This window comes from Orcinus orca, chromosome 3 (assembly GCF_937001465.1).
Source record: "Orcinus orca chromosome 3, mOrcOrc1.1, whole genome shotgun sequence".
NCBI lineage: Eukaryota > Metazoa > Chordata > Mammalia > Artiodactyla > Delphinidae > Orcinus > Orcinus orca.
The window spans coordinates 54,895,201-55,123,990 of NC_064561.1; the positions used below are offsets into that span (position 1 = coordinate 54,895,201).

General features: G+C 47.1%; 3 protein-coding genes and 2 long non-coding RNA genes across 5 annotated transcripts; 1 reads left to right on the forward strand and 4 right to left on the reverse strand.

Annotated features, from left to right (window-relative positions):
• Positions 1-31,348: 31,348 nt before the first annotated feature.
• On the reverse strand, positions 31,349-50,484 carry LOC117197053 (eukaryotic translation initiation factor 2 subunit 3-like). The gene is given in 6 exon segments (XM_049707821.1): positions 31,349-32,124; positions 32,127-32,532; positions 32,534-35,586; positions 36,538-36,612; positions 49,138-49,253; positions 50,135-50,484. Coding segments are annotated over 3 exon segments (1,461 nt in total). The 5' UTR covers positions 33,179-35,586; positions 36,538-36,612; positions 49,138-49,253; positions 50,135-50,484; the 3' UTR covers positions 31,349-31,714.
• A 14,244-nt stretch (positions 50,485-64,728) lies between these two features.
• LOC117197059 (uncharacterized) lies at positions 64,729-129,965 on the reverse strand. Its single transcript, XR_004477535.2, has 4 exons — positions 129,781-129,965; positions 128,213-128,408; positions 115,384-115,450; positions 64,729-65,284 (listed from the first exon to the last, which is right to left on the reverse strand). It is a non-coding gene; the product is annotated as an uncharacterized LOC117197059 (long non-coding RNA).
• Positions 129,966-132,688: 2,723 nt separating this feature from the next.
• LOC125963943 (uncharacterized) lies at positions 132,689-212,046 on the reverse strand. Its single transcript, XR_007476408.1, has 4 exons — positions 207,161-212,046; positions 184,578-184,713; positions 184,183-184,434; positions 132,689-132,980 (listed from the first exon to the last, which is right to left on the reverse strand). It is a non-coding gene; the product is annotated as an uncharacterized LOC125963943 (long non-coding RNA).
• On the forward strand, positions 197,472-200,917 carry HAND1 (heart and neural crest derivatives expressed 1). Its single transcript, XM_004280998.2, has 2 exons — positions 197,472-198,296; positions 199,905-200,917. The coding sequence occupies exons 1-2, from the start codon at positions 197,745-197,747 to the stop codon at positions 200,007-200,009; spliced, it is 657 nt and encodes a 218-aa protein (XP_004281046.1). The 5' UTR covers positions 197,472-197,744; the 3' UTR covers positions 200,010-200,917.
• A 6,699-nt stretch (positions 212,047-218,745) lies between the features above and the next one.
• SAP30L (SAP30 like) lies at positions 218,746-228,181 on the reverse strand. Its single transcript, XM_004280999.4, has 4 exons — positions 227,321-228,181; positions 222,818-222,940; positions 220,530-220,628; positions 218,746-218,993 (listed from the first exon to the last, which is right to left on the reverse strand). Exons 1-4 carry the CDS (start codon positions 227,516-227,518, stop codon positions 218,865-218,867), a joined length of 549 nt encoding a protein of 182 aa, XP_004281047.1. The 5' UTR covers positions 227,519-228,181; the 3' UTR covers positions 218,746-218,864.
• Between the last annotated feature and the right edge of the window lie 609 nt (positions 228,182-228,790).

A 228,790-nucleotide genomic window follows, 5' to 3' on the forward strand; every position in this document is an offset into this window, starting at 1 on the left:
CAGCTAGAGAGTGTTTTCCAAAACCTGAAGACTTTTGGGCCTTATGGCACATGCCAAGAAATTTACTTCAGTTCACAAGAGCCTAGATCTCCTCTTGTCAAATAGATACAAAAAGCAATAGTTCACATGTAAGGGGGCTAAGGAGTAGGGGAGGGTACTGACTGTTCCCATGATACACGGTTAACCCTCAGGGCAACCCTTTTCTGTAAGTGTGATTATCCCCATTTTACAGATGAGGAAGTAGGCTCAGGGGCCGCCCAAGCCACCCCACGAGGCTGGTAAAAGAGGAGGACAGATTTGCAAAGAAGGTCTGATAGAAAATCAACTTTTAATACGTTCACCACTGAGTTCGAGACAGGCACCATCCCACGACTCTTTCCACGCCATTCCACCTACACAGCCTATTCCCCCAGCCCCACTCCCCTCCCTGGTATTCCTGCACTGTCTCAAGTGGTCTCCTGATGTGCTTCCCCACCAACTAAATTCTCCTCCCTGCCATGCAGCCTACCACACTGCCTGAGCCAATTCTCTGGCTCTTTGATTGACGGGCCCTGCCTCTGCTTAAAATCTCCGCGTGCACATCCCTGCCTGTCCTACTGCCTTTAGCCACACAGGCCTACGCTCCAGCAACAGTGGACCACTCACTCTTTGTTTTATTCTTTCTTTCGACAAATATTTATTAAGCATCTATAATGTGCCAGCTACTGTCCAGGCCCTGGACATGGAGAGGAGGGCAAGACAAACATTCCCTGCCTTTAGGAAGCTCCCATCTAATCCCCTGTGGGTCCCATGCTTTCCTGCCTCAAGTCATGTTATTTCTCTCACTCTGACATAGCTGTGAGGTCCTGAGCGTGAATCCCAGCTTGACCACCTCATGACCTCGGGAAAATATCCATCCTCTCTCTAAGCCTCAGTTTCCCCATCTGTCAATTGGAGATGATAATACTACTTTCCTCACAGAGCTTCAGTGAGCCTTAAATGAGAGAATGTGTGTAATTTAAAAGCACAATGCCTGACACATAGTATATGCTAAGTAAATATTACCTTTCATTGCTTTAATTATTGCCAATGATGGCTTTCCATTTCCACTTGTCCAGAATTCTACTGGTCCTTCAAGGCTCAGCACAAAATGCCAACTTCTTCACAAAAATCTTATTTAATCTCCATAGTTCGAATAGATTTCTCCCCTCTCTTAACTCCTAGTGACAATTTCCCTAAAGCATTTACTACTTTCTGTCTTCAATTATGATTACTTATAAATATGCCTCATCCTCCATCTAGATTATAATATATTTCTTGAGGGCAAGGATCATACCCCATTCTTCTTAGTGTTGCTTATAGTAACCATCAGTGCTGCCTTTACACAGCTAGCCCCCAGTATGTTTTCTGGACAAAGGAATGATTGAATGAACGATGCAGGATCACTCCTGATCGCATCAATGTGTTGGTAACCAAAGCAACACTGTCAAGGGCCAAGTGCTAAATTTTATATATTTATCTATATATAAACACTTAATATATATGTACTTAATGTATAATGCATATAATAAATATATTTATTATATATAATAAATATAAATTACAGATATACTTTCAAATGATAAGATATAGGGCTTCCCTGGTGGCGCAGTGGTTGAGAGTCCGCCTGCCGATGCAGGGGACACGAGTTCGTGCCCCGGTCCGGAAGGATCCCACATGCCGCGCAGCGGCTGGGCCTGTGAGCCATGGCCGCTGAGCCTGCGCGTCCGGAGCCTGTTGCTCCGCAACGGGAGAGGCCGCAGTAGTGAGAGGCCCACGTACCGCAAAAAAAATAAATAAATTTTTTAAAAATGATAAGATATAATACAAAATGGGCTAACTTTTGCAAGTAGAAAAAAAAATTTAAGTCTAGCAAAGCAAAACCCACATATAAGCTCACAACCCAGAGGCAATCATAGGCAAGTTGGTGTATTCTAGTCTGTTTTCTGTTTGTATTTTACATAATTGAGATCATACTGCCCATTCAACAGCTTTATTTTTTGCTTTTTTCCCCCTTAACATTGTATTATGAGTATTGTCTCCACATCGTGGCAAATCCCCTCCACATAGTCAGTGAGGTGTCATCTATTGAGCACCTATGGTATGCCTTACCTCACAGCAGCCCACCTTCTATTTGTACCACACTGCATTTCCCAAAGGGCTTTCACAGAGAGAGGACAGATGTGAATGTCCCCAGTTGGCAGCTGAAGAACTGAGCCCCACAGAAGTTCAGTGACTTGCTCCAGGATTCTGGGGCAGCAGAATCAAGATCAGAGCCCAGGTCTCTCCCCTCCCATTCCAGACCCCTGCATCACACCACAGGAAACAGAGATAGCACACATTGAAAACGCAAAACTCTCATAGCCAAATGAAGGTAACCATGTTTAAACATTCCAGGGTCAAGAAACATCCAAGTTCATGGGGGCAGGTGGGAATCAGCAGTCAAAATGAAGGCAGAAGGCAATTTTCTTGGCAACATGATCATAACTGAGCTCCAGGACAGAAGGGCCCTGAGCTAGGGACTGGAGTAGAAACAAGAAAGGGCAAGACAGGATGGGAGGGGAGTTTGGGGGAGAATGGCTACATGTATATGGATGGCTGAGTTGCTTTGCTGTGCACCTGAAACCAGCACAACATTGTTAATCAGCTTTACCCCAATATAAAATAAAAAGTTAAAAAAAACAAAAGAAAAAAGAAAGGGCAAGACATGTTTTCTGCCCTGGGGAACAAAACTCCCCATACCAGCACACTGTTCTCTTCACAGACCACTTGCCTGTCCTTTACATATGGCACAGAAAAAAGGGCAAAGGGTTTGGGGTCAAAGAATTGGGCTGAAGCTCAGGTTTGTCCACTTCCAAGCTGTGTGATATCAGGCAAGTTACTTCACTTCTCTGAGCTTCAGTGTCTCCATCTATAAAACGGTGAAAAGGGAAATACTTGCTTGATAAAATTCAGAGAACGTTAAATGAACCAGTATTTGTGTAAGGGTGTTATAGTCCCAGCTCTGCCACCCACCGCCTCTGTAACCTTGGGCAAGTTCTTTCACCTCTCTTTGCCTCAGTTTTGTCATCTGTAAAATGGAGATGATAACAGCACCTACCTCTTAGGGTTATTGTGGGGACTAAGTAAGTTAATACTTGTAAAATGCTTAGAACAGTGCCTGACAAATAGTAAGTGCTGAATAAATGTCTGTCATTATTAAAAAGGCTAGTGGTCACTGGCATAGAGTCAAGGCAACCATTCTTCAAATTTCATGAAGAAAGCAGAGCCAGTGTTACGCTAATTATAGATAAGGAAACTGGGGCTCAGAAAGATTAGGTATTTATCTGACTCACACTGCTAGTTGGTGGCTGCTCCAGGACTTCTAAAGATTCTAAATGCAATGCCTTCTCCTCCAGATAACATTCTAGCTGTTGCAAGCTGCCAGCCCGCTGGCCAATGTCAGCCCACAGCATGTTTTGTTTGGCCCACACAGTATTTTTTTTTTTTTAATTGAGTTTAACTGTGATTAGATGGGCCCAGCACACACTAGTGAGCCTCAGGTCCCAGCCTCCTCTGGTGTTTGTTACTCCCAGCCAACTACCCTCATTTAGATCTCTGCACAGGCTGATGCCATGCCAGTCACTAAATACATGGTACAGACAAGTTCAGGAGACTAAAGGGGAGGCAGAGAGGAGCACAGGCCAGAGGGACGGGGAAAAGGCAGTTAGGGAAGACTTCTTGGAGGTGGCTGTACTTGAGTTAGGACTTAAAATTGGAGAGTGGGGATTGTTTAGATTAAAAGGGAGGGTAGGAGGTAAGGCAGATTGATTTGGCATTCGGCGACCTTCAGGGATGTTTATGAGTTTCCCCGCCAAGACTTCCTCAGGCCTTTTCCTTGGTTGAGAAGAGGAAAGAAATGAGTTGCCCTTTATCGCAGATGAGGTCATGTGACTCAAGGAGGTCACATTGTCAAGGTTTGATGATTGGATTACTGATCTGTGTCATCATCCTTGAAGGCTCACTGCACTGCTCAAGGCACCAGGAAGGAGGTGTGGTCACAGGAGCCAAAGTACGAACTACGGCCTAACTATGGCCATCTAGAACTAAACTTCTTTCCATCCGAGCAGTCTTGATGGTAGTTTCTAACATTTCACACCTCTGTGGCAAAGAAGATGAGTGCTGGTCACAGAAACGAAATAGGGAAAGGCTGTGGCAAACTAATGAAGCTGCCTGACTGCCTGACTCAGTGACAGTCACTGATCAGAGAGGTTTGCCAATTCCCACAGGGTCCCACAGCACTTGAGTCTCTGGATCTGCGACACATGGTAGGAATAGGGAACTTCAAGTAATGTTGAGTGGCCTAATTACCTAATGTGGGTAAAGTGCGTAGAGATCACCAAAGACAAGGTTTAGCCGGGCTCGTTTTGCACTGATAGCATTGCCTGCCGTGTTTTCTGCAAGCCTCCAGGGTGACAGGGCTCCCAAGGAGCCCCTCCACCGGGAAAAGCAGGAAATGTTATCGCACATCTGCCACTCCCGTGCATAAAACCCTCCAATGGCTTCAGAGTGCAACAGAAATAAAGTCCAGACCTCTCCTCTCGGCCCACAAGACCCTGTGTGCTCCAGACTCCATCCACCTCAAATTTCCCCTCTGTGCTCCTCTCCCCTGCCCTTGCCCTGTGCCAGCTCCTCAAACGCCGGGAACTCATCCCCGCCTGGGGGCACCGCCTGGAACACATCCTCCCAACACACGCACACAAACAGCATGCACTTCTCATCCTTCAAGCCTCAGCTTAAATGGCCCCTTCCCAGAGAGACCTCCCTTGATCGACTTGGCTGAAGTACTTCATGTGCTTCATAGCACAGATCACAATCTCTGCTTTTTCCCATTTCCTCCACTAACATGTAAACTGTGAGCCTGGAGCTCATGGCTATTCTGTTCACCCTTAGTATTCCCAGTCACAAGCACAGTGCTTGGCACAGCAGACCCTTAATATTTTGCTGAAGGAATGCTGTGTGGTCTCTGACAAGTTGCTTCCCCTCTCTGGGCCTCAGTATCCCCACATGTGAAATGCAGTGGCTGGATAAGGGGCTGCTGAGGGCCCTTGGCGCTCTGACTGTGGTTCTGTGACTAACGTCTGGGCCTTGGGCCCAGGAGTGAGCCTGGCGTGCTGCATCTCCATAGCACTGGACGCTCGTGCTGATTTAATCAGGTGGCAGACACCCTGTAATCTAGTGCTCTGCTGTCCCTCCTCCCTAGTCCCTGGGCTGGAGACCATGCTGTCAGATTTCCAGGATGATCCATGCACAGCCACCTGTTCTCCCAACTCACTGATCCCAGAGTCTACGAGGAGGAGATGGTTGGCAGGCAGGATGGGCTGGGAGAGGATGTTCAAGCCAGAAGCTTGAGAGCCAGGAGGACTTGTCAATGTCATGAACTGAAAGATTGGGATCTGTGAGAGATTTCGTCAAACCCTACACTCTCTGGTTAGAAGGGACCTTCCAGGACAACTGACCAGCCCTCTGCCTAAACCCTACCTGCCCTAAACAGTGCTCAGTAATGATCACCATCACCTTGATTCCACTCGAAGTGCCCAGAATAAAGGCCTCGCGCCCTCTCAGAGCTGCTCATCTTGTCAATCAACAGCTTTGTCAAATCAAAGCTCTTTACTCAGCAGCACGGTGCAACAGGAGGCAGTGCAGCATGGGGGCGAAGGGCCAGGGCTCTGAGCCAGGTGGCCTGGGCAGAATCTCAGCTCCACAACCTCCTTGCTTTGTGAGCGTGAGCAAGCCAGGAGCCCTCTTGGTGCCTCCATTTCCTCTTCTGTAAAACAGACAGAACACTCGTTGGGCTGTTGGGAGAACTGCAAGCGTTAATACCTAGTGGGAAGGCCATAAACGTTTGTTACTGTGAATTGCCACCTATGAATGCCCTTCTTGCTTTTGTTATTGTTTTTAGTTCTCCTTGGACTCTGTTCTCAGGGTTGGTTGATTTGTTTGCAAAAGAGTGGGGCACAGCCCAAAAACACAGGGCTGGGAAATCAGAGGGGTGTGCTCGTTGGTGACTCTAAGAACATTCACTTCATCCTTCCTGGCCTCAGGATCCTCACCTGAAAAAAGGGGAGGGATAATCCCTGTCCTGCTTTCTGTCATAGAGCCGATGTACAGAACAAATAAGAAACAGACAAGAAGGCTTTGAAAAGTGAAAAATGCTATCTATAATGGGAGGGATTCATCTTATGTTGTCAGAGAAGCCCTTTCCTCTTTCAGCAAGGCACATTAGATTCCAAACAGCAAAAGAGCTAAACTCAACGTATTTGGCAAACAGGGTGTTTTGGGTACTGGTGAAGTTGAAGCTCATCCTTTCAGAATCTTCTTTTATTAATGTACCAGAGCAAACAAATTTGAGAAGGGTTTACTTACAAGCATTTGATACATTCCTACAAGATGTAGGGCTTGGTGTGGCTGATTTCTGCCATCTTTGTTTATTGTTATAGTTATTGTTTCTTCAGTTTCTCTTCTTCAGCAGTTTGATTGGCAGGATCCAGGTGGTGCACGTTCACTTTTGCAAATATCAGCAGGACACAGTAGCTCTGCATAATGTCAGGAATCTTGTGTGACCTTTGTTCAATACCTGTTATGCCATGTGGACCCAGAGACAGCCTCTTCACTGAACAGATCAGAAACCAAGGCCTAGAGAGGCGAGGGCACAGGCCCAAAGTCACACAGCTGGTTAATGTGAGGCTTGACTTGGTAACCAGGTCTCTTGACTCCAAACTCCATTCTCTTTCCAACAGCTCTGTGGACTCTTGCAATTTCTCTAAATTAGCTGACTGTGTATCAAAATCTTGTCATTCATAGGGGTTTATGTTTGTCAAAACTCATTGCACTGTAAACTTAAAATCTGTACACTAAAAAAAAAAAAGCAAAAATGAGAAAATCTGTACAGTATATTGTTGTAAATTTAACACAATTTTTTTTTTTTTTTGGCCGCGCTGCGTGGCAGGCGGAATCTTAGTTCCCCAACCAGGGATCAAACCCGTGTCCCCTTCAGTGGAATCGCAGAGTCTTAACAACTGGACCACCAGGGAGGTCCCAAACACAATTTTTAAAAATGATAAAATGGTATGGCGGAGTCCTATATCATGAGGGGATCAATGTCTAAGGTCAGCATTTATGGCAAAAAAAAAAAATGTATAATATAAAGGGCTCAAGAAAAGCCTTTAGAAAGGTAGCACATAGGAGCCAGCATGGTCTCTCAGACATGGTTTCTTTGGGCATTTTAACAGCCGACTGTTTCTTCAGAGGGTCCAGATTAGATGCTGACTGGCATATAGGGGTCAGGTTGTGAGAAAAAGAATGTGTCTCTACAATAGGGTGATATTCAGTGTGGTGAGATGCATACGTGGGAACCAAGTCTGCAAAGGGAATGACAGCTTGTAGTATCTCACCTTAGACACACACACACACACACAGGCGCTCGCATGCATGCACATGCAAACCTCCCCCCACCCACCCCAGCAGGTTCCTGGATCAGGTTAACCAAGGGCCTGAAGCCAGAGACAAAGATCTGAGGGTTCCTGGGACCCAGCGTGTGAGTGAAGTAGGGGAATTTCAGGGCCTCTGCCAGGGAGGGCTGAGGGGAAGGGGTTGGAACCAGGCTGGAAAGTTGGAACAATGGAAAACACCTCATTCAAGAGGAGAGGGCAGGGATGGGAACCAGAGAAGGAGGAGGAGATTAAAGGCTTGGAGGAGATCAAAGAGAGAGACACTGGGAAGTTCAGTTTTTGAGAAGGAGAAAGCAAGTATCAAGGGCTGACCTGCTGCAACATCACAAAACTAGGAACTGTCCTTCGATAAGTAAATACCCTAAAATTTGGAGTGATGGGAGGCTCATCCAAAAGCAGAATATGTTTGATGAGATTAAATTTTATAAGCTTCCGAAAGGTTGTTAGTCATTTATACATAAAAAGGAAGATTCCACATTTCTCAGTATCAAAAGGGTTTGCTCTTTTGAGGATTTTAAGCATTCCCCGTAGGATTGTGTTAGAACAATATATATGGGGCTTCCCTGGTGGCGCAGTGGTTGAGAGCCCACCTGCCGATGCAGGGGACACGGGTTCGGGCCCCGGTCCGGGAAGATCCCACATGCCGCAGAGCGGCTGGGCCCGTGAGCCATGGCCGCTGAGCCTGCGCGTCTGGAGCCTGTGCTCCGCAACGGGAGAGGCCACAGCAGTGAGAGGCCCGCGTACCACAAAAAAAAAAAAAACAGTATATATGTTCACCTCATACCCATTATGATGGCTACTATCAAAAAAGAAAAAGAGGATGGTCACCTTATCTTTGATAAAGGAGGCAGGAATGTACAGTGGAGAAAGGACAGCCTCTTCAATAAGTGGTGCTGGGAAAACTGGACAGGTACATGTAAAAGTATCAGATTAGATCATTCCCTAACACCATACACAAAAATAAGCTCAAAATGGATTAAAGACCTAAATGTAAGGCCAGAAACTATCAAACTCTTAGAGGAAAACATAGGCAGAACACTCTATGACATAAATCACAGCAAGATCCTTTTTGACCCACCTCCTAGGGAAATGGAAATAAAAACAAAAATAAACAAATGGGACCTAATGAAACTTCAAAGCTTTTGCACAGCAAAGGAAACCATAAATAAGACCAAAAGACAACCCTCAGAATGGGAGAAAATATTTGCAAATGAAGCAACTGACAAAGGATTAAATCTCCAAAATTTACAAGCAGCTCATGCACCTCAATAACAAAAAAACAAACAACCCAATCCAAAAATGGGCAGAAGACCTAAATAGACATTTCTCCGAAGAAGATATACAGACTGCAAACAAACACATGAAAGAATGCTCAACATCATTAATCATTAGAGAAATGCAAATCAAAACTACAATGAGATATCATCTCACACCAGTCAGAATGGCCATCATCAAACAATCTAGAAACAATAAATGCTGGAGAGGGTGTGGAGAAAAGGGAACACTCTTGCACTGCTGGTGGGAATGTGAATTGGTACAGCCACTATGGAGAACAGTATGGAGGTTCCTTAAAAAACTACAAGTAGACACCATATGACCCAGCAATCCCACTACTGGGCATATATCCTGAGAAAACCATAATTCAAAAAGAGTCATGTACCAAAATGTTCACTGCAGCTCTATTTACAATAGCCTGGAGATGGAAACAAAAACCTAATTGTCCATCATTGGATGAATGGATAAAGAAGATGTGGCACATATATACAATGGAATATTACTCAGCCATAAAAAGAAAAGGAAATTGAGCTATTTGTAATGAGGTGGATGGACCTAGAGTCTGTCATACAGAGTGAAGTAAGTCAGAAAGAGAAAGACAAATACCGTATGCTAACACATATATATGGAATTTAAGAAAAGAAAAAAAACAGGTCATGAAGAACCTTGGGGTAAGACAGGAATAAAGACACAGACCTACTAGAGAATGGACTTCAGGACACGGGAAGGGGGAAGGGTAAGCTGTGACAAAGTGAGAGAGAGGCATGGACATATATACACTACCAAACGTAAGGTAGATAGCTAGTGGGAAGCAGCCGCATAGCACAGGGAGATCAGCTCGGTGCTTTGTGACCACCTAGCGGGGTGGGATAGGGAGGGTGGGAGGGAGGGAGACGTAAGAGGGAAGAGATATGGGAACATATGTATATGTATAACTGATTCACTTTGTTATAAAGCAGAAACTAACACACCATTGTAAAGCAATTATACTCCAATAAAGATGTAAAAAAAAAAAAAGTGTGGGAAAAAAAAAGAAAAAGAGGGCTTCCCTGGTGGCGCAGTGTTTGAGAGTCCGCCTGCCGATGCAGGGGACACGGGTTCGTGCCCCGGTCCGGGAGGATCCCACATGCCGCAGAGCGGCTGGGCCCGTGAGCCATGGCCACTGAGCCCGCGTGTCCGGAGCTTGTGCTCCACAATGGGAGGGGCCACAACAGTGAGAGAGGCCCATGTACCACAAAAAAAGAAAAAATGAAAAAGAAAGTAAGTGTTGGAGAGGATGTGGAGAAATAGGAACCCTTGTACACTGCTGATGAGAATGTAAAATGATGCAACCACTATGGAAAACAGTATGTAGCTGCCTCAAAAAATTAAAAATAGAACTACTATATGGGGACTTCCCTCGTGGCACAGTGGTTAAGATTCTGCACTCCCAATGCAGGGGGCCCATGTTCGATACCTAGTCAGGGAACTAGATCCCACATGCACGCCACAACTAAGAGTTCGCATGCCATACTAAGGAGCCTGAGCGCCGCAACTAATGAGCCCACGTGCTGCAACTAAGGAGCCAGCGAGCCTCAACTAAGGAGCCTACGAGCCACAACTAAGGAGCCCGCCTACCGCAACTAAGACCCAGTGCAATCAAATAAATAAATAAATATTAAAAAAAAAAAAAAGAACTGCTATATGATCCAGCAATCCCACTTTTGGGTATATATCCAAAGGAATGGAAAGCAGGGTCTTGTAGAGCTATTTGCATACCCACATTCATAGCAGCATTATTCATAATAGCCAAAAGGTAGAAACAGCAATAAAGTCCATCAGTGGAGGAATGGATAAACAAATGTGGTCCATACATGCAATGGAATACCATCCAGCCTTAAAATGGAAGGAAACTCTGCCACATGCTACAACATGGAATAAGCATAAGGACATTATGCTAAGTGAAATAAGCCAATCACAAAGCAACAGATACTGTATGATTCCACTTATATGGGGCATCTAAAATAGTCAAACTCAGAGAAACAGAAAGTAGAATGGTGGTTGCCAGGGGCTGGGGGAAGGGGGAAAGGAGAATTGTTTAGTGGGTACAGAGTTTCAGATTTGCAAGATGAAAAGCTCTGGAGATCTATTTTACAACAATGTGAATATACTTAACACTATTGAGCTGTACACTTTAAAATGGAAAATGTTATGTTAGGTGGCTTTTATTACAATAAGAAAAAAACCAGACAAACAAAAACCCAGTACATTTGCCTGTAGACCTCCCTTTACTCATTGAAAAACAGCTGGCTATAAAACAGCTTGTTCAGTGTGATACTGTTTGTGTCAAATGTCCTTTTTTGTTTTAATACATGTAGGTCCTCATCATGAGGATATACACCAAAAGATAAACAGTGGTTATTTCTGAGTACTGATTTTGTTCTTTTGGCCAATCTGTATTTTCTAACTTTTTTAAACAGAGCATTCTGTTACTTATTAAAACAACAAAAAAAACTTCACCCCATTCCAGCCCCTGTCTTGATGTCCACAAAGTTTACAGAAGTTGAATTAGCATTTTTTAAAATTAATTAATTATTTTTTTGGCTGCGTTGGGTCTTCGTTGATGCGCGCAGGCTTTCTCTTGTTGCGGCGAGCCAGGGCTACTCTTCGTTGTGGTGGCTTCTCTTGTTGTGGAACATGGGCTCTAGGCACGCAGGCTTCATTAGTTGTGGCACGTGGGCTCAGTAGTTGTGGCTCACGGGCTCTAGAGCGCAGGCTCAGTAGGTGTGGTGCACGGGTTTAGTTGCTCCGCAGTATGTGGGATCTTCCCGGACCAGGGCTCGAACCCGTGTCCCCAGCCTTGGCAGGCGGATTCTCAACCACTGTACCACCAGAGAAGTCCCTGAATTTGTATTTTTGAGTTTTATTTCATATATAATTAGAAATCACTGCTAATAATTATTATTTTTTTTTTTGCGGTACGCGGGCCTCTCACCACCGTGGTCTCTCCCACCGCAGAGCACAGGCTCCGAACGCACAGGCCCAGCGGCCATGGCTCACGGGCGCAGCCGCTCTGCGGCACGTGGGATCCTCCTGGACCGGGGCACGAACCCACGTCCCCCGCATCGGCAGGTGGACTCCCAACAACTGCGCCACCAGGGAAGCCCTATAATTATTTTTAAGATAATAATATTAATAGTAATGTTTTCTATGTAGGGCAAGCTTAATCTGAGCCAGACACTTGTGCTTTTCATGAGTTATGTCACCCAATAACCCTTTGAAGTAGGTACTATTATTAAACCCATTCTGCAGATGAGAAAACAGAGGTTAAGTGGCTGGTGCAAATTCATTTATAAATGTCAGAGATATGTTCAATCTCACAGCAGTCTGATTCCAAAGCCTGTGTTATTGACAGCCTGACTATTCCGCTAGACCCACATGATGTGCTTATCTGTCATCCAGCTTATGAGTGCCTTGTCAGCCACAAACATAATTTATGTGTCACTTAGACTGTTCAAACAATACCTTTCACTCTCCCACAGGTTATGGGATATTTGTTTCAAAGATAACACAAAGATCAACCTCCCTCCAGAAATCCCAAGCCATGTAACATTCCAGGTGAGTCTCGACAGAGCTAATGAGCCAATCCTGGGGACTCAGAGTGGTCTGGGACCCTGGTACTGTACCCAGGACTTTCCCCTTCTTCACCTATATACTAACTCCACTGCCCGCTACACCAATCAGGATACACACTCACTTCCTGGGACCAACTTCAACTGGAGGGGAGGGGAATGTGCGACAGGAAAGGCTGTCAAATGTGGCAACTGGCATAATACGATTTATCTCAAAAGAACATTTACAATTATGTAATTAGCACTTTGTATCCAGATATTTTCATCTCTAAGGATCTCTGGAAGTCTTACAGATAACTTAAATATATATCACATACATTGCTGGAGATGAAGTCTATAGTTTCAGAAGATAATTAAAACTCCTTCCCCTTTGGAATTAAAAGAATTGCCTATGGGAAGAATATTATGCCCACCAAACACGAATAGATCGAAACCCAGGAACTCTGAACACAGGGCTGGCAAGGATCTTGAAGAGGAATATGTCCAGGAAAGACAAATAAATTTCTAATAAACATAATACCAATTTCAAATCCCCTGCTCATGGCAGGAATTATTAATCAACCATAGCACCCTTCCCCACTAAGCCTGGCCTTGTCCTCAGAATCTTTCTTAACACAGCACTCAAGGCAGCCGCCACCACCTCATCAGAGTTGAACCCTATTTGCCACGCAGGAAATTAGTCCACTGTCATCCCTCCAATGTGACAGACAGGGAACTGAAGTTCAGAGAGGTAAATTAACTTGCTCAAAGTTATGTAGCTGGTAATACAAAGCTGAAGTTTCCAAATGTTTGGGTTTTTTTCTTAATCTCTTCCCCTGCTCTTTGCTCTGTTCAAAATATACTTGGATTATATGCTTTGCACCAGATTTCTCTTTCTTGAATGAGCTGTTTAGGATGCCTCTTCCAAAGATTTGCTGAGTGACAATGGGCCTACTGCTTAACCCTTCCAGCGTCAAGTGCTTTCAAATTGAAAATGGAGATGGTAATCTGGGTTCAGATCCCTGCCTTCTTACCGGCAAACTGGGATACTCTTTTGAGAAATGTGAGCTGCTGCTGAAATTTATATGACTATAGGGAAAGGATCAGACATTTTGACAGCACCTTCTCTAGGTAAGGTACTGTGTTCTGCTGCAATGTGGTTTTGCCCTAGAAAGTGTAAAAATGAAGTAAGACACTGGCTGGCTATGTTATTTGGAAGACTACTTGGAAGGAGGTGGCATTTGAGTAAGATTTTGGAGATCAACAGGATTAAGTGTTTCTTTTGATTATAAAAGAGTACATGATATACAACTACTGGGAAAAACAGTATGTCAAGAGGAAAAAAATCACCCCTATTTCCTTTATAAACCATGTCAACATTTTGTTTTATTTTTCTCTTCTAATATCTTCTTTACTCCATGCATAGGTATTTATGTTTTTCCCTCCTTTCCTATGGTTGTTGTTAATCTATGCATACCACTTTATATTTTGATTTTTAAAAAGTTTTAATATACTGTGAGAGTGCTCCATAAGCCAATAATTCTACTCCTAAGAATAACCAACAGAAGTACATACATACATATGTTCACCAAAAGGCACGTGCCAGTAGTACTTTTCGTAATAGGGCCAAACTGGAAACCTGAATATCCACCAATAAAATAGATAAATAAACTGTAGTATATTCACCAAATTGAAAACTACACAGTGATGAGAATAAACTATAGCTACACAAAGCAATGGGGATGGATCTCACAGATATAATTTTGAGCAAAAGAAGCCAGACACAAAACAGAACACACGGTATGATCTATTGACATTAAGTGCAAAACCAGGCAAAACCTACCATGGTAGAAGAAGTCAGAAGAGTGCTTATCCTTGGGGGCATGGCTAGTGACTGGAATGGAGCATGGGGGCAGGCATCTGACTGTAGTTTACAAAGCATAATCAACTGGTGGAAATGTATCAAGCTGTAGGTTTATGACGTGTACTTTTCCACATATATGCTGTAAGCCAATAAAACATTAATTAATTAAGTAGTTGCAGGAAAATACATTCATTAGGCAGACAGGGCCAAGAACATCACTTTGGGCAGAGGGAACTGTACAGACTCAAGAGTGGGAAATGGAAAACATTCCAGATGACTCACGACGTTGGTATTACAGTAGTTTGCATAAACAAACTATCTCAAAACTTAGGGCTTGGGACTTCCCTGGTGGCGCAGTGGTTAAGAATCCACCTGCCAATGCAGGGGACACAGATTCGAGCCCTGGTCCGGGAAGATCCCACATACTGCGGAGCAACTAAGCCCATGTGCCACAACTACTGAAGCCCACGCACCTAGAGCCTGTGCTCTGCAACAAGAGAAACCACCACAACGAGAGGCCCGCGCACTGCAATGAAGAGTAGCCCCCGCTCGCCGCAACTAGAAAAAGCCCACTTGCAGCAATGAAGACCCAACACAGCCAAAAATAGAATAAATAAATAAATAGATGATTTATTTATTTATTTATTAAAAAACAAAAAAACAGGGCTTAAAAACAACGACATTCATTTGCACATAATTCTGAGAGTTGGCAGTTTGGGCTGGGTTCAGCTAGAGAGTGCTGCTAGGATCATCTGGGTCGCTCATGCAGTTATAGTCACGGAGACTGACTGGGGCCGGATAGTCCAAATGGCCTTGCTGTTCACCCTTTTTGCCTGCTCTAGGAAAATGAATCTGGGCCCTTTAAATATCCTTTTCTTGGCATGCTGCTTAATTTTGTCAGTAGAGGGAACTGGAGAGACATTAAAGTAAGAAAGGTTTTTTGCCTCCTGGTTTCAGCGTGCAGGCTCACCAGGCTCCTGCGCTGCATGTGGGTCTCCCATGCCCAGCTCCTCCAGAAGACGGCTTCTCCAGCGTCAGGCTCCTGCAGTTCACAGCAGCCAGAGGCTTCCTGGGGAGTTCTTGTCAAGTGATTTTTGTAGCAAAGCGTCTCTGGGGAGACATTTCTCTATGAATGGCTTTCTTGGTAACTGAGATGGCACATTTCCAGCAACTTTCAGAGGATGATTTCTACCAAGTCCACTGGCGTGACATGGTACCACAGTGACTTCTCTACCATTCAGTGGGCACAGCCATGTCCTCTCCAATGAGATCTGGATCTCAGCCCTGGGGCAAAGGGGGAGGCTCTTCCTCAGGTGCTCTATGTCAGCTCTAGGGATAGTTGCTGCTCCTTATACCTGCTATTCCTATATTCGTTAGAGTTCTCTTTACTTCTTATTAGTGAGTCCCTTGTTTCTCCAAACCTCCTGTTATGATGAATAATTATTTATATTAAACTTTCCCTGTTCAAATACTGTGTAGTTTCTCTGTCCTGGTTGGACCCAGACAGATCCATGCCTCACTCATCTATCTGGTGATTGGTGCTTGCTACTGGCTGTGCCTTGCTCCCCACATGTCTCCAGCAGGATAGGCTCAATTTTTTTTTACATGGCAGCTGGACTCCAAAAGGGTTAATGCTGAAAATGCAAGGCCTCTTGAGGCCAAGGCTCAGACGTCCCATAATATCACTTCAACTGATATCTATTAGTCAAAGTGAGCCATACGGCAAACCCAGATTCAAAGGAGAAAAAATAAACTCTATTTCTTGTGGCAAAGTCATACTACAAATGGGCATGGGTACAGGAATGGCAGGAACTGTTGCTCCCATCACTGCTAACAACTACCACAGACCCACTGCATCAGAAGCAGCAGAATACTTCCTGAAAGCAGATTCCTTGACTCTACTCTAGAGCTGCTAAATCCAAGTATCTGGGGCAGAATATGAGAATCTAAAATGTTAACACTCCTCTCCCTATCCCAGCCTAGGTGATTCATACTCATATTAAAACTTAAGAACCATTCATCTATACTCACACAATATTGATACTCACTTGTCACTTTGAAGATATCTTTCTATTGCCTTCTGGCTTTCATAACTTCTGTTGAGAACCTGTCAATACTATTGCTGCTGCCTTCAAAAATTTCCCCCTTATCTTTGGTTTTTAGAAGTTATAACATAGTAGGCCCTAGTTCAGTTTCTCTATATTTGTTTTGCTTGGGGTTGAAAGTGATTCTTAAATCTGTGGCTTAATGTCTTTCACCGGCTTTGGAAAATCATCGACCATCAAATACTGCTTCTGGTATCACTTCATTTCTCTTCAAGTCCCTCCCCTCCACCTCTACCTCCCCATTCTCCTTCTCCTTTCTTCCTTCATCCTTTTCTTCCTTCTTCTTCTATTCCTTCTCTTCCTCTTCCTCCTCCTCTTTCTTCTTTTCCCTCTCTCCTTCTCTCTGCCTTCCTCCCAATGGGACTTCAATTATTTGTATTCAGACATTTTCACCAAGATCCATATGACTTGTATTACATGTGCTGTAGTTTAAATATTTTCTACTGACCTGTTTTTCAGTTCACTAATTTCATCTTTAGCTGTACTATATACTGTAATCTTACATACATCTTTTGAGTTCTTAATTTCAGTTATTGTATTTCAGGCTTAGAATTTCCATTTGATTCTCCTTGATAGATTCTAGTTCTCTGCTGAAATTCTCCATCTTCTCATATAATGTCTTAAACATATTAATCACGTTTTATTTATTTATTTATTTTAATATTTATTTATTTGGCTGTGCCAGGTCTTAGTTGCGGCACACAGGATCTTCATTGCAGCAATGCAGGATCTTTTGTCGCAGCATGCAGGCTCTTCGTTGTGGCATGTGGGCTTCTCTCTAGTTGTGGTGCGCTGGCTCCAGAGCACGCAGGCTCAGTAGTTGCAGCACGTGGGCTCTCTAGTTGTGGTGCACGGGCTATAGAGCGCGCAGGCTCAGTAGTTGTGGCACAAAGTCTTAGTTGCCCTGCAGCATGTGGGATCTTATTTCCCCAACCACGGAACCCAAGTCCCTTGCATTGGAAGGCAGATTTTTAAACACTGGACCACCAGGGAATTCCCCTTAATCACATGTTTTAAAGTCCATGTCTTATAATGCCAATATCTGGATCTTCTGTGGGCCTATTTTGATTGTCTATTTTTTCCTCTTGGTTTTCAACCATTTGGTCTTGTCTACTGAGATGTCAGGTAAATTGTGATTGAATGCTAAATATTGCATATGAAAAAAATTATAGGAAAATTTGAGGCCCTTGATGGTATTATCTTCCTTCAGAGAGATTTGTACTTTTGCTTCTGTCAGGCATTTACACCTAAGTCATACAAAGGAGATTTAACTGATTAGATGTTAGTCTTCAGTTCTGTTGGGGCTGGTCAATTTCTAATTGACTTCTACTCCTAGGGAGTAGCCCTTTGGGGGTTACATTTGAAAACTTGGAGTGTTTATTAGGGACACTCCTGCTTGGTAGACCTTGAAATCCAATTTTTATACCCCAGCTTCATAACATCTCCAGAGGCTCTGCTCAGATTCTTAGCCATCTCTTGAGAAACAGCATACTGAAGGGCAAAGTGGCAGCTGGATATGGGGCTTACCTCTCTGCATTTCCCTTCCCTCTGGAATCTTTGCCCCTCAGGTCATTCTTGTTTTGGTAGTTCTCCAACGTCTTCAAATACACATACATAGACACATTTATTTTGTTCAGCTATTTTAACAATTTCCAGTGAGAGGGTGTATCTTCAATCAGCTACCATAATTATTAGAAATAAAAGACTCTTGTTCACCTAACATTTATGTTATATTTTTCAGTGGGCTGGAACCATGCCTTATTCTTCTTTGCAGTGCCAAGTCCTCACTTGCTTTAAGTTCTTAAGAGACACTATTTGAATAAATGGATAACAGTTTGTAAGTTGCTTTCAATTTCATAATTCTACACTGTAGGCAGAATTAGAATTACCTTTATATAATCCTAGATATTGGGCCCAGAGAAGACTTGCCCAAAGGTTCCCTGACTAAAGTCCATTAAGAAGTCACTGGCCTACCTGGGGCTTGACTCCAGATCCAGAAGAGCGCTTTTCCCCACTCTGCCATATTGCACTACAATATAATGGTCAAGAGCCTCATGGGCTTGGGTGTCAAGGAGACCTGAGTTTAAATCCCAGTTCTGTCATTTACCAACTGTGTGGTCTTGGAAAAGTTCCACGAACTTTTGGAGCTTTAGACTCTCATCTGGTAAAGTGGCAATGATAATAACAGGAAACACTCAAGATAGCACTGTTGAGAAGATGAAAGTGAGCCAATGTGTATAATAAGGTACTTGGCTGAATCACTGCATCTATAAATAGACGTTATTTTTTAACGGAGGGTCGGCATGGTGAACAAGGTGCCTTATTTCCATGAGTTTCAGAGGTAGTGCGGCACCCAATGATGTCTTACTACCTTTCCCTCCCTCGGGTGTGGGGACTCTACTGCAGGATCATGGTTTTCTTCATGCAAAACACCCACCCCAAGTCCTGCTGATAATCTCACACCCATGAAGGCAAGGGTCGGGGTAGTCTTTACTTCTTTGGGATCTTCAGGACTCTACTGCCTGCTTCCCTCCTGCAAAAGGCCTCCCCTTTCGCAGACTGGGCCTCCCCCTTTCCTGGCAGACTCGGGTGGTTGGAGACTCAGCAGCCCTGATGTCAGGGAACTAGGATTGAAAGGCCCCAAATCTTTCTCTGCCACTAGTCCCCAAACATGTCCATATGGCAGAGCAGTTAAGAGCACAGAATCCAGAGAAAGATAGACTCAGACTCAAATCTAAGCTCCACCTCTCCTTAGTTGTGGGATCTTGGCTAAGTCCCTTTATTTCCCTGACTCAGTTTCCTCATCTGTATAATGGAGCTGATAATAATACCTACTTAAAGAACTCTTTGAAAGATTAAGTGAGGCACAATAAAAAGTACCTCTTATTTTTTTCTCCTGTTATCCCCCCCTACCACACCCAGAATATACAAGTTAGAAGGAAACAGTACAGCTAGAACTAGAACCTGTGTCTTCAGACTTCCCCTCTCCCCACCTTCGCCCACACCACCCCTAAAAGTACTTGTGCCTTGGAGTGAAGACAGTGCTTCCTGACTTTTCCCATCACAGCACATGAAAACATTTGGATACCCGCTGGGCTAACCTAATGAGCCTGTTTGAGGCCTGAGGGTGACTGTCCCAACGGAGTTGGGGGCTCTGGCTACCCTGGGCTCCACCTGGGACCTGAGGGTGCTATATCTCAGCACACTTGTAACCTGTCTCTGGGGACCTTTAGGTTAAGGTGTTGACAACCCGTGGTAAGAGCCAGCATTGCACTGCCTAGAAGTGACACATTAAGCCACTGTTGGTAAATCAGTCCTGGGCCAGTTATTCAGTCTCCTGGTAGGAGTTCAGAGGCCAGAGCTGAGGAGATGGAGACTGGGAAGAAAATCAGACATCAGCTCCAGTCCAGGCTCTGCCTCAAACTCGTGTGGCCCTGGGCAAGTCATTGCCTGTTTCTGGGCTTAACCTTTCTGTTTGAAGCAGAAAGGAGTTAGACTAGAGGAAACATCCACAGGGTCCCTTCTAGCTCTGACATTCTAAGAATCAGGGATTCTATGAATTCCCCATTGCTCAGCTGTATTCTGCTCCTGGTGACCTGGTTTTTGCCTCTGGTTTGGATAAGCATAGCAAATGGTCGACTCTCCCTGACTGGGCAAGGTTCTCCCAACTCTCTGTACCGTTACTGGCTGGTCTCTGAAAATAACCCCTGTCTGGCCCAGACAGAGGACAGAGCCACACCTGTCCCCTGCCCCTATCAGCAGAACTCCTCGGAGTCCTCTGCACGTGCCACTCCCCTGCCCATCACGTCAGCCTCTGGTTTCCCGAATCCTCTAGTCTTCCCCAGCTCCCAGGGCTTGCACTATTGTCTGGGCTCAGGAAGAAGGCAGGGAAGCCTCCAGAAACACTGCAGCAGTTCCCCTGCAAGAGGAGGTGGGGATGCTAGAAAAGGGAGGGTGGGAGAGGCTGCAGGCAGATCCTGAGGAGTCTGGGTTGCCATGCTCTGGAGGCAGGACTTGGCCTTGGTGCAGTGAGGAGACATCACAGGCCTTGAAGCAGAAGGACATGGTCAAAACTTATGGTCAGAATGTGTCTGGGTTCCATGGAAGGCAGACTGGAGCAGAGAGAGAGACTGGGGGCTGTTAGAGAAATACAGGCCAGAGATCATGACACAGCAGCAGGGACAACAAAGAGGAGGAATTGAGGAGGTCAACTAGCAGACGAGGTGACTGGCCGATTGGCTGTTCAGCCACAAATCTGACTGCATCAGTGTGCTCCGTGACTGGGGCTGTACTGTGTGGGAGAGAGGGTTTGTTGGTGTTGGGAAAAAGACCCCAAGGGAGAGTTGGGAGAAGGGTCTCAGGCTTAGAGACAAATGTATTAAAATCCTTTCAATAGCTCTTTGTGTTTCTTAAAACTTTCTCATTTTGTAAATACTGTATGATATCACTTATATGTGGAACCTAAAAAATACAACAAACTAGTGAATATAACAAAAAAGAGGACTTCCGTGGTGGCGCAGTGGTTAAGAATCCGCCTGCCAAGGCAGGGGATGCGGGTTCGAGCCCGGGTCCAGGAAGATCCCACATGCCGCGGAGCAACTAAGCCTGTGCGCCACAATTACTAACCCTGCGCTCTAGAGCCCTCGAGCCACAACTGTGGAAGCCCGCATGCCTAGAGCCCATGCTCCGCAACAAGAGAAGCCACCGCAATGAGAAGCCGGTGCACCGCAATGAAGAGTAGCCCCCGCTCGCCGCAACTAGAGAAAGCCCGCGTGCAGCAATGAAGACCCAACACAGCCAAAAATAAATAAATAAAATCTACGTTTAAAAAAAAGAAAAAAAAAGAAGCAGATTCACAGACATAGAGAACAAACCAGTGGTTACCAGTGGGGAGAGGGGAATGGGCAGGTAAGAGGTACAAACTTACCTCTTGCAAAGAGGTATAAAATAAGCTACAAGGATATATTGTACAACACAGGGAATACAGCCAATATTTTATAATAACTATAAATGGAGTATAATCTTTAAAAATTGTGAATCACTATATTGTACACCTGTGACATATAACAGCAACTATACTTCAGTAAAAAAACAAAAAAAACCCCAAAACCTTTCCATTTCGTCCTCTCAATATCCATATATCATTGTCTCCAAGAAGCTCCAGGTTGTGTCAGATCTAGGGCCCCGAATTAAGGTCTCCTGACTCTTGGTCCCGCACCTGGCCCCAGCCGACTGCTTCCTTGGAACAGTTCACAGGCAGAGGTAGCAGGAAGTTCACCCTGGCCCAGCTGCTTCCCACCACCTCCTTGGACTCCACAGCCCGACCCTGCCACCACACGCCATGTGCCTCCAGCACCCTTCACTGCTCTAGGCCTTGGCTTTACTTTCTGTCACAGGAAGAGGCAGGCAGGGCTAAGTGAAGGTTTTTGACATTCAGACAGGAACAAGTGAACCTTTTTTACAAAGGGGTCTCATATGAACCACAAAAATGAACTCAAATAAAAAAACCTGCTCAGGCAAGGCAGAGGTGGTGGATTCAGAGGCTGTTTGTCTAGTTGGACAGTGGTCCTCCTTTTCTCCATACGTTGGCAGCCTCTGAGACACTCCCCAACCCAAATCCCCAGTGTTCCATGGCCCACAGTTTGCAAACCACTGGACTAGCAGACTCCCGATTGAACATCCTAGAGCAAGGGAGTCTCAGCCTGGGACCACAGACAGAATTCAGGGTGTCTCTGAGTTTGCATGGGAAAACTTTCATCTTTACTTTCACTAACCTCTAACTCAAGTTAAGTACTTTGTTCCATTTGAATGTAGACAATGACCACAGTAATTCTGATGGTTCCTATGACTGTGAAGCCAAGAGAAATCACAGGTATTTTTCTATCACATTACAGTTGTCATAGATCTTTTATGCTCATTATTACTCTAAAATTACAATGGTTATTATATCTGCTGCCCAATATCATTTTAAATGTATTAATGAAGTACATACTATATCATAAACAATTTTAAAACTATCTTGTTAACTATATTTCAGTATGATTGGTTTCCTCTGTAGTCCTATGTATTTTATTTTATGCATTTAAAAACACTCTGAGAAGGGGTCTGTAGGCTTCACCAGATTGCCAGAGGAATCCATGGCATCAATAAGGTTAAGAACCTGTGTCCTAGGACTTCTCTTCCAGAACAGAGGGGGCTGGGGAGCTCGTTCCCAAAAGAGGGCATGTAGGACTCAGGATCCCAGGAGGCGACATGCACTCTCTGAGCCTGAGGAAAATGAGACAGGAAACTGGGGCAGGAGCAAAGGGACTCTAAGAAGTGGAGCAGAAGCCAACAGGTCATCTGGCAGGGCTCAGTCTAGTGGGACAGAACTGAATTCCTTAGCTCCAACCCCAGCCACGCTTCTTGGGGGAGACAGGACTCCTGGGTCCTCAGCTTGCTTCTGTCATTTTCCCTCCTATTCTCAGTTTCCTTCTCTGAATTAATATAGTGGAAGCAATAGTGGCTTGCAGGTCAAGAAAGATCCTGCTTCTGGATCTGACTTTTCCTTGTCTTGCTGAGTATTCCGGGTAAGTCATCTCCCCTTCCCAGCCCAGTTTTCATATCTGTATAATTTCTGGCATAAGTACTGCTACAAACCCTTGTCATGCCCACAGTAGCTATTGCTGACAGATCTCAGTACATGACCATTCCATGCTCATATGTAGCTTCAGAAGCCTTTTCAATGTTCTACTGATTGATAGGAATCAGCAAACGAAGGAAAATATATTTGCTATTATTGGACTAGATGATCTACACATTTCCATCTCTACTATTCCATGGCTCTAAAGATCTGATCTCAGAAATATGAACAAGACACTAGATAGATGGGAAGACCCATAAAGCATGGCTATTTCTGAACCATGTGTGTGTATGTGTGTGTGTGTACGTGCGCGCATGTGTGTGTGTGTTTAACAGAGAAAGAGAGGACATTCTCAGCTGGGATGTAGATTTTCTCTCACGCACCCTATAGTGAAAATGGGGTCAGAAGAAGATACTCAGATTTTGAAATCTCAATCTGGCTTTCTGGAACAGGTAAACAGAGGCACATGGAAGTCAGACTCTTTGATCAAAGTGTTAGGAATGGGCACCACACCAGGAATGGTGCCACCAGGCCCTACCTCTTGCCAAATGTCCTGTCACCAGGGACATCACACATGTAGTGCAGTGGAATGATGGTGACAAAGAGCAAATAACACCAGCCACTCCTGGAGTAATGTACACAGACTCAGACCCTGCACAGCCAGGTCACCAAAACGTGGATGTGCTGGAGACTTAGGGCTTTTCCCCCAAGCAGCACAGAAAGCCACTTAGGATGTTATTTCAGAGGGTTACCTAGCCCAGGTTACAGCTACAGCCCAGATAGATGCCATTACTTATTTGAAGTCATAGCCAGTTCAAGTGCTGGGACCAGAACCCAGATAGCCACAGGCCCGTGGGGCCAGGCTGGTACCATAAACGGGAAAGTGGATTGGATGGAAGAGTAGGGAGTGGTGAGGACTGTGGCAAACTAGAGGTCACACGCCCTGTTTAAAGGCAGCTGCTGGTCATCAGTTCTAGTTGATTGCTGGCTATGAGAATGTGGACCCATAGTGCCACGTCTTCCTTCTGATCTTTAAAGAGAAATCAGAACCTAGATTTTTATGTTAAATAGCTGCATTTTCAAATGTTGGCATCTAAATTTTTTAAATGTTACAACGAAACAAAACACTGTGTAAGCCAAACAAAATGCACCTGGGAACTTTAGTATTTGGCCTGATTTGCAACTACCAGTGGAATGGGTAAAAGACCAGGCTCTGGATGTAGACGTATAAAGAGCTGAATCACAGTTCTGCCACTTGTTAGCTGAGCAATCTTATTCAAGATTTGTAGCCTCGGGACTTCCCTGGTGGTCCAGTGGTTAAGAATTCGCCTTCCAATGCAGGGGATGCAGGTTTGATCCCTGGTAGAAGAACTAAGATCCCACATGCCGCGGGGCAGCTAAGCCTGTGCACCACAACTACTGAGCACGCAGGCCACAACTAGGGAGCCTGCGTGCCACAACTACTGAGCCTGCATACCACATGTAGAGAGAAGCCAGTGCACCGCAATTAAGGCCCGATGCAGCCAAAACAAACAAACAAAAAGATTTGTAGCCTCTCTGAGCCTCAGTGTTCTCATCTGTAAAATGGGAATAATAAAAGGGGCTATTGTGAGGATTAAATGAGGTAATGAGTTTAAAACACCTAGCACAATCATTAGCTCACAAGAGGCACCCCATAAATGTAGCTCCTCCAAAGTGCCTCTAAACTTCATGGTGATTGGAGAAAACCTCAAAGCCCTCACTGCACTGCAGTCCCTCCACCTCATACTTGTTTTTCTGCAAGGTCTGAGTGCTCAGTGCCCATGGAACTCTAACTCAGACACCCAAGGCCCTCAAACATGCACACACACAGCCTGCACGCACCCTGGGGAGGGTTTTGAGATGCCATGGCTAGTTACCAAGGAAAGATGTTTAGAAGGCTTCCCTGGGGTACAGCTGCAACCTTCTTGTGTTGGATAGAAGCGACTCCTGCCCAGAGCAGGCGGCTGGCTAACATGACCTCTGGGGGCCTTCACACTCTTAGAATTTTTCAACTTGAATTTTGTTAGCTTGTGTGCACACACACTCACACTCTCACACACCTTCTGCCCAAAGCCTGGACAAGAGGGGCTCCCTTTCCCTTTCCCGGAAAGCTTCTATTCCAGCTCTCACTCCACCTCATCCTCCTGCAGCCTCGCTGGGAGGGGAGACACTGTCACGACCCCTGAACTTCATTCCCTGTGATTGATGTGCTCAGCAGGGAGCTGCAGGAGAGGGGATAACAGGGTGAGGAGGCTCAAATGACCAAACAGAAGGGGCTAGGACCTTGGCTGGGCCCCCAAAGCAAGGAGCAGCAATAGCCCCATGCACTCGGGGGAATTTACTGGTTCCAAGCACTTGCTTCTCCAGCATCTCCCTGGAGCCTCCTTCTGCCCCAGGAGGTGACAAGGGTGTGAGGGGCCCCAGATGGGGAAACTGACCGCAGTGTCTTGCCCTGAATCAGTTTTCTGGCCCACTTGAATCTCCAAGGGTCAGGAGCCCTCTGGATCTGGGCATCACTAGTGGAACATATATGTGGGTGCTGAGTCCCTATCCTAAGTTAAACCCCAACTTATCAACAACGATGTCAGCCAGGACTTGTGACATTCCCCCCATGCCATTTTAGAGTTTAGAAGAGACTGAAGCATAGAAAAGCACAGTGACTTACACCCAAGGTCACCAGTAAGTCTCCCAGCCTGCATTTGAACCCAACATTGCCTAACTCCGAAGTGCACGTTCTAACCACATATCATACTGCCTCACGTACTAGGACCACATTCCAGGCCTCAGTTTCAGTTCCAGAAGTCATTAGAAAATACCATTACTCAATGAGCTGTTCCGCACTGCGTTTTGTTTATGAGTCTACGTTTCAAAAAATCCCAATAAACGGTACTTTTAAAAAGGAAAAGAAACAACAAGCAGTCACCATTCCCTCATCACTGAAATAATTCTTTATCATGGATGTCACATTTTACAAAACATCCATTACTCTATTGCATCCATTCTAAAATGCATGTTTGTGGTTCCTTTAATCTCTGAATTTTGGATGCATTTTAAAGACTGAAATTTAAGCTTCCATGAAATACACAATATTATTTGGCTCTAAGAATAATCCTGGTAGGTGAACATTGCCAAGATTATAATCCCCATTTTACAGCTGGGAAAACTGAGGTTCAAAGAGGTTAGGAGACTAGCCTGAGGCCACAGAGCTAGTCAATGCAGATTAGCCCTCTTTCCTGATTCCCCGCACAAGGCACAAGCTGTGTCCACCGTACACTCCTGGCTTTCAGGCCCTGCGCTCACAGTAACTTGTTCCCATCACCTCCTCCACCTCCCCACCCCCACCCCCACCCCGGGCTACCCACCAGCAGAGGCCTGAGGGAGACGTCAGTTCCCCAACCCAGGGTTCCCCAGCCTCACTCAGAGCTGGGGAATGAACCCAGTGTGCGGACACCTGGGAATAGTCCAACCCCACACAGGAAGTTTTCAGGCCAAAGGATCCCACTTTCAAGAATGCATCCCATGTGGCAGGCAGCATTGTAGAGATCAAAGCTGGGCTTGGGGTGTGAAGTCAGTATTTCTGCCTGGTACCCTCACACACCATGCAAGCTAGATCTAGGGGCTTCTCACCTAGGGTCCCCGTTCTCTGGAACTACTTGCCATGCCCTATTTCTCCTATTTCAAGAGGTCAAATGAAAATCAAAGATTGCTTCTAGACAAGATCTCACAGACTAAAACACCACATCTCTTTGCTATGGTTAAACTTACATCAGCTCAGTGGTAATGCCAGGGTTTGTTCCTGCTGACCAGAAAACACTGATTGATTGTGATAGGGCCCCAATTAACATACAAGGGGAAAAACCAATTAACGACTTATGTAACAGGTACTGCTTGGCAGACAAAAATCTTCCAAAACAAAGAGTGTGACAGGCGAAAGTAATACAAGGGGCAAGCTGACGTGGAAGTGTGAGCTCCTCATTTTCCCAGATGAGACATGTGAGGTTGGGAGAGCTGGAGTGACTTGCTCAAGGTCACAGAGCAGGGCTGGAACTGGCACCCAAGGTTTCTGCCCCTCAGGAGAGGCGTCTTCCCACCCCACCCTTCTGGGATGAGGTCGGAGAAGGCCAGAGCATCAGGACTCACCAGGGTTGCTGAAGGGGATCAGGATAGGGAAATGGCTTCTCCCTGGCACCTGTGGGCTCCTTCCTGGCCGGCGGCTGCCAAGGCCACGCTGTCTTTCCTCCCCAGGTGTCTGCCGAGGCAGCTAGGCGTGGGAGGCTCCTGGAAAGCCTGCTCTGGGCAAGGCAGGGGAGGCCTCCCTGAAGAAAGCACCCTCCAGGACGTGGAGTGACCAGGCCTGGGGTCACAGCGTGGCCACAGAGGGCTTCGCTACATCTAGCTTGCACAGCTGCCTCCTGGCATCTGCCTGGGAGCTCTCCAGATCGCAGGGCTGGTTTTCCTGCCAACTGCTGGGTGCCTTTAAGAGAAGGACAGCAGTTCATTGGCTGAGCAAGGCTCCCCCTACCTCTTTACCTGAGCAGGTGAGAGCTGCTAGGCTAGGGGCAGACCAGGGAGTAAACAGACTGTGGCAACCAGCTGGCTCGCCCCTCCTCCACAGCCCTGGTCCTGGGCTTCCTTCCCCTCCCCAGCCCCCAACTCCGGGAATTAAATGGGAGTAAAGAAAGGGCAAAACATTCTGCAAAATGCTTAGTATTGTTCAGTTTAGGAAGCTTCATTATTTCACAGTCACCCTAGACCAGAGTTGACAGTAAGCCTTCTCTTTCAGATGGAAAAATCGTGCTGGGAGAGGTAAAGGGCTTGTTGAGTTCGCCTGGCTATTCAAAGGAAGGTTGATGGAGTAGGATGATGTGAGGACCCAAACCTGAATCCCCTGCTTTTGACGTCCCATACAGTGCTCTAGACCACACCACTGCCTTCTCTGTGAAAACTTTGGCAAGTCACTCACTGCCTCAGTTTCCACATCTGTAAAATGGCAAAGTCATGCTTGTGTGTACGTTCACACTCACTGTATTGTATATTGTATTACACTCACACTTAGAGCTAAAAAGGACTTTGGAGATTCTCTAAGCCAACTATTCATTTACCAGGAATTCACTGATTCAATAGGCATCACTATTCAGCAACTATTTTGCACCTGCCTGGCCTGTTTTAGGGCCTAGGGGTACAAGAAAGTGAACAAGAAAGTCAGGATCCTACTCCTATTGAGCTTGCATTCTAGAAAGAGGGGAGCTAGACCTAAACAAGTAAACAGATCAGATAGGTAACAGTCCCCTGAAGAAAGGAAACAGGCGATACGATCAAGTAATGGCTGTTGCTATTGTACATTATGTGGGCAGAGAGACTCTCTCTGAGGAGGTGACATTGAAGGTGAGACTTGAGTAATGACAAGGAACCAATCATTGGAAGAGCTGGATAGAGAGTGTTCCAGACACAGGGAACTACAAGTGCAAAGGCCCTGAGCAGGTGTGTTTGGAGAACAGAAAGAAAACTGCTGTGGCGAGAGTAAAGTCCAATCCCTGCCCCCCTTTTTTAATAGATAAGGAAATGATTCAGAGGGATGACTTGATTGCCCCAAAGCCCCTCCTGCAAATATCTCCTTCCTCTCTTTATCCTCATGTATTAGGGAGGGAAACTGAAGCCTGGAGCTTACCAGCATACGTGGGTTACCAACCCAACAATCATCTCACCAGCCTACATTGCTATAACCTCCTGTTTCTCCATTCTTTAGACACTTAAAAGGGTAAAAACTATGATTTTAAGAGTTGATCACACTGAAGAACAAAATCCTGACCAACAGAATACAGTATTAAAAATTCCAGCAGTGGGCTTCCCTGGTGGCACAGTGGTTGAGAGTCCGCCTGCCGATGCAGGGGACACGGGTTCGTGCCCCGGTCCAGGAGGATCCTACATGCCGCAGAGCGGCTGGACCCGTGAACCATGGCCGCTGAGCCTGCGCTTTCGGAGCCTCTGCTCCGCAACGGGAGAGGCCACAACAGTGAGAGGCCCGCGTACCGCAAAAAAAAAAAAAAAAAAAAATTCCAGCAGTAATGCAAACTGCCACACAGTTATATGGGGTCAGCACAGACCCTTCCTGCTGAGGTCCTCTCCTGTTTCATTTTCAGAATTTTTCACTCTGGTGTTTATAAAGGGCTGCCGGTTTTCAGTCATCGTATTGTTAGCGGCAGCACTGGAATTGTTATTCTGGGACTGTCGGCTAGGTAATGTGGGATGAAGCAAATGAGTTCTGATGCTGCTGGTGTTGAGAACCAGGACTTGGTTCCAGAGAAAGGAGATACATATGAAGGATGAAAGGGGTTCCGTGAAAATCTTATAATTCTGGGTTTAAAGTGGAAGTTTCAGTGTGAATTTTTGATGCAGCTGACCTGAAAACAGACACATATTCCCTAGCGCTGCCTACTGTTTTCAGGTCTAGAAACAATGAGCGACACTTTAGAAAGCAACTTCATTGTCCAGACTGTAGTCTCTAAATACTATTTCACACTAAAAGGAACCAGGCTCCTCAATAAACAAACAAACAAACAAATAAACAGCTGATACCAGCTTTAGGACAGAAGATGCACAATATGTACTTAGACTATCTTTTAATGCCAAAAATCAAGGAAGCTAGTTATGGCAAAGAGACTCAGCGGGCAACCGAAGAGTCTCGGTTGGCCAAAGTCAGGACAATTTGAGCATCAGTAAAGAAAATAACTGCCATCAGTTGAAAAACATCAAATATATATTAATCCACGAGTCTACAATGATATATTAAAAATAAACAAAAACTTCAGTGATCATCTTCAGAAGATATTAAGAAATCAATTCATTATTTTGAAAACCAGTAAATAAAGGGAAACAATTAAGCACTTGTTCTGTCTTTCCTGTAAGAACTGTGCCTCAGGCAACCAAATAGTAAAGGAGAGGAAGCTGCTCTGTACATAAGCATTCCAACAAATAAAATGAAAAAGGAATGAAGGATTGACTTGGGACATCATCACTTGTTATGAATTAGCTGATCTAACTGAAAATATCACAAAAACAGAAACAACTTGACATAATGGGCCTTTTGATGGAATCAATACCACCTTCTATGAAGAAATCATGCCTCCAAAATCAAGCAGGAGTCTGACCAAGACTTTAGACGCAGGGGTTGACAAACTTTCTCTCTAAAGGGCCAGGTAACAAATATTTTAAACTTTACAGGTTATATAGCTCTAATCTCTGTTGCAACTATTCAGCTCTGCTGTTGAATAGTACAAACACCAGGCGTAGACAATAACTAAACAAATGGGCATGGCTGTGTTCCAACAAAACTCTGTTTACAAAAAAGAGTAGGGGCTAGATATGACCCATGGGCTATAGCTTGTTAACCCCTGTTCTTGACCTGACTACCAGCTTACAGGAAATACAGGGACTGCGGAACACATGAAATGACACCCCAAGGATGCATTTAGCAAAAGCTAAACTAGGAAGAAGTCTAACAGGAAAATCAATCTGATTTCTTTAACAAATAAATGTCAAGATACTAAAAAAGAGAGACAGAGATTTAACGTATACATTAAAAGAAACTTAGCAAATATTAACCAAACACAATGTATGGACCTTGGGACTTCCCTGGTGGTACAGTGGTTAAGACTCTGCACTTCCACCACAGGGGGCGCGGGTTCGATCCCTGGTCGGGAAACTAAGATCCCACATGCCACACAGTGTGGCCAAAAAATAAAAAAATAATAATAAAAATGTATGGACCTTGTTTGAATCCCAATTCAAACAAATATAAAAAAAAAGTGTCATTGGACTCAAATATTTGATATTAAGGAATTGTTGACATTTGGTGCTGTTTGATGATGTACTGCGGTTGTGTTTAAAAAGGGGAGGTCTTATCTTTTAGAGATGTTGCTGAAATATTTACAGATGAAATGGTATGACATTTGGAATTCAGTTAAAAATAATGGGTGGTAGAATAGAAAGGGAACAAAATTGGTAAGGAGTTATTAATTGTTGAAGGTGAATAATAGGTACAGTAGAAGTTCATTGTACTATTCTTTCTACTATTGTGTAAATACTTGAAATTTTCCACTATGAAAAGTTAAAATATATTTATGCCACTTCACACTCAGCCAACTGACAAAATTTTTAAAATCTGACAAACTTCGGTTTTGGAAGGATATGGGGAAAGGGTAGCTCTTACACATGGTGGGAATGGAAATTCCTACGACAACTTTTGAGAGGGATTTGTGTACACCCCATGACCCAAAAACTCCACATCTGGATATACACTAAGTGATACTTTAGTCCATTAAGAGACATGCAGGATAGTAAAAAGAGAGAGACATACAGGAACATTTTTTTTTTTTTTAAGAAGAAAAATTTTATTTCAAACAGATTCAGTGGGATGTGTGCTACAGCAAAGGCTGGTTGTAGCAGTTTCCTTTCAAACCTGCACTGATGTATAAATTAGACATTATTTGGGAATGATTAGTTTCTGGTAAAATGTAGATTCAATCCAACATTATGCCAACATTATGCCATTTTTACATTTATTGTAGACCCTATTTTAGAGGTTAACTTTTCATCACTAAAAAATGAGAATAACCTTACAGCTACTCCTAAGGTAATGAGCTGTGAAATTAATTCCTCACTATTGCTTTGAAAATATACCCCTACGTTAAGAGAAATTCCGACTTCATCCAAATCTGTTATTTAATTCTTCAGTCATCACCTACTGTTGGCTTGACTGTCACTCCTCTTCTTATTTGACCCCAACCAATTAAACACCAGTGTTTCTCAACTCTTCGGCTAAAGGCAATTTTTTCTCCTACTTCTGTGCACACAGGATTAGTCAAAACGATTTTGCCCAAATCAGCCGTGACCGCGCTAACTCTTCCTCCTGTCGACAGGGATCCTAAGTTCACCATAAGCACTTCATTCTTAGGCAGCTTTTGCACTTTTGCTGCTTTCTTGTCTCCTTCAGTGCGTGCACCTAGAAGCCGTCTAAGCCGGAAATAGGAAATTTCCAATTCTGTGAAGATCTCAGGTAAAGCTCCAACTGCACCAAGCACCTGCCCCACCATTCTGTCAGCCCGGCGCAAAGTGGGGCCAGTTTCTGTTCCCACTCCAAAAGACCTCCTGGAGCAGCAAACTGAAGATCATTATGCTCTGCGAAATGCGATACAATTTCGGAAAAGATGGGTTTACACATGAGCTTTCCTTCACTATCTTTGGAAACAATACCAGGTCTGACTTCTATCTCCTGGCCCACCTTTAATACTCCTTTTAGAATACTACCACCAGCTACACCCCGCTTAAGGTCATCAACTTCACAGCCAGGTTTGTTGACATCAAAGGATCTAACAACAATAAGTCGGGGTTCTGAAGTAAAGTCTCTTGGGGGTACTGGAATTTTCTTTACTAGGTACTCGCAGACAACTTCAATATCGTATTTTAGCTGAGCAGAAATTGGAGTAATAGGAGCTCCTTCTGCTACTGTACCTTGTACAAATGCAAGGATCTGTTCATACTGTTCTTTTAGCCTGGCTTTCTTTTACCAAATCAATTTTATTTTGTATAATCAAAATATGCTTCCGTTTCATGATTTCTATAGCAGCCAGGTATTTGAAAGTCTGAGGCTGAGGACAAGACTCGTTCCCAGCTATCAACAGGAGAGCTGCTTCCATCACTGCGGCACCGTTCAGCATAATAGCCATCAAAATATCGTGGCCAGGACAGTCAACAAAGGAAACATGTCTGACTAATTTGAAGTTCCCTTTGGTCCCTGGAATATCTGTAGGACACTCATCAGGTGTACTACTTCCACAGGATCTATAACATTCTGGCCAAGGAAAACTTGGGTCGTCAAGTTTATAAATCTTAGCATTAGCATAGCCAAGTTTGATTGTAATGTTTCTTTCTAGTTCATTTTTGAACCTGACAGTGTGAACTCCAGAAACAGCTTTTACAACCGTAGATTGCCCATGAGCTACATGACCAATTGTACCTATATTGATTGTGGCCTGTCTGCTGATAACTTCATGTGAAAGTGACGTCAACTTGGTAACATCCAAAGTGTTGAGATCTTGCCGAGAAAGGTGCGGCTGCCCTAAAGTCACACCAGCCTCGCACCCCGCCATCTTGTCTGGAGAGGAAGGAAGGCGTCTGGGTGGCTGCCTGACCATTCGCAAGCCCCCTTGTGCAGGGCGGGGCAGGGGAGGCGGGAGGGCCAACTAGGGCCCAGGCCTGGGAGAAGAGGATGGCCGGTGCAGCAGAGGCCTCACTGCTTGGACTTTTCTCCCCATGGATTTGTACAGTGCCTGCCGGCAGAATGACCGTGTGGCAGGCTGACCGCGTGGCAGAGTTCCACTTTGCAACGACAGCGGACGGATCCCCCTGGCGGCAGGCCCCACCTCCCTGGGCCAGTAACATTTTTTTTTTAATACGAAAAATGGAAAACAATCAAAATGGATAAATTATGGTATCTTTGGATGGGGGAGGCTATGAAATGCAGAGATTTGGAAATGGCAACTACTTGTGGAGCTAAGAGCTGGGGCCCCATCAGGATAGATTTAGCTCAACAGACGTGGACTTAGACCCACTCTGGGCCATGCCCTCTGCTAGGTGCTGGGGATACATAAGTGATATCCTTCAAGGGGTTCAAAGTCTAGATATCAGAGACGGAGGGGGCCTAACACATCATCTAGCTCAACCTACCCATTTCACAGATGTGGAAAATGAGGCCCAGAAAAGTTAACCGACTTGCCAAGGGCACACCGTTGGTTCATGGAGGAACCAGGAATTGAGCCAGGTCTCTGATGCTCAGAGAATCAGGAGATCTTGGAGCCACGCATTCTTAAGTTGAATCCTGGCTCTGTAACTCACTAGCTGTGACCTTGGCCAAGTTATTTAATGTCTCTCTCCTCAGAAGGATAATAATACCTATTCACGGCTTGATGTGAGGATTAAATGAAATGATATACATAAAGCCCTTGCCTCAGTGACTGAAAAGAAATAAGACCTTGGGGCTTCCCTGGTGGCGCAGTGGTTGAGAGTCCGCCTGCCGATGCAGGGGACGTGGGTTCGTCCCCTGGTCCGGGAAGATCCCACATGTCGCGGAGCGGCTGGGCCCGTGAGCCATGGCCGCTGAGCCTGCGCGTCCAGAGCCTGTGCTCCGCAACGGGAGAGGCCACAACAGTGAGAGGCCCCCGTGTACCGCAAACAAACAAACAAACAAAAATAAGACCTTAATGGATTGGTTATGTACTTGTATTATTATTGATATAAAGTAAGGCCTTAGCGAAGCGACAAAATGCTACATTCTACGTTATTCTCCAAATAGTTAATGTCATACTTCTTAGAGCCAGGATGGTCAAGGCTCTGTACCAAGTTGAAGCCTTGTCCCAGGAGTTAGCTGCTTTCTATTCCAGGCTTCACCCCAAGCAGCCACATGTAAGAGAATCCTCACCACCCTCCCACTCTGCTGACTGTCTGCTCTCTGAGGTCCATGCTGAGACGACAGGGTAGCACAGCTTTGTACTCTCTGTGGATCCTCCTCCACTACCCTGAGCCTCAGCTACCTATAAAATGAGAATAATAGCAGAACTTATCACATGGGGTTGTTGTGAGGATTAAATGAACTAATGCCTAGCATATAGTAAGCCCTCAACACATGAGATACAAGACACCTGTCCCAGGGCATCAGGCTTGGGAGATACAAAAAAGAATCAGCTGCATTCCCCACCCTCTAAGTGCTCCAGTCCAGGGAGGATACAGTCAGAGGCCACTCCCTTCCCATTTCTCCCCACCCTGTCACATTTCAGGCCTGGATTAGGGCCCAGGGGGCCAAGTGATTCTGGCTGCTTGCGGGAGGCTGGCTCTAAAAAGGACTGAGCCAAACCTCCTGTGTCTGAAACCACCCACATGCTCACCTCTGCTGCTGAGAACCCAGCTCTGCAGAATCGCTGACTGTCTCCGGCTATTGGAGCCAAAGCATCTTATGCTCTGAATAATAAAGCCATCCAGAAAGTTCCCCGTGGCGAGCTGGGAACACACTCCAGTTCATACCCTTGGGGCCAGGCAGCCAGAAATATCACCAAAGGCCTGCCATCAAAGCCAAGCTCCTGTCCTCAGCAGGCTGGAGCCACAAGGCCCAGGGAGTTTCAATCCCCAGTCCCTTCCCTTTCCTGATGCCTTCTTCTCCCAATGAGACCATGTGTATTTTTCACCCAAGACCCTATTTTTACAGAGCATCATAAAACATTCTCAATAAGCTCAGTGACCATTTGTCCCAATTTTTCCAACCCTTGAGAGCAAAAGTCACTGAGGGTCAGAGAAAGACATAGTAAGACCAATATGAGGCCAATGGAACTAGTCAAATATATTTGGTTCACCTGTGGAAGCAGGCATGGCATTGTTCTTTCAAGTGGATGTCAAAGCTGTAAACTTGCAGCTTCTCAGAGAGCTGGTCAGATGGTGTATTTGTTGTGCATGGCAAGATCCTTGTGGGCAGGGGCTGAGCCTTGTTCCCCTCTCTGTCCAGCACTCAGCAGCAAACACAGTGCCTAGCACTGAGCAGTCAATCCAAACACACCTGTCAAATGAATAAAGTTGCTTAGTTAGTCCGCCAATGGGTTTAAGATGCTTCTATTGCACATTCTCATATCAGCCTGAACTTTTCCTTCTCCTTGCTTACCCTACTTGTAATTAAATGATTCCATGTGCAATTATTTGTTTAATACATGCCTCCTTGACAAGACTGTCAGCTCCCTGGAGGCAGAGACTGCCCCCAGTTTTGTTCAACATTTGTATCCTCAGTGCTGAGAACGGGATCTGGCATATAGCTGGTACTCAATCAATGTTTGTTGAATAAATAAATGAACAAAGATGGCAAAGACGGCCACAGTCAGTGAGTCGACCCACCCACTAATTTTTTGTTTGTTCCGTTTTGTTTTGATTTTACTGGAGTATAGTTGATTTACAGTGTTGTGTTAGTTTCAGGTGTACAGCAAAGTGATTCAGTTATACATGTACATATAGTCATTCTTTTCTAGATTCTTTTCTCATATAGGCCACCGCTGTGCTGTGGCACTGAGCTTCACTCCCAGGTCAAAGGAAGCTGGCCTAAGGTTTTTTACTTCAAGATGCTGACAGTGCTACGGGAAAGTGTGGGGATACGGGTTTGTTAACACCCAGGCTCAGCTGTTCTTAGAAACAGTCTGCCTCCTAGAAAGTCTATCCATTTACGAAAGAGCACAATGGAGTGGGAAGCAGGCTCATTTGCTGGTTAACCGGGGCCTTCCCTTTGCCTCTAGTTGGTGATTTGGGACATTTGGCCTGGGGATGGATGGACCAGATTTCAGCCTGGAGTTAGTAATGGAATCTACTTTGTAGAGTTGTTATAGGAGAAAATGAGTATATAGGTGTGTAAATATTTACCACAGGACCCGACAGTGGCACTACTGCTCAGTAATGGTATCTAGAGTTGTTGTTGTTACCAATACTCTGCCTTCTAAGGCTGCCCTTGGATGAAGGATGCCATCACCTGGATGAAGATCTTCAGGATGGAAGTCTGGGGCTGGGCTTCTCCAAGGCATCTCCCAGGGACAACCTGGACAGACTGCAGGGAAGGAGTGAATCAGCTATGTGACAGAGACAATACTCCAACTGACTTGGGCAAAAGTTGGCCCACACTTCCCTTAAGTCCAGAGTGTAGAATTGCCTTGTGCACAGCTGGATCCAGGAGCTCAAGTAATATCACCAGGACGTTTCTTCCTTGCCTCTATCTGCTGCTGTCCACCTTGCAGCCTTCTGTGTCTCAGAGAGGCTGCCGGAGGTGGCTTACATCCCGTCCTCTCAGCTACCAGAGAAAAGAGAAAGTTTCCCTTTCCTGAAGTTCAGACCAGACCTCCAGAATCGAGTCTCATTGGCTGTAACTGAGTCACATGACCACTCCCGAACCAATCATTGTGGCCAGGGGATGCGAGCCTCTGATTGGCAGAGCTGAGTCACATGCCGACCTCTAGGCTATGGGCTGGAGTCAGCTGCACAGATGGGGAGGGAATGAACCGGAACAATTTAACAATTACTGTTGCCAGAGAGGGGAGAATGTTGCTGGGTCAGCAAAACAAATATCCCCTGCAGATTACAAACCTCTCTGCAGGTCAAGTGGCAAGGGCAATGTCACAGTGAGACCAAACAAACATCAGTTCCATCAAATAAAGTGGTAGGATCTGGAGGGATTCCCAGAGGACAATGGGGCATTTACTCAGCAATCTGCCAAGAGACCTGTTCTATAGGACCAAGATTAGGGCGAGGCAAATGAGGCACCTGCCTCAGGCACCAAGTTAAGGGAAACGCAAAAAAACTTAGTAACCCAGATAAATAATACTTGAATACAATATTTTATTATTAAAAAAAAAAAATCTGGGCTTCCCTGGTGGCGCAGTGGTTGAGTCCGCCTGACGATGCAGGGGACACGGGTTCGTGCCCCGTCCGGGAAGATCCCACATGCCGCGGAGCGGCTGGGCCCGTGAGCCATGGCCGCTGAGCCTGCGCGTCCGGAGCCTGTGCTCCGCAACGGGAGACGCCACAACAGTGAGAGGCCCGCGTACTGCAGAAAAATAAATAAATAAATCTATTTATTTATTTATTTATGGCTGCATTGGGTCTTCATTGCTGCACACAGGTTTTCTCTAGTTGGGGCGAGCGGGGGCTACTCTTCGTTGCGGTGCGCGGGCTTCTCATCGCGGTGGCTTCTCTTGTTGCGGAGCACGGGCTCTTGGCGCGTGGGCTTCAGTAGTTGTGGTTTGCGGGCTCTAGAGCGCAGGCTCAGTAGCGGTGGCGCACAGGATTAGTTGATCCGCAGCATGTGGGATCTTCTCAGACCAGTGCTCGAACCCATGTCCCCTGCATTGGCAGGCGGATTCTTAACCAGGGAAGTTCAAATATAATATTTTAAAAATAAAATTAATGCCCAAAATCCATGATGAACAAAATACCAAAACTTTAAATGAAAGCAGGATAAGTAATAGTGCTGTAGAAAGCCATATTGAAGCTTGGGGCAAAAGGAAAAATCAGAACTACTGATTTCACTTTTATGTAAAATTTTGGTATTTTGTTCATCATGAATTTTTTGGCATTAATTTTGATTTTTAATATATTGCATTAAAATATTATTTGTCTTGATTTCTGAATTTTGGGGCACCCCCCTAAATTTTGTGCTGGAGGCAGGATGCCTCAATTCCTCTTACCCTAGTCTAGGCCCTGCTGTCTTCTGTGGGATTTGCTGCAGGCAGAGAGGGAAAGCCACCCTGAGATGAAGAGATGTGTCCAAACTGGCATTCCCTGGTGGGAAGGGCCCTGGGCTGGAAGTGAAGCCCTGGTAACAGCCCTGGTTCTGCCATCCGTGTGCTGTCACTCTGCTACCCTGGGAAAATACTTTCCTCTCTAGTCCTCAGTTTTTCCACTTGCATATGAGGGACAGGGCATGATTAATGGCATTCAAGCAATAGAACCCAATATCTTAGTTTAGGAAAAAAAATGGAAATAGAGCTGTTAAAGGGGCATGTGGGGGCTTCCCTGGTGGCGCAGTGGTTGAGAATCTGCCTGCTAATGCAGGGGATACGGGTTCGAGCCCTGGTCTGGGAGGATCCCACATGCCGCGGAGCAACTAGGCCCGTGAGCCACAACTACTGAGCCTGCGCGTCTGGAGCCTGTGGTCTGCAACAGGAGAGGCCGCGATAGTGAGAGGCCCGCGCACCGCTATGAAGAGTGGCCCTCACTTGCCACAACTAGAGAAAGCCCTCGCACAGAAACGAAGACACAATACAGCAAAAATAAATTAATTAATAAACTCCTACCCCCAACATCTTCTAATAAATAAATAAATAAATAAATAACAAAAAGAAAAAGGGGCACGTGCTGAGGTAGACCTATCTGCACCTCTGTACCTCCACCAACTCAACAGCCCCTCCAAGTGCTCCACGGAGTCCTTAGGAGTTCCAGGGGGCACAGCATGAAAACCTTTAAATTCCATGATCTCTAAGATCCCTCAGCAAACCCATTTTTCTGCCTGAGATAATGTACACATTTCAGTTCCTCCTGTCTATGCTTTATTTAGGTCAGTGTTTCTCATATGGCCAGGCTTCCCCTGTATCAAGGACACCGCAGATGCTTTATTTAAAACGCAGTTTCTATGGCCCCACCCTAGTTGAACTGAATCTGAATCTTCCAGGTATGAGGCCCGAAGCAACATTTTGAACAAGCAAACTTCCCTGCCAGTTGACGGATACCCACTGAAGTGTTTGGGTCCTTCCCTATTATTTCCACAGAACCTCATAAAGTATTTTATCCTGGAGCTTTCATTTACAACCATCCTTCTGAATGACCAGGGCAAGGAGAAAAAAAACACAGGAATAGTCAGATGAGTCCAAATAAATGAATCTAGGTTTGCCAAGTAGAAACAGATCACAGTGAGATCTCCACGACCCTTCCCAGACAGAACATCCTGGCATCTCCTTGTTCAGCAATCCCACAGTTTGTATCTGAAAGAAATCATCTGTGCATTTCTCTTTTCTTCTGGAGTAGCACTGGCAACCTCAGGAATTATTTATTGAATTATCAGGTTTCTTAGTATATAATTGAGTTCCTGGGAGCTAAGAGTGAGCATGCCTGTAAGGCTGTCAAGGAAATTCATTTTAGACTTCGGAAATACGGAAGATTTTTGTCATTTGCAATGGAAACAGCCATTCATTCATTCATTCATTCTTTTTTCACTCAACTAGCTTGGCAGATTCACTGGTGCATAAGATATTTCCTCTGCTTTTTTTTTCCAGCTTTATTGAGATACAATTCTCACACAATACAATTCACCCATTTAAATTGTAAATTCAATTGTTTTTGATATATTGAGTGTGCAACCTTCACCACAATCAATCGTAGAATATTTTTATCACCTCAAAAAGAATTCTTGGACCCTTTAGCTATCACCTCCCAATCCTCCAACCCCTTAGCCCTAATCAACCACTACTCTACTTTCTATCTCTATGGATTTGCTTATTCTGGACATTTCATTTAAATGGAATCATATATTATGTGCTCTTTTGAGATGGGTTTCTTTTTAAAAAATATTTATTTATTTATTTTGGCTGCGTCGGGTCTTAGTTGCAGCACGCAGGATCTTTCATTACAGAGTGCGGTCTCTTCGTTGTGGCGCTTGGGCTTCTCTCTAGTTGTGGTTGTGCGGGTTTTCCCTCTCTAGTTGTGGCGTGTGGACTCGAAGGCACGTGGGCTCAGTAGTTGTGGTGCACAGGTTTGGTTGCCCTGCAGCATGTGGGATCTTAGTTCCCTGACCAGGTATCAAAGTCGCATCCCTTGCATTGGAAGGTGGATTCTTTACCACTGGGCCACCAAGGAAGTCCCCGAGATGGGCTTCTTTCGCTTAGTGTAATGTGCTCGAGATTTATGCATGTTGTAGACTGTATCAGTACTTCATTCCTTCTTAGGGCTGAATAATATTCCATTGTGTGGATATACCACATTTTGTTTATCCATTCATCAAGTTGATGTACATTTGGGCTGTTTTCATTCCTTGACTATTCTCAATAATGCTGTTATTAATATTTGTATACAAGTTTTTGTGTAGACATGTTTTCTTTCCTCTGCCTTTGAAGGGCTCCTAGTTCAGCAGAGGTAGGTACTAAAACACGTACCTACATAATTACCTGTGCCAGTAGGATTGTGCCAGAGAGGGACAAGGCAACATAGTGTAATGGTTAGAACCACATGCTTCTGCCGTTACTGAGTGATCTTAGGGGCAAGTTTCTTCACCTCTCTGTGTATCAGTTTCCTCACGTGTAAAATGGGATCAATATTTTTCCGACTGCTGTGAGGGTTACATGAGATAATGCATGTTAGGGACTTAGCACCAAGCCTGGCACATAGTAAGTGCTTGATTAAATTTTGTCATTATCCTTTTCATTCTGGAGATTACCAAGTAAGTTTATTGATGGACAATGCACTGTAGCACGAGTAAAGTCTTCGTTCATTGAACAAATGTTTATTGAGTATTTATTATGAACTTGGCACTGTGAGAAATAAAGTTGATCCAGACTTTGGATCCTACTGCCAGGAGTTCGTAATCTGTAATCTGAATGGCAAGACTCACTGGCATATGTCGCCTCCATATATTGTGATTTGTTCTTTAATAAAGGTCTAAAAACTTGCTGTGGGAGCCCTGGAGAAGGAAAACTTTAAATAAATAAATAAAAAGACCTTTTTATTCTGAAAATGTTGACACATACTGGAAAGTAGGAAGAATTATAAAATGAATACCTACGTATAATCGCATAGATTCAACAACTGTCAACATTTTACCATATTTACTTCATCTTACTATATGTTAAATTTGTGGCTGAACTATTTTAAAGTTTAGCGCAGATACTCTAACACTTCAGCCCTAAACACTTAAGCGTGCATTTCCAAAAAATAAGGATTCTCCTCCATAACCACAATACACTTACCACACCTCACAAAATTAATAATTTCCTTATATCATCTAATACGCACTTCATAGTCAGATGTCCCCCACTGTCTAAAAACTTGGTCTTTATAGCTTTTTTAAAAAGAAAACAAGCCAAGATACAATCAAGAATCACACCTTGGGCTTCCCTGGTGGCACAGTGGTTGAGAGTCCGCCTGCCGATGCAGGGGATACGGGTTCGTGCCCCGGTCCAGGAAGATCCCACATGTCGCGGAGCGGCTGGGCCCGTGAGCCATGGCCGCTGAGCCTGCGAGTCCGGAGCCTGTGCACCACAACGGGAGAGGCCACAACAGTGAGAGGCCCGCGTACCCCAAAAAAAAAAAAAATCACATCTTACATTTACCTGTTAGACTCTAGGATCTCTTTGAATCTAGAACCTCCTCCTCCAGTGCATTTGCTTTTGTTCTGTTTCACGATGTTAACTTTTACGAAGAAATCACACCAGTTGCCTTATAAACTGTCCCACATTCTGGACTTGCCTGATTGCTTCTCTGTGGGTTACATGACATGTTCCTCTACCCCCTGAAATTCTTGTAAACTGAAGCCAGCTCTGAAGACCTGATTAGGTTCAGGCTCAATATTTTTGGCAGGAGCAAAATTAGATGGAGTCGTGTAGTCTACTGCATCCTACCGAGAGGTGTGTAATGCTGGTTGTTCCACCATAAGTGACAGTAAGCATGGCCCCTGGGATACAGTGCTGACAAGCAGAGAGAGGAGGAAGGAAGTGGGAAGGAGGGAAATGTCTTCACAGGCAATGCTTTTGAATAGGGCTTGAAAGAATGTGTAGGAGCCTGCTGGGTGGAGAAGAGGGACAGGGAAGGTCTTTCCAGGTATGGAGACAGTGTTGGGAAAGAGTGCTGAGCTTCAGGAAGTAGGAGGTGGTAGCCAAATGAGGCTGAGAATTGTTACAATAATAAGGACAGGCACTTAAGCCCTATTAGAGTTTACCACGTTCTAGGAACCATGCTAAGTGATTCATTTAATTTCTCACACAGTCCTATGGAATGGGTGCTACCACCCCCATTTTAATGGTGTGGAAATCAAGGTTTAGTGATGTGTGGTAACTTGCCTAAAGATCATAAAGCCAGGAACAGGAAGACTCAGGAGATTTGAATCCAGGTGCCCCTACTTTTAAAACCACAAAGCTCTACATTAAGGTGACAGGGCAAAAGAGTTGGAGAGGCAGGTTGGGGTAGGTGGAAGCAGGCCTTCTCTGCCATTCTGAGGAGCCTGGATGTTATTCCTGGGGCAGTGGGGAGCCAGCGAAGGTTTCCTCGTAGGGGCAGGCATGGCTGTGCCTGAGAATCACCGGCTGCCCGGTGAAGGTGGAGTGGAGCTGCTGGGCTGAGCTAGTAGACCCAAGGTTGGGCGCCCCTTCAGGTGACTTGGGCCCTGGGGAGCAGAGATCTTAGGAAGGAATTCAAGTGCCTCCAACCATGTGCATGTCCTCACTCCCAAGTGCACTGCCCAGGGATGCGGCTGGGCTGGGCTCTCCCCAGGACACCCGAGAGCCTTCCTGCGCACGCAAACGCTGGGGTGCGGGGCAAAAGCAGGGTGGGCGCAGCACCCACGCACCCCTGCACATGGCGAACAGCTCCAGTTTCCACCGAGTCATCCCTAAGGCCCAGCATTTTTTTGGCCACAGCGCGCTGGAATGTGAACTGCAAAGACCAGGTGAAAGGACCAGCTTTAATCCCCGAGACACAGAGAGGGAAAGTAACTGGCCCAAGATCACACAAACAGATAGTGGCTGAGGCAGGACCAGAATGCAAGTCTCCTGTAGATTCTATCCTTTCAGGCTGGAGTTTATTTTGGAATCAAAAGAAGAATCAAGAAGCAGTCACTGAGGAATGGCCACGGGATGCCTAATGCTCCGGGGAATTTTTTATTTATATTTTCCCACTTTAGGAATCCTCTCGGAGGGCTCCGGGCGCCCTCCCCGGCTGGCTGTTGTCTCACAGTCCCCAAAACGGCGCAGCATCCCCGGCACTGCCTGTGCGTCCCTCGGTCCCTTGAGCACAACCCGTCAGCTGTCAGTGACGGCAGTGGTACAAAGCCTGGGCCTTGCTGCTCAACCTTCAAGCTTCAGGCAGGGAGGGTGTGTGCATGGAACACAGTAACTGCTCTGGGGCCAGGATACCTGCATTCAAACCTCTGCCCTGGTACTGACTAGCTGTGAGGCCTCCCCGCTCTATGCTTGTTTCTTCATTATTATTATTTTAATTTGTATTTTCTGGCCATGCTGCCTATGGGATCTTAGTTTCCCACCAGAGACCGAACCAGTGCCCCCTGCGGTGGGAGTGCAGAGTCTTAACCAGTGGACTGCCAGGGAAGGCCCCATGTTTCTTCATTTTTAAATCAATGAAAATAGCAGTGTTTCACACAGTTGGGTGTGAGGATTAAATAACATAGCGTGTTCAAGGGCTTAGTAAGGCTTGCCACAAGATAAAGCCCGGTATTACTGTTCACTTGGGAATCAGTAGGCTTGGGTGCCTGCCACTGACTTATCTGTTTATTGGACAAACCTTTCAGATGCTGCATAAAATCTGCCTCTTCCACGAAGTATACTCGGATTAACTGTGCTCACTTTAAAGCCTCCTTGATTCCCAGAATTTAAAGCACAGCTGGGGACTTCCCTGGTGACGCAGTGGTTAAGACTCTGCTCTCCCAATGCAGGGGGCCCGAGTTTGATGCCTGGTCAGGGAACTAGATCCCACATGCATGCTGCAACTAAGAAGCCCACATGCCTCAACTAAGAGTGTGCATGCCACCACTAGGGAGCTGGTGAGCCACAACTAAGACCTAGCGCAACCAAATAAATAAATAAATATTTTAAAAAGATAAAGGGACTTCCCTGGTGGCACAGTGGTTAAGAATCCACCTGTCAATGCAGGGGACATGGGTTCCATCCCTGGTCTGGGAAGATCCCACATGCCGCGAAGCAACTAAGCCTGTGCCACAACTACTGAGCCTGTGCTCTAGAGCCCATGCACCACAAATGCTGAGCCCACGTGCCACAACTACTGAAGCCCGCGCACCTAGAGCCCATGCTCCGCAACAAGAGAAGCCACAGCAATGAGAAGCCCGCACAACGCAACTAGAGAAAGCCCACTCACAGCAAGGAAGACCCAGTGCAGCCAAAAATTAAAAAAAAAGAAAATAACTTAAAATAAATAAGTTAATTAATTAAAAAATAAAGCACAGCTGGCATTCTCTAAACTAAAGGTAATGGCAGTGGGGAAGCGCAGTCTGTGTATCCCCCCTCCTCTCACAGCACTAAGCCAGACTCAGAAGGCCTGGGGCTTAGTAGTCTTACCCTGGACTAGCTGCTGACTAATCAATTCGGGGTAAATGATTTCATCTTTGTGACTCATTTTCTTCAGTAAAATAAGGGTGATAGTATCTGTTTTGCATGATGAAAAAAAGTCAGATTCCTGACCACACTTTGAGAATGGGAAGAAACAAAGAGGCAAAATGTTTTTTCAAAGCATATTTCATAAACCAGAAAAATGCTCATATATAGTGTTTTTCTTTTCTGAATTTTACCTTATTTAAAAGTTTTATAAGAAGATGCATTAATACTTTCTCATGGTGAAAGAGTCATAGTATTAGTCAAAAAAGGGCAATCAGTTATATGTGAAATGTGACCCCAACTTTGTTTAAAAAAGCATAAATACACTGAAAAAATAAACAAGGAAATCCACCAACATGTTAACAATGGTGGTAGGATTACTGGTGATTATTATTTTCATTTCATTTTTCTACATTTTCCATTTTTTCCTAGTGAGGATATATTATTTTTATAAACAGAAGAAAAGTACAATTATTTTTAAAGCAAAATAATGTATTTGCAAATATTCAAGGCTAAGCAAAAGCAAGTTGGATGTCAACTACGTATGAGTCATTAGAAACCTTTAAGATTAAAATTCTGCCTTTTGGAAGTACCTGTCCCCCAACTATGAGTCAGTCCATGGGTTTTTTTTCCTCATTGAAAGCCTCACGCAGAGCTCCCCACTCCTTCAGTTTCCAGAACTTCACCAGCCTCCTTGCCTGAGGGTCCTCTTGTTGAACTCGGGCCTGGCTGTGCTCTGTGGAGCTGAAGACCCTTGAAATCCCTGCCGTTACGAGCTTACCTCATTAGACGAGAAGGCCTGTTATTCACCAGTTTAAAAAAAAAAAGCCGTGGCATCCATGCCCCTGCTCTGGGTTATTGTGCCTCTTTTTACAGTCCATGTGGATCTTCTTAAAGTCCATCACAGCCTTACTGAACCTAGAAGCTCAAAAACCTTCAATGGCTCCTCGTTTCCTTTAGGGTGGGTACTGGCCAACTTCCTTAGTCTGGCGTTTGACTTGTAAGATGGGAACCACCTGTCCTTACAACTCCCATTAAGCCAATCAAATGGTCTGCTAGCCAGCCGCACAGCCAGGCCAGGAAGGGACAAAAATGAGCGAAGAGAGCTGGGTATAGGAATGCAATGGGGGGGACTTCCCTGGTGGTGTGGCGCAGTGGTTAAGAATCCGCCTGCCTGGGGCATGGGTTTGATCCCTGGCCTGGGAAGATCCCACATGCCGCGGAGCAACTAAGCCCATGCGCCACAACTACTGAGCCTGCGCTCTAGAGCCCATGAGCCACAACTACTGAGCCCGTGTGCCACAGCTACTGAGCCGTGTGCCACAACTACTGAAGCCCACGCGCCTAGAGCCTATGCTCTGCAACAAGAGATGCCACCGCAATGAGAAGCCCACACACCGCAACAAAGAGTAGCTCCCGCTCACCACAACTAGAGAAAGCCCGCACGCAGCAACGAAGACCCAATGAAGCCAAAAATAAATAAAAATTTAAAAAATAATAAATACGTATATATTTTTTAAAAAGCCACGGGGAAAGGCGTGTACTATGGCAAACGGGAGCAAAAGCATATGCCTTCTAAAGGGACTGTCACTTCTTTTTTTTAATTAATTTATTTCATTTATTTTTGGCTGCATTGGGTCTTCGTTGCTGCACGCGGGCTTTCTCTAATTGCAGAGAGCGGGGGCTACTCTTCGTTGCAGTGCAGGGGCTTCTCATTGCGGTGGCTTCTCTTGTTGTGTAACACGAGTTCTAGAGCACAGGCTCAGTAGTTGTGGCACACTGGCTCAGTAGCTGTGGCTCACGGGCTCTAGAGCGCAGGCTCAGTAGTTGTGGCACACAGGCTTAGTTGCTCCACGGCATGTGGGATCTTCCCTGCCCAGGGATCAAACCCGGGTCCCCTGCATTGGCAGGCGAATTCTTAACCACTGCGCCACCAGGGAAGCCCCAGGACTGTCACTTCTTGATGTCAATCAATTGCTGCCTGTTGGGATCTTTCAATTTTTCAAGAGAATTGAGAAATCTGGATCTATATGTGAAATCTTATTTTTAAATATTAGCAGCTAATTCACAATACACATTTGGCCAGTCTGCTGATCACAATTTGTGACCTGTCAAAGGAACACAATGAACTTTTCTCCCTCTGTACCTTTGCTTTTGCTGTTCCCACTGCCAAGAACACCCTCGCACTCATGTGGGTCTCATGAACTCCACCTATTCTGTTAGGCTCAGCAGAAACACCACTTCTTTTGTGAGCATTCCCAGATGACCTCAGCTAGAAGTGACATCTCCCTCCCCGGGGCTGCAACATTTAGTCCCCATCTCGTGCAATGGTTATTTTGATGAGTCCTACCTCTCTTGGTAGATAATGAGCCCCTAAAATACAGCTGACCCTCAAGCAACACAGGATTTAGGGGCACTGACCATCCCTCTAATGGAAAATCCGCATATAACTTGATACCTGCCCTCTTTATCTGCAGTTCTGCATCCTCAGATTCTACCTACTGTGGCTCATATAGTACTACAGTAGTATTTATTGAAAAAAATTCAGGTATAAGTGGACCCACGCAGTTCAAACCTGTGTTGTTCAAGAGTCAACTATATTCAGCAAATAGTTATGGCGCACCTGCTTTGTTACAGGCACCAGGCTAGGCACTGGGGATACAGCCTAGAGCAAGATGGATAGTCTCTGCCTGGATGGAATATAGAGTCTAGTACAGGGGACTGTATTTTTAAATTAACCATTCTCAAGACACCTAATTCCGATGTGTGATGAGTTTTATGGAGTGAAGAGAGTTTCTAAAAGGAACTTAATCCAGGCAGGAAGATTAAGCTGGTCATCACGAGGCTGCTCAGGGAAGCATTAGCACTAAGGCTGCACAGTTTGTATACCGCACAAAGGTAACAGGTGGAGAGGGCAGGCGAGAGCGGAGATCCAGTCCTGCCCAAACTGTGCCTTTTTCTTTTGTCTTTCTTGGCTGTGCCGCACAGCTCACAGGATCTCAGTTCCCCTATCAGGGACTGAACCCAGGCCACGGTAGTGAAAGCCGGGAATCCTAACCACTAGGCCACCAGGGAATTCCCAAAGCTGTGCCTTTTTCTAATGTGCGAAGAAGCATTTTGTAGTCTAACCGGGGCAGTGTTTAGTTCCCCCTCCCCTCCGACCACCTCCTCCCCAAAAAGCTGCTCTAAATAAACACAAACTCTATTAAAAACAGTGATCTCTCTTTATATATATATATATATAAAAATCTCCTCAAGAGATGTCCCCTGTACTCCCTTTCTACCAGAACACACCCTCTAAGTCCTTACTTTAAAGACTTTGGGGATCAAGGAAGGCATCGCTGAGGAAGTGAATAGGAGCTGAGACTGAAGGTAAGAAGGGGCCAGGCAGCTAAAGCATGAGGAGCACCATGTACGAGGCCTCTGAGGACAGAAAGTACCATAGCTGAAGAATGTATTACTAATAGGCAGCCAGTGTGGCTGAAGCGTGGATAGACAGGGAGTGCGGCAAGGGTGGGCTGGGTAGTGACCATACCACCCAGGGCCTGTAAGGCCACATTAAGGGGTTCGATCCTCATCCTGAAATGTCCCATATTTCCCCCTCCCTGACCATGTTGCTTATGGGTGTCACTGCCCATGGGCAATCCCACAGAGAGCATGATAAAGCAAACTACCTTTCCAGAGCTCCTACCATGAGCCACGCACTGCGGTGAGGCCACATGTCCGGTTCACTCTTCCTTCCCTATCCTCCTAAGCAAGTAAGTATTCTTTGATTCCAACTGAGCAGATGAGAAAATGGAGGCACAGAGAGGATGAGCAGCCTGCCCAAGGTTACCTGGCTATTAAAAGGTGGGCTGGGATTCCAGGTCTCTGATTCTGAGCCCTTCCTCTTGGCTGCCTTGTAACAAAGACCCTTGCAAATAAACAGAAGGCACGAGGAGTTCAGAGCCTGGCTACTCAAAGAGAGGTCTGGGAGCTTGTAGCATTGGCATCACCTGGAAGCTTGTCAGAAATGTAGGAGCTTCAGTTCCATCACCATCCTAGTGAATCAATTCTCCTCTTACAAAAATCATGTGCATTCCAGACTGAGAAGCCCTACACTAGAGAATAATCCAAGCAAGCTGGCACACTGTCTTTGCAACCCTTATACAACAGTCTAGTATCTCAAAGGCCAAGTTTCCAGTGACTTGAAAACAACTTCTTATAACCAAATTTGCCAGAATTGCCAACTGTGCCATCCATCCACTTACCCTAGTTCTGTATTCCACTCCAACTCCAAGGGAAAGATCCTGAGAAGCTACCATCACCTCCAGTGTCAGGCTGCTGTACACTCTACTTCTGCTCAATTCCTTAGTACAGATCTGCCCTGATATAGAAAGAAATCTGAAGTTGTACCCTTCTCTGGTTTTTTCTGTTCCAGAAAATCTTCTATTTGGCGTCCACCCTGATCTCCAGATCGTTTCCTGGGACCCACGTTTCACAAGCCAATTCCTTTCCTTAGCCTGCATTCCAAAGGAAGCAAAATGGTTTGGTGGAAGATTGGTAGGTGAGGGAAAGCTGGATTCTCCTTCTGCATTAAGGCCACATGTTGTGTGACTGGGAAACTCCCACCTCCATTTCCTCATTCCCACCTGAGAAATTAGTAGCATGGACTAGATAGATTAGGAATCGCTAAATCAGGGGCTTCACAGGTAACAGAAAGGAAGTTCAACGGCTTAGGTGAAAAAGGAAGTAGTGGGGAATGTGGGGAATTCGAGGACGCAATGCCTCAACTAAAGAAGCAGCTCCACTCAGCAGGACGCTACTGTTGTCATGGGAAATACTGGCCCAGTGTTGACATATATTCTAATTTTTCAAGACTGGGGAATCAGACTTCCCCCCTATGAAATATCCTGTGGTGTTTAAACACTGGCATCTGGCTAAAACTTAAACAAACAACACTGTGTAGGCCAAATAAAGATCAGGTGCAGGCCAAACCTGCCCGTGGGCCGCCAGTTTGCGATGCCTGGCCTGGATGACACCTAATGTTACGCTTAGATTCCATCCTAAGTGCAGCTCTTCAAAATGCTGCTGTAAGGGAGGGGGCATCAGCGCCTTCCGGGGCCCGTCGCTCCTCCCCATCGCGATCCTGGGCCCTGTCCGTGCCTCTTCAGGCCTCTCGGGGAGAGGGCCATGCGCCGGGACTCAACCTTGTTCGTGGTGGCGGTCACGGGTCGCACAGGGTCGCTTTCTTCACAATCTCCCTACCTGCTCGCCAGCTCTCCGGGCAGCGTCCGCGGCGATGACTCAGCCTCGGGCAGCCTGAGCCACGAGGGAGGGGAGGGGAAGGAGGCGGGGGGAGGGGAAGGGGCGGGCGTGGCCGGGCCAACGCAGGAGGGAGGGGAGCGAGGAGGAAGGAGGATAGAGGGGAAAGGGAGGGAGGCGGAGGAAGGGAGGGGGAGGGGAGGCCGAAAGCCCAGACCCCGCGTCCTCCCGCTCGCAGCCAGATGACTTAGGGCTGGGTGGGTGCTGGCGGGCCTGAGAAGAGCGGAGTGGGGGGTGGGGGCGGTGAGGTGGGGGAGGCACCAAAGGGAAGGTCTTGAGCTTCCAGCACTCATCCCCCATCCCGGAGTGTCCTTGTTGGCACGCGGTTCCTAGCCACACCCGCGGACCCACCCCTGCCGCGGTTGGATTAGTGCTGGGAAAGGCACCTTTAGATACGGACCCTTAGTGATCACCTCCCTCCCTGTGGAGGCCTTGGAGCACTGGGTAGTTAGAAAGGGACGGAGATGAGGGAGCCGGGGCCCTGCTAACCCGGGTCTTGCAAGGCAGAGAGAAAATCCACATCGCCTACCCACAAGTGGAAATTTAAAGGGAGAAATGATCTACTGGTACATTCTGTTGGGCTACACAGTAGCTATAATGCAAGGTTGAATTTGGAAGGTGGCCCAAGGAAGTTTCCTTAGCAATTTTTAAAAATATAAATGAATTGATGAATGAACGAAATGTGCTACAGGAGCATTATCTGTGTGCGTAGAGAGGACAGGTTTTCTTTTTGTTGTAATGTCTTTGTGTGTGTGTTTGGGAGGATGTATAGGAGGCTGTATGTGTATCTCTTTTTTTTAATTAATTAATTTATTTATTTATGGCTGCATTGGGTCTTCGTTGCTATGTGCAGGCTTCCTCTAGTTGCAGTGAGCGGGGCTACTCTTTGTTGCAGTGTGCGGGCTTCTCATTGTGGTGGCTTCTCTTGTTGTGGAGCACGGGCTCTAGGGGCACAGGTTTTAGTAGTTGTGGCTCATGGACTCAGTAGTAGTGGCTGGCGGGTTCTAGAGCGCAGGCTCAGTAGTTGTGGCACACGGGCTTAGTTGCCCCAAGGCATGTGGGATCTTCCCGGGCCAGGGCTTGAACTGGTGTCCCCTGCACTGGCAGGCAGATGCTCAACCACTGCACCACCAGGGAAGTCCTGTATGTGTATCTTGTATGTATGCATATGTATGCTTATAGATATAAGCACATTGATAGCTGTATATGAGCATGTGTGCTCAGAACGTGTCTCTGTGTATATGTACGGATACTTTTATATGCCTAAATGTTAAACAAGTGTGTATATATATGAGATCTATGGGCTTTCCTGAGCTTGCATGTACATATGTGTATGGACATGAATTTGTGGGTTTGTGAATGTGACAGCATGTACTTGGGTATGTATTGCTATTGTGTGCCAGTGGTGTGTGTGTGTGTGTGTGTGTGTGTGTGTGTGTATGGGACTCCATGTGCCTTGGTGAGATTGCATTATGGTTGTGTATGTGTGTTCGTGAGTGTATGGGAATACATTTGTGAGTCTGTGGCCAGGGCTGGGGTGTGCCTTGAGGTTGCTTGTGTGTTCAGATGAGAACAGGTGTGTTTTTCCAAGTCTGAGTGGATATGACTGTAATGAGTCTGGGTATCTCTATAGCCAGCCTATTGATTCAGTCTGTGATAAGGGCCAGGTGATTCTTAAGGGTTGGGCTGGTCAAGGTACCTCTTGGAGGAGGAGGTCCTCAGAGGGTGGGGACTGTGGAAGTAGGAAAAGCTCCGGGTGTCCTGGTCCAGTGACCATCCAGAGCAGTGGGAGGCAGGGTGAGCAATGTAGGCTGAAGCAAGACACGGTGACCTTGAATGCCAGAACGGGTCGTCCTCCAGGTCGTCAGGGCCTCCACCCTCTCAAGTCTGCTTCTGTCGTGGCCTCCTCGCTGTCTACCTTGTCAGTGCTCTTCTGCAGAGGCATGCCCTCGGTCATTAACAATAGCAACAGTATATAAATAGACATTTCTCTAAAGAAGACATACAGATGGCCAAAAAGCCCATGAAAAGATGCTCAACGTCACTAATTATCAGAGAAAGGCAACTCAAAACTACAATGAGGTTTTACCTCACCCTGGTCTGAATGGCCATCATCAAAAAGTCTACAAACAATAGGGCTTCCCTGGTGGCGCAATGGTTGAGAATCTGCCTGCCAATGCAGGGGACAAGGGTTCGATCCCTGGTCTAGGATAATCCCACATGCTGCAGAGCAACTAAGTCCTGTGCGCTACAACTACTGAGCCTGTGCTCTAGAGCCTGAGAGCCACAACTACTGAGCCTGTGTGCTGCAACTACTGGAGCCCGTGAGCCTAGAGCCCGTGCTCTGCAACAAGAGAAGCCACCGCCATAAGAAGCCCGCACACCGCAACAGAGTAGCCCCCGCTCACGGCAACTAGAGAAACCCTGTGCGCAGCAACAAAGACCCAACACAGCCAAAAATAAATAACTAAAATAAATAAATTTATAAAATAAAAAGAAGTCTACAAACAATAAATGCTGGAGAGGGTGTGGAGAAAAGGGAACTCTCCTACACTGTTGGTGGGGATGTAAATTGGTACAACCACTATGGAGAACAGTATGGAGGTTCCTTAAAAAACTAAAAATAGGGGCTTCCCTGGTGGTGCAGTGGTTAAGAACCTGCCTGCCAGCAGGGGACACGGGTTCAAGCCCTGGTCTGGGAAGATCCCACATGCTGCGGAGCAACTAAGCCCGTGCACCACAACTACTGAGCCTGCGCTCTAGAGCCCACGTGCCACAGCTACTGAGCCTGCGTGCCACAACTACTGAAGCCCGCATGCCTAGAGCCCGTGCTCCGCAACAAGAGAAGCCACCACAATGAGAAGCCCGCTCACCGCAACAAAGAGTAGCCCCCACTCACTGCAACTGGAGAAAATCCCACACGCAGCTACAAAGACCCAACACAGCCAAAAGTAAATAAATAAATAAATTTATTAAAAAAAACAAAAAAACTAAAAATAGAATTACCATGTGACCCAACAGTCCCACTCCTGGGCATATATCTGTAGAAAAACATAATTCAAAAAGATATATGCACCCCAATGTTCACTGCAGTACTATTTACAATAGCCAAGACATGGAAGCCACGTAAATGTCACTGACAGAGAAATGGGCAAAGAAGACGTGGTACATATATACAATAGAATATTACTCAGCCATAAAAAAGAATGAAATAATGTCAATGGCAGCAACATGGATGGACCTAGAGATTATCATCCTAAGTGAAGTCAGACAGAGAAAGCCAAATATCATATATCACTCATATGTGGAATCTAACTTTTTTTAAATGATACAAATGAACTTATTTACAAAACAGAAACAGACTTACAGATATCGAAATAAACTTATGGTTACCAAAGGGGAAACGTGGGGCAGGGGGCTATATCAGGAGCTTGGGATTAACACACACACACTACTATGTATAAGATAGATAACCAACAAGGACCTACTGTATAGCACAGGGAACTCAATATTCTGTGATAACCTACGTGAGAAAAAATCTGAAAAAGAATGAATATATGAATATATATAACTGAATCACTGTGCTGTACACCTGAAACACAACATTGTAAATCAACTGTACTCCAATAAAAAAAAAAAAAGCAACATTATGGACCACTTACTGTGTGCCTGTCCCCCAAAAGCTGTGAACAGGCATTGGCTCAGCTTAGTATCCCCAATGTTACAGAGGGGGCCACTGAGGAGGTGAAGTGCCTGTTCCTGGTTACACAGCTAGTAAGGGTGCCTCCAACTCCAAGGGCTGCATGCCCTCTCAACTGCTGGACCAGGCAGGGTCTCACAACCTCGGCACTACTGACACTTGGGGCCGGAGAGTTGATAGTTCAGTGCTGTGGGGCTGCCCTGTGCACTGTAGGATGTTCAGCATCATCCTTGGTCTCTGAACACTAGATGCCAGTAGCACCTCCTATTCCAGTTGTGACAACCAAAATGTCTCTAGGTATTTCCAAATGTCCCCTGGGGATAAAATGACACACACACACACACACACACACACACACACACACACCCCTGATTGAGAACCAGTGCGCTAGACTATCCTGCCTCCCTGGATAAATGTTTTCTGAAGGGCTGCACCATCTGTACCCTGTCCGGTGGCTTCAGCAGTCCCTCTCCTTTCACAGTGATCACTTGCACACAGGAAGCACCCGGCCTCTGTCACAGTCAAACAGAATGTTAACTAGCTGGGCTACCTTATCCAACAACTCAACCTCTCTGAGTCCCAGCCACAGAAATCACAGGGCTCAGCACCTCCACGGCTCTTATTATTATCATCTGAGTCACAGGGATTCCCTGGGTCAGAGCCAGGAAGAAGAGGGCCCCAAGCTGTAGACGATGCTGGTTCTGCAAGTTTGCTTCCTGGTTCAGTGAGGAATCAGTGCTACAGAGTTGGGCCAAAGCTGGTCCCAGGTAACACTCTCATATTTATGCTGTTTCAACTTTGCAAATAAAACAGCCTGACTTTTTCCACCAGCAGAACCCAATTTTAATGAGCACCTGCTATGCTGTGGCCAGAGCAGGTGCTCAGGAGGGGCGAGGCAGAGCCATCAGCAGGACGATCACATGTCCAGGCCCAGACTCCAGTTACAGACAAGACACAAGTGATAACACCTGCAGAGGCCTTCTGCTTCCACAGAGTCATGCCTGACTCTGCCACTCAGGAAACTCTCTTTGCCTCTTAGCTATGTGTTCCTTCACTGCACCGTCTCTCCTAGTCTCCAATCCCTGCAGTATTCCTGATATTTACAGGGTCCTATATCCAGTCCTCTTGGGAGGCTGCAGAGCCACGTGGTCAAGGGTAAGGGTTCTGAAGCCTCATCGCCTGCACCTGTGTGGTCTTGAGCAAGGCACTTCATCTGTCTGTGCCTTAGCTTTCCTCATTTTGAAAATGGGGATCTTAAGAAGCCCAATCTGGCAGGATGAAATGAGACAGTAGTACACTAAAAGATGCTAGGCCTGTAGTAAGCCCTTAATAAGAGAGAGACAAATATCGTATGCTAACACATATATATGGAATTTAAGGAAAAAAAAATGTCATGAAGAACCTAGGGGTAAGACAGGAATAAAGACACAGACCTACTGGAGAACAGACTTGAGGATATGGGGAGGGGGAAGGGTAAGCTGTGACAAAGCGAGAGAGAGAGGCATGGACATATATACGCTACCAAACGTAAGGTAGATAGCTAGTGGGAAGCAGCCGCATAGCACAGGGAGATCAGCTCGGTGCTTTGCGATCGCCTGGAGGTGGAATAGGGAGGGTGGGAGGGAGGGAGACGCAAGAGGGAGGAGATATGGGGACATATGTATATATGTAGCTGATTCATTTTGTTGTAAAGCAGAAACTAACACACCATTGTAAAGGAATTATACTCCAATAAAGATGTTAAAAAAGTTTAAAAATAAATAAATAACAGCTACCATTACTGTTGTTATCCTTCATTAACAATGAAATGCACATGAGCAGTTACTAATTGCAAGGCACTGTGCTAAGCCCTGCACAATTCTTTTCTCATTTGATCCCTTCAGCAGCTCTGCAGGAAGGTGCTGTTGTTAGCCTCAGCAGGGAAGAGAAAGTTCAGGTACAATGGTAAGTGACTTACCCAAGGTGACAGAGCTAAAATGAACCAGAACCAAAGTGCTGTTACTGCAAAGCCTCACTGCCCTGAGCTTCTCCGCTGAAAGCAGATTTTACCGCAGGAAGGAAGGGCTCCTCTCCAGCTGAGGGGCCCCCGGGGAATTTGAGAGGCCCAGAGAAGAAGGCAGTGAGGGTCGGAACAGAAGGAGGGGTTTGGCTCAAAATGGGTGAAGTTTCCTTTTTCAGCTTTTGATGAAATCACCTAACATAGTGGGCTGTGGTCTCATGACCTCTAAGAGGAGTTGCCAAGCTTTTACTAGCGCATAAAGTTTATTTTTGTTACAAGCCATGGTGTATATTGTTCCAGTGCTTTTTGTTTGAATTGGATTGTAGGAAGGTACAGAAAGGTGTTAACTTGCTACAAGTCACAGGACAGATGGGAGGCCCATTTTAAAGCTGGTGCCAAAGAAAGATGGTGTGTTTACCAGAAGCTGTGAGAACAAGGCCAGGTGAGTATATAAGAGAGGATGGCCTTTGTGGAAGGGTTAGTTCTTCCGACACATGTGCCAAAGGGGACAGAGTCATCTGGTAACTGTTTTGTTTTCTTTTAAAGATATTCAAGGCATTGTTTTTCATTGTACTATGATGGTGTATTTATTGCTATGTAGCAAATTACCCCAAAGCTGAGTGGCTTAAAACAAATATTATTTTGTAGTTCCTGTGGATCAGGAATGCAGGAATGATTTAGCTATGTAGGCTATGGCTTGGAGTCTCTCATGAAGTTGCAGTCTAGATGTCAGCCAGGTCTGAAGTCATCTGAAGGCTTGACTGGAACTGGGGGATCTGCTTCCAAGATGGCTCATTCACATGGCTGTTGGTGGGAGGCCTCAGTTCTTCACCATGTGGACCTCTCCATAGGGCTGCTTGAGTGTCCTCACACCATGGAGGTAGGCTTTCCCCGGAGCAAGGGACAGCAAGATGGAAGCCACGTTGTCTTTTATACCTAGCTTCAGAAGTCACACAACATTGTTTCCTGAATAACCTGTTGCTTACACAGGTCAGCCCTTCTCAGTGTGCGAGGGCACCACACAAGGACGTGAATACCAGGAGGTGAAGATCATGGGGCCATCTTGGAGGCAGGCTATCATAGTGGTCATCATTGCCCATTTGTTTCCTACCGTATGGAAGACTCTGGATTTCAAATCAAATCCAGTATTCAAACTGGGCTGCGAACACCAAAAAGTTGAGAGCTGCTCATCCAATGGCTTCATTTTATCTGGACCTGCCTGTGGGGTCCCCTTGGGGGTGTGGTTCCAGCAGTGTCCCAGGCTGACTCCATCAGAAACAAAGAGCTATGATCCCATGACACTGAAAGTTTGTTATCTGCTCCAGGTGCCAGCAGGGTGCAGTGGCTAAGGAGTATGAACCTTGTAACCAGGCAGAACTGGATTCAAATCCTGACTCCCCTATTAATGATTTGGGGACTGGGCAGTTGGCTTAACTTCTCTGAGCCTCCGTGTCTTTACGTATAAAATGGATTAAGATCAACTTCACAGGGTCATTGGGTCGATGAAATACTGGATAACAGAGTGATGATAAAAGGAGTCAGGTACTCTGCCAATGTTCACCCATAGGTTTGTTATTAATAGTGGTAACAGTAAAGTACTGACAATAGCTCACATTTATGGAGCTCCTAATACTGTCAGTCTCTGAAGCTTAGAGCAGTTAAGACACACAGCTATGAGAGCTGAGACTCAAACCCAAGTCTGTCTGTCTCCAACCAAACTGTTGGATAACTTGCGTTTTTCACCTGATAGTCTGTAATTATGGACAATACATGGTTTTACCTCCTTCCCCTTTCCCGTCTTTTTGGCTGCTTAGTAGTACATGGACACTGCATAATTAAACGATTTCCCCTATTGTTAGATACTTAGTTTCTAATTCTTTGCTATTAACGATGAGGCTTCATGGAGCATCTTTGCCGCCCAGGCATTTGCCCAGAGTTCACCACGTACCAGGGGCTGTGCCAGGTAACTGACGTATGTACCTTGTTCAATCCTCCACCAGCCCAAGCACATCAGCTAGGAAATGACACTTTCAGGCTATCATTCTGTTGTGTAACAGAGTGCCTTTTATAAGGATTGAGAATCCCTTGCTTTCTCACTGCTGAAGTTCTTTATTCCAATAGGGCCCCCAAGGAGTACCTGTGTTTCCTCTGCAGCACGTTCCTGGGAAATCAGAGGGCTTGGAGTCTGCAAACACATGTTTAACAGAAGGACAGGCTCACAGCAACAGGGGCTCCCCAGACACAGCCCTGTAACAGACAGGATTGGCCAGGTTATGCTGCAGTGGCAAACAACCCCAAGACAGTGGCTTAAGACACCCACTGTGGGGCTGTGACGGGCTCTGTTTTTGTTTTTTTTCAATTTATTTATTTTATTTTTATTTATTTTTGGCTGCATTGGGTCTTTGATGCTGTGCACGGGCTTTCGCTAGTTGCGGCTATCGGGGGTTACTCTTCATTGCAGTGCACGGGCTTCTCACTGCGGTGGCTTCTCTCGTTGCAGAGCACAGGCTCTAGGCGTGCGGGCTCAGTAGTTGTGGCGCACGGGCTTAGTTGCTCCGTGGCATGTGGGATCTTCCCGGACCAGGGCTCGAACCCGTGTCCCCTGCGTTGGCAGGTGGATTCTTAACCACTGCACCACCAGGGAAGCCCAGGGGCTCTGTTTTGTGTTGTCCTTACTCCAGGCCCTAAGCTGATAGAGCAGCCACCAACCTGAATACTGCCACTAGCCATTCCAGGAGGCAAGATAGAATGCAGTCATTTGCACACTGGCTCCTAAAGCTTCCACCTGGAAATGACTGCTTACTTCCTCTCACTTTTTTTTTTGACAAAGCAAGTTACGTAGGCATGCGTAACTCTGCAGAGATGTACATCCTGCTGTGTGCCCTGAGCAGGGAGAACGAGAGTATTTGGTGAACAGCACTGACGACCACCACAGGCCTTTTCTTCTGCTGACCATTTAGAAGGAGTCTGATGATCAGAACCATGCTTTGGAACAACTGAGTCCAGGCCAGAAGCGCCCAAGTGTGTCTTTGCCTTCTGTCTTGGAATAAAGACCCTTACTTCGCAACCCTCTTTACTCACACTGTGAAGTTGAGTTGGCCCTGAATCTCTGGGGCTCCAGGAGGTAAGGAGAACAGAGAAGTGTGGGTCCAGGGAGATGGACCGGGGGTGACTACGGGTGGAGCTCTGTATTCTGAACTGTATCAGCCATGGAGTGACTGTGCGTCTGTGCTCTTCGGCAGTGGAAAGGGCATTTGACTCCTGTGTGACCTTGGAAAGTCATCTGGAAACAACCTAAATGTGCTTCAAAGTAAAATGGTTATACCAGCCAGGTATACAGAGCTTTAGTATTTATATAAATACTAAAGAGAAATGATAAAGAGTGTTTATATTTATACAGATATACCTTGAAAATATGATGTTGAGTGGGGAAAAAAAGCAAGTGGCAGCATGATATGTGCAGTCTGATACCATTTATGTAACTTTGAAACACATACACTGAACACTACTACACATATTGGTCTTTGATGCATGTGTTGCATATGACAGTGCTGGTGGGGTTTGGGGGTTGGGGGAGTGGGGGGGAGGGGCTGAGACAGAGAATGAAGGAGCCAAGTGGGGCTTCAACTCTATTTGTAATTTAAAATAAACACACAGGATAAGCACATATAATAAACTTTTAGTAGCTGTCAATTCTGAGTAGGAAGACTTGGATGCCTGTGATATTATTGTTTGTATTTCTTATGTTTTTAGAATGAAAAAGGGGAAAGCTTGCTTGGCCTCTTAGGTCTCAGTTTCCTCATCTCTCAAATAAGGTCACTGATCTAGAATGGTGGGTGGTTATCACAGACCAGTAAAATTTCAGGGAAAAAAATGGGGGATAGGGATGTCCATTTTAAATTTTGCCCACAATGGGTTTTAAGAAAACTGAATTATCTATTCTGACCATGATTTCATAAAAAGAAGGAACATTTTTAACATGAAATTAGTGGGAAGGACACACTCTCAGACTAGAGAGCTGAATAAAATTTTGTTCTCGTTTTCCAATAACTTATTTAGTAAAAGAAACACATACTCATTACAAAACATTTGGAAAATTTATCATGAACAGAATAAACTACTCACCCCTATTTTCACCACCCAGAGAAAAAATTGCTGTCTATATATATATATATATATAGACATATATATTTATATTTATATATATATTATGTTTATCGTGTGTGGTATTTCTAATTTATATATGACTTTTGCTCCTTTTTTCTTATTGTAAAATTAGTACATTAATTGGGATTTGGAAAAAAAGATAAATAGAAGAAAATAGAGATATTAATAAATTAAGCTTTCCATCCATAATTTATTTTTCTCATTTCACCTTGAATCAAAGAAAACTTCTCAGACTGGCATTTGGGAATAATAAGTAGAGGAATAATAATAACTGATATTTATTGAGCCCTTACTACATACCAAGTCTTGTGCTAAATGCTTTACAGGGCTATCCCACTTAATCCTCACCACAACCCCATGAGCTACATATGTTTACTGCCCCCTTTCGCAGATGTGGAAGCTGAGGTTCAGAAAGGTGAAGTAACTTGCTCAGAGTTACACATCTCCTAGAACCTGATGTCCAGAAAGGTTAAATAACCTATGTCAGTTCCCGAATCACTTCCCGAGCAATTTGCTCTCTGCCCACCCTGGGCCCTGAGAACCAGCGGGTGGCCTGCTCAGAGTTTGAAGTTCAGCCCAAGGTCAGGGGGAAAAGGAGCTCTTGCTCAGGTCCCAGTGGCATATGGTCGGGAGGGTAGTGGCCCTTCTAGGAAAGGCGTTTTTGTGGCTTAGTGATGGGGGTAGAACTTTTTCTTCTCCTCAGCCAAGGCCAAGGCCACAGCTGTCTCATCCTCTCATCCCTCTGAATCAGCCCCCGGGTCCTTGGTCCAGGGTCAGCCCCGCCCAGGAGCCACACAGCAGCACCCTTCATTCATCTGTCACGTGTTTGCTCGTTCACCTCCTTTGGACCGAAGGCCTGCCACGTGCCAGGTGCTGTGGTGAGTGGAGCAGGTCTGGTGAGGGGTAAGAAGAGATCCCTGCCTTCATGGAGCTCACTCCTGGGGAGAGAGTCTGAAGGTGGCGAGAGAAAGGGTCCCTGGTACCTGCTCTTTGCTCACCTACATGCTCCAAACCAGGCGGGTCTGCTAGCAACACGCCCCACTCAGCCCACCAGTGGGCAGATTAGGACAGTGAGTGCCACCCAGCCAACAGGCACAGGTTTGGTGAACCTCACATGATCTTAGCAGGCTTCCTTAGGAAAAAGAGTACAAAATCCAAAATTATAAATACAAAATTAGCACAACACGAATGTTTACTTAGCCCGTGAAAAGAAAGCACAGCAAATAGCAAATTGTAAAAACCTATCAGGAGTTCTCTGTTGGTCCAGTGGTTAGGACTCGGTGCTTTCGCTGCCGATTGGCCCGGGTTCAATCCCTGGTCGGGGAAGTAAGATCCCGCAAACAGCAAAGCACGTCCGAAAAATAAAAAACAACTACCAATTCCATAAACATCACAAAATTCAAAGAAATAAAGTAACACTTTATGAATTAACCGTCTGACACAGCTCTCTTATATTTTGTCCTATGTTTTTGGCCACACGCCCTTTGATCATTTGTGTGGACACTTTCCAGGGCCCCTTCCAGGGGAAGTGGCAGGGCAAGTGAGGGCCCGTGAAGTTTAAGCTTCATTCGCTTCTCTGTAAATCCACCCCTAGATTTAATTCTTTACCTCACCAAATCCTCAGAACAATCCTGTCTTGTAGGCTCTGTTGTTACCCCATTTCATGGATGGGGCAACAGGTTCAGAGACAGAAGGGTTTGTCCGAGGTCACCGGCTCTCCACTGTGACCTTCACACTACCCTGCCCTGCATACAACTCCTGGGTTTGGTAAATAGTCTCAAATACATCCCCTGCCCAAAGTACCCCCAAGCTGGAAGGCAAAGGCAAGACTTGAAACCCAGAAGAAACGAAGCTCTATCACAAGGCCCCCTTGTCCCTTCCCTCTTTCTATCCGGATCTGATCAAACGTCCACCTCCTGCAGGAAAACTCTCAGGGCTTCATGGGCCCACTCTCTGGGCTCTTCCTCTTTGCATGGTTGAATTAATTTATGTCCCCGCTTTGCTCTTCTTTCCCCACGGAGGGGGCGAGTCAAGGTCCCTCTCTGGGATACAGTTTCCCCAGCCGGAAAATGGTTTCTAAGGTCTCTTTCAACTATAGAAACTCAGGAATTTTTTTTTTTTTTTTTTGAGAAAGCCTTGGATCCTTCTGGTCCAGTATCAAGGCTGCAGCCCCATCCTATACAATCTCTCACCAAGCCCTTTGCCCTCTCGACCCAACCCCCAGCTATGGCCCTGGCCAAGCTGCCACCCTTTCTCACCTGGATTATGGCAACAGCCTTAGTCTCCATACAGCTGCTTGAGTGATCTCTTAAGAGTAGAATAGGGCTTCCCTGGTGGCACAGTGGTTGAGAGTCCACCTGCCGATGCAGGGGACACAGGTTCGTGCCCCGGTCTGGGAAGATCCCACATGCCGCGGGGTGGCTGGGCCCGTGAGCCATGGCCGCTGAACCTGTGCTCCACAACGGGAGAGGCCACAGCAATGAGAGGCCTGCGTACCGCAAAAAAAAAAAAAAAAAAAGAATAAAGACAAAAATCCCTGCGATGGCTGCCGGGCTCCTGGGCCCCAGGTCATCTCTCTCTGCTGCCCTCCAGCCCCACTGCCATATGGCAAACCCTTTATCACCTCAGGCCTTCGCACATGCTGTTCCCTCTCTCTAAGACACTGTTCCCCCACACTTCCCCAGGCTAACTCCCATGCATCCTTTCCATCTCAGGTGCAATATCTCTTCTTTGGAGAGGACTTCTCTGACTCCTCAGTTTAAATGAAGTCCCTGGGAATAGAAACCGATGTCACCTACTATATGGTAGGCTGAGAAATGGCCACCAAAGAAATCAGGGCCTAATCCCTGGAACTTATGAATATTACCTTAATCGGAAAAAGGGCAACAGCTGCAGATTGATTAAATTAAGGACCTCAAGATGGGGAGATTATTCTGGATTATCGGGGAGGGCCCTAAATGCAATCCAATATATCCTTATAAGAGAGACGCAAAGGGAGACACACATACAAAGAGAAGGTAATACAAAGATGAAGCAGAGAGAGATTTGAAGATGCTGGCCTTGAAGACTGGAGCGATGTGGCTACAAACCACCAGAAGCTGGGAGAAGCAAGGAATGCATTCTCCTCTAGAACCTCCAGGGGCAGTGCAGCCCTGCTAATATCTTAATTTCAGTCCAGTGATACTGATTTTGGACTTCTGGCCTCCAGAACTGTGAGAGAATAAATGTCAGTTGTTTAAAGCCACCAAGCCTGTGGTCCTCTGTTACAATGACAACAGGAAACTAACAGACCCACTCAGTATCCTGTCTCTCTTTAATTCTTACAGAATTCTTAATTCATTCAGGATGAATGAATTCTTCATTTACCTTCTTTCCAGCCAGCTGTGCTATGTGACCATATTCTGGCCAATGAGATACAAGCAGAGATTGTGTGGATTTCTGAGAAGGCTCCTTAAAAGGGGATAGAGAACCTAGGTGTGCCCTTTTGCTCTTCCATCCTTCCTGCTTTCTGTCTGGAATACGCACGTGAAGGCTGACACTCCAGTAACCATCTTGGGAACATGAGGTACAACCGAGGCCCCCATCCCTGAACTGCTGAACCAACACCAGCAGCCCCTACCTCCAGACTTCTCATTATGAGAAGAAAATAAACTTACATGCTGATGCCACTGTCCTCAAGGTCTGGGTTAATAACAGCTGTTCATAATCCCCCCAAAATATCTTTCCTACTATTCCATCTCATTCCATTTTTTTTTTTTTTTTTTTTTGGTGGTACGCGGGCCTCTCACTGCTGTGGCCTCTCCCGCTGTGGAGCACAGGCTCCGGACACGCAGGCTCAGCGGCCATGGCTCACGGGCCCAGCCGCTCCGCGGCATGTGGGATCTTCCCGGACCGGGGCACGAACCCGTGTCCCCTGCATCGGCAGGCGGACTCTCAACCACTGCGCCACCAGGGAAGCCCCTCATTCCATTTTTTTATGGAAATCATCAGAATGTATAATAATACCTTACTTGAGTGTTTAGTTATTTAGTGTCTGCTTCCTCTGCTAAACTATCATTTCCATGAGGGCAGGGCCTGTGTCTGCTTTCTTCATAGCACAGGACCTGGTGCAGAGTAGGTGCTCAATAAATATTTATTGAATGAATGAATGTATAAATGCATGAATGAACAAAGCCTCTCCTAGTGAGGTCCCAGGCTCATTATAAGACCAAGACCACACTTTTCATTTCTCTTATCTCTAGCCCAGCCTTGGGCCCCAAGTGAATGTTCCTGGAATCCTGATTAAGTAGAATGGAATACAAAGAAGTGAAAATATCTGGGCTCCAGTCAGCCCTGTGGCTTGGTGACAGTGGGTGCTGAATAAAGGTTTGTTGAGTGACTGGGGAACAGCCTGCCCCTCTGGAGAAGGACAAGGATGTTGGGGGATGGCATTTCAGCTGGGATATGAGGTCCTGAGAGTCCAGTGCCTGCCGAATCTCCAACCAGCCATCAGATTTACAGGGTAGCAGAAGCCAACTCTGAGCTCCATCAGGCTGTGCCTATGTTAAATTCCTGGGAGTCGAGGCTCAGAGTGGGGCAGGGACTTGCCTGAGGTCACCTGGGAAGTTGGCAGAGCCTGGATTAGGCCATGCAGCTCCCAATTCAGCTCTTCCTCCTGTTCGTGTTCTCACCTCTGCACCCTGCTGCCTTCTAGGTGAGGAGACCAAGGGAAAAGGAGGCCTGCACGCCTAGGGCTTCCCAAGGGAACATCAGCTGCAAGCGTTCAACCTTCCCACTTCACAGATGCCATCACTGAGGTGCCGTGAGTCTGCGGGTCCTGCACTAGAGTTTGCAGGGGTTGGAAACTGCGACCAGGTGACCCCAGTGCAGAGCCTTCTCCACAGTCACATCCTGTCTCTTGACCTTGCTATAGGGAATCTCACCTCTCCAAGCTGGGGGCGGATTGTGCGTTCCCACTGGGGTTCTCAAGCTCCAGCCTCCAGGCTGGCAGGTTTAGGACTTACTGTTCACACTTGATCCACCAGTTTAAGGTACCTGAGAAACTTGCTTGGTTGACCATGCCTGTCCTTCATGTGGAGAGGGGAGAAGCTGAAAGTGTCTCAAGGTCTAGTCCAGGGTCACAGAGCAACCAACCTTTGTGGAACCATGTCTCTCTTGGCCAGTGTTCAGCCACCTGCAGTTCAGCAATGATCTCCAGCAGGGCAGGCAGAGGAGTGGACACTCGGCCCTGGAGACAGAAAATGATGCGTGTTAGTGAGTCCAAGGTCAAGGGCGCCTCCTTCCACAAACGCAGCCTGTGCCTTGCACCCACATAGCCGTTCTCCAACTTTTTGGTCTCAAGACCCTCTTTAAACTCTTAAAAATTACTGAACCCCAAAGATTTTTGTTTATGGTGGTTATGTCTATCAACGTTTACTGTATCAGAAATAGAAATTGAGACATATAACAAATATTAAATGATGTAAAAATAATGATAAGCACTCTAACATAAATCTATATTATGAAAAATAACCATATTCTAGAAAATAATTAGGGTGAAGAGTAGCACTGTTTTACATTTTTCCAAATCTCTTTAATGTCTGGCTTAATAGAGGGCAGCTGGATTCTCACAACTGCATCTGTGTTCAATCTGCTATGAAATAACATAACACACAGCCTCTGGAAAACTCCACTGTACACTCATGAGAGAAAGAGAGTAAAAAAGGTCTTAGTCTTACAATGAAAACAGTTTTGACCTCATGGATCCTCTGAAAGGGTCTTCAGGGGTCCCTGGACCATACTTTGTGAACCACTGGTCTGCACGCTTAATTTAATCTTCACAACAACTCTATGAGGTGGATCTGGTTGTCATTCCCATTTTATAGAGGCCCAAGGTGAGGCTCAGTGAGGTTGTGAGGCTTGCCCAAAGACACACAGCCAGTGAACAGTACTGTCAGGATTTGAACCCAAGACCATCAATTCTGGGGAACTGTGTCTTTAACAGCAAAACTGTACTCCAGACCCTGGCTGATGGACAGATGTTGTAGGAGGGATGGTATCGCGGAGGAACCAGAGGTTCTGGGATGCCATTAAGTGGGGAGGGAGATGTAGTGTGGTGGTTACGAGCATGGGCTCAGGAATGGTCTGCCCGGACCCATGTCCTGGCTCTGCCCTGTACATGCTGTGTGACTTGTGGCAAAGCATTCAACTTCTCTGAGTATCAGATACTCCTTCTGTAAAATGTGATAATAGATATTTACCTCATAGGGTCATTGGGAAGATTAAATATTAAGTCACATAAACTACTACAGTACTCAATAAATGTTATATATAGCGTATTCAGTTGCTATAAATTTGAGAACAAGGCTGTACACACGGTTTCACTGAAGCTGGAGAGATGAAGGCAGGGGCTAGGGGAGTGAGGAGATGGGTGGCCTGGAGCACGAAGGAGAGCCTCGAGACTAGGAAAGTGGTGCTCTCAAGTGCTGGGCACCCCCTGATGCTGACTCCATGGATTTCAGGTGCCCAAGCCAGCAGTGAAATATGCTGTGACAGGAGGGCCACCCTTGCCTGCCCCAGGGGACAGGGGCCAAATCTCTTGCTCAGTTCACCATCCTGGCCACTGGGGACTGGGATCAGGTCTCCAGTTTCCAGCCCAGAAAAGCCCCCGTACCACCTGCCTCTCCTGACCTCCTGCAGGGAGTGAAGCCACAAGCTCTAGCTCCCTCTTCTGTCCTCCCGACTCTAGAAAATATTCTAGAACCACATTGCTAAAGGATCCTGAGAGCCATCTTGCCCACCTGCCACCTTTCCTTTTTAGTAGAGGAAGAACCTGAGTCCCAGGGACGGAAAGGGACCACCCACATCGTACAGCAAGTTGGGGACAGAAGGCCCAGGCCGCCTGGTGTCTGACTCAAGTTGTACCGTGATGACATATGCCACCTTCCTTGCTCAGCAGGTACTCAAGACCAATGTGCCTCTGAGGGTGGTGGCTCTGGAGCTCCCCTGCCTGGTGCAAGTCTCAACGTTGCCACTTTCTGGCATGTGACCTCATGCAAGATGCTTAACCTCTCTGTGCCTCAGTGTCTCTATCTATAGAATGGGAATAATAATTTCACCTCCTTCAATTGGGTATGGCGTGGATTAAAGTGAGCTGATTCATGCAAAGCACTTAGGACACTGCCTAGCGTTCAGTACCAGCAGTTAACACTGTGACACCATCACCACCACCATCACCACTATCATTGCCATCGTTGAGGTCCCAAACACCATTAGGGGATACGCTGGGGCTGTTCCTTACAGAGTGCCCACCCTGCTTTGTGCAAAGCCCTGGGGAGTGGTGGGTCAAGGCAGAGGTAGGTTCTGGCCTCTGCATAGAAACTGATCCACAGGCTGATTTTAGGCACATTGTCTGCCATGTCTGGGCCTCTGGGTCTCCAGCTGGAACAAAGAGGTCTATTTAAACAAATTTTTTCTAGGTATTGTACCTCCAGCTTCATGACGTTCCCCTGGCAATAATGACCATAGAGACGTGTAAGGCTGCTCCCTGCGGTATCATTTATAAGGTAACAGTAAACACCTGGAAACAATCTTAATGTCCTTCCTCATTGCAGTTTTAAAAATAAGACATTAATAGCCTCAAAGGGAAATAATCCAAATGTCCATCAACAGGAGAAGGGAAACCCAAACTGGCACATCCAAGTGGTGGAACACTCTGCTGCAATGAAAAGCAATGAACTCAGAACACAACAACACAGGTGAATCTCAGTGAGGAAGCCTTGCCCCAAAGACTGCCTGCTGTATAATCCATTCAAATGAAATTCTGGAAAAGGGAAATCTAACTGTAGGGACAGGAACTAGTTTAGTGGTTATCCGGGGCTGGATATGGGGACAAGAGGTTGGTTACAAAGGAGCATGAGGGAATTCTGGGGGTGATAGAAATGTTCTTTTTTTTTTTTTGGCTGTACCACGCGGCATGCGGGGTCTTAGTTCCCTGCACCCCCTGCATTGGAAGTGCGGGCTCTTAACCACTGGATTGCCACGGAAGTCCCTTTTTTTTTCTTTTTTTTAAAGAAATGTTCTAGATCTTGGTGATGGTATAATTTTTGAAACTCATTGGACTGTACTTTTAAAATGGGTGCATTTTACTGTATGTAAATTATACCACAATAAAGTCAGTTAAAAAATAAATGATGGGGCTTCCCTGGTGGCGCAGTGGTTGAGAGTCCTCCTGCCGATGCAGGGGACACGGGTTCGTGCCCCGGTCTGGAAAGATCCCACGTGCTGCAGAGCGGCTGGGCCCGTGAGCCATGGCCGCTGAGTCTGTGCGACCGGAGCCTGTGCTCCGCAACGGGAAAGGCCACAGCAGTGAGAGGCCCGCTTACTGCCAAAAAACATAAATAAATAAATAATGACTCACACAGACAAGGAGACTTTGAATTTGTCAAAAGGAGTGGGCTCCATCTTTGGCACCAATATGGGAAGATGTCCATGTTGTGTTGTCAAATGAAAAATAAACGCAGTTATGTAGCAATGCAGGTGACACTGACGGTTACTGAGAGCTCTCTGGGGGCTGGGCCCAGGCTGCACGCCTCACGCGCACTACTTTGTGTAATATTGACGACATCCATGCAAGGTTTTATAGATGAGAAGAAAACTGAGGTTCACAGAGATGAAGTAACACGTATGAAGCCAAGAAGCCACACGGTTGGAACCTACTGTGACTCCAATCCTATAAATAATTGTCAAGGTTAGTCTGTGTGTACAAAAAAATCTGGAGAGACAACCCCAAACAGGGCCCGGGGATTATGTGTAGGAAACACATTTATAGGCACTTTCGATTTCAATACCACCTACTTCTGTTCTGCTAAATTTGTTGTAACATGCCTAAACCTTTCTAATCAAGAGAAAGCAATATAGATTTTTTTCTTAATTACTAAAAAAAGTCCCCATCCTGTATCTCACCTGGGCGTCCCATCCTCTCTGCTCCCTCCTCCAGACGGGCCACATGCCTGCCCAGAGCCCCAGGCCCCACTGATAAAGCCAGGGCCCACCAAGCGAGCCCATATCAGGCCCGAGCAGCCCCTACAGTCCCACCCATCTGGTGCAGCCAGGGAGGGTGGGCCCAGACCCAGGAATCAGCAGCCTCCAGGGCCCTGGAGATAACAGGAGCTGCGAGGGGTGGGTGATGAGAACCATTGGGGCCTGGGTCTGCAGCAGGGAGGTGGGGTGTGAGCCAGGGATGTTGATGGACATCTCCCCACTGGACAGACAAGGCTGATAAGACCCAGAGAAGGTGTGACCAGCCTGGTCTATGTTTGTGGACCTGACTTGGTCTGCTGTGTAGCCCTAGATACATATCATCCCCTCTCTGAGCCTCAAGTTTCCTTGGGATTCTTTGGTTCCAAGCTGGTCCTCTTTTAGGAAGTAACCTGGGCCCTGAAAACATCCTCGAAAGCCCCCAATGTATGGGCCACATCAGGATGGACACAATGCCCTTGGGCCCCCAGGATCAACTCTGAGTGATAAGTGGAAGCCCAAAGGCCACGTGACCCTGAGCCCATGTGCACGTGCCTGCCTGGTCATGCCCACGTCTGCAGGCCCCAAGGACAAGCCTGGTCACCCCGGGCCAGGCCAAGGCTTGTTTACATTTCCAAAGGTCAGATGCTGCCTTCCAGGGAGGGGCTCAGCTGGTGAGAGTATGCAGCTGTGTGCCCAGGACACAGATAACGTGTGCCCCAGGGAGGGGGGGCAGCCCCAGGAGAGGGTGGAGGAGAATGACACTCAGCTCGCCCTCCCTGGGAGAGCCCCTGTCAGCTCTGCTGCTGGTCCAGGAGCACCCTCATGGCCACTGAGCTCGGTGTTCCTGAGGCTAGGACCGCCCTGTACTGCCCACCACCCCATCTATGCCACGGGGTGCATCCACCTCCCCGAGCCTCAGTTTCCTCATCTGTAAAATGGGGGAATCACTGCTCTTAGCTGACAGGGTGCGGAGAGGAAGGAGGAAGCTGAGGCATGATGCTGTCAGGGGAGGGGCGGGGACTTGGCACAGAAGTCTCATTTGAGCAATAGCCCCATGTTCTGGAAGCCCCCCCCTCTACTGTAAGGAGGCTGAAGAGATTGTCCCTCTGAGAGTCTCGAAATCACAGGATGGGGCCTACAAGTCCTGCCTGTCCCCTTTCTCCCTTGAGGTATTTTCCAGCTGTTCTCAAATCCTACCTCCTCCCCTCCCTGCTGCCCTATGGTGTCAACAAAAGCCTAGGGGCTTCTAGTCTGGTTGTGATGGGACTTGTACATTGAAACCTAAAAAGTGGCATCTTGTCAATGTGCCCTGTGCACACACAGGGGGTGTCCACTCAGCTGGAGCCTCTGCCTGGGAGGGGACTGAAGCCCTTTTCTTCTCTTATCTCTCCCCGCCAGGACACTCTTGGTCACCCAACCTCTGACCACTCACCTGCAAGGAAGGGGGAAGCTGAAGGGAGCTGCGTCTGTTACCAAAATCATTAGCAAAAGTTTCTTATTTTAAACTGGCAGAAGCATGAACACTGATCACCCCAAGGTTGGCATTCACATTCTCTGCAGGCAGGAACGAAACAGGCACAGCCTGCCTGTGGGTAATTAGCGTCTCTACCCACACACAGCCACATACACAACTCACAACCCAGGGTCATACTCCTGGGAATCGGCGGGACACAAATTCTACCACAGAGGCATCTGTTCACAGATGTTTGCAGAAGCTTTTTTTCTTTTTTGGTAGGAGCATAACAATACTGGAAGATTTCAAAGGACTATCCACGGAGGGTTGATTACCTAGACATTTTGTGATCCAGCCACACTATGGAATACAATACAGATGTCAGAAGGCTCGGGACTCCCTTGGAAATGTTTCCAAGATTCATTGTTTTTCACGGGTGAAAAAGGACGTTGAAGAATAATATGTATGAACAGAATTCTGAAAACACACACATAAACAAAACTATTCTCTCCTTCTTGATAAAGGTATACTGGCATGGGAAAGTTCTGGCGGGAGTCACACCAAATGACTAACTTAATTCTTGCCATTTTCTAGCTGTGTGACCTTGGGAAGTGACTTAACTCTGCCTCAGTTTCCTACTTAGTAAGTTAGTAATAACAGACCTCATAGGGCGGTGACGAGCATTAATACAACTAATTATTGTAAATCATTTGGCACATAACAAGCATTCCATACATAGTTAGGGAAATAAGGTAGGAGTCAATTTTCAGCTAAACAAATTTGTTTTCAGGAATCAAATTTTCACATAAGCTTTAAGTGGTGGATGCTCGTCTGCCTGTCTTTGCTGCCACCTGGTGGTCACAAGTGAGAAAGCATCCATTGGAATGCTTGCCTTCTCTCTTCCTCCCTTTCATTCAAGTCATAATTTACCCAGGGTCTACAAAGCGGCAGGAACACACGAGTCCTGTGCCTTGGAGTGTGGCTGGAGTCAATGGTCCCAGGCCTCTATAAGCCTCAGTTTTCTCATCTCAAGAAGGTTGGTAATAACAACTTACCTTATATGTTTGTGCGGATAAAATGCAATAATGCATGTAAGGTATTTAACACTGGCCCTGACACCAAAGAAAGTTCTAGAAATGGTAATTATTGGTATTTACGCCCATTATCTTATTTAGGAAAGCAGTATTTTAAAAAATTAACTTATTTATTTGTGGCTGCGTTGGGTCTTCGTTGCTGCGCGTGGGCTTTCTCTAGTTGCGACGAGCGGGGGCTACTCTTCTTTGTGGTACTTGGGCTTCTCATTGTGGTGGCTTCTCTTGTTGCGGAGCGTGGGCTCTAGGCACACGGGCTTCAGTAGTTGCGGCACGTGAGCTCAGTAGTTGTGGCTCTCGGGCTCTAGACAGCAGGCTCAGTAGCTGTGGCGCACGGGGCTTAGTTGCTCCGCAGCATGTGGGATCTTCCCAGACTAGGGTTCGAACCTGTGTCCCCTGCCTTGGAAGGCGGATTCTTAACCACTGCACCACCAGGGAAGTCCCAGGAAAGCAGTATTATACCCATTTCATGTCTGAGGATCTTGAAGCTTAGAGGAGTCAAAGTAACTTGCCCAAAGCTGTTTAGCTAAGCAAGAAAGGGCTGAGTTAGAATCCAGGTCTGTCCTGGGGCTGCCTCACCACCCTTAAGATACCACCTTACATGCTTATCTGAGAAGAGGTTGTAAGGACCTGTTTTTACCACCAGAGGCACCTGAAGTTTGGACCCCACAGGTCAGGAACATTAAAAAAATACTCAGCTGTATTGGTTATCTATTGCTTCATCAGGAAGCGCCCTAAAACCCATTTGCCCCTACATGCCCCAATTGCCTCACGCTAGTCCGGGGCCTGCAGCCGGGCTGTAGTAATCTCAAGGCTCCACTGGTGAGCTGTCTGCTTCCACGCCCATGCGGCTGCTGGCAGGGTTCATCCTCAGAAACTGCTAGACTGACTTCCTTCCAGCTGCTGGCCAGAGGCCACCCGCAGCTCCTGGCCACACTGTCAGTCTCTCCGAAGTCGCAGTTTGCTTCATCAAAGTGTGCATACAAGGCAAGAAGACATGAGCAGAGTCACCCAGCGAGATGGAAGTCACATCTTGTGCCACCTAATCATGGAAGTGAACTGTTGCTGTATTCTAGTCTTAGAAGTGAGTCACCTGGCCCAGCCTATCCTCCAAGACAGGGGATGATACAAGGGCTTAATACTAGGAAGAGGGGACCCCAGGGAGCCATTCTAGAACCTTCCTGCCACATCAGAGTTGCCAGCTTTTCATTTCGCCAACGAAGAACATTTAGAAAATCAACTACTCCCTCTGGTTACCAATCCATTAAAAAAAAAAAAAAAAAGAACTTTTTACAATTTGCTTGTGGTTAGATAAATGTAGCTCTGTGAAAAATGTGCCACATGGTCCTGAGTTTTCTCACTCTGCGGTGCTCTGGTGCGTGGCTTAGCCCTGGGAACCTCCCTCCTGGAGTGGGACTGCCCGCCAGCTTGGGGGAAGCAGAGAGGAGGAGATGGGGTCTGCCTGAGCATGGCTGGGCTCCCAAAGCGCCCAGCACCCCAAAATACACTGGCTGAATGAATGAACACGGCAATGAGACACCTCATGCAGAAGTGTCCCCAAACTCTCAGAGAAGAAGCAGCGCTCTGTAAGGCTAAGGAACAGGTGGGTCTAAGGCTGCATGGCAAGAAAGGAGGTTAATATCCGCAGGGTGGTTTCTTTGACATTAATCCCTTCCACATCTATTAGCTAAACCCATAGTCTCCACAGTCCCCAGCAGGAGGAAGAAGGTTCCATTTCCCATTTTAGCACTGAGCAAACAGTTCCAGAGAGGTTAAGCAACAAGCGAGGAGGGCCTCAGTATGGCTGTGGGAAAATGGACCCAGAGGAGGCCCAGGGAGGTTCAAAGGGAAAGCGGCAAGGGGTCACCAAGCCGGGAGCGTCTGGCCTGGGGTCATCTGGCCAGGCTCCCAGACCAGGAGTCAATCCTGGGGAGGGGGGGGTGTGATTCTGAAGCTGGTGCTCTTTGTTACTCAGCCGAGGCCACCAGCCATCCCCATCCCTCCCAAGAGGGATGGAGGTGGCATTGCAGCAGACGGCAGTCAGGGTACCTACCTGAGCCAGACGGCCCTGGGGCGGGGGGAGGCAGGGGACCCTAGAGCGAGCAGCCAGGTCAACCTCAGCGCTTCTTCCCTCCCCTCTGCTGGGCCAAACCTGCCTGGTTCATTGCCAGCCCTCCACAGCTCAGCAACCCCACCCCGGGGGTGGTCCCTCTGCAGCAAGGGCTGCTGCTTTCCCAGCTGGCCCTTTTAACAGCGTACATATCCCCTTATTTATGCCTTCTCTTCCTGAGGAACCCCTCGGGGTTTCCCTCTGCAGCCCCCAGCAGGGGACCTGACCAGGGACATCACTGGGTATGGCATGGACGCACTGTCCAGCATTTCCCACATCCAGGAGGACCCACCCTCCATAAACCCACACACAAAATCCCAAGGGCGGCGCTGCCGTCATCACCGCTTACAAGAAAAGGAAACCCAGCCACCGAAAGGTTGGCCGATACGGCCAAATCACGCAGGGATGGTCTGTGGTGTCACAGCTGGAAGGAGAAAAGGCCACGTTTTACCATCCTCGCTCCTGTGCTCACTTGGGTGGCACATGCGCTAAAATGGGAATGATACCAAGAAGAGCAGCACGGCCGGCCCCTGTGCAAAAGTGCGAAGAATTTCGTATTTTTAACCAATGTTACCCCAATTTTAAAAAATGAATAAAAACAAACAAATAAATATGGTTAAGATGGTGACAGATTTTTAAAAGAAAATCCTTCTTCCTGCATGCCAGGCATTGTGTTAACACTTTTATAGGCATTATCTCACTTAATCTCCAGCACATGGTGGCCGATACCATTAACCCCACTTTGTCCTCGAGAAACTAAAGCTTAGCGAGGTCAAGGGACCTGCCCAAGCTTGTCAGGATGGAGCCTGCAGCTGGCCCTCGTCACAGAACACTCAGCTGCCTGTAGAGCTGTGCACAGACGCACGTGGCTACTTCACCTATTAGGAGTCGAGGTCCTGGTTTTCAACACTTGTTTTGTGGTGGTTGTCTTTGCAGCCCTTGCCTTGTGCTGTGGGTAGAGGAAGTGAACTCTAGAATCAGCCTGCCTGGTTTGGGACCCTGACGGTCATTCCAGGTCTGGGACACTGGGCAGGTCACTCAGCCTCCTTCAGGCTCAGTTTCCTCATCTGTAAAATGGGACTAGCACCAGTACAGACCTCGTAGGGCTGTGGTGTGACCTGAGTGAGGTAATGCATGTGTATGCTTAGCGCTGAGCCTGGCTTCCAGCAAAAGCTGAAAATAAGCTGGTGTTGCTGTTAGTTATTCTTACAGCTTATAAAATACTTCTGCATACATTGTTCGACTGGGTTCTCACAACAGCGTTGACAGGGTGGGCAGGGTAGGACTTATTATTCCTATTGTTTCACACGAGGCAGCCAAATACACTTATTCTAGAGTTACATGGAAGTGTAAACAATAGTCAACAAATTAATGAAACTGGAAGACCTAGAAGGGACACTTCTATCAAATAGCAAGACTTAGTATAAAGACTATATATAATTAAGAGAGTACCGTCCCTGGAACGCATATTAAGAGGAGGAAAAGCATAAGGAAAACGTGTCTTCCTATGTCACCATTTAGGTCATGAAAGAAACACAATTTAAAATGAGACAGCCGGGCTTCCCTAGTGGTGCAGTGGCTAAGAATCTGTCTGCCAATGCAGGGGACACGGGTTCGAGCCCTGGTCCAGGAAGATTCCACATGCCGCGGAGCAAGTAAGCCGGTGCGCCACAACTACTGAGTCTGTGCTCTAGAGCCTGCAAGCCACAACTACTGAGCCCACGTGCCACAACTACTGAAGCCCATGCGCCTAGAGCCCGTGCTCCACAACAAGAGAAGCCACTGCAATGAGAAGCCCACGCACAGCAACAAAGACCCAATGCAGCCAAAAATAAATAAATAAAATAAATAAATTTAATAAATAAATAAAAATAAATAAAATGAGGGAGCCTTTTATACGTAACAGGCTGGAAATATCTGGAATGACAATTTTCAGTGTTGGAGGTTAAGTGGGAAAACACACATTCTCTACACTGCTAAGTGTGGGGGGCTTGTGGTGTAGGAATTGAGAAGAAGTCAGACTTTTGGGGGCAGCAGTTTGGTGAGATATATATCAAAATGTCACGTGCCACGCTCTGATCCAGAGGTTGCCCTTCCAGAATTTATCCTTATGTAATGAAAGACGTTTATCACAACATCATTTGTAATAGGAAAATATTGGAAGCTGCTTATATGTCCATTAATAAGGAATTGCTTAAATAAATTACATGTCCATAGACTATTAAAAATGATAATATAGACCTATAGTATTGACATAGAGTATTGAATAAATAATAAAGATTGCCTTAACCCTATCACTCAGAAGTAACTATTGGTAAAATTTTTATTTTCCCAGCTTTTTTTTGTGTATGCACACACATTATTTTAAGAAATGGAATTATACCATATATATTACTTCACAACTAGCATTTTATTTAACCATATAGTGAGTACTGTAATTTTTTCAAGTAACATAAATTAGTACACTAAAAAAGCGACTTTTATTAATTTTTAATTTCACATAGTGCATTCTCATCTAACAATGCAAACACTGTAGGTAAAATTAAAATCTCTTTGCCTCTCTCCCTCCCCAGAAGTCATCGTGTTGGGTGTGCATCCTTTCAGATATTTCCCCAAACTCTTCGGGCCATTTACATTCATACGTATGTGCATGTACACATATGGAGTTACGAGTTTATATTATTCAGTAGCTCGGTTTTATAAGTTAACAGTATGACTTGGAACTCTGCCAGGAACTAGACAAATTTTAGTATTTTATTCGTTGCCTCATATTCTATTTCCTTTAAAAGTAAAGGAGGGGGAAAAAGACACATAAAACTTAAAAATAAAGCAATGATGAGGAAGGAAGGGAAGGAGGGAGGGACAGAAAAGGAAAACAAAAAAGGAATATCTTCCTTGTTAAAAAGGTTGTAAAGCTTCCTTGATTTCCACTAGGAGGAGACAGAGAAACACGGACGAGAAGTGTCCCATTGCACGGTTATTGATGGGAGGTTCAAGTAGACAGTAGTCTTCCCGGGTTTCCATCACTCTCTACCATCCCTCCTCCCACCATACCAGCTTTTCAAATGCGTCATCTCTTTCTCAAGATTCGGGACTAGGAGTCTTCGGGGAGCGTTCACCTTGTTCACCCACATACACAAACTCTGGGGAGCCCACACCCACACTCACACCCACTGACCCTGGGGAGCTCAGCCGGAAGAGCCATGGGACCGTCAGTAGATGCGCGATCCAAGGTCCGCTCGTGTCGGGTTAGATGCCCAAACGTGAGCGAATCTCAAGGATCCTGGCCCCAGCACTGGGTCTTGGTGTTTATCGCCCCCTCCTGGCGGGATTTATTAGCGCGGCCCGCTCACACCCGCGCACGCTCCAGAGCTGGTGCAGCAGGTGCCGTCAGCCCCAAGAACAACGGAGGTCACATCGATCCTGGCGCCTCAAACACACCGGTTCGGAGAAATTCCTCCACTTCCCAAGATTCCCCGAAGGAGATGTGCAGGGACAGCAGAGATACCGAACTCCACCCCCCCCCCCAAGGCGTGGTGGGGCGCCGTCTCTCTTAGCCAGAGAGAACAAACATGTCAGCATGCGTTTATTTTCCACATTTCCCATGTGCCCAGCTCCGTGCTGAGTCCATGGGTGTGTGTCGGAGGCGGGGTGGGGTGGAGTGGGGAGTACAACGTAAGATCGGACTCTACCTCTGTCCTCTAGTGGCTTCTGGTCCTCAACAGCTTTTATATTTTGACCGTTTGTTCTCCTCCACTCCCTCCCCCACCCCCAGGCTAGAATATCTCCCCTTCTGAGAAGTGGAGCAGGTGGCTAGCTTCTCTGCCCTCTGATCCCAGGCCTGGCTGACCCTAATCCCAGCATCCCCCAGTATGGGGACAGAGAGCGGTAGCAAGTCATCTGTGGGGTTTCCTGGGGGAGTGGAAAAAGCACTGCACAGGGAGCCTTCAGGATGCTTTGGACCCCAGCTTGGCGGTTCCTTGCTGTGGGACCTCGCTTTGGTCTGGCCCCTACCTGGACCTCTGTCTCCACCTCCCTTAGAGATCCCATCAAGCTTTCACACTCCTAAGTCACCTCTCACCTAAATGATCATATCTGGAAGAAACTGTGGTCCATCCTTGGACTTGTCGTTGCAGTCTGAGCGAGGCCAGGACTGGCCCATTGTCTTAGTGGGCTTATGTCCAGGGAGGGAAGTTGGGGGTGTGTGGCTTAACGCAATCCAGGCCGTGATTAGACAGGTTCTCCCGTTATTGCCGTAAATCTCTCCCGCCCCTGTGAGGCTGATTAGCACTCCCAGGCAGGGCACTCACTCTGGTTTCCCTGCAGCCCCTGGAAGGCTGTGCTCACCCCTCCTCCCAGGAAGAAGCCACTTGGGCAGGCCTGGCTCAGGGTGCCAGCCTCAGCCAGGCCTCAGGGAAACCCAGGCGGCTCCCAAGCCCCTCCTGACATTTACGAGGTGCTGCTGACGCAGGGGATGCCCCAAACCCCAAAGGAATGTTAATTGGCTAAAATTGTTGCCCATGCACTCACTGGGATCCCAGTTATTACCGTTTTGCTTTTATTTGTCTTCCGCTAGAGGCACCGGGTTGGGCTGTGCATCTGGTGGGCCACCTCTCCACGCTGGAGCCAGAGATGGGAAGAGGCTGAGGACAGGGGCCGGAGGTGTGATGGGGAACAGAGCACCCTCAATTGCCCCCAGCTTCCACCCAGCTTCTTCCACTTGTTGGGGTCTCAACTCAGGGAGGGGGTGAAGAGAAAGAAAGGTCTGGAAGGGGAATGAAATGCAGATGTTGACAGTGCAGCTTTGGTGTCAGACCCACGAGGGTCCAAAGGCTGGCTCTGCCCTCCTTTGGCTGTGCGGCCCCGGAAGGTGCAGCCTGTGTATGAGCCTCCACTACTGTGTCTATTATGATACTGGTAACATTAAGCTTGCTGTGTCATCCTGAGGAATAAGGGAGAAGATGTGCCTACCCAGAACATAGGGGTTACAGTTATCACAGGAAAGTCTCTGGGGCAAGTTTGAAGACATCTTACTGGGTGAGTCACAGCTGTGTAGACCCTTCAGAGGGTCTGCCTTAGGGTCCACGTGGAGAAACTAGCTCAGACAGGGAAGGAGACCTCTGGGGTTCTCTTTGAAGCAGACATGAACCTGGGGGCCAGGCCTTTCTGGTCTGAGTCCAGCTCCATGTTTACCTGAGTCTGAGGGAGTCAGCCACCAGAACCTGGGGGGTCGCATTGACAAAATGATACCCCTACCTTCTCCCAAGAGGGTGATCTAAGGGGGAGGCATGGAGAGGGTCTGGACTTGAATTTGCCAAAAAGATTCCTCATTTCAAACCCTCAACGGACTTCTGGATCAGAGCCACACTCTTGGGCCATCACAGATTGCCCCTTTCTTCCCCTCTTCCTTCTTCCCTCCCTTCTTCTCTCTTCCTACCTCTCTCTCTTCCTTCCCCTTCTTCTCCTTCCTTCCTTTTTTCCCCTTCTTTCCTCCTTTCCTTTCCTTCCTTCCTTCCCCCTCCCTCCCTAGCTTACTCACTAATTGATTACTTCATCCACTTACTCAGTACATATTGGATGCCATGGTAGGCCGTTTCCTCCATAATTTCTTGGCCTGTAAAAAATTGTGTTGAATTTCTAGTTTTAAAAATCTGACTAAATTTTTAAATTTTTCATATAATGAGACATGGAGAGCCAGGCAGTCTATGACTGGGATGGCTATATTCTATGATACCATCAAGAACCTAGACTCCTTCTACTCTGTAGTCTTTAGTGTGTGATTTTTATCCTCGAGGTCACCCCATGTTCCAAGATGGCTGTTGAAGCTCCAGCCATCACATCTGAGTTCTAGAGTTCTATATAAGGAGAAGGGTAAAAGGCACCATTCTCATCCTAGTCAGTTGTCTTTAAAGAGACTTCCTGGAAGTCCCACCCAGTGACTTTTGCTTAGACTTTAATGGTCTCTCTACCTGCAAAGGAGGCTGGGAAATTCCGTTTTTCAACTGGGCACACAGAAAATTGGAATTCTGTTACTAAGGAAAAAGAAGAACAGATAATGGAGGTAGGACACTAACAGTTTTCTCCACCATTCTCGATGACCTTAGCCTCCTACGGCCTTGGGAATGTCTTGTCTCCTATACCCTCCCTGGGAGTGGACAGGTTTCCCCATAGGCACAGCTGAAGCCTCCCCTTCTCTTCCATCTTCTTCCCCAAGTGTCTCCATGTTGTGCTCTAGAGGGGGAAACCACAACTGTCAGACCCTGGTGGAACAGTTAAAAGACACTTAGAAATCATGAAATAAAAATCACTTTTATCTGTTCTGCAACAGTGTAAAAGTTGTTATGTTTGCATCAAGAATGAAGAGCAGCAACATAGGCAAAAATAAACAAGTGGGACTACATCAAACTAAAAAGCTTCTTCTGCACAGCAAAGGGAACCATCAACAAAATGAAAGACAAGCTATAGAAAATATTTGCTAATCATATATCCAATTATAGCCAAAACATATAGAGAACTCAAGCAACTCAATATCAACAAACAACAAAAACCCCCAAATAATCTGATTTAAAAATGAGCAGAGGGGCTTCCCTGGTGGCGCAGTGGTTGAGAGTCCGCCTGCCGATGCAGGGGACGCGGGTTCGTGCTCCGGTCCGGGAGGATCCCACATGCCACGGAGCGGCTGAGCCCGTGAGCCACGGCCGCTGAGCCTGCGTGTCCGGAGCCTGTGCTCCGCAACGGGAGAGGCCACAACAGTGAGAGGCCCGCGTTCCACAAAAAGAGAAAAAAAAAAAAAAAGAGCAGAGGACCTAAATAGGCATTTTCCAAAGAAGATATACAGATGGCCAACAACCACATGAAAAGATGCTCAACATCACTAATCATCAGGAAAATGCAAGTCAAAGCCACAATATGACCTCACATGTGTCAGAATGGCTGTCATCAAAAAGACAACAAATAGCAAGTGTTGGCAAGGATGTGGAGAAAAGGGAACCCTTGTACACTGTAAGTGTGAATGTCAATTGGTGCATCCGCTATGGAAAACAGGACGGAGGTGCCTTAAAAAATTAAAAATAGAACTACCATACGATCCAGCAATTCCACTTCTGGGTATTTTTCTGAAGAAAACAAATCACTAATTTGAAAAGATACATGCATCTCTATGTTCACTGCAACATTATTTACAATAGCCAAGATATGGAAGCAACCTAAGTGTCCAGTGATAGAAGAATGGATAGAGATGTGGTGTATATATACAATGGAATATTACTCAGCCATAAGAAAGGATGAAATCTTGCCATTTGCGATATAACATGGATGGACCTGGAGGGTATTACGCTAAGTGAAATAAGTCAGACCGAGAAAGACAGATACCGTGTGATTTTACTTACATGTCGAATATAAAAGACAAAATGAATGAACAAACATAATAAAACAAAACTCCTAGATGCAGAGAACAGACTGGTGGTTATTAGAGGGGAAGGAGGTTTGGGTGGTGGGTGAAACATGTGAGGGGGGTTGACTATATGGTGACGTATGGTAACTAGGTTTATTGCGGTGGTCACCTTGTAGTGTATACAAAGATCCAATTATTATATTGTTCTCCTGAAACTAACATAATGTTTTACACCAATTTTATCAATATGTCAATTAAAAAAAAAAAAGCAACAACAACAAAAATAGCAAAGCAAAGAAAGACCATGCCTGCCATGTCACAGAGGTGTCTACCCTGCTGCACCCAGTTGCCCGTGGCTCTGCTCCCGTCTTTGCCTTGCTACCCTAAGGCCTGGCAGCTCACCGGCACTGGCCTTACATTCCAGATGATACTTGCTAGCAATTCTTTGCATTAACCTGGGCTAATCAAAGTCCTTCCAAACATTAATCCTGTCAGTCCTCAGAATACTTCTGGGGGTGTAAATAGGAGTATCGTCATGTAATAGGGAAGAAACAGAGCTCAGGAATCACAGGAGTAATAATAATAATAAGAGGAATAGCTATAATTTATTGAACACTTATTATTTTTCCATCCAGTATATATTTATCAACGGGCCCATTACATCAGGAACTGGGCTGGGTGCTGGGGACAGAATGGCAGATTAAACAGAGCACAACCACCTAGAGCTTAGATCTGGGGGAAGGGCTAGGGAGGGACAGGGGAGATAAGCAAGTAAATGATCAAATCAATGTGTCATTGCAAACCGGGCAAGTGCTGGGACAGGAGCAGAAATCAAGTGGGACCCCCTTTGGGAGGTCAGGAAAGTAGCACTGGATCAGACCCAGGAAGAGCTGCCTCCCCACTTGACAGACAAGGAAACTGAGGCTCAGACAGGCAAAGGAAGTGGCCGAAGGTCACCCAGTTAGTGAGCAGAGGAGCCTGGATATCACTTTTGTTCCCCAGTGGTTGGCACCTGCTCTGTGTCCTGTCTGTGGGACTCCAGAGGACCCTCTATGCCTACGCCGAGTGTCACTCGGAAGGGGTTGCAGAGTCAGGAGGGGCTCAGGCTCCTGACTCCTCACTCAGTGCTCTGTTTCTTATGATCTAGCCAGGAGCTCTCCAGAGGCAGTTTAGGGACCCCTGTGACCCATAAGGAGCCTCTGGGTGTCTGTGGAGAACTTCTCACACACCAGGTGCTTCTGACATGACTGCAAATTCTAGCCACTGTCATAAACAACTGCTTCACGACGGGCCTCTAATCTGAGTAATAATTTACTTAGGAAGTTTAATCAAAACCAGCCCTCATCTTGGGAATTCCCTGGTGGTGCAGTGGTTAGGACTCGGTGCTTCCACTGCAGGGGACACGGGTTCCATCTCTGGTTGGGGAACTAAGATCCCGCAAGCTGCATAGTGCCGCCAAAAAAAAAAAAACCCTAAACAAAACCAAAAACAACAACAAAAAACCCCCAGCCCTCATCTAATTAGATGGTTCATCAAAAGCAGCCCTGGCACAGATGTAGAGAACAAACGTATGGACACCAAAGGGGGAAGCGGGGTGTGTGCGTGTGTGTCTGTGTGTGATGAATTGGGAGATACTAATCTGTATAAAATGGATAACTAATAAGAATCTGCTATATAAAAAAATAAATAAAATAAAATTCAAAAAAAAGAAAAAGGCAGCCCTGGTTTCCCGCTAGTCCTGGGGCCAGTTTTGTGTGTGTTTGAGAGTGGGTGGGGTGTCAGACTGTGTGGCTCCCAGATGGGAAATGTCCCCACCAGGAAACCTGGCTACCAGGATATGTGTGGCTGCGTAGCCCTTGTCCCTGGGATCCAGGAATCTCTGGGCTGTAAGCTTACAAACAGCATTTAACTCACCCCAAGTCTGTGTCTTAGTGCCCACGCCAAGTGAGACCCAGGTTCCTGAACAAAGAGTAGAGGCCAGCTTTCTCTCGGGCAGGTCAAAGTTGATTCCACTTATTTCTTTGTTTTTAAGCCTTTTTTTTTAAACTGTGAACATTTCCAAACATACACAAAAGCAGAGAAGGCAACTGACATCCCAGCTTCAAGAACCATCTATATTTTGCCAGACTATTATTTTTTTTCTAATTTTTAAATGTTATTTTTTTATACAGCAGGTTCTTATTAGTCATCCATTTTATACACATCAGTGTATACATGTCAATTCCAATCGCCCAGTTCGTCACACCACCATCCCCACCCCTCCGCGGCTTTCCCCCCTTGGTGTCCATACTTTTGTTCTCTACATCTGTGTCTCAATTTCTGTCCTGCAAACCTGTTCATCTGTACCATTTTTCTACGTTCCACATACATGCATTAATATACGATATTTGTTTTTCTCTTTCTGACTTACTTCACTCTGCATGACAGTCTCTAGATCCATCCACGTCTCAACAAATGACCCAATTTCGTTCCTTTTTATGGCTGAGTAATATTCCATTGTATATATGTACCACAACTTCTTTATCCATTCGTCTGTCGATGGGCATTTAGGTTGCTTCCATGACCTGGCTATTGTAAATAGTGCTACAATGAACATTGGGGTGCGTGTGTCTTTCTGAATTATAGTTTTCTCTGGGTATATGCCCAGTAGTGGGATTGCTGGGTCATATGGTAATTCTATTTTTAGTTTTTTAAGGAACCTCCATACTGTTCTCCATAGTGGCTGTATCAATTTACATTCCCACCAACAGTGTAAGAGGGTTCCCTTTTCTCCACACCCTCTCCAGCATTTGTTGTTTGTAGATTTTCTGATGATGCCCATTCTAACTGGTGTGAGGTGATACCTCATTGTAGTTTTGATTTCCATTTCTCTAATAATTAGTGATGTTGAGCAGCTTTTCATGTGCTTCTTGGCCATGTGTATGTCTTCTTTGGAGAAATGTCTATTTAGGTCAGCTGCCCATTTGTTGATTGGGTTGTTGGTTTCTTTAATATTGAGCTGCATGAGCTGTTTATATATTTTGGAGATTAATCCTTTGTCCGTTGATTTGTTTGCAAATATTTCCTCCCATTCTGAGGGTTGTCTTTTCATCTTGCTTATGGTTTCCTTTGCTGTGCAAAAGATTTGAAGTTTCATTAGGTCCCACTTGTTTATTTTTGTTTTTATTTCCATTACTCTAGGAGGTGGATCAAAAAAGATCTTGCTGTGATTTATGTCAAAGAGTGTTCTTCCTATGTTTTATAGTGTCTGGTCTTAAGTTTAGGTCTCCAATCCATTTTGAGTTTATTTTTGTGTATAGTATTAGGGAGTGTTCTAATTTCATTCTTTTACATGTAGCTGTCCAGTTTTCCCATCACCACTTATTGAAGAGACTGTCTTTTCTCCATTGTATACCCTTGCCTCCTTTGTCATAGATTAGTTGACCATAGGTGCGTGGGTTTATCTCTGGGCTTTCTATCTTGTTCCATTGATCTATGTTTCTGTGCCAGTACCATATTGTCTTAATTACTGTAGCTTTGTAGTGTAGTCTGAAGTCAGGGAGTCTGATTCCTCCAGCTCCGTTTTTTTCCCTCAAGACTGCTTTGGTTATTTGGGGTCTTTTGTGTCTCCATACAAATTTTAAGATTTTTTGTTCTAGTTCCATAAAAAATTCCATTGGTAATTTGATAGGGATTGCATTGAATCTGTAGATTGCTTTGGGTAGTATAGTCATTTTCACAATGTTGATTCTTCCAATCCAAGAACATGGTATCTCTCTCCATCTGTTGGTACCATCTTTAATTTCTTTCATCAGTGTCTTATAGTTTTCTGCATACAGGTCTTTTGTCTCCCTAGGTAGGTTTATTCCTAGGTATTTTATTCCTTTTTTTGCAATGGTAAATGGGAGTTTTCCTTAATTTCTCTTTCAGATTTTTCATCATTGGTGTATAGGAATGCAAGAGATTTCTGTGCATTAATTTTGTATCCTGCAACTTTACCAAATTCATTGATTAGCTCTAGTAGTTTTCTGGTGGCATCTTTAGGATTCTCTATGTATAGTATCATGTCATCTGCAAACAGTGACAATTTTACTTCTTCTTTTCCAATTTGTATTCCTTTTATTTCTTTTTCTTCTCTGATTGCCATGGCTAGGACTTCCAAAACTATGTTGAATAATAGTGGTGAGAGTGGACTTCCTTGTCTTCTTCCTGATCTTAGAGGAAATGCTTTCAGTTTTTCACCATTGAGAATGATGTTTGCTGTGGGTTTGTCACATATGGCCTTTATTATGTTGAGGTAGGTTCCCTCTGTGCCCACTTTCTGGAGAGTTTTTATCATAATTGGGTGTTGAATTTTGTCAAAAGCTTTTTCTCCATCTATTGAGATGATTATATGGTTTTTATTCTTCAATTTGTTAATATGGTGTATCACATTGATTGATTTGCTTATATTGAAGAATCCTTGCATCTCTGGGATAAATCCCACTTGATCATGCTGTATGATCCTTTTAATGTGTTGTTGGATTCAGTTTGCTAGTATTTTGTTGAGGATTTTTGCATCTAAATTCATCAGTGATATTGGTCTGTAATTTTCTTGTTTTGTAGTATCTTTGTCTGGTTTTGGGATCAGGGTGATGGTGGCCTCATAGATTGAGTTTGGGAGTGTTCCTTCCTCTGCAATTTTTTGGAAGAGTTTGATAAGGATGGGTGTTAGCTCTTCTCTATATGTTTGATAGAATTCACCTGTGAAGCCATCTGGTCCTGGACTTTTGTTTGTTGGAAGAATTTTAATCACAGTTTCAATTTCATTACTTGTGATTGGTCTGTTCATATTTTCTATTTCTTCCTGGTTCAGTCTTGGAAGGTTATGCCTTTCTAAGAATTTGTCCATTTCCTCCAGGTTGTCCATTTTATTGCCATATAGTTGCTTGTAGTAATCTCTCATGATCCTTTGTATTTCTGCAGTGTCAGTTGTTGCTTCTACTTTTTCATTTCTGATTCTATTGATTTGAGTCTTCTCCCTTTTTTTCTTGGTGAATCTGTCTAATGGTTTATCAATTTTGTTTATCTTCTCAAAGAACAAGCTTTTAGTTTTATTGATCTTTTCTTTAGTTTCCTTCATTTCTTTTTCATTTATTTCTGATCTGATGTTTATGATTTCTTTCTTTCTGCTAACTTTGGGTTTTGTTTGTTCTTCTTTCTCTAGTTCCTTTAGGTGTAAGGTTAGATTGTGTATTTGAGCTTTTTCTTGTTTCTTGAGATAGGCTTGTATAACTATAAACTTCCCTCTTAGAACTGCTTTTGCTGCATCCCATAGGTTTTGGATCATCGTGTTTTCATTGTCATTTGTCTCTAGGTATTTTTTGATTTCCTCTTTGATTTCTTCAGTTATCTCTTGGTTATTTAGTAATGTATTGTTTAGCCTCCATGTGTTTGTGTTTTTTACATTTTTTTCCCCTGTAATTCATTTCTAATCTCATAGCGTAGTGGTCACAAAAGATGCTTGATATGATTTCAATTTTCTTAAATTTACTGAGACTTGATTTGTGACCCAGGATGTGATCTATCCCAGAGAATGTTCCATGCACACTTGAGAAGAAAGTGTAATCTGCTGTTTTTGGATGGAATGTCCTATAAATATCAATTAAATCTATCTGGTCTATTGTGTCATTAAAAGCTTCTGTTTCCTTATTTATTTTCATTTTGGATGATCTGTCCATTGGTGTAAGTGAGGTGTTAAAGTCCCCCACTCTTATTGTGTTACTGTCGATTTCCTCTTCTATAGCTATTAGCAGTTGCCTTATAGATGTGCTCCTATGTTGGGTGCACATATATTTATAATTGTTATATCTTCTTCTTGGATTGATCCCTTGATCCCCTGAGAGAGATATTATTCCCTCCCCCCCCCACCCCGAGTCATAGACACCAGAGAGGCAAGTAACTCGCCCCCAAGTCAAATAGGTAGCAAGCAGCAGAACTGGGTTTTAAACCAAGCACTGCTGGCTCCAGAGTTATCCTTTTCCCTGCTTCCCATGCTGCCTCTAGAGGCAGAGGAAGATTGCATCCTCAGTGGGAAGGAATTTGGGGGGATGATTTATGGAGAAGGGCTCCCCCAAGGCCAGGGTGAAAGCTCAATGAAAGATTGTACCTTCATTGTGATTAGCTGGAATAAATTCTGCTTCCCAAGATCATGTGAAATGGGGCTTAAACAAGGGAGAAAGAGATGGGAAAGGGGAAACACTGACCTCGTTTTATTCTTAAGTGTATATGTCTCTTTGTTTCATTCAGGGTCACATGAGAGCTGGGAGATGAACAGTGGGTCAGAATATGGGGCTTTACAACAAAATTTTCTCTGTGGATTAGCCATATTATTTGAGTCGTAAAGGACAGAAACTCACCTCTGATGGACTTAAGCAAAAATTATTTACTGGCTCAGTTAACAGAAAAGATGACAGGTATAGTTTCAGGCACAGCTGGATCCAGAGGCCAAACAAACTGAGCATCACCAATACACCAGGCACCAAGGCAAGCTCTTTACACAAGCTCTTTATGATACTCATAACATCCTTCCAAGTAAGCATCATCATTTCCTATTCTACAGTTGAAGAAGCTGAGGCTCAGGAAGGTTAAGTGACTTTCCCAAGGTTGATGCAACTAGAAAGTGGCAGAACCAAGACTTGAACCCACTTCTGCCTTGAATTTGCCTGATTTCGAGGCTGGATGAACCTCTTGCCACTAGGCAAATACTGGCTCCCTGACTGATGTAAGTCCCTGTGACTGTACTAGAGGCACCACAAAAGGCCACGGCAAGGCTCGCTTAACAGATCTACATGTTGACCCCAAGGAGCTTCCTCCTAATCCAGTTTCCTTGCCCCCCAGGCTATGGAAAGCACAGACATCCTCACTCCATCCATTTCCTAACCTCTGTTAACCATGGCAATTTTCATTATTCTTTAGGGGCATTACGTTCTGGGGGAAGGAAAGCAAACCACCAGTTTGCCATGCTCATCTGGTGATTCACCTAACAATCATTAATCAAGCACCTACTGTATACCAGGCACCTGTACTTTCTATGTTGTAACTCAGATCAGCCCCATGAGGGCTGATCATTGCCCCCATCTTACAGATGAGACAGAGAAGCCGGGAACTTGCCCAAGGTTGCACGGCTGGTAAATGGCAGAAATGAAATTCGAACCAGGGAGTCTGACTCCAGAGCCTGTGTATTCTTTTCAAAGAGCTGACAATCTAGTGAGAAAGATGGAGACGTGAAAAACAAGTGTGAAGGGGAAACTTCATCAACAGAGGGATGGTGAAGCCAGCTGGGGTCTGGGCATGCTCTGCTATGCTGTGAAGTAGATAAACAGAACATGGTGGGTATTGTCACAGATGGATTTTCTAGGCACGCTATCAGTGAAAAATCAAGCTGCAGAACAACATGCACAGTATGATACCACTTATGTAAAATTAAATACTCTAGTTGAGTATGTTTGCAAATGTACTGAAACAAATCTGGGGAAAAACACATCAAACAGTGGGACTGGTTGTTAAGAGGATTTAAGGCTCACCTGCAATATTTTCAGTTTTTACAAGAAAAATGCATTCATAATTTTATTTTTTTTATTTATTTATTTTTGGCTGCACCGGGAGGCTTGTGGGATCTTAGTTCCCTGACCAGGAATTGAACCCGGGCCCTGGAAGTTAGAATTTGGAGTCCTAACCACTGGACAGCCAGGAATTCCCACATTCTTTATTTTATTATTTTTAAAAAATTTCTATTCAGAGTCTCTGCCCATCTTCTTTTTCTTTCTTTCTTTCTTTCTTTTTTTTTTTATGGTACGCAGGCCTCTCACTGTTGTGGCCTCTCCCGTTGCAGAGCACAGGCTCTGGACTCGCAGGCTCAGCGGTCATGGCTCACGGGCCTAGCCACTCCGCGGCATTTGGGATGTTCCCGGACCTGGGCACAAACCCGTGTCCCCTGCATCGGCAGGTGGACTCTCAACCACTACGCCACCAGGGAAGCCCCTTTTTTAAAAAAAATATTTATTTTTTTTAAATAAAAAAGAAGCAGCGTGCAGGCTTCTCTCTAGTTGTGGTGTGCAGGCTCCAGAGCGTGCAGGCTCAGTAGTTGCAGTGCACGGGCTCTCTGGTAGTGGCGTGTGGGCTCCAGAGCAGGCGGGCTCAGTAGTTGTGGCACGCAGGCTCTCTAGTCGTGGCACATGGGCTCTAGAGCGCGTGAGTTCAGTAGTTGCAGCGCACAGGCTTAGTTACCCCACGCCATGTGGGATCTTAGTTCCTCAACCAGGGAGCGAATCCACGTCCCCTGCATTGGAAGGTAGATTCTTTTTTTTTTTTTAACATCTTTATTGGGGTATAATTGCTTTACAATGGTGTGTTAGTTTCTGCTTTATAACAAAGTGAATCAGTTATACATATACATATGTTCCCATATCTCTTCCCTCTTGCGTCTCCCTCCCTCCCACCCTCCCTATCCCACCCCTCCAGGCGGTCACAAAGCACCAAGCTGATATCCCTGTGCTATGCGGCTGCTTCCCACTAGCTATCTTGGAAGGTAGATTCTTAACCACTGGAGCACCAGGGAAGTCCCCCACATTAACAATTTTAAAAGGACAAAAGATAACCTTCAGAATGGGAGTAAATATTTGCAAATGATGCAACCAACATAGAATTAATTTCCAAAATATACAAACAGCTCATACAGCTCAATATCAAAACAACAAACAACCCAATAAAAAATGGGCAGAAGATCTAAATAGACATTTCTCCAAAGAAGACATACAGATGACCAAAAGTCCCATGAAAAGATGCTCAACATCGCTAATTATTAGAGAAATGAAAATCAAAAGTACAATGAGGTGTCACCTCACACTGGTCAGAATGGCCAGCATCAAGAAGTCTACAAATAGGGGCTTCCCTGGTGGCACAGTGGTTGAGAGTCCGCCTGCCGATGCAGGGGACACGGGTTCGTGCCCCGGTCCGGGAACATCCCACATGCTGCGGAGTGGCTGTGCCCGTGAGCCATGGCCACTGAGCCTGCGCGTCTGAAGCCTGTGCTCCGCAACGGGAGAGGCCACAGCAGTGAGAGACCCGAGTACCACAAAAAAAAAAAAAAAATTCTATAAATAATAAATGCTGGAGAGGGTGTGGAGAAAAGGAAACGCTCCGACATTGTTGGTGGGAATGTAAATTGGTACAGCCACTATGGAGAACAGTGTGGAGGTTCCTTAAAAACTAAAAATAGAGCTACCATATGATCCTGCCATCCCAATCCTGGGCATACATTCAGAGAAAACCATATTTCAAAAAGATACGGGGACTTCCCTGGTGGTGCAGTGGTTAAGAATCTGTCTGCCAATGCAGAGGACATGGGTTTGATCCCTGGTCTGGGAAGATCCCACATGCCACAGAGCAACTAAGCCTGTGCGCCACAACTACTGAGCCTGAGCTCTAGAGCCCACGAGCCACAACTACTGAGCCCGTGTGCCACAGCTACTGAAGCCCGCGTGCCCAGAGCCTGTGCTACGCAACAAGAGAAGCCACCGCAATGAGAAGCCCACTCACCACAATGAAGAGTAGCCCACACTTGCCACAACTAGAGAAAGCTCGCACACAGCACGAAGACCCAACACAGTCAAAAAAAATTAAAAATAAGTAAGTAAATAAATAAATAATAGAAAAGATACATGCACCCCAATGTTCATAGCAGCACTACTTACAATAGCCAAGACATGGAAGCAAACTAAATGTCCATCAACAGATGAGTGGATAAAGAAGATGTGGTGCATATATACAATGGAATACTACTCAACCATTAAAAAGAACGAAATAATGTCATTTGTAGCAACATGGATGGAGCTAGAGATTATCATACTAAGTGAAGTTAAGTCAAACAGAGAAAAACGAATACTGTACATCACTTATAAGTGGAATCTAAAAAAAGATACAAATGAACTTATTTACAAAACAGAAACAGACTCATAGACATAGAAAACAAACTTATGGTTACCAAAGGGGAAAAGGTGGGGGGAAGGGATAAATTAGGAATCTGGGATTAATATATACACACTGTTATATATGAAATAGATAAACAACAAGGACCTACTGTATAGCACAGGGAGCTATAGTCAATATTTTGTGATAACCTATGTGGGAAAATAATCTGAAAAAGAATCTACATCTATATAACTGAATCACTTTGCTCTATACCTGAAACTAACACATTATAAATCAACTATACTTCAATAAAAAATTAATTAATTAAAATAATTTTAAAGGACAATCGACACAATATGTTATATATACTAAGAGAGAGGGGGAAACTCAGAATGCTATGGGTACCCAATCCAGTTAGGAGGAGGTGGCAATCAGGGAAGGCTTCCTGGAGAAAGGGACTATGTGCTGGATTTTGAAAAATGAGTAGGTCTTAACCAGTTAGAAGCCTGGATGAAAAGTGTTCCAAGCAGTGGGAGCAGCATGTGCAAAGGCCCAGAAGGGATATTAGACACAATGTCAGACAGGCCCAGGCTAGCCCTTCTTAAAGTATACTGCTGAGGGTTAAAATGCAGATTTCCAGGCCTCACTACAGACTCTAGGGAGGTGGGTCTGGGAATCAGCATTTTGACAGATGCTTTAGATACACTTTTTTTTCAATATTCAAAAATCAACTGTGTTTCTATACATCGGCAATGAGAAAGATAAAAAGGAAATTAAGAAAATAATTCTACTTACAAAAGCACCATAAAGAATAAAATACTCAGGAGTAACTTTAACAATAGTGCAAGACATTGCTGAAAGTAACTGAAGACCCAAGCAGAAAGACATCCTATGTTCATGGATAATACTCCACCACATTGATCCACAAACTCAGTGCAATCCCTACAAAACCACAGCTGGTTTCTTTTCAGACAAGCTGATCCTAAAGTTCATATGGAAGCTCGAGGGACCCAGAATAGCCAAAACAAGCTTGAAAAGTATTAAGCTGGAGGACTCATACTTGAGGATTTAAAAATTTACTACAAAGCTATAGTAAAAGCAGGGTGGTACTGGCACCAAGAGACATTTCTCCAGAAAAGATATGGAAATAACCAATAAGCACATGAAAAGATGCTCAACATCATTTAAGAAATACAAATCAAAACCACCATGAGAGACACACTCACACACAGTAGGATTACTTTAATCAAAAACAATTATTGGAGAGGATGTGGAGAAACTGGAATCCTCTTACACTGCTGGTGGGAATGTAAGATGGAGCAGCCCCTGTGGCAAACAGGTGGGCAGCTCCTCAAAAAATTAAACACAGAATTACCATATGATACAGCAATTCCATTTTTTGGGTAGATACACTAAAAAACGGAAAGCAGGGATTCAGACATATCTGTACATCCATGTTCACAGTTGCACTACTCACAATAGCCAAAAGGTGGAAGCAACTCGAATATCCATCAAGGGATGAATGGATAAAGATTATGTGGTACAGCCATACAATGGAAAAGTATTCAGCAAAAAAAAAAAAAAAAAGAAGAAGAAATTTAGTACTGATCCACGCTACAACGTGGATGAACCTTGAAAACACAATAAACAAATGAAGCCAGACACAGAAGATCATTTAACTGTATAGTTCCATTTATATGAAATGTCTGAAACAGGTAAATCCATAAAGATGGGAAGTAGATTAGTGGTTGCCAAGGGATGGGAGGTATTGTGGGAAATAGGTATGAGACCGCTGAGATGATAAAAATATTCTAGGAAAAGATAATGGTGATAGTTGCACAACTCTCTGAATATACTAAAGCCCACTGAATTGTACACTTTAAAAGGGTATGTGAATTATATCTCAATACAGTTTCCTTCCTTTCTTTCTTCCTCCCGCCCTCCCTCTCTCCTTCTTTCTTTTTTAAATACCTGTGAGCCATCAGGAGAAAAGGGTCTGGAATTAAAGGCTAGAATAGAGATTTGGGGGTTCTTAATTTGGAGGTCAGAGGCCCCAGGGAGCCCTGTCCAGCCCTGATATTTTGTCTCAGTAGCGTCCTAAGAATAATCACAGTAAAGACTCTTTACTAACTTAACTCTTATTTTTTGAGCATTTTACAAGTGCCAGGCATGGTGGTACCGGGCTTAATACGTTATCTCTTTGCATTCTCACTTATTCCAGGGGGAAGTAAGTACTATTATTAGTCACATTTCGCAGAGGAAGTCACTGAGGCCGAGAAAGGTCAAGTCACTGTCCAAGTGGTCAAGTCTACCTGACACCTACCCGGTCTGAGCTGAGCTAGGACTCGGACGCTGGCGGTCTAAGTTGCGGTGGTGGCGTGTGTGCTCGCTAGGTGCTTGGTCCCATTTGAATTACGGTGATTAGCTCGAGAACTAAGGCGTGGGGGTGAGCACAGGGTGCGGAAACACTTACACTCCAGTGAGAAGGAAGGCAGCGCTGGGTGAGGGCGTGGGATTCGCTGGGGGAAATTTAACACCTGCATGTAGGTAAAATCCTTGCGCCGGCCTGTCAGTCGTTGGGGGCGCCTCCCAACTCCTTCCTCCGACAGCCTCAAAAGGACCCGGGTACCGCAGGAGGACGGAAGCGGCAAGGCTGAGATGGAAACCAGACACTCTCGCCGCGCGCAAGCGGCGTGCGCACGCGTGCGCCAGAGCGTGTGTGTACCCTCGACCGTTCGCGGGTTCGCCTACTTCCGTGACCGCGCGTGGAGCGTTAGCGGGAGTGGGGAGAGTAAATCATCGACACGGTGTGCGTGCGGGTGGAGGATGCGATTGGAATCGGGCGTGCCTGTGTCGTGAGTATAGTTCTATTTTTTAACTCTACAAGTGGTCGTGGAGAGCTCGCTCTGTTGCCAGTCCCGTGCGGGGTGCCCGGGATACAGGGTGAGAAGGCAATTGAGGACCTTGTCCTCCCTGCAGGAGCTGACACTAAGGGGAGGCAGAGTGTTGAGGGGAGAAATGGGAAACAAATCAAGGCAGGAAGAAACATTAACTTCCTGGGTACGGGTGTCTGGGTCTGGGAGATTGTGTGTGAGCGCGTGTGTATGTGTGTGCGCGCACCTGTGACAGGTGAAACGGTGGTTCTGGAGCATCCACTGTCCAGGGTTCTGTCAGCGCCACGGAGTCGGAGCCAGCAGCTGTGGATCTTGCCTTGGGGAGGGGAGAGGCCGAGCCTTGAACCCGTCTTAAACCCCAGAGGTCTGGGCCCCGCGTCCAGCGGCCACTCGCCTGGCAACTGCCCCTCCACGGCGGACTGGATGTGACCGTCGTTCTACACAGCACCCCCATGTCCGCCTTAGGGATCTGCCTTCTGAGCTCAGGCTGCGCCAGCTCCCCAAGACTCTCTGAAGGCCTCTGACTAAGCTAACATGGGGGCCGAGGGACACCACCGTCCGCATTTAACCTGTGAGGCGCACAGAGGGTCGGGGCCTGTCTGCATCACGTGGGGAGTCAGGGCGGATCTGTGGCTTGCACTCGGGCTCCTGTGTCCTCCACTCCGGGACTGCAGGGTGCGTCATTCTACCTTAGGGCCAGTAGGTGGCGCTAGAGTCCAGGGCTAGGCAGGCGGCCCTCAGGCCTTGGGGCTTTGGACTCGGAGGAAAGACCAGACAACACCGGGGCAGTCACAGGCCGCTTGCTGTCTGCCGGACAGACGCTGTGCTGGGGCCCTTCGCGCATTCTCTTGTCTAACCCTCCTGTTATCTTGTTCCCCATCATCCCTTTTTACAGATGAGGAAACTGAGGCTCAGAGATTCCTTTTGAATAACTTTCCTATGGTCACTCAGCTTTGTACTGGCAGGACCATGGTCCAAGCCCAGTTCAGAGGACCAAGTACAGGTGGGGGAAGCAGGAGTTGAGAGGTGCCCCACGTCTTGCTGGGAGTGGGTTGGAGGCAGGCTATGAGCTGGTCTCTGATGCCAGCGGATGTGAGCTGAGGGGCAGAACTGCTTCTGTGAGCAGAGGATGGGATCCTGGGAGGAGGGGCGGCGGGAAGGAGCAGCAGGGGGGCTGAAGCCAGGCCCAGCCTCCCCTTTCCAGGGCCTCCCTGGGTCTTACCACATCCCACCTTGGGGTCTTGGACTTGAGGGCAAGGGGCGGTGCTCAGCCTTCCCTGTGATTCCCACCCCATCCGCCGATCTCCCCACCCAGATGTACCTGTGTACCCTGTTCACAACACAGCTCCCCTGGGAAGGCTTCCTTGGCCACCGAGGCCCAAGAGTGCCTCTGTTCCTACCTGCTCCTGGAGGGGTGGTCCAGACACCGTCTCGTAACAAGCTCCGCCACGTCCTAACACACGGCCGGGGTGGCACCACGTCCTCCACGCCAGTCCCTAGAGTTTCACTGCTTGCCTTTCTAAATACACCCACCCAGTCTGCTCTACCTCAGTGAGAAGCACATGGGCTCCTTAGCTCAGGGATCCTGCCTCACCCTGCCCCCCGCCCCCTCCCCCACCCAGAGACCAGGACGGTGGCTCGACAGGTCCATAACCTCATCCTTTCACCCTGCAAATTGCTCTTGAGCCCCCATAGGGGCCAGGCACTGTCCTAAGCACTGGAGAGGGACACTCAGCTCCCTTCCTCATGACAGAGGCAGACAAGAAGCATATGATACAAATTTCAGTCTGTGATTAAAACATAAAACAGAGAGGGACTTCCCTGGTGGTGCAGTGGTTCAGAATCCGCCTGCTGATGCAGGGGACACGGGTTCGAGCCCTGTTCCAGGAAGATCCCACACGCCGCGGAGCAACTAACCCTGGGCGCCACAACTACTGAGCCCGCGTGCCACAACTACTGAAGCCTGCGTGCCCTAGAGCCCGTGCTCCGCAACAAGAGAAGCTACCAAAATGAGAAGCCCGTGTGCCACAACTAGAGAAAGCCTGCCCGCAGCAACGAAGACCCAACGCAGCCAAAAATAAATAAATAAATTTATTTTTAAAATAAAATAAGTAAAACAGAGATATGCTAGGGTGACAGTGGGATGGGAAAGCCTCTCTGGGGCGTGACTTTTGAGAAGAGACCTGGAGGAGGAGTCTTTTGAAGATCTCGGAAGGGGCTTCCAGACACAGGAAGAGCCAGTGCCTCAATCCCAGGGCGAGAGCATGGGGGTGGGTGCTGTCTGGAAGGGAAAGAAGGCAGGCGTGGCCGGAGCAGGCTGAGTTCAGAGAGGTGGGCAGGGCCATTTGGGCGGGGCGCGGTTTGGAGTTTATTCTAGAGTAGAGGACGCCCCCTGGAGGGTCGCCAGCAGGAGAGTGAGGTGCTCCATTTAGCGTTAATCTCTCTGACTGCTGGTAGCTCCGTTAAAATCAACCTCCTGCCCCCACCTCCCGCTACAAGAAGTCTGAAGCTGAGAACCCTGGGGCAAAGCTGGTAGTCAGGGTGCCTGACCCCGGCCAGCCCAGGGTCTGCAGAGTTAATCCTCTGGGCCCGGAGCGGCCTCTGATTAGTAAGCCCTGCCACTCCTGGCTGATAAAGCCCCAGGCAGGCCTCTGGCTGGGAGAAGAGTGGAGAAATCAAAGCAGGCAGAGGAGGGGCACACTCCAGGAGCATCTTAGGAGGGCTTGCCTCTCCCTGTCTTAGGTGGCGAGTTTCCTGGGTGAGAGGCTACGTACACATTTGCCGCTTGCACAGCCCTGTCTCAGTCAGGGCCCCGTGTGCATTTGATGGGGCCCTGCTTAAAGAAGAGAAGGCAAAATTGGGTGCAGGGCTTCAGAAGGGGCCCTGGGTGGATGGGGGACCCTGGATAACTCTCATTAGCTGCATGGCTAGCGTCCCCCTCTGATCTTCCATCAGATGGGGAAGCCTGCTAGATATAGAGGGAGCAGAAGCATCTCTGTGGCAGGTTCCCTGACTCCCTGTCAGTTCTCTTTCCACTACCCCAACCCACCCAAAACATGGCTGCCCTTTCTCCTCACCTCAGGCCACAAGATGGGTGGGCAGGTGGCTTCCTGGGGAGGGAAAGGGCTCATCTTGGGGCCGTGTCACTGTTGTGGACAGGGTCCTGTGTGGCCAGGACCCCCATCTGCCTGTCAGATGTTCCAAACCCGCACATCTGAACCACCTGGGTTCAGGGGCCCGAGGACCTCGCTGAGGATTAGAATCCCCAGGAACAGGTTAAAATGCATTTCCTGGGCCGAATCCAGACCTGCCGGGAGAGGCCCAGGACTCTTTCTACTGAACACGCTCGCCGGGTTCTTCTTCAGCACAGCCAGCGCTGGGGACCACGGATTTGGCCATTGGCCCCGAGTCCTACGTGTGTCAGGTGGGGACTCAACAGGGGTGACGAACAACAGAGGTGCTGGGTGAGAGAGAGAGAGAGAGAGAGTGTGTGTGTGTGTGTGTGTGTGTGTGTGTGTCTAGGGGAGGAGGCCAGTTGTGCACACTTACAGCACAGCAGCCTCCGCTGTGGCCAGGATGGCAGTGGGCAAGGAGGACCAGGCACCGGGCTTGGAAGCAATGGACTTTGCCTGGGCTTGAATCTTGCCTCTAGTGCTCAGAGTGGAACCATGTGGTGTTCTCTCTCTGCTCACCTCTGGACGGTTCATGAGACCCAGCACAACTATTAAAACAGTCATTATCCTTCTGGCCACCCTTTAGAGAACGTGTGCTGTGTGCCGACATCGTCCCATGGGGCAGGTGAGAGAGACTGTCGTTCCCAAGGACAGATGAGGAGGTTGGGGTCCTGAGAGGGTAGGGAGCTTGTCCGACATCACCCAGCTAGTAACCATCGAGACTAGAATTTGGGGCTTCCCTGGTGGCGCAGTGGTTAAGAATCCACCTGCCAATGCAGGGGACACGGGTTTGATCCCTGGTCCAGGAAGATCCCACATGCCGTGGAGCAAATAAGCCCGTGTGCCACAACTACTGAGCCTGCGCTCTAGAGCGCATGTGCCACAACTACTGAGCCCGCGCACCTAGAGCCCGTGCTCCGCAACAAGAGAAGCCACCGCAATGAGAAGCCCGCGCACAGCAACGAAGAGTAGCCCCCGCTTGCCTCAACTAGAGAAAGCCTGCACACAGCAACGAAGACCCAACGCAGCCAAAAATAAATAAATAAATAAATATTTAAAAAATGACTAGAATTTGAACCTAAGGCCATCTGATTCCAGAGCATATTATGTTTAGGCCATTCTGTCCTGTTTGCACACTTTCCACCTCCGGTCTTTCTCTCCTCAGCGACGGGCACCGAACACCTCCTATGTGCCAGGTGGAAGGGGAGTGTCATCCCTTCACCCCCACCCTGTCTCTGTGAGGGTCGAATCAGCCAGGGTGCAAGGCTGGGCTCTGGAATGGCTCACCATGCCTCATTCACAGCCTGACTGGGCTGGGGAGGGCTGTCTCTGGCAGAGACAGTCTCAAAGTTCAGGGGGCATCAGGGTAACCTGGAGAACTTGTTAAAATGCAGATCGCCAGGCCTCACCCCCAGTGATTCTGATGTAGTTGGTCAGGGCAGGGCCTCGGACTGTGTATTTTTGACAACCACCCAGGCTCTCTGTGGCAGGTGGTTTGAAGGTCACACTTTAAGATTGTCACGCTGTACTAGAAAGACTAATGTCAGGAGAAAGGCATAGAATCTGGTGGCCTAAGTCTCAGATGATGCAAGGTAAGACTTTCTTCGCTGAAAAATAGACAAACCCATGTATATACAAGATTTTGCAGTTTCAGGGGGCTCCAGGATCCTTGAAGGTCAACCATGGGTCCTGGACCCCAACGTAAGAACTGCCCACTGCTCTAAATGCCAAGTCTAGGCTCTCAGGTCACCTCTGCCATGCAGCCTCCCCAGACCGCTTGACAAAATTGCTTCTCCCTTGTGCTCCCACACGCTTGGTGAGAACATGACTCCACTGGGATAGCTGTTTGCATATCTGCCTCCACTCCTGGACTGTGGGCTTGTGGGCATCATTTTCCTTCTCCCTCTGGGCACTTACTTTTGAGGTTGGGCAGAACCACGTGATTTACTGTAGCCAATAAAATGCTGGTGACACAAACTTTACAAGCAGGTGTGTGATTTGCCGTATACTCTCTGTCATCCTGCAAATGCACGTCACCCGGTGGAGGGTCTACCAGCTGCTGTCCTTGAGTGACTGGGTGAACAGAAACTCCTGCCCACCTGCACTGGACATGTAGCATGAGTGCAAACTAAGTCTTTGTTGCCCTAAGCACAGGGACATTTGTTATTGCAGCCTAACCTGGCTTGTCCTAATGGTGCTTTGAAGGCAGAGCCCCTCTTCGCCAAGCTTCGGGTCTCCGGTTCCTAGCACAGGCTGGCACAGAGTAGGTGCTCAAAAATCACAGCAGCTACTGTTTATTAAGAACTTGCTAAGTGCTGGGCACTGTTCACTGTTATCTCATTGATTGCTTTTCTCCCAGGCCAGCTGTGGCATGTAAAGTGTTCTACACAGTGCCTGGCATGTAGTAAGTGCTCTGTTAGCTATTATTTCTAATTATGATGCTTCTCTGCCTCAGATGCAAATTGTTTGGAAGAACAAATGAATGGAGAAGGGTGGAGTGAACTGGCAGCTGGGATGAGGTGTCTGAGGACACATTAGGGGCCAAAAAGGAAACTTGGCTTTTTAGTTCTGTGTCCTCAACCAATACTGGTGGTCAGCTTCTGTCTGCTGAGACCCTACTGGGTGCCTGGTTCTGTGCAAGATGTACTGCACTCACTGGCTTATTTAATTCTTACTGGACCCCCGTGACGGAGGTGTTGTTATTCATCCCCATTTTACAGATGAGGAAACTGAGGCTCAGGGAAGTCAAGGATCATTCCCAAAGGCTCACTCTAAGAAGAGGCAGAGCCAGGGGACCGGCTGACTCTAAAGCCTGGAATATGAACCTCTCATTACACGTGCTGCCCCTTCCTAGGGGAAAAAGAGGGGAGAGCAAGATGGTGGCTGAGCCCAGGTCCTGGGCTTCTAGTCCATTGCCCTTTTTCCTCTACAACTTCTCTCCTCTTACCCGAAAAGTGTGAAAGTGCACACGCATCCCCCCTCAGAAGAAAGCAAGCCCAGGAAACCCCCTAGTGGCTGTGGGGCGGCCCCTCCCTGCCCAGGGCCGGCAGCAGCCCTCCCCATGCCAGCACAGACTCCATGTCACCACCGTGATTGGTAGACTAAACAGCTGGAGCAGAGCCGGCCTCCTCGCTCCCTCTCGCCAGGGCGGCCGGGGGGCTTTCAAAGACCGGCCTCGGCTGCTATCTCCCCCATCAGCTCCAGCAGCATTTAGCCACTTTCTTCAAACACCCGGCCAGAGCATGATGGTTAATGTCAAATCTGGCAGCAAGTCATAACCTATAGGGCTGAGACATTTATCATGGCCCTGGGGCCCCTGGGGACTTCAAAGGGGCCTGAGGGGTGGGGGCTGGGGGGAGGGGGCTCTGCACGGGGATTTTCCTCCACCCGGAGCCTCAGATCCCTTAGAGCTGGAGGGATCAAGGGGCTACCTCGGTTGGGCAGCCCAGATAATAATAACAATAATAATAAATATTAATGACGAATAATAGCTGTTCTGTATTGAGGGATTATTACCTCCAGGGCACTTTACACGTCTCATTGAATGCCCATAGCCACCCTGTGGAGCATTTATTGTTATTTTAATCCTTGCTTTTAGAGATCAGGAAACGGGGCACAGAGAGGCTAAGCCACTTGCCTAAAGTCACACGAGTCATAAAGAAAATGGCATCAACGACGATAATAATATGTCATTTATAGAGTGATTACCATGTGCCAGGTGCTTTGTGTGTGACCTCATTTAATCCCGCAAGTTCTCTCTGAGATAAGCATTATTATTGTCATTTCAGAGGTGGGAAAAGAGTCTGAGATGTGAGGTGGCTTTCCCAAGGGGACACAACTGGTAAGTGGCAGAGTTGGGATTCAAAAGCAGACCTTCTGCTCCAAACCTGGCTCCCAACCCTTGCACATTACGGGCCTCCAGGGGCTGGGGGCTGGGTCCTGAGGGGCGGCCGTCCTCCTCATCCTTGTCACGGCCTCTGTCAGGCACCCGGAAGCAGGAGAGCGGTCCTGCTGTCAGCTCCCGGGCCTGATGGGAATCCTTGTATCGTGGCACCTTCCACCTGGGGAGCTCGAGGCTCCCTGGGGGCAAGGTAGAGATGTGGAGGGGCCGGTGCTGTGCCTCCCTCTAGCTGCCTGCCTAAGTCTGGGGGTGGGGGGCGGAGAGCCTCTTTCATACAGGTGGTCCTCCAGGCTTTTTCTGGTTCTTGCCTGACAGTAGGGTAGTCCCAGCAGGTGTGGGAGAATGCTGTGGGGCTTAACCCCCGCCCCCCACCGGCTGGGATTCTGCCCCAAGTCAAATTCTAGTGCAGGGAGAGAGCTCTGCCTAAGGTGGGGATGAGCTTCCTTACAAAGCTCCCTGGGGCCAGTGCACAAATTGATCAAGCTCCACAAACACTGTTATACCCACAAAGCCCAGCTATCCCAGCGCCGCTGAGAGAGAGCAGAGTTGAATGGGTGTTTGAAGCAGGGAGCAAAAATGGTCCCTGCTCACAAGGATTAAACTCCCTCTATGAGGCCATATATGGCAAGTGTCCCACGAGAGAATGCTCCAGATGGCTTCCTGGAAGAGGTGATGTCTGGGCTGAGAAGAGATGGGGATAAGGTCTGTGCAGAGGAGCAGGGCCAGTGTATTAGTCAGGATTCTCTAGAGAAACAGAACCAATAGGAGATATATATATATATATCCTTGGATGAGACCCACCTACATTATGGAGAGTAATCTGCTCTACTCAAAGTCTCTGATTTAAATATCAATCATATCTAAAAACTACTTCCACAGCAATATCTAGGCTGGTGTTTCACCAAACAACTGGGCACCACAGACTAGCCAAGTTGACATATAAAATTAACCATCAGAAAAGACAAAAATTATATGATTCCACTTATCTGAGGTCCCTAGAGTAGTCGAATTCACAGAGACAGAAAGCAGAATGGTGGTTACCAGGAGCTGAGGGCAGGGAGGAATGGGGAGTTCTTATTTAATAGGTATAGAGTTTCAGTTTGGAATAATGAAAAAGTTCTGGAGATGATGGATTGTGGTGAAGGTTGCACAACAATGTGAACGTACTTAGTGGCACGGCATAGTTAAAATGGCAAATTTTATGTTATCTATATTCTCCCCCAATTAAAAAAAAAATTAACCATCATAGGCAGTGAGGGCCTGAGCAGCAAAGGGTGATGGGGAAGCAAGGACCCTTGTGAATGAAGTGAACTCATTAATTTCTCACCCACCAGATATTTAATGTTAAGCCTGCATGTGACAGCACTGTGCTAGGGCTGGAGAGACAGCAGTGAATGACAAAGTAACTCCCGCTACTAGATGCTGCATGTGGCACCAGGCCCTTTACATCCTTTATCTCATCTCATGATCACAAACAGCCCATGAGGGAAGCATGTCAATGGTCCCATTTTACAGAAGAGGAAGCTGAGGCTCAGAGAGGTGCTGTAACTTGCTCAAGGTCACACTATAACCCAGTGGTAGAGTGAGGGCTGAAATTCAGGTCTGTCCAACGACCAAGTCATTCATGGGGGCGCTGGCTGGAAAGGACACATAGAATCCTTTCTGCCCCAAGAAATTTGGTGGTGAAATAAAGGAGAAAGAGGAAGTGGTAGCTTGAAGGAGAAAAAGAACTGGGGAGGGTTTTCTTTGGAGAATGGGGAAAACTGGAGAATGTTTGTGGACCTTGGGGTAAGAGCTTGCAGAGGGGGAGGGAGAAGGGGTAGGGTGGGTAGCTGAGGCGGGCACAGTTGAAAGGAAGATGGTAGTACATGAAGAAGCAGGGAAGTCTTGAAGAGAGGTGCGGGGCAGCGGCAGCCTCTTTGGGCCAAGGCCTCTCCTCGGTCAAGTAGAAGCCCAGGGCTCCAGCACAGAGTGCGGGGGCAGGACAGGGCTGGGGCTGAGGAGAAGGGACCCAGGGAAGGGATGTGGGAGGAACAGGGTAGGAGCATGGGCTCCAGAGTCAGAAGGATATAGGCTTAGAGTTCAAGTCGCAGCTCTTGCTGCCCCAAACTCTCAACAGTGAATATCTCAGAGTAGAGAGGAGGGTGAGAGGCTCATGGGAAGAATTTCACTTTATATTTCTTACCCTTCAGTTGGAAAATTAACAACACTTTGTGATCTGCAAAAATATTTCTGTTGTGAGAAAAAAAATTACTCAACTGTATTTCCTGCCTACTTCAAGGGCATGCAAATGGGATAATGGGTGAGAAGGTCCTCTCTGATGTGTAAATTGTGAGAAAACAAATGAGAGAAAATATCAGCATTAATATTGGTAGAGCACTGTTTCAACATTGCAAAGAGGTTTCAGAGATTAAAATCGGACCCCATGCTTCCACCAAGCTGCTTATTACACCTTTCAGTTCATTCAACAAATGTTTATTGAGTGCCTACTGTGTGCCAGGCCCTGTACTAGGTGCTGGCAATAGAGGAGTGAGCAAAGCAGAGAAAGCATCTGCTCCCATGAAACTTACATTTGATGGGAGGGAACAAACAAGCAAACAAATATCTACTAAGCTAGGGAGTACTAAGTACTGTTAAAAATATAGGAGGGCACATAGTCAAAGAGGGTTCTATTTTAGATTGAGCAGTCAGGGAAGGCTTCCCTGAGGAGGTGATATTTGACCAGAGCCTTAAATGAAATGAGAGAGCTAAGCCAAGGGAATATCTTGGAGAATAATCCAGGCAGAGAGAACCCCAAGGGCAAAGGTCTGGAGGTGGGAACTCACTAGGCAGACACCATTCATGCACCCGACCTCCAGCCACACTCTCATCCATCCACCCATCCACTCATCCATCCACCTACCTATTCACCTGTGTTTCCATTCTGTTTACCTGTCCATCCATCTATCTATCCATTCATCCATCCACCCACCAAACCACCCACCTATTCACCTGTCTATTCATTCTATTTACCTATCCTTCCATCCATCTATCTATCCGTCCATCCATTCACCTCTCCCATCCGTCCATCCATGTATCCGTCATCCATCCATCTATCCGTCCATCCACCCATCCATCCATACAACATGTACTGAAGATCTGTTACCAGTCAGTCATGGGGAGGTATAGGGGAGACTTCGTGAAGAATTAGATACCATCTCTACTGATATGCAGAGACAGGTGCAAACCATTAGTGTACGGGATGGCAGTTGAAAGGGCATCCTCCATCACTCACCATGCACTTTTGCTAAGGAAGCTCTCTCAGCGTTTCCCCACTTTCATAGTTTTAGGAAATCTTGCTTGGGTTTCACAGCTCAAGTCCCAGCTTCTTTCTCCATGAGGTTTCTGGTACTTCCTATTAAAATTCACCACCCCTTTTAGTTTGGATCTTCATTCTGCACAATAATGCTCCATCCTCATTGGAGTTCCTTGTGTGAATTTGTGTCCCCACCACTGGTTCATGAACTCCTTAAGATCAGGGTAAAAATTAATCAATCGATAGGCTACCACTTACTGAATGCTTAACTACACATCTGGCATTGTGCAACGCATATCTTTAATACACTATTTGTTACTCATAACATACAGAAGGGGACCTGCCCTCATAGGAAGGACTTGTTATTATTAGTGCATTTTACAGATGAAGAATAACTGAGGTACCGAGAATTAAAGTGACTCATCCATGTCACAAGCTAGTAAGTGGCTGAGCTAGAACCTAAATCCTGGCCTTTCCAACTGCAAAGCCCGTATCTTAAATGCGCCACTTTACCGCCTTAGCCAACTCCTCTCCCCACCACACCCCTGCCTGTGCACTGATAGAACAGAAGGAAGAAGTAAGTTCCTGGCTCTAGCAGCAGACTGCCTGGTTTGAATTGCACCTTCATTACTGGGATTCATGTTTTGTGACCTTGGCCCTGGTCAATTCACCTCTCTGTGCTTCAGTGGTTTCATCTGTAAAATGGGGGTAATCTTATAGGTCTATTGTGGTGTAAAATGATGATTCATGTTAAAAAAAAGGTCGACAGGTACCTGGCACATGGTATAAGTTAGCCATGCATTTTGTCTAATACAGATTGCAACCTCAGTTCTCTCACAGTTTGGTTTCTTTGTTTTTTCGCAATTTGCCTGTCATATTTTATCATTCTTACTTTGCACCGTTTGATGGAGACGGGCCCTAAGAGCCCAAAGCAGATGCTTTGCCTTTGGAACTCTTCAACTAGGCCAGGAGCCTGCAAGAAGAGCAGCAGATTTGAACAGGACCGTGGAGTGACTCACCGGATGGGGGTGGTAGAGCAAGAGGTCCCCATCACCAGCCCTCACTGGGATGGGGAGGTGGGCCGAGGGGGCTCAGGCAGCACTTATCTGCCCCTCCCAGGGATCCACGTCAGCCGGGCCTTCAGACCTTCCAGGGCCTCCCCGTAAATCACCCTAGATGATTTATAGGGAGACGCCCAGTCCGCTAATCCAATAAACAGGATAAGCAGGGTCCAGCTGGATTTATGGGCTGCCAGAAGGGCCTTTCGCCGAGGGAGACGTGCGCCCTGTGACCCTTCTCCTGACCGCCGGCCTGAAGCACGCTGACGGGCAGGGGTCACACGGCCTGGGCTCCGGGCCTCACGCTGCTCCTTCAGCGGCTGCTGGTGATGTTGGGCTTTCCCTCTCTAGGCTCCAGGTCCCCGAAGCTCAGGTGTTCATCGGGCACTTGGCGCATGTGCAGTCAGCACATAGGGAGACTAAAGGCACTGTAAGCCGGGCCCTGATGTCCCGTGGTCGGGGGGCGTGGTTTGGAGCACAGGGATGCGGCTTACAGGTGCCAGAGCCAGGCTGGCCTGCGTTCAGATGCTGGCCGGGATATTTCCTAACTTCTCTGAGCCTTAGTTCCCTCGTATGTACATTGGTAAATAATAGTAATACATTTTCCACAGAGATGTTATTATAATAATAGAATGCAGGGCTTCCCTGGTAGCGCAGTGGTTGAGAATCTGCCTGCTGATGCAGGGGACACGGGTTCGTGCCCCGGTCCGGGAAGATCCCACATGCCGTAGAGCAACTGGGCCCGTGAGCCATGGCCGCTGAGCCTGCGCGTCCGGAACCTGTGCTCCGCAACAGGAGAGGCCGCGATAGTGAGACGCCCGCGCACCGCGATGAAGAGTGGCCCCCGCTTGCCGCAACTGGAGAAAGCCCTCGCACAGAAACGAAGACCCAACACAGCCAAAAATAAATAAATTAATTTAAAAATAATAATAAATAAATAATAGAACGCAGACCAAGTGCTCACACAGCACCTGGCAATTAATAAAGGGTCCATAAGTGTTAGCTAATCACAATTATATCGCATGGATACGTGCACTGGGAATATCACAGAGATCCTCATGCAGACGGGCTGGCCCAAGGGGGTGTGTTGCAGCTTTGCTGTGTTCGTGGGAAACTGGAAGGAACCGTATGTCCCTCAAAGGGCAGAGGATGGGTAACCATGAGTGAGCAGCAGAAGTTAGATATGACAGAGGCAGACCCAATGCTCACATGGCAACATGGATGGATCTTGAAAGTGAAGTGAAAAAAGATACAGCAATGACACCGCACCCATAGAGATTCAATACAACACCTCTAAAAATCTCAACAGTATTTGTTACAGACATAGAAAAGCCCATCCTCAAATTCATACGGAATTTCAAAGGATCCCAAATAGCCAAAAACAATCTTGAAAAAGAACAGGGACTCCCCTGGTGGCGCAGTGGTTAAGAATCCGCCTGCCAATGCAGGGGACACGGGTTCGAGCCCTGGTCTGGGAAGATACCACAAGCTGCCCGTGTGCCACAACTACTGAGCCTGCGCTCTAGAGCCCACGAGCCACAACTACTGAAGCCCGGGTGCCTAGAGCCCATGCTCTGCAACAAGAGAAGCCACTGCAATGAGAAGCCCGCGTACCGCAACAAAGACTAGCCCCCACTCCCCGCAACTAGAGGAAGCCCACGCACAGCAACGAAGACCCAACGCAGCCAAAAATAAATAAATAAATAAATTTATATATTAAAAAAAAAGAAGAAGAACAAAGTTGGAGGTCTCATACTTCTTGATTTCAGAACGTACAAAGCCACAGTAATCAAATCATTTGTGGTACTGGCATAAAGATAGACATAGAAGCCAGTAGAATAGAAAAGAGATCCCAGAAATAAACCCTAACATATATGGTTAACTTATTTTCCAACATGCCAAGACCATTCAACGGGAAAAGGACAGTCTTTTCAACAAATGGTACTAGAAAAACTGGATAGCCACATGCAACAGAATGAAGTTGGACCCTTAGCTCCCACCATGTACAAAAATTAACTCAAAATGGATCAGAGACCTACACTTAAGAGCTAAAACTACAAAACTCTTAGAAGAATATACAGGGGGAAATCTTCATGGCAATTAGTTTTAAAATATGACACCAAAAGTACAGGCTATGCACATACAAAAGAAGATAAATCAGACTTCATCAAAATTAAAAACTTTTGTACATCAAAGTACACTATCAAGAGAGTGAAAAGAAAGCCCACAGTGTGGAGAAAATATTTGCAAATCATATATCTGATAAGGGATTAATATCCAGAATATATAAAGAACTCCTACAACTCACCAGTAAAAAGACAACCCAGTTGAAAGATGGGCAAAGGACCTGAATAGACATTTCTCCAAAGATGATATACAAATGGCTAATAAGCACTTAAAAACATGCTCAACATCATTAGTCATCAGAGAAATGCAAATCAAAACCACAATGAGTTACCACCCATACCCACTAGGATGGCTATTTTTAAAAAACCAACACCAAAACAGAACAAAACCAGGAAAATAACAAGTGATAACAAATCTGATAACAAATCTGAACCCTTGTGCGTTGCTGGTGGGAATGTAAAATGGCCCAGCTACTGTGGAAAACTGTTGGCAGTTCCTCAAAAACTTTAACATTGAATTCCAATTTGACTAGCAATTCCACTCCTAAATACATACCCAAATAATTGAAAACAGGAAGTGCAACAGATACTCGTACACCAATGTTCATAGCAGCATTATTCACAATAGCCAAAAGGTGGAAAGAAGGCAAATATCCGTCAATAGATAAATGAATAAACAAAACGTGGTGTATACATATGATGGAATATTATTCAGCCATAAAAAGGAAAGAAATTCTGATACATGCTACAATATGGGTGAACCTCAAAAACATTATGCTAAATGAAATAAACCAGACACAAAAGGACAAATATTGTATGATTCCACTTGTATGAGCTATCTAGAATAGGCAGGTAGAGAAATTCATAGAGACAGAAAGTAACATAGTGGTTACCAGGAGCAGGGTGAGGGGAAAATGGGGGGGTATTGGAGATGGATAGCAGTGATGGCTACCCAACATCATGAATGCACTTAATGTCACTGAATTGTACACTTATGTCACTGAATTTTACACTTAAAAACGGTTAAAATCGTAATTTTTATGTTATTTCTCTTTTATCACATAAATATGCACACAGGCAAAATAACCATGTATATTTCATTTTTAAAAAATGGGTAAATTAAACCAACAGAACATTTGCCTTTGTGTGTGTGTCTTGTGTGTGTGTGTGTGTGTGTGTGTATGTGTGTGTAAGATAGGAATGGGCAATGAGGATAAAAGGGAATAGAGAAAACTGGGGCTTCCCTGGTGGTGCAGTGGTTAAGAATCCGCCTGCCAATGCAGGGGACACGGGTTCGAGCCCTGGTCCGGGAAGATCCCACATGCCGTGGAGCAACTAAGCCCATGTGCCACAACTACTGAGCCTGCGTGCCACAACTGCTGAAGCCCATGGGCCTGGAGCCCATGCTCTGCAACAAGAGAAGCCACCACAATGAGAAGCCTGTGCACTGCAGGGAAGGGTGGCCCTGCTCGCGGCAACTAGAGAAAGCCCGCACAGAGCAACGAAGACCCAACGCAGCCAAAAATAAATAAATAAATTAATTAATTAAAAAAAAAAGAGGCCAACTGGCCGTCCATTAGGGAGATGCCTCGGTAAGAAGGGAAGATGGGGTCTCCCTGGTGGCGCAGTGGTTGAGAGTCCGCCTGCCGATGCAGGGGACACGGGTCGTGCCCCGGTCCAGGAAGATCCCACATACCGCGGAGCGGCTGTGCCCGTGAGCCATGGCCGCTGAGCCTGCGCGTCCGGAGCCTGTGCTCCGCAAGGGGAGAGGCCACAACAGTGAGAGGCCCGCGTACAGGAAAAAAAAAAAAAAAAAAGGGAAGATGGATTTTTGCGATATTCTTCAAACTGGAGGCCACGACCAAACAGGTTTAGGATTTAGGATCCAACCATAAAATTAATAACATAACCACTGAATACTATTTGAATTAGTAACTGAATAAATGATCCCTTCAACTCCCGTTTTCTATGGTTCTGAGTTGCTTGGTTGACCCCCAAAAGGCCTGTCATTGGGCCCCGAGATATGAAGGTCCCCGACACGTTACAGTCTCAGACTTGTTCTGGGGAAGGAGCGTTGGCTGGAAGTAACAACCTCAAGCATTTCCTTTCCTGCCATCATGGGTTTCAACAAATAGTTCCTGAGCGCTCACTATGTTCTGGGCTGAGCAACAGGCACTGAATTCTCACCACAGCCCTGTGAGAGGTTCTATAGTAGCTCTGATTCTAAGACACTTCCTTCTGTCATCCTTTGTGGTCAGTGTGAGGGGGCCTTCGAATTCTCTCCTGAGGACCTCAGCAGATTTTCACTTGCATGAGTATTTCTGATGGAGGCTGAGCTTAGGAAGTTCTGGAAGAGAACTTGCCAAGTTCTCTGCAAGTTCTGAGGAAACCAAAAGGGGGTCTGGGGAGGCTGAGGAGAGGGCTGTGTGAGGAGGGTGTCCTTGGAGCAGAGTGGGGTGTGTGTGCATGTGTGTGTGCGTGTGTGCGCATGTGTAGGCATGTGCACAGGCGCACTGGCCATGCTTGGAGCACCATGTCATTCAATGACACAGTCTCCATTTCCAAAAATGGACTCCAGGTCACTCCAAACACATCCAGAATTCAACCCTGTGAAGCAGAACTGGTAAATAGCAACAAGAAGGTTAAATAAAGACAGCGGTGGGAATCATTTTTTGCGCTTTCCAAACATTGGCAACAACTCTTAACACTGCGGATGGATGGCAGGGTTCTAGTCTCCATGCGTCCCTGTGCTTGCTTCCCTTCCGCCTACTCAGCGCTGAGTCCAAACCCACAGTCCCCAGAGTTACATGGGGCTCGTCTGCCACATTTTCTGGTCCCCAGGTTTGGACAAAAGCTTCAGTGCATTTCTCCTTGATTCTTTTGACCAAATTTGTGGAGAGTTTTGTTTTTTTAACTTGGAAACAAATTGTAGCTCGGGCGAGAAAGGATGTTGCTTAATTTTAAGCTCAGTTCTGTTTTTCTAAGATTTAGTTCTCTAAAAAGGTAAGATAAGGGACTTCCCTGGTGGCGCAGTGGTTGGGAATCCGCCTGCCAATGCAGGGGACACGGGTTCGAGCCCTGGTCCGGGAAGATCCCACATGCCGCGGAGCAACTAAGCCCCTGTGCCACAACTACTGAGTCTGCTCTCTAGAGCCCGTGAGCCACAGCTACTGAGCCCATGCGCTGCATCTACTGAAGCCCGCATGCCTAGAGCCTGTGCTCCGCAACTAGAGAAGCCATCACAATGAGAAGTCCACGCACCGCAACGAACAGTAGCCCCCGCTCCCCGCAACTAGACAAAGCCCGCGCGCCGCAACAAAGACCCAATGCAGCCAAAAATAATAAATAAAAAATAAATAAATTAAAAAAAAAAGTAAGATAAAACAAATATCTATTTACCACAACTAGGCTTTCTAATTAGCTCCCCTGTGCCCTCCGCTTAAATTCAAACCACCTGTCTCCATATAAAATCTCCCATAGGTTCCTCCACTAACACCCTTCTGAAGGAAGGGCCAGCCCACAGCTGGCAACCCCTGGCTTGTGGGCTGCAAGCCATGGAACGTGTGGGGCTGGAACAAAGACATGTGCAGATGGAGTGTGGGATCCCGGCTGCTTGAGAAGGCTGCTTTGTTGAGGTTGCAGAAGTCACTGACAGGGAGAAAACATCTGGGGGACACAAAGGGCCTCAGGCCCAGAGCTGAGAGGTCCCAGAAACTTCGAAGCAATCTTGGCAGAAGATGTTCGGTGCTCAGAGGGAAAAGAATCCATTTCCACATTCTTCTGCCCTGGACGCCCACTAGATGTTTATACATCCCTGGGAGAGGTTATCTGCTTTTGACTTGAGGCAGGCCCCAAACCAGGCCTCCGATGGTTGGACCTGGGGGTTGTTGTGAAAGATGCCTGGGAGTGTGAGTGTGTGTGTGTGTGTGTGTGTGTGTGTGTGTGTGTGTGTGTGTGTGTGAGAGAGTGTGTGTGAGTGTGTGTGTGTGTGTGTGTTAGTGTGTGTGTTGGAGGGCGGGAGTTCAGAAGAGAGGCTCCTTGGAATCCAGAGACCCACAGAACCAGCTCGATGGCAGGCCCTTCTCCATCCACCCCTGCCAACAAATGAAGGGGTCTTCTCGTGGAGATGTCAATGTTTGGAGGGGCCCACCTCTGCCCTCGATTAGTTGTGTGACCTTGAAAAAGTCATTTTTCCTTGTCCTAGGCCTCATTTTCCCAACTCTGAAAAAAGCCTGTTGGGTGATGGACTTGAACTAGTGGTTCTTAGCATTTTGGAGACACTGGCCTTTTGGCAGTCTGATGTCAGAGTGTCTCTCTAGGAAGGACATTTTACAGGTGCAGATTCCAAATTTTACTTACACCTTCAGGGGTTCTTAGGGCCCTGGAAGTCCCTCTGAGGACTGGCCATTAGAGCCCCCAGGGGTGGTCTCCAGGGTCCAAACACAGACTGCACATGGTTGGTGCTTGGGAAATGTCTACGGAATGAACAAATGATCCCTTCCAACTCTCACTTCCTATGAGTCTATGATTCTAAGTGCCTGGCCTTGATTTTGCTTAGTCACATTCTGCAGATGGAAACAAAGGTATGCAGGAAAGACTCTTGTCTGACTGTTAGAGGCGCACACACACACACACACACACACACACACATATACATGTGTCCTCCGACTGACATTGCTTTGCCATACATATTTTATCAAGCCCCTACGTGCTAGGCACCGGGGTTATGGTGATGAGAAGGATAGACCCCCGTCCCTGCCCTCAGTCTAGCCGTTCTGGGCAGAGCTCTGTGCTCGACCTGGATGCACAGGGAGGCACAGACACAGCCCTGCAGTCAGGGCCGCGTTAGGACTTCCGTGGGCCTTGGGCACTTCCGCCTTCATGAGCCATTTCCTCCACCAAAAAAGATTCTAAAGTACCACTGTGTTGGTATAAAGATGAATTCATTGTTTTGTACGTTCATTATTAGTATTTTCATGTTTTTCTTCTCATTTAAAAAGATATTAAAATGCTTTTGTGGACCTTGACATGTATCGTGAGCTCTCAGTCCTGTGCCTAGTGGATAAGTCGGCCCTGCCTGCAGCTCAGCTTTACCCACCAGATGATGCAACATCTCAGGCTGCCAAGCATGGGTTTCACAAAGAGAATCCATAAGATGTCAGGGGAGGAAGAGGTCAGGGAAGACTTCCAGAGGGAGATGGCTCTTAAACAGAGTCCTGGAGGGTAAGCAGGACTGAGCTGATGAAGCAGAAGAGGCATCTGGACCGGGGAGAGATCAGAGAGGGCAAAGGCCTGGCAGGAGGACCATGCAGGCAGCAGAGGCGGCCAGAGTGCCAGTGCCCCTCAAAGCTGGACCTGGAGGTCGTTCAGGGTCTTGCCAACAGCCCCACCCTGATGTGCGCCTCATGGCTCCCACTCCCACTTGTGGACTCTCAGAATGCTGAGGAGGATGAGACAACCCCCACCATAACCCCCGTTTACTGAGTGGGACCAGGTGCATGGAGCACTTCATCATTATCCCATTTTATAGATGAGAAAACCAAGGCTCAGGGCGTTAAGTACCTTGCCTGCAGTCAAACAGCCAGGAAGGGTCAGCTGGATTCACACAGGTCCATCTGACTCCAGAGCTCTAAGCTCTTACCCCTACATCATACTGTCTCTCCAAGAGGCTGAGGGAGCCCCCCATCATCCCACAGATGGGTCAACTGAGGCCCAGAGAGGAGATATGATTGGCCTAACAGCACAGCAGTTTTGCAACAGAGTTGGGAATAGAATCTAGGGATCCTGGCTCCAGCCCAGGGGTCCTTCCCAGCGGTCAGGGAGATCAGTACCCTCTGAATGATTACATTAGCATCATCAGCCTTCTTCATCCTCTCGGCTTAAAAAACACAATCTTGTTTCCACAACAGCCTTGCCCCTTCCTGGTAAGTCCTTCCTACCCGACCTGTCCATGCGGGTTCCTGAAGACCCAGCTTCTGTAAGAGTCAGGCCGAGATCCTCCTTTCTCAAAAGTTTGTCCTCAGAAAGGGGAGCCTCTTTTCTTGATGTTCCTCCACTCCCCGCCACAGGACAGAATAGGTTTCTCTGTGTCCCAAACCCACCCCTTCCATGCAAAAAGCACCCGCCCCTCAGGCTGGCTGTGCAGATGTTATCATGGGCCCGAGCTGATTCACTTTTGTGACAGCTCAGCGCCCTGGGCAGGAACGCAGTTCTGGGTGCCACAGTCTTCCAGGGGTAGAGACACACTGGAGTGTGTCCCCACACCCCAGGGTGGGGTGGCAGGAAGGCCAGGGGCCTCCATGCCATGTCTCCTGGGAGGAGGCGTAATTGCAGGAACTGGGCTGTAGAGTCTGGGGGTATAGAGCTGTCATCAGACCCTGGGAGAGCATCCTGTAGAAGGGTGATAAAAATTCGGGGTCCTCAGGGAGGATTTGGATTCTTAGTGGAACTGACGGGGTACAGGTCCATTCAGTTCAAGATGTTACCACAGTCAATGCTGATCAAGGAGGAAGTGGGTTGTCTAGGGCAGTAATGAGCCCCCATGTACTGGTGATGTGGAAACAGAGGCTAGGCAGGAATGCTGGGAGGAGATTCAGGTGCCAGATGGGAGATGCAGGAGCCCATGGCCTTATGGATTGGAGGGCTTTATGAAGCGTATGCCTCTTCTCATTTTCTAGTGAAGCAACATAGCTGAGTGGAAAGAAATACCTCAACCCTTGAAATCAGAGAGTCCCTGTTTAAATATCTGGTTTCTACTACTAAGAAACGCTTCACCTCTCTGTGACTCAGTTTCCTCTCTGTAAAATGGAGACAAACACAAGGGCTGTTGTGAGAGTTAAGTAAGAATGTATATAAAGGTCCTGGCAGGGACTTCCCTGCCAGGGAAGTGGCGCAGGGGTTAAGAATCTGCCTGCCACTGCAGGGGACATGGGCTCGAGCCCTGGTCCGGGAAGATCCCACATGCCGCAGAGCAAACAAGCCCGTGCACCACAACTACTGAGCCTGCGCTCTAGAGCCTGCGAGCCACAGCTACTGAGGCTGCGTGCCACAACTACTGAAAACCACGCACCTAGAGCCCGTGCTCCGCAACAAGAGAAGCCACCGCAATGAGAAGCCTGTGCACCACAAAAAAGAGGAGCCCCCGCTCGCCGCAACTAGAGAAAGCCCGCACACAGCAACAAAGACCCAACACAGCCAAAAATAAATAAATTAATGAATTAAAAGAAAAAGGTCCTGGCAATAAATGAGTTTCTCTTCCCATTTTACTGGGGGAGGGAACAGAGTTTGGAGCTGTTAAGTGACATACTTGGCCAAGGTTAAATGGCTTGTAGGGGCAATTGATTTAGAATGGGAACCCAGGTCTCTTCCAGAACAGTGGGCTGTGTCCTACCTGTTTAGGTCCTATTTATTGAGCACCTACAAATGCTTGAGCTGAATGGTGCTCCACTGAGTACCTGCTCTGTGACCAGGTACAATTATTATCCTCATTCCACAGATGAAGCTCAAATAATTTTGCCAGTTGCTCAAGGTCTCACAAATGAAGAAGCAGCAGAGTTGGGGTGCCAATTAAAGTCTGACTCCCAAGGCTGACTCTTAATCGGGAGTTCCTGTTTTTATAAATAAAGTTTTATTGGAACACAGTCACGTTCACTTGTTTACGTGTTGCCTGTGACTGCTTTCACGATACAATTGCAAGGGGAATCACTGACTTGCAAAGTCTGAAACATTTACTATCTGGCTATTAACCAGAAAACTTTGCCTAGCCCTACTCTTAACCACCATTTTATATAATAGTTTTTTCTTGAGAATTTAAAAGGAGAATCTGCTTAACACCAAGACACATTTTCAGGCAGGTCAGTAAGTATTTGACATGAATTCTGTGATAAATAGAGACTGAATTACCGTCTGGCTCTCCTTGCAACTTTCCTCCATCTCCCGCTAAGCAGATCTTCTTGGTCAAGGGGATGGGCTGAGTAAAACAAAGACAAAGGCATGTGTCAAACACATTAACAAGGCCCTGTGTTTTGCATCTGTATATTGTGATTTAATCAGGGGATTTTAATTGTTTTATTTAAAAATTTTTATTATTTAAAATGATTTAATTGTATTACTTTTTTTTTTTTTTGCAGTACGCGGGCCTCTCACTGTTGCGGCCCCTCCCGTTGCGGAGCAGAGGCTCCGGATGCGCAGGCTGAGCGGCCATGGCTCTCGGGCCCAGCCGCTCTGCGGCATGCGGGATCCTCCCGGACCGGGGCACGAACCTGTGTCCCCTGCATTGGCAGGCGGACTCTCAACCACTGCACCACCAGGGAAGCCCTGTATTACTTCTCAATTGATGTTTACAGCTTATTATTAATGCTATTTATTATAAATGTCAGAACTGTATCTTTTCTCCTTTAAAGTATTTATTTATTTATTTATTTGGCTGCTCTGCACGGCTTGCAGAATCTTAGTTCCCCGACCAGGGATTGAACCCGGGCCCTCGGCAGTGAAAGGGTGGAGTTCTAGCCACTGGACGGCCAGGGAATTCCCATCTTTTCTCCTTTTAAATATTACATGATTTCCATCGTGAACGTATAATATCTCAGGACGACTTCCTTCCCCAAGCGAACAAGCGGGGTTTTTAGCCATGGCCAGGGAGATAGTAGATTTCGATATGCCGGAATTAAAGAACAGAATCAGTAAACGAATAAAAATATCAATCTGAGCAGAAAGAGTACTGAATCAGGAGTCAAGAGACCTTGGTTCTAGACATAGCTCCATCCAATCAGCTGGGTGATTTGGGTTTCTCATAAGCCCTCCTATGTCTCAGTTTCCCCTTATAAAATGGGGCTACTGGACCAGATGACTGCTAATGGCTCTTCCTAGTATAGCAGTGTATTCCCATTAAAAAAACGCACCAAAATAAAGCCAGCAGTTCTGCCTAGAAGGAGGGGCTTCACAGAGATGACCATCAATCCCACAATGGGGTTCTCTATTCTGAACCTAGCAATCCCTTTGGGAGTAGGGGACAGTCGGCGTGCACCAGGCACCTTCCCAATCATTTCCGGTTTTGTCACAGGATCCAGGACTCTTTTATCAGAAGAAGGGGAATTTAGGTCTGATGAGGGAGGAGTGTCCCTGGTGGGGGCAGTGGGTCAGAAGACGCCAACAGTTGGAGGAGGGGGGGAGCTGAAGGAAGCGGTGACCCTGTCCTGTCATCTTCCCCTGTCCTCGGGATGGCTTGGGGAGCAGGACAGGACAGACATGTCATCGCTGTGAGGGGCGTGGATGTCCCCACCTTCCTGCTAATCCCTAATCATGATTACCCTCTCCCTAGGCAGGAATGAAAACCTTTTGGTCTTTATTTCATATCACTTTTTACAATTTTATAGGCAAAAAAGGAAATTTCACTGCTGTTTTAATTTGTCTCTATTTGATCAAGAAAAAGATCTTTTTCTTGTTTAGCTATTTGTAGTTTTACTTTCGTAAACAAAATTATTTGCAGCCTTTGCTTTAATTTTTTTCCTATTAGCAATATTTATCTTTTCGCTTTTGAGTTTTTGAGGTTACATACTTAATGTGTAAATGTATCTTTTGTTTTGTCAAGCTTTTAGAAAACCAACAAAACTGGGTGTAGTAAGAAAATGTTAATAGCCTCTTTACTTCCTCGGCAATTCTGAACTCCAGAGGAGTCCATTGATAATTAACATTTGCGGAGTAACTGCTGTTAGTTTTCTGTATTTATACAAACTAACTCAAATACATATATATGTATATATATAATTTTTCATTTTTTTATAAGAGTAGAAACCTGCTATATCTTTTAATCTGAAAACTGTTTTTAAAAATTCTACATTGTAAACTGAACTAGCCCTGTCTTAGATTCCTATGCCTCTTGTGTATTTCACAAACTCTTTCTTGTCATCGTCACTACAAGAGTTAGTCAAGAATCACTAGGCCAGAGTTATAGATTAGAGAAACTGAGGCCCAGGGAGGAAACGTGATTCACCCAGATCCTTCAACAGTTCAATACTGGGGGGCTTCCCTGGTGGTCCAGTGGGTAAGACTCTGCCCTCCCAATGCAGGGGGCCTGGGTTCAATCCTTGGTCAGGAACTAGATCCCACATACTGCAACTAAGACGCCTGCGTGCCGCAACTAAGACCCGGAGCAGCCAAAATAAATAAATAAATATTTTAAAAGCCCCCAAAACATTTCAATAGCGGGACGAGAACCCCAGGATGAAATCCTCCTGATTCTGGAGGCAGACGCCTCTCTATGCAGAGTGAATCAGACCTTCTGTCCCGAGAGTCACCCTCCTGAGGGGCACAGGCTGGAGTTGGGAGTCAGAGAAAGTGTAGGTACTAAGAGAGTACACGACGGCAGAAGAATTCAAGCTACCCCCAAGGCGCTCCTCAATTCCTGACGTGCTAGGTGACCTTGGGACAAGCGGTCGGCCCTCTCTGGGCTCCCAGTGCTCATCTACGAAATAAAGGCTTGGACCTAATCAGAGGATTTCAAACTGTGCTCTTCAAAGCTGCAGGGAGCCTCCACAAGTTACTGTCCCTCAAAAGTGAACACGGGGAGCACGTTCTGGGATGCTCATCACAGCACCCGCTGTGTCGGTGAAAAGTTGGAAGCAACTGCAATGTCTTACATGCAACAGATCATGCATGTGTTCATCCCTTCTTTCGTTCGTGGGATAGTTATTGAGTAACAACTGCCAGGCCCTGTTTTAGACACTGGGAATCACCGCTGAACAAGACAGACCAAGCCTCTGCCCTCTTAGAGCTTCCCCGAAAGGCCGGGCCACCCGACCGTGAGCTGAACCCCAGTAAGGTGTAACCAGATGTGCCCCTATGTCACAGCATGGATGGGTCTCCAGGCCACAGGGCTGAGTGCTAGAGGTGGTACCAAGACCTGGGTAGGCTGATTCCCTTGATATAAACCCCACCCCTTCTGGATATCTGGCTGTAGGTGGACAGATACATTAAAAGGTGCTGAGGAGGCTTTGCGGGGTGCATCTCCAAACGATGGTTTTGTTTCTGGAAAGAGAGGGGAGTAGTCCAGGATTGAGGGTACCTTGTGTCGGGCACTTTATCTGTATTTTTTAAACAAGGAAGACATTCAAATATTGTTTGCAATTAAATATATATATATGTGTGTGTGTGTGTGTGTATATATATATATATCCAGAGAGAGGGAAGGACAAAAAGAAACTTACAAGTTTCAGTCTCACAGAGTCCTTCAAAATCTAACGTGTTCAGGCTCTACGATCTACCCAAACCTAGTAAGTGTCTTGGTTTGGGGATCAGAGATTTTAAATTAAACCAATGACGAATATTGCCGGGATCCAAGGCTAAGCCAGCTTCGTCATCGAGGCAGCATCCACTGTGTTCAGTCCCAGCTGATTCTCCCTTAGCTACTTAAAATCTCATCTTGGCATTACTGGGTGGGAAAGCCTCCCCCAAGATTTATTTTACAAGTGAGGAAAACTCTTTTCTTTTTTTTAAAATTTACTGAATATATTTGACCTATGACGTTATGTGAATTTAAGGTGTACAACGTGTTAAATGATTTCTTATTTTGCCAAGGACTCAATTAACGGTAGAGCCCAGATTGCAAAGCAGGAAGCCAGCCTGCCCTGCCTCCAGATCCTGGGCCCAATGCAGGGGGGAGGGGTGGGTGGGATGGAGGGGGAGGCCATCCTCCAGACTCCCACTGGAAGCTCCAATGATGAGTCCTGGTGTCCAGCACATGCTGAAAGGAAGCCTTGTCAACATGGAAGGAGATCAAGGTGGCCAGGGGGTGCTGAAACCTCCTGTCGGGTCCAGCATCTCTGAGGAGATAGGGACACTTCGTACGCTGCCCCTGTCCCCGCCCCCTCCTCGAGCTCTCTCCACTCGAATTCCGAGGGGCTTTGGAATCACTAGACTGTCTCCTGCTCCCAGGAAACCCCAGGCTTCAGTGGAGCCAGGCGACTGGCCATCCATCATCCTTATCTCCCGGCTCTGGCGGCCCCAGGTCCCTGGCCTGGATGGGCCCAGGGGGCCAGGAGGGCCGGGGGGGGGGGAAGGATGGGGGCAGGGGGGCCTCGATAACAAGAAAAGCAGCTGTTCCCTGGGGGAACTTCAAAGTGCCTAGAGCTGAAATTTATGGGCAGAGTTGTTCACATTAGGGGCCAGAGGGCCATTCATCCTGTAAATATTTATTGAGCACCTACTGTGTGCCAGGCACTGGGCTGGGGGAATCTTATGGGCCCAAAGAGATTTTGTTGTTTGTTAGGTTAACATGTCTACCTCAGTGGACTAGGTTTGATGAATGAATCAGTTCATTAATTCATTAAGTATTTATTAAGCACCCACTGTGTGCTGGGGGTTGCTGGAAATCCAAGGCTGTTGGAACAGTTAAATAAATACGCCCCCCTACTGTGGGCAGGGTCTGAGATCCACTAATGCAGTTGTCCGGAGCTTCAGAGTCAGGCAGACGGACAAGTTACTAAACCCTCTTTGGTCTTTGCTTTCTTAGCTGTAAAACCAGGGTAATAATCGTACCTATCCCACAGGGTTTGGGAGAGGAGGAACTGAAACAAGAAACTATAGGTCTAATTCTTAGCCTGAGCCTGGTAAACGGTCATCTCGTACCAAAGGTGGCTATTTTTGCGACTGCAGATGATTGGCCCCACATTTATTACGTGTGTGTTGAGTGCCTGCCATGTGCTCTGCAGCTGCTGTCAGGGCAACTGGCAAGTCGGCCTGGGAGGGTTTGCCAGAGTCCGTACCTCTCCCCTGAGGTCTCTCATTGGCTGAGCCTTCGAGGTGTTAAAGAGGGGTTTATGTGACCCAGAAGAGGCATTTGGACTTAACCCCTCAAATCCCTGTCACCCCAAGACTCTAAGGGCCCATGATCTTCCAGGCAGGGTCCTGGATGGGTACCTCCCTACCTTCCAGGCAGCCCATGAGGAAGGCCTTCCTGCTGCGGAGCTGAGATCTGCCTTGTGGAAAATTTCCCCATTAGCGTCCCAGCTTTGTCTTCTGGGCCCTACCCCAGCTCTTTGAGCCTCAGTTTATTCATCTATAAAATGGGAATAGCAATAGTTCCTATCCTATAGGGTTACTGGGAGGGTAAAATGAGACGAAGATGGTAAAGCACTTGGGACAACCTCTGCAAAATGAAATCCGTGATAAGGGGCAGCGAGTAACAGCAAACAATAAAATAACGAGAGCCTCTGGGAGTCAATGAAAAGAGGAGGTGGAGGAAGAGGAAGACGAAGGAGAAGAACGGGAACCAGAGCTGTTCTTTCTGGGGTAGGAAGTCGTCCTCAGGAAACCTGAGTTTGGCAAAGGAGAGCACACACGATTCCCAAAGATGTTTCCCAGCTCACAAAGTCTGGTAAACATGGAAAGGAAGGCGCTTGTAGTGTTCTTCTCCATGCAATGGGGGCAGTGTTTCCACTTCCACTCACAGAAGAGCAAGTGAGGCCCCTGAAGGGGACTTGATTTCCCAGGGTCAGGGAACAGGGGGCACTGGGCATCCCCAGAGCTCAGTCTCCTCTCTCACTCCCCTCAAGGGAGCAGTGGAGGGGGGCTCTCCATGGACAGTGCTAGGGGTTGAATTGTGTCCTTGCCCTAAAATTCATAGGTTGAAATCCTAACCCCCAGCACCTCAAAATATGCCTTTATTTGGACACAGCGTCTTTAAAGAGGTAATCAAGTTAAAATGAGGTCATTGGGGTGGGTCCTCATCCAATACATCTGGTGTCCTCATGAGAAGGGGAAATTTGGACACAGAGTGATGCAGAGACAAGAGACAGGGAGAAGACAGCCATCCACGACACAGGAGAGAGGCCTGGAACAGAACCCTCACAGCCCTCAGAAGGAACCAACCCCGCCTGCACCTTGATTTTGGACTTCCCAGCCTCCAGAACTGGGAGAACACATTTCTGTTGTTTAAGCCGCCAGTCTGCCGCACATTGTGCCAGCAGCCCTGTGGCAGTGTGTGGAGTGCCCCACGGAATGCTCTGAAGGCTTGCTTCCCTGCCTGTCCCAGGGGGGCGGCTCTTCTCCAGAACCCTGGGATGTTGGTCAGAAGGCGCGTGGCAGGCCCGGCAGTGTCTGACCACAAGGCCGTGGTCTTTGCATTGACCTTCCTTGTTCTTGTCGCTCCCTGAGAAGTGAAAACCCATTTTCCTGGTGCCTTCCGGTGATGACTGGATTAACCTCACCTGCTGCTGTCCTCTGCGAAGACCTGCCAGGCTTGCTCTGGTCTCCCTGGGACTGGGGATTTGTCAGAGATTCTGGGAATTACCAAGTCAGCTGCATCCACTTCCTCCTCTGTGATCTCTTCCCTCTTCCCTCCTTCCTTCTTCGGCGCCCCTCCTCCTGGCCTATGCTCACCCCACGCCCACCCACACCCCATCCCACAACTGCTTCCTCCTGATTCCCCATCCTCCAGGCCACCCTCACCTGGTGGCCCTCAGCAGAGCAAGGGGCAGTCCAGAACCCAAGGCTGCCCTGGAGACAGAGGCAGGAAAAGTCTAAACTCACTTCTTTCGAGCCGAGAAGAAGTTATCCAGAGCTGGTTTCTCCTCCCACCTTCCAGGAAGCCTCGTTCTTGTCCCTGGCCTGGATACATTATTATATTTTGCTTTAATTGCATTAAGGCAAATGACTATGTCACCCTGTGGTTTCGATCAGGTCAGGGATCTGATAATCGATCCTGGCACAGTCTAGACAGGAGTCACTTTGAAGCTGTTTTTAGCAGGATGAGAACAAACAATTTTTCCAAAGTGGTCACATTAGGCAAACAGGCTGGTGGGTCATCTCTTTGGGAGGGAGTGTGCCCTGGCTCCAGGCAGCCTGCTGACTGATTCCAAGGCCCCTGGGGAGGAGACAGGACTGCACCCCCTGGGACGCAAGGAGCTTGAAGTAGAGATGCCACAGGCTTAGGCCTCCCTATATGTGAAATCTGGTCCAGGTGCCTCTTCCAGGAAGGCAATCCTGACTGACACCACCTGGCTCAGGGCACAAAGATAGCATAGTGCAGTGTGAGATGGCTGGCTGGAGAGATGGAAGAAAGATGGAATTCATACAGGGCACTGGTAGAGGTGGGACCACGTCCTGCAAAATTATTCTCTCTTCAACTCTTTCGATTCTTTGAAGTTCATCAAGAGGAAAGCCTCAGTGTGGTCTAGTCTGTCTCTAATATGGTTCTAATGTTTGCTGATCTCCCCTTTTAACAAGGAGAGCAGGCCTTGGCTCTGCAGGGTGCTAAGATATAGCTAGATTTCAATAACACTGTTTTGTTATCGTTGTATTTATTTCCTACAGTCTCTTTCAAGCAATACTGGTTTTCCCCCAACAGAAAGTGAACCATTGTTCGAGCACAGTAAGGTAGAGATCCTGAAGGTGGGAGCTGAAGGAGGACTTTGGGAGACAGTGCTGGGGGATCTTATGCACAGGACCCATGCCAGCTCCGCACTCGCTTGCTGTGTGACTGCAGACAAATTGCTTTGCTCTCTGAGCCTCGGTTTCTCTGTGTAAAATGGAGTTGATGATGTACTGCGTGGGGCCATAGTGAGGATTTTCTGAGAACGCAGGCATGTAAAGCATCCAGTGTATGCATGGCGGGCGTGGGGTCTGCCCTCTGCCTGGTGGCCTTGTTCCTTACATGGGCCACTGCTCCCCTCAGCCAGTCTCAGAGCCTTTGCTGGTCCCACGGGCAAAACTGACGAGATTCCAGGTTCAGAGGAAACGAAAGGAGCTTGGAGGCCCGAGCTATGCCCTGGCTCGAGCTCCCTGGCCTTGGGCTTGCTCCATCCCTCCACTGGCCCCCAGTTTCCCCACCTGTCAGCAGAGGCTCTGACCAAATGATTTTAAGACCCTTTGCTCTGACATAAGGATATTTTGGAGTTACAATGCCACAACAGAAGAATCTCTGTTTTAACAAATATATCTTGTGGTCCTCCCTACTTGCAGACTTGGCCATGGACAAGCGGCATCGGCCTCACTTGAGAGCAGGTAGAAATGCAGATGCTCAGGCCCCACTCAGATCTCCTGAATCAGAATCTGCATTTTAGGACTTCCCTGGTGGCGCAGTGGTTAAGAATCTGCCTGCCAATGCAGGGGACACGGGTTTGAGCCCTGGTCTGGGAAGATCCCACATGCCGCGGAGCAACTAAGCCCATGTGCCACAACTACTGAGCCCACGTGCCACAACTACTGAAGCCCGCACACCTAGAGCCCGTGCTCCGCAACAAGAGAAGCCACCGCAATGAGAAGCCTGCGCACCGCAACAAAGAGTAGCCCCCGCTCACCACAACTAGAGAAAGCCCGCGCACAGCAATGAAGACCCAACACAGCCAAAAATAAATAAAGAAATTAATTAATTAATTAAAAAAAAAAAGAATCTGCATTTTAACAAGATGTCCAGTGCTTGAAAAGCACTGATTTATATCACCCAGTCTGAAATGCAGAGTTTTAAATGCTTTTACATCTTCAAATATATTTATATATATTTATACATTTCTCAGGGATTTTAAAAAACAATGAACATGTCATTTTTTTTCTGAAACAATAAAGGTGTTATGAAAATGGTAAATGAACCCAGGCCAGTTCAGAGACGAAATGATTTATGTAAATCTGGTGAACAGTTTTTCCCAGGAAATTTTCCTTCTGAGTAAGGTAGGGTCTCCCACTTTCCATAAGTTGGCCTCTTCCCAGCAAGTGTCTCCCTCATGCCTGATTCCTGGAAGGCTGTATGTGCGTGTGTGTGTGTGTGTGTGTGTGTGTGTGTGTGGTGTTGTGTGACTGTGTCTTGCAGCTGATCCACTGAGCAGGGACTTCAGCCAAGTCAGCAAAACCAGGATGGAAAAAAAACTAGATTCCTAAAGGCTTCAGGGTAAGCCTGGGGAGCTTGGGCAACCATCCCTCAGATAAACTGAAGCAGCATGTACTGTGGATTAGTCAGGCATCCTGGCTTTCCAGTTGGGCCCACCTCCTAGAGGGCTTCCTGCCTAACCCTCCTGTCCAGCTGGGGTTCTCTGTTTCTCCTCATCTCCAAAACAAAAGCCCCAAACACCATCCCATCCACTTTGGGAATTTATCCCAAAGAAGCGATCTCGATGTAGGCAAAGATCTTCCTAAAAGAATGATCATCACATGCTGTTAATAAGAGTGAGAAGCCAGAAAAAAATCCAAGTGTCCAAGAATAGGGGCCTGAGGTTACTTCATGATGTATTTCAATCCTGTGCCTGCCTGGGAGCAGGTCAGCAGTTATGGGCAGGAGTCGGCAGGTCTGGACTCGAGGGATAATTTAAGCAGTTTATTTAGCCTCTCCAAGCCTCACTTTCCTGAGCTGTAAAATGGGAGTGATAATAATACCAAATGCCTGCTCTTGTTTTGAGGATTAAATGAGGACATACACGGAAAACATTTAACACCACGCCTGGTGCACAGTAAGCACTTGGTAAATGGTTGTTTGCTGTGCGCCGGTTCAGATACAGACAAATGTTGGTGGTGAGTATTAATGACAAGGAAATATATATATGGCACAGTGAAAGTGAAAAAAACAGATTATAACTCAGCATGATCCATTTTGTAAACATATGTGTACATATTCACATTTAGCCTTGTATGTAATTGATAAACATGAAGTGGAGATGTAGTTGCCACAAGAACAGGAAATGTCCGGCCACTGGGGAACCCTTTCTCATTTCTCAGGCTCACTTCCATACTCTTTGCCTGAGAATGCCAGGGAAAATCAGATTTGGACCTATCGTTGATAAGGACCATAATGAAAAAACAAAAGTGGTACCACTTGAGTGCTTTCTAACAGACAGGCACCTTCTAGGTGTACTACCAGCTCATTTATTCTTCACAACCACCTATGAAGCGATACTATTAATATTCTCATTTTACAGATGAGGAAACTGAGGCACAGAGGGGCTGAGTAGTCATCTGTCCAAGGTCTAACAGCCAAAAAGAGGTCAGAAGATAGTTTCAAACCTGGGCTCTAATTACTATGCTATCCCACCCCCCCAGGCCTCTCATTGACAAAGAAGGAAACTAAGGCCCAGAGAAGCAGGACACTGGCCCAAGGCCACACAGCAAAGCAGTGTCAAAGGAGGAACTAGTACTAAGCCTCCTGAAGCTTTGAGGCTCCTCAGTGCCCCCTTCAGGCAGCCTGAGGATGCACTGGCTACCTGGTTCCTCCAGGCTGTAGGAAGGGCACCTGCGCAGCTAATCGTTTGCACTCCTCTGCGTACAACCGGCTGCTAGGGAAGTACAGGTCTTTGGCGAGCAAAGGAGACAACACACAAACTGTCTGCACCTTCCCCTGAAGCCCTGCCTCCACCCTCCAAATCCCATGTCACTTAAGGCAAATGTAATCCATATGGCTCTAATTCATTTACACTTAAATCTGCAAGACACTGGGTTCTAAGTGCTGTTACTTACAAAGCCTTCAGAACCTGTTAAGTGAGATTCAGCTCCCCAACTCCTCCTCTCCAACCCTACCCCGAGTCCAGTCTTCCTCCCCTTCCCCCATCTGGACCAGAGTTCATACCAGCATCTGGCAGGGCTGAAAAGAAACTCACAAACTCAGACTTGGAAACTGTGGCAGGGTGCACAGGACCAGTTATTAGGATGTTCAGAGCAGCATTGTTTGTAATCCCAAAAGTTGGAAACAATGTATATGTCTATCCATGGGAGACTGGATGAATAAAGTGTGGCAAATGCATACAATGTGACACCAAACAGCAGTAAAATGGACAATCTCACAAACATACTGTTGAGGGAAAAAAACAAGCAAGTTGCAGATTAATTCATAATATGATACCAATTATTCAAAATTTAAAAACACTGAGAAATCATTATATGCAAATATATAAACTACCTTGGTAAAGTTCATTTTCTAACCTGGTAGTGGGTACATGGGTATTTGTTCTAGCATATATACATTTTTGTATAATTTTGAAAAGCTACATAATAAAATTTTCAATAAACCCCTAGATTTCACATCAGCAAAGGAAGTTAGCCTGTGTGTTGAGTTCAACTCCCTCATTTCACAGAAGGGGAGAAGGAAATAATTTAATATTTGTTAACTACGTAACACTTACTAAATACTCACTTGTCAAGCACACCCTCATGTCATGTAAGTTCCAATCCCCTGCATGGTAGCATATGCTATTACTATTCTCATTTTACAGATGAGGCCGCTGAGGCTCAGCAACTTCCTCAAGGTCATGCAGCTTGTAAACCACAAGGTTGCAATACAAGTCGTGGCCTCTGGCTCCCAAGGCTCACACACCAGACCACATGCTCTTGAGGCCAGCACTGTTCTTTTTTTTTTTTTTACATCTTTATTGGAGTATAATTGCTTTACAATGGTGTGTTAGTTTCTGCTTTATAACAAAGTGAATCAGTTATACATATACATATGTTCCCATATCTCTTCCCTCTTGCATCTCCCTCCCTCCCCACCCTCCCTACCCCACCCATCCAGGTGGTCACAAAGCACCGAACTGATCTCCCTGTGCTATGCGGCTGCTTCCCACTAGCTATCTATTTTACATTTGGTAGTGTACATATGTCCATGCCACTCCCTCACTTTGTCACAGCTTACCCTTCCCCCTCCCCATATCCTCAAGTCCATTCTCTAGTAGGTCTGTGTCTTTCTTCCTGTCTTACCCCTAGGTTCTTCATGACATTTTTTCCCTTAGATTCCATATATATGTGTTAGCATACGGTATCTGTCTTTCTCTTTCTGACTTACTTCGCTCTGTATGACAGACTCTAGGTCCATCCACATCACTACAAATAACTCAATTTCGTTTCTTTTTATGGCTGAGTAATATTCCATTGTATATATGTGCCACATCTTCTTTATCCATTCATCCGATGATGGACACTTAGGTTGTTTCCATCTCCTGGCTATTGTAAATAGAGCTGCAATGAACATTTTGGTACATGACTCTTTTTGAATTATGGTTTTCTCAGGGTATATGCCCAGTAGTGGGATTGCTGGGTCATATGGTAGTTCTATTTGTAGTGTTTTAAGGAACCTCCATACTGTTCTCCATAGTAGCTGTACCAATTCACATTCCCACCAGCAGTGCAAGAGTGTTCCCTTTTCTCCACACCCTCTCCAGCATTTATTGTTTCTAGATTTTTAGATGGGACCTAATGAAACTTCAAAGCTTTTGCACAGCAAAGGAAACCATAAACAAGACCAAAAGACAACCCTCAGAATGGGAGAAAATATTTGCAAATGAAGCAACTGACAAAAGATCTCCAAAATTTATAAGCAGCTCATGCAGCTCAATATCAAAAAAACAAACAACCCAATCCAAAAATGGGCAGAAGACCTAAATAGACATTTCTCCAAAGAAGATATACAGACTGCCAACAAACACATGAAAGGATGCTCAACATCATTAATCATTAGAGAAATGCAAATCAAAACTACAATGAGATATCTCACACCGGTCAGAACAGCCATCATCAAAAAATCTAGAAACAGCACTGTTCTTTGATCTTACCCCACAAGTCTCTGAGTTAGGTTTCATTATTACTGGTTTTAGAGGTGAGGAAACTGAAGCTCTGAGCAGTCATTTGCTAACGCTTGTTCAGGCAGTTACTCCACAGAGACCAGACAAGGGAGCTTCCTGACTCCTAGTCCAGTGTTCTTTCTCTATCAGGCTTTGTCTGGAAGACCTGGTAGGGGGGAAAGTATGGCGGTGTTTACCCTTACCTTCTACTCCTTAGAAGCTCTATGCAGTTCGGGTACTGCCAAGGGGAACGAAGCTCCCAAAGTCGCCTTGGCCAGGTTTGGGGCACAAAGTTGTATAGAAGGGGAGGACCTGGTGAACCCTGGGTCTTGCAGCCAAAGAAGTCATCCTTAACTCCACTTTCATTCACAACCGGCATCCAATCTATCAGTCAGGTCCCTGCAGGAAACAGGTGGCACACTCAAACTGGATGCTTTGAGGAGAGTTTAATAAAAGGACTATGCACAAATTTACAGGCAGGGTTAAGAAAAAACAACCACTTACAACGTGGTACTCTGGGGCTGGCAAGAGCAGGGAGTTGTCACCACTCAGGTCTGACGGGCAAAGGGAGGAGCCATTACCCACCCCTGAGGAGCAGCTTTTCTGGGTGGGCTGCCCGATTAGAGCTGTGCCCTTGGTAGAGGGCTCAGCCAAACCGAAAGGAGGCAGTCGAGGAAATATACCACAACCTCACACTTCTCCTTCCGTCAGATCCCTTGCCAGTATTCCTTTTGGCCAAACTCAGTGGGAAACTCCTTCGGCCAAACCCAACGGGAAACAGGACAGAGACTCTGGATGGAGTTCATACAGCTCAGTCTCCCAGGGCATAGAGCAGGGTGGGGAGAGCCAGAGACTGAATCCAGAGGGACAGGCAGAAGAAAACAGAAAACACTGGCTTTCCTTCAGATAGACCCAGACTCTGGCGGTATACTGCATACCACCTCCATGGCTAGCCCCTGGTGTGAGCCATCATCACCCCTAGGCTGTATTTCTACAATAGACTCCTAGGTGATCGCCCAGCTTCTACAGTCTGTTCCTAACAGTCAGTGATTCTTGTAAATTACATGTCAAACCATGTCACTCCTCTGCTCAAAATCTTCAAGGGAAGAGCAAAAGCCAAAGTCCTTACAAAACCTCGCAAGTTCCTGCATCTGTCCATCACCCCTTGACCTCATCTCCCTATTTTTCTCCAGTATTCACCAGTATTCACTCTGCTCCAGCCACATTGACCTTTCTCTTCTTTGATACACAAGGACAGTTCCTGCTTTAGGGCCGCTGCTGATCTCTCTGCCTGGAATGTTCTTTCCCCTCCATCCTTTGCCTCCATCAAGTCTACTCAAGTGTCTCCTGCTCAATGAGACCTACTCTGACCCTCCTTTGTAAAACTGCAAACTGTCTCCCCCATCTCTCGCCCACTATCCCTGATCCCCATCATCCTACTCTAGTTTCCTTTTCCCCATATCACTTGTCATCCTTTAACATGCCACATCATTTACTTATTTGATTTTTTTTTTTCTTGTGGCTGCGCCAGGTCTTAGTTGTAGCACGCAGGATCTTCATTGCAGCATGCTTAGTTGTGGCATGCGTGATCTTTAGTTGCAACATGTGGGCTCTTAGTGGTGGCATGCGGACTTCTTAGTTGTGGCATGCAGACTCTCAGTGGCGGCATGCATGTGGGATCTAGTTCCCCGACCAGGGATCGAACCTGGGCCCCTGGCATTGGGAGTGCGGAGTCTTACCCATTGGACCACCACGGAAGTCCCCTACTTACCTGTTATATTTATTATCTGTATCTTTCCACTAGAACACAAGTTCTGCAAGCATAAGGCTCTGTTTTGTTCATCAGTGGATCTCCAGACCTTGGAATTTTGTAGGTGTTCAACACATACTCGTTGAATGTTGCTGAATAACTGAAATGGGGGTGAGGAAAGATTAGGCTTGGAATTTTCCAGTTAGAAAAGGTAGAAAATGGGTCCTATATGAGGGAAAGGAAAAAAAAAGTCAACATGGAATTATTCATTACTATATACCGGTTAAAAGTTGTATCTTACCAACAGATATCAAAGGCCTGAACATTTTGTAGACCCTTTGTCCTAGCAATTCTATTTTCAAGAATTTGTACAAGGAAATTGTCATCATTTTTTGGTAAAAATGTAGTAATGATGAAATTCTTCACAGTGAAGTAAAGAATAATGAAAAATTGGAACCAAAGTAGCCATCTAACAATTGTGAAATGCCTAACTATGGTACAGCCATAGGTGGAATACTATGCGAACATTAAGTTCATTAATTGACCTGAATGATATTTATGATAAGTGCTTAATGAGACAAGCACATTATAAAACAGCATTACATTATAATCTTGTTTTTTTGTTTTTTTGCGGTACGCGGGCCTCTCACCGCTGTGGCCTCTCCCGTCGCGGAGCACAGGCTCCGGACGCGCAGGCTCAGTGGCCCTGGCTCACAGGCCCAGCCGCTCCACGGCATGTGGGATCTTCCCAGACCGGGGCACAAACCTGTGTCCCCTGCATTGGCAGGTAGACTCTCAACCACTGCGCCACCAGGGAAGCCCACACGCAAATTTTTGACTGCATGGAGGTCAGCACCCCTAGTCCCTGTGTTGTTCAAGGGCCAACTATATATGCACTTTAAAAGTTCGAGAAAGCTATAACCCAAAATATTAATGGCACTTATCTCTGGATGGGCACCATACAGGTATTTTATTTCTTTTGCCTCTATTTCCTAAATTTGCTTCAAGGAACTTAATTATTTTAAAAACTAAATTTATATTTTTTAAATAGCAGTTATTTATGAGCTCTTGGACAAATAACTTGACTTCTCTGGGTAACAGTTTCCTCATTTGTTTGGTTTTTTGTTTGTTTGTTTGTTTTTGCCTGTGCCAGGCAGCTTGTGAGATCTTAGTTCCCTGACCAGGGATTGAACCCCGGCCCTTGGCAGTGAAAGCTCCGTGTCCTAACCATGGGACTGCCAGGGAATTCCCTTCCTCATTTTTTTTTTAAATATTTTTGTTTTTAACATCTTTATTGGAGTATAATTGCTTTACAATGTGTGTTAGTTTCTGCTTTATAACAAAGTGAATCAGCTATACATATACATATATCCCCATATCTCCTCCCTCTTGCGTCTCCCTCCCACCCTCCCTATCCCACCCCTCTAGGTGGACACAAAGCACTGAGCTGATCTCCTTGTGCTATGTGGCTGCTTCCCACTAGCTATCTATTTTACATTTGGTAGTGTATATATGTCCATGCCACTCTCTCACTTCGTCCCAGCTTACCCTTCCCCCTTCCCGTGTCCTCAATTCCATTCCCTACATCTGCGTCTTTATTCCTGTCCTGCCCCTGGGTTCTTCAGAACCACTTTTTTTTTTTTTTCAGATTCCCTATATATGTGTTAGCATACAGTATTTGTTTTTCTCTTTCTGACTTACTTCACTCTGTAGGACAGACTCTAGGTCCATCCGCCTCACTACAAATAGCTCAGTTTCGTTTCTTTTTATGGCTGAGTAATATTCCATTGTATTTATGTGCCACATCTTCTTTATCCATTCATCTGCTGCTGGACACTTAGGTTGCTTCCATGTCCTGGCTATTGTAAATAGTTCTGCAATGAACACTGTGGTACATGACTATTTTGAATTATGGTTTTCTCAGGATATATGCCCAGTAGTGGGATTGCTGGTTCATATGGTAGTTCTATTTGTAGTTTTTTAAGGAACCTCCATACTGTTCTCCATAGTTGCTGTATCAATTTACATTGCCATCAACAGTGCAAGAGGATTCCCTTTTCTCCACACCCTCTCCAGCATTTATTGTTTGCAGATTTTTTGGTGATGGCCATTCTAACTGGTGTGAGGTGATACCTCATTGTAGTTTTGATTTGCATTTCTCTAATGATTAGTGATGTTGAGCATCCTTTCATGTGTTTGTTTGCAATCTGTATATCTTCTTTGAAGAAATGTCTATTTAGGTCTTCTGCCCATTTCTGGATTGGGCTGTTTGTTTTTTTGATATGAGCTGCATGAGCTGCTTGTAAGTTTTGGAGATCACTCTTTTGTCAGTTGCTTCATTTGCAAATATTTTCTCCCATTCTGAGGGTTGTCTTTTGGTCTTGTTTATGGTTTCCTTTGCTGTGCAAAAGCTTTTAAGTTTCATTAGGTCCTACTTGTTTATTTTTGTTTGTATTTCCACTTCTTTAGGAGGTGGGTCAAAAAGGATCTTGCTGTGATTTATGTCCTAGAGTGTTCTGCCTATGTTTTCCTCTAAGAATTTCATAGTGTCTGGCCTTACATTTAGGTCTTTAATCCATTTTGAGTTTATTTTTGTATATGGTGTTAGGAAGTGTTCTAATTTCATTCTTTTACATGTAGCCGTCCAGTTTTCTCAGCACCACTTATTGAAGAGGCTGTCTTTTCTCCATTGTATATTCTTGCCTCCTTTATCAAAAATAAGGTGACCATATGTGTGGGTTTATCTCTGGGCTTTCTATTCTGTTCCATTGATCTATATTTCTGTTTTTGTGCCAGTACCATACTGTCTTGATTACTGTATGTTTGTAGTATAGTCTGAAGTCTGGGAGCCTGATTCCTCCAGCTCCGTTTTTCTTTCTCAAGATTGCTTTGGCTATTTGGGGGTCTTTTTTTTTATTTTTTTTATTTGGGGTCTTTTGTGTTTGCATACAAATTGTGAAATTTTTTGTTCCAGTTCTGTGAAAAATGCCATTGGTAGTTTGATAGGGATTGCATTGAACCTGTAGATTGCTTTGGGTAGTATAGTCATTTTCACAATATTGATTCTTCCAATCCAAGAACATGGTATATCTCGCCATCTGTTTGTATCATCTTTAATTTCTTTCCCTTCCTCATTTTTGAAATGGAGTTAAAAACAGTTTCAAGTCCTTCCTATTTGATAAGAGCTGCTCTTAGATGTATACTGGAGAAATCAGCCAAAACTATAAGAGAAAAAAAAGAATTAAGAGATGTAAAAATTGAAAGAGATAAAGCTAGCACTATTTGCAGTGACTATATTTATTGACTTAGAAAAATCAAGCTCAAGCTATAAAAATTAATAACCATCTAGAAAATGCAATTTAAAAATATAGTACCATTCATAAATGGTAATAAAAACTATAACGTCTCTGGGAAGTAATGAAGAACAAAGCCAAGATATCCCCTTCTGTAACCAAACAGAACACTATGGGGCCTTCCAGAGACAGACACCCCCTCCCCCATATCCTCTTCACTGAAGTGCCTAGGTAATATAATATCTGATGTACATTTCCTGAGTTGTTTTACAGATGCTAAAACCACCACCAAACAAAGAAATTAACTACTTGATGACCATGAACATGTAGCCCCCATACCTACTGGTGCCTAAGGATTGATAATGTTAACCTCTGTGACACCACCTTGTTACCTCACCATCAACCAATCAGAGAATTGTGCATGAGCTGATCACATACCCTGGGACTCCTCCTCCCTCGCCATACCTTTAAAAATGCTTTCCTGGAACCCATCAGGGAGCTTGGGTGTTTTGAGCACTAGCTGCCCTGTATTCCTTGCTTGGCGTCCTGCAATAAACACTGCACTTTCCTTCATCACAACCCAGTTGGCTTTACTGTGCGCAGGTGAGCAGACCCAACTTCAGTTTGGTAACACTTTCACCATTTCTATTCAACATTAAAATCTTTATTTTATCCATTGCAATAAGAAAAGAAAAATTAATAAAGGCGTACAGCTTGGAAAAGGAGTAAAATTGTTTTTTTCCACAGATGATATGATTATGTGTGGAAAAACATAAGAAATTTACAACAGAAACTATTAAACTCAGGACACAAGGTCAATATTAAAAAAATTTAATTTTCACTGTATAGTAGCACAGACAATTTAAAAAATTAAGTAAAAAGTATTATTTATAATAGCTCTAAAACCCATAAAATTCTTAGAAATAAGTGTATCAAAAGATGTGTAAGACCTCTACACTAAAAGCTACAAAATACTGATAAAAGAAATCAAAAAGACCTAAACAAAGGGAGAGTTATACCATGTTTATAGACTGGAGAGCTCAACATTGTTGAGATATTAATTTTCTCCAAATGTATGTATAGATTCAACACAATCTCAATCAAAGTTACAGCAGGATTTTTTTAAAGTACAAATTAAGTCTAAAATTTATATGGAAATGTAAGCAACCTCAAATATTCAAATCAATCTTGAAAAAGGTTGAAGGACTTATCCTACTTGATTTCAAGATTTAACTATAAAGACACAAGAGTCAAAAATAGATATACGGGGCTTCCCAGGTGGTGCAGTGGTTAAGAACCCGCCTGCCAATGCAGGGGACATGGGTTCTAGCCCTGGTCCGGGAAGATCCCATATGCCGCGGAGCAACTAAGCTTGTGTGCCACAACTACTAAGCCTGCACTCTAGAGCCTGTGAGCCACAACTACTGGAGCCCACGTGCCACAACTACTGAAGCCCACACGCCTAGAGCCCATGCTCCACAACAAGAGAAGCCACTGCAATGAGGAGCCCATGCACCACAACGAAGAGTAGCCCCCCAGTCGCCGCAACTAGAGAAAGCCTGTGTGCAGCAACGAAGACCCAACACAGCCAAAAATAAATTTAAAAAAATATAATAGATATACAGATCAATGAAACAGAACAGTGTCCAGAAATAGATCCACACATGTATATGGCCAACTGATTTTCAACAAAAGTTCCAAGGTAGTTCAATGGGGAAAGAAAACACTTTTCAACATATTGTACTGGAACAACTAGATTTCTGTGAGGAGAAAAAAAATGAATCTCAATCCCTACCTCATACTATACCCCCAAATCAATTCCAGATGAATCAAAGAACTACTTGCAAAAGCTAAAATTATAAAGCCTTTAGGAAAAAACAGGAGAATATTGTCAACCTTGAGGTAGACAAATATCTCTTGGAGAGATCTCAATAGGCAGGATTTATAAAGAGAATGAGAAGACAAGCCACAGACTAGGAGAAAATATTTGCAAAAGAGTTATCTGACAAAGAACTATTATCCACTCTGTTTCTCCAGCCCTAAGAAGAATGGCTAGGATATAATAAAAGGTTTCTTGTGGCTCAGAGTGTAATCTCGCAATGACTGATGTGGAAACCGAGTCACAGAGAAATTGAGACTTAAAGATAACACAGCTCATGTGTAGTGGAGCCAGATTTTGAATGCTGCGTGAGACTTCAGAGCTGATAACCACGTGGCCAGTCCACCAGACCATGCTGGAGGTGGTTTTTTAATTACCACTCTACCTCTGCCCCACTTTGCTTGATACCTCAGAGAAAATAATACAGAGATGGCTTTTTCCAGCTGGACTTATCTGAAGCAGACAACCTACTCCTTCCAGGACAGGAAAGGGTACCCAGGACACAGACCTCTTCCCTGGAGAGAAGAAAGTACAGTCCTATGTACTGCTGGCCTATCTCAGAGGCCAGTAGTTGCCAAAAACAAACCAACCAGCTGATTTCCCTGGGCATGGAATGTTTCAACATCCTCTGTCCCACTTGCTCTGCTATATGTTAACTGCAGATCTGTGGCAAACTGCAGGGCACTCATTGGAGATGAAGTTGAGGCAGAGCATGGAGAGTGTGCTCTCTCTGAGTTTTCAAACAAGCAGATACAGGTAAACCACAGTGAAAGTGAAAAAGAAAGGGGCCCATTGGAGGTGGCTGATGAGCAGCTGCTCAGTGAGCTCACAGGGGACCCACGGTGGGGTGCGCCTCCCTCATGCCTCAGAGCCCTTCTCTGCCTCCAGCCTGTACCTGTCCCCTACTTTTAGCCAGTGGAAAGGATCTCAAGCTGGGAGGAACAGAGATCTTTCTTATGTTCTAGTGGGGCAAGGGAATTGAGTTCACTGCAGAGAAGTCGGCAGTGGGAGGCTCATGACTATTTCAGTGACCAGAATATCTCCACCCCAGGTAGAGGAAGGTGCTGTGGGAACACAGGGTTTTAGCCGACTACTTAAGTGTTGGCTAAAGTGTTGTTTGTCTGTGGCTTTCCCCTTCTCTCCATCACAATCTGGGAACAGTAACTTGAAGCACTGTCCTTGATTAATAAAGTTTTCTGCCCTATGATGATCCCCTGGATGGAGGTGGTCAGAGGTAAGAGAGGGTGAGAATACTGTTCTCGATTATGAAAACCTATCTCCATTTTGTGTATCCCTGTATAATTTTAGTCTCCTAAATTGATCTATTATTTTTCACACTGTACTTTTGTAGAAAATAATTTTCCAGAAGACATATAACACTGTCCTTAAAGACCGATGTAAGCCCTGTACATAAAACATGTCACATATACACTTATAAATATATATATAATGCTTAAGAATAAATCATTCTGAGTTTTTGAAAAAAAAAAAAAAGAACTGTTATCCAAAATGTACAAAGAACACTTGAAACTCAACAATAAGAAAATGAACAACCTAGGACTTCCCTGGCGGTCCAGTGGTTAAGGCTCCATGCTTTCACTGCTGAGGGCCCGGGTTCAATCCCTGGGTAGGGAAGGAAGATCCTGCGTGGTGTGGCCAAAAAAAAAAAAAGGGCGGGGGGACTTCCCTGGTGGCGCAGTGGATAAGAATCCACCTGCCAATGCAGGGGTCACGGGTTCCATCCCTGGTGGTCCGGGAAGATCCCACATGCTGCGGAGCAACTAAGCCCATGTGGCACAGCTACTGAAGCCCGCATGCCTAGAGCCCGTGCTCCTCAACAAGAGAAGCCCCCGCAATGAGAAGCCCGCGCACCGCAAAGAAGAGTACCCCCTGCTCTCCGCAACTAGAGGAAGCCTGCATGCAGCAATGAAGACCCAACACAACCAAAACTAAATAAATAAAATTTAAAAAATAAAAGGAAATGAACAACCTGATTAAAAAATGGGCCAAAGACATGAACATATACTTCAGCAAAGAAGTTATACAGATGGCAGATAAGCATATGAAAAAATGCTCACCATCATATGTCAGTAGCAACAGTAAGATACCATTACATACCTATTTCAATGGCCAAAATCCAAAACACTGACAATACCAAATGCTGGCAAGGATGTGAAGCAGAAGGAACTCGGATTCATTGCTGGTGAGAAAGCAAAATGGTACAACCACTTCGGAAGACAGTTTGGCAGCTTCCTATAAAACTAACATGCTCTTACCGTATGATCCAACAATTGTGCTCTCTGAGTCAAAAACCTATGTCCTCACAAAAATCTGCATGGATATTTATAGCGGCTTTATTCATAATTGCCTAAACTTGGGAGCAACTAAGATGTCCTTCGGTAGATGAATGGATAAATAAACTGTGGTACATCCAGACAATGCAATTAGTGCTGAAAAGAAACAAGCTATCATGCCATAAAAAGACATGGAAGAAGCTTAAATGCACATTACTAAGTGAAAGAAGCTGATCTGAAAAGGCTGCATACTGTATGATTCCAACTACATGACACTCTGGAGAAGGCAAATCTATGGAAATAGTAAAATTACAGATCAGTGGTTGTCAGGGGTTAGGAGGAGGGAGGGATGAACAGGCAGAGCACGGAGGATTTTTAGGGCGGTGAAACTATTCTGTACAAAATTATGGTGATACATGTCTTTATGCATCTGTCTAAATCAATAGAATGTACAATATCCAGAGTAAACCCTAAGGGAAACGATAGACTTTGGGTGATAATCATTAACGTGTCCATGTAGGTTCATCAGTTGTAACAAATGTACCATTCTGGTAGGAGGTGTTGATAGTGGGGAGGCTGTGCCTGTGTGGGAGCAGTACTCTCTGTACTTTCCACTGATGCTTTCAGCTCACTTTGCTGTGAGCCTAAAACTGCTCTCAATAAATAGTCTATTAAAAATTGATAAATTAGACTTCATCAAAAATATAAACTTCTGCTCATCAAAAGACATCATTGATAAATGAAGAGATGAGGCAGATGGGAGAAAATACTTTCAATACATATACATCTGACAAAAGACTTGCAACCAAAATATATAAAGAACTCCTACAACTCAATGATAAAAAGGCAATCAATCCAAATTAAAACTAAAAGGGCAAAAGACTTGAATAGACACTCTGCGAAGAGATATAGAAATGGCCAGGAAGCACATGAAAAGCTATTCAACATCATTAGACATAAGGGAAAAGCAAATTAAAGCCAACATAAGATACTACATATCAGAATGGCTAAAATTAAAAACATGGACAATATCAAGTGTTGGTGGAGCAACTGGAACTCTCTTACATTTCTAGTTGGAGTGTAAAATGGTAAAAACACTTTGGAAAACTCTCCGGCAGTTTCTTTTGAAGGTAAAATACACCTACACTCTGACCTAGCAATACCACTTCTAAGAATGAAATAAATACATATGTTAGAATATTATATTTATAGATAATGAATATATGTATATATAAATATATATACACACATATTTTTATATATATATATATAAATACATACATACAAAAGGCTTGTATGTGAATTTTAATAGCAGTTTTATACACAATAGCCAAAAGCTAGAAACAGCTCTGATGTCTATAATTCGCTGAATGGATAAACAATTTCTTACAATGTTATACTATTCAGCAATAAAAAAGAACAAATTACTAATATATGCAATGATATAAATAAATCTGAAAAACACACTGACTGAAAGAAGCCAGCCATAAAATGTGTGATTCCATTTATATGAAGTTCTGGAATAGGAGAAGCTAACCTACAGCAATGAACATGAGAACGGTATTTGCTTTTTGTGGGGACTGAGTGGCCAGTGGCCAGAGGGAAATTTCTGGGGTGATGGAAGTGTTTTATATCTTTATTGTGGTAGTGTTACATGAGTGAGGATGTCCAAACTCATCCAACTTTACATTTAAAGTCTGCACATTTTTTGTGTGTACACTATAACTCAATAAAAATTATGTAAAGCTAAAAAGCACTCAACACACAGAAAAAGAATATAAATATATCAAAATTAAGGATTTTAAAATGGAGAATAACACAGATGTCGTAAAGAGATGACAGATTGAAGGACGATAAATTGCACTGTCAAAACCTAACAGGGGGCTTCCCTGGTGGTGCAGTGGTTGAGAGTCCGCCTGCCGATGCAGAGGACACAGGTTCGTGCCCTGGTCCAGGAGGATCCCACATGCCGCGGAGCGGCTGGGCCCGTGAGCCATGGCTGCTGAGCCTGCACGTCCGGAGCCTGTGCTCCGCAACAGGAGAGGCCACAGCAGTGAGAGGCCCACGTACAGCAAAAAAAAAAAAAAAAAAAAAAAAAAGAAACCTAACAGGAATAAAAAGGAGCTCTTGACAATTGACAAGAAAACGACCCTTAATAGAAAACTGGCCAAGGGTATGGGTTAGCAGTTCATAGTTCTTAGTTAAATCAGGGGTGCATATATATTATCTAACCATTCCATTCCCAGCTATAGATTCTAATGAAATTTTCACACAGGTCCATAAAGGACACGTACTACTACATTGAAGGTGATATTGCTTGTGGGGCAGAGTTGAAGCCAATCTGGAGTCCATCAATTTGATGGTAAGGAGTTACATTAACTCTACCCTTTGTACCTAAAGTCTCACACAGAAGCACAGACACACATTTATTGAGGACATACTATATTCCAGTTATTGCATGTTACAGAAACTAATTTAGGCTTCGTAATAAGGAAGAACTACTGTCACCACTCCCCATTTGATAGAGAAACCGAGGCACAGAGAGGTGAGGTAAGGTTCCGAAGGTCACACAGCTTATCATTATAGAACCAAGATTCCAACCAAGCAAGCCTGAAGCCCACACCGCCAACTGCTCGCTCTGCCTTTCTGTGCTTCCTCTGTGTGCATGTGGAGGAGGACACTCAGAACTTGAGGCCTAAGGCCCGGGGCTATCTGCCAAGCAACACGAAAGCCCCTAAAAAAAGGTTAACCTGGAGCAAGCCGTATCTGTGCCTTCCGCCCCAATAAACATCCCACGGGCATTTCCTCAAATACGGCCGTCGTTGCAGAGAGGGAGCCAGGCGGAGCCCACGTGGTTTTGACAGAACATCCGTTCAAGTGGAGCTTTATTACAGGGGCACTGCTGGCGCAGTAAAATTTAAGGATCTGCCAGTTTATGATGAATTTTTATTTTTAAGGGTTTCAAGTAAGCAGTAAACATTCACTCCAGACTGAAATTCCCCCCATTTGACACCTGGAAGGGGCAGGGTGGGAGAGCAGGGGTGTGGGTGGTGGGGAATTGAGCAGGGAAGAGGTGAGAAGAGGCCGGGCACCGCGTCGGGGGAGACTATTCCCACCAATAGCTCCAGGCAGGGGTGTGAGGGGCTTCGAGCCCCATAATGAGGGAGGCCGAATGCTACCCCAAAGGGAGCAGGGCTGCTCTCTTTGTGGCCCAATTCAGTTTTCCTTTCCCGCTTCCCAGCAAAGCAGGACCGTAATGGGCATTTAAGAACCACAATCCTTTGGGAACTCTGTGCAATCCACTGCCAGAGGAAGGAAGGAAGTCGGCACGGTATGCACATAAAAATTATGGACATAGTTTTTTTAATGCATATATGTATAGAGAAAAGGGGCCAGGGCTTCCCTGGTGGTGCAGTGGTTAAGAATTTGCCTGCCAATGCAGTGGACACAGGTTCGATCCCTGGTCCGGGAAGATCCCACATGCCGTGGAGCAACTAAGCCTGTGCGCCACAACTACTGAGCCTGCGCTCTAGAGCCCGCGAGCCACAACTACTGAGTCCACGTGCCACAACTACTGAAGCCCGCACACCTAGAGCCCGCACACCTAGAGCCACCGCAATGAGAAGCCTGCGCACCGCAACAAACAGTAGCCCCGGCTCACTGCAACTAGAGGAACCCCCGTGCACAGCAATGAAGACCAAACACAGAAAAAATAAAAGAAAACAAAAACTAAATTTATAAAAAAAAAAAAAAGGGGCCAACATTTTATAGGATTTTTTTTTTTTTTTTGCATTTTGGGTTTTTTTAAGAGATTTGTTGTAAACACGCATAGCTTTTGTGATCACCAAAAAGTCATTACTAAACAAACAAAAAACAAACTGCAGTGAACGTGCTACCAGCAGTTGTTGACCTTTTCTGTGCTTTCACCCCGTGCCAGGCCCTGGGCAGCCCCTCTTTATCTGCTCTCCCATTTAATCTTCATCCTACCCTCTGCAGTGTTACTATTTTTAATCCCCATTTTATAAACAAGGAAACTGAAGTTTAGGGAGGCAAAGTACCTGGCTCAGGGATATACAGCTAGGAAGTGGAGTGGCTGAATCATAGGTATAGTTGACTGAAGTATAGTTGATTTACAACATCATGTAGACAGGGAAATCTTGTTGAAGACTTTTTTTTTTCCCGGCCGCGCCCCACGGCTTGCGGGATCTGAGTTCGCCAACCAGTGATTGAACCTGCGCCCTTGGCAGTGAAAGCAAGGAGTCCTAACCACTAGACCACCAGGGAACTCCCTGTTGAAGACTTTTTAAACAGCAGTTCAGCTCGACCCTGAGGTAGCAGCTCATTCTCATCTTTAGCAGCACCTAGGGGATCACCTCCAAGAGATGGAGGGCAAACCTGGGTCACTTGGTCTCCTCCTGAGGCCACTTCCCGCAGAGGAACCCTGTCTACCAGTTGCATGTACCCTCCTTACCTCTCCCACAGCTCCATTTGCCCAGAGACAGTTTGGCCTCCTCACTGAGATAGAAGGATGTAGAATAAACGACACAGGACAGAGTTGTTTAACGTGAACCCTCTGACACGGGGGCCAAAATTTCACACCAAAGTGTGTATGTCTGTGGGAGAGAGACTGGGACTGGGACTTTACCTTGGAAAAGGAAACAAAACACTGCAGAAATATGTTGAATTGAATTTTTGGTAATTGTGACTATGTGCTAATTCTTAGCATGAGCAAAGAAATCAAGCGCTGCTTGTTTTAGCTCTGGTGGCACATTGTTTTCTAATCAAGTCATATGACAATGTCTTTCACTTTACTTTTGTCTCAGCGTGATTTATGAAGAAAATCGTTAGTGTGAAAATATTCAAGGATTTTATCAATTTCCCAAAGGGTTTCTAGTCATCCTTTAATAGTCAAACTGTTCTCTTTTGAAACCCCTGGTGTCATTTCCTCTTTTACAATGTTAACGGGCCTAACTCTGCTGTGTCCCATTTTGTCAACGTCATTGCAAGGATTTGAGCAGTTCAAGACCATTATTTTCATTGATTTTGTGAAATCCATATATCTCTATATATTTTAACAATATTTGCAATTTCACTCAATCTCCAAGTTGTACTATTATTTTGTGTCTTTATAAAGACCAGAGAGAAACAGTTGACGCAATGGGAGACAGAAATCTGTATTAAAGCGGCATGTGGGGAAAGGTGACTCATTTTTGGAAGGATCAGTTCCATTAGTAAATTGTTTCATGTTTCAATGCACTATTGCTTCCTTTTGCAAACCTGTAACCCTAGGGACCTTGGATAATGAATATTCAAATAACAGGGGACTCCCTATGTATACAAAGGGGACTCCTTATTAATTATATAGCATACTTTTAAGTATTAGGTATATACAGAAGAAACAGAACACCCCTGTGTCTCAAAAATGCATCCACCCAGGCAGTTGTTGTGGGTAATGGTTTCTCTTTTGAGGTAACAGAGCACTAGTTCTGAGGGCTGAGGTCTATGCTTGCTGCCAGTGAGATGAATCACTTTGATGTGTCCCAGGAGATGGAGCCTGAAGTCAGTCTAGATGTTTCTGTGATGGGGAAGAGGATGGCCAAGGAACTGAGGTACCACACAGCATGGCCACCTGTGGCACCACTCTGTCTTCTTCCCTGTGTCTATTCTCCACATTGGCAGAGAACTTTCTGCCTCTGGTTGGAGTATGTGGATGAGGATGCACTGGAGGATAAATAGGGACAAATGACAACAGCTATCATTTACTGAGCACCTCAAGTGTGTCAGGTACTCTGCCGCTATCATTTCTAATCTTAGCAGCAGTCCTATGAGATAGGTATTATAGTTGTATCATTTGGAATTCTCTGCGTAAAAATGACAGAAAAACCAATCAAGACTAATTTAAGGAAATCAAAGAAACCTATCAGCTGTTGCGGCACAATAAACTGCCCCCAAGTGCAATGCTTAAAATAATGAGCATTTATTATTGCTCATAAGTCTACAGGTCAGCTGGGTGGGTCTTCTGGTCCCTCTGGGCTCAGCTTCGGTGGTCAGCTCTGCTGATCTTGGCTGGGCTCTCTCATGCATTTCCAGCCAGCAGGCTGTGGGCTGGCCCAGGATGCCCTTGGCTGGGACAATGGGCTCTCCTCCATGTGTCTCTAGTCCTCCAGCAGACTAGCCCAAGGTAGGTTCATAGGTCCAAGAGAGTGATTGTAAGTGCACAAGACCCCTGGAGACCTAGGCTTGGAACTGGTCCACTGTCACTTCTGCCATGTTCTGCTGGCCAAAGCAAATCACAAGACCAACCCAGATCCAAGGAGTGAGGAAAAAGACTCCACCTCTTGGTGGGAATTACTGCAAAGCCATGTTACAAGAACGTGGATACAGAGTGGGGCAAGGAAGCATGGCCATTTTTGTAAATAATCTTCCACAAAGCTTGTGTTGGTTTGTGTATCTGGAAAGTCAAAAGAATTTGGCTTCAGGCACAGCTTAATGTAGGCACTCAAATAATATCGCCATCTCTGGGCTTGGCCCTGCTCTGGGGGGTTGTTCCATTCTCAGATATGCATTTCCTTCATGATAGCAAAACAACAGAAGTCACTTCATATGGCACATTCTCACAGCTTTACACACACTGAAAAGAGACAGTGGCTGTCCCTCACAGCTGGACTCTCATTGGCTGGAATGGGTCGCGTGTACATCCCTGAACCCATCACTGGAGGGAGGGGTGAGGGAAGTGTGGGTAGCTGAGTCCCTGAGTGGAGGGTGCGGTTGCCTCCAAACCATATGGGCTGAGGGTGGAAGAGAAATGGTGCCCTACAGGTACCAGGTGGAAGGTGGAAGATGGAAGGCTGCTGGGCAGCAAAAAGCACAGCTGTGCACTGTATTCATTACTTCTGTTTTATGGAGGAGAAAAGGGACACTCAGAGAGGTTAAGTGCCTTGAGGGATGTGATCCAATGTCAGAACAGGACTGTAATCCATGCATCCCAGAGCCTACATGCTTTCCCCAAGACCTAGCTGCCTTTCAATCTAGAGGGAGAAGATTCCTTAACCTGGGCTGCTGCTAACTCCACTCTCCAACTTTGGGTCATCTCTCTGCCCTGACCTCAGAAGGCAGCAGTCAGGATGAGGAGAGGGCTAGAGCCCATGTGATTTGGGGAACTGCTGAAGGCACTGAGTGGCTTGGAGAAGATGTGGGGCTGAGCGCAGCCTCCAACATCACAGGGCCTTCCTAGGAGAAGCCCGGGCAGCTACAAAGGGCAGAGCTGAGGCCAGTGGGTGCAAACCACAAGGAGAGACATACAAGAAGAATGCAGGCACAGTGAGGATGCTCTCAGGGAGGGAGGGGGATAGAAGGGGGAGGGGGCCGGGACGAGGAAGAGGAAACAGGGAATAAGGACGGGGAGGGATGGGGAGAGAAGGAGCGAACAGGGGCCCACTGGGTACCCTGAGTTGCCCCATGATTCCGGGCATCTTGTGCATTGAATCCTTAAGGTCAACTCTGTGACATGGGATTCTCAGACGGTGACTGAGCTAAGTCAGGGGCAAAACCCAGACAGGAAGAGTCATCTGCTAATCCTCTGTCTCTGAGCCAGGAGACACTTCCTAAATTGCAGCCCAGATGGCTTCTAGGGAGCCTCAGTGACAAGAAAGCGTAGTGGTGAGACCACAGACTTTGCCTCTGTTAGAGTGGGTTTGAATCCTTCCCGGACACCCCCCAGCTGTGTAAGAGGGAACAAGCCGCTTCACTTCTCTGAGCCCCTGGTTCCTCATCTGAAAATGAGAATAATCCCAACCTCCCAGGGCTGCTGTGGGAACCCAGTGAGCTAACGTGTGCCCACGTGGAGTGGAGCCCAGGGCACCTGGAGCCAGTGTGCAGCTGCAACCCCTCGGGGGTCCTCCCCACTTCAGGCCCTGCACAGCGCCCCCTACTGATGCAGAAATGGGATCCAGCTGCCACTTTCAGGAAACCGAGGGGCCCTGAGGGGGCCCCCTCCCCAGCCCTCCTCTAGCCTTCTTCTCTGTCCTCCTCCTCGCCTCCTTATGCCCACGGATACACAGATCTCTTTCACCTCCAACTTCAAGAACCCAGCAGCTGATTTAGGAGTGTGCTCAGGGCCCAGAATGTAAATCGTTTCTCACCAGGAATGTGTAAACAACCCATAAAGCAAAGGATTTGGGCCCGGGTCACGTGGCCCAGCTGCTCATAAAACCACAGCATTGATCTCCACTCTCCAGCAAGCCTCTAAGCCACGGGAATGATGGAGGGGCTGCGTCTTAGAGACCTGTAATCTCCCACCATACATCTGAGGTGGCGTGTTTGAAGTCCCAGGATGAGTTATTTACATCATTTTTGCAACGTGTACTGAAAGGGCATTAGCCCAACTCCTGGCAATGGGGCTTTATGGGAACCTGGCTGCTTAAAAATATAGCGGGGTGTAAAAGGATCCCTCTGGCAAGTCACTCACAAGCCAGTTTCTCCGGGCGGCCATGTAATCAAAGCCAGATCATTTGGCCTAGTCTTCCCCATGGCCGCTGTAGGACCACCTTCTCAATTTCTGCCACATCCTAGCACCACCTATTTACTTAATAGTGTTTACTTTCAATCATTACCTTTTTACTTAGCTACATTCCAAACAATACCCATGAAATCATGCATTTGGTATCTGAGTTTTATTTTTTCCTCTTATATATTACAATATATTCATAACCTAAAATGACACATGTTCACTTTGTATCACGTATAATCGCCCAGCTCACCACCAGTGTACCACAGGTGGGGAAACACTGACCTAGTCAAACACGTCCACTGTACAGATTGGGAAGCTGAGGCCCATAGATAAGGGTCACTATAGAAGGTCATAGATAATAGGTCACAGCTATTTAGGGGAAGAAATGAGAGCAAAACAGGCTAATAATAACAGCTTCCTATTCACTGAGCATTTGCTATGCACTCAGCACTGCACTGAGCCTTTTACACATAATTCCTGATTTACATAACAACAATGAGATTGTGTCAGTCACTGTCCCAATTTTGCAGATGAGGGAGTTGAAGCCCAGAGAGGTTAAGTGTCTTGTCCAAGGCCACACAGCTAGTCAGTTGCTCAACCAGCCTTTTAACTCAGGTCTGCCTGACTTCAAAGACTGGCTCTTAATCATCCAAGGGAAAGAAGGAGAGGCAAGAGGAGAGAAGAAATGGTGTATTTATTAAGTGCTAGCAACTTTTACATCTATTGCTGTGTTCTTCTCTGGTCACCCATTCAGTGTCCTTGTTCCATAAAATCTTCACCATAGCCTAGAGTTGCCACAAAGAGGAGTGTCTCGCCCTCAAAGCCTTTGGGCAAAGGAACAGATGTTTAGAATCCAAGGCCCCAGGGGTGGATGCCCTCCAACTCTCATCCTCTCCACAGAGGCCGCCACAGAGCTGTGGTTGTGGGTGCTTGCGCATGCTTGGGAAAGTTGGGCTTTGGCTCAGTCAGACCTAAGATCAAATCCTAGCACCTCTGCTCCCTAGTTAAGTAAACGGGGCAAGCCCCTCTACCTCTCTGAGTCTCAGGGCGCCGTGCATTCAATGGGAATAATGTTAACACCTACCTCATGGGATTTTACTGAAGGTGAAAGCACTGCTGTGTGTAAAGTGCTTAGCCCAGTGCCTGGGACATGGCAAATATTCTTGAAAAAGAAAGCAGGGATCATATGGGGGGGGGGGGGGACAATGAGGAATGAGCTCCATCTCCTCCAGGACCCGAGAGCCGATGTGCAGCAGGAAATGCAGCTGCAGCCACCACGTAGACCACAGTCAGGGTGCTGGACCAAGAGAGGCTAAGGCATGGAGAAAAAGAGCACAGGCTGGGGAGCACAAAAGATGGGCCCGGCACCCAGCTCCACCACCAAGGAGCCAGTGTTTTGTGCCAGTCACAGGTTCTTGCCAAGCCTGTTTTCTCAACTGCGAAATAACGGTCACCTGGGTCTCGTTTAAATGACCATCTTTATGTTCATGGAACTGACTGAGTCCTTGGCTTATCAGGGCCGAAGATGCTATCCAAGGCCATCAGGACTAACCACTAATTTTACAAATTCGGGGACTCTTCATGCATGAGAACGCATACAAAGTGCTGTGTGTGTGTGTGAAGGATGGCACTCAGGGATCTGGGGTTCTGATCTCACCTCCGCCATTGCTCTAGAAAGTGCTGGCTTTGTTAAATCTCAGTTTTCCCGGGTGTGAAATGGGCACATTCAAATCCTCTTTTTTTTTTTAATTTTTTAAACTTTAAAAAAAATTTTTTTTTAACTTTTTTTTTTTTTTTTGGCTGTGCCACACAGCTCGTGGGATCTTAGTTCTCTGACCAGTTTTTGAACCCGGGCCCTTGGCAGTGAGAGCATGGAGTCCTAACCACTGGACCACCAGGGAATTCCCAAAAGCCTCTTCTTAAAGAACTGTCTTGAGGGTTATATGGATGAAGTTTACAGAGCACTTTGTAAAGTGCCTGACATATGGTAAAGGCTTAATACACAAGCTACTGTTCCTTGTTTCTGAGAAACACATTTTTTTGGCCCAATTAGGAAAATAAAGAATTGGGAAATGTTTGCTGGGTTCTTGAACAGAGGAAAGTAAAAACGTGGATTTCACCAAAAACATGGATGGTCAAATAAATATTAGCTGCGAGATTGGTTACACTTCCTTCATTCAACATACAGTTTTTTGAATACTAAGTGAAGGTGCAAGGTGCCTGGCACTAGGGCAAGAACCCTGAAGACACCGCCCCTGTCCCCAAGGAGCTCAACCCTCCCAACTAGACAGGAAGACATCGGGCAAGCAGCATACAGTTTGCACTGTTAATAACGTTCTGTCAGTGGGGGTGCTGGGAAAACATGAATAATTCCAACCAGTGGGACCCAGTAAGCAGGAAGCAGCCTTTGAGTTGATCCTCGAAGAATGGGAAGAATTTCCCTTTTTTAAAAAAACGGAAGATAAAAAAATAAATTGCCATTGCCCATGGCTACATGTCCAAATTCCACCCATCCTTCAAAAGTCACCTCCTCCCAAAAGCCTTCCAGGAGCACTCTTTAATGGAAGTGTCCCCTCCCCCCTCTTTTGAAATTCTATTTATCTGCCCAGCTCATTTGGCCCTTATCACCACTACTATTTGGTATTTATGTATTTCTGGGGCTCTTTAAGGAAAACTCCCTGAGGGCCTCTCTGGCACCCAGTGGGCACTCAATAACCGAACTGGACTGAATGGACATGTGTGTTCTAATGGCCAAATCAGGGCACTGAGACAAAAGCCAGACTGAAGGTCCCTGGGCTAGAGTTCCCTTCCTGCACACATCCCAGTCCCAGGCTCCTCCCAGAGTGGCTTGGGCTCTGCAACAACAAACAAGATACTTGAGCCTCGTCTCCCACCCTGCCCTGGACCTTCTCCATGCCCCACCTTGCCTTGATGATCAGAGCATCCCAGGCCCTCAGCCTCCCCTGGGCAAACCCCCAGAACACATGGTCTTTGGGGGTGACAGAGAGACCCTACCAAGCAGGCTCTGGTTTTTAGGTGGCGGCTTCCTGGCTGAGTTATTTAGGAGTGAGAGAAGGTGATGGGCACATTCTGCTGGGCATCTTGTATGTTCCTTCATTTCATCCCCACAGTTCTGTGAAATACCATTCCTTAGTTTCCAGGTGAGGGAATGGAGGAATTCAAGATCACCCAGTTAGTAGCAACCTGGAAATCTTTTATCACCACCCCACAAACCAACCAATTCCCTGTCCAGGCCATCTGCTGGGCGTTTCTCAAGCCCGTCCTTTTGTCTCTATGCTCACTGTCAGCCCCTGGTCCAAGTCACCATCTCCCCTCCCTGCTAAAGGGCACAGACTCAGTGGTTAAGAATCTTCCTGCCAATGCAGGGGACACGGGTTCAAGCCCTGATCCGGGAAGATCTCACATGCCACGGAACAACTAAGCCCGTGCGCCACAACTACTGAGCCCGTGCGCCACAACTACTGAGCCTGAGCTCTAGAGCCCGCGAGCCACAACTACTAAGCCCGTGCATCTAGAGCCCATGCTCTGCAACAAGAGAAGCCACCGCAATGAGAAGCCCACGCACCACAACGAAGAGTAGCCCCCGCTCACCGCAACTAGAGAAAGCCTGTGCACAGCAACAAAGACCCAACGCAGCCAAAAATAATAAATAAATAAAGGGCACAACCTCCCAACCGGTCACCCTGCCACCAGGCGGTCCTAATACTATAGCCAGTGACTTTTTGTTTTAAAAATCTTTTAAATATGATGTCTTTATGTGTATGCCCACAATACATATACACATACATATAAATATGTACACATATAATTTTCTGTGAATACCTTAAAATGATCAGAAATATACTTCATTTCATCAGTACAGTTTTCCTTCTTTCCTTTATCGTTTGGCTCCTCTTTTTCCATCTCTTCCCCTCACCACGGCGCCCCACACTCCATGTCAACAACCTAGTGTGTGTCCTGTGTTTTAATCTGCTCATTCAATCCTAAGTAGAACTCATTCAATTCTAAGCAGGTACCTGTATCCACAGTTACATATACAGAGTTTATTTGTCACTATTTCTTTTTTTTAAAATGGGACCACATTATAGTTTTCTGCTCTTTGCCTTCTACACCCACCATTACTTCATAGACATCTATCTTTTCAAGTCAGCTAGCATAACTCTAATTTATTCTTTTTAATGGCTGCCTAATATTCTGTTCTGTGGATGGACGAGTTTATTCAGTTGTTGCCTTGTTGATGGCCACTCCCTGCCTCCAGCTTTTCTCCACTGGGAACAATGGTGCAGTAAGTGTCAGGTAGGGTTCTAAGAAGCCATGGCAGCTTAGCCTGTTTGAGCTGGAGGCTCAGTTTCTAAGATCAAATCCCTAAACCGGGGCTTCCCTGCTGGCGCAGTGGTTGAGAGTCCGCCTGCCGATGCAGGGGACACGAGTTAGTGCCCTGGTCCGGGAAGATCCCACATGCCGCGGAGCGGCTGGGCCCGTGAGCCATGGAGCTGGGCCTGCGCATCCGGAACCTGTGCTCCACAACGGGAGAGGCCACAGCAGTGAGAGGTCCACGTACCGCAAAAAAAAAAAAAAAAAAAAGCCCTAAACTGCACCACAGAATAGCCTGGTGAATTCACCAGCTGCGGTCTCACCAAGTCGTGCCCTCACCCCACTGCATGCCATCCTGCACCTAGAGCTCCACCTTGCAGCCCCTGAGAGACAGTCCTTGGTACTGCAGCCACCAGAGCTGGACTCCCTGTTTGCCCCTGCACCCACAGAAAATGAAGGAAGCCTTGGGAATTTCCTGGTGGTCCAGTGGTTAGGACTTGGCACCAGGGGCCACTGCCAGGGTCCCAGGTTCGATCCCTGATTGGGGAACTACGATCCCACAAGCCACGCAGCACAGCCAAAAACTTAAAAAATTTTAAAAAGAAGTCTCACTGGGTGCATCTGATTGGTGGAAACCCGCTGGAATGGCCACACCCAAGCAGCAACTTTGAGATTCTTAAACTGGGAAGGTGGAACTCCAACTCCAACACAGGGATTTCCCCAAACGTCAGAGAAAGGCTATTCAAAAGATGATGGGCAACTGTAAGTATGACAGCATCTACTGTAATATTCTTACACGTAAGTCCTTCCTTATCAGGGTCTTTATTCCTATGGGGTAGATTCCCAAGAGTTGAATTGCTGCTTTCCAAACATCCATCACACTTCACATTTCCACCAGCAACATGTGGGAGTACCACTTTCCTTACGTCCACACCAGCAGTAGGTGTTACAGCTCTGACAGATGCAAAACTCTATCATATTGCTAGACTTATTTAGGTTTTCCTACTTGCATATGTACATTTTTCATAACCTTTTTTGGCCATTTAATTTGCTCAGTCATTTTTTATCTAATCATCCCCTTTGCCCATTTTTCCATTGGGATGTTCTCTACTTTCAATCTATATGCTGGATATCTTCCATCTGCCCCTCCAGATCCAGGCTCTCTGACTTTATCCATCTGCTTGGTGCCTCGTACACCACAGGGACTATAAAGAGCTCCCAGTCCTCAGCTTCCAGTTGGGTTTGGCCAATGGGAGGCACAGCTGGAAGTCACTGGGCAGGAGGAAAGAGAGGTTGGGGTATTTATTCCCAAGCTCTCCCCCCTCCTCCCACTGGGCACAGGTCCTAGGTAGAAATGATTCCCTTCTTATACCAGCTCTTGTTCACCTCCCTGGGTGTGTTTCCTCAACCCTGCCCAAACCTTTCAAAACAGTCCCTTTGTATTGTCCCTTCATGACATCTCCTTAAATGACTCAATTCTGGTGTGCCACCCACCTCCTACCAGGACCCTGATACAAGATAGGAATCCATTCTCTGCTGTCAGTGTTACACTTCTTTTTTTCAAGTTCTATTTTTTTGCCTAATGACTTTTTTAGCATCTTTTGCCATACTAAAGATTGTGTGTGTATATATATATATATTTATACATATGATTTAATATATATTATATATATAAAATAATATTCTATTGTATGGCTATATCATATTTTATTTATCCATTTATCATTGAGGAACAGTTGGGTTGTATAGATTTTTTTTTTTTTTTTTTTTTTTTGCGGTACGGGGGCCTCTCACTGTTGTGGCCTCTCCCGTTGCGGAGCACAGGCTCCGGACGCGCAGGCTCAGCAGCCATGGCTCATGGGCCCAGCCGGTCCGTGGCATATGGGATCTTCCCGGACCAGGGCATGAACCCGTGTCCCCTGCATCAGCAGGCGGACTCTCAACCACTGCGCCACCAGGGAAGCCAGGTTGTATAGATTTTATATATATTGTATAATCATGTATCTTATATATAATATCATATATACCAAATATATATATGATATATATGACCATATATAAAGTCAAATTTAATTTTTAAATAAGATCTCTTTTCTTTTATAGCTTCTTGATTTTCAGCCTTGAAAGGTGAGGTCTTCCCTGCCTCTAGATCATGAGCTGGCAAAATTGTTTCTGTAAAAGGCCAAGTAGTATCTATTTCAGATTTTGTGGGTTGTACAGACTCTGTTGCAACTACCTGACACTGCCATTGTAGCAAGAATGCAACCATAGACAATATATCAACAAACATGTTCCAATGAAACATTATTTACAAAAACAGGCAGCAGCAATTCTGCTCCTAGGTATCTGCCCAAGAGAAATGAGAGCATAGGTCCACCAAAAACCTGTACATGAATGTTCATAGCAGCACTAATCATAATAGCCAAAAGGTGGAAACAACCCAACCGTCCATCAACTGATAAATGGATACATAGCCATACAATGGAATAGTATTCCTTTACAGAAGTCCTGATCCATGCTGCAACATGGGTGAACCTTGGAAACATTAGGCTCAAGGAAAGAAGTCAGACACAAAAGGTCACATACTGTATGATTCCATTTCTGTGAAATATCCAGAACAGGCCCATCTATAGACAGAAAGTAGACTGGTGGTTGCTGAGGGCTGGGGGAGGATAGGAGATAGGGGGTTGATAGTTAATGGTTGTGGAGTTTCTTTTTCAGGTTATGAAAACGTTCTAAAATTGACTTTGGTAATGGTTGTACATATCTATGACTATACTAAAAATCAATGAATTGTACACTTTAATTTTATGGTATGTGAATTGTATCTCAATAAAGCCGTTATGAAAACAAAAACAAAAGTGAAAGGCAGCCATGGATTTGGTCCCTGGGCAGCAGCTAGCTGACCCCTGCTCTACTTTACACTTGCAGTCTCCTAGAATCTCTAACAATATATTGCATTATTTTAATTCTTTCATTAAATCTTTTGATCCACCTGAAATTCAGTATTTGATGGTGTACGATGAGTATTCAGTTTAATTTATTCCAGTGGGCTACATTATTGGGCCTGCACCATTCGTGAAAGAAACTATCCCTTCTTCTGCTGAAATGAGGTACCTCTTTTGTCCAATATTAACACCTACATCTTGGGATCTAATTCTGGATTATTTATCGTGTTCCATGGATCTATTTGTCTATGCCTTTCCCAATATCAGACTGATCTGATTTTAGTGACTTTATTGCATGTTCTGGTTTCTGTAAAGGAAGTCTCCCCTCATGTTCTTTTCTTTCACACTTGACTTGCAGCCAGTGAGCTTATCACAATGGATATCACTCCCTGCTTAAAAGCCTTTAATGGATTTCCACTGCTCTTACAATTATAGCCCAAATCCTAACTCGCCCTTGAGTGCTGCGTGCTTGGCACTGCCTAGCTCTCCAGCTTCACTTGGCCGAGGACGCTTCACCGGGGACTCTGTACCATAACCATGCTAAAGTAATTCAAGTGCTCCTGTTTCCTCCTACCCCAGGGTCTTTGCACTGGCTGTTTCCTCTGCCTGGAATACTTTTCCATCTCTTTTGTCAACTCCTCTTCTTCTTTAACCTCAGTTTGATCATCATTCCTGGTCAGCCTATGCTGACCTCCCTAACCAGAACAAATGTCCCTCCCCACATTGTGAACCTATGCCATGCTGAACTTGCAATATTACATTTATTTATTGGACTAACTTCTGCCTCTTCCAGCCCCCCTGTGCCTTCCCAGTATTTCACACTGCGTCCTACACATAGTACTCCAAAAAAAAAAAAAAAAAAAAGAAGGTGTGAAATAAACAGGTAGAGACTGAACTCAGGCACCTCCCGCCTGGCTCTGAAACCCACCCTCTCCCCTTCCTCGGTGCTATGTGCTGCCCTGAAGCAAGCCCGGGAGGGGATGTCAGGAGACCTGGGCTCTGGACTTTGCTCTGCCTCTCGTGGAGACAACACCCTAAATCTGTTTGCAAGGTGCTCTCCCCTTCCTTGCCTCTGGCTTGCAATCCTCACAGCCACCCTGGGAGGCAAGCGGTGTGGGGAGAGATTTCTCCTTGATTTTATTTTATTTATTTTATTTTTAAATTTCTTTTGGCCGCACCATGATGTCTGTGGGATCTTAGTTCCCCGACCAGGGATCGAATCCAGGCCCTCAGTAGTGAAAGCGCAGAGTCCTAACCACTGGACCACCACAGAATTCCCATCCTTGATTTTGCAGTAGAGAAACCTGAAGTTGGGGATGAGGTGGCTAGCCCAAGGTCACACAGTCAGTCAGAGGCAGAGCCAAGAGCCCTGCTCTCTGGGTCCCCAAGCAAGTGTTCATCTTAGGAAAGACCCTTTCCTGAGTTGGGCCTCAGTTTGCCCGTTTGTAAAATGGAGACGAAGGATTTGGACTGAATGGTGTCAACGGTGTCACAAACCTCAAGCACCCAAGGTGTTGCCACACCTGAGATCCACCTGTATGATTATTGACTTAAAATCTTTATTTAAAGGGCTTTTAAAAAACTTTAAATTACCTTCATTTTTAAATTTGTTTTTTGGAAAAGAAACTTCTAAAAATAAGGAAAAGTTCTTTTATTACATCTGTTATTCCATTGTAACCGCCGGTCACATTTTATCTAAGACACATTTCAGTGAACGTGTACGTATGCAAGTCAGCCTGGCTCATCTGGGAGCTATCGACAGTCCTCTCGTCCCTCTGGCAGTGGAGGGTCTGTGCTATGGGAGAAACTTGCTCAGTGTCTCTGGCAAGAGCACCAGGCCGGGTCCTGCCACATCAAGGTGGGGCGGGGGGCCGGCCAGGGGCCGTCTGAGGGAGGCATGGGGAGCACCGCTGTGAGCTGTCTGGCTGATGCCCATGTCGGAGCATACGTGCCTGCCGTGCGTGTCTGCCCACGTCAGCATTCATGTGTTTCTGTACACACACCGGCCCACACGCCCTCCTCCCCGGGCTCCCACCACAGCCCGTCCTTCCAAGGCCCGAGCTGGGGTCAGCTCATGTGACTGCCAGGGAGGGGTCTGCTTTCTCTCAGGGCCAGAGCTGTGGAGTGAGTGAGACAAGGGGGGCCACCAAGGCGGGCACCTCGGCCCGCCAGATCACCCAGAGGCCAGTAAGCAAAGCGGGCCCCTCAGGAGTTCTCGCAGGGACCAAGCCACCCTGGACCTAGAATTCTGGAAGGTTCCTGGTCTCATCCTCTCATCCTACCAGTTTGGAGATAGGCCCTGACAGGGGAGAAGACTTGCCAAAAACACTGAGCATGTGAGTGGCAGGCCCGGGCCTTGGGGTTCTCTCTGACTTTCTGCGGCTCCTCCACACACTCCCAGGGTTTCAGCCAAGCCCTGTCTGCTGCAAAGGTGACTTGAGGAGAAAACCAGTATTACAAAATAATTCAAAGAAAAACTCATGTGTATTGAGCACTCTACTCACTGGAGGGTAGGCACTGCTTTAAACACTTTACATACATGAACACATTTAATCCTCAAACAACTCTAAGAGGTAGTATGACACTATTATTATCCCATTTTCCAGATGAGGAAAGCAAGGAACAGAGAGGTTCATTAACTTGACCAGGGTTGCACAGCTGATGAGTTGGCTTCATGGCCAACATTCTTTGCTTCTACGTTAAGCAGAGAAGGGGTAGAGGCCTGTGGATAGAAAGATACCTTTCTTCATCTGACACTGAGTTGAGAATCACTGGAGCCCTTCTGCCGTTCCATGGTATGTTCTTGAAGCCTAAGCTTTGCCTGTGCTGCCTGGCCTCACTTCTCAGAGGAGGAGAGCAAGTTAAGGAGGCAGAGTTATATATGTGCTCAAGATCACACAGCTGTCTCCGGGTCCTCTCACCACTTGCCATCATTGTGCTGAACACTTTCCCTACTTTGCTTAATTTAATCTCCACAACAACTATATAAATATGAACTACCGTTCTCCCCATTTTATGAATGGGGAAGTGGAGGCTCTAAGTGGTTAAGTAACTTGCCCAAGGGCACACAGCTAGTAAGAGGCTGAGGCAGTACTTGAACCCAGGTCCCTCTAATCTGAAGCCTGTGATCTTAACAACCAGTGTCTCCTGCCTCTCATAACCATGTGCAAGGAGGGAAAGGCACAGACAATGCCCCATCTTACAGAGGAGGAAACAGGCAGCTGGCCTGGGAGCACATAGCCAGTGAACACGGGAGCTGGGACTCAGAACTCCAGGTCCCTCCAACTCCTTGGCTAGTGCCCTTTCCTTTGTTCCTTCAGGAATACTCCAGAAACAGCCCCAGCTCTAGGTATGTCTGTGGTCAGCAATGCACTGTTGCCAGTGATGCTTTCCAAAGCAATTTCTCACTTATTATCCCACAAGTCCATGAAGGTCAGAATATGCTCCATTTCACAGATGGGCAATTAGAGGCCCAGAGAGGGAAAGAGCCTTACCCAAGGCCTTGAACTAGGGTCCTTGACTCTAAGTCCAGTGAGGGAGGCCCTGGCCAAGGGGTCCGCCGGGCAGGCTCCAGCTAGCTGGTCTCTGCTCTGGCCAGAGGCAGGAAAATGAGGTTATGGTCTTATCAGGCTAATTGCCACCCAGAAGTCAAATCCTGCCACTCAGCTGGAACCTGCAGGAATGATCTCGGAGACAGGAGCTGTTATTGTCCAGATGAGGGGACGGGGGCAGGGAATGGGGCAAGCTGACCCTCTAAATTCCCCATGAAGCAGTTTGCTTTCTCAAAGGCCTCTGGAGAAAGACATTTCTCAGGCTTTCTCTTGGGCGGGACGGAAGCTTTCTACTGCTTTTGTGCACAGTTAGCCGAGACGCCGGCCATAGTAACAGAAACAGCATTAAGACCACGCGCTTCCTATAAATAGACAAAACAGGGCTGCAGTACACGCAAGTGGCGGCCGTTTCTCTCTGATGCACAGGAGTTGGTCACTGATAAGAGTTGAGTAACAGAGCTTGGAAAATGTTAGCACAGGGTCACCCTGCCCAGCTGGGGAAAGCCCTAAGGGCTGGTGTTGGTGGGCCATGGGTCAGGGCAACGTAACCCTGGATGTTGAAAGGAGGGACTGAGAATCAGAAGGCAACAATGACACTCATGGAATAGCCAGCATGGATTTAGTGTGGCCAATGTTCCTGGCACCGTGGGCTTTATAAATGCAAAATGTTTGCACCTTGGGTGCCCCTCTTGCCTCACCCTAGAGGTAGCCCTGTTGGCAACTTACTTTCCCTGTCTGAACTCCAGTTCTGTCCTTATGATGGGGATGAGAACAGCAGCTCCTACCTCGGAGGGCTGTGAGGAGTGAGAAGAGGCAGAGAAAGGGCTTAGCACGGAACTGCCATGGTCAGCATTCACTATTTTTACACAGGGGAAGGTGCAGTGCTGTGTGCTCAGCGATGAATAAGGCTGCGATGGGCTGAATGTTTGTGTCACCCTGCCCCCACCCCAAATTCATATATTGAAATCCTAATCCCCAATGTGGTGGTATTAGAAGGTGGGGCCTTTGGGAGGTGATTAGGTCATAAGGGTGGAGCCCTCATGAGAGGGATCAGTGCCCTTATAAAGAGACCCCCAAAGAGCTGCGTCATGTGAGGCTACAGTGAAAAGTCAACACTCTGCAACCTGCAACCGGGAAGAAGTTTCTCACCAGAACCCGACCCTGCTGGCACCCTGATCTCAGACTTCTGGCCTCCAGAACTGTGAGAAATAAATTACTGTTGCTTATAAGTCACCCAATACTTTAGTACTTGGTTTTAGCAGCCTGAACGAACTAATAGAGAAACACACCCAATCCCTGACCTCATGCTGCTTACAGCAGACCAGGAAGACATCAGGGATAGACTGTGATAAGAGATGATGGGGGAGGAGGAGGGAGCCAGGGAAGACATATCAGTGAGATGAGAAAAAGAAAAATCCCCTTCCCCAAAGATGGTCCCTTAGAACCACGCAAAGTGTGTTCTCACTCTGAAAATTACCAAAACCAGGATGACACCCTGCATCTCACGCTACTTATTTTATTTACCCCTCAAAACAATTTTGAGCTATCCTCATGGGATGAATAAAGAAACTGAGACCCAGAGAGGTGAAGTGATTTGCCTCAGGTCACACAGCTTGGGACTCAAACCCAGGCCTGCCTGATTCCCCTACAGCTTGACTCTGCCACTAGCTGGATGTGTGATCTCAGGCAAGTTACACCTCTTTTCTCAAGCCTCAGCCTGGTCCCGCTGCCCCACCCTTGCGCGCGCGTGTGCACATACACACACACACACACACACACACACACACTCACACACACACACACACCATCAAGGTAGAAGGTGAGGGTCACATGAGGCCATGGGTATGGGAGTGCTTTGGACATTGCAAGCTACAGTCCATGACTGAGCATTACTAGCGTAGGTGGTGCAGAAAGCACCAAAGGGCCCCTTATCTGTGATGAGCACCCTGGGGGCCCCACTTCCTCCCACATGATCTTCCTGTGAGTCAGGGTGCCGGGTATCCCCAGCCCTCTCTTACATCTGTCCTGCTCTTAGGAGCAAAAGCATATGGAAGCATTTTAATCAGCAGTTGTGACTACCACCTCCCTATGGGAAAAGTGTTCTTGGCTCCTGTTTAACAGATGAAGAAACGGAGGCACACACAGTAAGGTTAAGTCACTGCCCCAGGTGATACAGTGTGCGGGCGAGGGGGAACCTGGGAGCAGACACCAGTCCCTAGACACCCCGTACTGCGATTTCCAAGTGGGTGAGATGCTCCTGGTGAGCAAGCCGGAGGGCAGCACTTGAAGGATGGGGACCAAGGTACTGCTCTGCTCTGGGGGTGAGGGGGGGAAGATAGGCCAGCTCCTTCCTTCCACCACCGCCCCCCTTTCTGGGGCTGGAGATTTCTTGGCCAAGCCAGCCCTTTCCCCACTATGTAAATACCCCAGGCCCTTTCAAGCTTCATTCTCACCTGCTTGTGAACACTTTAACCCCACACCTTGGTTGCTTTCTTATGGGAAAGAGGAGTCCGGAGCAGAGGGCCAGTCAGATTTAGGGATGGGTTCATGATGGAGGTGGCTGGGCATGGGCGGTTAGGTGATGAAGGAGACCCCCAATCTAGCCAAGCTGACACCCTCATTTTTTAAAACTGCTGGAACCCAGAAAGGGGTCTCACAGTAAGTCAGGGGCAAAACCTGGGCCTGAACCTGGGTGTCCTGAGCTCTAAGTCCAACAACCTTGCCCTCCCTTGCTTTGAGCTGTGACCTTCCGATGGCAAGAGCCTTAGCTATCAGTAGGAAAGAGGCACAGAGAAATACTTGTTGTACTGAATGAATGAATGAATGGGTACTGGTCCCTCCTCTAGGGGGAGTATGGGGGTGCAATGCTGACTCCTCTGTGGGACCCCACTTGGATAGGCAGGGCTTGCCTCTCTAAAACCACCCCTCCTTCCCTTGGATTTTCACCAGGGTTCCTTCCTTTCCCCAGAGAGTTGTGCGCCACCTAGAGGAAGATGGGTGCCCAGCAGCCTCATCTCCTGGGGAGAGCGACGAGCACTTCTAAATTGGCCCCCACCTCCTTCCCAGTCTCTTACCTGATGTCAGGAGGCATCATTCTGGCAAGGCTCAGCTTCAGTAAACCTCTAATGAATGAGGACATTCTTGCAGCAGAAAGGACTTAAAGTAGAATAAGCCACATACATTCCCACCTTGGTGTTTTCTACTCAGAGACTACTGTTAAGACCTTTCTCTTCCCCCTTTTGCACCTCCTCGGTTTCCTTACCTTTAAAAAAAAAAAAATGCAGGGCTTCCTTGGTGGCACAGTGGTTGAGAATCTGCCTGCCAATGCAGGGGACTACGGGTTCGAACCCTGGTCTGGGAAGATCCCACATGCCGCGGAGCAACTAGGCCCGTGAGCCACAACTACTGAGCCTGCACATCTGGAGCCTGTGCTCCGCAACAAGAGAGGCTGCGATAATGAGAGGCCTGCGCACCGCGATGAAGAGTGGCCCCCATTTGCCGCAACTAGAGAAAGCCCTCGTACAGAAACGAAGACCCAACACAGTCATAAATAAATAAATAAATAATGTTTAAAAAATGCAGACAGAAGAAACAGCATCACATCTGTGGTGTTCCTTCTGCATAACTTGAATCTAATCATCAGATGAAACACAATTAAGGGACATTCTACAAAATAATTGGCCAGTAATCTTTGAAATTGTCAAGGTCGTGAGAGTCAGAAAGTCTGAGAGATTGCTCCAGGCTGAAGGAGACCTAGGAGATGCAACGACGATGCCACACCGGATTCTAGCATGGTGCACAATCGTGGACGGGGTCTGAGGATTCTATGGCAGGAGCGTGTCACTGCAGTGGCTATATTATGGTTTGCAGGAGATGGTCCATGTTTATTGGAAATAAACATGAAAGTTTTCAGGGGAGGTGGGGCATTATATCACCAACTTATTCTCAAGTGGTTCAGGGAAAAAAACATCTATGTACTTTACTCCCCCCCCTTCCTATACACTTGAAATTGTTTCAATTTAAAATATACGTAGTATTAAAAATAAATCAAATTAATGTATTATAGAAAAAAATGCAGACAGTAATACCTCTTTCTTCAGATTGGAATGGTGGTGAAGAGGAAATCTGTAATCATGATATCATTTATTGAGCTCTGACTAAGGGCTTTCCATACACCCCCCCATTTACTTCTCACCTCTCTGTCTGTGAAGTAGGTATCATCACCCCCATTTTCAGGGGGTGGACACAGAGTACCCCACCCTTGTGGACACAGAGACTGAAATCATCAACAATCAAATACACATATAATCCCAAACTGACAGGGGCCATCACAGAAAGAACTGTGCTATGGGGGGTGATGGGGGGCCTCTGGGGAGGAGACCATTGCGGGCACCAAGGAGGCAGGGGGGACGCACCGGGACAGGCATGCGGCCGGCTTGCTGGAGGAGCTGGGAAAGCAGTAGCTTGAGGGTGGACGTGCCGGAGAACGGTGGGCAGGGGCAAGATCCCACGGGACCAAGGCCATTTTTAAGGAAACTGATCTTGACTCAACTGCCAAGGAAGCCACTGGTGGGTTGTGAGGAGAGAACGGCAGAGATTTACATGTTTAAAAGACCACTCTGGTGCAGCTGTGGAAGATCAGAGGGGACAAGAGTGGAAGCAGATGGGTCCTTATCTCTCCCTCCCTGTTTTCTGGTCGAGTTCGGGGCTTATCTTGCTTTCTAGAGAGCTGCTTGAGGCCAGGGAAGGCATCTGTCTCGGAGGTTGCCGAGCCCAGGCTGTCTGAGGCCTGGCCGGAAGCCTCCGTCTCCGGGCCTCAGCTCTGTCCCTGGGGACGATCTGGGACACGTTCTGCTCTTGGCTCCCCGGGGCTCTGCGGCCCCAGCACGGGTGGAATGTTTGACAGAGGAGTCCACGTGTTCTCCAAACAGACCTTGATTCATGTTTCCAGGAGAAACTTACAAACAGACTTCTGCCGGCTGCATCCATCAGAGGACAGATGGGCTCTGTAAACAAAGGCCCACAGGCTGTCTCCAGCTTACAGGCAGACACCCTTCCCTGTGGGTCCCTGGCAGAGCCCTGCCCCACCCTGGCCGCTGGGGCCACACTCCATGCCAAGGCCCTCTCTAGAGCCATAAAGACGTACTGCCCCTCACTGCCCCATTTTGCAGGTGAGAAAACAGAGGCTCAGAGATGTTAAGTCAGTAGCCCAAGGTCATGCAGTCAGCCCAGCTACTACAAGTACTCTACTGTGTTCTCCTACTACACTATACTAGTAATAAAAATAACAGCAACTAAAAAAAAAAAAGAAAAAGACACCCCCCCAACCCCCAAATTACAGCAATTCACATTTACTTATGAGTAGTCAGGTGCCAAGCACTGTTCCAAGTGCTTTATCAGATTAACTCATTTCATCCTCACAACAACCCTATGAGGTAGGGAGTCTTGTTTTCCCGTTTTTCATATGGCGAAACCAAGGCAAAGAGAGGGTGGCCAGCCGATTGTCCAAAGTCATGCTGAGAGTCAGTAGGGAAGGTAGGACTTGAACCCAGGCACGGTGAGTCCGGAGCCCACAAGCTTCACCCCACCCACTGCTCCCCTGGTCTCCTGGGAGCTAAGGGCAGGCCCATTCCTCTCCCGCACTTCTGTCTCTGTTTAAGAAGTGAAGGCCCAAAGAGGGAAGTTTCTGTGTCCCAGCCACCTGGCTTCCATGGCAATGGGGCCTGGGGTCTGTGGGCTCTCCTTCTCAGAGGCCAGGATAGGAGCCGGGGGCCTGGTTCTACTCCCAGCAGTGCCACTGCCTTGCTGTGTGACCTGCACCAAGTCACATCCCCTCTCTGAGCCTCGGTTTCCCTATCTGCTCAATGGGAAAGACAATTCCAGCTGTTACCCACATTATAAAACAATGAGTGAAGGGTGGTGGGACGGGATGAGTTTCCTGGCCTGGATTCCTAGCCCATGAAGGGAATATCCAAGCAGCTGTTCATTCTGGGGTTGAAAGCCCCAGGGGTGGGACTGGGCTGTGCCGCCTCCATTGTGAGACCCCCCACCTAGGGCTCCAGCCCAAATTGCCAGACAGAGACCTGAGAGGAGGGGCCCCCTCCCGGTGGGGGTGACCAGGAGCCAGCCGGCTGGCCATTTGTCCACAGATGGGTGTGCAGATAACAGGCGTCTGGAGATAAGGCAGGGCCTGCCTGCAGCCTAGGGGAGAGCCAGGCCGAGCCCCAGGGCGGCTGGGGCAGAGGGGGCTGGACCCTGGCCCTGAGGCCTGGGACAGACTCTCTCTCCCACCCCGGAGCACAGGGCTAGTGCCCTCCACTCTTCTGGACCTGCCCCCGCCTCCCACCAAAACAAAACAGAATAAAGCAAACATATAAACAAACAGAAACATATACTTTTATCAGAAGTGCTGCACTTAGCTGGAAACAGCCCTGAGTTCCAGCCCAACCCTGCCACTGACTTCCTGGACAGCCTGCCTGCATCAAGTCGCTGGTGGACTCCAAGTCTCAGTTTCCTCATTCGGGCAGTGGGCACAGGGATGCTGCTCCCTCCTTCCTCACAAATACAGAAAAACACCAGTAACAATGAGCAGCTGACACCGTGCTAATGCTGTGAAGTGGGTACTGTTATTATCCCCACTTGACAGATGAAGAAAGGGAGGAGTGGAGTGTTAGGTCACGCAGTCTGTAAGTGGTGAAGTCAGGATTCCAATTTAGGCAAAATCCGATTCTAAATGCTTAAAATGTCACTGCTAATTTTATGAAAGGAACAAAGTAAACTGCAGTTTGAGCCCATTTCACTTTTAAAAATACACATATTTATATTTGTATATTCATAGACATTTTAGGGAAAATAAACCTGCAGATATTTACGGCATCAATCCCTAGAGCAGGGTTTTTAACCTTGGCTCTATTGACATTATAGGCTGGATAATTCTTCGCCTAAGGGCTGTCCTGGGCACCGTAGGATGTTGGGCAGCATCCCTGGCCTCTATTCATTAGATGCCAGTAGTGGCAATACTTCCTCTCCCACCCCGCTAAAGCTGTGACAACCAAAAATGTCTCCAGACATTCCAAAACGTCCCCTGGGGAGCACCCCCCGCCCTACCCCATTGAAAACCACAGATCTAGAGGATGTAACTAAGAATGATGCTCACTTTCTAAGCCCTACACTGGAAACGTTGCCATGTGCCAGCACTACACCTTGGAATGAGAAGAAACACCAATAAAGGTGAAAAAAATAAAATCATTGGAGGATGGATGGATGGGTGGAAGGATAAATGAATTTGGCTCAAAGGAGCCAGATGAAAATCAGAGCCTAGGTGTTCTGGGGGAGCATTTTGAATCCAGTCAATCCCTGCGTTTTACAGAGAGGAAAGGGAGGCCCACTGAGGGAAGGGACTTGTCTGAATTCACAGAATGAGCTGCCGCAGCGGGAGACAAAAGGCTGGTGTGTTGACTCCTGGGCCAGTGCCCTCAACCCCAGAATGTGAACAAGCAAATGAGAGAACAGGCAAGTTGAGGGCAGAGCTGCCACCCAGCCTGATGCTTTCAGCTGATGGCTAGAACATTCCAGAGGCAAGTGACTCCACCTGTGACCTGGCCCCCATGGGGCCCTCATGTGCAGGGCAGACATGTGCACACACATAACAGCTTGTGCCAAGGGTCAAAAGATGGGGCGGGGGGGAGTCTGCTCCACGGCCCAGTATGCCCACAGTGTGGACAGGAGACTGTGACAGACTGCAGTCACCCGAAGCCCCTGGAGACGGTGGGAGCCCTAGGGCTGCTGAGGGTGGGATGACCCCAGGGGGGAGCTGTGGCTACGGTTTTGAGAGGAGAACGTCTCCTAGAGATGGCCGTAGTGAGGGTGACAGCTCTCCTTCACTGAACACTTACTATGTGCCCACTGTGTCCCCAGGGTCCAGAGGCAGGATTCAAGCCTGGGTCCCTCTGGCTCCAGAGCCTGTGCTCTCAGCCTCGCTGCTCTCCTCCAGCGCAACCATGAGGAAGGAGGTGGCACCAGCACTCATGACAACCACCAAGAGGCGCAGGCAACCCGAGTGTACGTGCATGGACAGATGGATAGCAAAATGTGGTCCATACATACAGTGGACTAGGATTCAGCCTTAATAAGGAAGGAAATTCCGACACACGCCACAACACGGATGACCCCCGGGGACATCATGCTCAGTGAAATCGGTCAGTCACAGAACGACAGATTCTGTGTGATTCCTCTCATAGGAGGTATCTAGAGGAATCAAATTCATAGAGACAGTAAGTAGAGTGGCGGTCACCAGGAGGAGGGGGGAGTGGGGCTGGTTCTTAAATGGGTGCAGAGTTTCAGTTCTGCAAAATGAACAGAGCTCTGGAGATGGGTTGCACGACAATGTGACCGTACTTAACGCAACTGAACTGTACATTCAGGAACGCTTACGATGGTAAGTTTTATGTTATGTGTGTTTAGCACAATTAAAAATACAAAGAACAAGGCAGAACATGGGTGAAAGACTCAGGATTCCCTCAGGGAAACAAAACCACTGTGATTTCTGGAACAAGGGGCTTTGTTATGGGGGAACAACAGAGGGAATGGGGATTCAGGAGAGACCCTGGTGGGTAAGAGGTACCCGTGATCTGAGGAACCAGCAAAAGGGCCACCCTGGCAGGGCTGGGGGACGATGTGCCTGGGTGGCTGCGTCTCTCTGGTCCACCCTGATCCTCTGGGTGGTGGGTCCCGGCCCCTGCCAGTCAGCTGGTAAGAGGAGGTGGTTCTGAAGAGAGTGAGGAGAAGCTGCCACCGTTGGGGCATCTGACCGTCACAACCTTGAGAGGGATGGCCTCTCTGCTTCCACCTTCTAGATCTCCACAAACTCCTCTTCTGGCCCACTCTAACCAGACACCCTACAGTGAAGGGCGTCTGGGGAAACAAAGTTCCCGCCTTGACAAAGGTGACCAAGAACGGATCACCGCATGGGGCGATGGTGGAATAACGTCCTAGACACACCGTTAACTGAAAAAGACGGAGGAAAATATGGATGGCAGGCACATTATGATTATTTTTTTAACTGTAGTAAAAGACACATAAACTTTACCATTTTAACCACTTTTAAGTGTACAATTCAGTAGCGTGAAAGACATCCACAGTGTTCTGCAACCATCACCACTATCCTTCTCCAGAATTCTCTTATCATCCCAAACTGAAACTCTGAGCATACCATCTTTTCAGGACACACACACACGTGCACACACACACACTCGTGCACACACACACAGGCACCCCTTTACCTCTGTGTGCACAGAATCTCTCTGGAAATATACTCAAGAAACTCGCAGTGGTTATCTCTGGAGAGGGAGACTGACAGGCACGTGTGGCAGGGAGATTTACTGTTAGAGACAATTTTCACGGTTCATTCTTTTGTACCATTTGAACATGTATTTTTATTCATTTTTCCTCCTGGAAGCTGCTCTCATCCCTTAATTCTGATTGAGTTTAGAAGGAAGGTATCCTCCCCCTTATCCTAACAGATCAGAGAACTGCGGTTGCCCATCCCCACCCCCCTGCCCCCGGGAACGCACAACCTCTGGCACAGTTTGGTGTGGAATAAAGATGGCTGGCCTGTGTGACTCACGGTGTGGCCTTAGGCCAGCCCTTTCCCTCTTGGGGCCTCAGTGTCCCCGTCTGTACAAGGAAAGGCTTGGAATCAATGGCGCCTAAGAGTCTGTGATGCTCGGGGATGTCTTGATTCTAATCAAAGTTGCAGAATTCGCCTGGAGGCTGGGTCTCTGCACTAGGCGAGGAAGCAGAGATGCAGGGTGATAGGGGACTTGCCCATAACTACCTGGAAAGGCAGCAGTGGGAATGGAATGAGAAACAAGAGTTCCCAGTTACCTTTTGCTCAGAGACAGCCAGGGGCTGGCCCCAAACAAACTCAGCTTCAGTAATGGAAGCAGCAACTCCCATCAAACAATCATGGGACACTGCAGGCTTCCTTGTCACCCTCGTTTTATTTCTTCTCTTATATATGAAAATACATTCCTAACTATTAAAACAACAGATGCTCACTTTGCATGATATAAAATTATCGAGTTTACCATACTTGGGGAAACACTGATCTGGTCAAATGCGGTAACTGTACAGCGGGTATGTCTGGTGCCCTGGAGATGGCAGCACAAGGTGTATACTCGGGATTTAGGCAGATTACCATTTTACCTTGCCCAGCACACGGTAAATGCTACCCAAGTGTTAGCCATTGCTATTACATGCTGTAAAATGAAATGATTACACACTGTAAAATGTGAAATAAAAAATGAACTTATATCATGTGTTTAAAAACCAAGATGGATATCACCGATACTTAATTAGGCATAGAAAACCTCCAGAAAGATTCAAGGGACGTTGAAAGATTCATGGGCTGCCTCTAGGGAAGGGGTTGGGGGTTGGGAGTGTGCTGTACCTTCCATACTTTAAAGAATGGCTTGACTCTTAAACCTTACAACTGTATAGCTTTTAAAATATAATTAATAGGCTGATTCCAGGCCAGAAGCAGGAAATGCACAATCTGAGCATGGAACGTCTTAAAATTAATACTACAGAGCAAGGAAGCTCTCAGAGAATACCGGGGTCATGCTAAACGGAAGAGGCTCCCACTGCCTAAAGACAGGAGAGAATAAAAAGGAGTATTAATAAGGATAAATAACTGCAATGAATCATTAAGAAACATAAACCAACCAACCAACCAATACCTCACTGGTCTCCTGTAGAGGATGCTGGGTTTGGCTAATGGCAAAAATGGACCCAGTTCTTCACCCTTCCCTGAATCTATGGGGAATTCTGCAGCTCCTTCTATTGGGAGGTGCAGTCTTTTTCTTTACCTTTGAGGTTGGGCTAAGTGCCTTGCCTTAGCCAATGGATGCTGGTGAACATGACCCAGCAGAGCGGTGACATGTACTTGCATGGTTGGGCTTGCTCTTTAGCTCCTGCCCTCAACACGCAGACTTGTCCTGGGGTAGCCAACTGGCCCCAAGAGAATGAGTAACATGGAAAAGATCGGAGCCCAGCAGCAGCCTGTGGCCAAGCCCCATCTACTTCAACCACACCCAGCTGCTCTAACCACATGAGAGAGAACCAGCGCCTGCCTCCTACACCACTGAGTCCGGGATGCTTTGTTAACGCAGCGTTACTATGCATTAGGTGACTGATACAGATGTGATAACGGTATTGCAGTTTACTTTAACAGAAGACCCTTCATTTTAGAGTTGAAAACTAAAATATTTTCAGATGAAAAAATGAATTCCTTTTCAGAGAAAAACTGTACTCTGTTGTCAGACCACATGTCAAACCGTGTGTCCCATCTTGAGTTTACTCAAGTCTCAGCGCCCCCAAGGCACGTGTCTTCTCTCCTGCAGTGATTCTAGGGGTCTGGAGTCCTGGAGGGTCAAAGTGAGGAAGGACTTTGGACTATGCTGTCTGTGTCCTCACTGGGGGAGTCTGTGGACTGTGGAGGTGAAGGGACTCGCCAAAGCTCACTGTGAGCTGAGACTCCCATCCTGGACTCCTTACACCTCAATTTTCCGGCCAGCTCTCGGCACCTCCTCCCCTTCCCAGACTCCATCTCTGACTCAGCCCAGAAAAACCCAGAATTGCCAATGAGCACAAGGAAGTATCTTCCAGTCTTCACCCTCTGGCTGAGAAAAAAAATCCCGTGCAAAGGCCTGTCCAGATCCCGGAGGGCCTGGTGCAGACTCAGGACACCCCCAGTCCCAGGAAAGGGAGAGCTGGTCCTTAAGCTGAAGCCCCGCTGTCCCTCCCCCGCCCCTCTGTTCCCTCCAAGCCCCACTGGGCCCCACCATCACAGGAACAGCAGCCCCGCCACCCCTGCTAGGCTTTTGATGCACAGGCTCACGTCCGTTGGGAAGTCATTCCAATTCTGCGTGACTGCAGGAGCCACATGACTCCCCACTCCCAGTTTTGTTGACGAGGATACGGAGGCCTCCAGGGGCCTTCCAAAGTCTCCTGGGTGTCAGAGGCTGTCTAACCACCTTCCGTGAGGGCCCAGGGCAGCTCGGCAGGAGCAAGCGTTTCACTGTCTGCGGCTGGGCAGTTTGGGCTTCACTGACTGTGCCTTCTGTGCTCTGAGTGTCCTCCCCCAACACCTGCACAGCTGACTTGCTCACATCCTACAGGTCTGTGTCTCAGAGTTGCCCTCCTATGAACCTTGAAAACATGATGCTAAGGGAAAGAAGCCAGACACAAAAGGCCACATGTCGTAGAATTCCACTTATATGAAATGTCCAGAAGAGGCAGATCCGTAGGAACGGAAAGTAGACCAGTAGCTGCCAGGGACTGTGGGGGAAGGAGGAAGGGGGAGTAAGTGCTGCCAGGTACAGGGTTTCCTTTCGGGGTGATGAAAGTGTGCTGGAATTAGACTGTGGTGATGCTCACACAACTCTGCAAATATACTAAAACCCACTGAACTGTATACACTTTGAAAGGGTGAATTGTATGATACACAAACTAGAACTCAAAGCAATTTTTCAAAAATGAAAATAGAAAAAAGAGTGTCCCTATGAAGGAGGCTTTCCTGTTTGAAACTACAATCCCTCTTGGCCTCTCACACTTACCCTCATTCTGCTTTATTATTCTCTAACACATTTCCACCACTTGCCATGTTACCTATGTTTTTTTCTTGCCTCTCTGCTCCACCAAAATTTCCATCCCTCAGCACTGTATCTTCAGGACCTCGAACAATGCTTGACATGCAGTCAATTGTTGGTGAGCTCACTAACCAGCCAAGTCCTGCACCAGGTTCCCCGCCCAGGTCCCTGAGAAATGATGCCCTTTAAGCATCTCGGAGCCAAAATGTTAGAGTGACGCTCCCTCTGTAACCCACCTGCCACCCTCCCTCTCGTTCCTCCTGCCCTGTCCCATCCACCCTGTGAAGGAAGGCCCTGCTGCGAGACTTTGCTCCTTCCTGACCGCTGTGTCCCTCACCTGGACGGCATGCCACCTAACCTTCTCCCTCCTCCGCACAGCACAGTGACCTGAGAGCAGGTGCAAGTCTGATCCACACAGCCCCTTCTCTAACCTCTTCTGTGACTCCCCACGGCTCTCAGGGTCAAAGCCTCAGGTTCACAGCCCTCTGTGACCCGGCTCCTGCCACGCTCACCTCAACCAGTCTCCCTCTTGTCTGCTGAACTCCGGCCTCACGAATGCCTTTTAGGCCTTTGAACTCAAAGCCCTCTCTCTTGCTGCTGGTCTCTGCACACTGTTCCCTCTGCCTGGAACACTTGTCCTGCCCCACCCTCTCCTTCAGGGCTCAGCTTAAGTGTGCCTTCCTCCTCGAAACTTCCTGAGCCCCGGTAGATTCAGTGACACCCAGGAAGCGCTGTGCACCCGCTTCTCTCTTTGTCTGTTTATTCATCTGTCCCACTCCTTACGACTGGGTCTTGTCCAGTACAGGGCCCTGCCAAGGCCTGCTGTATAGTAGGTGCTCATTAAACATTCCCATCAACAAACAGGTGAAGGAATGAATGCACCCTTTCTTCCAGGCCTTCCCTCATGCCATTCTTCCTGCCTATAGTCCCTCCTTCCTCCTTTTCCAATCCTGCCCACTTGGCCAGGTGCAGTTGGAGTCCCACCTCCTCTGGGCTGGGGAAACCTTCCCTGATGACTCTAGCAGAAATGCAATTCTCTCCCTCCTGCTTCCCACGGGCACTGGGGTGGCACACCCTGAGCATCGGGGCCACGCCTGCTCTGTCTTCCCCTTCACACTGCCAGCAATGTGAGGGAAGCAACTTGGCCATCCCCAGCCCCAGAGGCTCGGGGCTTAGGGAGGACACAGGTAAGGCGCTAAGTACAAAGGGTGGTTGGGAGACACAACGGAAGATGTTCAAGCAAGTGCATGTGCCACACAAGAGTCCACGTGTCACAGTCAGAGGGGCTCACGATCAGAATAGATCTTCGAGCCATGCATCACACCTGGCCTCCCAATGAAGGAATTTTATCAACAATTGTGGAACGCTCACTATCTGTCAGGCCCTGGCTCAATTCTTTATCACAGCATCTCATATAATCATCACAACTGCCTTATGCATTAGGTACTACTAATGTCCTCATTTTACATATGGAGAAAGTGAGATTCAGAGAGGTATGGTAACCTCTCCTGGGTCACACAGCAAGCAAATACCAAAGCAGAGACTCTTAGTTTCTCTTAATGACTAAGGCATATGCCACCTGGACAGCATTGGCCACAGATAAATATCCAGCCTCCACTTGCATCCCACTGTTGTCAGAGAGCTCACTACACACTAGGTCATTCTTTCATTTACTCTTTCAGTTAATAAGTATTTATTGAGCACCACTGTATTTGTCACTGGGGATGAGAGATGCACGAGTTATCTGCTCTCAAGGAGCTTACAGTCTACAAACGAGAAGCAGATAGAGGACAATGAAAAGTAAAAATGACAGTGCTGAATTCTAAGCAGAATTAAAACAGGCTGAGGTGACTGGTTTCCCTGAGTGAAGAGTACTTGTTAGGGACTCAGAGGATAGGGTTTGAGTCTGTGTGACCTTGGATGGGTACCTCCATCCTCTCTGGGCCTCAGTTCCCCTATCTCAACCTGAAGGAGCTGGAACTTGTTCCCTAAGTGTTTCCCTGGCTTGAGATGTGAGTCCACACCTCCCCCTCAGAGGTCTGGTCCCATATAGGACTCTGGGAGGTGGGCAAAAGGAGGACTGGGAGGGCTTCCCTGGTGGCGCAGTGGTTGAGAGTCCGCCTGCCGATGCAGGGGACACGGGCGTGCCCCGGTCCGGGAGGATCCCACATGCCGTGGAGTGGCTGGACCCGTGGGCCATGGCCGCTGGGCCTGCGCGCCCAGAGCCTGTGCTCTGCGGCAGGAGTGGCCGCAGCAGTGAGAGGCCCGCATACAGCAAAAAAAAAAAAAAAAGGAGGACTGGGGAGCCACAGCTGCCCCCAACCCAGGGCCTCTGCTCCTGGGACCAGAAGCAGAGATGCAGGAAGGACCCCAGCCCTGATGTTAGCAATGCATTCTACCTCCTGCAGGCCCTGTTCCAGGGGGACCTTCCCCCAGAGTTGCCAATCCTATTCCACTTCCCTTAACAGCCCAAAGCTGAAAAGAAGCCGGTGAGAGGTTCTGCCCCTATCCGATGGGTAACCTTAGGCAGGCCCTTCACCTCTCTGGGCCTCAGTTTCCCCAACTCGGACCTTCCTCGCATCTAGGAAAGCCTCTCTCAGTGGGCCTCTGGGGGGGGGGGGCAGCAGGGTTGCCATGGTGACAGGCTGACTTGCATCCAGAGGCCTCTGCGAGGGTCACAGTACCCACCACGCAGGGTGATGGTGCCTCAGTGGGGCCCTTATCAGGAGGGAGCTGGCAAGGGAGGCCTGGGGAGGGAATGCACTTTACCTACAGGAGCAGGCCCGGGTCGGATTGCGAGTCTGGTTAATGCCTCCCTGCATTAGGCCTGTCGCCCGCTGACAGGATTTTTTGTTTAATTGGAGGCATAAGAAAACAATAACATCTGTCGGCATGAGGAAAGCGGCAGGAGCTCCAGCAGGGAGAGCTCTCAAGGAGGTGGGGATGGGGGAGTCTGGGCTCTGCCACCCGGGCTGGGTGACCCTGGGCTAGTGGCTTCTCCGTGGGTCTCAGTCTTGCTCACTGGCAATGAGCAGGCTGGACCACAGCTGGCTGACTCCAAGTGTGGTCCAAAGAGCACCTGCATCAGGATTTCCCCAGGAGCCTGCTAAATTCAGATTCCCAGGCCTGGTCCCCCTACACTGACCCAGAGTCTCCCAGGGAAGAGGCCCATGAACTACCAGGTCCTGAGTGTGACTTGGGAAGAACTGCATCATGGGGCAAGAATTAGCCCTGTGGTTCCTGTATGTCAGCACAGGGTCTGAAACACAGAAAAGGTTAGCTGTCCTTACGAGCTGAAAGTCAAAGGGATATGTACCAGAATGTTAATGGGTGGTAATTCCAGTAATTTCAAATATTTCCTTTTTTCTTTTTTTTACTTTTCAGCACTTTCTGATTTTTCTATACTGAACATGTATAGTAATGTAGCTGACAAAAATAATTATGGACCAAGGAGGTAAAAGAATTATATGCTGAGAACTATAAACATTGATAAAGGAAATTTAAGATGATTCGAAGAAATGGAAAGATATCCCACACTCTTGGATTGGAAGAATTAATATTGTTAAAATGGCCATACTACCCAAAGTGATCTACAGATTTAATGTGATCCGTATCAAATTATCCATGACATTTTTCACAGAACTAGAACAAATAATCCTAAAATTTATAAGAAACCACAAAAGACCCAGAATTGCCAAAGCAATCCTAAGGAAAAATAAGAATGCTGGAGGCACAACCTCCCAGGCTTCAGACAATAATACAAAGCTACAGTAATCAAAACAGCATGGTATTGGCACAAAAACAGATATATAGATCAGTGGAATAGAACAGAGAGCCCAGAAATAAACCCACACACCTATGGTCAATTAATCTTTGCCAAAGGAGGCAAAAAAATACAGTGCAAAAAAGACAGTCTCTTCAGCAAGTGGTGTTGGGAAAGTTGGACAGCTGCATGTAAATCAATGCAGTTAGAACACTCCCTCACACCATACACAAAAATAAGCTCAAAATGGCTTAAAGACCATAAAACTCCTAGAAGAGAACATAGGCAAAACATTCTCTGACATAAATCGTAGCAATGTTTTCTTAGATCAGTCTGTCAAGGCAATATAAATAAAAGCAAAAATAAACAAATTGGACCTAATCAAACTTATAAGCTTTTGCGCAGCAAAGGAAACCATAAACAAAATGAAAGACAACCTGTGGAATGGGAGAAAATATCTGCAAACGATGCAACCAACAAGAGCTCAATTTCCAAAATATACAAACAGTTCATACAGCTAAATATAAAAAAAAACCAAACAAACAACCCAATCAAAAAATGGGCAGAAGACCTAAATAGACATTTCTCCAAAGAAGACAGACAGATGACCCAGAAGCACATGAAAAGATGCTCCACATCACTAATTATTAGAGAAATGCATATCAAAACTACAATGAGGTATCACCTCACACTGGTCAGAATGGCCATCATCAAAAAGTCTACAAACAATAAATGCTGGAGAGGGTGTGGAGAAAAGGGAACCCTCCTACACTGTTGGTGGGGATGTAAATCGGTGCAGCCACTATGGAAGTTATGGAACAGTATGGAAGTTGCTTAAAAAACTAAAAATAGAACTACCATATGACCCAGCAATCCCACTCCTAGGCACATATCCAGAGAAAACCATAATTCGAAAATATACGAGTACCCCAGCATTCACTGCAGCACTATTTACAACAGCCAAGACATTGAAGCAACCTAAATGTCCATCAACAGAGGAATGGGTAAAGAAGATGTGGTACATATATACAATGGAACATTATTACTCAGCCATAAAAAAAGAATGAAATAATGCCATTTGCAGCAACATGGATGGACCTAGAGATTATCATACTAAGTGAAGTAAGTCAGAGAAAGGCAAATATCGTGATATCACTTATATGTGGAATCTAAAGAAAATGATACAAATGAACTTGTTTACAAAACAGAAACAGATTTACAGACTTCGGAAACTTATGGTTACCAAAGGGGAAGTGGGGAAGGGATAAATTAGGAGTATGGGATAAACAGATACACACTACTTTATATAAAATAGAGAAACAATGAGGATTTGCTGAATAGCACAGGGAACTATATTCAATGTCTTGCAAAAACCTCTAAAGGAAAAAAATTGGGAGAAAAAGAAGATAGATATATACTATATATATATATATATATATATATGTATGTATAACCGAATCATTTTGCTGTACACCTAAAACTAACACAATATTGTAAATAACTGTACTTCAATAAAAAAATAATTATGGGGGCAAATGACATGGCTCTACGGTTTGGATTATAGTCAGTCTTGGTAGGTGCTCCTGTAATCGTATTTTTTTTTCTTAATCGTAGGACTTTCAGATTGCAACAGCAGTGCAGGCTTACTAAAACAAATAAAATGACAGAACACAAATGTATGCACATGAAGGAATTCCCTGGCAGTCCAGTGGTTAGGACTTGGTGCTTTCACTGGCATGGCACAGGTTCAATCCCTGGTCAGGAAAGTAAGATCCCACAAGCCATGCAAAAGATAGATAGATAGATAGCCAAAAGATAGATAGATAGATAGGTAGATAGATAGATAGATCTATATCTATCTATATATATATAGGCACATGAGAAGTTGTTATCTAGCCCTTCCCTATCCCTATCCCTGAGGTAACCAATGTTAACAGCCGATGGGGACCATTCCACACTGTTCCTCTGGTTCACACACAGACACGTACCTCCTGGCATAGGGTCTCTTTGGGATTTGTTTTGCTATTGTTCATTTTATGGAAATCAAATCATCTTATACACTAGCCTGCAACTTATTTTTCTCTCTTGATAATATTTCCTGGACATCCCTAGGAGAGAAAACCAGCTCTATTTCATTTCTTTTTAGATTCGCTCAGTAAATATTTAATTTTCTTACTTGCCTCTACAAATGGAAATAAATGAAAATAAAAGCTACTCTGAAACTTCACGGTTCCGGTTTTGAGCTTTGAGCTGGACCCACTCCATACTCATCCCCCTCATCCCCCTTGCAACACACACACACACACACACACACACACACACCTGCCTTCTTTCCTCTCCATGTATTGTTGGTGAACGTGAAATCTCACCCCATGAACCCCTACCTCCTTCAAGAGCAGGAACTGGGTCTTAATCGCCTGGGCTCGACTCACATTATGAAGCCAGACCTTCCTTCTAAAGGAGCGTCTAAAACCAGTAACAGTCAAAGGCAGGAGTAGCCCCCAGACCAGCCCCACTTTCAAGCTCTGGATAAGAATTCTGCCGATTTGGGAATAGGGCAGCTTTTGCTTTCACACAAATATTGACCAAAGCCTTTAAGCCAGAGTTGCAAATGGAGGCTACATCCGGCTGCAGATGGGCTGAGTTTGGCCCATCAGCATTAAAAGTGTGCTTTAAGTTAAAACCTTTGAAAATTGGGAAATTTCACATAATAACCTAGATTCTCTGCTTTTCTTGAAAACTCCAGGATTTGGCTGCTTTGGGCCTAAACTCCCAAATGGCTACAACGGGCCGACACCGAGCGTCGCTGCCCCCTTAAGACAGGGCACTGCCCTCCAGCTCCATACAGCCCCACCTGAGCCACTCCAGTCAATTGCATCACCTGCCTGGCCTCCGCAGGCCTGTAACACTCTGCAGGCCCTTGGGGGGGGATCCCTCACAGGTCTACCTGGGATACGGACAGAAAGCCCAAGAGAACACTGGGAGCCCAGGAAAAAGTCCTTGCTATGGGCCTCCTCTGGCCCTTTACTGGCTGAAATGTTTCAAGTCACCCCTGTGTGACAGCAAGTGACAACACAACAACAATTATTAACAGCTACCATTTCCTGAGTGCCCATTACATACTGGGCACCAGGCTAACCACTTTCAGGACCTCCTTTAATCCCCCCAACAATCCTATGTAGGCATCATGGCCCCCATTGAACTGATGAAGAAACTGGGGCTCAGAGAGCTTAGGTAACTTGCCCGATTGACACCATTACCAAGTGGCTGAGCTTGAATTCCAATCTAAGTCCAAAACCCAGGTACTTAGCCTGCACTGCCCCACTGCCTGGAGGAGCAGTGGTGACTCACTCATCTGCATGTTAACCTAAGGGAGAGGAGGTATGGGGGGCTGTGGCTCACACTGGCTTACCCTTCCACATGGAGATAGCACATCAGAATGGTTAAAAGCAGGGCTTTGCTGTCAGACCTGCGCTCAAAGTCCAGCTCCTAGTAATAGTATTTACTAGCTGTGTAACCTAAGGCAAGTGACTAAACCTCTCTGAGCCTCCGCTTCCTAATGTACTTAGGATGACTGGAGGATTAGGATAGTACATTTACATGCTCTATCCATACTGTTCTTTGGTGGGCATAAGAAAGGGAGTCTGGCTAAAAAGTGAGCAAAAAGGGATAGAAGGATGTGGAATACTCAGAATCCAAAGAAAATCTGAAGAACCAGAGGAGCTCCAGGAATCAAAACAGCAAGGATAATAGAAAACCTTGTCAGGGAGCCACCATTGGAACACTTTTTCACCTCCATCCTTTATTTAGTGTCCTGGGAGATTGGCCCACCTTGGTTCACATTTCTACCTGTGTTACACAAGGCTCCCTTGAAGCAGAGCTTGAGAAGTGGATTCTTGTGCAATGTATTTGTTGAGATAGTGCTGTCAGGAGAAGAGGAGGCCCACAACAGAACTAGGCAGGGGAAGAAGCTGGTCAGAGATGTCGTTTCAGGAGAAGTCTAGCCTCAGCTGATCCCAAGGGCAGTGCTGGAGCATGGATTACACCACAGGGTTTGTCCTCTCTTGAGGCCCAGAGAGGCTGGGATTACCTTACGTTAGTCAGCCATTGACCACTGGCCACCCCAGGTGCAACCTCTCATCAGCTCCAAGTAATTCACCTAAGGCAATCCTGCCTCGGGACAAGGAGGCAGGTGTGAGCCATTAGCATCCAACCTTCACAGCACCTGGGAGACTCCCAGCCCAGAAAGGGAGTCTGAACAGGGCACCATGAGCATCTGCTGTACATCCCATTACTGAATACTCCAACAGCCCACACACAACAAGGGAGAGGCGATTACCTGAAAAGAAATCAGGACGCTGTTTACAGAAAAAGAAGAAATGAATACAGAAAGCTGAAAAAAATGAAAAAAAAAATTCACTACAAATGGTCAGCTCTGAGCCTGCCCTATATATAATAACCATCAAATTAAGGGTGACTATCATTATAAGTGTAACAAGATATTAAAGTGGAAGTGGCAGCCGAGAGGCCAAGATACAACAGATGCCACTTCCCAGAGCAAGGTGTAAGCCCGTGGAACACAATTTACAGGGCAGACAAAAACTGGCTGTTCTCAATCCCTCACCCACATTGTGGGCAGGTTTCAAAGGACTGGAAGTAGTTGAGGTTGAGGGGAAAATTTCTGAAGAAAGCAGCTGACGTGTTGTGGGTCCCCCTCCCCGCAAAAGGAGTACCGGGCACACTTCCCCCTTCATCTCCAGATAGGAGACCAGTACTACGAGTAACTACTCTTAAAGCTCAAAACTACCTCCTACGTTTCGGTGGACACAATAGGCTGCTACTTGACCCCTGCCTGTTCCATTTAAAGGGCAACCTTTGCACTGGCCAACAGCTTTGACCGCGGAACACAGGTGCGGTGGCTGCCCTGGGTAGCTCACTCTCAGAATTTATCGGAGCAGGGCTTCCCTGGTGGCACAATGGTTGAGAATCTGCCTGCCAATGCAGAGGACACGGGTTCGAGCCCTGGTCTGGGAAGATCTCACATGCCGCAGAGCAACTAAGCCCGTGAGCCACAACTACTGAGCCTGCGCTCTGGAGCCTGCGCTCTGGAGCCTGTGCTCCGCAACAAGAGAGGCCGATAGTGAGAGGCCCGCGCACCGCGATGAAGAGTGACCCCGCTTGCCGCAACTGGAGAAAGCCCTCACACAGAAACGAAGACCCAACACAGCCAAAAATAAATAAATATTTTTAAAAACATTTCTACTGAATATCTTTAAAAAAAAATTCATCGGAGCAATGGCTCTGCCGTCTTGGGGGAGGGGGAGACTCACCAGCTAGAGAGAGAGCCAGCAGGGGCTTATTTCAGGGTCTGTCCCACAGGGATTCCTGGAGGGCAAGCAGACAGAGGTCTCAGGATGCCGCAGGCTGAGGAAGGCGAGCGGCCAGGCGGTATAGAGATATATTCAGCTTGCCAAGGACCTGCAAGGTGAGCAGCTTCAGAGATGGGGAGTGCGGAACGAGTCTCCAAAGGACCCACGGCAAGGCCCCATGAGGGAGTCTGCTGTAGACGCCTGCCCAGTCCACAGCGCCCAAACTCAGCTACCTCGACAGGACCCATCAAGTAAGAACTCTCTCCTGCGCTGCTCCAACCCTGGAGGGTTGGAAATCAAGCCTGTCAAATTCTGAGCGGAGGGGGAGATGCACACGGCGGAAGCTAAAGAAGGGAGGGACCAAATATGCTCCCTCACTGACTGCAGGCTTCCTACTGACTTGCGACCAACCCAGATTGGGGGCGGAGGCCGCGGGGAGAAGGCTCCATTTTGAGTCCAGTGTGAAGATGTGACGATTTGGGGGGCTGAACTGAGGCTATATTTAGTAACTGGAAATGTTTGTAGGACTTTTTGGGACCTAAAATAAACAGAAAACTCATCACTAGGCCCACAGAAAAAACAAAAAGGGACAGAGGGGGCAAAAATTCAGTTTCCTTCCATGTTAAAGCCTGTATGTTCCGTGAGTTTCAATAATGGCTACCCGAGGAGAGGCATCGGAAACAACATTTCAGGTATGTGGCCTTGGCAGACTGGGGCTTGAATGTCAGGCCTGAAGGTCTCTTGAGAAAACCAGGCCCCATCATTTTGGGGTTTGGTGAGCCTGAGCCCAAGGTCGTCCTGCACTGTGAGACTTAGGTTCCAACCTGGGCTGAACAGCCCCACATCTGCAGAATGCATCTCCAAAGGGTTTAGTCCTTTAGACACAGGTCACACTCCTCAGGTGAGAGAGGGGAGTGTCCTAACAGGCAAATGATGTCACCAAGGTCTCCAGGCTGGGGTGGAAGAGGCCTGCTGGCTCTGTAGGCTCCTGACCCTGGATTCTCAAATTCTGGCCGTGACATCCTGGCTCCCACGGTGCTGCTCTCACATCACAGGCTGTCAGTGAGGTCTGTGGGTTGTGCCAGCTGGGCCAGGGTGCTGGGGTGACACACAGGGCTTCCCAGGGATGGACACCAGGTGTTCAAAAACGAAGCCAGAAGCCAAGCGAAGGACCTTCCAGGTCTCGTTCTGGAACCAGTGATCTGTCCAGAGCTGGAGGGCCTTAGAGACCATCCAGTCCCCCAGGACAGTTCACAGACTGGGAAACTGAAGCCAGTGTATGTCCAGGGACTTCAAGGGGCTCAGTCTGGCCCCGGCATGAACAGATCTGAGCCCTTGACCATCCTCTGGAGGGCACTGGGAGGAGAGGCATTGGGGGTGGAGAGGAAACTCCAGCCAAGGCACCAAGAAGGAGCAGTTAGGGCATGAGGGTGGGGAGGGGTGGCCATAGGAATTGTTCCATTTGGCTTTAACCACAGGATGTGTGAGGGGGAGACAGGCTGTAGGGCAGGTGTGGACAGGTGCTGCTGAGGGCTGCCTTCCACTGTGAGGAGTCTGTACATTACCCTGCAGGCAAAGGAAGGTCCTGGGTGGGAGGGCAGGGGTGGGGGGTGGCTGAGCAGAAGACGTAATAATAATGGCAAGTATCTGCTGAGTGTTTTCTATATTCTGGGCACTGTTCAAAGCACTTTAACGTGTATTACCTCACTTGATCCTCCCCTGACCCCGTGAGGTAGGTACAGATATCAAACATCCATCTAACAGGTGACTGAGGCACAGAGAGGCTAAGCCACTTCCCCACAGTTACCCTTGGTTGGAGTCAAGATGCCAACCCCAAAGGTCTGACTCAGCAGCTTGCTAAAGCTGGCACCACTGCCCAAGAATGTTTTAGGCAGAGCACCAGAAATGGCCAGAGATAGACTCGGGGTGGATGGCTGTGGTAGGGAACATGTGGAATCTGCTCTAGGAGCAAAGTCAGAATTACAGGGCCTGTGAGGACCACACAGAGTTTGCCAGATTTCCCGGGTTGGAAGAAGCACAGAATGGAGTGGGAGATCCTAGAGTCAGCTGGTTTAACCTCCTCGTGTTTGCAGGTGGGGACACTGAGACTCAGAAAGGCAAGATGAGTTGCCCCAAGGACATGCTGCTGGCTGCCTGAGCCAGGCTACATCCAGATGGCAGGACTGCAGTGCCAGAAACTGATATTCAAAGACAGTAATTATGCTTTCTGGGGACAACATGATATGCTGTAAGAAAAGCCTTTAAAACAGGCATATCCTTTGATACTTTTAGGAATTTGTCATAATATGCATGCAAAGACATATGTAATAGAATGTCTTATTAATAATAATTATAATTATTATAAAAATTCCCAAGAATAGGGGGACTGGTTAAGTGATTTGTGATATGACTGCCTGAATACTCTGAAGTCTTTAAAAAAAAAATCATGTTGTAGGTCAGGAGTTCTTAGCCTGGGTACATGAATGGGTCTCAGGGGACTGTGAACCTCCTGAAATTGTGGATGTGGTATGGGAATGTGGATTTTTCTGGGAAGTGGATCCATAGCTTGCTGAAGATTTTCAAAGGGATCTGTGACCAAAATAGGTGAAAAACTGGTATTACAGAAGAATACTGCAAAAACCTTGTATTTTTAAAGGTAGACAGCAGAGTATCAACAATTACCAACTTATGGCCAACCTTATTTTCTCTCTACTCCCACTCAATTCCCCCTCCTGTATTATTTTGAAGGGAACCCCAGACATTTGACTCAGAAACTGCTCAGAATGTATCTCTAAAAGCACTTTTTAAAAAAGAATAGGCACAATGTTATGGTCATATCTAAAATAAACAACCAGGGCTTCCCTGGTGGCGCAGTGGTTAAGAATTCGCCTGCCAATGCGGGGGACACGGGTTTGAGCCTTGATCTGGGAAGATCCCATATGCCGCGGAGCAACGAAGCCGTGCGCCACAGCTACTGAGCCTGCGCTCTAGAGCCCGTGGGCCACAACTACTGAGCCCGAGTGCCACGACTACTGAGCCTGCGTGCCACAACTACTGAAGCCCACGCGCCTAGGGACTGTGCTCCTCAAGAAGAGAAGCCACCGCAATGAGAAGCCCGCACACAACGAAGAGTAGCCCCCGCTCGCAGCAACTAGAGAAAGCCCATGTGCAGCAACAAAGACCCAACGCAGCCAAAAAAAAATAAAATAAATTTTAAAAATAAAAAACATTTAAAATAAACAACTAACAGTAATTCTTTCTTATCAAATAAATGTCCAGTAATGTACATAATATTCATTGACCAAAAAAAAAAAAGAAAAAGTGCTCACAACCCATCACTAAGTGAGAAAAGTGAACAGGATAGACTCTATGGCCCATTTTGAAAACCATGCACGTCATAATGTTAACATATTTATTTGGGAGTGGTAGAATTGTTTTCTTCTCTTTCCCAAGTTCTCTGTATTATTTTTTGAATTAAAAAATAAAAGGAAGAATAAGAGGGTAGACCTATTTTTAAAAGTCGAAATCCCCCGATCCAGCATCCAAGTTTCAAGAGTTTATCCTGTTCCATCCTGGATGAGAAGACCCAGTGCCCTGGAGAGGTTCGGGGTGTAGGCCACAATTTCACAGGGAGGGGAGGCTGTGAAGGGAGAGAGGAGGGTCTGACTGACTTTCCCAGCCTTTTGAGAGGAAATGTATTAGTGGAGGTTCTGGAACATCTCTCAAGCTCTGGTCCCTGATGTTCTGCCACCTCCATCCTCTTACCTTCCCACTTTTATCAAGCCTCACACGTTTGGGGCACTTTGCTGCTGGAGTTGACAGACCAAACGAAACAGAGGCGGGCGGCAGATAACCAGAGCCCTTTCTGGCCACACATAGGCCTGTTGGCTTGTTGGGCCTGGAAGAGAAGGCGTCTTGTTTCCCCAACACATTCCACAGTCATGTCCCCCAGGCTGCTTGGCCTCCTGGCCAGATGATCCCCCCAGCCTCCCAGGTCTTTCATGGTTGGGAACAAAAAAAGAATGAAAGACCTGACGTTAGGCTCCCCTTTCCAAAGCAAGAAGTCTCCGTTTTGCTGTGTGACCTTGGGCAAGTCTCTCCCCTCTCTGGGCCTAGGTTCCTGCATCCGGACAGGAAGATAGATAATTTCTGAGCCACCCATCCTTCCTCCCACCCACCCAACCCTTTCGTTCTGAATTCTTACATTTATCAGAAACAGGAAGTAGATCCACCGCACCTCTAAATGTCAGCTTGGAATTTCATGGCTGCCTCAGGCCACAGTGTGAAGGCCAGTTGCTAAAACTTTTTTTGACAGTGCATAAGACACATCATACCGCAAGACCCAGTACACACCCTTGAAATAAAAGTTTCATGTAATAACCCTTACCCTTCCTTTGTGAGATGCACTCTGATATTTTCTATTCTTTTTTTTTCTTTTTTTCAAATGTCTGATTGCAATTCATTAAGGCATTTTCCCAATCCATGAAACAGACATGACTTGGACCTTGAAAAGCACTGATTCATGCAACTATGCCCCCACTTCTGACAAGGTAGTACCAGTCCAGACAAATACAAATGGATTCTATATTTACTATCTTCAATTACTGGGCTTCCCAAACTTGGAATCCCAACAATTCCCAAACAATCCCTTGGAATGTTTTTAAAAATGCAGATTCTGATTCAGTAGCTCTGAGGTGAAGCTGAGATTTTGCATTTCTGACTAGCCCCTTAGGTGATTCCGACGTGAAGTTAGATGACAGATACCTCAGACATCTACTTCATTGGTCCAACTATTCTTACCACAGGGATCATTTTTTTCCCTCATGTCTTTTCTTCCTCCCTCCCTCCCTCTTTTCTCCATCCTTTCATAATTGTGTTTGGAGAATCAACAGGTTAAAAAAAAAATCACAACTCTGCCTCTTACCAGCTGGAGAACTTGAATAAGTTACTTAAATTCTCTGTGCCCGAGTTTCTTTATCTGCAAAATGGGAATTAAAACTGCACTTTGGGGCTTCCCTGGTGGCGCAGTGGTTGGGAGTCTGCCTGACGGTGCAGGGGACGCGGGTTCGTGCCCCGTTCTGGGAGGGTCCCACGTGCCGCGGAGCGGCTGGGCCCGTGGGCCATGGCCGCTGGGCCTGCACGTCCGGAGCCTGTGCTCCGCGGCGGGAGAGGCCACGGCCGTCGGAGGCCCGCGTACCGCAAAAAAAAAAAAAAAAAAAAACCTGCACTTTTTTGATAAAGTACTTTTGAGATAATTGAGATAATCCATGTAAAGTATTTAATTCATTGCCTATCACATTATGAATGCCAAATAAATGTTATTGTTGTTATTATTTTTGTTGTTAAAGTTGCATTAGAACTTTTTCTTATTGACTGTCTCCTGTCATATGAGTAGGCTGTATATTTAGTTTGGAGTATGAATTCTTTTTTAATTATAGAATTATAATTATAAAATACAACAAGCAATACATTTGGAAAATTGAGGAAAAGCAAAAATATCATCCATTATTTCAATGATTCCACCAACAAAGATTATTTTAGGGTGTCTTCTTTCAGGTGCCTATTTGATGGTTCTGGTATTTAGCTGACACCTGAGTGCATCTTCCTCTTTTATAAAACCCAGTGAAATCACTCATTTATTTATTTTTTGGCTGCACTACGCACCATTCGGAATCTTAGTTCCCCGACCTGGGATCAAAACCGTGCCCTTTGCAGTGGAAACTCGGAGTCTTAACCACTGGACTGACAGGGATTTCTCCACTCACTTTCATTTAGGTGTTGGTTCATGCTATTTTTTTTTTAATAAATAAATAAATTTATTTATTTACTTACGGCTGTGTTGGGTCTTCGTTGCTGTGTGCGTGCTTTCTCTAGTTGCGGTGAGCGGGGGCTGCTCTTCGTTGCGGTGCGAGGGCTTCTCATTGTGGTGGCTTGTCTTGTTGCGGAGCACAGGCTCTAGGCGCGCAGGCTTCAGTAGTTGTGGCTTGCGGGCTCTAGAGCGCAGGCTCAGTAGATGTGGCACACGGGCTTAGTTGCTCTGCGGCATGTGGGATCTTCCTGGACCAGGGCTTGAACCCGTGTCCCCTGCATTGGCAGGTGGATTCTTAACCACTGTGCCACCAGGGAAGCCCCATGCTATTTGTTTTGTCTTAAAAATAAAGCCTTTCTTATTTTGGAAAAAAAAAATCCCAGTATGTTTAATTTTATACCCTCCTTTTTTTACTCACCTTTTTCCTAAAGATGGGTTCTAAAAGTGTAAATGGGAGTAGGTGCAAAGTATGACTTCTGGAATCAAGGACTGGATGCAAACCTCAAATCATTCCAATGAACTTGGCTGAGGTCTGACTCCATGCGATGCTTGACCTGGTGATGGACACACAATTTAGGACCATACAAACACTCAGACCTTCAGGCCTGGATGATCCTTGGGGAAGATCTGGGGACTGGGATCACATAATGAGGGGCACAGAGCTGAGATCAGAAAACATAGCCTTCCTTATGAAGGAGGCAGCAAGGGACTTAACTAAGATGGAGAATCTATTTTACTAATTTCAGTGATACTTTATTTTAAAAATAATAAAAATAAAAAACATTTAAAATAAACAACTAATAATAATTCTTTCTTATCAAATAAATGTCCAGTAATGTAAATAATATTCATTGACCAAAAAAAAAAAAAAGAAAAAGAAAAAGTGCTCACAACCCATCATTAAGTGAGAAAAGTGAACAGGATAGACTCTATGGCCCATTTTGAAAACCATGCACGTCTTAATGCATGTGCCAGCTCTCTTCCTAAAAGATTATTCCTTCAACCATATCTTCCTAAGCACCCACCATGTGATGGGGTTATATTGTATGATTAAGTTCTGGGTGATCATATCGCCAGAGGCATCTCCCCACAACTGTCTGTAGTAAGCAAGTTACCATTCATTCACTCAACAAATATTTATTGAGTGATTTCTATGTGTAGGTACTATGCTAAGTGCTGGGGGTACATTGCTGAGTAGAACAATTTGGCTCCTCTCCTCATGGGGTTATAACCTCATGATGACGGATCATCTCTATAGATGAAACCTGTTGAACACCTGATGCTACTATTAAAACTGATGAACATGAACTCTGTGTGGCAGGAAGGATTCTTAGTATATAGTGTTTGTGGGTGAGGGAGTGAAACAGAGTTTCACTGTTTGGGTGGCAGGTTATATTCTTCTTTCATGAGAGTACATTATTGTTAAAGTACTGTTGGAGAACATTTTTCCAAAGAGGAGATGCAGACGGCCAACAGGCATATGAAAAGATGCTCAACATCACTAATCATCAAGAAAATGCAAATCGAAACCACAGTGAGATACCACCTCACGCCTGTCAGAATGTCTATTATCAGGAAGAACACAAATAACAAATGTTGGAGAGGATGTGGAGAAAAGGGAACCCTCATACACTGTTGGTGGGAATATAAATTGGTGAAACCACTGTGGAAAACAGGATAGAGGTTTCTCAAAATACTAAAAATAGAAGTACCATATGACTCAGCAATTCCACTCCTGGGTATATATCAAAAAAAAACAAAAACACTAATTCAGAGAGATACATGCACCCCAATGTTCATAGCAGCATTATTTACCATTGCTAAGATACAAAAGCAACTTAAGTGTCCATCAACAGATGAATGGATAAAGAAGATGTGGTGTGTGTATACACACACACGCACATGCAATGGAATACTACTCAGCCATAAAAAAGAATGAAAATTTGCCATTCACAGCAACATGGATGGACTTGGAGGGCATTATACTAAGTGAGATAAGTCAGAGAGAAAAAGATAAATACTGTATGATGTCACTTATATGTGGAATCTAAAAAATACAATAAAGTAGTGAATACAACAAAAAAGAAGCAGACACATACAGAGAACAAACTAGTGGTTGAGGGGGGAAGGGCAGTATAAGAGTGGGGGAATGGGAGGTACAAATTATTGGGTTTAAGATGGGCTCAGGGATGTACTGTACAACATGGGGAATATAGCTGATATTTTGTAATAACTATAAATGGAAAGTAACCTTTAAAAATTGTATAAAAAATTCAAAATTTAAAAATACTACTGGAGAAATAAAAGTATTTTTAGCATTTTAACTACACCCTTACCCATCCCCTAACACACACATCATTGTAGTGGTTAAAAACAAGCAAGGCCTTTGGAGTCAAGGAGACCTGGCTCTGAATTCTGCTTCTCCAATGTCCTAGCTGAGTGGCCTTGGGCATTAACTCCGTATCTATAAAATGGAGTTAAGAGTGTTGCTCGGAGGATTCAATGAGAGTCTGTGTAAAGTGCATGGCATACAATAAAAGTTTAACACCACTGCCATTAACATTGGTACACTCTGACAGAAGGAGAGGAGCCTGTCTCATGGTTTCAGGAAAGAATTGCACATTTGTGTTTGTTTTGTTTTGTTTGGCCACACTGCACGGCACGCAGGACCCTAGTTCCCCGACCAGGGATCGAACCTGTGCCTCAGGCAGTGGTAGCTCAGTGTCTTAACCACTGGACCCCCAGGGAAGTCCCAAGAATTGCACATTTGTGAACTGCAGACACCCCACTATCCTGTTTCTGGAGCTGTCTGTGCAATTTTGCTGGAGTCTTCAAAAATCTACTCTGACTGTTCTGTTTGGTATAAGGTGGAGACTGCCCCACTCAGTTCCAATCCACAGTGATGGCTGGACTGCCTCAGGCAAGGACAACGCTAAACTAATATCAGGTAGAGCAAGCAGAAAGCTGTCAGATCAAGTGACAAGACATGGAGAAGAAACACACACATGTTTAAATGTCAAAGAGTCCCAGTGACAAATATATCTGAGTTTATGCAATTACATTTTTTCCCCCTAGAGCAGAGAATGAAAAATAGAATGTTAGGGTGGGAAGTAACTTTAGAGATCATCTAATCCTACAGCTTTGTTTCACCAATGATTTCTTTCAGAGAATATTTTTTGGAGGTCCTACTGTGTGCCAGGTATGTGCTGGGTGCTAAGGGTAGGACAGGGGAACACGAGAGCCTTATCCCCTTTGGGGGTCTATAGGATTCCGTGGAGAAAACTACAGCCCAGGGAGCTTAAATAACTTGTTAGAATCAAGGAATTTTTCTTCCTATATTTTTCTATACCTTCTACATTTTCCACAATAGACATTATTATATTTAACTGTGTGTATATATTAACTTTGCTAGTCACACACAGCTAACAAGACAAAGAACTGATGTCAGTAAGTGGGTTACTCCTGAGTCTCTACCAGAGCGGTATAAGTCCTACTCTCAAAGCCTGGTGCCTGCATCAGAATCCGCTAATGAGCTTTACTGAAAATGCAGATTCCATGCCCACTCCTCCCCTACAGGGTTCCCTACGTTAGAAACCTGCTCAACAAGGGGACTGTGATACCCACTAAACTTTGAGAATGATTGCCTACTAGGATGATTCTCATGTAGCAAAGAAAGCAGCAATGATTTTTCTAAAAAATTGGCCCCAGGAATTTAATGAATTAAGTTCATGAAAACAAAGACGTTTATCTCTTATTGGAATAAAGTCAACTCCTCCCGTTTTTTCCTCTAGTGCCACAGCTAATTGCATCCATTATGTGTTTTTAACGGGCGCTATAAATCAGTGTGCCCGTGGAGAGGGGGGAGAGGTACGAGGGAGGGGCAGTCTCCACATCACAAAATGGAATACAAAACAAGCGGCACATTTCCTCGGAGCAAGCAGCCCAAAGCTCTCCTTTCTGTGCGCTTCTCCCTTCCCGAATGCTAGTCTCCTCTCCCAGCCACCCTGCTTGCCCTGACAACATTTTGGGGTCCTACAAATCACAGCCCTGTCCTAGTTCTTGAGCAGGCAGCCTTTACACTGCCCAGCCTTAGGGTCCTCAGCATTTACAACCTCTCTCTTTTGCAGGTTATCATCCTCTGTCAGATCTGAAATTAAAACAACCAGAAACACGTCAGGTGAGTGGCTGGGAGAGACATTTGGCTGTTTACGAGAAATATCCCATGACATCTGACGCAAAACGTTAGGATGCCTCTGCCAGCGCCCAGGTTCCCCTTCCGAGGGCAAGCTGATTAGTGTGTGGCTCCAACTGATGTTTATCCTCTCTGGCTCCGTGGCGAACGCCATTGGAAAATCCTGGTTCACTTGATGCCTGGTCACCTGGTACATTCAGATTCATCCAGTTAGGATACCCAGTTTAAGACAGAATGGATTTTCGCGAGCTCCGTAGACTGATTGGGTTTTACACACATGCACAGAAAGATCTGATTTCCTCTGTGGGATTTATGGCAGGGGAAAAGAGGTAATTAAATTAATTTCTGCTCTGGTTTCTAGGCTTTCCTTTCTGTTCTTTCTCCTGCTACTCTTAAAAAAGTAGGCTTGCATGGATGAAAATGAATTTAATAACTAGCAGCAGTTGGTTTAAGTTTGGGAGCTGGGTTCCACTATGACTTTTTTTCTTGTTCTTTGCTCCATGCTCTGAATGGTTTGGGGAAGCTAATGAGGACAATCTTGTGTCCTGTGGGGTGTGTGTGTGTGAGGTGACATGGCTGTCCACATGGCTAGGGAGAGATGTTCACACCAGGAAAGGTGGCCAAATCCAGGCTTTCTGGAAGGAAACCTACTCTGATATTTGATAAGGAGATTAAACCAGAGTACACTTCCCCTTTCTCCAGTCACCACTCATGCCTCTTGCCTTTCTTTTCTGATTTCTGTTTTTTCCATCACTCAGTTATCTTCTCATCTCCCCACTCCACAGCAAGGTTCTGCTGCAGCAAGGGGAACGGTAGGGCAGAAAGAGGCTGAAACAGAGAACGGTGCTGGTAAGAAGATCGACAGTGACAGTGAAAATGATCAAGACTCGGTCTGCCAAGTTTGCAGGTTCCTACTCCATTCACTCCTGCTTCCCAAGCCGAGGCCCATTGATTCATCCATGACTTTTAAAGGGAGGACTTCTCTTGCTAAAGAGACCCCTGAGAGATTTAGAAATTCAAGGGAAACAAAACAAAACAAAACCACTAAGCACTTGACTTCTCTCCCAAAGGACTGGGGAGCCTGCCAATTCCCCAGCAATGCCAGTGCTAAGCATTTTCCTAGCATCAACATTAAATCCCCTTTTTGCTTTTCTCTTGTAAAGTGTGTTTACAACTGACCATTATGGGAAACATGACAGATGTATTCTGGCCCCGTTTAAAATAATAAGACTAATAATGATACCGTTTACTGCCCAGAGGCTCAGTTTCTGAATGCCTATATGCAGAACGAAGAGTTGGAGAGCTGAAATATTCACCAGTAAGTGTAGTCAGCTGCTCATCTATATGCCCCAACCCAGTCCAGTGCCGAAAGTCTTAGCACAGATTTCCCAAGATTAATACCTCGGCCTCCTAGCAACTTTGAAAATCCATCTCCGGCTCTGGTCCTGGCAGGGGTGCAGGAGAATGTGCGGATCCCACCACTCCTTAGAGCAAGGCCCTTTTAGGTTGGGAGAAAGCAGGCCCAAGGAAGGAGGGCTACCCTCCTCTACCATCCTGGCCCCAAGTTGTAAGGGAGGATAGCAGAAAAGGAGCCCTCTATCCCCTCACCACTTCTGGCTCATTCTACCTCACACCAGTTCTTAATCTCCCAGGACGGGCTAGGTTGATCCAGCTGGGTTTTCTCTACCGAAAGGTACTGCGTTTCCTCCAACCAACGCTATTGCGTAGAGATCAGTCCCAAAAGGTGGTGGCTGAGGGCTCCACCAGCGGATGGGTTATGAGGCAGGTGGCCCCAGCAGAACAGACAGGTTGGAATAAGTTACCACACCACCTCGGATTCCCGCACTCCCACACACCTGGCTGCCGTTAGTGCGCAGAACTGCGTCGTTCCAACGCGCTCCTTTGCCTACTCTGGAGAAAGGAGCGCAACAGTTTTGAGTGAACTGCCAATGCCTCTCCCCGAGATAGCAGCGCTTAGACGGACAAGCAGGGAGCAGAGAGCCTGCCCTCCTCCCTGTGGGTACACTGCCAGAGTGGCGCTTGATCCTTAGTTAAAAAAAGTCGGAGAGACATGGCTCAGCCCTGTGTTTGCAGGAGAAAGCAGACTCGATGATTGCTGGTGAAGGCCCCATGTGTCCAGCTCTGCCTGGACCAGCTCTGCCTGGACTATGGGACTCCCCAGCCTATGGGGGCTGCGGCGCCTGTCCTCAAGGACGTGTTCGCAACTCCAGCTTTTTCCTAGTCCTCAGCTGGGGTAGGCTGGCTGAAGGATTGAGGAAATTGGTGGAGTGGGTTGATTCCATCCTCCTGCCGAATTCAGATTGAACTGAAAGGAAAAAATTTCCCTGACCTGGGAAGCAACGGTCAGGCGGTGAAACTGACCTTCATGACACTGACCAGAGATAAACCTCTTGGCAAGGAACAGTTCGGCACACAATTGATCAATCAGTTGGGGACCAGCGGCTACATGCAACCCAGCACCACGAAACTTACCAGGGTGCACTTAACGAAAAAACCTGATATGCCTAAAACAGACTGGTGCACAACGGAACACTGTTAACCGACCACCTGAAACTAATGGCTGTGAGGCTGCCTTGAATGAAATTGCCTGAAAGGAAACTGGGTGAAAGGAACCAGAATGAAATCCACCTGCCTGCTAACACGCCACTAAACCACGGCAAGGGACTGCAGCAGGGAAGCTGAAGAGGGCGGCAGGGTGGAGCCGGGAAGGGGCTCCTCTCCCGGAGCTCCGAGAACCTGACTGGTGCTGCTGCGGGGACTCGACAGGGACTGGGGAGGGGGGTTTGTCCAGTGCTTTTTAATTTACGACCGCCGCGCCCCAAGCCATCCCATAAATTTGGGGACCGTTTTCACCAAAGCTGTGAGTTACGATTTTTCAAATAAATACATTTTCCAATCAGACGGGGCTCTGTTTAGGTTGAACGCGTCCTGAAGCAGACATCTCTCTGCCCGGAAAATACACAGAGGAGGAAGCGGAGCCGGGACGAAGCTCAGACGACATAAAAACTTGTGTAAACACGTTGTCATTTACGGACTTAAGAAGAGAAAGGGAATGGGGGAGGAAAATGTTTAATTCTCCCTTGAATCCTCAAGTCCCAGAGCCGAGGGAAATTTTAATATTCTTTTTCCATAAGCTTGATTTGTGTTATGCATTATACAACGGGCAGCATCAGGTTTACCTTAAACAGATTTTGTAATTTTGAGGCTGTTACAAACCTAAGAACGGACCGGGTTGCACCCCTCACTCCCCCCCCACCCCCCCACCCCCACCCCCGCCGCCATGCACACATACCTACAATCTCTCTCTCTTAGGTTTTCTTTAGGAAAGAACTTGGGGGAGATAAACCAGAAGGGATTATTTCAGCAGGAGGGTCTTCGATTTCTAGCTGTGTGCCCCATCCTCTAGGCCTGCTTGCCACCTTTAAAACAAGGGGGGCTGGGACTAGGAATCAGAGCTCCCCCCCCCACACACAATATCATTCACCCATAATTCTGTGCACAGTTGCAGGAAGCTCAGGGATTCCCGAAGCTAAACGGTAGAGAATGGAATATCACCTTGTGGCTTGGACCCTCTCTGGCTAGTCCACCCCTCATCCCAGGAAAGGGGGAAATAGGGGAAGACAGAGGCTGCCGTGGAGCCCAGGTCTCCACTAGGTGTATGGGCTCTAGCTGCGTCTCTGCCACCCATTGGCTGTGTCCTTAGGGAAGCCCCTTCCCCTCCTCCCTAGGCCGGTTCCTCTGTAGGTCCTAACACGAAATCTCAGCCGACTTGCTACTCTCACATACTGGCGAAGGCAGGGAGGCCTCTCACCCCACGAGCTTCTAGGGGAAATCGACCCACTTTCTGTCTCTTCCCTGCCCTGACTGTCCCCCAAACCCCCAGCCCCGCCCAGGCTTTCCCGGCCCCGGGGAGCAGGTTGGGCCAGATTGGAAAATCCTAGACACTCTAGATGCTGCAGAGAGATGTTTAAGGGATTTGCGCGCTCAACCCGCGGGGTAAATGGCCCGCGGGCTGATTTATGGCGCGTTACTGCGCGACGCGATTCCCCAAGACAGCGAGAATATTTTACACCGCGCTAATATAAACAGGCGGCCGGCCGGGTCCTTTTTATGGAGTTCCTGTAATTACCCGGGCCCTGACAGCTCCTTGATTTACGGCCCTATTTAGATAAGGGGTCCGGTGCGGGGATTGCTGGTGGCGTCAAGGTCACGGGACGCGGCGGGAGAAGGTTTTGCGGTAGGCGCCGCGGCACGGGTTCTCCCAGGCCTGCCAGTCCTGGGGGCGGGAGTGAGGGGAGGAGCGGGGCAGGCTGAAGAGGGACCCCGAGGCGTCCGAGGCTTGAGTACAGCCAGTCCACTGTACAGATGGGACAACTGAGTCCTGCAGGAGGCAGGAACTACACCCCCAATCCATACAGCAAAGGAAATGCGGATGGGTGGGATCTGGAACTGGAATTCAGGTCTCTGGCAACATAATCCCTCCGCACCTGGCGATGCTCGGTCTCCCCCATCTCCAGCCTCCTGACAGTAGGGTTTTGTAGGGGCGGTGGGGAAAGAAGAGGACTCGACGAAGTCCGAAACGGGAGCGGTCAGATCAGAACAGAACACTGCAAAGGGGATACCTGGATTCCCTCCCTATCCAGGGCTATGTAGTCACGACTCATGTAACTCCATTTCTTCCCCTGTGGAATTAATATTCCTAAAAACAGAGCCACCATTTATCCAGGTTTACTGTCACTGTGCTAAGAGCTTCACCTATATAATTTCGCTTAATCTTAAACCAGCCCTCTGCGGCGGGTGTTACTGCACCCTAATTTACAGAGGAGGGAAACGAGGATGCGAAGGTTCACACAGGGCAGAATGCCAGTGCTGAGTTTCAGTCCCGGTGGGTGGGCGCGATTCTTCCGCGAGGCTCTCTTAAACGCTCCCTTAATACAAAGTTTTAACCTCTATGTGCTTAAGAGCCTGTAAAATGGGGTGAGGGTGCTGGCCCGACCTCACTACCATAACTGGAGGAAGAAGCGTGCATTTACAAATGCTCGGAGCGCCAGACCTTGTGAAAGCGCAGTCCCCACAAGCACCTCGGGATGTGGGTCCGGAGGGGAGGTAGTGGGATTTGAGACTGGTAGATAGGACGCCCCGCCCCACCCCAGAGTCCCAGATTCCTGTTCCTTAGTCTGTTTTCGTGGGCCTGGGCAGGCTAGAGTCTTCAGGCCCCAGAGCCAAGTGCGAAGTACCAGAGCTGGGAGAGAGGAACCAGAGGGGAGCTGTGCAACAGCCCTGAGCTGGGAATTACAGAACTCCAAACTATCAGTCCCCGTTTTTCTGAAAATGGGGGAAACTGAGGCTCAGAGAGGGAAAGGAACACAGTGAGATGCTAGGTAGAGCCAGAACTCAAGGCACATCTCTTGCCTCTCAGCTTAGAAACATTTCGGCCAAACTCCTGGGACCCAGACTTCCCATACCATATAGCCTGGGAAGGAGAGAGAGAACATCGTTACTGGGTTCCCACTGTTGTTCCAAATGCACCTGAGCCACGCTGGACTTAAAAGCACATTGGGGTCTTCCAGAAGGCCGGGTCTGGAGCCTAGGCGCCTCGTGTTCTACACAGGCCATCTCCCTGGCGTCCATCCCACTGGAGGCTTCCCAGCCTGGAGCCCCAGTGGTCCTCGAGGGCCAGGCTCCCACAGCAGGTACTGTTTGGAGGACTACTTAGACTCCGTGACTCTGGGTGGAGAGCAGTGCTTTCTGGGGCCCAGGGGACTGCCAGCACCCTGCTCTTTAACCACCCACGGGGGACTGTCGGGGGATCTGGGGGCCCTCAAGGCTGCTCATGGGACTGGGGTTCATCATCCAGTACTGATAATGCGTTCCCTACCACACTAAGCAGGCTGGATATTTGGAGGGTCTCTATGGGCCCTGAGTGATCTGTGTGACCCTGGAAAACTCTTGGGACACGAGGGTGGGTGCTGGAGCTGTGAGTGTGTGAGTATGTGGGTCACTGCACGTACCTGTCTATCCCATCCCGTGCTCCTCGTTCATGGGGGTGGGGTATGTGATATTGTGCATACTATTGTTTCAACTTCATCTCCAGGGCTTGTGATTGTGACTACTGTAGGTAAGACAGAATGGATTTCAACTTGTCTGAGTGTTTGGAATTTGTGTGCCTGTGTGTAATGGGCGAACATGTGAAAACTTCTACTTCTGAGCACCTGTGCATATACTGTAGTAATTGTGGCTGTGTACTTGAGTGTGTTTGTGGGAACTGAGAACACATGAAATGTGGAATGGGGTTTTCAGAAGTCTGTGCTGTGAATACAACTGTGGGACACTGTAAGAAACTGACACAAACTGGTTGGACCTGTGCACAAGTGTGACAGTAAAGAGTATGTGTCAAGCCCTGCAGCTGTGATATTTGTGTAGAATTGATGTTTTTCTGCTGTGATGGTATCTGTATGCATGCCTGCATGGAGGGTTGGGAGTGGCTCAGAGCTGTAACACATCTGAAGCGAGGTGTGTTCCCTGTGGGTGACAGAGAGATAATGTGTAAAATCCTAGGAATGCACGAATATTGAAATGCCGTGTGTCGCATGGGTGTAAATAGGTTACCGGGAGAATACACATATGTTGTGGCGTCTGCACGAATGCATGGACTTTCATGTATGCCCGAGATTTTTTGTGAGGCCGTGTACATATATATGTGCATGTGTAATGGTGGGCCTGAGGGTCTGCCGGTGGAAATCCTGCCGGACTAGGACCACGGCTGGATGTGTGTCGAGGATTGAGGTCCTTTTCCACAGAGTAATTACTGTCTCTGCCCGCACACCGGCACTCCCGAGAGCCTCCAGGCCAGGGAGGCGCGGGACCCCGCGGAGCCGCGGCTCAACCGGGCGCCGGGTGCTCCCTCCCCGCGAGCCTTCGGCTCCGCGCTCTGCCCAACCCCAGCGCTGCTGGCGCCAGGCGCCCGGGAGAGCAGCGGGTTTCCAGCCGCCTCAGGCAGGAAACAAGGACCTCCCTCCCCCCACGCACCTCTAGGGCCCACAGCCCAGCCGAGCTCCCACATGGGGAAACGGCTCTGGACTAAGCATTTGTTGGCTTCTCCCTCGCAGTGTCGTCGCCCCTCCGCCCGCCGCCATCTATTTATTCCCTGTACGGCAGGGGAAAACCGCATACCCACTGGCTACCCGACCCCCAAGGAAAATTGTTCATCTTCTCTGGGCCTCACTGTTCCCATCTGTAAAATGAGTTGACCTTTCTCCCCCTGCCTTTGGGCTGCTAAGTGTGCCAGGCACACAGCGGGGGTCAGTAAATACTTGTTGGAGAAATGGGTAAAGGAATGAATTTGCCCTCTAAAAAGAGCAGTCATGGGGGCTTCCCTCGTGGCGCAGTGGTTAAGAAACCGCCTGCCAATGCAGGGGACACGGGTTTGAGCCCTGGTCTAGGAAGATCCCACACGCCGCGGAGCAACTACACCCGTGTGCCACAACTGCTGAGCCTGTGCTCTAGAGCCCGTGAGCCACAGCAGCTGAGCCTGCGTGCCACAACAAGAGAAGCCACCGCAATGAGGAGCCCGGGCACCGCAACAAAGAGTAGCCCCCGCTGGCCGCAACTAGAGAAAGCCCTCGTGCAACAACGAAAACCCAACACAGCCAAAAATAAAAATAAATTTAAAAAAATAAAAAGAGCAGTATGTATTTCTTTTCTCCTTTCACCCTCGCCTCCACATTGCTTTTGAGAGAAGGGCACACTCCCTCAGCTTCCCTATCTGTAAAATCTAGGTGAAGGCCTTTTTGCTCCATGATTCTAGATTCCTTTTCTTGGGCCCATGGGGAGGGGTGGCAGACGCTGTCCTGGGCGTTGACAGGCCACGTAGGGAAGGGGCTTGGCTGGGAAAGGCTGGTGAGGATGGAGGGACCCAGGTATGAGGACATCAGCTGGGAAGCTACCCATCGGGAGGTAAGACAGAGAACTCCAACCGCAAGCGCTGCCACCCTGGGATTCCCAGGTCCCAATGCCAGCCCAGAGAAAGGCCCCCGCGGACAGAATCCAACAAGCGTAAGGGCCCTAGCCAGGAGTGGAAATAGCGGACGTCTGCGCGGCCAGGACCGCGGCGTCTCTACGCCAGGGGTGTGAAATGCCAGGTTTCTCCGGCTGCGTGAGCCTCTCAGAGAGTGTGGAGGTCGTGGTCTCTTCGGTGTGTGTTTACCGCCAAACGCTGACTTCTCGCAGTGTGACCTTTGGCACCGAGAATCAAACATTCTCAAGCTGTGATAACCTTCATGGGGTGGCCCAACGTAGCCGAGCTCTGGGCTCTCCGTTCAAGCCCCGCGGGAAGGAGGCTGCCCCTGCATCAGCCTGGCTGGCCTTTGGACTGGATCAGGCGCCCAGGAGGCGAGAAGAGTGGACCTCAAGCTCTGGAGCCCGGAACAAACCAGTAAATGCCTGTGGGCTTGGAGCCCTCATCCCCCTACTCGCCACCCCTCTCATTCCACCTCCTGTCCCCGGCTTCTTCCCCAGTGGGTGGCCGCCTGCGCTGTAGAGGACAAGACTTGGCCAGAGTTGGCGGGGGCTCTACCGGGTGCAGGACCTGCTGCAGTCCCGCAGAATGGGCCGGTGACTAAGGACTGGGGGTGCTTAGGGAACAACACTGGGGGCCTATCTTGCCTCCAACAGCGGTCTCTCCTTTTCTGGCTCTGAGACCAAGTAGAGCAGATGCCGCTCAGGACTGGGAACCTCTGGAATTTCTATTTTGGATTCTGGAAGGTCTAGAAACAAGAACCTTTCTCTTTTTTTGCACCTCAGTTTCCTTATCTGTAAAATCTAGGTGAAGGCCTTTTCTCTCCATGATTCTAGATTCCTTTTCTTGGGCCCACGGGGAGGGGGGTGACAGACGCCGTCCTGGGCGTTGACAGGCCTGTGTCTCAAGTACTAGCCCCCGTTTCCCCCACAAGTCGGGAACTGGGGGGGAGGGGCGGAGGCGGGGCCGCCTCCCTGTCCCCGCAGGCGGCCTGAGTCGAGTAGCGCTAGCTGAGCTTAAAACCAGGGACGGCCATCCCCCTTTCCTCCTCCCCGCCCCCCTGCCATTGGCTCCAGGGAGAGGTTGACATCAAAGCCCCAGGCTTATATAAGCCAGACCCTGAAGGGGAGGCCGCAGAAGGGTTAAACAGGTCTCTCGGCATCCTCGTCCTCGCCTGCAACAGAAGCCGACCAGAAGACGGGCTGCGGGTGTCATCTTCAGCCTTGCCCCAGAATCTCTCAAAGCCAGTGCCCACCAGAGCGCCGCCCCAGAGCCCACGGGTGGCCCCGGCTGTCACTGGGGCGCATGGGGCGGCGCTAATCGGGCTGGCGGCGCAGGCCAGGGGCCGCTCCAACATGAACCTCGTGGGCAGCTACGCACACCATCACCACCATCACCATCATCACCACCCTCACCCCGCGCACCCCATGCTCCACGAGCCCTTCCTCTTCGGCCCTGCCTCGCGCTGTCACCAGGAGCGGCCCTACTTCCAGAGCTGGCTGCTGAGCCCCGCTGACGCTGCCCCGGACTTCCCCGCAGGCGGGCCAGCGCCCGCAGCCGCTGCAGCCGCCGCCTCCTACGGTCCAGACGCCAGGGCCGGCCAGAGCCCCGGGCGGCTGGAGGCGCTCGGCGGCCGCCTGGGCCGGCGGAAAGGCTCAGGACCCAAGAAGGAGCGGAGACGCACAGAGAGCATTAACAGCGCGTTCGCCGAGCTGCGCGAGTGCATCCCCAATGTCCCGGCTGACACCAAGCTCTCCAAGATCAAGACTCTGCGCCTGGCCACCAGCTACATCGCCTACCTGATGGACGTGCTGGCCAAGGACGCACAGGCCGGCGACCCCGAGGCCTTCAAGGCCGAACTCAAGAAGGCGGATGGCGGTCGTGAGAGCAAGCGGAAAAGAGAGCTGGTAAGTCTGGGTCCCGTACACTCTAGCCAAGGGCGCGGGCGCGGTGAGCATCCGTAGGCCGAGTATGCAGGGGAAGGAGTCTGCGTTGCCGTTCATGCAATTTTGAGAGACTGCGGGGAGTTCTGAGATGGCTTGAATGTGGGATTGTGTGCACGCAGGGAGGCAGATCCATATTTGAATTCATCTGTAATGCGGATAGTGTTTGTAAGGCTGTGAATGAAGACAGAATCTTACACTTTTCGGACAGGCTCATAGGATCCCTTCTAAGAATCCATTGGAAGCTTCAGACCCCGAGAAAATGCACATACCATATATTTCACTTCCAGTTTCAAGGGGTCCCGATTCATCCCTGGGATCTCCTGGAAGCCAGGTTAAGAATGCTGTAGGAATTCGTTACTTCAATTTGCCTGAATGTGAATTGATGCATATGGGCTCCGCTGCTGTTTTCAAAGGGCCTTTGCCAGAGAGGTTGGTCTACTTTCATCATTGTACAGATAGGGAAACTGAGGCCCAGAACGGGACAGGATGTGAAGGCCACCTACCCGAGGAGTTGTTTACTTGGGTAAAACAAGTCAGTTTATTCCCTGGAGGAGTAAACATCTGGAGGATATTTCACCACTCCACTCCCCACGGCTGGTTCCTAGGGCCACCTTGATGGTTTTGTGTATAAACGCCGACAAGCAAGTCACTCACTCCTTTTGGCTTTGGAGATCGCAATCCCTACTCGGCTTTTTTCGATCCTCTCCAGTGAGGCGACACTTCTGGAGCTCAGTTTCACTGGCGCAGGGCTCTGGGACCTCTGAAGCAGTGATTTCCAAGCTGAGGAACTGAACTAGTTTCTCTAGATTGGTGCGCTCAGGAACACTGCGCGTTGGAGGCTAGAGAGCCTCCTGGGTTTTATCTGACCCGCAGGGGCTGTGGTAAACTAGGGAAGTCACCTGAGGAGACTGGGAAAGACCGTGGTCATCGAGTCTCTAAACCGCCGCCCTGGGCTGGAGGACATGCAGGCCCGGGCGACGCCCTCGTTGGAAGTAGTTATTGGGCGTCTCCCCACTCCCTGCACTTTGCCGCCTCCTTCAAGTAGCAGGGAAGGGGGATGCTAAGCCAGGTCGACTCCCCCGCTCATTCGTGTAGCCTTCTGAGTGCCCAGAGCCGGCTGCAGAGACCCAACCCTGTATCCAAGCCCAGGCGCTATAAACTAGGTTGGAAAGTGGGATGTGTGCGGGGAGCATGTCCGCGAGCGAGGAAGCTGTTGATTCCCACCCCTCCCATTCCAACCCCTGCAGTCTCCCTTCGGCGCCATAAAGCCAAACCTAAGAGCATTCGTTCCACCAGCCGCAGAAAATTCTCACTACCAAGCCCCCAGAAGCTGCCCAGCCCATCCCGGCCCCCCCAACCCCGCCCCGGGAACTCGGGCACATAAAGGCGAATTTATGAGCCTGTTTGCCTATTTCACAAACAGAAATTCGTCACTTATTTAAAGGCTCCCAGTTACTGCTCCCAACACCTTTTACCCCACCCCCACTTTTACCCCACGCCTGGGCGAGCGGAGCAGAAACATTTAAACCTGTCTCTCTCGCCTCTTTTCTTGTGTGTGTCCTTTGGCAGCAGCAGCACGAAGGCTTTCCTCCTGCCCTGGGCCCAGGTGAGAAGAGGATTAAAGGGCGCACAGGTTGGCCGCAGCAAGTTTGGGCGCTGGAGTTAAACCAGTGAGCCGAGGCCTGCGCCGAGGACCCCGCCACGGCTGCTCGACCCCGGAGCCCCGGGAGCAGAGGAAGGCGGAGGCGAGCGCCAGGCTCTGGGTGCCAGGGGCTTATGGGGAGCATCCCGCCTGGCCTCTGCTGGGGCGCTGGCAGGTTGCTGGGCTGCATCTACACATTTGGATCGCACGTGCAATGTCATTTGAAATTGTTTTTAATACGTGAAGAGAAAGAGAAATATATATATAAAACCCCCACCCCTGCAACCGAGAGGGAGGCTCGTGGCTGCACGATTCGAAAAGGAAGGACTGCGGGACCCAAGCGCGCTAAGACGTACCCTTCCAACCCTTCTGGGGCGAGTTTAGAACCCCTGACGCCTTCCTCACTACACTGTCTGCCTGTCTTTCTCGCCCCCCTGTCGGCTTCGCGTCAAAACCCTCCTCGAGCTCTCCTCCCTAATTAAAATGCAATAAGAGGAATCAATCGTTTTCTGCCAGGGAAAGAGAACCAAATCAGGAAGACGGAGGGCTGCCTTTGTTGTTGTCCTCCCTCAAACAGTGGTGTTTTTTATTTTATTTTATTTTTGTCGCTGCACTTCCTACTTAGTTCCAAGGGAAATGGCTCTTTCTTTACCTCTTTCCTTCCTTCTTGCGTTCTTTTGTTTTTTCTTCTTGCGTTTCTTCCTTTCTCTTTCTTTCTTTTTCTTCCTTTTCGTTCTTCCTTCCTTTGTAAATAAAAACTTTTCCCTTTGTTGAAAAGTTTTTATGTATTAAACTACCTACCATGCCTGCTGCGCTCAGGTGTTTGTTTATCCCCCGTCCTCACCCTTTTTCTACCTCAAATCTATATGACCACTCACTGCCCCCTCCCTTTGCAAAGCAGTATCTATGCTCTTGACTAATAAAACATTTTCTGAAATCAGCAGAAGCCTGTGTGGTATCTTGGCGAGTAACCCCACCTCGCTCCATCGTTTCTGCTAGTTAGAGCACCTCCTGTTCTACTTCTCTTTTGATAAATGCCAAGCCAAACTGCAAATCAAATCAAGGGAAGGGGGCAGATAAAGGACTCCTGGAACAAAGAGTAGAGTTCTCCTTAGAAGATAATGGGGGGGGCGGGGACAGGATAGATTTAAGGAACCCACAGAACAGAAGACTGGAAACGAATTAGGTCCAGAGGGGATGAGCTAGGACTTTTGTGGGTCAGCATTTGGGCCTGTCTGTGGGTTAGTAGGCACATCGGTGTCTGCAGGCCGCGGTTTGGGGTTATTGGGAAGGGGGGTCTGTCACACAAACGAAGGACAACGCGAGGGCAGGGTAGCTCGGAACAGGGGAATGCCCTCGGGAATACTTTCGCGTATGTGAAATTCTGAAACTGCAGTTGCACGTGTCATGGTGCAGGAACTCACACGGAGCCCCGTGGCTGAGCGGGGGCCAACGAGGGGCTGCGGAGCACAGTCCCAGCACGCGGTAAGGACTCGGCAAGGCGCAGCAGCTATGATTTTATACATGAGTGAAAGAAGCGTGTGAGTGCTCATGGTCAAAGTGAGACGTTTAGGTTTCTCTCTAGCAACAAAGCACTCAAGTATCTGTGAGAGTATATGGATTTTGTGCAAAGGGATGGGGGGGGCGGTATGTGCAGGCTAATTCGGGCACTTAAGAAATGTGCGGAGAGCAGTTTCCGAGCCTCCACGTGCGCACCCATGGCTAGGTGTAGGGGTGAATAAAAGCGGGTGCATTTGTCAAGGTGCGGGTGCGTGCTGGGCTGAACTGGGGCGGGCAAATGCAGGCGTTTCTGTGTCCCTGAGTAACAGCGTACGGACAACCAGTGTGGTTTGTGCGCAACCGTGTGCGAGGCTCTAGGCTAAGCGCTTTTATGTCTCCTGACAGCTCGCACGATCGTCCAAGGGAGCTCATGGTCTGCGGTGCCTGCACGGCCCCCGGAGCGCGCTGCGAGCGAGGCATTAGGACGCGCGCGGGTCTCTCGGCGCTTTCTCGATCCACATCCGGAGCTGGAGGCCCGGGCTTGGGGCCGAGAAAGGAGACCCTTCGCAGCTCCGGGGCCAGGCGTGCCCCAGGCGTCTCGTCCCGGCATCGGGGTGAATATGGGGCCCCATTAGTTTGGGCTGTAAACACCGTGGCAGTGCTGAGCGGCCACGCGGGCCTTTCCGGACGCGAAGGAGTTAATAAAAGGTGTTTTATGGGCGCGAGGAAACGGCGGCGGAGGTATGAGCTTCTCTCTACTCTGACGCCCTACTTTTTCCTTTTTTCCCTCTCGCCACCCGCCGCCAGATCAAACAGGCCCGCGATTTAACTAGGGCAACACCTCACGGTAATGAGCAGTCCTGGCACACCCCTCCCCCGGCCTCAGTACCCGGCCCGAGGCCCCAAGGCCTCTCCGGGAGGAGCAGAAAAGAAAAATCGACTTTTCCTTTTTTCGTTTTATTTCCAAGAGCTGGGAAGCTCCTAAGAAATCCGGAGAAACAGACCCAGGGAGCAAGCCGACTGAGGTGACCCAGCCCGGAGGGGGCCTTTCCTAGATTTGAACCCAGGACTCCAGTTTAGTTTACAGACCATTTTCTGCCTAAACACAGAGCACGCCGCCCGCGACTATTTTTAGCACCACAAAGTATCCCAGGCACGGGAAGAATGCGCACCCGGGTCTTGCTTTCTTGTAGCCCCGGCCAGTGAGAGGAGAGAGGGGTACCGAGGGGTACCGCCCGTGGCAGCCACAGCCAAGTTTGGCATATGAACAGGCCTCCTCCGAAAACACCATCCTGCCGGGCGCAAACCCTCTTGGAGAAGACGGCGGAGGAACCTAACATTCGGTCCCAGCCATGTCTGCTCCTGATCTCAGACCTAGCACCCAGAAGCTGAGACAGGGGGCCAGTGCCCATTGAAGGGGTCACCGGGATCTCTTCCCAGTTGCCCCAAGACTTACTTCACCGCCTAGAACGCCTGTGCTACATTTCCAGCCCTCACTCCCCGACTGCAAAAGCCGAGCCCCTAGCACAGAACAGAGTTGCTCCCGGTTTCACAAACCAGTTTTCGCCAAGGGCTCCAGATTCGGGGTCCAGATCTTCTCCCGGCACCAGGCTCTAACTCCTTTCATCCGTCATTAGCTCTCCCTCCATGGAATAGCTTTAGAGCCTGCCTTTTACTTTCTTATTCTCTCCCAGGTTTCAACGCGGTTTGTCCGAAACCCACCTCTACCTGGCTGTGGCAGATGGTATCATTATTCATTTGAATTAAGGACATAACTTTTTTTTTTAATCTGGGGGGTGGGGTAATGGAATGATCACTAACTTCAAAGCAGAGTCCAGGAATTTGTCGTAAGGAAATACTAACTGATGTTACGAAGCTTTAACTAAAGGACTAGTCTACTAAAGAGTAAAAAGTATAAAGGGACCGCCAATGTGTTATAATTACAGAACTGTTTGAATAAATCCATCGGTGGGTTACTACTCAGCCCCTAGAAAAAATGTGGTAATTGATACGGAGAGTGTTCCTGATACAAGAGAGGGAAAACAAAACCCTCTCAGCTTACTAAAGCAGGCAGTGACCTGCTTTATGTAAAAATAAATACATAAATATCATTCATGGAGAAAAAGTGGAAGAATATACATCAAAACATTTACACCTCTACCTCTGAGTTGTGGGAATAAGGATCATTTTGACTTTTCCTCCTACTTAGCCATATATATATATATATACACACTACAATGAATAAGTATTACTTTTGCAATAAAAACTTAAGCTGAAATTTCCTTCTAATTTCTCCTGTGGCCAGTGTAGTTTCAGTACGCTGTTTATTCAACATACATTAATTGAGTGCCCACCTTGTGCTCGGCACTGTGGGTATAAGTAATGAATAAGAAATAATCCTAATAATTACTATCAATTAATATACAATAGTAAATATTTGTCTTGAAGGGTTTATTATTCCTTCCACACAGTAAATGTAGTCTTTTTCTCACATTTAAAACCTATAATACATGAAATAATAACAACAGTTATATTTTATTAAGGAAATTTATTTACACCCTTAGCATGTATTATTTCATTCAAGCCTCACAAGGATTGTGCGAGGTTAATACTCAGGCAGCTAAGGCTCAGAGAGGTGAAGAACTTTGTTCAAGGTCATACATAGGAGGTAAAAGGCAGGCTGGGCTTGGATGAAAGGGCAGGTCTGGCTGCCTCCAGAGACTTGGCTTTTCCCCACATCTTGGAGCACCTCCAAGTTGTGTGTGCTTGTGTGTGTGTGTGTGTGTGTGTGTGTGTGTGTGTGTGTGTGTGTGTTTACAAATACAGCCTCTCTTAGTCTGATCTTTGGTCCCCAAAGTAAGTAGAGAAAGAAAGAAGGGGGTTGTGAAGGGATCTGGGATTCTAACTCCAGCCTTCCCCTGGAACCCTCTTCCTCTGTCCTGGATCACAGTGGATCCCATCTATAAAATGAGGAAGGGGTGGGCTCCTTGACCTCTAGGTTCTTTCCTAACTGTAAAACTGATTCTAGGAATATACTTTCTGCTGGTGAAAAACTCAGCACTTTATTCTTTGCACCAGCCTGTGATGTTTGTATAGTGCATTCACCTTTCCTTGGTACTTTCACTTCTTTGAGCACATTTTTCTCCTTATAAACTAGAAGGGAGAAGGGCAGGAATTATGCTCCCCATGGATGGAAGAAGACTCAGAGAGGGAAATGACCAGCTCAGGGTCACACAGCAGTCAAAGACTGAGTTGTCATTAGCTGGCAGTCAGCAGACTCCAGGCCCAGGGCTCTATTGGAAACGGCTCTGTATCCTTCTCTTCAGGCAACCATCAGTGAAGCTTGTGGTCTTACTAAACCTTCATAAAAGAAACAAAGCTAAGAAATCAGCCAGTCTCATTTTTAAATGAAAAGTGACTGCTAAGAAAAAATATGCAGGCTCTAAAGTATCTGAAACCAGCCTCCTGATTTAAATCTAATTTGTTTGAAAAAAAAATTTTTTTTCAGCCAAGAGAGTTTTTACAGCTGAGCTCTCCCAAACCCATAAAAAACAAGATTTATATGGGACTTCCCTGGTGGCTCAGTGGTTGGGAATCCTCCTGGAAATGCAGGGGACATGGGTTCAATCCCTGGTCTGGGAAGATCCCACATGCTGTGGGGCAACTAAGCCCGTGTGCCACAACTACTGAGCCTGCGCTCTAGAGCCCATGAGCCACTACTACTGAGCCTGCGTGCCACAATTACTGAGCCCACGCGCCTAGAGCCCGTGCTCCACAAGAGAAGCCACTGCAATGAGAAGTCCACGCACCGCAACAAAGAGTAGCCCCCACTCACTGCAACTAGAGAAAGCCCATGCACAGAAATGATAGACCCAATGCAGACATAAATAAATAAATTTATATTTTTTTAAAAAAGAAGGTTTATATGGGAAAATGTGAAAGACTCTTAACAATATTACACAGCGTCTAATGTAAGCAGACATAGACACTATATAAAAGCTCCTACAAGTGTTATTAAAACAAACAGAAATGCACATTTATCCCCACAGAATGGACAATGGAAGGCATCGGACTTTTGAGGAGTTCCAGAAGTCTATGTTCCCTGAATTGTTCAAAGCGTCCCATCACACTGGGACCTCAAAAATCCTTACCTACCATCCAAACATTTCCCTCATTTTACAGAAGGGGAAGCTGCAGCCCACAGAGGGGAGGGACTTGCCCAAGGTCACATGGGGAGTTGTACTCTTCTTTCCCTCTTGTCTACTTAACCCCTCTCCTTCCAGCGCAGGGCATAGAACCTGACAGTGGCCAGGAGACCCTGCACAAGGTACTGAACAATTCTGAGCCTCAGTTTCCTCGTTTACAAAATGGCTGAGATCATTGCCCCAACTTCCTGGGGCCTGTGAGGGTCAAATGAGATAAGGCATGCAGAGCACTTAACATGGTGTCCACGGCAGAGCTATTTTTATTATTTTATTTAATCCTTGCAATAGCCTTGTGAGGCACTGAGGATTTATTTTGGTTTGCTTGTTTGTTTGTTTTGGAAAGATCAGCACAGAGGTTGCAGTGACCTGCCCACGGGCACATAGCCAGTGAGTGGATCCCTGGTTCAAAGCTCTTATATCCCACATCACTAAGACAAACCCAGGGGCAGGCAGGCTGAGGCAGCTGACTTTCTGAAACTGTCCAAGGCAGCACTAAGTAGCACAGTGCTCTTAATATACGAATATAGTAGTATATTTCTCTTAATGCAAGCCACCAATGGGAGCCATGTGTGTAATTACACTTTTTCTAGTAGCACATTAAAAGAATAAAGGGAAACAGGTGAATTTATTATTAAATTTAATATATCACATATTAAGTTTAATATATATTTAATATTAAACTTATTATTAATTTTTATATATTTATTTAACTCAATATGCCTAAAATTTAGTCTCAACATGTAGTCAATATAAAAATTATTATTGAGGTATTTTACATTTTTTTTCATAGTGAAATTGGGGTGTGTTTTATACATCTGTGTTTTAAAGCACATCTCAGTTTGGACCATATTTTAAGCATGCAAAAGCCAGCCCACATGGCTGGTGGCTACCATTTGGACAGTGCAGGTCTAACAGATCATGTAGCAGGAATATTAAATATGGAGCTTTAGTTAGTCATATCAATAAGTAGCCACCATTTACTGAGCACTTCCTGTGTACCTGACAGCAGTGCTCAACCTATATGGACACATCTACTCATCCCAACAACCACAGAGGGTACGTGTGTAATTTATTCATGGTCACATGACTAATACGCGGCAGGCAGACCCAGACCTGGCTGTCTCCCAAACCTGCAGTTTTAGCCGCTGAGTTCCATGATTTCCAGGGACATCAGCAGGGCTGTAGGTGGGGCAGTGAGATGTGGAGTGTCCTCTGGAGTGTCCCGCTCAGTGGTGGAACCTTGGGTTCCAGATCCAAGTCTCTCATGAGTCAGGTGACCTCAGACCAATTATCCTCTTGGGCCCCAGTTTTCTAACCTCTAAGATGGGCTAACAATACCTTTCCTCACCCCACTGAACTCTTGTCGGGCAAAAAGAGGAAAAGCTCTTTTGACAGTGTTTTGAAACAGAGAATATAGCATACGAGACGGGGTGAATGTCAACAAGGAGGTTGGGACTGGCCCACAGGCCTGTACTCACAGACAGATGAACTTGTTAGATGGGCTGTGTGGCACTGGGCAGGTTTCTTAACCTCTCTGAGCGTTTTTCTGTAAAAAGGAAAGCAGAATAGCTTGCAGAGACATTGTGAAGATCCAATCATGATTAAATAACAAGTGGTAAGCTCATAGGCTGACCCAGAGTAGGAAGTGGTAAACATGAGCTGTTATCACTGCTGCTGTTGTAGCATTTGGGGTTGGACTCCAGGGCCTGGTTAGGAAGCAACGGGGAATGGCAGGGAAGCTGAGCCAGCTCTGGCTCAGCGTAGTATTCTGGCAGTCCCAGGTGGGGTGTGCGAGGTGTTTGGGGGAGTGTGAGAACAGTTAGTGTGGTGGAAAAAGCACTAGGCCCACCGGTCAGGAGAAGGGGGTTCAGCCTGCTCTGTGACTTTGGGCACTTCCTGGCTCCCACTGGACCTTGTTGTCATCTGTAAAATGAGGGGTTGGGACCAGAGATCTAAGTCGCTTTCTGCTTTGACTGTCCAGATTTTTACAGTGGTATGAATCAAGGCATTCACCAAACACAGCAGCTTGTGAGGGGGACAGAAAATAGCCCTGAGCCTTCCTTCCCAGGTGGCCTGGGGTTGCCACTAAGGGGAGGGCGCCACCTGGTGGCCACTCTCCCTCCTCTGAGTTCAATGTAGAGAATCAGCCAAGATTCTCTCCCCTATGCAGTGACCCTAGAGCCCCAGGGCACACTTTTTCTAACTTCCGTTGGTAGTTGATGAGAGCAGAGAGGGGACCCAGAAAGTTCACAGAGCCAGGAGTCCTGGGCATGAGGCTAACTCCCGAGGGACATTAGGGTTTTGCAATCCAAGATCCCCTAAAGTGCCTTGGGGCAGGGGTCTGTGCTTCCCTACTATGTAAAGTCTAAAATGCATCATATATGTATGTTTTTTTTCCTTTCTTTTTCTTTGGATAGGAGCTACTGAACAAAACATAATCTTCTCTTCGTAACTTGGAATCCTTCTGTCACTATTGCTTTGGGCTAATGGAATGCAGAGGGCTGTTTCCCCCTAAATACCCTAGACTGCTGGGATCCTGAGTTTTTCTAACTGCTTTTACTACTCTTCCATCTCCCCCACACAGCCAATATTCTACTTCCTTCTGTGGTAGAGGTTGCATGATGCAATGGAGGGGTCAGACTGACATGGGTTCAAATTCTGGCTCATTATAAGGCCCTAGGTAAGCTATTTAACTTTTCTGAGCCTCAGTTACCCCATCTGAAAACTAGGGATGATAACAGCTTCTCTGCAAGTTTGTGTGAGGATTACAACCATGCACATAAGTATTCTAGCCCAGTGTCCAGCACCTAGTAGGTGTTTAACAAATAAAAGCTACCATTGCTGCAGGTATGTCATCCTGACCACTTTTCCATGTTCAGCTTTGGAAATATTACTGGATAGAAACATGAATAGTATGCATTTGAAGATGACATTAGCAACCACAAAGAAAACATCCTTATCATTGAAAATGTCAGGGCCTCCTTGGACTGTTTAAACTGGCTCAGTCAAGTTCAGCTTCCCCTAGCTGAGCTGTGGCCTCTCCCGTTGCGGAGCACAGGCTCCGGACCATGGCTCACGGGCCCAGCCACTCTGCAGCACGTGGGATCTTCCTGGACCGGGGCACGAACCCATGTCCTCTGCATCGGCAGGCGGACTCCCAACCACTGTGCCACCAGGGAAGCCCAGTCCTCATTCTTTGGGCGGCGCTGAGCTTCATCAGGTGATGTCACTCCAGGCGGTTGCTTGTTGACATGGCTGGGTCTGACCCCTGCTCCTTGGACTGCACTGCTCCTTGGGGCTCGGCCACTCTTGCACACCCCCTGTCTCCTGAGCACGTTGCTCAGAGGGGTCTGGCTGGGCACAGGTGTCCTCCCTCTGCTCACTTAGCAGAGTCTAACCTTGCTGATGGCCATGAGCCCTCAGGAAGTCTCATTAGCTGCCCCAGCTTAATTAAGCTCATTACATTTGCTAAGCCTCACTGGCTTCTCCAAGACGGCAGAGCTCATTACGCTTGGCTCCTTCATCAGAACTCAGGGGCTCCAAGGCTTCCTCGTGGACCCTAAGATTTCAGCAGTGGAAGGACTGCCTTCCACCCCTGTCTAGGTATGAACTCCTCTGAAATTCCCAGCTCCTGGAGGGCAGAGTCCATTTCCAGATTCCCCCAGGTACCTGGCTCATGGCAGACACTCAAACATCTTCTTGACCACATTCTGTTGTTTGGTTTGATTTTTAATGATAGCAGATTTGGTGACTCCAAAGTACAAACTCCTCACTCCGGCATGTGGGGCTTTCTGCTCTGGACTGGACTTCGCCTCACCCTTGTCTCCTGTCAAACCTTCCATTTCCCTCGAGGGCCCGCTTAGGAGCCTCTTCTTCCAGGAAGCTCCCTTGATTTTCAGAAAGCCCTTTCCTTCCTGACCATTTCCCCCTTACTCTGAATAATATGGATACAGATATAGTATGGCTATACATGGAGTTGGTAGATAGATATTTTGATATACCTACAGATACACCCATAGTCACAAATTCAGGAATGTGTGTGTATATACACATATACATATATAAATACACACACACACACATATATACACACATACAGTGTGTACAGTCGTCCCTCTGTATCCACAGGGGAATTGTTCCAGGATCCCTACAGATACCAAAATCCATGGATGCTCAGGTCCCTTATATAAAATGGCATGGTGCAGTTGGCCCTTTGTATCCTCGATTTGGAACTTGTGGATATGGAGGGCCAAGGGTATACATACGATATATAAATATGCATATCCACATGCATATATATATTCATACAATAAGCATATGTATATATACATATCTGGTATTTCTAAACTGATAGGAACATCCTTCTATGTCATTAAATATTTTACAATTTTGACATAATACTTTTAAAACCAGTCACCTATTATTTGACATATTTGACAGTTCTTCACTGGTCTAAACAATGCTCCCATGAGACGCTAGCTTATCCAATTAGTAGGCAGCAGGACACAGTGGACTCGGGTCAGATAGACCTGTGTCTGATTCGTCCCCACCCACCACTCTCTGGTGACCTTGGAAAAACCATTTCACCCTTCTAAACTTCTGTTTCCTTATCTATCAAATAGAGAGAATAATAGTACTTCTAGTAAAGTGCTTATTGTTGGACCTGTCACATAGTAAGTGCTCAGTGAAAAAACTGCACCAGTCTGGGAGGCAGAAGAGGAGGCTTGCTTTCTCCACTGACCAGTGACTTTGTACATTCCTATTTTGTACTGTGTGACAAAAACCCACGGAGGTAACAGGTGATAGCCCTTTATAACAGTTAAGTGCTGCCTTAATTTAAGACTATTATCGTTGTTGTTACTTCTCTTACTGTTTTCTACAGGTTTTAGAAATATGTAACAAACTATGCGAGTGGAGAGTAAATGCTTTGAGAGCACTTTAAAAAAACTGCTTTGCTATTTTACAGTCTTGGTGAAGATGATTCATGCTCATTATAAACAATTTAGACAACACCAAGAAAGCACAAAGAAGAAAGGAGCATTCCAGATCCCACCAACCAGGACAGACCATGGTCCGACCATGGGCTTCTTTTCCTTGCTACCCCTGTGGTGCCCAGGGCGAACCGGGGCAGGCTTCTGCTCTTTAATTCTGTTGACCTCAACCAGATTGACTCGTTAACAGAGGCATGCTCCAGTTCTGTCCCTCTCCGCCAACCTCTGACAGTTTCATTAACCCCATTAAATCATGCAGGTGCCTTTACACCTCCTGGGCTTGTTAATCTCTGTTCAGCTCTGGTAAGTTAAAACCTGGCTGGAAAGTTGGATATACCTTGTTAACCTCCATTAAACATTATTAAACTTCCTAACTAGAGTCTTAGTGACTTCGAGGAATCCCTCATTGAAGTTTAGTGAATCCAGTTGATCAGGGCAAGGGGAACCGTTGGCGGCTGCACTGCTTCAAACCGCGGTGCTCCTGAGTTCTTTGACGGTGGAGTTGACAAGTGTCCCTAGGGTCGGACAACCGTTGGACTCGCTCCCAGGAGTGCCTCCAGCTCCCACTGGTACTTGGGCAGTTCCTCAACCTCTCCGAGCGTGCATTTGCACCGCCATAGACCGGAGTTAATAACAGCTCCTGCTTGATATGACGATGGATCAATGTATGTAAAACTAGTGACAGGTTGTCTGGCACGCACACTGCACTTGATGGCTGTTCCTATATCGGGATGTGGAAGATCCTTACAAACTAAAAAACTGTTAAGTAAATGGAAGATTCAATTCCACACATTTGTGTTTCCTCCTATATGCCAGGCACTGTGGTGGGAACTGTGGATTATTTTCATTCTGCTTTTTCTTTTTCCAGATGGAAGATCATCTATTCCAATGATTCATCTTAAAAGTGTCTTTGTGGCTGTGCATGTCACTGTATTTGCTCAGGCTCTGACCTTTCTGAGCTGCTTGAGGTTGAACGTAGCTCCTTTCCCTTCCTGGGCCTGAGGCGGTTGGACTCAGTGCCATCTAAACCTGGATGTGCAAATTCCCCAGGAGAATTTTCCCTGGGCCGCCCTTGTGGAGATTCTCATTAAGTAGGTCTGACTGGGGATTTCTAACCAGTATTCCTGATCAGGATGAAGCTGCTGGATTGGGAAACCTCTGGACCAGTTTAGTACTTCTCAACTGTAATGAGCTTAAGTCTTATTTGGGGAAATTTTAAAAATCCATATTCCTGGAATTCAGCCCCTGAGCTTTGCATACTGAGAATCTGGGATGGGGCCCAGGAATTGGCATTGTAACAGAGTTCGTAGGGGATTCTGATGGGGGTGGGAGGTGGCAAGTGGCACCTTTCAAAGAGGCTGGACCTCAGCTGACCTGATATTCAATATTCTCAAGGTCTATTTTGAAAAAAGGATGTCCGGTTCCTAGTGGAACTTCTATCCTAATGGTACAGTAGGATATGGGTTCCTCCTTCCATCACAATCAATATCTGTGGATCCTCAAAGGAGGCCGACCCCAGCAGGGGCCGGCCAGTTTGGGGGAAGCTTGGCAACGAACCACCTCTCCTAGGTTCGGTGCATGAGGGGTTCGAGGCAGCCCTCAGCAGTTACATATGAAAAACAGGGAGGGCAGCAGACAGAAGAGTGAAAGGAACTACTTATGCTATACCTCAGATCAAGAGGCAACATGGTATGAAGACTAGACCTTCCTTTGCTTTCTAGAGGAAGATGACTCAGACATCCTTGGGCAACAAACCGTCACTGACTCTGTGGGCTCCCAGTGACAGTCAGGACTCCCCACTCTCCTCGCCCCCCAAAATGCCTCCTGAAAAGTCAACCTCCACATCATTTACATGGGAGCGGACTGGGAGAGGGTGAGGGTACTGAGCGGAAGAACCGTACTTTGTAAATTTCTGTTTAAAATTTCAGAGCTAGCATGCAGTACTACTAGTCAACTAATATGAACAGAAATATTTACTGCATTTTCCCCCTTTCATGCTGCTGAGGACAGAGATGTGGAAAAGTGACACTAGTGGCAGATCTGAAATGAAAGACCTGTGTGTCTGAGGCTTGGCTGGCCAAGGGGCTTCATCCCAGAGGCCTCTGGGGCCTCCACCAATCAGCTGAGTCAGATAGCCCAGCATGAGCAGGCAACTTGCTGGGGCCTCTGACTTAGTAGCCGGCTCGCGGGCGAGGCAGGGCAGAGATTCTGCAGGTCTAACAAGCGTTCAGATGATGGACCAACTTTAAATACCAAGGCTCTACTGTAGGTGAAGAAATGTCAGCTCATACATTGCTAAATGTAAGTTTTTGAGACAGTTAAACATTGAGATATTTATGTAAAGGTCTGTATTTCCAGTTCCTCTTGAGAACTCGTGAGAACTGGCCACATAGGGCTGGCATTCCCACGTGGCAACAACAGGCTGGAGCTCAGCGATGGCTGCCCTTAGAAGGGACCTGGATTTTCCAGTTTACAGCTCCCCCGCCCCCCAGCCCACAACAGGCATTTTAATTTGCAACCATCCATCCAGTTTACTTAGAACTTTTATAGGTGGATAACTGAAGACCAGAGTGAAGCTCTGGGGCCAGGGTACCTGCTGTGCTACACAGCACTCAGGCTCGAATCGGGCCGTCCAACCACAGCCAATCTCTTTGCACAGGAGTGAGTGGGAGGGCAGGGTCACACTTCTGTGAGCTGAACTCACATGATGCGCACTGGGAGTGGAAGGGCGAGTGGAGGACAGATCGCTGTCCCCAGTCACTGTCCTACACAGCCAGGGGCCAAATGTGCAAGTGAAAGCATCTGAGCTCCATGTGGACATTCAAAGGGTACAACAGAGTGTGTCTCTTGTTTCTCATTCAGATCGTTTATTAAGAGCGAAAGTCGGGCCATCCCATCTGTGTGATACTGCAACATGAAAAGTCACATACATACTAAGGAGACCCCACAGAATTGAGAGCCTTTCAACAGTACAGAGCCATAGATTACAAAATTAAAATACAAATGATCCCCCCAGTTTGGCAGGAAACATGTACAACATGAGGAAGCCTGGAATGGAAGGGCACTTGCTTTTCGATAAGGCAGTTACAAAATGGAAAAAAACCCAAACCAACCCGCACCCCCAAAACACTCTGACGGGAATAACAGATAATAGACATGTGAAAACAGGGATCCTGTACAAGCCTCTGTCATTGGCAAAGATGTGTTCATTAGGTGAAAGCCACCGAAGGGTTTGCGTTTGAAGATGCAAGCTAGATGAAATGACTGATTGTAGACATTCCTACTCTAAGAAAAGGTCCCACCTTGCCCCCGGCTGGATTCCACCTCAAAAAATGGGATCAACTTTACCCTTCCTAACCATAAACTTGAAAACAGTCTGTAATAAAGTGAAAGGAATACAAAGGCATCCCTAAAGCACCATGCTTCCCAGGGCATGATCTTGAGCTCACCTGTCCTTCAGTTCAACTGCCTCTCTCGCTAACAGGGATGGGGGCTGCAAACGGCAGGGCCACAGAGCTGTGTCTGTTCATGTCAGGGTCACCTGAGTGACCCACCTGAAAGGCAAGTGTATTTAGTGAGAATTTAGAGTCTAGGACACCACCACATTTCCCGCCAGGACTTTGGAACCTTGGTCTTAAATTACAGGCTCCTTCTGTTCTCCCCTCCCATTCATTTTGCAAAACTCAACTGACTGCCTTCCCAGTCCTGTCTCACAACCTTGAGTTCTACAGGTTGGTTCCCTGAGAGCCAGGCTGGCCTTGGGAACCTCTGCTCAGGGGCTAGGTCTCAAGGTTCTGAGGGCAGCTCACTGCAGACTGGGTTACAGCTATGCTGCAAGTTGGAAAGTGAACGAGCGCCAGAAGCGTCAGGACAGAAGGCTAGTCCAGATGATGCCACAGCACTCGGGCAAGTCTTTGCAAATCTCAGTTTCCCCATCTCTAAAAATCAAGGACTGGGCAACGGCAACCTCAAAGGACTTTCCAGCCTGAAAATATGGCATCTCTCTGGCACTGAGACATGTGGTTCTCCCAAGTTTCTAAGCTTTGTTTTCTCCATAAAAACAATGTGTGACGTACTTGCAGGAATCTTAAGGTACAAGCCCTCAGGGGCCCTACAACCTTTCAACTTCGGACAGAGCAATGATCATATTTTAAAATCTTCTAGCTAAAACTTTTCCTAAGTGATATGAGCATCAGTTTTTGTGAGGCAAGCACAAAACTAAGGCCTCCTCTGTCTTAAGGTATTTTTTTTAGCAGCCTGATAGCACTCCCTCCTACCCTGACCTCCTCCATCAGCTTTAGCAAGATCAAGGGAGTAAAATGATGTTATACTTCGTCCCAGCAGGATGACGTTGGGGTTACCTCAACATCTCCAATAAGGAACTAATACTCAGGGGGAAGGACAGCCAGGACACCAGAGTGTCTATATGCTAGCTGCTCTTTCCCCAGAGACAAACACTATGCCCTGGGACAGTGCAGCAATTAGGTCCTTGGCCAACTAACTTGGCCCCCATTAGGCAGAGACTAAGATGGAAATTCCAGAGAACATAGAAAAGCCAGAGGTTTACAAAGATAGAACAGCCTTCCCCAGGAGGTAGTGAGTTCTCTGTCCTCAGAGGTGTTTAAGCCCAGACTGCTCAAACCTTGGTGGGACGGTTGTAGGCAGAATGCCAGCACCTATGGGGAGACTGGACTGGATGACTTAAAGGTCCTTTCCCAACTTCTGGATCTTGTCATGGTAATGACTGAGAGCCTTCGGATGATTTCTGTGCAGCAACAACTCTGGGATCCATGGTCGGGCCCCTGAGTAACTTCCCTCTCCTACTTTCTCCTTTCTACCAGGCAGGTGCCCTCCAGGATATTAACAAAAAAGTCCCCACAAAATAAACAGCTGAAATGCCAAGGTTAGATGCAACATTCCAGCTGCAAACAATTATTAATATCTGCTCTCTGGAAGACTAGCTGTGACTATTTAGCTATGACAGGAACGTCTAACAACTTGGCGGCTGTATCACATAAATGAAATTCCTCTTCCTTTTACACCAGCGGTCTTGAATCCTTTGGTTGCAATCTTTCAAGGGATTCAGCTATGATTTTTTTCACATGATGTTGCCAACCTAAGGGTTTGTTCGTTGAAATAAGAAGTTTGTCCGTTTGTTTTTTAAAAACCTTAAAATGAAGCAACACAAATGGCAAGATGTTGACAATTCCATGTGACACCTTTCAGGGCCTATGAAAGAATCACAGCAGGCTGGAAACTGAGGCAGGAGCTGTGCTGTTTAAGACAGTGCCAGTTCTGGATTGCACATTCCAGTTTTGCCCAGGAGCACCAAGAGGAGAGAAGGCAATGTTGCAACATTACAGGTGGAGAGACACACGAGTCCTTGACAGGTGGTATAAAAAACAGGCAGCCACGATGAGGGCTGCTTTCCCCAAGCCCCACTGCTCCCCAAAGCCAGATCCGGTTGCTTTGGAGGGCCGGCCACCTCTGACAGGCAGAAGTCTCCTGCCCCAGATCAAGCCATGGGAGACTGCAGAAGAGGCTAAGGCAAGTGGCTTAGTGGTCTGATGAAAGAATAGATTTCTGCACACAAGGAAAATATAAGTTCAGAGAGCTCTGTCTTCTCTCTCACCTGACATGCTTTCAACAGTTAAGACACCCATAACCTCCACTTTCCAAAGGACCTCTCCTTAGAGGAAAGACGGCTTGGGACTCGAGTATGCACAGCATCTGGCTGAGAGGGGAAAGTTTCCCCAGGCTTCACGTGGGAATGAAAGCACTTTTACAGACACACTTGAACAGACGGAGCCTAACACCACAGCTTCTTGTATAGAAGCGTACTGCTGTCTCTCAACTGGGAACACAGATCTGCTATTGAAGAAACAGTGACAAGACCTACACATCCACAATTCTGGTTCAAACATCAGAAAGACACACTTTTTTTCTCAATAAGATGTGGACATTTCCAGAGAGCAGGTTACCAACGCCTTAACCCCACCTGTCCCCAAACTCCAGCCTGATGAGAAAACACTCCCCTTGACAAAGGGGGTTTGGTGTTTGACACCCTCAAAGCCTTTCTAACTCAGCTTTTCAGGAAAAAAACCGACATAAGCCACATACTTTAGAGCCTTCCTGATGCTCACACATCAACAGCCTTCAGCTGTGAGTAGCGAGACACTCTCTAAATACCTATTGAATCTGCACAACTAAAAACACGCAGAGAGCACCCTCACGTGCCCAGGTGTATGAAAATAATATCCCTTCATAGTCTAGAGTATGCTCTATGTACACTCATTTATACATATTTTAAAAGGCTGCAATCTGCTAGACATGCATCGTGAACACTGGTGAAACCTTGGCTACAGCGAACACACATCGTTTTATTTAGTGAGAGTGGTGGCCCTGTCCCCGTCCACGGAATGCATGCTCCACGGAACTGAGACCTTTGGCCACTCCACCACCATGCTTGGGGGCCAGGGGGTGGGGTTGTTCTGACTTCTCTGCGTGGATGCTCAGATTAAGCCGTCAGTGAGTCACTAAAATGCTCCGCCAGGCCAGGCTGTCCACTGCTGCTTTTATTTTATTTTATTTTATTTTGCCGTACGCGGGCCTCTCACTGTTGTGGCCTCTCCCATTGCAGAGCACCCGCTCCAGGCGCGCAGGCTCAGCGGCCATGGCTCACGGGCCCAGCCGCTCCGCGGCATGTGGGATCTTCCCGGACCGCGGCACGAACCCGTGTCCCCTGCATCGGCAGGCGGACTCTCAACCACTGCGCCACCAGGGAAGCCCTGCTTTTATTTTTTAAGGCTTAAGAAAGAACTCAGAATGAAAACTGAGTAAGAAAGTGATACCTTTGACCACAATATATGTCAAGATGGTCAGAAATTAGAATTCAAGTCCTTTCTTCTCTTTCCTTCCCACTCCCTGTCCACACCCTCTGCCCCCCAACACACTGACTAGAAAATTTTGCAAAAGCATACTTTTGGATATAAAGCTTTGTTTTCAAAGGATACTTTGGCTCTGATATAATTAGATAGAGGAATCTGAGTTTTTGAACATAAAAAATATCAGGTAATTGTTAATACTTAAAAAACTTTAGCAATCGTCCCCCCTAAAAGAGAGGCAAATTGCTCACAAAAATGAACATCGGATGGCACTGACCTGTGTTGCTCAAACCCATGATTTGTTGCTGACCTCCAAGGAGGTCAAAGCTGGTCAGACTTTCTATCCCAGAGCTGGACTTTGGAGCAGGAACCACATGGTCCGTGGCAGCTTTCTTGTGGTTGTGAATTAAGGATTAGTACTTCTGAGAACATGAGCCCCACGCCACTAAATATCTTCATTTGTCAAAGCATTTCTGGCACAGGAGAATGGCTGAAGTCACAATACATAACTTGACCATGAGGCATGAGGCATGAAGGGGTGAACAAAGAGCCGTGGCTCCCGGGAGGGGCTCTGCCTCAGTGTTTCTGGAACCTCCACAGATATAGCCTGGCACATGAGATTGCCCTGAAGTTCTCGTCTGACCTGAAATATCCTGTTGGTGCGTCAGGATTTCCTCACACTCCGGAAGTTAAGTGGTGAGCAACAGAAACGGCAGAGGCCTCAATACCTGGAGGTGGGAAGCACAAGGCTGGCACTGTTAGTGACAGCTGGATTAACCAGCAAATCCTGACTGAGTGCCTACTGTGTGCAAAGCACAAAGCTGGCGAGGGACCAGTGTCAAATGGATTTGCTGATAAGCGAAAAAGCCTGCAACAAAGAGGGGCGCCTATGTCCCCAGCAGACGGGTCTGCTCATGTACCTCCCCGCCAAGCCGTACCTCGCTGCCGGTCCAGGGCTACACCTCACATGTGGCAGCATGGAATTACAAGATGACTACCAAAATATCTGTCATCCCACATTTCCAGTAGAACTGACTTAATGCTTTGCTGAATGTGGCAATACATTGTTTTTCTTTCATTCTTTTTCCGATCTTGTTTTTTTTTTAGTCCAGTAGTTGCCTTAAAGTCTGTGTATAAACATGCTGAATCATGAGAATATAATCCTCCTGACCGAAAAGATTTACAGTATTCATCATTCAAACTTTTTTATTTACAATAAAATTTAACAGTCTTTACGGGCTTAAATGTAGCAGATATCACCTGTGCATTAAGCATTATACTTCATTTCTTGAAGATGTGCTTCATCATCACTCAAGCTGCTTGCCACCCTCTGATTTCTGGTCCAGTCTACTCTTGTTACTCTTCACCATGTAGATGAAGTAAGCGAGCGTCTCCTTTTCATTCACGGGTATGTTCCTGAAGTGTCGGCTGACAGTCTACATGGGGAGGAAAACCAGAGTCCATTAAACCACGTGAACCACGAGGGCCACAAATTCTAAGCTGTGCGAAAGAGGGAACAGCAAGTTGCTCCCGGAGCTATGGAAGGGGTTATGATTACTGCAGAACTTCCTGCAGCGCTACAGGATGCAGAATGCCCTTTCTTCCCAGGTTTAGGTGATTTGGTTTCCAGGCTTCCAAAAGCAACACTTTATTCCACAACACTCCTAAGGTGCAGTTCTGTTTCAGTGGCAGCCAACTGTCCATCATGGCATAGTCTCAAGGTCATCCTCATGGAGCAAGAGACTGGGACTGCAAGGGTTGACCAGCTGCTACCATAAGCTCTCAGGCCCAGGAACTGGGCAGAAAAGTGTCCTTTTAAAATTGTGTCAAATAAATACCCAATTGAACAGATGTAAGTGTCTCACCCAAAAAACCATCTAAATAGTACATAACTGCCTCTTGAAAGACACGAGATTTGAAGAAAAATTCATCATTTACTATGTATTCCTGATACTTTATTTCCAAGTCCTGAGAATGCAGGTCTCCTCTTGCCCCGTCTCATCCCACCCCTCCCACCAGGGGTGGACACTGGCTAGGGTAATGTTATCTTGAAGTAGGAAAGGCTTGTGTGCTTCTGTGGTTTATCTGGACGCTGGTGAAGGAGAGGTTTAAGGAAAAATGATGGATCGGCAAGAAAGCTCTAAAGGGAAGACCAAAAACCAACAGGGATGTGACCCCATAAGGAAATCTCTGGATGGACCGAGGGCACTGGTTCAGATAAAAAGGGAGTCAGAGAACGAAAACTACAGAGTGGTTGTCTCTGAATAGTAGGATGGCATTTTTCATCATTTCCCAAGTTTTCTACAATACACAGAAAACCACATTTAGAAAAGAAGGATGAGAGGGTACCCACACAAATGCCAACAGGACGGAAGTATCAAGGCAGGGCTGTCAGTATATTAAAATAATGGCCAATGGAGCACCCGCATCCCCATCCCACGCCCGGAACTGTGTTAGGGACTCAGGGCAGGAGAAAACGTTCTTAGGCTCCGTTCATTGTAATAAATACTTCCATTACCAACATCAGAGTAGAAGAATTCAAGGAAAACAACCAAAGAAAGAAAAATAGCTCCTACAGAACATGAGTAAAGGTTTGGGGATGATTAATCAGACACACCTCATGTGCAGAATGGAACATATCTAGAAAGAATCTTGCAAAACAAGATTCAAACAAATGAACAAACAAAAGAACACTCAGAACTTAGAATCAGGACTCTTGAGATTCCAAGCTACCAACTTGCTGTATGGTTTTAAGCAAGTCCTTTCCTTTCTCTGTGCCCTGGTTTCTTTTATGGAAATCAGGCCTTTCTAGGTCTAAAGCTGGGGGATTCTAAATTGTGCAAAAGAGGAAAGAGGAAGTTGCTTCCAGAGGTATGGAAGGGATTACGTATAGACACACATGGAGAATCAAGGTCACCATCAGAAGCACAACGCTGGCTCTCCCTCTTTAGAGCGCAATTTTGTCTACCTACTTCTGCTAACTGGGCCTTATTGAAGCCTGGTCTGGTCTGCAATTTGTAGTGCCGTTTATAACGTCGGAGAGTGTTCACCTGCAGCTGGAACAGATCAACCTAGAGAGAAGAGGAGAAACACATTATCCATCACCTGACCAGCCACGACTCACTGAGAGCCCACTGTGTGCCTAGCACTACGTTAGATAGGGGTGGGGATGGAGAGACTACAAAGAAGTCTTAGAAATGGTCCACCAAGGACTAATAACTGGCTGGAAGGACAGAAACAACAGTGGAAGCAGAGTTCTGGCGGGGGAGGGGTGGTCCCAGAAGGCTGATGGAGGTTTTGAAGCTTCTGCTAAGGAGAGGCAGGGTTTAGAGAGACAGTGAGGAAAAGAACTAGAGTAGGGAATGAGAGAGAAGGCCATGGGCTCGGAAAGCCATGAGAGGACATACGGGCTAGGGGTCAGAGGCTCTCGTGATGGGTTTAAAAGGTGAGACTGGGTGGTAGCGTGTCTTGACAAGCAGAAGGAGAGAACCTAGATGGGAGGGCGCTGTTCTAGGAAGATGGGTCTGTGGTGGTTTGTGGGAAGACTGACTGGGGGTGGAGGGACAGCAGAGGGAGATGCTGCAGCAATGGTCCAGAAATGAGATGGTGAAGTTGAGCTCTGCAGGGGTACTGATGCTAGAGGGCATAGCAGGCATGGAGAGCAAGGTAAAAGCAGACAGACATCCTGGAGGAAGACAGGCCAGAGCTCGGCACAGAGTAGATAGAGGGGCATGACGGAGGACAGTGGGAAGTACTGGTATTCTCAAATAGTTCTCCCCTAGGCTCAGCCTTCGGGTATTAGGATCCTTAACAGCCTTCCGGAGAAAGCTCAAAGCTACTGTAGCAAATGTACAAATCAGCAGGTTAGGGTCAGGGTCTCTGCAGATGACTGGGTAACAGAGGGGAAAGGACCCTCCCTTTTTTTTTCTAACAAAGGAAGAGAGGAAAGCTGCACAGTCATGAAATATTGAAGGCCCAGAAAGTTGGGCTGCCTTTACCTGCCTCTAAAAGAGATGTTCTTGCTTCAGGCAGGTGGAGAGCACTTAAAAACAAAATGAATGATCAATATGAGGGACCAAAGTCCTTCTTTCTTTTCAAACATTCCTCAAACCTTTTTTTTTTTTTGTGAAAAGCATTTAGAAAGTAAATACATCCATTTTTTCATAAAATAATAATAAAAATGCTAAAAGCATTAGAAAGATACTGTAAACCAATGCTAGAAAAGGGGACACAGGAAGGGGCAGAGGGAAAGGGCCATATTTTCAAAGGTTTCCTCCACATCTGCAGACAAAGGCCTGCCTACTCTTTCTATTCCTACACAGTCATTTTCACTCTGAGTGCTAACAGGCGGTTGCCTTATGAAATATTCATGCATCAAATATCCAGTGTACATTATAAACGGTTCTTCTTTTGCTGAGTCTTAAGTGAAAACAATTTAGATAGAAAGAAAATTCGATATTCCTCCCTGTAGCCTTGCTTAATAGACACTGGCACCTTGAAGGAAAGGCAGGCTTCTGGTTTGAGAAGCCTAGGGCTCATCATCTAGTGCGACGGTTCTCAGCAGGGGATGATCCGCCCCCCAGAGGACACCTGCAATATCTAGAGACACTAGGTGTGCATGGCACCTAGTGGGTAGAAGCCAGGGATGCTGCTGAACATGCTACGATGCACAGGACAGCCCCACCACAAAGAATTATCTGCCCCAAATGTCAACAGTGCCGGGGTTGAGAAACCCTGGGCCAGTGTAACTGACCTTGGAATAGATCTTTGGGAACAAGCCTGGACCAGGAATCAGAGAGTGATAGAAAATCAGAGCTGGTGTGACCTGACAACTTACACCTTCATTTTGCAGACCAGAAAACAGAGGGGAAATGACTTCCCCCAATCCATATACACTCAGTCTCTAACTTTAAGGGCAAAAACAAAGTTTTTAAAAACTTCACATTGTGGTTGTATTTAGGTATTTCTCAGGGTTTTTTTGAAGAAAGTCAGCACAGACTACTGGAAAGGGCACTGGACTGGGGCTCCCAAACTGTGTGTGTGACTCTGAGTGTCTGTAAAATTGTGGGGCAGTCAGACCAGTTGATTTCTAAGCTTTCAGCTCTCAGATTCCATATTACTATGATTCTATTAGTCACTTTTCAAATACACCACAGCAACAAAGAGGAGACTAAAATTACTTCTTAGGCCAGGCCAGAGGTAAGGATCAGGTTAGAATCCATTCTCCCAGCTTTCTTAAGGTAAAGTTTTGGACCTTTACCTCAGGAATGTCAGTGTCATGCTCAGGAGAATCTCCACCATCGTCACTTGTCTTCCTCTTCCTTTTATTTCGTACACTCTGGATGAAATTTTTGTGGAAATCGCAAATATACAGGTGTCTTACCTGTTGGGAAGCAAATTAAAGTCAGAGTTGCCAATTCCATGGAAACAGCAACAGGTATCTGTCAAATTATGGGGTTTTTCTCCCTTGCGAGGCATTGGAGACACCAAGGAAGAACAAGATGCAAGCCATCATTTCCACAAGTTTCCTACTGAATTGCACAATGAGAACCCCTCAAAGAGAACGCTAATATCGCACCGGGCAGTGCGTTATAAACCAAGTCCCTCCGAATGATAAATACAACAAATGGTATGGATACAGCAAAGGGCAAGGCCCTGCGGCTGAGCTAGCTAGAGTGGAGGTCCCTGACCAGAAGGGAGGATTTGCAGGTAGTCAGGAAGCATTCCAGATGGGAAAGGCCACGACTTAAGTTTCAAATGAGGCCGATGGAAGGCGTGAGTGAAGAGGCCCTGAGGAGACCATGTCACTTAGATGGAGGCGGCTGCCCGTGCAGGAGCATCAGGAGAAATCTGGGGGTCAGGGGCATGAGAACAGCTTAGACTTTCCTTCAAACAAGACAGGGTCGCCCAAGGTTTTTGAAGCAGGGAGAGACGTGACATTTTCAGACCTGTAGGAGTTAGGAACTTATACCTTGCTGGAATGCACTGCCCCGGGAGCAGGAAAGCAGGAAAGAAGGCACTGTGGTAATGGTAGATGGGACAGCCTATTTTTACATTGACAACAGTTACTATTGTACGATGACAACCCTCTGAAAAACTATTTCTGTGTATCTATTTATAATTCTTGCATCACCACACATCTAATCCACAAAGAGAAGTGGAAAGAGGTGCAGAAATTCTCACAAGGTGGAACCACATAAAAGAAGCTGGGGGACTTCCCTGGTGGCGCAGTGGTTAAGAATCCGCCTGCCAATACAGGAGACACGGGTTTGATCCCTGGTCTGGGAAGATCCCACATGCCACGGAGCAACTAAGCCCGTGCGCCACAACTATTGAGCCTGCGCTCTACAGTCCACGAGCCACAACTACTGAGCCTATGTGCCGCAACTACTGAGCCTATGTGCCGCAACTACTGAGCCCACACGCTCTAGGGCCCCCGTGCCGCAACTACTGAGCCTGCGTGCTGCAACAACTGAAGCCCGTGCACCTAAAGCCTGTGCTCCGCAACAAGAGAAGCCACCGTAATGAGAAGTCCATGCACGGCAACAGAGTAGTCCCTGCTCACCGCAACTAGAGAAAGCCCGCGCGCAGCAACGAAGACCCAACGCAGCCCAAAATATATAAATACATAAATAAGAAACTTTAAAAAAAAAGAAGCTGGATACAACTGCTGCTTTTCTAATGCAGGCTGGAGGCTTATTATAATAGTAAGTGAAGGCGGCAACAGCAGCTAAGATGTGAAGAACGTGTTCTTATTAAGAATATAACTAGCAGGGTTGAATGGAGGATGACTGTAAATGACTTGGGGTTGGTGACACTGAACTAGATGTTGCGCAAATGTTCTTGAGAGACTTCTGAATGAGTTTATTCCTCAAATGCTTAAAGATAAAAGTAAGCTGATAGGAAACCAGCGTAATTAATTCAGGCCTTTTCACAGAGAAAACAATGAAAACTGTTTTTTATTCAGATGAATTAGCACTTTCATGTGGTTGGATTAGTGAGTCATGAGTAGTTTTAAGTTTACATTGTGAGGGTGTCTTGCAGACAGCAGGTAATCAATAAATGCTGCTGCATCAACACAGCCACCCCCTTGCATCTAAAAGCAGCTTAGGCCAGTAAAAGCCACATTTACATATGGCAACAGATTGGAATAGCTTTGCCAGATTCAACTCTGTCACAGGACCTGCGGACACAGCACGTGTCACTGTCCCAAAGAAGCTCACCTAGCTGATGTATAGACTACCGGATGTGCTTTTATGAGGAAGGCAAGCACACTCACAGCATACCCTACATACCTCACAGGAAGCTGGCCCTCATGTTAGCTAGTCTCACATGTAAGGTCTGAGAGACTAAGCTGTTCCTCAAATTCACAGAGCGACAGACTTGGAAAAAGAACAGGCAGAGACGTGATTCCTAAAGCTGTGGCTGGGAGATTTCAAGTCAGGACACTAGAATAATGGAATCCTAGATGGAAGACAACTCAGCAGTCACCAGTGTAAGCCCCCTGGCTCCCATCTCATTTTCTATTGGGATAACCTGAAGCCACCTAGAGTGGAGAAATGACCTGGCCAAGGTCATCCAGACCTTCTAACCCCTGGCACACGTCCTTTCCTCCTGCAATGTTTTCCTTACTCTATTCTCCACTTCTACTTTTCTCCAGAAAAAAGCAGATATATGTCAATTGGAGGGATGTTTGAAAGCATGTTATATCTTAATAAATCACAGAACACTGCCAATGTTTACATGAAAGGAGTTAAACTGCATGAGTAGGATTTAAGGTGCTATTATTTAAAAAGGTTCTCTGCTAGACCCCTTTACAAGATAAATAGTCATTATTCCTCCTTAACTGTTTTCAAGTACATATTGGTTTTCAGAAATTTCAGAGCCCAGTGGCCTTTAGGGAACTGGGGGTGGAGAAAGGAGGGTGGTAGAAAAGGCTCTAGTGTTTTTTTTCCTTTTTCACTTTCTGCAACAGCTAAAAATTCTTGTAACACAGCAGTTACTTAAAACTGAATTCCTGCCCAAGCCTGTGAGAATGAAATAGAATCCCTTTCAGAAGAAATGACTCCACAACACCACCTTCAAACAAACTGTGAGTGATTCTGCCTTGAAATCCTACTCCTTCAGAAGCATTACCTTTTGGGAACTCTAGTACCAGGCTCAGGCTGCCTCTCTTCTAGACAGCGTGTGTCAAATGGCCAACATAGCCCAACACAGGTTTTCCAGTGGGGTCACTGGGAAAATGGAGCCTCAGTTGCAGCAGCACAATTGTTCAGATGGTGGGTTTAAAAGAACTGGGAATTTCTTTTTTTTTTAGTACTATAAAATATTATTATAAGCTGCTCAAGTAAAGGCTCCCAACAACCTAAACAGAAGGTGGGCAGTGTTTCCATGAGGATGAATTCATTACTGTCTTAGAATTAAACATTTCATTTCCATACATGTCCTAATCCAGGCCACGACAGTGTCTAGCCAACAGTGTTTGCTTAGATAATTCCTTTCATTCATTTATTCATTCATTGATAGAGATGTGTACTAAGAAAGCCATCAACTCACCCTCAACTACTTCCAAGTAGCATCTTTCCATTCAAGAGTTGCAAATATAATTGTTAACTTAAAAAAAATAGGGGTGAGAGTGAAGAGCGTAGAAGGAAGGGCAGGGAAGAATTTTTTTTACTTATTAAACACTTAATCAAGGCTTATGCATGGGGCTTGTAAGTAAATCAGACAACGGATTCAAGAAATTAACCAGCCTCTTAGGTGCTGTGTGACTTTGGCACTGTCACTTCCTATCTCTGGGCCTCATTTTCAGTTGTAAAATCAGAAATGGAGAAGTGGGTGCCCTTTCAGTTTAACAAGCAATCTCTGATTTCCCCTCAAAGTGGAGAAATTTTGGTCCTAAAAGAGAATGGATGTTAACCACCTAATCTCCTAGCTGGTCTACCTGAATATTAAATACCCCTCTAACTTCCAATTCCTAATCACCAGGCAGCCACTTAAGGCTTGCAGCAACAGATGTCAAAACAAACAGTTCTTAACTGGTTGACAATACGCCCATCTTTAGAATAGTTAACTAGAAGTGGTGAAATCACACAGGAAAAGTTTTCTATTCAAATTTAAATTACCCACCTCCAACCTCCTGGGCATTTGTAAAGAAGTTAACCCTATAAAAATGGATTTTCTTCCTTTCCGTCACTTCGACTGCCAGAGCCAACTCCCGAGACCAGATCTTGGTCTTATTTCTGCCACATCCTTGAAAATCCCAGGTCCCCACAGCTGCCTGCTGAGCAGCGAGCTCGGTGACCCTCTGCAGAAGCTGAGGCCGCCCCAGACAGGGACGTAACTGCCACCTTTCTTTTTCTGAAGGAATAACACGGATCCGAGAAGGAAGGAGAAGTTGGAGAAGAGCTGGGTCCCTTCATCACCTCCTCCCTAATACCTGCTCCTCCGTGGGCGAACCAAATGAACCCACCTCTTCCTGCTCCCATGTCTGCACCAATAAAATGAGCTAAAAACTGGTATCAAATCTTCCCAGGCAGAAAGGGTCCTCGGAGCCCCCGCCGCTAACCTCCCGGATTTGGGCAGAGTCCTAGTTAGAGCCCACCAGCGCCGAGCGGCCTTTGCAAGCCCAACTCCTCAGTTTGCAGATAAAGGGCGGCGAGGCCCAGGGCGGGGAGGGCCCCCGAGTCCCGCCCGCAGCCCGGGGCAGCGGCCCGAGAGCTGCCCGGTGCGGGGGCCCAGCCGGGGGCGGGGGCGGACTCACGCTCTTGTCGATGTCCAGCTTGAGTTTCTTCTGCGAGATGCTCTTCTGCACCCTCTTGCTGAAGGAGGCGTTGCCCGCGGGCCGGACGCAGCGCTCGCCGTCCTCGATGAGGCAGCAGCTCTGGCCGTAGCCCGGGGCGGCGGCGGGGGCGGCGGGGGGCCCTTCCCGGCTGTCCTCCTCTGTGCTAAAGCCGTTCATCTCCCCGCCCCGGGCCGGCCCCTCTGGGGGAGGGTCCCCCGTAGGCCACTCCGCGGCCGCGCTCCCCGCGGGGCAGGTTGCCGAGGCCCCCGCACTCGAGGGTCCCAGAGTCCGTCTGCAGCCGAGGCGCTGCCCTGCCCCGCGACCGGGAGGCCCGGCTCCGCTCCGCCGCGCTCCCGCTCCTTCGGTCTCCGGCCCCGCGTCTCCGCCAAGCCCCTTCCTCCCCGCTCGCGGCCCCGGGGTCGGCTCCTGCGGCTCGCAGGGCCCCGCCGGGAGTCACCCGGAGGCGCCTTCTGCCGGGGGCCCTTAACCGTTACCCTTCGGCGGGGACGTCCGAGAGGGCGTCCCAGGAAGCAGCCGCTCCCCGAGGACTCCAGGCCCGGGTTGGCAGGGGGTTCCGAGGGCCCCCGCAGGCTCCCGCCTTATTTCGGCTGCCGGGCAAACTCGCCGCCGGGCAGCTCCCCCGGGGTGGCGCGGCCTCCCCGCGCGGGGCCCGGCCTCGAACCCGCGGCGTCCGGGCCCCGGGGCGCGTCCGGCCCGCCCCACCCCTGCAGCCGCTCGGCTGCGCCCCGAGTCCCGCGGCAGCCCCTGGGCCGCCCGGCCGCCGCCCGCCCAACGCTCCGCACCACAACAGTTCGCTCCCCCGCCCTCCGCGGGACAGCGGAAGTCCCGCCTCCGCGCGTCCATTGGCCGCGTTCGCACTCTGGGCGGGGCCGCCGCCGCCGCTGGCGCGTCCCATTGGGCGCCATCGCCGCCAGTCCCCGGCGCCTGGCTACTTCCTGGACTCTGCTGGGATGGGTTCAAAGTAGAGAAAGTGGAAGAGGGAAGAGTTCCCCGGGTGAGGGAGGGGAACCGGGCCGCAGACTCTCCGGGCCCGGGAATGGATGGTTAACAGGGTCCCGGCTGGACGGAGGGCCCGACTCCGGGTACGGAGGATCACTTTCGGGGGACAGAAGTGCAGACGTGGGCGGGGACGCAGAGGGAGAGATACGCGGAGGGGCATGTGAGGGGGGACCTAAAGGGGATAGAGAAACTGTCATGAGAGGTTCAGACAGGGTGAAACGGAAGGACCACGGCCAGAGGACCCGCAGACCTGCGGGTTAGAAATCGGATAGAAAGACAGTCGTGGCGGGAAAGACAGAGGGACGATCGGGACAGATAACGTGGCAAGACGTGCAGAAGAGGTGATGGGGGTCTGATGGCAGGTCTTGCAAGGTGGTCAGGAGCTTAGGGTGGAGGAGACCCCCCACTGTGGAGACTGGGACTGGCTTG

Bases quoted from the DNA above. Each gene is read 5' to 3' on its own strand.
- HAND1 (XM_004280998.2), top strand. From the start codon at position 197,745: ATGAACCTCGTGGGCAGCTACGCACACCATCACCACCATCACCATCAT. The intron at 198,297-199,904 runs GTAAGTCTGGGT...GTCCTTTGGCAG, and splicing joins GCAAGCGGAAAAGAGAGCTG to CAGCAGCACGAAGGCTTTCC.
- SAP30L (XM_004280999.4), bottom strand. From the start codon at position 227,518: ATGAACGGCTTTAGCACAGAGGAGGACAGCCGGGAAGGGCCCCCCGCC. The intron at 222,941-227,320 runs GTGAGTCCGCCC...GCTTCCCAACAG, and splicing joins AGCTGGACATCGACAAGAGC to GTAAGACACCTGTATATTTG. The intron at 220,629-222,817 runs GTAAAGGTCCAA...TCTTCTCTCTAG, and splicing joins ATGACACTGACATTCCTGAG to GTTGATCTGTTCCAGCTGCA.